Source organism: Anas acuta, chromosome 2, assembly GCF_963932015.1.
Source record: "Anas acuta chromosome 2, bAnaAcu1.1, whole genome shotgun sequence".
Taxonomy (NCBI): Eukaryota; Metazoa; Chordata; class Aves; order Anseriformes; family Anatidae; genus Anas; species Anas acuta.
The window spans coordinates 124,473,958-124,762,315 of NC_088980.1; the positions used below are offsets into that span (position 1 = coordinate 124,473,958).

The 288,358-nt window shown below is 37.4% G+C and overlaps 1 protein-coding gene and 2 long non-coding RNA genes across 20 annotated transcripts in view; 1 reads left to right on the forward strand and 2 right to left on the reverse strand.

The window, feature by feature from the left end:
- Window positions 1-29,591: 29,591 nt before the first annotated feature.
- Window positions 29,592-192,161, reverse strand: EYA1 (EYA transcriptional coactivator and phosphatase 1). 16 transcript variants are annotated; one of them, XM_068672074.1, is made up of 20 exons: window positions 191,697-191,891; window positions 179,287-179,390; window positions 112,238-112,287; window positions 110,667-110,794; window positions 108,798-108,860; window positions 98,082-98,162; window positions 96,085-96,154; window positions 95,532-95,674; window positions 91,202-91,324; window positions 84,582-84,664; window positions 83,977-84,163; window positions 72,289-72,431; window positions 71,029-71,112; window positions 64,862-64,951; window positions 41,248-41,306; window positions 40,892-41,052; window positions 40,568-40,682; window positions 40,132-40,253; window positions 38,065-38,165; window positions 29,592-29,986 (listed from the first exon to the last, which is right to left on the reverse strand). In XM_068672074.1, exons 2-20 carry the CDS (start codon window positions 179,317-179,319, stop codon window positions 29,906-29,908), a joined length of 1,917 nt encoding a protein of 638 aa, XP_068528175.1. In that variant the 5' UTR covers window positions 179,320-179,390; window positions 191,697-191,891; the 3' UTR covers window positions 29,592-29,905. The 16 variants fall into 16 exon arrangements, with proteins under 16 accessions (XP_068528175.1, XP_068528174.1, XP_068528173.1 ...); XM_068672073.1 differs by having other exon boundaries at window positions 95,532-95,677; window positions 191,697-191,889; XM_068672072.1 differs by having other exon boundaries at window positions 91,202-91,339; window positions 191,697-191,888.
- A 23,407-nt stretch (window positions 192,162-215,568) lies between these two features.
- On the reverse strand, window positions 215,569-224,035 carry LOC137851179 (uncharacterized). Of its 3 annotated transcripts, XR_011093044.1 has the most exons (4): window positions 221,537-224,035; window positions 216,640-216,728; window positions 215,949-216,126; window positions 215,569-215,790 (listed from the first exon to the last, which is right to left on the reverse strand). It is a non-coding gene; the product is annotated as an uncharacterized lncRNA (long non-coding RNA). The 3 variants fall into 3 exon arrangements; XR_011093043.1 differs by lacking the exon at window positions 216,640-216,728 and having other exon boundaries at window positions 215,949-216,474; XR_011093045.1 differs by lacking the exon at window positions 216,640-216,728 and having other exon boundaries at window positions 221,537-224,028.
- A 52,166-nt stretch (window positions 224,036-276,201) lies between these two features.
- Window positions 276,202-288,358, forward strand: part of LOC137851824 (uncharacterized) — a 25,358-nt gene continuing 13,201 nt past the window's right edge. The window contains exons 1-2 of the long non-coding RNA XR_011093504.1: window positions 276,202-276,292; window positions 278,369-278,474. This is a non-coding gene — a long non-coding RNA (uncharacterized lncRNA). The remainder of the gene's footprint in view (window positions 276,293-278,368; window positions 278,475-288,358) is intronic.

Below are 288,358 nucleotides of genomic sequence, written 5' to 3' on the forward strand. Positions count from 1 at the left end.
GCAATTAGCAGCGGGCACAGTCTGCATGCTACCAATTGCTGAGGGGTCCAATCCTCAACCTGAAACAACAGGTCAGGCCCATTTCCAGCCACAACTGCATCTGTGCGTGCTGTATACAAAAATCAAAGGCATGGGTAGGTGTTACTCAGGAAAAAAACAAACAAGACAACAACAAAAAAATGCAACATGATAATTTAGTAAAAGACAGAAACACCCACTTCTACAGTAGCACTTACAATCTAGTGTTTAAAATTGAAGGCTACCTTTAATGCCAACAGAATAATTATAACAGAAAACCATAACTATGAAATCAGGGACCTGAGCCTGAATCACTTGTGTCAAAAGTTTGTCTGCTTTTATAAATAAGGAAAAAGCCTCAAGGCTTCTTCTAAAGCATTAAAAGGCTTCTTTTCACTTACCCCATTCCTTCCTTTCTCCATGTTGTGCTGGAGGTATTTTATTTTGGACATGATGTGTTAAACACCTAGTTAACAAGGAGCTGGGATTCTCTGTGATTTCCCATGCAGGAGCAGCATTGCCTCGTGCTTTACAGAGCAGGCAGGGCTGCATGGACAGTGACTGATTACCCTCATTTATCACGCTCCCAGTACCCTTTCAGGTAATCTGATTGAAATATCCCACTTGTCAATGGCCCAGGAGCCCTCAGTTCACAGGACTTCCATGGAAAGCACTGAGGTTTTGGTATCAATTACTGTTCTAGTTGCTAAGACACTATAATACAGAGGGAATAAATTGCACGTGCCAATTGCTGAGAAAATGTAAGCCTTCAGTACCTGCACAGGAGCAGGCAGCACTGGCGCACATTCCCCACTGCTCCCTTGTACAAGGAAGTCTTTTTGCTGCTGCTACCTATTGGTTGAACCCTGTTTCGTTCTTTAGGAAAAAAGAGTTGGAGGTGAGGAAACGGGATGGGTCAAAACAGCAGTTTTCTTGTTTCTTTGAAGTCAGAAGACCCACCACATTTCTCAAAGGCTGTAGTGACATCCCAAAATATGATAAGTAGAAGCTAAATATGATAAGTAGAAGCTGTCTTTGCTTGATTGTTTCTACAATAAAACTTCCTACAGCAGGACTGCCCCAACCTTATTTTGGGCAGCTTCTTAAAAACTGCCTTTTCTGATGTGTTAATGGTACTTCTTTTCTAATTTTGCAAATTCTGCAATATGAAATCCCCAATTATTTCACCAAAAGTTTAGTCCTTGTGCTTCTCCATTATCCTCTGTAAAAGCCACAATCACCTATCCTGCCCTCTGGGACTCCTCATCATTTTTTTCCCCTAACTGAATGAAATGTTAAAATGTTACCTTGTAGTTCCATGCACTTCAGAAACATTGGGCACTTCATAGAAGACCAGATTCAGAGGAAGATCATGCCTCCCTCTGTTCCAAAATCTTTTGCTACCTTTTTAAAAATTCACCAAAGATAAGAATTAATGTATAGGAAGGGAGAGTTGTATTTTATTGTGCTTATTCTCTGTACTACTAATATGAACTTTTTTTTCCTTGAAATCCTATAAATCTTATTCATGGAAAGATGTCAGTTTTTGGACATGAAAATGAAACCATTTTTTTTTTTTTTTTCCAGTTGGAGTATTCCACAATAAAATTAATTATTGTTTAGAGAGTGATTTTATTTTCCTATTTGATACATTCTTGGAATGGAAGATGCTGAATTGATTCACTGGCTTAAGATCCAAAATTTCATTTATTTAATGTTCTAGATCTCTGATAAATATATTTTCAGCCAGATCAGTAGCAGCGTAAGTCTATGGTTTTGCTAGTCATATGCTGTATGGTATTGTGTTACCTCAATAATATATTTTGAATACCACACACATGCATTACTCTACAATGGCAGGCACTTTCCTTCTGGCTATGCTGTCCTGGATATTTCCTTACACTTATGACTGACATCCACAAATACTTATTCTGTTTGTTAACTATGTATTTATAATTTAATAATGCATTCCAAGAACAATCACTTATGGCTTCAGGTACTTGGAAAGTCTGCAGAGCAAAGCCAACACATACTTGTACACATTTCATGACCATTTGCCAGCACATCCCACATTTTCCTTGACCTATTCCTTACTTCTGCAGCTTTTTAAAGTAGAGCTTTCCTGAAATAAATATTTCTTTTTAAGGTTACCTCATCATTTGGACTACAGTAACCTGAGCTTCAGATATCATTTCTGTCCTATTCAAGTTCTGCACCTACAATAAGAAAAAGCCTAATCAAATATCAGAGTTCATGACCATCTCCCAAACACTTTTGGTCTTGTACCTTGCTGATTTTCTATTCATAGAGCAGGTAGGAAGTGTTTGTATCAATGCTGTGCTATATTCTCTAGTAATTATTCTAATGAAATTCAATTTATATTAAGGCTCTATAGTTCCTAACAAAAATCATACAGCTGATACATCTAAAAATGGTAACAGGAACACAAGATCAACAGAAGCCATTGAAAAAAGTCCCCTTCCCAGACAGAGGGAATTAAAAAAAAAAAAGCTTATGGTAACGTAATTATTTTTACAATTAATTTAGGAAGATATTTTACTATGATGTGACTTGTTTTCTCTTTCATACAGGTAGGACTCCTAAAGGAAGATTACCAGTGACAAGAGAAAAAAATTGATGTGCAATGTGAGACCAGTATCATTTCCAAGCCTGTTTTTTTTTTTTTTTTTTTAATTGACTTAATGATTATTTTTGAACGTGAGTCACTGGACTGTGTCTTCACAAACATTTGAAGTAAGAAACAGAAGACAGAAGGCATTTTGTGTGATTTTATGGACAAATCAAAATTTCACTGGTTTGGGAAAGTCCTTACATCCTGCTTCCTCCCTCTCATTGCAGAATATGCCCCATACAAGTGCATGAAGTCCTGTGTGAAGCATTACATCAGAGGTTCAGTGGGACAAGAGGGCATTTGCCTGTCCTGCTGTGTGGGAACATTGGAATGTGTTGCCCAGGGAGGTGGTGGAGTCACCATCCCTGGGGGTATTTAAGGAAAGGTTGGACGTGGTGCTTAGGGACCTGGTTTAGTGGGTGATATTGCTAGTAAGGGGATGGTTGGACCAGATGATCTTGGAGGTCTTTTCTGACCTTAATGATTCTATGATACTTTCTGTCACCTAGTAATTCTTGTACATGAAAACGTTTGTTTGAGATTGCTCAGAGCGGTTCCAGCCCTTAGAATGAGTTTTAGGAAAGATGGACTAGTGGCTATAACCCAGGTAATAACTGATTCGAACTTTAATCCTGAGGTAGGCCTATGACTTATCAAAACCAGTCTATATTTATAACACCTTAAAACAGAATCACTGCTTCTGCACGTAGACTTTATTTGTAAAGCAAACGCATTCATCTTTTCTCTAGAGACCTGACAGACAGTGAGGGAGTGCAAATTCTTGGCCTCCACATAAGCAAGTGCCTGTAGGAGTGATGGCTGGCACAGCTACTGCCTGGGAAGCCCAAGGAAGGGCAGGAGAGCTGGGGAGGAAGGTGGGAAGGTGGAAGGCCACACCTGCCCAGACTGGGGCACAGTCCAGGATGCAGCTGATGCAGCTGATGGCACAGCTCCAGCCAGCAGCGAGGTCAAGGATCCTGGACACAGAAAAAAAAAAAAAAAAGACAGCTACCTGTTAATATTCTTAATTTGTAGGTGAGCTATCCCAAAAGCACTTGTGGGATGAAAATAATCACAACTACCAGAGGGCTATGTTCTAATTACAATGTAAAAAAATAAGCAAAGAGACTTTGCGACTGACTGCACCATTTTAACGTTGCCAAACAGACCCATAAAATTAAATTTGTTTGACCTGACTCCATGGCTTGTGTTATTTTTCAAACATATCTTTTTCTTGCCAAGGACATTCCTTCAGGAGTTTGTTTATCAAATTGTAATTATTTTAACATCAAAAGCCATGAGCTGACACTAGGTTAACCACAGATTTATTGCTGCTATAGGAAAATAAAGCAAACCCACCAAATTTCAGTGGGCGAGGGGCTGTGCCGTCACTGAAACCAGCTCGCAGCTGGGGTGCTCCCTCACTGTGATGGAGTAACACCAGGCACTTGTGGCCTCTTCAAGTCCACAGATCCCCACTGATGCAGTGAGGTGCCATGTCTGATGACAGCAAACTATTCCTGCAGGAAGGAGACATCCTAGCAGAGCAAACACAATCAGAGCAATTCCTCAGACAGAAGAATTTTCAGCATTGCTTTAGCTTCTTGTCAATTTTCTTTGAAAGTTCACAGGAGATTTCCTCCTTTCATGGAGGAAGGCTACTGAGACCTGAGGCAGAGGTACATCAGAGCTTGGGCAGGACATCAAGCACATGAGCATTGCCATTGCCTCCGGTGGGACTTTTCTTGAGCTGAGGGTTAAATGAACAGTTAAATGTTCTCCTGGCTTTGTGCTTTACCTTGCATATATTTTTAAGGCATGATTTCAAAGATATGGTTAATTTTCCTTAAGCATTAAGCAATACTTCATACTATTGCAGGCTGATATAACACGACATGTTCACTTTTTATGCCAAATTAAAAAATAAATCTGTCCTCAGTTTTCACCTGAACTTGACATTTCCCTTACTCTCTTTATGTATAAATTGCAAAGTGGTAGCCTAAGGGAAGGCATTTGAAGAACTTGGTGTTTATAAATGGTCTATATTATATTTTATATATATAGGCAGCAGCTATAGTCTCCACTTTTAGGCCTGAGGGGAAGGCAATGGTTTCCTGCATCATGGACTCACAGCTTCTGTCTGTAAGCAGGTACACAAAGCTCCCTTTAACTTCCTCAAAATGAGCGGTGAGATGAAACATGCCCGCTGATGGTTAACAGATCTGTCCCCAAAGACTGCTTTCCTCAGAACATGGCATTTGTTTACACTCAGCTAAAGCTCTTAGCATTTTTGGGCCTATAAGAGGATTTGGCTGGTAGCCCTGCTGTTGATTGTCATATTCCCTAGCTAGAAATGTCAGTTACCACTTTCCTTTCTTCTTCCGTTCATTAAACTTTTTGTATATTTTCTCTCTCATTCCCAGGAATTAGTGATGACATGTGCCATTTGCATATTACTGTAGTCCTTCCAAGGGATGTGAGCACACACACAGCTTGCAGCTCTCGAGCCACCAGGGATTTAAGGGACGAGGGGCTACATAATGTCATCTGAATGCTATTTGTAGCATCGTGTATATAGAGAAACCTTTTGAAAAAATAAACCATTCAGCCGGAAATGAATATGCCCAAATATTTATTTTCTTTCTGACCTACCACTGAACATTTTCTCTGAGGATGATATGAAGGCATTTGTGGAAATCCATCACAGTATAACTAACTGGAAGGGTCTCACTGCTGAGATGGTTTAACCCACCCCTTTATTACCCATGGCACTGAGTCGCCAGCATGGCCACACTACTCCTTTCTCAGGTTTCCCATTGAGGAGCCCTGGTTGGGTCGTTGCTGCACTGTGTCTGCCTGAGAAACCACCACGTGCTTTCTCTGCTCCTCTCCTGTGCTAATCCATAACGTACAGGGGAGAGACACTCTTAGAGAAGAAGACTTTTATAACATACAGAATGCTTGGTAGTGCAGGGCTGAGGCTCAAACCCAAAAACCAGAAACTGCAGTCATGTTTGACTGATGCAGTCCAGCTGCTGCTGACTCATGTTTGGGGTTTTCCACCCCAACTCCAGCAGCTCATTCCAAGACCCTAGTTGGGAAAACCTCCATTATCCATTAATGTTTTTCCCAAGGGTTCTTTCACAAACCCAAAGTGCACTGACAACTAATTCAGCCGGCAGAACTGAGGAGGCAATGGCCTGGGGGAGGTGGGTAGGAGCAAGCAGCTGCGCATTGCTTGCAGTTGATTTCATTTGCCTACCATAGCTATCTTTAGCTAATGGCAACACTGACCTGGAAGGCTTCAGCTACACTGGAGTTGTTTCACTTAACATTGATTTAGTTAAAAGTTAGGAGCTTGTCCTAGCTTTTGAGCTAATATCCCTTTGGTGTCTAAGAAGGAGGCAGGAACCACGAGATGGAATTTCACATCTTAAGTATGTGTCTTATGTGCTTTCAGAACAACTCATCTGACTCTGTCAGATCACCCTAGATGATGGTGAAAGCACAGGCTAGGGCAACCAGGCTATATGGATTTGCCTTGGACATCCAGGGACCCAATAAATCTTTCACGACAATATCTTGTCCAGATTTCAGCAACACTGTATAGTGAATAGTGAAAACCAGTGAATACCCTGAAATGGATTCATCTAGGGTGTGTCTTCCTCATTGATATGGGTCTTAGAAATCCTTATTCATTTCAGACCTGCACTGGGACGGGAGACTTTCTGTCCCTCCCATGCCACTGAACACACTTTTCATTGTTATTACTACAATTATTTCTGTTTAGAGTAAAGTTGCTCTATCCCAAGTGGCCAGAATTGACTATCTTTCTGATCTCAGATGATTAAAATATAGGGAAATTAGTTGCATTTTAAAAGGTTAAAAATGGCATAGGCATGGCCACACTGGTTATAAACTTGCCTATACTTGTTTTTGCCGACCAGTTAGATCAGAGAACATTTCTAAGTAGCTACAGCAGTAGGGAGCTGAGTCCAGGCTGCCAAACCTGCCCGTACCAAAACTGTATCAAATACCAATGCCAGCAGATGCCAGCACTCCTTCTAAGGAGGGCTGCATCCATGGCACTATCCAGCAGCTACACAAAAACTAAGACTGCAATACACAAGTAACAAAATGAAAGTAATGAAATGTGCATGATCCCACTCCCCATCAGCCCCCAAATGGGGCTCCAGATTCTCTTTAATGATTCTGACCTAGAAAGGGTATCATTTATTAAAAGACCCACAGTAATCCCAGCTCAATTTGTGGCTTGGTGCTTGGCTTTTATCTGTGATGAATTAGAAAATGGTGTGGTTCCTCCCCACTCTACAGGTTTCATTTTACTCTTCTTTGTGAGAAATTCCTCCCTTTCAACCTACAGACTTGGAAAGCATTTCAAAGCCTGTCCTGTGCATGTGATAGTTTGATAGTTCTTTAAGAACTGGTGAATTTAAAAAGTGACACTGTTCCCCACTTTCAATTCCTGAAGCATATCTCAGGGCCATTCAGGTTGTTTTCATTTTGCACCACTGCTGGAATTGCAGAGATAACTTACTTGATTTTAGCTGGTAAAACAGTGTAACTTATTTTCTAATAATTCAGATGGACAAGCTGAACATCCATGTCAGTATGAATTCTGCAAAGGGCAAATCATCCTGACAAAATTTTTATTGAAAATGCCCAGGAAATTACACAAATTGCATATACAGATATCTACATTATTATTATCATTATTATTATTTTTTTTTTTTTTTTTCAAACAGGCTTGTTAGTCTTAAAATTCCTATGCCTATGTTCACTCATTGAAGTATAATGGCCTTCCCATTCAGATAGGACACAGATTTCAGTGGACACTTGTACCTTCTGAAAAGGCACCATCATAACTCAGATAGAAACAGGGTATGTATACATTACACAATGGAGACTTCTGATTTAGCATCCACCTGAGCTAAAGCCAGAGGCACTGGGTAAAGGACTGTATGCAAGTTTACTAGTGCTGCTGAACTGACAAATGCCACATGCTTTTTGAGGAAAAATTATGAAGCAGGCAATATTATTCTCTATACTTCAAATAAATTATCATTATATATATATTAGTATGCAAAAACTATAATTATTTTTCAGTTGTAAACTGAAAAAAACTGTGAGGCTGAACATCCTCCTGTTATCCTCTGGACAGTCCAGTGAAATCTCTGCTAGACACCGTATGCAACACAGCCCAGCTGCTGTCGGATTCAGTTTCATTAGCCACTTCCTGCCTGTTCTGTGCTATTGCTGAGACTCTCGGCTATCCTCTGTCCCTCCTTTCAGTTCACTCCCCCCTCATTTATTCTCAGTAGAGTCATATACTGTAAGGTACATTACCTCCGGTGTCTTTTCTGAACAGTTTTCAAAAGAACGGATATTTTAAAAGTATGTGAAGATGAGTGTATCTAGTTTCACAAAAGTGTACATAAATCAATAGGAAAGAAGGCAAATTTAGGCAGTGACTTCAGTGCCTACAGTAGCAGGGCTGCATTTGAAGCTTGCACATCAGCACATACTGTACACTATCTGAAAGTGCAATGAAAGCATTGTGGAGAAGACTGCCACAGTTTTGGGGAAGGGATGCCTAGCAAGCTCTTAAGGCTGCCTTGGAATTTTCTCCTTTAGTATTACTATTCCTTAAAGTGTCACCTTTCAAACTGGATTAGACATCTAAGGGACTGTTTTGCTTTGCTTTTTTTTTTTTTTAATTTAACAAAACATGTTAGTTTACAAAACATGGTCTAGTTATTTTTAAGTGAACCATTTTAAGTGCAATTTTTAATTTTATAAAAAATATTTTTTTAATTATTATTTTTAGGATATATGTAGCTTCTAAGTACTTGGATAGATTTTAATTTGGTACACAAATAATGCCGTGGTCCAAAATGTTCCTGCATTTCAACAGACTGGTGAAAGTCCATTTTCTTTTGTCCAGATTATCACAGTTAAGTATATGTGGCTTTGTAGAAAGCACAAAGTGATTGTTTCCCTGACTATCTGCCTCTCAATTTTCTCCTGCCTCTGTGTGTGCTTGTGTAAGTAACCTGAGATGAATGTTCAGTCTCCAAGGCTACAACTATTCTACTAAATTAAAAAGTGGCAAGGAATGTTCCCAGGCACAGGGCTTCAATTGCCTGTGCTGCTAAATTTTTAAAGAGGTCCCAGGGATGGCTTTGGCTCATGTCAAACAGCACTCACCCAGACAATACTCAGGCATGGTCTGAGGGCTAGCAAGGGGCAGAAGCTCTTCTGAGTGGGCAACCTGAATATGGGGACCCTGATTTGAAGGGCAAGAGTGTGAAAGTGTGAGTGCAAGTACCAGTTGCCAGAGAGTGGTTTTCTAAGGACATTTAATTTAGTCTATGACTTTGATACATGAAGGACCTATAAAATATCCCTCTCATTTCAAAGGACCTGCTAATGGACTCACAGGAACTTTGATGTACCATGATACTTAACCAAGTAAGTAGTCCTGTGACAGTCAGCAGTGTAACTCATACACTTGAGGTTAGCTCCATCCTTGTGACATCTCTGGGCTAGACCCTAAAGTATGTAATTTTGAGCTGTCTGGCCTCACTGAACTTGGGTGTTCTCAGGGCAGTCTTTTGTTACATCATGAAAAGTATCTGAGGAGAAACAAACTTAGCCCAAATTCAGAAATGAGTTTTTTTTTTTTTTTTTTGTGCATCCACTCTCTTTATCTGTTCTGACATATTCAGCTTGTGGCCACTGATACTGTTACTCTAGATCTAACTTGCACAGTATAGAAACTGCAAAGGCATCAGTGATACCTCATGTCTCTTGTATCAGCAGACTGATTACAGGACCTGTGTTGTCATACAAATTTGCATCTTCATAATTGCACAGCTTTGGACAAGGCCCATACAGATGGAGACCAACATGGCTGACTCAAAACTGTCAGGTTGCATTCATGTTTTAAATTGTCAAACAGAGAATTTGGTGCATTTGTCACTTTGATGGAAAGAGAGAAAGCTTAATTTTAACCATCTGAAAACTAGATCTCTGATCTAACCTGACATGTTTCTTTTGAGGGAGAAACTGCTCCAAAGGGAAATTTTGGTACCTCAAATGGTGGTCTTAAACTGGGTGGCTTCTGAAAGAGGTTTTTGAACACTTGGCATCTTTTACATAGTGAGAAGTGAATTATAATCTAAATCTTTATATGAGTATTTGTATATCTTTCTAAAAAATATATTTTGTTTCAAATAGAAATAATGGGCCTGGAGTTGTTCAGTTAAATTATGTGGGCTGTGTTCATATTAGAGGAATTTCATGGTACCTCTGGGTTTCAAAGCTACTGGTCAATGAAATTTTGCAGAGATGGCATGCATTGAATGAAACAAGCAAGCCATATAAGCAAGCATAATATAAACATAGATGGCTTTTCATTCTTGTGTCTACCAGAATCCAAAGACATATACTTGGCATCAGTCTTGACATGGCATCATTTTATATTGTACAATTTTTGTGCCAAGCAGTCAAAATAACAACTTTAGTTTTAATGTGGGGCCTGTTTGCCCTTGTCTTCTGCAAGAATTACCAGCAGAAACATTGTTATAACACAAAAGAATTCCTATGGAGACAACTGAGCTTTGGTGATCACTTATTTATATGAAACTCTGGATATGGTGACAACTCCGTCAGACAGAGTGTAGCCAAACACTCACTGCAGTAACCAAGCTATGCAATCCTGACCAAGAAATAAGAATATTCTGTTAGAATGGATCAGAAGGGCATCTGCTAAAGTTGATGGAGGATTAGAAAACATAAACATTTACTTACCACCTTTACCATCATTTATCAACAATGACAACCCCTTCTCCCCCTAAAAGTGAACTGCAGCCAAGAAGGGATAGCAGCTAAGAAAAGAGGAGATTGACTATTTATTCAGATCAGAGACAGCCCAGGAAGATGTGAACTAACATGACATCCTGGTGAGGATGACCTTCATCTTGGCTGGAGGTGTTCTGCCATGGTGTTTTTGCAAGGGTTCCCAAAGCACCAGTTACAAGAGGAACAGAACAAGCAGGATGTACAGAGGTTACAGACAGTGCCTATTAGAGTAACAGGATAATCAGTCCAGCCTGATATAGTAACAAGTAGACAGCAAACAGTCTGGGTGTGAAAGAACAGCCCTGACAGAGCTGTATATCTCGATTATAAATAGACGGGCACATGGACTTCTAGTACTTATTAAAGACATTTTACCTCTCCTTTTACTGAGGACTAAAATACAGTGACTTTTTAGAAAGAAGTCCAGCAGCTCAGTCAGATAAAATGATTTTCCAGGTCCAGAGAGCACAACAGTCTCGAAGTGGGAAACATGAAAGTTAATTGCTACTTCTCTTCTCCCACCCCTTCCCCTTGACCAATTTGTCATATCTGATTGAGGTTGGCTGATTTTGTACTGCAGATGACAGGTCTAGGCAGGCAGTGCTGCTTGTACAGTAGAACCAAGAGGGAAGCCCAGGAAAATCTGTGCCAGCTCATGAAGTTAAAGCAATTTTGCATATAAAAAGGAAACCATAACTAATTAACACCAGGCAGGTGGTCTAGCTGGAAATCTAAAATCCAAACTAGGTCACAAGGGAATATGGGACTTGGCAGATGAAACTGTAACTGAAATAATCTCCCAAGACCAGCCAAGTGAGAGCAGAGCCAAGTACCCTTATGAAAAAATATTTCTGTGCCAGTCATTTCTGGGAAAAATGAGCCAAGGACAAATGACTGCAGCTCTCAGAATGAGCATGATTACATTTAGTCTTCAGAGCTTTGTTTCTAAAAGTTTTTTTTGTTTGTTTGTTTTTTTTTTTTTTTTTTTTTTTTTTTTGTTAATGCCAATTTTATTTGGTTAGATTCACAGTGAGATCAAAACCAGCTTTAAGGAAATGAGCAAGGAAGAAGACTGGGAGGGTGTCAAACATGAAAACAAAGAGGAGGGCATGAAAATCTATGTTAAATTTAGGTGGGGCTTGGAGGAAGCAAAAGACCCTGCTGAGCTACAGAAGTAAAAGCAGATACCAGCAAAGTACAGAGCTGGCTGTATATCAACCATAGTATCAGGGATTGTGGTTGTTACCAGAAGGGGGGAGGAGTTTTTGTTTGGAGGAAAGAAATGGAGAAAGTGAGATTTGTGAGGTGAAAGGCTCTGCTGTTATGCTGAAAATAAGGACCGATCAAGTACAGGAACAGTGTCTTAAAACTTAGCATGAGTAGTGTATGCACTCTGGGAAAGTGAACACCCAGATCACATTTTCAATTGGTGGCCCTTAGGGATAGAGAAATTATTCCCTTCCCTTGAGCTCCTGAAATGCAATCTCATGACATACCAAAATGAAAGAGAAGACTGATGGGGACTTACCCACAAGTTAGAGAGAGAGCTGATAGATTTGGACTTTTAAAAGCTTATGAGAGCTTGCAAATGTGTAATGTAGCAGTATGTAAAAAGCCCCAGCTTTTCCTTCTGTTGAAGGTGCATTTTTCCATTCACCTTAATATACCCATGGCAGAGTTCTGTGTGAAAAAATTTAACTGTTCCTATAATGCATACCAAAAATACAACATGTAAGGTCAATTGACTGTAGTTTAATGGAGTCATTTGGCAAGCAATTCAGTGAAGAGCTAATTGTAATCAGTGAGCAGGAAAGTAGCTCTTTAGCTTTAATCAGCCTCATGGTACCATTTATACCTAGTAATATAAACATTATTATGGTAATTGTATAACAATTTGTGCTTATACTTTACTAAGATTATAATTGTTCTTTGCACTGCAGTGCTCACACACAGTCACTAATGGCATTATACACATATCTAAAACACCAAGGGCCAAACTCTTAGCTGTTCAATACTTGTATAACCGACAGATACCAGGTGGAGCCCATGTACTTTCATGGAGTCCTTGCCTTGCAAATATTACTCTTTCCTATTTAAGCATCTAGGAGGCAAGGCATAAGGGATCAGGGTATGTTGGTAAGATCCCACTAGAGTACTTGAAGACCTACTGTCCCCATTTACACACTGCCATTACTCTGGTCCTTCTCCAGCCCTCAGGTTCATATTATGCAGGCTGCTTAAGGTCAACACAGCCAGATAAACTTCAAAACTCATCAAAATGGATTGAGACAATCCTCTAACCCTGTGCTGAAGAAGACTAGGAAACACAAACCATTCCTAAAGTGGAGGCTGTGTTGGCATAAGTTGAATAACATCTTCTGGCACCACAAGGTTTGCAAGGTAAATGTGTCATGCATATGAGAAATGAGCCCAATGACAATGACACTGGCTCTTACCCCAGGGACACAAAAGTGAGAAGTGATTTCTCACAAAAAGCATAGAAAGCTATTTCCTCTAGAAGACAATATGAGGGAGGAGAAAAAAGGCAAATATTAGGAGGACAAGAAAAGGGTAAAGTTAATGCTGGTAGTTGGAGTAGCAGCTTAAGAACACATTTATAGCACTGAATATATTAGAAGAACTGTCAAGCTTCTCTACCAAGCTAGGAATGGACCATGCAGGAGTTAGTATCCATTTTGTCAAGTGAAAGGGAGAGTTTAGTCCCTCTTTTCATATCATATTCTCACTAATTAACTACTCCTGAGACATTGTCTTGCCAACTGCTTTTCTTATGTGCACCCCAAAAATCCTCAGTTCAGAGAAAATCACTTTATTTATTTTTTTATTTTATTTTTATTTTATTTTTATTTTTTTTTAAAGAAGAGCATTCTTATCACTGTGCAGGGACTGTATGTTTCTTATTTCCATGTTCAACTTTAAGCAAAATACTGTCCTTCCTATAGGCACAAATCATCTCTGAATGGCAGCTAAACCAGCTTAGTACCATCATTTTACAGCTCCATACCATCAATGACCTGCTGCAGGAAATTATCTACTCAAATCTTTTGGGATCCTGGTGTAGTTTGTGCACAGAGGAATGGTGGACTAATTATGCAGTCATCATAATCTCTACGGAAACACTTTTCATTTTCTTGAGGGAAATATATTTGAATCTTTAAGAACCTTCGCTGCTTATATTAAAATTATTCTCTTGGACAATTATCATACCTGTTGACTTGGGCATTCAGCTGAAACTGAGCTATTATAAAAGTCCCCTTTGGTGATCTTTGTAAAACTTTTAATTATTTAGTTAAATAAAACATCAGTTGTCTTTTAATGACTAAAATACATCACTGCACTCAGTCTTTCCCCTGAGTTTACCAGGTGCATGCAAATAAACATTAAGAGACAGCTCTGTTATTATCATTATTATGTTTATTGTGCCAGATAAGTGCCTGTTTTATTCTAGAGACAGATAAATAGTAGTCTAAGTATGTTTAGACTGCTTAGCAATGTAAATGAAAATGACAGGAAAAGAGGTTCTAGGCGAATGAAATAGAAGAAGGTCAGAATTTGGCTCCCATGGAAGAGAACTGACAGTGCAAACTAACTTTGCATGGCTACAGTGCTTCAAGAAGAATGTTAATTAATGTGTTCAGCACAGGTGACACAGCCAAATGCCATTCTCTGACCAATTACATAGAGGTGCCAGACCTGAGATATTACCAAAGCACAGGAAAGCAATGCCCAGGGCCGGACTGTTCCTCTGCCAGGATACAGCTGCTATTCATATGGCACTGAGCCCAAGCACACTGTGAATCCCATCTCAGCTTTGTTGTGCATGAAGTCTACAGGAAGAGAGTGTCCAAAGTGGCCTGGGAATCACATTATGGAACTTCTTGAGTTTTGCCCGGAGGCCTTAGATGCTTTTGTCCCCATCAGAACATGCAGCAGCTGCATACATGCATGGCTTTGACCCCTGGCAGGGGAAGATGCAGCACTGGAGCTACCCATACTGTGTGAAGCAGGAGTGGTCTTCAGCAGTATGAAGGGCTTCATTGAAGCAAAGTCTCTTCTCCATGTTTAACTAGCAGCAGAGTGGCAGGGCTAACATCTATCCTATCAGTATTGCTGTTTTGTAGCCATTTAAAGTTAAAAAAACAATTATCCTGCTATATATATTTAGGTGATAAAAATGCTACTGAATACCCTTTGGGGTGAAATCAGAATCATCCCATTGGCCTCCCTGGGATTTGGATGATGCCAGTTTGGCTCCCTGACAATGCATGCAGGCACAGTTCATGCAGATGGTAGTGTTACCCTTTTCAACTTGATCAGCCTTGGCAGAAAACTGGGGGCTTGAAGGCTGTTTTCCTTGAGAAGAGAAATTAATGATGGAGTCAGGTAGCTTGTAGGCAGTTCTCCCTGGCTACGAGCCCTGCATTCTTGAGTACAGGTAATACTGAGGGAGGGATCCCACAAAAGATCTTTTTCCTCATGATCACTACTGGATTAGGCCATTCTTCAGCTTCCTCCCTCCTTTGAGCTTTTCTGTCACTACATTTGCACAGCCTTTTGTACAAGAAGCACACACAAACACTCACAAACACATGTCCAAACACATGTCCAAATACATAGTAGTTAATGTACTCAATATAGGGCTGAAGACCCACTGCCCAAATTGTGTATTTAAGTTTCTGAGAAGAATCTTACGTTCCTTTGAGTGGAACCATTGGTTTGTGCTCTGGGTTGAGAGGCTGTTATTATTTGAGCTATACACTTCTACAATGGTGCTTAATGTTTTTTCCCAGTGTTTTTAAATGCAGGGGGGCAGCTTAGTCCACTTCCCTTGGTGAACTCATGCCCAGCCTATTTCAGACTGCTTGCTTCATTCAGTGTAGCCCTTGCTTAGCCTGCATGATTCCCTCTATACATTGCTCTTTCATTTGGTATTGGATTTGCTGCACATTTTGTATATTTTATGCACTATGAAAATCAATAAAACAGATTGAACAATGAAATGTTAATGAATAACAACTGAGATTGCAGCTGTTTCATTTTAAGATGCTTTTAATCTCCACAAGAAAAGCCAACAGCATGTTCTTGAATGACAATGGTTACCAAGACAGACACACTGCCATCATTACTAACAATAAATTGCGGAACAATCTACATGGTTAGAACATTGCTGTGAGTGATGTGCGTTCATTCAGTGAAGCTCCTACACCAAAATCAAGGAGTCTCTGTGCAGTATCAATTTCAAACACCCAGATCCATGGAATCAGTCCATGAAGTGACTAAACCAGCACAGCTCAGACTCTTTCCATGTCTGCTTATCTGCCTAGGGACACGTGGGAAAGTTCAGGCAAACTAGTTTGAGGAGGGAAGTCACTGCACATAAATTACAGCATGCTAATCCCTTTCACAGATGCTCTCATTTAGGTGTAAAATGGTTTAAAGTTATTGAAGTTCCATGCCACCCTTGGCAGGATTTATTTACATTTCCTGTGTGAGGCTGTGGTTTGATGGTTCTAAATGGTCATAGCAATAGCAGCTTAAAAGAAACTTCCTCACTTAAAAACAAAACAACACAACACAACAACAAACAGAACAAAATATAAAACAGCATTTATTTTTTTTTTTTTTTTAACTGATTTTTTGGCCAGATCAGTCCTCCAATTTTATTCCCAGTGAAGCAGCACAAATAATTGCTAGCATGCTAGAACCTCTCTCTCTCTCTCTTTCCAAATGATGTTTATTATGTTTATTCTGAATATATTGAGGTTTTATGTCTATATTTAACTTTAAGTGGTTAAGGGTGGTCATGTAATTAATCAGGTTCAATTCTGCCTTACTTACTAGCCTACTAATTGCAAAAATAATTTCTAATGAATATCCTAATTAGTGCTGTATGCACATGAATTATTAAGACATAAACAAAACAATGTTAATTCACAAGCTTTCTTCCTCAACATGTGCTTCTGTAAACCTTTTAAGTACTTATATGGTTGCAGTGAAGCTTAAAACAAAATCAATGAAAAACTTGAAGTCTGTGCTATCACTGTGGGAAGTGAGGCATAGTTCAAGAAGTACAAAGCTCGCTTCACTGAGAATGATGTATTAGGCCAGTAGGTACCTTTGGACTCGAAGCACCTCAGAAAGGCAGGCTGTCTAAACCACACATACTTTTACTGAAAAAGTTGGCTGTGGAAGTCAGAATGGCAGGAAATGGGACTGGAAGCAGTAGCAAGTCTGAGGAGGTCATACTGATAGCAGTCCATAGGGTTGCAAGTCTCCATAATCTGTCTTCTAACTCAGAGACCTGTGTGGAGATAAGAGACTTAGGGGAAGGAAGAGAGGAGTTGGAACTAAAGTGTGAATGAGTGTGTGTAAAGTGGAAGGAAACTATATGGTGATACCTGTTTGGAGTGGTAGCTCTTGAAACCCTTCCAAGGAAAGGGGCCAGGACTTGATGACCTCATGAATTAGACCTAGAGGTGATATATTCCCTGACATGGAGATGGACTGGACATTCTTCCTGCAGTGATGATAACTTCATTAACTCTACAACAGCACAGCAGGAACTACTGAGCAGGTACTGCCTAACTAAACAAGAGGCAAGGACCTTTACTCTGCACTTTGCTGTGGTTGGACACACTGAATAAATACTGGGAGAAATGTCACTATGGTACCCGGGCCTGAATATTAAACTCCATTGCTAAAGAATGTATCTACACCATTCAGGTGCATTAGAAAATGTTTGAAAGTCCTATTTAAAAATTCTCTTTCACTAAACCTATTATCTATTTAGGATTATTTCAACATTAGTCAGTAACATTCTTTGAATAATAGACTAGTGTCCAGCTCCCTGGCAAAACTCACCTTCCTCTGTATTATCATTTAGACTCCATCTGAAAACATCATTAATTTAAATAAGCAATAGAGACTGAAATAAAATTCCATTCATGCTTAACTCTCCAGTGTGGTTTTGAAAAACCTTTCTTCTTCAGCCAGTCTTATGTTACATGCTGGATGGTCTTTGCTTTGACCACCTCATAAAAAAAGGCTCATAAATACTTTTCATGTGTTATTTAAACTAGCGGTACTCCCTGAGGCACCATGCTTTTATTTTAAAAAAATCCTTTGTGTATTCCTAAAGCATTTCTAAACCAGTAGCAGAGGTAAATGTATATTTTAACCCAGAAAAGCCATGTTCTGTCAATATCAGGCCACAAATTTTCCTACTCCATGCTGATAAGAATAAAACATTTCCAGTAACTTCCACCTGATTTATATCCTTTCCTTCTAAAAATCATCAATTTTTTTGAGTATGAGAGAAAATAACTGACATGACTTTGCTTGACTCAATGCTTTCCAAGCCCAAAAGTACATTCTTGATATCCTGCCTCAGGCAAAAGGAGCAGACCAAGAACCTTACCCCTGCAGCTCCCTGGGAGTGCTCTGGTGGAAGGCATGAGAGCAGCCCCTGAGCTGGCTGACGGCTTCTGTGGAGAGGAGAGGGATGGGTATGGTGCAGTGGGCAGTGACCGTAGAGCAGGTGGGCAGATGGGAATGCAAAATCACACCTGTTGTAAGAGACGTTTTGTGTCCCTCAGCTGAGAAGCGTAGATATCAGTAGCATTAATATCTACTGCAAGCAGAAGAGCCTGGACTGATAGTAAGTGAGGAAACAAAAAATACACAGCAATATTGATAGGACATTACGTATAACCAAATCAAATGTAAAGAGGGATTTAAACCAAAAAGGTTAGAAACCAGATAGCCCACAGCAGGAGTATGGACTAGATGATCTCTGAAGATTCCTTCCAACCCCAACCATTCTATGATTATATGAACAATCATTAGACAATTGGACAAATCCAGAAATCTCAGAAAATCTAGAGACATTCTTTCACATTTCAGTTCTGCTCCTCATTTGCATCTCAGAAAGGGAAAAAAACAATCGCTATTTTTGGATTACAGCCCAAGAATATTGGCTCACTGTATTTGGGCTTCTTTGTATTATCGTGAATTAAGGCAGAAATGACATCATCCTGAGTGAGACAGGTGTTCTCATCCCAAAGACCCAGCCTGTGGTGTCTACAAAAGGAGCTGACAATAAAACAAAGAAAGACAAGGTAGGATTTTGGAGCTAAATCTTTTCCTTAGACACCACTTGTGCAGCGGCATCTACTTCGACACATGGAGCTGGTAACGTCTTCCTGACTGCTCATGGGTCTTGCAACCTCTGCCAGGACCTGACAGGCGTTTAGAGGTCCACATTTCTTTAATGGATAAATCTCTATGAAATGAATTTGCGTTCTTCAGTAGAACCTGCAAAAGCACTAGCTGTCACTGAGATAAATCACTATGATCCACTTACATCTTTCAGTGTAGCTGACTTGCTAGATATGTATTTTAATACAAATTTTGCTGAAAACCATTTACGTATTACCATTAACACTTTCTCAATCACATGCTTTTATTGTCAAAGCTTCATTTACATTTTTTTTTTTTTTTTAATAAATACCGAGGGGGAAAAAAAAAGCAGATCCCCCACTCCTTCCTCATCCATCCTAATTACTTGGTAGTGAATCACACATGAAAATATGAGGAAGAACAAGAGATTAATGAAGAGTTTAGCATTATTTTTGGTAAGGGAGTGACAAAAGTGACCTCAAAGCAGTTTTAATAACACTGGAAATGAAGCAGTCTGTTCTGTATAATGATTTCTTCCTCCCTCTCTCACACTCAGATTGTACCCTTTAGACAAAAGAAAACCTTTCATAACACCATTACCATTCAGCTGGCACAGTAGCTTGAGGATTCAATTCCAGTTCAAATTTCATGACCCATGAAAGGCTGCTGGGCTGTTAATAATATCAAGGTGTGTGCCAGATAATTATCTGGCACACACCTTGAGGGTAGCCAACGTGGGAGCCATGTCCAGGGGCAGAGGTGGAGGTACAAGCATTGCTTGTAGAAGCATTTCTCCTCTGAATACCTTACCACATTTCACAGGAGATGGGTTTCCTACCTGCAGAACCACCAACCTTGAACTTAGAGGGGTGGGAAATGAGTAGTGCTATCTCTGTACGCAGAGATGGAGCTGGGACACAAGGAAACCCTCTCAAGGGACAAGGATATTCAGCAGGAGAAGGAGGAGAAAATTTTCTTTTCTCCCAAGAAAAAATAAATAATAAAACTAAACCAACGGAGCATCTGACTGACCTAATGGGAAGTGTGGGGAGTAAAGAAAACCAACTTAAAAAGAAATGACACTGAATTTAAAATACAAATGTATGTACAATAAAATACTGATACCATTTATAACTTTCGACCTTTTATAGGTTCAAGAAGCTCATAGTGCCTCACAACTGCAAACATGCCAATGTCCCAAGAGCCATTTTGTGTATGATGTTTTCTTTACTAAGAAGTAACAGACTTCAGATGGAGCTGTTAGGTCATTTAGTATGACATGGGATCAGAGCACACAGCCCAGCCTTCCCAGCCATCCTGGATCCCGGAGCTCCAACAGCCACCGTTTGCCTTCCAATATACTACTGCTCACTCACACACAAGATATCAGCTCTGTCTGGAAACTGTTTCTTTCATGATGTGCATTGGCTTGAGGAAGAGCAGGCAATAAGGGCAGAGACTTGTGGCTTCTGGCCATGTTCATGCTTTGCCTCCCTATGGGCTCTAGGACAGCGTCCAGGACATGTGCACGCGGCACAGTGTTTAGTATATTTAGCTCTAGCTCTGATGGTGTTCAGGTGTCCCTGCAAGTACAGCAGAAGTGGAGTGAAGATCCTGGTTTCAGGAGAGGGCCATGCATAGACACGCTGTGGCCTGATAGCTGGTCTGGCCGTGGCACGCTGCCTGCTCTCCTTCCAACTCTGGAGATAGATGGGTTAAGCCCCAGCCAAATTATTACAAGATATTTCAGCTAACATGGACTTTAAAATTAACCACAGGTGCTGGCATGGCAAGCAAGATGCTCTTTAAGCCAAGTCATTTCTCCTAGCCTGGCCAATCCTTTCTCCCAGGCTGCTGACCACCATTTAGTTTCTGGGAGATAAGTAATGATCGCTGCCTTTCCAAAAGTTGTGTTATTTAACCAAAACCATTTATTTATTTTGCTGCTTTTAATCCTTTCCCTTCCTATCCTTTTATTTTATTTTTAAAGGTCCAGAATACTTATTATCTACCCAGCAACCTCGACAACTCTTAAAAGAAGGAATAGTAGAATATTTGCAGACTGATGCAGTCAGCATCTGGCAAGCTGAAGTGCCGTGGCAAAGTCACAGAGACCACAAGCTAGGTTTGTGGGCAGAGGCTTTTACCATTATCCTATTTGTTTTTTTTAGGTCTTTGGTCTTTTTCAACAGCTCTGCCAATTAGTGTTACTAAAATACGGTTCCTTAGGATTTACTGTCTGCACTACAGAACTGAGGATTTGGGGAATTCTGGCAGAACAAAATATCTGTGCTGATGGATAAATAAGATGACAGTTGTATGGGTTCAACTTTTGGCTGAGTAATTTCAAATCATAGCAGTGCCTTTCAATTTATATTTGTTTGCCTTCTTCCAAGCAGCAAAGAAAACTACAAACCACTGCAGGTTTACAGGAAAATATAGGGATGTCAGAGTTGGTTATAGCCTGACCGCTAGGACTGCATAGTTTATTTTTCATGGGCTGTATCACTAACAGCATGTTTAATGTATGTTTTGGAGAACCAATGATTAATTTTATTTATATAATTAATGCAATTGTTTCCTCCTGTCATTGTTTAGACAGGTTTAAATTTTGTACACTGTTGTTAACAAGTGTTATAATGAGTTTGAAACATAGCCTTTCTTCTAGCCATAGATATAAATACATGATATTTTGTTTATTTTACCCCAGGCCGCCTTTGGCATACACTGAGTAGGAGGAAGAAACTGAAAATTCTCCTTCAAACAAAGATATAAAATGGATGAGACATGAGGATCTGACAAGTGAGTGTGACTTGACTTGAATTTAATAAACAGGAACCAACCTGCACAGAAGAGTCAATGTGCCATGACAAGAAGATGTAGATTTGTTATTCCTCTTTTCATATTCTTGCAGCATTGCTACAGTGAGTGTGAACATATGCAATTAGTACTGTGTAACACCAAAAGGTTGGAGCCAAAGGAGCTGAGGAATATGTCCTGCAGATAAATGAACTAGGGCAGTACATGCAATAGCTTGAACCTAGCTGTGGCAGAACACTCCTTGCATATAAGATGTTGAGAGTTTTAATGAGTAACATGGGCATGGTTCTACACACTGCTGCCTTTGCTTCCTGAATCATCATGGCACACAACTGACAAAACAGAAGAAAGTGATTGGTGGCTTCACAATCTTGGTCGGTTCACAACTGAGTTTATCTGAGGATGGGTGGGAAAGACACATTGTGGCCTCAGGTCCATTTGGGAACTCCTCATGCCCACAATGATACTACCTGTGCAACTGATGGTGGAAGTGAAATCCAAGTGACTAGGAACAGAAACATTGTTTAGAGACCTAAAGCATAATTGCTAGATATGTTTAGACATATTTGTATACCAGTTCAGCCATTTTCTCACTTAGTTTTCCCCTTGTAGATTAAAAGGAATGTCATTTGGTTATTTAGGTCGATTAGTAAATCAAAGGGCCAAAATCCAAATCTCAATTTTATGCTCAACTGACTGAACATCAGATTGCAGCTGTCCAATTTTGATTCTAAATATGACTGAAGGGGCTCTACTTTCCATTTCTAGTTAGAAAGGAATGGATTAAAATATATATATTTTTTCCATCTATGAGAGCCAAAATTTTATGCCACTGAATTAGAACACAAACCTCTGAATCTCACCTCTGAGTCTAATAAAACCTAATTAACAGGCTGATTTGAAAGCAGCATTCATAGTTCACCTTCAGATTTATGTTACATAATGAAGCATTTACAATAGTCTATTCTTCTTTTACAAAACAATTAGGTAATTTCAAATAAAATTTTTATTTCTATAAAATTATTGGCAATTAGTTTTTCATCTGGATAGTAAAACCATCTGTCCAGAACTATTCCCACCAGGAAGCTGAGGCTTTAGAAATCCCATGTACTTCCATGCTTTAGAACAATACCACAAATATTCAGCAGAAAGCCACTGTCTAAGAATTAAACCGGTGTCTTGTGGAACAGACTCCTTTTGCCAGCATGTTTTCAAAATTACTAGAATGGTTTTAGAAACCTGACCAGAGACAACATAAGTGTTCAAAGTCCTGCCAAAGACCTACACAAGGTTTGAACATCAGTCTATATTTGGTACAGATGAAAGAGCAATTAGAAGCCTGTGGAAAATATTAGTATCTGAGCTGTAACTTCTTCTGCACATTTCAGGTACAATATTCTCAATCTCATAGCAGAAGGAAATGTATTATACACTATTTTGGAAGTATTAAATAGCTTCTGTCTCAGATGTCAATGTTTAAAACATTGGGGTATCACAGAATATGGAGGAAGACATTGCACCCAGTAGGAAGACATTCAAATGGCAAGAACAGTATCAGAGAAGTCAGTTCTTCATACCAAACAAACAAACAAAAAAACATTGTAGGAGAAAAAATGGTTAAAAAAAAAAAAAAAAAAAAGTAGCCTGAAGTCAGTATCTTCTCTCATCACCCAGTGGCCCAGCTCAGGACTTGGACTGCTCAGCAGGAAGGAGGAAATAACATCAAACCATGTTCTCAAGCAAAATAAAGTTCAAGAACCAAGTCAAAGTCTTCAGAAAAGCTCTGGTTCAGGGATGCTATAGCAACGGTCAGGTTTATATAGTTATTATTTGTAGTGGAAAAACAAAAGAGCAATTATTTAGGAAAATGTCAATCAAATTACAATATATTGTTACAGATCTGCACAGATTCCCTTAACTTTTGCAGACACTAATGAGTATCCTAGTATGTAGTATTTGTCATAGTCAATTTAAGTTTAAGTTTTGATGGAAATTTAGTCTCTGGATTTAATGGAAGTAAATTTTAGGCACCATAAATGAATTCCAGTTCTGTTTACCTGTAAGAAAAAACTAATACCAAAAAGACTGTCAAAACTTCTCAGTTGTCATTTAGCAATTAGCCCGTTTCCTAGGTTAAGCAAGAACGGACTATGGCAATAACCACCTTTGCTCCTAAGAAGATACTGACATTGGGTCTGTCAACTGTCCTGGGCATCCACTTGGGTAGTAGACTTGGGTCTACTGAAAGGAAATATCCAAAGATCCTCAGCAATATCCTCAGACCTGCTACTTCACAGAGCAACTGGTGCAATGGGGATAGAAATCAGGCTGCAGAGGATGAAATATCTTAGATATATCAGATAAAACAGAATGATATTGGATAAAGAGCTAGACCAAGGAGCTATAGAAGGCTGGATTTCAGCTGGATCGTAGGCACAAAAAAGCATTGCAAACATTCAGAAGAGCTTATCTCTTTCCCATACAATTGATATTTAAAAGAAATATTGCATCCTTAAGTACTTCTGTTTCCATTTTTATTTGCAAATTCATTTATACTTGCTTTGTTTTTCATTTTATTTTTCATTGTCTTCTAGAGAATTAAGAATATAATAGGACTTTTTTTCAATTGCTATTCAAATTCTTCTCTATTATTGGGGGTGAATCTAGGTCTTTTTAGTAGAATTTTAAACTCCTGTTTCATAAGAAGATAGCAGAAGCAGTCCTAGAAGATTTACCTGCTGTGTAGCAGAGATATGACTGGACTAACTTCTTGTGACCCTGAAGTAAGTTCAAAGTGGTATGTAAGTATATTTCCGAAACTGTGACACAGATGCTATACTGATTGATAAGTGAGTAACATATAGAGAATGACTGCATAGTTAGATTTAAGAGCTTGAACATGAATTTAGCGCAAAGTTATTAATCCCTTCTAGAATTACAACATTTACTGAGGTAAAAGGGAATTACATGATTTTTTTTTTTTTTTCAATTCAGTTGCTCATCTTTGTACAGAAATTTGCATTTATGTACTCTGGAGAGGAAGGAAAATATGCATTGTTACTGCTGCATCTGTTTAAGTTTGTTCAGTGGATTTTTCTGAGGAGAGCAATGGGCACAATTATAATTCAGTGGCATGAGCACATATTGCAGAGGCAGAAGCCCTGAGTCAAGTAGCATTTGCCACTCTGTATTGGGCTTACATGGCAAGGTTTTGGTAGCAGGGGGGCTTCAGGAGTGGCCTCTGTGAGCGGAGCCCAGTAGCTGACCCATGTCAGACCAAAGCCAGCTCCAACCGGCTCCAAAGGGACCTACCACTGTCCAGAGCTGAGCCAGAGAGTGATGATGGTTGTGCCTCTGGGAGGGCAGATTAAGGAAGGAGGAAACAAACAAACAAACAAACAACAACAACAAAAGCAACTGCTATGCAACAGCAACCAAGAGAAGGGGGAGAAGCAGCCCTGCAGCCCCCAGGGCAGTGCAGCAGGAGGGCAGGAGGTGCTCTGGGCACACAGCAACAGTTTCCCTGTGGCCTGTGGAGAGGCCCTTGGTGGAGCAGGCTATCCCCGTGCAACAAAGTGGTGTTTTTTTTTTTTTGTTTGTTTGTTTTGGTTTGGTTTGGTTTTGGTTTTGGTTTTGTTTTCCCTGTTCTGTTGAGGAGTGAGAAAGAGAGAGTGGTGTGGTGGTACTTATTGGTATTAAACCACTTCCATAACAATTCTCTGATTCTCTAATATTGGCAGTCTCCCAAGAGCTGGGTAGAAAGAGTAGAAAGTCAGAAAACAAGTGGGCAGCTGCCTTTGGGAAAGGGCTGTCAGGACATTGAGACAAGATACCCGGACTATGAGATGTGGTACCTGAGTACTTGGGAAGGACCTCAGTGGTTCCTTGCCGAGGCTTCCAGATTTCTCCACACCTGCCCAGGTGAAACTGGGGGTGCCCCTTGGGTGGCCACCCACAGCGACACTTAGCATTGCTGAGCATGAGGCATTTTTTGGGCCAGAGACCTAATGATGTGCCTGAGTTGTTCTGTGGTAGAGCCAGGAAATGAAACTTGCTTTCCTTAACCAAAAGCTAATTCACTCCATGTTGGACAATTCTTCATTCTTCCTATTCCTTGCTTTGGATTGTTTTTTCCCAGATTTATTATTTCACGTTTTTAAATCACATTACATGTTCTCTTTCTAACTGCTCTCCACCTCCTCTGCATTTTATCTCCTGCCTCTGCAGTCTCACCCACTCAGCTCAGTGCGATCTCTAGCTCTCATTTCACTTCTATGTCAGATCTGACATGAGTTGGTAATGAAAAAATGAAGCAGTTGGGGGCTTCCTTTGCATATGTTTCAATCCCCACTTTGGAAAATTAACGCTGCATCTATGCATAAGACTGGAAAAAGCCAGTCCTCCAGGGAGTAATTGTCAGGATCCAATGCAGAAGATTTCAAAGTGTGGGTAAGAAACAATGACCAAGCCACAAATACCTCTTCCTAGCATAGTAACTGCCAGCAGTGATGAAGCAAAGGAAAAGACAGGTCACAAATAACATTCACTCATGCATTGGGCTGACTTCTGCAAGGTGTTAGCTGGCAACATCAGGTGGCTTCCATGGGAGCTGACAGATACATACTTTCCCTTCGGTTAAATCCAGTACTTTTATTTTCCTTCTGCTGTTATTCTAGCACCATTAACAAGAACTAATTGCCATTTAAAAACTAGAGATGCCAATGTAGATTATTAGTATAAAATGAAAAATATATTTTTCCCTAGTGTATCAGAACGTGAAAGTTTATTTGCAGTAATACAGAAAGAAATGATGATAAACAGTTGTAAAGATGGACGATTTGACTGAGCCTGCTGTCCCACCAACTTTACTATAAATGGTTTGCAAAATAAAAAGCCCTTTACTCTCATTTTCCAGCAGAGATATGGGATATAATTAAAACAGTTTTCAGAGTTGGAGTTCCCTGTATTTAGCTGTCTGATCTCTTTAGATATATCCAGTCTTGGTTCCCAGATTATTCACAGGGCCAGAAGGGAGCTGGAAAGTAGACATTTCTTCTCATAAATCTTCTAATGCCCTCACTTGCCAGGCAATTCCAGCACCTCAGACACCAGTAGGATCAAATGCCCCAGATAACGTGTCAGACATCAGTTAATTCTACAGCATGCTGGGAATGGCTGCAATGCACTCCTTTTGGTCACTGCTGTTGTAATCAGGCAATTAGTTCAAAAAGGAAGTTTTGTAGACTTAATTCCCTTTTACCCTGAGAAGACACAAACTCACTTTTAACTAAGCCTCACACTTCCCACCTTGTAGCACTGTCCCTCTCTCCTTTGAAGCCATGCTATGATGCAGCAACAAAACTTGGATCTCACTAGTCCAGAAAGCTTCCTGTCATGGCGTGTTGTTGGAGGAGCAGAGAGTGCTCTACACCAGCCAGTGCAAAAAATCATACATGGGTGATAGCAGAGTTTCTCCTCATTTACTTTTCTACAGTCTTCAGCTTGACTAACCTCTGTGCAGGTGGCATGGCAGTACCAGTAGGAATACAGTATTTCTTGGGCAGATTAGTCTAAAAGCCATTAATTCACATGAACTTCTGGAAGGCTAGATGTGGGTTTGGGCATACCCCTCACCATCACTAAGAGAGAAAATCAAACCCACCTCCTGAGTCAACTCTTCATTGGTCTATGGTAAACCAACCTGGGTCTGCTTTAAAAAGATGGCATTGCTACTTCTTCCCTGATTTAAAGGGTGATCCTGCTCCATGCTTGTAAAAGACAAATGCAAATCTTTAACTCCCAGAGATGCCTGGGCTGTAGATCATCAGAGGTTTGCAGACTTGCCATAGCCCAGAGTGAAATGTCTGTGCGATGGGGTTAATCCATTCAGGACATGTTTGCACTGGGGGTAACCAGCCGAGGCACCACAGTACCTAACATTCAGGCATTTTTTGTAAGTCACTTAGACACAGATTTCCAGGACACTGTGCATCAGTGCATTTCTGCACTGACCTTCTCTAGCTCCCCCAGACAACCCATCTAACTGAGCCTTTTGTAAACTAGGTGCAAATATTGTTATCCTATTTAACACCTCAGCAGGGCATAAGCGGGTGAACAACTTTTGCCTTGGGGCAGAAAAGAGAGATGTCTCCCCATTCCAAACCTAGAGAGCAAAAATATCATAGACTTGCATACAAGAGGATTGTTTAATATGTTCACAAATCAAATTTATTAATTTAAAACAAAATTAATGAAGAAAAATTCTGTACACAATTGTGGACACAACACACTTTTTGTACAATAAGGCCCAGATAAACTGTTTATTTTTCAGTCGGCAAGTGACTAAAAATTGAAAAGAGACCAAAAAAAAAAAAAATACGACCAACTCCCCATCACTGTCTAATTTGCTTGAAGAAAAAAAAAAAAAAAAAGGCTAATTATAGTCTCAATTCTAAAAACTACCCACAACGTGCTTTATGTATGTGAGTACCATGTGAATTCCAGTACTCATACCAGGTAAAGTAAAGCACATGTGCAAGTCTTGGTAGAATAAAAACCTCTTTGTTGGTAATAAAGCAATCCACAAACATTGAATTCTAGCAGCAATATGATTCCTTCAATAGAGAAGGGCGTTGCTTTGCAGCTACATCGGTGCTTTGTAGCTTTGCAGGTAGCTGTTTCAAGGCTGGTGTTTTTAGCAAAAGAAAACAAGAAGAAAAGCTGGAGAATGAACCAACAAAGCTGATTTTTTTTTTTTTTTTTTTTTTTATAAATGAAGAGATTTAAATCAGGCAAAGGGAATTGGTACAATTCAAGCCAAAAAGTCAGACTGACAGTTTATCTGACCAAGTAGCTCATGGCCTTCAAGATTAGAAAAGTCACAAGTCACAGACAGACACAGTCTAGGTTTGTCCTGTAAGCGGATATAGACAAAAGCAAATTTTAGCTCCTTGATGATCAGTATTTCAGTATTTCCATTGCCGGCAATGGATGTTATATCTTAGGAAAATCTGACTCCTGGTGGAAGAGGATTAAAAAACTTAAATGTATATGAGTATCCTTGTTCAGTTTCTCCAAAATATTCCCATTTCTAATTTCTAAAAATAATGATGATAATTTCCTTTATTTTTGGACAAGACAAAAACTGTTCGGTACCTAGATGCCAGTTAAAGTCATGTCTTACAATATATTTGTGTTCTCTCTCTATTTCTTTATGGAATGAATCTGTTAATTCATTTTTCCATACTCTAAAAAAGGGTTAATATGTTGACATTAAAAGAGGAAACAGAAGACAGCAATGCATTCCTCTTTGGTTGTGTATTATGTATATTTCCTTAGTGGGGGAAATGAAATTTATCTTATCATAATCAGAGTAGGTGAGTGAGGAAAAAGGTAGAGAAGTAGCTGAAAAGAACAAAACCCAATTCCTATTGACACTTGACATCCATGCTTTTGGTCTTGACAAATTTATCTAAAAAAATCCATTATCTACATATTTATAACCAACGCATTGATAAGGCACTGCACAACAGTTTGTGCACATGTGGCCTCATTCTTTACCAACAAGGCATTACTATCTTTCAATAGCATTTACCTTAACAATATGTAAAAGAATCATTCATTATTACAAATTTACACAAAAAATTCTTCCTGTACATGATTGTCTCAGTGATGTACCTATTTGTTTAAATTAGACATATTTTAAACTACTCTGTAATGTGCTAAAATCAAAAGTAGTTGCTGTACCATAAGGCAAAGGCTTATAATAGCCTTTATTCCTATTATACATATCCTCAGTTATACGATGTCAAAATATAGTCTGTTCATAAATAAGTAAAGATGTACAGAGTACCCTGGGTATGAGAAACCAAAAAGTAAACCTTCTTTACAAGAAAATTACTCCACTGGTATTTTGAAAAATCTCAGTCTTCATTGTGCAATCAAGTTCGCTGTGTTGAAGAAACGGTGTGTGTCACATTGAAGAGTCTAAAAACAACAAAACACGTGCAGGTCCTTTTTTTCTTCACAGGTACGAACCTTTTATTTCTTTTATTTCTTTTTTTTTTTTTTTTTCCTTTTCCATTTCTTTTTGGTAGCAAATACGGTAAAGATGAGTTGTTAAAACATTCACATGGCTTATTTTCATTGGACTTGCAGTACCAGAGTCCACAGCTGTTCTGAAGAAAGAGACATGCTCCTCCATTTACTGAAAGGGCAAGGGTTAAGACCAATTGCAGCTGTACGTCAACATGTTGAAATCACAAAGTTCTGTAGTCCAATGCTGACACAAGACACAGGCATACCATCCACGGGCAGAAGGAGGCTCTGGGGTTTCAAAGTGCTGCTGAGCTGCTACAAGTACTCCAGTTCCAAGGCATGGTGAAGGGCCATAAGGTCAGAGTGGCTTGAGATCCTCCAAAATGGCATAGCATGCTGTGAACAGCACAGACAACATGTAAAAATAACCCAAAGCATTCTGGTATTTAGACCCACCCATTGTCTTTTGCAAGAACATGGTAACACAGCAAGGAAAAAGCAAGAGTCAGAGTTCTTAAACCCCCAAGCCTTTCACATTTATCTCTGGTTTCTCTGACCCCCAGCATAAATTATCAATAACAGCGCATCTATTTGCCAACACGAATAACAATGTCATGCGATCTTAAAGGAAGGGAGGGATTTCTCATTTCTTTTTAAGACAATCAAATTATGATATATTGCAAAAGAAAATGCTGTTTCTAGGAAAAAAAAATGGAAAACTATGTTATACATGAAGCAGGTGGGTAATTTGAGGAAGGGAACAGGTCTTCAGTAAAATAAAATAAAAAATAAAAAATAAAAAAAAAAGAAAGGAAGTGATAGTAATATTTACTATCAAAACATATTTATTCTTTGGGAAACTATCCCTGGCAGGTGAGTTATGAACATAGCAGAGATGATTCAGAATAGTTCATATGTTGCTCACATCGCTTTGAAGGGAATTTTATCTTGGTGGTTTTTTACAACTTCGGTCATTGTTAGCACTGATCTTAAAACATTTTTTCCATATGGGACAATTTAAAAATAAATACATATTTTTTTCCTATTAACTGTAATAAGATCTCACTCTGGAGCACAACTATGTTCACAAAGATCCTGAAGAAATCAAAAACAAATACCAGGAAAAAGCACATATTACCTCATCCATGAAGGGAAAAATCTGATAAAGAATACTTATTATCTTTATTATCTTTAAACTGTAAAACAAGGATTATACTGTCAGCAAGAACTTTTGCATAAATAAATAATAATAATAATAAAAATAACCATCAGCTTTCTTTGGGAAAATTTCTATCAATCCCACGGGAAAACAATTTCAATGCAACAATATTCTTAAGGTTGTACACGGCCATATTCACCATTTAATTGGGTCAGCTTGTGTCCAGCATCTTTAGGAGGCAAACCACAAGCAATTTGCTATCACAATAGCTTCTGAGGTCCCCAGTCACTTTATTGACAATTTCTCAGAAAAGGTTTCTTCATCCTCCCCCAGAAATTCCTGAGGAAATTCCTAATTCTATTTAAATCAGCAGCAAAACTCCATCTCTTCTGATCATCACTTCTATGCTGACTTCCTCTTTAATTCAGGTTTTCATTCTCAAGTTTTGAATAGAGAACAATTTTGAAAACAGCATAAAAGCGCGATGTGAAACACACTGTTTCCAGGTGCATGTTTAATGTGAACCTTGTATGTTTGCTCTAAACCTCCCCCATCAATCAAACACCTTAGCACATAGCTTATGATAAATTTGTCTTTAGAGTTCAGGTAAACATCTGTCACGATATAAACATGAATTATTTTTAGGAGGATAATGCTTCAATCCAGATATCAATGTGATGATGAATTGGGTTCAACTTATGGAATAAAGCAGAGATTCTTAAAAGAAACTTAATTAAGTGAGTCTTGGCAAGTCTCTCTGAAATCAAATGGCAATTGCTAAGGAATAATCATCAGTTGCTTTTCTGAAAGATGGAGGAGATAATGCTGGATTAATTAATATTAATCAGCAAGACTTTGCTAAAGAGTGGTGCATGACCAGCAAAGGAGCACTCTAAGGAATCTGGAAAGCATGCACCAAATTAAGGACAAATTAAGGACAGGTATTAGCAAGTAGAATTGCAAAATAGGAGGGACTGCAGAGTGATAAATGTGGGGCTGAGCACCCAGTGTCCTTGTTTCAAGGTTTTTATTTCAGAATAACTCTAGTTTTCTACCATGGAAAAGATGCCCACTAACAGCTGGAGAGCATTTAGTGAGCACCTCTTGTTTAGTTCTGCCCAAAAGATTTTTTTTTTTTTCCCCCTAAAGAAAACCTCCAGAATGCTAGTAAAAGTACAGTGAAGAGGATGATCTGCTTTGGTATGACACTCATGATCTAGAATAAAATGTCATATGGATGTGTCAACATATGTCCTCATGCAGAGGACATACACAATATGTCCTTTTACAATAACAAAAATTCTTCAGGAAGAAAATAAAATGACTGACAAGAAAGCACCACTGGAACAATTCCTCTTTTACTCTGGATTATCACAAAGACTCAAGAAAGAACTAAGTCTCAGCTTGAAGATAAGTAAGTGAGCCACAGCTGCTTTGGGGGGGAAAAATAATAATTCAGAGACAAGTGAGATGTTGTTGGAACAAGTGCTTAGATTATTTTCAAAACACTTTTACACATTACTCTTGTCCATAAGAAGGAAACATTAAGCAAGACATCTACTATTTCAGCATCTTCAATCTAGTCTTCTATTGATTTGCTTCTATGCTCCACCAGTGACAGAAACTAGATGCAATTATCTCATTGAGTTACAGCTCCCAGTGTCTTTCCTGTTACACCACATAGACAGTCTGTCCTCTTCACTGTCAGGTCAGGCACCACTGTTTTCCAGCTCAAATCTTTCCTAAAGATTCATTTATTGCATCATGCTCAGGAAATGAATGAACAATAGCAAAGAGAAATAAAAATTCCTCATCATGCTGTTCTCCAGGATCTCCAAAAGCTTCTATCTATCACTTGTTGAGGCTGCAAGAACTTCCTGGTAGAATTTATAATGTCTGATAGGGGCATTACATCAATGACAAACAGATACAAGTCTGTGTTTGCAGCTGATTTGAGCCATGTTTGCCAACTGGGGGCACTCAGCAGTGCTACCTCCCTTTCTTGCATTGCTGCAGTTTCCCTCTCCACTCACAAGCTGCAAGGCAGCCTGTACCTGGTCTCCCAGCTCTTGCTGTCAGCTTGGCACCACTTGTGCCTCAGCTGCTGGGTCAGAAGGGTGTAAATTGCATACCAAAGCTGTCGTGTGGTGAGGGGGTTTGGTGGACATCTGCCTTTGAATAGTGTCTATGCAGAAGCCAAGAGTCAATGACATGGAAGCCCTCCAAGGTCATATAGCAAACTAATGAATAGGGAGAATTGTAGTAATAAATTCTTGGCTTCCAGCTCCCACCTCATGCAGTTCCAGCATTATACTGCTTCCCTAGTAACAACCTCAGCATCACAGAGTGTACACACACCAGGCGTCTAGGGCAGTTAAAGATCCTGATTGTTTTAACAGAAGCTTTAGTTTCTGCTAAATCAAATCACAGTGATTTTTGCTATGATGCCCATATGCAATATTGAGTTTTCGATTACCCTCAGCTGTTTATGGTCAGATTTTAAACCAAAACTTTAAGTGGTCATTATTTTGGCTATATCTTTGTGAATGAAATTCACTTAAGTGTCCTCTGCTTTATTTATATCTGTCTGCAAAAGGAGTATACTTCCATTTATACCATTCAGTTATAAGAGTGAGGCGTGGAATGAGAGCCTGGAGAGTCCCGTGAAAACAAAGAAGTTGTGTAAATCTCAGGGTTATAATTATTTTCAGTTCTTCTGCATATAGGTCAAAGGACTGGCAGTATACTCCCAAGAAATGAAACATGCCACGAACGCAGCGGCTGCACAGGGACTGGAATCTGCATGGGTGCTCTGTGCACGGGTTGAATGTGGCTGATTCAGACCTCTGTCAGTTTGACCCTACAGCGCAGACTTCTGAGACTTCTAGCTAAGAGAAGGCGAAACAAATCTGATACAGATCTATATATAGCTACATGCATGTGCCTGTGTGTGTATATGCAATCTCGTACACGTCTCCATATATGTGCATGTGTGTTTACTAGGTATATACAATAATTTTCACTTTATCTAAGAAGGCAAATGACTGTACAAAAGAAAAATGCTTGAAGTAACAAAACGATCTTACAAAACCTTGAACATTATTCCTGTATTACCATGCCCCACATATCTACATCTACTGTCAACAGTGGCAACACAGCCATGAGGCAGAGGCCCATTTTTTTCTTACTAAATGAGCAGACAAGTTTCTTTGGATATATATTTACTACATATTGCCTTTAGAAAGCATCTCTGCCAACACTTACCACACATATCATGCACAACACGTGTCTTCTATTCTGGGCACATGAAAAAATGCTAATATCTCATTTACTACTGTGCAAGAACGGATGACAAATGCTAACCACTAATAAACAAGCAGTGTAACTGGATGCTAATGAAACTGTGAGAAAGCTGTTCTTATTGCTTGTTGGAGGAACATATGACTAGACTGGTAGTAAGCAAGGATTTTGGTAGTAAGCAAGATACAGTTTCAGTATCTTCGAAGTATATATGAAGCTTTTTTTCTACTAAAAGGCATGAATCATTTTGAAGATATTTAATAACATATCATATCATACTTGATAATAAATATATTTATGACTGTTTTAATGATATTTTGAAATGAAATGTGGTGGTGAAAGTTTGACTTTGTGTTAGTTTGGTAAAAACATGAAAAATTAAATTAACTTAGCAAATCTAATTTTTATAAAGTTATTCAATAACCTAAAAATATTAAGGTAATTAATTTCTGAAATAGAAACAGTATTATTTTTCAGCACATATTTACTAAAAGAACCAATCTGAAACTATTTTATTCAACAAAATAAATGAAAGTGTTTCAATTCAACACATGCACAAAACAAAGACATTTTTTGATGGCAATACTGAAAAGTGCAGACTATCCTCCTTCCCTGAAATGAATACATATTTCTAAAAAAAAACTTACTCCTGAGATTTGTGACACATTTTAATAGAAAACTCATAAGTTTCTGTCATCTTTAACAGTATTTTTGTTGTGTTTCTGCCAGATTTTGCTAAGCAGTCGTCTTTACTTCCTACCCCAAACCTGAGCAGCACAGTGTGACTGCAAGCTTTAAAGTAGTGGCAGATTGGATACCCATTTATATTCTATTTATTGCTCCATGAAGATTTATGATTTTTCCTCTCAATTTTCCTCCAAAGCAATGCAACCATTTCAGAGACAAAGGGAGAAACTGATTTGCCTAGGCTCTCCCAAATCACCTGATTTAAAATCCAGCTCCTCCATGGAGAGATCCTCCTCCTTTGTCTCATCTCACAAATGAGAAACCCTTTGGAGGATTCTCCTAAGTAGGAAAATACAGGACTTCTTTCTGCCTTATGGATACGTCCCAACTGTGTCTCTAAATGCAAATGCAAAAGAAGAGCTCAAAAAAAAAAATTAAAAAAAAAAAATCAGGACATCAGAGTCTCTGGCAGGGAAACCTAGAAACTTATGTCACTGCAGTGGCATGCAGATGTACACAAGGCAAGAAGGCAGCCCCACGCCTGTGCTTGCTGCGGGCACATGGGCACATGTCCCCACACTATACCCCTTGTCCCCGTGCACCCCTTGCCTCTCCCCCCTCTTCTCTCTTCCCTCCTCTCCCTCTTCTCCTGGGGAAGCAGATCCAAAGGTAGCAACCTCCACGTGAACCCTGGAGTTACAGCTGCCCTGACTGCTTGCTGAACTGATCCAGAAGGGTAAGATTTCTCCTCAGCCTGTAATGCAAACGTCCTGAGGATTTTAATTGTCTTATAAAATATTTTGCAGGAAGTGACAGCTCAGCCAAGGTGTTGATACCATGGCTTGTCCCATGCTGCATGAAATGTAAGGGTATGCGGTTTCCTCAGTGTGTTGTATTTATTTTCATCGATCAAAGGAGGCAATTTACTAAAAATGTCTGTCCTAATTCTTTTTTTTCAAAACAGCAATGACCTTTTCACCTGTATTAAAAAGTATGTACTATTGAATTTTTACAACAAAGGCAATAATAAAAAGATTTTAAATGCATTTTTTCTTTTGTTGTATTAACTCAATATTTAGATTAAATAAAGGAAAAAAATGAAAAACCTTGTTTCATGACTAAGCAATCGACTAAATTATTGGTGAACTATTTTTTAATAAAAAAAACCTTATCTTTATCACCACCTAAGCTTGAAGTTCAGATCTTTTCACTAAAGAAACAGAATAAAAATCTTTCATATTAAATAGATTTGAATTTATATGCTCACTTAAAAATACTCACTAGAGTAATCAGTGAAGGGCCATTCAAGCATTAAAGTAGGAAGGACCTACTCTCTGTGTCCCATGTAAAGAAATGCACGTATACTAAGGGCTTCCCCACAGGCTAAAGCCCTTCAGCAAAGCACAGTACAAAGGAATAGCATGAAATCTGTCCCTGCCTTTAGAATATCTCAAAATCCAATATGCTGATGGGAAGGAAGCAGCTACAGTGTGAGGGGGATAAGAAAGGTAATGGAGACAGTCATGTCAGTTTGGATTGATGGGCTTCGCATTTTCTGTGGGGGTAGATACTGGTTTGTTTCCACACTCACTGGAGAAGATCTAGGCTTTTACAATTTTTCTAATACAGCAATACCATTTATTCATTAGGCGGGGCATATGTCTTAACCTTAAGCATACTTTAGGGTGCATTCCCATGCCTGCTTCTCCTTATAATGCTAAAAACAATCTGAGGAGCAGATAATCAATAAGGCATCATATGAGTTGGGAGCAGCTTCCAGTACAGCAAGGCACCATGTGGCTCTTTCTCTTGATGCATCGGAGGGCAAACCCTGCCGTCACAACTTGCAATGGTGAATTGTTTTTAGGTGGAACAGGACAAGAACCCAAGAAGCATTTCCCTTAATCAAATTAATAGTTTCTGCAGAAAGGCTGGGCTGCTGGTACACTTATTGACTTCTCTGGCATTGCTGTAAGAGATAATTTAATCCAGAGCGTCTAACATGCTTTAAATCTGAAAATTCCTTCCACCAAGAAAGAATATACAGAAGCAATGGCACAAAGGAACTTTCTATGCTGCTACACCTCTTAGCAACTGGAAAGGCTTTTTCTTATGCTTTTCTGAATCATGTTTCCTGTTGAAAAAAGCAGTGAATTAGATAATGTTACCAAAAGGACTACTCCTGCCATTATCATATACAACACTATTTCACCGAGCAACAGAAAAGGAACAAAGAAGATTTTTTTTCTACTGATTTTAAATGCAGCTTTTAAAATGTAATCATTTACAGCGGGAAAACATTTCTCCACAAAGATGAAAGGAATTTCTGAAGGAGAAAGGAGCAAACTGTTCCCGTCCGTCCGCCAAAGGGATATATGAAACTGATGCTCTGCAAAGTGCCGGGACAAGCCGGGAACCTGTCTGAAATGCTCCAGGGGCACAAAACCCAGATTTCATGAAGCAAAACCAGTCATTGGTGCATCTGGTAAAATGCCATCTAGGCTAATTTGTTTTACTCTGCCAATTTAGAAAGTTACAGTGGAAACAGATATAAAAGTATCACAGAGATTTTTTTTTTTTTTTTTTGGTAAATGTTGTGTAAAAACAATTTACCTGTAAAAGGAAGGAATAATAAAAATGCCCATTTTCATATTTATTCTTTTATTGTTCCAATAGTCAAAATTATGCCTCATTCCTTCAAGTGAAGACTCCATTTCTGCTTCTCTTTGATAAAAGAGTGAGAAGAGTAACACTGCTTATTATTTGCCAGCAAGAAGTATTGCTCTTTATGGAGCTTACTCCACACTGGGGAAAATGTGATTTTTTTCCCTTTCTCCCAGAGAAAGCCATGAGTATTTACCTGAATTAAAATTATGGACCCACAAGAAAACTGAAATTTAAGTATAAGTGCTCCAGCCCTACATACCTATTCAAGGTGCGACATATATGTATTTCATACGGTCAAATAGCACACTGCTTTTGATCAGTAAGATTCACCATTTTTTGCTTACATTCATAACATCTGATGTGGTATTTTGGGATGCCAATGAAAACAGAACTATTAGTTCTTGGCACAGAAGCCAGGACCCATTTTCTGGATCCTTTTTGAAATACACCAAACATGCATAGCCAGCATAATGTGTCTTTTGGAGAACAGCAGGACACATCATTATCTACAGTTTTATGCAGCTTTCTACTAGATATGATCAAAACATTATAATTCATAAAGCAAAGATACAAAAATCAAATGCCAGTACACACTGTTTCACAAATAACAAAAGGACAATTTTACTTTCAGACCCCTGAAATCTTGAAAAAGAGCCATTACCTTCTTTGCGCCTTGTTCTTCTTCAACACCATCCCCTATAACCACATACACTACTTTCCTTCCAAATCTCTGAATTATTCGCTCAAAACAACTTTCCTTTCCTGGAAGAAAAAAAAAAAAAAAACACAACACAAAACAAAACAGACTATTCAGGATAGGTGGTCATGGGATATCATGAAATCACCTGCTATTATTTTAGCTTGGACCCCCCAAAACTTTGAATACATATTTACAATTACTGCGAGAGAAGGGAGAAGAGCCTCTCCTGCAGGATGGCACCACTCCTGGTGGTCCAAAGCCCACTGAAGCTTTGCTTCTGCCAGAGCAACTGACAGGCAGCATTCAAATCTACCCTGAAAGGTCCTCAAATGCACATGACATGGTAGATGTAGCATACCAGAGGTCTGCAATATCACCTTTCTTGTCTCCTGCACTAATCTGAGACAAGTTTCAGTGACGATTTCCCCACCAGGAGAAGTCTCTACCAGCTGTGTACAGCCAGTGTCCTCAACAGAGTAAATTGATTGAATCTGAGTAGAAATTCTAGCTTTTTCTCTGCAACCTGTGACAGCATTAATCACAGCTCCTGGAACAGTAGTATCCTGACATAGGAGGTCACCAAAAAGATTTGGATTTAAATGCCTGTAATCCAATACATGGGTAAGATCCTTGATCCTGCAATGGGATCCATTAACTTGGCTCATTAGTTCACTGCATAGACCTAGGGAAATGATCCCAATTCTGTACATACAAGGTATCAATACTGGGAAGCCAGAATGTAAGTGAATGCTTACAGTCAAATTTTCTTAAATGCTCCCGTTCTGAAAGATCCCTTCAGTCTGGTCATAATGCATGCTTACTTGTGTGTCTGCTGGGTGTCTAGAGCAACTGACAGGAAGAATTGTAATTTTCAAAATAGTTATTTCAGCTATAGGACAATAGAAACCAAACCATTCACTGACACCCTTTAACAGTAGCTCTAGGCATAAAAAACCTGCAACACTAACTAGGTAAAACATTCTTGAAAATTATGAGTTGTGTCATGTTACAAAAATCTCATGATTTTCTGTGACAGTCAGTGACTGGACATGGTATTCCAAAAGTATCCACCATCCTGTATACTTAAAGTTATAAGTGAACATTTACTACGAAGTTTTAATTGAAATGTGTATTTAAAGTATTATGATTCTATGTCCTAATTCGCCTTAAAGATTCTACAGACAGGTACAGTTACATTTTTACCCAGGAATTGGTTTTAAATCTTTTACGGCAGTGCTATCTAATTTCTATACAGAATTCTCAACCAAGTTTTTTAAAAAACAAAACCAAACAAAAACAACCCACCATTTTTTCTTGGCCATTTGAGCTTCCTGTATTATAGATACTTAAGAACACATTAAAAATGTTTTCATGTAGCCCACAATTTTGAGGGAATCTGAGACAGAACAGATACGTCATAATCATGTTAAAAACTACAAGCACTATTGCCATCTGGTACCATGTACCTCTATATGCTCATAATAACATCTTTTATATTGAACCAGAAAACAGAAATAAACATTTGCCCGGCTGAAGCTTATTACAGTCAGTATGAATGAACTTAAATAATTACATTCTGCAACAAAACATTCTTGCTTCTGGTAAATTGTTTACCAAAATTTGCTCCAGAGCACATGAAAATGAATGCAGCCAAGGCTTACCTTCACAGAATTTCTTCTGTTAATCTGAGATGACTGCAGTGGTCTCTACCGACAACCTACCAAAAAGCCATCTAAGCAGCAATATGCATTCAAAATTTTGAGAAAACACACAAAAAAAGTTACTATATTTCCTCCTAATAGAGACTGTATCAGTGTTTATAGAGATTAATAAAGTTTTCTGTGCTGGATCATGACATACATAAATAAGCACTTTTAAGGTGCCTTAGCATGAAACGTATTTCATGAGATCAATTATTAATCTGTATACTTCTAAATATGTATTAAGAAAAAATACATAGAGACTACAGCAGCTTTTTATTTAGAATCACAGCTACACATATAGCACAACGTTATAAAAATAGCTCACCTATTTTAGTTGCGCTGTAAATATTCTCTATGGGAAATACGACCCCTAATCCATACAACAAGACTTTTGCCAGAGCTGGAATTAGTTGAGTAGTTGTCACAAGAATATTCACACAATTTGTCCTGTGGAACAGAAAACACATTTTTTTTTTTTTTTTTTAACAAAATGAAACAAAACATCAAATCAAACCAAACCAAATAAAAGTTTATCCCTCCCATCACAAACCTTCATCATTATTATTGTCACTTACTTTGTGAAGAAAGTTATTTTTCTCCACCTTATGGGAGATCAAAGTATAGAACATCAGGGTCAGACCAGAACAAGGAATGAGAAGGTCCCCCAGGCCAGTGTTTTGTCCACCAGACCAGGCAGCCTCTTCTAAATCACCAGCAGACATCCTAATGTTTTTTAACTGCTCCATGCTCTTCATACTCACCTTGAATGAATAAGGGTGAGTGCTTTCAGTGCAAGTGTTAACCAAGAATCCGTCAAAGCTTCAATTTCTGCTCTTAGTTGTAACCATGCTTCTCTTTTTGCTGGACCAAGAAGACCTGCGGAGTAGATAAGGGCATGTCTGCACCAAAATTAAATGACATTCTGTCATTTTCCTTTGTTTTCATTAGTTCAGATACAAGTTTCCACACAGTGCAAACTAAACAGCTAGTTAAATATTACGATGTTAAAAAAGTAACAGAAAACAAAAATCTTTCCTTTTTGTTGCTTCTCATTTATATTTGTTATATACTTCATAGTCACTTGCCTCCAACATTGTTTTTGTAGGTATTGTATATTTCTTTTACTCGTCTGTAACGGAAAGCCAATTTTCTCATCCAGTCGACTCCTCCACGCACCCCCGTTGCGAGGCACAAATTAGCACTGGTGGCGGCTGCAGGAAAGCCGTCCGTTCCAAAGTTATAGGTGCTATTTAGAAATAAGAAAACCCCAAAATTAACTGAATGCAAAAGGCTATATTCAACCATCAGCTACTCACTGCTGGCTTGCAAAGGCTAAAACAGCTAAAAAGACAATGGGCTACTGTAAGCATTACAGCAGTTTATCATTTTCCCAGGGAGAAACTTGCAAAGCAACATTTTATCTCTGTCAGTTCTCTTGTACCTTAAATCTTGACCGTTGTCATCTGAAGACACGTCATCAATGTGAACCTGGTCGCATTCCTAAGGTGAAAGAAAGACTTTAGGATTTTCTTGATCTTGCAAATCTTAAAAATAAAACTATAAAAAGCCATGAGCAATCTACTCATCAGGGATATTTTTAATTGTGGAAATCAGTAGATGGCAGTCTTGTTAAAACAACTCTTTTACCTATTCCTTGTGCTCATTTCTTAGAATAAATGCACACCATGATTAGCTACTACTGTTAAATGGCTTTCCAAAAACACATTTTTGTGTTTAGAAAGGAAAGTGGTTAAAAACAATTAGCATATGTGTTCCATAAACGTTCTTGTAGCCTTTCAGGTACCTTAAAACATCAGGCTGCTCAAAGCTGATTCAGTCAGTGCATAAGTGTAACTGAAACCAGACATTTTGGTAAATGTAACATATTAGAAAAATTAAACCTGATGCTAACCGCCAATGAAATTATGACCTCTGATTGCTGTTGAGCCACACACCAACACAGCCTGAGGCCAGTGTTTCAGAGGACTGCAGACGAAAAATCTGTTCCTAGTTTGCCATTCATTTGAGAGTTGTGAGTTTCCTTCTCTCTCTTTGGTCTTAGTGCATGAAAGCAGCATGCAATGATGAAGAAAATCCGAACAGAAATAGCCAGATGAAACCATCTTTCTTCAGCAACTTGCATGCAAACTAACACAGCATATTTATAATTAGCTTTGTCCATCACTAGATTTAAAATCATAATGCATATTGTTTATCCACTAAAAATTTTAAAACATTACTATTAACGATTTAACTTTTGGCAGGAAAACAAATAGACCTCTGGCACTGTAGATCAATCTCAATTCAGTGACTGGAACATAATGGATTTGAGTTATTTTAATAATTTCCTCTTTTCTCACTTAATGTGAAATCCTATAACAAACATGATCTATTTTAAATATGAAAATATTTCAGTCCTTTATTTTTGTGTTACTGCTTTCCTCTGAACAAATTTTTCTCTCTCCATGGATTTCTGAGGAAGGGAGGGAAGATAGAAGTGGAAAGAAACTCAAACCAGCTGTTCCCTAACAGAATTAAAATCATGACCCTCAACCCTTTTTCTAAAACATCTATTTTCCAGCCAACCCTCTCCCAGCAAGCAGCAAGCTCCAAGGAGGAAAAGACTTTGACCCTGTAACCTTCTCCTCCTCTCCTGAGGTCAACAACCTCAGATAAGAAAAGAGCTGAAGAAATCTATTTGGCCTCACATGATGGCTGTGAATTTTAGATTTTTAAAAACATGGGTCTATAAAAAATACCCCAGAAACTTTTCAAATGATTTAGAAGAGTAATGTGTGGTCTTTTGCACTTCTACAACATGGAATTCTTCTAATACACACTCTTGTATATTTTATATACAGTAGTAACATAATAGAGGCAAAATGATAACCAGCACAGGAAAGACGACAGTACAGTTGCTCATATTTAACCACCATACAGTAAATTTCCTCCAAAGGCAGACCAAATGTATTAGATGTACAGACACAGCTGAAACTACAAGTGTGAACATGTGTTGCAAAGCTTTGAAACGCAACTAGACTAAAAAAATTCAGAAGCTTCTTCAGCAAGGTATCAAATTCAAATAAAATAAGTTGTGTTGTTGTTTTTTAAAACCAAAAGTAACTTTCTATCCAAATGCCTGTGAAGTTAACAACTGAATGTGCACTGAGTATAAGCTGTTGAAAGGACACCCTCCAAAGTTACCCATTTTAGTTTTTCTTCCATTGCGCTCAGTGTATTCTATCTGGGTCTCCATGGATCGAAAACTTAAGCTTGAATTGCCAATGTAGCAGTGAAAATTATCAAGTCAATAGCCTCCTCTGCCAGCTTGGAAATGATGAATGACAACTGGAAAAAGTTGCTGGAGAAAAAGATTCAAAACAAAAATTTTGGGAAAGTGACCTTTTTTTTTTTTTTTTTTTTGTTTTTGTAGCAAGCATAAAACTAAAAGGAGTACAAGATCATCTTAAAGGAGAGGCTGAAAGAATGAATAAGTTTACAAACTTCTGAATTTCACTCAGATGTAAAACAGAAGCATGATGGATGAGACCATTACACCGTAGATCCCACGGTTAGAGAGGACGTGGACCTTTATATTGAAGTGCAAGGTCTTGGGACCATCACAAGCCCTGGGATATGTCAGATCTTATTTCTTTTCTTCTAACTATCTCTTTGGTAGGCCGAAAGTGAGAACTGAAATTATACAAATGATATAAATCACAGTATTGAAAGAAAGAGATTTTGGAGAGAAAACAAAACAAAACACAACAAACAACATCAACAACAAATAAAGACCGAAATTGGTGATATAAAGGCTGAGAAACCGTGTCAAGAAAGCAAGCAAAGTGAAGAAAAGGTCATAAACCTCACAACTTTCAGGTGAAATACTGCATATAACGGAGAGCGTCCTCATTTGTGAGAAGAAAAAAGTCAAGTTGGCAAAATTTAAAGCACAAGTAATACATGTTATAATTTGGAAAGGACTGAAGACAAATGTGATTGACACTACATTACAAGTAAAGGAAGGTCACAAACAGTGCACAATTGTTTTGTTCCTCTTGAGTGGCAGGGCACTGCTTTCAGGCTAAATGTGAGATCGGAGTGCCAGGTATTTTTTCATGCTGTCTAGCTGACTTGGACTGTGTGGTAATGACTGATGAGGTGCATTTTTCAACCCCTGAACATAGGAAGGAAAAACACTCATTTACCAATTGCTCTTTTACGAGTGAAGTTATTTAGCAATAGCTCTTCAAATAAGCTAATTACTTGCCTACTGTTAATTGATTTGGTCCAACTTTCTTTTTGAACACCTGGTGTTTGTTTTCATCTGATTTCTTTTTGTGGATCATTTTGCTCTTGAGCAAAGACAATCACCTGAGACACTGTCCAGTTCCCTGACTAGGTATAAGCAAGTACCCACATGTTCAACACTTTAAAATAGCAGTTCACTCAATATTCATCATAACCAGGGCTATACTAAAATGAAGTTTTACATTGATCAACAGATAAAGTCTGCATTTCCAATTACTACTTTTTTGCAAAGATATAACATTTTACATATAATATAATGAAATTCCTCAATTACTTCCCAAAACAGCTTTTGTGGTGGGAACCAGCTTAGGGCTAAACAACAATGCAGAAAACAAAACAAAACAAAACGGCTTGTTTGTAGGTTTATCATTTTAAACATTTACAGAATATATTTAAAACTTTTGTAACACTTTTGTAGGAAATACAGTACTAGTGTTATCCCTCTAATTTCTCTGGTGAAGTGATATTTGAATTAATATTGAAAGTCCCTGTAGAAACACTACAAATACATGTTATTTATGCAGATGTATTTTATTATGATAGAATCAGTGTAGTAGTCAGCTCCAAAGCAGAACATCAAAATTGTTGGATTCTCTTTTAAAATAGCCTGAATTGGCAAGTGAGGAGCAAAGTATCCCGTGGCTTATGTATAAAGATTATGCAGCAAGCTGTGTTTTGCTCCTAAAGGTATTGACCTTGCAACTTCAGTGAATCCAGTTTGAAATCTTCATGAGGGACTACAAGTGATGACATGTTTGCACTGAAGGTTTAGATTTCAGGCAGGCAGGCTGAGATGCAGCTCTGTGCTTTGGGAGCTCTCTCTGGAAAGCTAAATGCACTTGGTATAGTTCAGGGATAATATGTTCAGAAGTGCAAAGCATCTTAAGACACCTAAATCCTATTCTCGCATAGGTCCACCTAAATTGCACTGATTTTAATAAAGCCACTGCCAAAGCGCTTAACTCACCTGTGAAAAAAAGATTTGAGTGAATAAAATGTACAGAAATTATAAAAGACACTATGCATGGTGCCATATGCAACTTCACTGCGTGAGAAGCAGGTACAGGACAGGACAGGTATTCTCAAAAAGCAATTTAGGCTAGGTAAGTGACTCTGCTCTGACTCCCCTCCAGTCAGGGGAGACAGAATTGTTCAGAGTGACTCAGACAGCTCAAGTGGAAACCCTGATCTCAAATCTCCCACCCATGGGAGATTTACTCCCCTGCAGCTACGGTAGTACAAGCCAGAGGAACCAGCAACATTTGCTGAAAACGTGGCATTAGTTAATAACTTCCTAGACAGTCAAGAAGGCTATTGCCATAACATTTGCTCAGTGTTGAAAACATGCTCCATAAGGAGGAGGTATGCTGCCCTTTAGAGAGATAAGCTTGAGATGGTGTGCAGGGAGCAGAGCCAAGCTGCACAGGCTGGGAACAGCAAGTTGCTGCCCTGCACATACATTTCCCCCTTCCCCTACAGCCAAGGCCAGCAATCAGAGGGCCACACCCAAGCTGGTGCTTTTCCTTGGTCAGTTTTCTGAGAGGCCAGCACACTGATGGCTGCGACAGGGACAGGCAGGAGTGTGGCAGGATGGCAGGAGCAGGACTGGTGCTCGGGATAGCAACCAGGCGGTGCTCAGCGCAGCAGCCCGGAGCTGTCTCAAGGAGGCACTGCCTGTGAGCTGGGGAGGTTTGTTCAAAAGGCCTCATGGAAGAATAGTATTTTATTGCATTTGCATTTAATTCATCTTCTGTAAAGAAAGAGAGCAGGGCATTTTATTACACAAATGGCACCATGAAAGAGAGCAAGTTGTGAAATGCAGGAAGATTTAAAAGCCTTTAGAACCCCAAATAAGCAATTGTGGAGAGAAAGAATGTATTTTCCAAATACTTTTAAAGTCCAAGTGTGGGTGAGGGAGGACTCTATTAACATGCTTAAAGCATGCTGAAAGCGTGCACATAGATATGTCATTAGTGATGGTACTAGGATTTATCATATAGCCTAGGGGAATATGAGCTTTGTATCCCTCAGACCTTCCAATGCCACAACTGGTAGCTTAGCTTGAAACACATCTCCTGCAGCAGCTAAGTTAAACCAACAGATGTTGCACATAGTTATCAAGGCTTGTTACTGCATTCCCTTCCATCAGCTCTGCTTTGGAGCTGGGACCAACGACAGATATATGCTTGCAGGAGCTCCTTAAAATTGCTGCAGTTGTTTGCTAAGTCAAAAAATGTCTCCAGTGAAATGCACTAAGCCAAAGAAAAACAACTGAAAATGAATGACTAGATGAGTCTACCCTAAGCCTTGTACATGGAAAGCTTCTGTCTTCTCCCTCCTCCATTCCCAGAGCATTTGCTAACTCCTTCCTGCTCACTTTTCTTCCTTCTCTTTTCTGTTTTTGTATGATGAGCCAAAAACTCCCAGAGATGCTCCAGTCATCATTCACAGCTCTTAAAATGTCTGAACCTATGTAGCCTTCTGGAATTGTTCCTTTAAACTAACTTGGGATTTTTATAAAGATTCATATGCAAAGCATTAAGTTATGGCAGAAATGTTCTGCAAATATTTATATTACTTTGTTCCTTCACTACCACCCGTCAAGTTGTGCACTTTTGCCATAATTATGTAAAATATGCCTTACTACACAATTTACTGTAGGAAAATTAATAATAATAACAATAAAAAAAAGAGATTAAGGCTGCTACAGGAGTTCCTCTTATCTGTGCCAATACCACATGCCAAGTGGAGTGACGTAATGGCTAGCATGCTGATCTACATTTCAGTGTTACAAAACTAACAAAATAAATCTATTAAGTTTTCTGCCTTTGAATAAATATTGAGTGTAAGATAACTGGACAGCTTTGCACACTATGAAAAGGAATAATGTGAATAATGTTATGAACATAACCTCAGAGGATGCCACAGTATTACCATCCCAAATCTGCTGACTATAGCTAGAATACATTTCCACATTTGCTTAATCTTCCTAATTTACCGTGAGAAAACTAACACCATGCTGTCAACTAACTGTTTCAATACCTTAGTCTGCAAAGTAAAATGACAGGAAAAGAAAACAACAACAAAAAAAAAAGATAAAAAAAAGAGGAAAAAAAATCCAACAACCCAAAATTTTAGAACAAGCTATTTTCATTTTGCCTTTACATCAGCGTGTCCATTGAGACAACCTGGAAGCTGGCCAACTCACAGGAAATGATTGCTGGGATTCTCTGTTCCTCTCATATCTGTCATTACGCAATTATATCCACTGCTGCATTTTCCCTACTGAACGGTAGAGAAATGTGGTCATGTACATGTGAGAACAGATCTGGCATAACAAGTTAAAGCTGCAATCCTTTATAAATGCGGTGTATCTGAAAACCCTTAATTAAAAAAAAAAATAAAATCCTCATGTATGCTGCTATGTGTTACGTACTTTTTTACAACAGGAATATCTCTGTGTACGCCTCATCTAGAAGTCAGAAATATCCCCTTTTAGGTCTTAGGTTTTTATACCTGCTCCACAAATATTTGGAACTTCTATAAACCATCACAATGTGTGTCTTTGGGAAACAAAGGTGCATACAAATTCCAAAGATAGTTTGCTAAATTGTGAATGGCTTTTATTTTATTTTATTTTATTTTATTTTATTTTATTTTATTTTATTTTATTTTATTACAAATCATTTGCTTTCTCCATCTTTTTACTTATAGCTGATTACTACAACTAATCTCTATTCTAATTTTAGAAAAATGGCACACAAGGATCCCAATGTTATTTAATTGCAGTAATTAAATTCAAAAAGTAAATTCCATTTTTTTCTTGACTGGAAGGACAGCAAACTCTTTAGTATGTGTGCAGGTTAGAAAATCAACATAAAGTAAAACAACACCACATCTGTAACCTGTATATATGCACAGCCTGTAGCAAATGAGCCTCTACTGTACTTGCTAAGCATACAAAAGAACTCCACACTTCCTTTCAAGCTGAGGCAATAAAGGCTTAAGTGCTGAACTTCCTAACCCATCATCCTGGAATGCCTGCTAACATACAACATAAATCCATGTGAAAAAGCAGAGACTACGGTTCGCAGGTTCTCAATACTGGCACTCAATTGGCAGGACCTGTCATCTCTGTCTAGCCTGCACTTTGTGACCCTAACATTTTCTCTTCTTTCCCACCACAATTATTCGTCACTGAAGAAAAAAGGTGCAGATTACCTGTGGGTCAGGCACAGGATATGAAGAACAAAGAGAGTTCTTGAAATCCACTTCATTCTGTCTGACAATTTGTGGATGAACAGTCAAGGAACTAAATCAGGCAGTGAAGACTTTAAAAACACTCCCATATTAAACTTAAGGCTATAAAGAGAAACTTATAGTGTAAAAAACCAAACAAGCAAAAAGAAAAAAAAAGAAAACAAAAACAAACAAAGCAAAACACAATAAAAAAAACATGTTTCATGGTTAAAATGTCAAATCAAAACAAAGATAAAGTTAGGTTATTAGCTATAAAAAGATGGAAAAATAATAAGGATGGGGGACTAAGAACTCAAATTATTTAACAAACTCATTGTTGGAGCTGATGACTCAGAAGTTCTCTACAGCACTGGACATTTAACTGCTGTAAAATATACAACAGAGTCCATTATTTTCTAATAGAAAAAGTGATTTAAATCCTATTCTGCTTGCTCACATGAACAAGTGCATTTGGATTAAATGCAGTACTCCCAAAGTAAACAGTGTTTGTTCCAAAATAAATACAGATCTCATTCTGCAATTTGTGTTTATTGCAGTAGCTACACTAAAATCAAGGTTTACATTTTCTTTTCAGCTGCACCTTGTAACTAGGAGAATTCAACTTAAAATAAACTATGATCTAAGAAATATCTATATAACAACTATTATGTGCCAGTTATGTTCCCACAGCAAAAGAAAACACTATTTTGCTAGTTTGCTTTGCCTTACAAGTATAATGAAGCATGTATTTCAAGAACTGACAGCAATATGTTAGGATCTTTCCATTTTGTGTTGGAAAGGTAGATCAAAATGTAAAATCATACTTGGTCAAAGGGTCAGCAGAGATCAGGACAATTGCAGTAAGTGTAGTCCTCTAAAACCCAGAGCTTTCTCACTTGCACTAGCGTGCAGAGTGCCAGGCCAACAACAGACTCTTGCTAGAACTCCAATAGAAAAATTTGCCATTCTATTTCCATACATCTTGCAGGATAAGACAAAGCAAGAGGACGGTATCAGAGAAAAAACAAAAAACAAACAAACAAACAAACAAACAACAACAAAATAAAAAAACAACAACAAAAAAACACAATTGACAGAAAAGGCTAAATACTACTCAGGTTTATCTTTTTAAAGAGCCTGTGTAACTCCTGGGAAGGGCAGTGTTAAGTTCAAAATGTCAAATCCACTTTATTTTAAAAGTTCAGCACTTCACATTGTAAATACCTTCTTTACGACATGATTCATGTTATCTACAGATATATAGTTTTGAAAACAAAACAAAACAAAACCTATGACTAAAACCACCTATGACTAATGAAAGCTAGTGAAAATAAAATAAAAATGTGTTTAAAGAAGTAACAAAAGTCATGAACCTGGTCAGTATGTCCTGAATTATTCCCAAATGTATTAACTTGAAAGTATACTTTATACTTTAGGAACACATACATTTTATTGAAACTATATACTAAGGTTGAAACTATATACTAAGGTACTAAGGTTTTTCAAATACATTTAAATTTCAAACAATTTCAAAATTAAACTTATGAAATGACTGAACTTTCCATAGAAGCCTTAAAACAATGTCTCGTATCTCAGGAAATGAGAATGCTCTTTTAGTTTACGTAGAAACTTTTCACAAGAAGATGTGACCTCTCTCATTTCTGTGTGATCAATTCATTTAAAAAAGCTAGTGGGACAAAGTCTGGGATTAAAATTCTCTCCTTTTTTTTTTTTCTTTTTTTTTCTTTTTTTTCAGTACAGGCAGCTAAACATTTTGCTCTATAGGCAACCTAAAGAGCTTTGCACAAAACTTTGCATTTTTCTCCCTTCCTTTCTTCTCCCTCCCCAGATGTTGCTGGGGAGATGTTCTGTGGCAGAAGCAGGGAGTCAGCTGAGGCAAAACTGCCTTGTCCGTCTGGGGCAGAGGATGACTATCTGCTTTGCCAAATCTCTGGAAATGTTAGTTGGCAGCTTTAGTGTCACCTTACAGCCTTACATTTATAAAAAGGGGAAGGAACAGGAATGTAATTAAGTGATAAAGTGATGTTATGAGCTTGGTAGGCTTGGTAATTCAGCTGAGTTGTATGGATGTAAAGACCACTCCATCTGATTTTCTTGAGAAAGGAAATCATACAAGGCTTATCTTCAGTGACACATAGTTTGAAGGTACTCATCAGTGGTAATATGAAAAAATTTATGTGATTAATAATTGTATAAGCCTGTAGGAATGATTTTCTCAAGTGAACTATGGAGGTATTTGTTATTCTTTGTAACTCGTACTCATGAAGCACAGCAACACATTCCACAACAGCCAGGCATCATACATTTCAGATGGGTCAAAACTTTTAGCTGGGTTTTGCACATACCAGCAAAGCCACAGTTCTGCCTACAAATAAATACTTTGTCTTGTTTTTCTGTTCATTTACCTACAGCTACATATACAGTCCAATTTAGTTTCACATTCATGAAGAGGAACTTCGTGAGCTTTCTGCAAGTCACCCATGGTTGTAATGTCACATAGATGATAAACTGTTTCCAGTCACTCCTTCGTATACCTATCAGGGAAAACTCCTTACTTACCCTAATTTGTATTTCCTTTCTTTTCTTTACTTCCTGCAGTGAAACTGAGCTGTTTTTGGATTGCTACTGTGAAAAACCAAATGCAAATAGATGGGCGATCTGCTAAGATAACTCTAAGTGCCTGCCAGAATAGAGTTCACAATCCTTGGTTCATTAGAAAGCAAAATCTCCTAACATTTGTAGGACTTAAAGTACCTTAAAAATTAGGTTTACATCTAAAAATAAATATAGTGCTGTAAAACAAACAAACAAACCTTTACTGAAGTTTTTGAAATAATCATATCAATGAAATAATCATAATCATTTTCCTAGAATTCTCTATTACTGAATGCAAATCATGGGATCCTCATTGAACATACCTAGCCACAGCCTGGTCAGGAAGTTGGAAGTTCCCTTTGCAGACAGCACAGACATCAACAGGAGGTGCACTCTTATTTCAGCCCAAGTTTCATCCCCTTTCTAAACAGATGTTCCTTTGGAGGCCCTGAGTGAATCGGACTACTTTGGATGACCAGAAAAGTTCAGCTGTCCTTACAGTATTTGGGGATTGGAAGGAGATAATTCAGCCAGTTCTATCTGAAGTTATCCTCTCTCTGCAACCATCCATTATATTTCATTGGCAAAAAAAGCTTTTTCATCAACCTGTCTTGAATTTGTCTATTTCTGAATTTGATGGCCCAGAAATCTATTTTAACCATGCTTTACATACCTTCCTACCTGTTTTTGTAACACCTGACTAAAGCTGTTTCTTATTCATCATCCAAGTAACCACTTAAGAAGTAAAAGGCCAAATGTCCACCAACACTTGCTAGGTCCATCTTCTAAAACCAGCCAAATCAGGCTAACTTTGCCAAAATCAGATAGATGCCTCATAGCTGTAGAACCAGACCTAGTGGCCTTAATAGGAACTTCTGTCCTTTTCTTCATTGCTAAATGAAGCTCATTCAGCAAAACCCATCACTTTCTTACAGGCTGGGCTACTATATTCTCAGCTGTTGTATTCTTAGCAATCATTATTCACATGATCAACATGAATGATTACATTCAACAGTCATAAAGAGCTGATTCCGTTTTTATCTGCATCTCAGGCTTTATGCATGCAAAATATGTTTATTTCATAGACTGGTATCTACATATTTTTAAGGAAGACATTCACATTATGCAAGAATGCACATGCTATTTTTTCTAGTGTCAGAGAATATGAGAACATATAATGTCCTTAAGAAATACATTTACTTTGGCATCATTGTCAATATTTACTTTTGGGTCAGCCTCCTGTTTACCTCCAGAGGAGATAATGTCTAGTCATCAACAGCTCTGTTCCTCTGTACTGAAAATATATATATTTTTACTGACATCAACACAACTAGGTTGATTTTCTTTGCTGGTACATCATTGGTGATCTCAGCACAACAAAGAAAATTCATACCATAGTCCTACACTAAGTTCTTGTAATGTTCAGAGACTAGTTAGCAAGTGAAATGTTTTAAATAGAACTGGGGTAATTGTGCATAAGAGAAACAAAGAGCAGGAAGCACTCCAAGTCATGTTTACCCCTTAAGCAGCTGCTACCCGTTGCTGAAAAAAAAACATCCTAACCAAAATAGTAACATCCCCTGCCATCTTTCAACAGCTTTCTTTATGAATGATTGAATGATTAAAACTCATAGAGTTGCTACATGGTTTTAAGAGACTCATTAGTTCTATACAACTTTACAACTCATCTTGTGATAATACCAGCTCTAATAGAGGTGCTGCAGACCAAATCATTGGTTTAATCTTCGGAGCATTCTGAAAGCTTATCAAAAACAGTACCTACATACCTAAACTGTTAATGGCAACTAAGTTAATTAATATATTAATGCATCATCCATTACATTTTCCTCCTAAAAATATTATTTCAAAAAACAAGTTAAAGTGATACTGAGAAATAATAATAATGATCAATATTTATAAATATTATAACCCAAATAATTAAAATATAAATATTATAACTAAAATAATAAAAATATTAAAAAATAAAAAATATAACTATAAAATAATATTAAACATCTAGTGAAAAGAAAAAAAAAACATTTTCTACTAATTATTTTAAATCATATATACAAATATATTGTATGTTATCTCAAAGACAGTGGTATAAATTTACAGTAATTTTACAGATTTTGGAAGAATTATTTTAAACCCCTGCAACTGAAAAGCTAGAAGTTTCACTTGCTTTATGGACAGGAGAAATAGGAGCTATTAAACAATACACACATGCTATCACAAGTAACTTGCTTTGGAACAGAAGTACTTAGAGGAGCAAGGCTCTGATTTACTGTTGTTCTGATTTCTTCTTTTTAATGGGTTACCCCATCATTTTATAAACATAATTTGTCACCAACACCAGCCAGAGTTCTCTGTAACTACTTTTTGCCTTTCTTTCAGATCTGTTATCCCTGCTGAGAGAATCTACTAAAGAAGAATTTTTCATACTGACACCAACTGTAGTCTTGCTGTGAATAACCACATTCCCATAAAAATCATTCCATTTATTGCAAAGTTGTTGGCAGACCATAGGAATAATAGTCAACTCAGGAAACCTTTTATCCTGAAATCACATAGCTTAACCCTTCACATGACTATATGAAGTTTATATATAAAAACTATATTAGCACACTACTGATTTAATGCTTTAGGCCAGGCAATTTTGCTGTTGGCAAGTTTTTAAAATAACACTTTCATGGTACCTTTTCTTTTTTTAAAAAAAAAAATAAATTAAAAAGGACAAAAAAAAAAAAAAGGAAAAAAAGACTAATGTGGAATCAACCAAGAAGCATTCAGGACTTTTCTCTTAATTTACTAAGTTGTATTTACATTTATAGATTCTTTCCCAGTACCTGAAATAATAGACTCCTGGGTGCATTTCTGATGATAATCTGAACATGTGTGTTCATACAAAACTTTTTCTATTTTTTCTATTTTTCTACCTTCGTGTGGTAAGATGCATTTATTTACAAGATAATGGAACAATTAAAACAAAATCACTGGTGTGTGTGTGTGTGTGATTTTTCTGTTACGCATTATATTTGCTTTGTTAAAAGCAAATCTGTACCAAACTAGTCTAGATTAGACTCAGGAAAGAGACATTACTTTTGTTACTCCTCGTGATACTTTGGGAGTCAGAGGTTGTTTCTATTCAAATTTACGTCTGAATTTATTAAAGTAAATTAGCAAAAAAGTTGGTGTATGTTTTCATTTCCTTTTTTGTTCTGTTTGTCAACCCTCATTTGTAGCTAATTAGGGTTAATTTATGCTTTATTCATTTGAAGAAGTCCATAATGGGAGTTTTGGATTTATATACATACTTTTAAGAAATATATACACTGATATACACTTTACACACATTTTTATATATATATGTGTGTATATATATATGTATGTACACATATATATATGTATATATATAAAATATATACACTATTATTTTTTTTTCCCCAAATAAGTGAGTATCAGAATATTTGACTGGTATTGTTAAACTTTTCAGTCAGAAAAAAAGAAATCTTAGAAAATCTGTTGAGTTATAATTGCTGTTACAATTGTCTCTCTTTCATTCTTACCAATGTTATAGAGCAAGTTATTCCCTTGTGTATCCATACTTCACATTCACAATATGGATATGGTGGATATGTAAAATATGTAGAAGAAAAAGAGGAGATCCTTCAACTGATTGCAATGATTTTCTATGGTTCGGAAAGGATCATTTGCTTAGATATATCTGATCTTTCTTGTGGCAATAATATATCAGCTGAGCTTACTATTCATGTCATCTGTCTGTATTCTGCTGACACTGAACATTTAGGAACTATAATCTGATATCTGCATAGGACTTCAGGTAACTTTCAGAAAGGGCGCAGTGTCTCTGCCTGGACTGCCCTGGTCTGACTGAACAAGGATCTTGGAAAAAAATAAAGCAAATACTTTGTTACTTCAATAACTCTTGTTTCTTTTACAAGCTTTCCACTTACATTTTAAAATTCCTCTTTAAATACTCACACTTGAACAACGCACATTAAGATTGCATTAGTTTACTAGTTAGAATCACCCAGCTTCCTGACCACATTTAAAGACAAACTTTTGAAATGCAATTTATAACAATCAAATTTTTCTTTAAAACACAGAAAAATAAAAGTGATACTGCAATGAGTAACGGGAATAATCCCCTCCCCCCTTTCTTTAAAGTTTCATTAGACCATTGAACTGGATGAAATTCAGATAGAGGCCTTATTGTAACCACACTGAAACAGTAGAAATCTCCTGAGACCATGAAACTCAAACATTTTGGGAACCAACTTCAAGCACTCCTTTCGTGTTTTTAAAAGAAAATGAATGAAAGACATTTATTAATTTTTATTCCTGTAGCAATATTTTAATATGACCCTCTTCCCCCCTTTCCCCCCCCCCCCCTGAAAAAGCACAAACAAATCTACTTAAAATACAAGTGTGTGCATATTTTCTTATAATTTAAATTACAGTTCTAGCAGTCAGAAAACTGCCACAGCAGCACAAACTGCATGATAGCTCTTGAGATGCTAGAAATCTGCACTAGTTACATTGCAAATTCATGCTAAAACTACACTGTGGTTGATTGAAACTACCTACCATGCACACTGCTGAGATGCTAATTTTGTGGTTTCAAATCTTTGTACTTATATGAGGATTGTCTAATATGCTCTCAGCCTACAAAATGGTAAGTAAGGATAGCTTTTCTAAAATAAAAGGTACAAAATTGTCAGAGACTAAGAAACTTAAAGTACCAGTCTGAATAATGCAAACTTGAGGTTTTCTCTTGTAAATGGTGTCAAAGAAGCAGAGAATTTTTTGAAAGAAGCTATTATGTTCTTTCTTCAATTTATCTTCTTGCATCGGAAAAGTCCAATTATTGGGGGGTCGAGGGGGAAGATTTGTTTGTAAGTGGTGGAATAAGCACAAATTAACTGTGTTATATGAACAGAAGGGGGAGGGGGGCTGGCAAAGACATCTGAGTGTAAATTAATATTGGTCCAAGCTGGAATAACTTGCACTTTTCAGTATTTGCAGCTTCACGAGGGAGAAGACTGGCTTTATGAGACTTTACAAATCTGTCAGCTAAATCAGAAACCCAAACACAAGATATATTGGTCAGGAATGTTACTTTAACTTGTGAAACATTTTTAGATTTTTAGATCATAAATCAATAATGGATTACTTCAGAAACCTGTGAATGCATTATATAGAATTAGTCATAACTAGTGCATTTATATCTATTGTAGCAGACAAGCTTTTGTTCCAAAGATACTCATAATGTTTGGGAATATGTAGAAAACATTTTGTTCAAATCAGATCCCTGAAATACTAAAAGCCAAAGAGAAGCCTCTCTATCCAACAATAAATGAAAAGCAAATTAATTAATAGCAATATTAACTGCTTTCACCATTAGTAACAAATAATTATTCATTCATTTGGCATCACTGTTCTATTACTTCAGACTTCTGGGATAAGTTAAACAATAAAAAGAGCCTATTCAAATCTGAAATGACAATTCTGGCACTAAGAGGCCTTCTAGATGAATCCCTGAAGGATTATTACCTGGTTTTGTAACTAACATGCTGAACCATCAAGCAGTGCTTGCTCCTATCACATTTGTACAGAGCTGAAGAGCTCTGTGGCATGTTATATGGGATGCTGCAACCCCTCAAGTATAAGAATTCATTATGGGCAGCAGTTTATGTAGATCAACAATTTAGCAAGTCAGTGTTTTGCCATCTGCTAATGGATTGACAACAAAAGCATGGAAATTTCCACCAAGCCTTAAACAAGTGGTTTTTTGTTTTTGTTTTTGTTTTGTTTTGTTTTGTTTTAGAGCAATTACTTTGTTTCATTATTTATTATACAAGAATTTTTAAAACATTGTCTGGTATCATTCATATGTGCACATTACCAAGTTGAAGTATTGTTAGAGAGCCTACAACTGCATACAGTAACAACCACTATATCCACCAGTCTGATGCCCCATTTTCCTGTCTCCTTTCCCTCTTGAGTACTTTCTGATGGAATTATTATCCTTTTATCTGTAGATACCATTCTCCACATCATTGTCCTTATCTACAGATAAGGGGATTAAGGCGTAAAGGAGGAAAGGCTGATCACGCATTACAAAGAAGTGGTCAGCAAAAAGGGGACCTCATGTCACTACATTCTACACACATATGTATGCAAAATATGTGCACTAGACAACTGCTTAGTAAATAAAGTCAGCAGAAGCTTACCCTGTGTATGTGCAGAGTCTGGAGCATAGCCTGACACAAAACAGTCTTGATTTGTTTTTTTCTATGCAGAGAAGCTGAGAAAGTTTTTCCCTCTGGTGATCATGTTTTCATGCTCCTCCTTCTCCACTTCCTCAGCCTGCCTGGCTATGTCTGTGCAGCTCTGCCAATTCCCATTACTGACTGTGCACCTCCACCCAACTTAGTTACGCTTAAATCTAGACATCAACAGACCTGACACACCTGCTTGAAGCTGGCTCTATGACATTGCCACAAGGTGTGAGAGAAAAAATGATGGACTTCCAAACTGCTAATAGCAGACAACCTGATTTCCCAGCTTGCTCTGGAGCTTGCTTAAAGTCTGCACTTAAGGGCTGGCTTGCATCCAAGCAGTTCAATTGTTAGATTACTCGATTCTAGGACCAGATGTGCTAAAATGCCTTGAGAAAAAACACAGTGTTTTACCCTACAGTGGTCATGGTTCTTTGAGATGTGCAGTAACCTGCACACAATAAGTCTGCTGAATGTTATTATTCAATAATGTGTATTATCATAATGCCTGCAATCCCAAATCATGCTTCAGAGTGCTACTGTGCTAAGTTACCAGCCTGAGTCTGTGGTATATTAAAGTATCAGATCTGAGAGGAAGTAGTTTCCCTTTCTCCTTCAGATTAAAGAACCAGAACATATGGCATTATTGCTTCAAAGGCATTCCTGCAGGGCACTGCATGGTACACGGGGGACATATCTGTGTGCATGGTCACTGAAGGACCTGGGAGGAAAGTCACTTAGTCTCCTGTGGTGTTACTGAGAGACCTACAAAGGAGAAAATTCTCAGACTGAAGAAAAGAAGAATATATGTCCCTGTCATGAAAAAAAAAGGTCTCCTTGATGCCTAGAAGTGATTTATATGGTGCATATGCTTTCAACAGCAGGGAGTCAGCCTAGTTTCACCTGTAAGAATTGAAGGCAAAGGACAAAGAGGGATTAATTTTGTAGAAGTTTTGCTCTGGGATCAGACTTCATGGTTGCCATGCTGAGATTTAGCTGCTTTCTTTCTTAAGCCTGAGCTCTCTCTACACATCTCCCTGAAGCATCTCTTCTTGGGGCAATCCTGCACTGCTCGGTGTCACCACAAACAGTATCACCTCCTGCTTCAGTGCCTGAAGACTGCTTTTGGGTCCAGCTACTGCAATGTGGGCCTTAGAGGTCCTTTACATTTCCTAAGTGAACAGAAGTGCTTCGAGTGTCAGACAAGTGTCTGGGTGTCAGACATCTCAGTTGCATTTAAAGCAGTAAAAAAATGACCTCCTAACTGCCTTCAGCTTGTAAAGGAATAAGAGGGAGTGGTAGTGCTGATAATACTGATAGCCCGGTGACGGGGAGCTACAAAGACAGCAGACATAACCACATAGTAAATTATGCAGGAAACAACCCACGAAGTGCAGTTTTCATAAAAAATACCTGACAATTATTTGCTCCCTATCAATTTCTAGATCTGAGTAAATCCAAGCTAGCAGTTAGAGATATGCAGGAATCCTAGAAGGATTTATTGCCACATGAGTGGAAAGAGGAGATTTAAGACCAAACAATGACTGTTAGAGTGCAAGGATGCAAACACTGTTTATTCTTTGCTTCAAACTGTGAAAAGTAGCATTGATGTAAGTCAGCGTCTCACTGCTTCATGAGATAAGGGTACATTACCATGCATATAAAGTGTAGGATTTGTAAAATGTTCCCATATGAATCCAACTTTATTAAGCCTCCCAGGCAGAGCCTCTTGGGGTGGGAGGTGGGGGGTAGGGGTGGGGAGGGCTCTCTGAGCCCAGGGTGCAGTGGAGGAGAGTCTAGTGGGCAGCAAAGCAGCCGGGAGTGGGAAGCCAGCACTTTGGCCCCTGCCTGTCCTGTCTCAGGATCTGGCCTGCCTTGGCTCCACATGCAACAGAAGGATGGACATCATGGGAATCACATGCAAAACTAAGGCAGGCAACTTTCCAGAGGGCTTGCCACGTAGTAATATGCTCATGCAATGCCTTAAAGGTTCAGTAATCTGAAGGAGTAAAAAACTTAACCATAAAGTTTATGCAGCTCTTTTCACCACACATAAAGGACTATGATCTAAACATCCATCAGGAAGACAAAGAGGCTCCCCAGTGAAGTAGTCACTTCACCAAGCCTGTCTGAATTTAAGAAGCGATTGGACTGTGCACTTAGTCACATGGTCTAAACTTTTGTGTAGACCTGTGTGGTGCCAGGAGTTGAGCTTGATGATCCTCATGGGTCCCTTCCAACTTGGGATACTCTATGATTCTATAAAAAGTATCCAGGTGGATTTTAAGTAAGAACCTTAAAAGAAATTAACATAGATCCCTGTTGTAACACCTGCTCCTTGGTCCTTATTTCTTCTTTCTTTTTATTGTTAAAGTGGCAAATGTAAAAAGAAAGAAAGAAAAAAAAAACAACAACAGTAATCCCACTTATTAGAACTTTAACATTGATTATTTTTCTTTTATTTTCCTGAAGAACCAAAATCATTGTATTACAGTACTGCTTGCTATCATTCTTTCCTTTTGCCATTAAGAGAAACACCTCAAGTAGCTTAAATCTCATACCATACTGCCAGTCATCGCAAATGACTCCCATACACTATAACATTTTGCATATAAAGCTTTCACAAATAAAAGTAAATTGTGAAGTTGTGAGCATGCGTTACGTATTCTTCACTGAGGGAAGAAAATGAGTGCCAATCATCTTTACTGTGCCCTTATGAATGGTTTCATTTCTTAGAGGTGGTGAAATTAAGTTTTAGTAGTTTTGTAATACATAAAATCTTACTTTGAGCCCTTCCACAAAACCTGAAATGAAAAAAAAAACAAAAAACAAACAAAAAAACAAACAAACAAAAAAAAAACAGAAATAAAAATCCTAAAAGAGAAAAACAAATAAGCCAGACAAAAACCTACAGACTAATTGGAATTTAGTTACTTTAATAAAAGTAAACACTTAACAAATATATCTCAGTCATAAGAAGTGTTAGATAAGGTTAAAAAATAAAGGCTTTGTGTGCCTGGAAAATGAATAAATTGGCATTTCCAGCTGCAGTAAGTAAAATTATAAGTCTCTAAAGGTACAGGTCTAGGAAGACGGTATCATCTTGGAACGAAGTTTACAAAGCACTGAACTCACTTTTTAAAAAAAAGATGTTCATAAACAGTCACAACAGCAATTCTTCCTTCAGCATACCTAGTTATAATGGGCACCTGGTATGCCAAGGAAATGAAAAAGCTAATCTTTTAAGAGGATCAGTATACATACATAAATATATACAATCTTTATAGATGCAATAGGTAGATGTCACATTTAAGTCCTATCATCGGCTTGCTAATTTCCCTAAAACACTTGAGCATACATTCTAAAATACCTAATATGTGTAATTGCTCCATACATGCCATTAAAATATTATACCTTATTATCCCTATCACAACATAATCAGCATGTAAAACTCAGACATTCTTCCCTGATGAGATAATTCTGGTTCTCTCGAGGACTCTACATCAATGTACATGTATTTATTCCCTCCTGTGCACAATTAAAATTCTACTACAGAACAGAGTATGACATTTAAATAATGATTTTCGATACAGAAAACCTAAACTTCTTATCTTGCAGCCAAAAGCACACTTCAGAATCCAATTTTTGGAAATACTGCACTTATTTTCTAATGCTTGCCCTAGTGTAGTGCTATAATTCCATTTTTATATTACTATTAACTCAATAAATCATTGATTATGATGGCACTTAAATCATATTGTACACTAGTAAACAATATTTTCTTTTCAGTGTGTTAAAATACTTGTCATATATCTTTAACAATCTATGTAAGAATTTATAATTGCTCCTTCAAGATTTCAAATTGATATTATATCAATTTGGAATCAATTACTACAAATAAACTTGTGCAAAGTGAAGCAAACAGATCATCTCTAACTTTTTTTTTTTTTTTTCTTTAGTCTATGGACAACTACAAAATCAGGGTTCAATAACTGATTGTAAATCTAAGTGCAACTCACCCATTCATAAGCAGAATACTGACTTCAGAGCTAGACAGTGAAATCAGACTGAACTTTTTCAATGAGTTTTAAAAATATTAAAATTCAATGAGTTTTAAAAATACCAGTAACATCATCATTATTATTGCTATTATTACATAAAGAAAAACATATAGGAAATTAGCTGATTCATTTACCTGTCTGTGTCCTGTATTAAGTTAGGATGGGTAAAATGAAGTTCTAAGAGCTACTGGTATGCGTTTGTATTTGTTCACTTTATGAACAAATATGACTTATGAAAGTATGACTGCTTAAGTTTAGAGTTTAACCTAAAAAAAATAAGTATGTCTCTAGGTTGAGATTTGAAAACCCAATTAGGTAATACACAAATCAAGTGATCTTTTGGAGATCACAACTGTAACTGTGCCTTTTGTATTCAAAATGTAAATCAAGCCTTCAGCAGTTTATAGGAAGACAAAATACTTTCCCTCTAACTTGGATGACAAGAGAACTGTTCTGATTAGAGCTTTCTGGAAAGCATTGGATAAAAAGAAGATTAAAAAACATTAACTTGTGGTATCTGGAAAAATGTGCATCATAGGCCAAAGTTATGATAGATGATTGCCTGCCTGTAAACCCAGTCTCTCTATATGTCAGGAAGGGTTCCCTCTGAGCCTGGGTAAGGAGAGCATCAGTTTTCAGGTTCCCGCTTTGGATTATGCCTAAACCCAAAGACGTGTTTCTACACGCAGGTCAGATGTTCCAGATTCATATTTGCCTGTCTTCATACTATTTCTGGGCAAGAATGTCCAAGCTCTGCAGCTCACTGGAGCAATTGCCTACTAACCTCTTGATCCATAATAGCCTGATCCAGACTGTCATGTACATGACAATCCTTAGGCCTGACCAGGGTCACCAGGAGATCTTCCAGGCTCAGTCCTTCGTCAGCAAGAGCAGATGTTTTGAGCCTGAGGCATAGCCAAGCCAAATTGCCCACAGTTTTGGTGGAAGCTTGTCAAGATGCTGGGCAGCCTAAACTTCCAAACCACCAAACCAGAACTTTGAGTTTCTGGGATGGATGGGCGGAACCTGCTCTGAAGCCACAGACCTTGGGAGCCAGGCAGGCCCTGCTAATAATCGTGATGCCCAAAAGAATGACAAACTGCAGGTCTAGGAGGCCATGTTCTTTCAAAAACAACATGTCTGTGGCATACTAAAAAAAAATAAAAAAATTCCGCTGAACTGAAAGCCTCAATTTTTGGCCAGGTCTCGTCCTTACATGAAATTCAGGCTCTCTTCTTTCTCTTCTTTCCCCTCCCTACATACTTCTCTGAAGAGCTATAGTGATCTACAAGCACAGAGCCACTCTGCTCTGACATGCCCTCCCCTCCCTTGGACATGACGCAATCTTTCAGTTTAGAGCTCAAGTTCCTTAGAAATAAGGACAGGAACTATGTTCTCTGTGTCTTAGGAGCACTGAAACGTTGCTGGAATTGTGTGGCAAACCAGGAAGAAACACCAGCTTTCCCCTACTCAGTGCTCATGATCTGTTGTCTAGTTGTGTGGAGATCCCAGTTCAGATCTGAACACTCCTGTGGTAAAGGTTCTAAGAATAGGAGGAGCAGGGGAAGCTTGTTGCTACAATGCCCTGCAGACCAGCACAGGAAGGATCCTTTTCTGGGGCCTCTCTGCAGCACACCCAGGGCAGGCTCCAGCACATTATAAGCACAACTGCTCTCTCATGTATGAAGACAGACTACCATATGGACAGTTACAATTTTGTTGGGAGACATGAGATAAAGTAGCTTGCTATGGGGCAAATGCAAAGAACCAAGTTTAATCTCTGAGCTTCTTGCTTCTATGAACAACTTGGATCAGTAGTTTTTTCCATACTTCAAAGTTCTGCGGTGAATAACCTGCTAAGATAACTTACTTACTTACTGTTAAGACCGTAACATATCAATAATCTACTATCCCCAAGCTGTGGTTGATTAACTTCCATTACAGTCACTGACATTAACATTCACGTGTCAAGAAGTAGCTATCAGTGTACTATGCATTTGGTCATGCACATCAAATGAAAATACATTGAAATTTATTAAATATGCTGGTAAGGTATATTAGCACTTTCTGTGCTGGATAAAATGAAATATAACCAGGAATCAGAAACAGATTTGGAAAATAACTAGCATTATTATATTCTTCAACAGATCTGAAAAATCAGTCCTATACATGTAACTCACTAATGGCATTTCTTATATACAAAAAGTATCATTGTTAAATATAGCTACCTTGATGAAAAATAAAGAAAATATTACTGTAAAATTTAAAGAAATCATCTATTTTACTGAAAGCATATATATATATATATAAAATACTCTTCTATGGAATGGAATAAAAAATAAAGCACATTTAAATAATTTCATTACATTGAAAGATGCCAAATCATCTGTGAGTGGTTTCTTTTTAGATGAAAAGAAATCAAAATATGGGACAGATGTTGGACAAACCACATTTGAGGTCTATCACACACTGGCATTTTTCAAATGATTTTGGCTCATCTATTAAATAAGGTGTATTTTGCTTGATTTTGAAAAGGGAAACATCAGGAAATATTTAAAGGCCAATTGCTGCCAATTAACTTTGATCAGCAAAAGTTGCATTTGAATCTTTTAGATTCTTTTGCCTGTCTGGAATAACACACTATTCTAAAATCTAGCAAAACAACAACTTGATGATTAATGTGTGTTGGCAGCACCACCACAAGCTTGCTTAACAGCTGGATTTTAAATAAACAGCTGTCTTCATTATGATGGGAAAGAAAACTGACTGTTTTCATGTTTTCTTGTTATTAAAATATGATCAGAAATTGCTTTTTCCCTTTTAAGATGAAACACCCAGGCATTATGGTGACAGTGTCTTTCAGCAGTTCGGATAGTTTTAGAACAATCTCGCAAGAACCGCCAAACCATAGTCTACGTAGGCTGAAAAAGCCTTTGGCATGCTGACACCGACTCCTCACAGCATGCCACAAGTGAGAGGCATGTGTGGCAGAGAAACCCTACTACATAACAAATTGTACCTGCCACTGGGGAAGGCAGAGACCCAGAAGGCCATGGAGAAGGACAGTATATACGACGTTAATGATTTCCCTTGGGTTTAAGGTAATACTTCCCCACAGTGGGATGTGAGAAATCTGTACCCAGACATTAACTGTTTATAGAAGCCAAAGTTTAATATTTAATGGTCTGTGCAGACTGTTGCATTCTAGTATTTATTTCTATAAAACAGAAATTTTATAGAAATTTTATAGCTTTTGGTGTATCCACTTCTAAAACTTGTCTACTGTGGTCATAAACACAAAGACCCGTGAGAAAAAAAACACTACCATTTCAACTATTGTAACCTTTGAATGCCAACACATTTAGTGTAGATGTTATTGTATATTTAAATGACAATATTATACAGATATTTTCTAAACATTTTCATATTAAAACTGTGAAACCAAAAATAATTGTCAAACCTTCTAATAATACATAAAAAGAAACAAATGTTAATTAAACTCTATTTTGAAATAACAAACACTTACTTCTAAATCATTAAAGAATAGATGAGTGTCTGCCAAATTGAAGATCATCTCTTCCATTCGGAGTCCAAGAGACACTGAGGTCGGTGGATCCTTAAGAAATTAAGAGAGTATACCATCAATACTGTATGTAAACATACATGTACATACTAGAATACAAAGGACAGGAACTGTTTTTCAAGAGAAATTACCAGATATATGAAAAGTAACATCCACATGTTCGTTACCATTTCAGCTACTCTTTAGTCTTCTAATCATGTTAAAATAAACCTAAAAAATATGACCAGCCCAACTACTACCATGATTCTACAGAGGGGACCTCTGTGGTCCCACTTGTGTTGACACAACCTTGTGTGGTCACGCTTGTGAGTCCATGTACAGAATTACTGCCCTCTGAAAAAGGGCAGAATGAGAAAGGGAAGGATTCTACCAGCAGCAAATTCATTTCACCCAAAACTTAGCCAGATTTTACAACTGTTTACAAGTTTTATGGTAACTGGGGGCATGACAATACTATCAGTACTGAAAATAAGCTCTCACTGGCCACAAGTGATTTGGCCCTGTGAATACCTAGGGACTTTAAAGAAAATCACCATTAATATTTCGTTTGCAAATAGCAATTATATTTAAAACCACTCCTTGATTCTACACAAAACCATATTTTAATTATGCTTTCAGTTGGGCCCACCCATGCAGAGTGAACAAATCTATTGTTTGTTATTAATATATAACACACTTTAACTTCTCTACAAAAATTACCATAACAACTTATTCCTTACTGAGCTAATAAACTCAAAAAGCATGTTCAGCATTGTGGTTACCAAATGCATTGCAGATGTTTGTCTTGTTTTGATATTTTTTGTATGTGTTTTATGTATTTTCAGTCTGAAAAAATTGAAAAGAAAACCTAATATATACATTTGATATACAGTTTCTCATTTATAATACCAAGTATATCCAACCACACAGAAGCATGAGTTTGAAAGAAAATGTTGTATTATCTCATGACACCCTCTATTACCAATATTAGTTTGTTAGGAGTTATATTTTAAATACAACTGCAGAAGTGACAACCCATACTTTACTTAAAATAAGTTAATATTCTAAAACTGATGACAACTCAGATTTAAAACCAAAAGACACGGTCCGTACTTTCCTTTTCCACCTCTCAATCAAATTAATAGGTGTTTCAACATGATCTCTGAACTTTCAAACATTTTTCTATAACTGCTGGTCAAAAGGTAAGATATGTCAGTAGCAAGCAGCTGGAAAAGAATGGCAAGCTGGCATCCTGTTTACCTTCTAGAAATGCCAAAACCCAAGTAAAATTAACCAGAGAAAAGAATTTTGGAAAGAAGCATTTAGCAACAAAGCTATATGGAACAGACAAAACAACTATTTGTGAACTCACACACACTAAGAGTAAGTAAGTTTTCTAGTATCAAAAAATAACCCTCATAAATGGGACAGAAAAAATCCATAATGCCACTATAATGCCACAGTTCTTAAAAATAAGCCTTCTATTTAAGTCTCCCCCTTCCACCCCCCCCCCAAAAAAAAAAAATTGGCTTCCTAATTCAAATGGAAATACTTTAAAATATGAGCAAAATTATTCTGCCCCTCTATTTTCGTATCCCCCTATTTGTCTTCCTTCATGTTACTTTTGTACGCATGTGAGGTGGAAAGCAGGTGATGTTTTCTCCCTGTATAGGCCTGAGGTTGCTTCCCTGTCACATTCCTACCTATCTTTGAGCCTGGCTATAACCCTGCCATTCTTCATAGCTCCTTAATCATTTCTATTAAACCAAACAAGGATTTCTATTTTCCCTAAGCACTAATAGAATTCACACCGCAGAATGCTCTGTTCTAGTTAACAGGAGTTAGACCCAGGACTAAGTGTCTAACATGCAAATGACAATCTTGATCTACATCTTGATCGTCAAGTGATAACACAACATTGTACAATGACACCCATTTTTGGTTTACATTTGTAAATAGGAACATCATTTTGAAAAGTAGGATAAATCAGCAGACACAGCAGAACATTGGCTATGAACCCATAGAATTAATTTTAAATGAGTAGCTGTGAATATATATGCTAATTTTGACTTGTGCCTTACTTACAATAAAATTTTCTGTTAATTTTTTTATCACATATTTGAGTCTGAAAAAGTGTTTTTTTTTTGTTTTTTTTTTTTTTTTAATTTGTAGACCGTGTCACTTAAAGGTATTTTTAAATGGTTGACAAAAAAGAATGTGGATTTCTCTAAAGTAATATTAAAACAATGTCATTTACTAGGCTAATTTAATTAGAAGAAAAACAAATAAGAAAATCATTGGCACCTACTGAAAATGTCAGATTAAATACCATAAAAATGAAGAGAAGAAACAAAGCAGGTTTCTTTTCAAAGAAGTCCTAATTCCTTAGTTAAACTCAATCTTGTTCTATAGAAAGTTCCAACTAGCATAAAAAAATTAGTTAAGCTGCAGCTCTGGATACCACATATTTAATAGATGCAAAAGCTTTATCTGTGTTTTAATTATCTGTGTAGTTACACTCTTGCAACTGCTCTTGTAAAAAGCACAAGAGCCTTGGTTTAAGGCACTGCAGTAGATTATACTCTGCTGCCAGTCATTACAGTGAAGGCTGAAAACTAAAGAAGACAAGGCTAGAATAAGATTTAAAAAAAATAAAATAAATCCCATACCAAGCCTTCTTTTGCAGTTTTAAGCCACTAATTGCTAACTAATTATTGTGAGGTGTCACACAATGAGGAGGAAAGCCATCAATCTGTTCTTGTTTATCGGGATTTGCAGGTTCAATCTGAGTGTCTTTTCAGGTATGGTCAAAATCAGGTACAAATCTCTGGGGGAGGTACTGTTTAGCTAAAGAAAAGAAATACCAATGTCAAACTGCTTAAGCAGGCCTCTTGTTTTGAATACTGGTATTGGAGCCAAAACATTGTCTGTATGTCATTTCTAAATTCTACCCACTTGATTTCTTTGTTTTGCGGAGAAACAAGAAGCTGAAAAACAGGAAAGTTCACTTTGGGTACAAGGCTTATTTTCCACTTAAGCCTACAGGTCACAAATGAAGGGTTAAGTGAAACCAGGCTTTGTTTTTCTCAATCTTTAAAATATAATAAACCACATTAAAATAGCTTAAAAATTAAAGGAGAATTCCTTCAAAGCATCTGAATATATATATGCTTTCACAGAAAATGGAAATGTAAAGACCACAACATTCTAGTGCCAATGCATAGCAGAATTTCCACCTGCTTCAAGATGCTAAAGAATGGTTCCAACTTTTTCCCAAATTCCAAAATTTCATCAGTTGACATCTAGCTCAAAACTAAGTTTGTAGGTGTTGAAAGCCCTAAGGTCAAGTAAAGTAACTGATAACATGACATTCGATCAACAGATCTAATATACATACATATATATGTATACAGATATATATATATATATGTATGCAGATATATGCATATATGTCTATACATAAAGAAATATCCAAAAGCAAACTGATTTTTTTTTCTTCTCTTCTGGACTTCATTTTCCTCTGCTAGTTTTATATATATCTGTGAAATCCAAAAAATTCTGAACAACTTTATATAAAAACGTAGCAGTTTATACTGCTGCGCAGCACCAAAAAAGAAGTGTATTATTTTGTTCCAATGCTGAAGGACAAAGGCAGGGAGAAATCAGAGCACAATAGCAGCAGAAGGAGAGCAGGTGATAAATAGAGATGAAAAAGGCTATATAGAGAAAAGGGTGGCATAACCAAGATGTTATGAGGAATGAGGAAAAGAATAAGGAAAAGAAAACCTATCCCTTCAGCAACTGGGCTGCTCATCATTCATAGTCATTCACCATGAAACTCACTCAGGCATTATGAGAAGAGCTGAGTGCCAAGCTGCCAAATCCCCTATTTAATTAGGATATTTTTGTTTGTTTGAAGTTCCAGCTTTTGTATTTTAATAATTATGTGAGAAGCTTAGATTTAATTTTTAAAAGAACATTTCTAGCCCTCACCACAGTGCAGAAACATTCAAGGGGTGAGGCTAAATTGCTCAAAAAGCAGGTGAAAACATTAAATTTTTTCCCTGGAGTTTTGATTTTAAGGGCCAGAAATCAGTAGGAAACTCTCTAAAAATGTGCACCTCACACTGCTGCAAATTAACTTTAACTCTTATATGACAGTCAGTAAGCCAAGAGAAGCCATGATATGAATGAAACTTTAAGAAAATAAAGCAATGTAAAAATAAAGCTTGCGTACCTATCTCTAGAAGTCAAGGACATGCACATGGCTGCCCTTCAGCAAAAAGTTATAATATTTATCCACAGTGCATAATGCATTAATTCTTAGCATAAACACTAATGCCATAAACCTTCTAAACATCAAACTTTGTTTCTGTATTTAGCAGAGATGATATCCTGTAGTTCCTTGTTATGTGTATATATGTGCTGTAGTACAGCAAGAAGTACAGCAAAAAGACAGCTGTCTTTTAGAGATGTGTAACTACTATTCTGCCATACACCATGCAGCGAGAGGTGGCCACATAATGGCTACATCTCAAGAAAACAGTGTCAACAGTGACAGAACTGCCATCAGAAGGCACCCCTCTCTTTGTGTCCTTACAGCTAAATACCAAAAGCTTTCCTCAGCCTCAAGTATCCAGCAAAAAAGGTGTTTATGTTCATGATCCAATTAATTAAAGAAATAGGAAAAATATGCTCACACAAGTACTTCTCAGCAAGGAGTATTTAGCCTTTTCCAGCACGTATGCATTTATTTATTTATTTTGAGAACACTGGGATTTGTTCTCCTCTTTTTGAACTGTCACAGATTTGGTGATTTTGCAGTGCCATACAAAAGCTGGTTTTAGGAGTTTGACATATACTCATAGAAAGGCTGAGGAATGGAAAACAACTTTTTGTAAATTTTTAATAGTCTATAATACTTCTGTTTATATGTATTGATAGAATAATTTTCAAAAGATCTAAAGTTCTAGTGTCTTTTTAACTAACCTAAGAAACCAAGAGTGCTTTTAATGTACATAATGAAAAAAAAATAATTATTTTCCTCAAGCAGGCAGGCTGCTATTACAGAAAACACTTCTGAAAATATACCACACCACCTGAACAAGCAAGAAGGCTTACAAAGAAATACTGCTTTAGATTTTCATAATGCAAAAAGCTATTAGAAGGAATTAAGAACCCAAACCAGAGACTGGACTGAATCAGAAGTAGCTTTGTCTTTCACTCAGGTATCTATAGAATAAAACCTTTTAATGACAAATACAAGTTTTACAAGAAGACAATGTGATTACACAAAGCCAGACCAGTTATTCTTCATATGATAATTTTTGAAGATTAACAAAAAAAAATAACCAAAAAAAAAAGAAAGAAAAAGAAAAAAACACATTCTTGTTATACCTCACTTGAGGTGAGCATGAAAGGGCATAAAACAGATTTTAGCACAAGCTGAGACATTAGCTTTCAATACAATCCTGGAAAAACGAAGTCTGATCTCACTAGGGCATTCCGTCATAAATTGTTCTTATTCACCTAAGACCATGTTTCTCTTCTGAGAATTACCTAGGAAACCCACAGTCTGCAGGCATATTCATAAGTTCAGGTATGATTTATAGACTGTGTATAATAGAAAGATTTGACTCATAAGCAGACTTTCAAAAACATCAGTCAATACATAGATTAAAACTAAAAAAAAAAAAAAAAAGCTGAGTTAAAATATTTTAGACTAATCCATCTGTATCCAGAAGTATTCTTCCTCTGGTTAAAATGTTATTTTAGAGCTCACTTGTGGAAGTTCTTCACTACCTCAGAGGAATTAACTCTGCAGATTTGGAAGATATCAACAGGTTTCTCAAACTCCATACCTACAAACAAAACCTAAAGTGGTCAAAGTACAATTAAAGTACAAATTAAACAATGCTGTTTAATTTTTTTTGATGAAGATAAAACCTGAGTAAATGCAAAGAATGAAAGAAAAATTACTCCTTGAAATAAATTTACTCTTTGAATTTTTACATCTTTAAACACCAGTAGTGGTTTGTCCCTGAAAGGTAAACTAATGTTCTTGTGCTTTCTGCGTACCAACCATAACAGTAAATATTACTGAAAATTTCCATTAGTTTCTTGACACTTACCCTTCCATATCTGTTAGCATAGGACCCTGTAAGCAAGGAATGGAAAATGATGATTGTCTCATCCAAATCCCAAATGAATACTCTCTGTAAAAAGAGAATCAAATCAATGTGTTCCTCTGTGAAGCTGATACTTGAAATGGAAAGTTAAAATTTGAATCAGTAAGCGCACAAATGAGAAAATTGTATTGAAATGGTTATATATTAAAACCATGGTTTCCTTGCCATTTATTTTCAGAGCTAGCATCTTTTTTCCAGAGGAGGGTAATACAATCTGTTAGCTTTTTACTACAATTGCTATTATATCAAATTATTCCATTAGAATAAAATTATAGTCATTGTCAAATACACACAGAAAATGAGATTGTACAATATATTGTTTTAAAGCCAGATGTGAGATAGAAACTGAAATAAGTGAAGAGAAGCCTCTGAAAATTAAATCTTTTGCATTTGAATTCTGTATTTCTGTAAGTCTTACAAAGCAAAGTTCATATAACTACTCTTGAAAATGTTGTCTAACATGAAAGTAAACTAGCAAATTGTTGCTAAGCAGTTACATCCCCTTAATCTACTTTCATTTTTAATGGAATTTATGCACCTGAAGAATAAAAATTGTGAATTCAGATGTTGCATGCGTAAGAATTTGAAGCATCAGTAAATAATTATTTTGCTTACAGCCAGTGGAAAATATGTGCTTTAAATCTGTCCTCTGACCACACACAAAATGATGTTTTAATGAAAAATAAAGTGTTCAAATACAAGTATTTAAAGTCTTGGTGAGATTGTATTTCCCATGATGACAAATGGGTTAAGCTTTTGGAAAGGATAAGTAATGCAGTGTGGACACTCATAGCTGTGGTGTGTCATTGGAGATGTGTTCTCAACATAAAGTATGGCCACTGAAGGGAATGTGAACATAGCATGAAAGAATAAAAACCGCTATTGTGCTAACAGTGTCTCCTGCCCAAAAAGAAGCATTGACATGGAAGAAGCTTTCTTATTATTATTTCTTATTATTATTATTAATTATTATTATTATTTAATCAAAAGGAAAAATAAAAGCCCAATATTTTTCAGAGAAAGTAGATGCTCTTCATGAAGAAATTTATTTAGAATAAAAACTACAAAAGTATTGGAAAAAAAAAAAAAAGGAAAGAAAATAAGGGCTCCTATGCCACTTTATTTTTCATTTGTAAATGGTATTTCTCTCTGCAAAATAATGATAAAAAAGATATAACATCAAAAATATATAATAAAATATACCTCTAGGTCAGAATCTGGTGGTGGTGAAGGATTATTGTTTCTTCTGCCACGTCCACGTGATTTTCCATCTGAACTACGACGCAATCTATCTGAATCCGAATCTTTAATAGGTGTTGATGGACTATGGATTGTACTGTATTCTGCTGTATTAAAGAAACAAAATTTTTACCTTTTAGTTTAAACTTCAAAATGTTCAACTTGCTTTGTAGATGTGACACTAAAACCAAGATGTTCACAAGAGTTCTAACTAATTCATGTAGTACTGCCATTTGCAGTTGTAATCATTTTAGTTAGGACTCATTAAAATGATTACAACTGCAAATGGCAGTACTACATAAATTAATTTGATCAAGTACAGGTTATATATAAGAATAAAGAGAGAATAATTTATTTCAGTAAACAAATAAAACATGAGTAAGTCCAAAAAATTTTCATTCCTTCAAATCATAAAAGAAGACCATTCTTTAGAGAAGATCATGCTCTAAAATAATAATAATTTTAAGGCTTCATATTATATATATATATCATATAGCTTCATATTAATTCAATTCTAAGTTTTCAAACATGCTTTAAGATGATCATCATGATGACTGGTAGGAAAAAAAAAGTGCACGTCTAAAAGAATTAACATGTAAAAAGTGAAATGTAAATGTTTAAAAATATTTTAAATTGCTTGTCACTTTAGCTTTAGATGACTATATTTGAATCTTATGAATAGAATTATTTCTAAATATAGCATGCAATTTTATTATTTTCTTAGGGCATGTTCAATGAAAACATGCCTAAACCATGGAGATAAAATTTAAAGTAGTCTTCAAAGGCTTATCAATACTGTACTTTTTCAATGAGTATATTCAAGAACCTTATTGTACACTAATTACCATGCTTCAGAAAATGTTTACTGTCATTTAACAGGTAAGAAAATAACAATGATTTACTTATGTTAGAAGAAAAATATTTTCCTGAAAACATGCCAATTGTAAGATGTTTTGCTATTCTTAACATCCACAGAGTCAGAAACAGTGAAGTGCTTGAACATTAAGAAATCAGACAACATAAATTATCCTTCCTTTCTCATATAATGCCTCTCAGAAAAGCAACAACACATTTTAAAATCTCTTTTTCATGACTTTGTTTTGCATCCTTAAATTCAGAAAAACTTTATTTTATTTTGATGGCTTTTTTTTTTTTTTCAAAATGAAAATAAAAATATATTTCTGTGAAGGTAGTTAGAATTTTGAACATATGATGTATTTAAAATTTTAATTTCTCAGTCGGCATTAACTACTATTCAGAGTTCAGTAGAAGTGTATATTTGTTTGTTAATATTAATTTACTTTTCAATCAACCTAAGCCATGGCATTCTACTTTGAACAGACAGGTATAATTCTCACACAAGTGATCCTTTTTCCTAAAAAAACATCCTGTTGAGGTCAAAGGTTAGATTAAGGAGGAGACTCTGGACATCTGTGTAACACCACATACTCACAATTACTCAAAATAATAATGTTTGCTTGTGCTCAATTATGGGAAGAGGTCTCAAAGTTCTCATGTTCAGCCTTCAAAACTACACTTAACTAAAATTCATATATATTACCTATTTTGTATTGTACTTTTAGTTAAGTCTCTCAGGCTATGTTAAACAAAGCTGAGTAACAACTTAGTATTCAATGCAAGGTAAAAGTCTTCAAAAGACACTCAACCTGTACTGAACAGTGATTCTATGTATGTGCTTAATGACAAAAAAGTTGACACAGCTGTCTACATAACTAAAAGCAGAAACTGAATCTTAGAATACCATGTACATTCCAATAATTATTTTTTTTCCATGAAAATGAACACTTCAAAATTATTTAGATTAATATATTGAGTGTTGATTGCTCTCACCTACTGTACTAAGACATGAATAAGAAATCAAAATAATTCAACTAGAAGAAAACTTCCCAACATTTTAAACTTAAGCGAGTTTTTTGTCTGCTATACATTATTTTTCTGGGTTATAACTTATTTCAAAGCTTTTTTTGCATTGTTTTATTTATTTTGCTTTTCTTTTTCCTTAAGGCTTTTGATAATTTAAAAACAAACAAACAAACAAAAAGACCAGAATTTGTTCAACAGGTATATTGCCCGGTAATACAAATATGTGCTCTAAAATTCAGATGTAATGGGAAATTGCATTTCCTGTTGACTAATTAAAATTAGGGATGCTCTTGGCCTCTGACAATATTTTTAGGAGTGTAACTTTAGATCCCAGTTTATTAAATTCTTCTCACATACATGATATGCCTAAAAATTTCAAATTATTAAACTTGGGATAGTGATAATAATATTAGATAAAAAAAAAAAAAGGAATGAGTAGCATGGAAAAATTATAAACAAAACTTCATGACAAATAAAAACTAGTGAAAAAATGTTCAGAGCAGAGCACAGGGAGTGCAGGGGAGGTAGTCTATCTATAGGAGCCTTACAGCTTTCCACTTTCACAGAAACACATTCATGTATGTATACTGCATTCAAGATTTCAAACACTTGGCTGCAATTTTGGGTGAAGATTCATTTTCATGTTCCCTTTACAGATGCAAGGCATTCGTCTGAAAGGGCCAGATCCTAACCTGACATAAAGGCTCCCAACCCCACCTGGGTATCCTAAGGTTGGTAGGATACCAACCAGTAGCCCACCTTTTTTTGGACCTATCGTACCTGCATTGTTCCCAACAGAGATGTGCTTCTCTCGTTCTTACAGATCTCTCCGGGCAATCTGCTCTGCTGTTTTGATAGCCATGCCATGACAAATAATATAACTTTAGCATTCCTTTACAGCAATTGAACCTCTGGGAAAACAGAGAAAAACTCTTTCCTTTATTGAATCTGTGTGTATTTGAACATTGTTCCCATATCCCCTTTGTTGTTCCCTGATGTTCCTCTTTTCTAGGCTCTAATTATTGCTCTATTATCTCTCCAGAGTGGACACAGCAATCCAAAGAAAAGTAGAGCAAAGTTGTGCTTCTGTGTCTCACAGGCTACCCTTTCCTGGACTCCACTTAACAGGGGACAGTTTACATTTCCTGTGATACTTTTAATAAATGTTAATTTCACCATCCCCAGACCAACTTCTGTGACACTTAACTGGTTATTTCTTGAAGATTTGGCCAAATACTACACATGAACTGAACACACAACACTGCTAATAATCACCCACTTATACACCTACTTATGAGATAGCCACTGCAACCATTCTGCTACAGCAGCGCGACAGATGGCAGTAACCAATGGGTGAAAACGTGACATAGTGTGTGAGAAAGTCGCCCATGTATGTAAAGGGAAACCATAGCATGTATTCTTTGGATTAAGGCTGCTTGACTGTGCAGCCTCAGTGTGTGCGGCTGGGTTACCAGCTCACTGGCCAATGGTCACTTGCAGGTCCTCATAAGGAAAGCCAATTAGAGAATTCAGTATCCAGCTGAGCTCTGAGCCTTGATGAGCCCAAGCCCTGACAAATTCTGGAGCAAGAAAAACAACAGCGGCTGAGGGTACTCGGTGTGCCACTAGTATTTGGAGTACTGAGAGCGGTCTGTGGGGAAAGGTAGGGCCTGGAAGGAGCTGCCAACATTCCCTATCCCACATTTGTGCAGTTCATCATTCCTGCCTAAATGTATACCTCACACCTGCTCCTATTCAGATCACATCTCCATTTTTTGAGTTCTCCTCCTGTCTCCAAAGAACTCACAGCCCCTCTCAGCATGGTGTCATCTACATATTTAATGGGCAAACACATTCTGTTCCGTCATCTAAATGATTAATGAAAATGCGGTCTGGTACTGGGCCCAACACAGACACTGAGGAATGCTGCTGTAGCCATCCTTCTATTTTAACAGCGAGCTCTTACTGGCTTCTCTCTTGACATGGTTTCCTAAACAGCTTTATATCATTCTGCTGTAGTTTTGGCTAGATTGCTTTATCCTAGTTTGCTTTTAAGATTGTTAAGTGGAAAGGTCTAGTTGTCAGGGCAGTGAAAGCCTTTCTGAAATCAAGCTGTATAGGCACAGTACACATTACTGTTATGCCTATTCTACATTCCCTGATATGAGTATTTAATTTGTTCAGCCTCAGCTGACTACATAGTAACATATTGTAATATTAGCTAAGGGAAATTACTATGTTTTTAAAGCAATTAATTTAATTTTATCCTGTTCTTGGGCACCACAAACACAGGGAGGTGCAGGAGAAAACCCAGAGCCCTATAGAACTGTGAGTGGGAGAGGATCTGCTCTTCACTGCCTGCCCCAAAATTCAGAGTACAAGGTCACCAAAGGGAGCTTTTAGAAATCAGGTTAAACAAAAGAAGGAGGAGTTCAGACCACAGCTAGGAGATTTGTGGCACCTTTTCCCAGAAAATGCCTTGCTCCCAAAAGATTACAAGGGTTCAGGAGGAGCCTGGAGATACCCTTGGAAGAGACACATTGAGGGGCGCTACAGCCATGCCTGCATTAGCAGGTAGTGCAGTTGGGTCTGTGGGGCCAAACGGGTGGTGACAGCAACCCTGAGGCCACACAGCCTGTTTCTGGGACATCATTCCAGGCTAGGCCCAACCCTGTGCCCTGAGGACCCTCGTTAGGGGCTGGAGGATTTAAGTGATGCAGGACACCTTTCAGGTCAGTTTTGTCTTGTGCAGTGCCAGGCCTGCTCTGCTAAGCCAAAGCTCTTCTCTTCAGAAAAGATTCCTGCTCCAAATTAAAATGCTAATGTAGTCACATCCTAAACATAAAAATAATGGCAGCTTTGGAAATCCCCTGAGATGAAAAATATCTGGAAGCCAGAAAAGTGCTCAGGATGAAACCTATACAAATTTTGTCCTCATGGCTCTCAGGCTGTCTGCTTACAGCCACTGTGGAAGGTAGGGTACAGGGATGGTTGATCCAACTGTCTCAATTCAATGACTACATTCTGTGTGCTACATACACCTTCAAAACATTATTTAATGTTGTATCAACAGTTATTCTGTATCCATTAATTGACACATATAATTTTAGATCTCTCTGCACTCTGTTCCAGGCTTTCTGTACCCATGTTACAGCTTGTTCCTGCTTCCCACACTCTGAATTCTCTCTCCAAACTTTGACTTTGACCAAGTGTAAAAGACTCAATCTTGACTTCTCTATACAGTAAAAAACAACCAAATAAACAAACAAAACACAACAAAAAGTAAACAACTAACATCATAAACGCAGATTCTGTGTCTATCTCCTTTCCCAAGCAAGACAAAAACAACACATAACTCTGAAAAATAAAATATATTTTCATTCTGCTCTACCTGAAATACATGAATCATACTACAGTAGACTATCAACTATGCCACAAGGAACCATATTATTGCAATTTGACATGCAGTGTCACAAGCGTATACTTCCATGCCACACAGCACTGTATGCAATTTTGATGGTTTTATGTCACACAAGAATATTTCCCATCACCCCATAAATTAGAATACTTCCATTACTTATTAATAGACTATAGAGTCACAGAGTCACATTTGCAACACACTATTTTGTGCTTCTTTTCATTTGTTACAGAAATTCCCCATAAGTAATTGCTGTATTTTCTTACTATTGATTTCACTAAACAGGACTAATATCAAATGACAAATCTGGGGAAAACTATCTGTCCCAGAAATCTCAAAATCTCAAAATTATTCTAAAGTATGTATTTAAGTATTTCTCACTGGTGAGTCTGTAGGTAGATTTATTGACAAAAGCATTGCAAATTTCATCAGACTTTCCCTACTACACTTCAAGAGTATGCAAAAATGAGTAAATCCCCATTATCAAAGTAATCCTATCTCATGTCACAATGTAAATTATACAAACAAGATGGGTCTAGGATAGCTAGTATAGCCAAATGTCTCTGCAAGTAGGTATATGTAAATATTTTCCATTTATATTACATCCAGATTTCCCTCAAATTTTACATTTAATTTTGAATAAATATCTTAAATTCTCAGGCAAGCATTATTTCAACTCCTGCATACTAAAATAAAAATATAAGATACAGATTGTTTCAGTGTCAGTCTCATGCTATGATTTTCTGACTTTTGTATAAAGCTAAAAAAGATTTCATAAGCACTGTATCAAGTTCTTCCTTTACGCTCTTACATAAAACCGAACCAAAATTGAACAATGCATTTATTTTATTTTATTTTATTTTATTTTTACTTTCTATATAAATATGACAACTACATTAGTTGTAAGTAAAAGCACTAAGAAAGTATTGCAATAAATACAATTATGCCTGCTAATGATATTACAGGAAGAATCTCTAATGCTGTTTTGACCAAAAGCCAAAATCTTCTCCATGTGAAAAATGAATCTAGTTTGTCTATTGAAGACTATTAGCATACTATTATAAGTTTGACAGAAATCCTAAATAGTCTGTTGATAAAAAAGCTATTAGACCTATAGGCAAAAAGGACTATTTATTCTGAGGCTTGGATAACCAAGCCTCAAAATTATTCAAAATAATTAAAAAAAAATAATAACAGTATTTAGTATAAATAGCAGTAGACATTATGTATGACTATGTGCAACAACAACTGTCTTAACAACCCCTGCAGTGGTCTGGAGCTTTCTCTTCAATTTACAGTGCTGAAGACGCCTATAATGGGCAGGTAGTACCTCTCTCAATTTCTTCCTTAGTCATTATGTATGGTTTTAAATAATTTGAAATAATTATTACTTTTAATCCTACAAAAAAAAAAAAAAAAAATCCTATTTATCTATTAGAAATATATACTGAAAGGTGCATTAAGTTTTTATATTGTGATGATTAGTCAGGTTATATACTGTTGAATGCAATGCAAGAGTTAAAAGTTATAAATTGTCAATGTAAAAAACAGAACAACCAATATCAGAAAAGCAAAACCAGTGTTGTACTTTACTATTTATTACTGTATCCAATCTCATTTCAGTTTTTACAGAAGTTTCATTGTTTCCTTCCTATGTAAATATATACTCCAGATTTACTCTTTACTTTTATTTATGAAAAAGTGCAAATAGAACACCAGTAATAAGTGAATAAGTACTATATATTTCTGCACAGATAGTAGTGAAAAGTTGCTTGTAAAGTATCTTTGCTCTGTTCCATTTTCTTATCTTTAATTTATTGTTATGAAACTTAGGAGAAACTGTAAAGGTAGCTTTCCCTTTCACAATACTATATACGCTATATTCTTTTGGGATATAAAGTTCAAGGAAAAAGAAGTTTGGCCCTTAAGAGCAAAATCGTGACCCATGGCTAAGAACAATTTTTGGTTAGCAAAGAAATTGTGGGGTTTTCAATCTGCATTGCGAAGTACATGAATAATCTGGATCCCTCTCTCCCTCCTCCCCCTCACCTCCAAAACCAAAACCAAAACCAATAACAACAAAAAACACCACCACACACCAAAACAAAACAAAACAAAACAAAACAAATCCAAACCAAACCAAACCAAACCAAACCAAACCAAACCAAACCTTCCACCTTCCACCTTCCAGTAATATTGTAAACAGACATTGCAGATATTGCAGAAACCAAGAAAACTGAGAGATCAGATATAAAGAACAGTGCAGCCCTCTCTTAGTGAGAAATAAGAAATATTATGTAATAAATCATAAATACAGCTTCTTATGAAACAAAAGGATAAAATCAGATTTGTTGTCTGCATTTCTAAACCAAAATTTGCACAAGTCAAGAAATTTCTGTTACCAGCTATGGTGATGGAGTTGAAATACTGCAAGAGAAAATTATTAAAGCTTTAGAAAAAGTAGCCAATTTTGACATTAACTGTTATAAATACACATTCCTCTTTGGTCATTCCTCTTTTGAGAGGAAACAAATTTGAAAACATTGGGTCAGGCATCATGGATTGGTGCAAAATGCATACTAGTCCAGGATAAATTTCAATATCAAGAATCCAGTTAAGAAAATGTAAAAAGGCCAGACACATGCCCTCATCCACTGTCTCCAGGCGTTTTTTTCTGTCAAGAATCTCTTGAAACAAAGTTGGTATCTGTGTCTAATCTTTGAGCTTTTCTAAGATTGACAATGCTTGAGCCAGCATAAAATTTTCACATCAATAATATCCTGCAGGAAGGAGCTGCACAGCTTACCTATATGCAGGACAAAGAAATACTTCCTTTTGTTTGCTCTGAACCTACTTTAATGAATTTGAGGAGTGGAAGGGATAGTGAATTATTGCTCACTTGTACTTTTACTATTTTTATAATTTCAGTTATTATTACTTCTCTTATGTACTAGAGCTCAAATGAAAAACCAGCAATTTGATGTTCATACCTGGGATAATTTCTTCACATAGGGATTTAAAACTCCCCCCTGAATGAACTTAATATTCTACTGTTACTCTGATGAAAAGCATTTTCTACTGTAAAGTGAAAGTTAGAATTTTACAAGTGAAAAAAGCCACAAACCTTTAAAGATTCTTACTTTTGAATTAAAACAAAATTTCCAATGAAATCTGAAATATATATTAAAAATGTTAAATAGCATAATAAGCTTTATTGTTTTGTTTAATAATTTTCTGATTATTTCACTAGCAAAATTACAGCTTTCCCAGGTTCCCAATAAAATAACATTAATTTATATGTATGATTTACAGAGACAGGAACTATCAACCTTTGTGTAATCAAGAGGTTTAGTGACTGATGTACAAGAATTTTTTCAGATCCACAAAGGGAAGATAAAGAAGAAATACCGAGCATGACAAATCTCTTATTTTTTTGCAAGCATCCCTGGATGTCCTGGATCGAATGAGAAAAACCTACATATTTAACTAAGGACTATGGAAAACCATAAAAGGATTATTTTATATTTGAACAAAGAATTAAATACATTTTAAGTCAAAATATCGGTGCTTTCTGAGTCTGCAAAACTCTATTAAAAATGTCTAGAGCTCATAATTTCTCTTTTCACATTGTTTGTTACCAAACTACTGTGTTTCACTTACTGGCAAAAATTCATGGGAAACCCCTATGTCTGTCAAATGATTCTGTTGCTTCTGTGAAGTCTGAAGGCTGTTCTGTGCTTGTCCTGGCATATTTCAGAACTGTACAGATTACATATATATGTATATTTAATACACAAGATGTCTAGGGCTGTCAACATACACAAAGAACAGCTGCAATTCAGCAGCTGCTGCCCATCCTAATAAGGGGTATAGCAGCCTAACATGATGGCTCTGCACTGCTCCCTACTATCCCTTACATATGGCACTCCAATCACAGCAGAAACGCAGCAGTCCAACTTGACCAGATGTAAAATATTCTACAGAAAACTGACTAATTGTAATATATTTGCCCATTTCATTTATTTATTTATATTAAATTTGGTTAGTTTGCTCATTTGTTCTGTGATTTTTTTTTTCTCTCTAATATGCCTTTCACTTGGGCCACTCAACCAGAATTCCCTTCTCCCATGCTGTTCCCTCTTCACTTTCACTTCGTCGCTTTAAATCCCAGACATACTCTGTATGAGCTCAGCAGAGGCTGTGTGATAAGCCTAAGCAAGAAGAAAGTAAAAATTAATATTATCCAAGGGAAGATGTGAGACACAACACTAGATACACTGACTGGTCGCTGCTTCTACCAGGGTTCAGGGTTTGTGAGGCAGTGAAATGATCCTACCTAATTTTAACATAGGAAACCAGCACTGGTAGTCAGCCTCCCTAAACTGCTCTCATACCATTGGAGAGACTTTGGTGCCTCTGGATGAAGATTATAGTTAAACAAATCTTTAAATATTTCTCTAGAGGTGCTGATGTCTCTCCCCTGAGTAACTTAAATGCCTCAGCAAAATACATAAAGGCAAATGGAGAAATCAGTTACTTTAAGACTTGTTACTTGCAAACCATTTGAAGGAACTTTGTTTTGGGAATTATTGCATCAGTAATATAAAAGGAAAGAGAAGGCATTCCCAGCAATATCAGAGTAGATGTGCACATGACTAAGCAATGGCTATGTCTAAGCAGAGCAGTGACAGGACACCCCATGAATGCACGTGGAAGCATAAGCTTGATACATCCGTCGTAAAGCCCATCATCTGCCAAATTTTTAGACAAAACCTCCTTAAAAGCAATGTAGCAGATCTGAGGCAGAAAAGAAAGCCTTTCAAAAAGGAAAGTGGTAGAAAAATCCTGTCTAGGAGTATGGAGCACAGAAAACTAATAGAAAGACTTTGACTAAACCACTAAATTTGAGCTTACACCTCCTCTCTCCATACATATCTGCTTTTAGGAAATATCAGATAGTTTTTTGTTTGTTTGTTTGCTTGTTTTTTAAAGTTGAAGATCTTGCAAGAACCCCAACCCAGATAATGCAATGATTCAATAGAAGTATCTTGATAAAAGCTAAAGCTTAATCATGTTTATTTTTCAAGGTAAGAAAAATGTATTGCTTCCAAATTAAAAAGAAAAAAAAAAAAGAAAACAACAAATAAAACCACAAGAAAACAAATCTAAATACTTAAAAGCAAAGTGAAAACCAGAATCATTATGCAGATTCCACTATACATCTGTATATTTGAAAGCTACAGACACCAATATGCTTTCATATACTTAAAAAGATTCCCTTCTCAAATACATTGATGCACACATGTGGGATCTTGTGTGCCCCAACTGTATTTTCTTCCCTACTTATTTTCAGAAAATGTGAGAAAAGGCACAACACTGCATACATTTTCTTCACATACACGCCCATACAGAAAAACAACAGTGCACAAGGAAATTATATCGAAGCTGACATTGCACATGCAAGACTGGTCTTATAAAGTAGATCAAGAAAACTGAAAACAATATTCCCAACAAAACCTCCAAAATAAAAGCTCTTGGTAGCATTGCCAAATCATAGGTGCTTTTCCACAGCTGAGAAACACACCACATTACTGAGAAATACATCTGCAAACTTAGATCTTCTCTGCAACAGATTTGAAACTACTGCCATCTACTAACTACTGACGTGCTTGAACTGTTAAAAAATGTATTTTTATTTTTTTTTAAATAATGGGAAAAGTATTTTTCACCCCTCATTTCCAAAAACAGCTGGAGCAGTTTGGCATACATGTTCGAAAAATGCCTCCACCAGTAAAGGACTGCCAAATTCTGTCAAGAAAGGTAAAACAACTGGGAAAAGGGACAAGCCACTGAAAATCTTTACTTAAAATGGAAACACTTGTGCAATTTCAACTACCTATTACAAGCATTATTATGTCCTCTGAAAGTGAAAAATACAAAAGCTCCCTTTCAAGTGGACACTCAGGCTGTGGTCTGAAGGCCTCTCAATTTCAGTCTTTGGGAAAATCAAAGGATTTTATCTTAATGAATACAGAGCTTAAAAGCAGCAGGTTCTGGTTTAGTGTAAAGTCTTTCCTATATCCTGAAATTTTTTAACACAAACATTTTACAAATAGATATAAAAACTTGTGTTTTGTAAAAGCCTTAAACTTTTACTGATCCCCATTTCTCTTTAGTCTGTGTTCTGTTAGAATCTGTGCAAGATGTGTCACAGGCTGAGGATTAAGAAATAATAACAACAACAACAAAAAAAAGCCGACTACGACTATACAGAAAAAAAAAATCCAATTCAACCCCCTTTCAACTTACAAAAATGTGCCTCATAGGGACCATAAAATCCGTGTAATTACCTGCTGCAGGATCTGTAACCGCTTGACTGGTGATGCCAGATGGTGGTTCTTGTAGCTGGTATGTTGCATTTGTGGAGGGTGTTGTCGGGCTGGTGTTGCTGTTTGTCATGTAATGCGAGGGATACGGTGAGCTATTATAATACTGTGCATATTGACCCTGGCCAAAACTGGGATAAGAGGGATATTCCTGCAAGACAAAAATACGCAACTGAATAGTCTATCAAAGTTTTGCTACTTTTTAGAATAAATTCCAAAATATAACTACAAACACATGTCAGGCTTTCAGCACGTATGCTTCCTAGACTGGATGCTATAGGACCTAAAACTGCAAAGCAGTAAAACTATATCTAAATTACAAATAATTTAGTATGTCTTCTCATACAAATAGCTTATTAGACAAACTAGTGAAGATGTGTGAATAAGGACATCAAACCCTGATAACTAGTTCTATTACTGTAAGTTGACATTTTGAAGAAAAACATTTATAAACATTAATTTAACTTGAGAAAATAGCTTTCCAGAAAGCTATTTAAGAGCTACGTTTTTTCAGTGGATGAGAATTCTAAGTTTGTCAAAGTTTCCTCCAGTCATATGTACAAATTTACCTGCTGTGAACTATTAAATCCAGTAGAATTTGTGAGTGAATTATTTCCCGCATATATTCCTGATGATGTTGTAAAACTGCTGCCTGAAATGAAAAATTATGTGAATTACTAAAACACAGTATCAGAGAATAACTTCCATCATGCGATTATATCATAAGGATATGGCATATTTGTAATATTTCCCATATGCTGAACGATCTGGTTGTCATCGGCTCTGCAGTATGTTAATACAGGGAAAGTGATAATTCATTGTTCCTATACCCCATGTTTCATTATTGAATAACAAAAAACAAACAAACAAACAAACAAAAAAATGCCCTGCTTTGACAGAAACTTGAAAGTTAGACAGGAATCTGCAGACACCTAGGATCAGATAGCAATCACGGTTTCTTCCCTTTCATTTTTTTTGTCAAACAGTAACTTTGAGCATTGTCCTGAGAGATGCTATCTCCCCTCACTGAACCCATGGGCTCCGTTTCTCCTACTGCCTTCAAGCATTGTCCTCTTATCTTTGGTCTCTTATCCCTGAACCTCAGTGCCTCGATGAAACAATAATAATAATAAAAAAAAGCCATAACACCCTTTTCAAAAATGCTTAGCCTTCCTGTGAAGCCATTAGGATTCACTAATTGATCATAGACAGCCTTGGGCCGTAAAACTACTTTTTTGGGTAGAGTCTATCAGGCATGACACAAGGGAAAAAAGTACCTCTCTTAGAAGAGAGACTGAAGATTGAATTTAGCCCAGAGACTGAATTACTGCCTTCATCTCCCTCTCCTCTCACATCCCCCTCATGAGCCACCAAAAATAGACAGATGGGTCTCTTGTTTAATATCTAACCTGAGAAGCCGTTCCACTAAAAGGGCAGCAACCCCCTTTCAGCTGTTTTGCCCTTGCTGGTTATAACCCAGGATTGACACAGCCACCAGCTGAGACATATGGATGCACAGGGTGAAGCTCTGTAAGCCACCAGAAAGTCTGTAATGAGGCAACCTATTGAACTCATACAGCAGGAGAGCACCAGTGAGCAAGGAACTCGCATCAAAGCACACGAGCTGTTTGCAGCCTTCCTTGCCGCTGAAACCTGCTTAGCACAGAGGTACACTGAGATCTTGGAAGAAAAAGATGCAGATGAGCAAAAGAGGCAAGGAAGGATGAAAGCCAACAGGGGGCCAGGTGTTACAGATTCACCAATATTCTGGTGTGCCCAACACAACTCAACAACCACATCTTACACAACTCATTGGGAAAAGTGACAGTTCTTGCAAATCCAAACAGCAAAGAATGCAGGCAGGACTGCATCCTTAGCACAGCCCCTATAGGGCATTTGCGAGCTATATAAGTTTTTTAAACAAACCAAAAAAAAAAAAAAAAAGTTTCCTAGCTATGACATGTCAGAAGGAAAAATATTTAAATGCTTCAATTGCAAAAGTTACTAAAAAAGCACACCACTTAAGCCTCAGAGTAAGAGATGTGAAGTATGTCCGACAGCAGTAAGAGTGAAAAAATGAAGTTTAAACTTAATGTGTGATAATGACTGTAAACATTTTTCTTGTATTTGCTATTAGCACTAAAGCTCTGTGGTTGTTGATAGATGCTACTAATCCTGTGAACTAAAATCAGATTACTTCAGCAGAAGAGTTGACATCCAAGTTTAGCAGATAGTACAGATAAACAGTACTAATGAGAAAAACATGTTGTTTTAAATTTAATTTAAAATTGGAAAACAGATGTTATTTTTTATTATAACAAAACCCAGAGCCAAAATACAGCTGAAAAATATTTTAAATTGCAAAACTTTGAAATGCTATTTTATTTCTAAGAGTGCTTTGGCTGGAAGAATGTAAGTTACTGTGTCTCTTTTATTTCTGCAGTTATTTCTGACTGATGCAGTAATACATCCAAACACCAGTTTTATAGGTGCGTGGTTTGAACCATTCTGAAAAGATATGAAATGCCTCTCACAGTCATAAGGAAGAAAAAAACACAACTACAACCCACAAACCTTTTCTTGAATGAATACATTATCTTTCCACAGAACGTTTGGCAAATAATTTGCAAGAGCAAATGAGAAAAGTAATTACATGGCAGTCAGCATCTCTGCCCTCAGACAAAGACACACACATACTAACACACAGATCTCTCCCTTTCATCTTATGGTCAGCACTGGCTCCTATGGAGGAGGGGTGGGGGTCTCCTAGACCGTAACAAACACGAAGCAGGTTTTGCAGAAACGGCTCTGTGGGCCACCCAGAACTACTGGCCTAAAGTTGCTTTTAAAATCTTTTTTAAAAAAAGATTTTGCCATTTGTTTTTTGAATAACCAGATGCAGCGTGGCATAGAGCTGCTGTCTCTGCATTAGCTGAACAAACACAAAAATAAGAACCACAAAATGCACAAGATTTACTGCGGCAAGTTGGCCAACTACGCAGCTTTAAAACGTGATAAAAGCTGTCAACTGCAGGTCAAAGGTCTATTTGGCAAAGAGCAAGAGCCCACATGAAAGCTGGGAAGCCCAGCCAGCATCGGAAGGCTGCCGGGCCCTGCTGGGCCCATCGCGGCAGCTCTCGGAGCAGGCCTCGCCCCCGCGCTGCCACCATGGGCAGGATGCAGTCCTCCCCTGTGTATTTTCCACAGAAGCCCATTTGCTTTCCTAGCTCAGTCTCCTTGCCATGGGCTACGTCTATCATCAGGGCACAATATATGTGGCAGAAGTTTAGCGCAGCTCTCTTGGGAAAGCTGAGGACGGCCAGATGGGCTATTTAAGCTCAAGGTTTCTTCCATTTGCTTACAGTGTTTAAAAATCTTTGGCAAACTCCCCCTTGTTGTCCTAGTAACTGCTTGGCCATTCAGCACAATATTTTTATACTGTATAATAATAACCGATTACCTTAACATTTAGTTTTTAAGGATGAATTCCCAAGCCAGTTGGTTAGTATATTCTGAAACATCACAGTCATTGTAACTAAAACAATTTTGGTGTTCATCACAGGTTTAGCACCCTTCCAGCAGTAGGCTACCCCAGTGCACAGTAAAAGTTACGTTTTTATCACAACAAAGGGGATACTCAAGAAGACAGTTGCAAATGGAGCCCTCTCCTTGGCTTTTTCCCCCAACGCTTCCCCACTTCATTTATCCTCACTGAGCAATCTTTGTAACCATGCCAATACAGGAACAGCAGCCCATTCCCACAGTCATTAGTCATGTAAGTGGTCTTTCAACATCTATGAAGCAACTTATATGAAAAAAAGCTTAGGGAACAAACTCATTAAAGCAAGGGCAGGAGCAGAGACAGGCAAGCAAAACTGTGTAGGTGCTCTTCCCATCCTCTCCTCTCCTCACCCCCCATTACAGGGATAATAAATTCCCAACAAACAAAAATCCAATTACCAGAATAACTTCAGCAAGGAGTTGTACACAGTGATTTTCCTCATCATTTTCAGAAGTTGGCAGCCTCTCCCTCTGCTATTGTTTAGTGACTAATCATGCTGTAATTTTAGCAGGGTCAGGAAAAGCACTGGGTTTAATTGACTGCACACGCACCGCGATGCCATGTTCTGGTGTTTCAGAGAGACATTCACCTCAGGGAGAAGAGCTAGAATACCTCCAAAGCTTTTCAATGCAAGGTAACCCCAATCAGGGAATATAAACTGAGCAGTTGCTAGGCCTCTAGGAAATCCCATTTGTTGCAGACAAGGGTGCCAGCAGGGCCCCAAGTGCACTGGCATGTAACACTTGTTTATGAAGGAGGTTGTGGGATCCATTATCTTCATTTAGCAGCTCAGCAGCCACACGCAGGAGATGAGGAACGGCTATGGCAGACTATGACAAGGCTGAGGCTGCTGCCTGCCCGTACACTGCTTGAGGGAAAGGGAGAATAAACTCATTTCACTCTCTGGAGGTTTCTGCACAAACAACCAAACAGCAGTAGCACTACCCTAGTCTTCTGTCAAGAGAATCAATCGTATCCCTAAATAATAGTCAAAACTATGAATGGTTTCTTCTTCCAAAATTAAACCAGGAAAGGGAAACAAAAGCTCCTGTTTACTTTTAACATCTGGTCAATCAAAAGGAAGAATTAAGTCATTTGAAATACAACAGTCAGACTAGTGAAACCATTAAAAATATAAAACCATTAAAAACATATATTCAAATATGTAGTATAAATATACTGTCAACATTTAGCAGCAAGAAAAACCTGGTTAGCAATGAGATTGTTTTCTTCCTTAGCTTGTAATAACTCTACCAATATTTCATTGGAAACATTCTCATTTCCATTCTTACGCTCTGCAAGGTTTCTGCAGGAGACTAGTTTTTTCCTGTCCATACACTGTGGTTACCGTTCATGAGCATGACAGAACTGATACATGCACCACAAGGACTCCAGGCTCTCACACTGCTACCTGTGTATCTTCTGCCCAAATCAAACACCTGGCTATCTGTTGCAGTTCTCTATCTAAGTGCAGTTCTCAGCCCAAGAACAGCATGGCTGGAGAAGGACCCAGACTCAGACCACCTCCTCCCTCAACCCTGGGAACAATACTATCACAAAATCAATGCCTGTGTCCCTCCTCCCTTTAGAGCTTCAAAAAGAAGGTCATCTTTAATACATTTCTTTTGCAGAATATTTTTAGATCCTGGCGTTTCAATCTGTATAGCTGAAATGCTTTCCAACATCTTACTGTTCAGTCTCTTGACAACTGCCACCCTTTCATGGCCTTGACAATTATGTTCTTAAACACATCTCGCATGCTGCATAAAGCAAAGAAACACCTATGACAGATCTCTTAACTAGTCAATTCACTAAATCCTAGCTTTGCTTTACTAGTGCCAGAATTCACTGCTTACTCTTAAGATTTTCCAACAAGCACTCCCTCACATTATTCTATGCTGCTCCCCCTTTCCTTCCTCCAGCAAATGAGCTTCCTGTAGACATCTGCAAAACCACTTCATTATCCTCCCTAAAATCCCTTTTTATTGACATCTCTCTGCTCTGTATCTTACAAAATAAACCTTTAGAGTTGTTAGATAACCAATATGTGGTGATGACTATTTATTTTGCCTAAGCAGTGTCAGCTTTATTGTTACATTATGCCCTGCTAGCCTGAGTGTTTTACATTAGCCTCTGACTTATATGGGGACTATTTTTTCATTTTTCTATATAAGGTTAGCATAACAGGGTCCCAATACATAACTGTGGCAGGAAGGCACTACTGCAACAAATATTATAGGGAACACAGACATGATTATTCAATATCTGTATTGCCATGAATTATCAGTTCCTTAAAAGCTTGAATGACTATCCAGGAGTTCCTCATAGCTGCTGTCAAGTACCTTGAGGTCTCTTACAGACTGGTGTTTTGTTTTGTTTTAAAATGCTGTGGCTATCTGCAGGAAGCAAAACTTGTGAACTAGTTATGGATATATTTACTCAAATGAGTAGAAGTTCACCCCTAACTGGTGTGTAGAGAAAAGTTAGCATGCTGGTCTTACTCCACCTTCCTTTTCCTTGACAGAGCACACTACAAGTAAGAAATACTTCAGATGTCAGATGGTCACTTCTGCCCCACTGAGCTACTCAACACACAGTTCAAAAGAGGACTTAAAAACAAAAACAAAACAAATCAAAACAAAACCCTCTCTTGTGTCCAAGTGAAGGACTAGATCAGTACACCCTTAAAACCATGGTACAAAAGCAAAACCTCATTTACTCTGCCTTTGAATGCACTTCTATGTCAAATCATTTCAGAGAGTGCTAATATGACAGCAGGCAGTTTGAATGGTGCACAACAATAGAGTTGCTGGACTTAAAAAACATGGTCCAACTCTGTGAGTGCTCTACAAATTGCTTATTTCAGCAATGCTAAAATCTGCAATGCAGCTAATTTCAACCATCAAATTTAGGGGAGAAAACTTCCAAAAATAGCTACTTGTATTTAAAAAAATATTTCTTAAATATCTCTCAACATGGTGAAAATTCAGAACCAGGCACACCCAGGGGCTTCCCAGTACAGAAGGGGGAAAATGAATCAGAGGAACAGGTTGGAGAGATATTAAGTAGACTAAACAGGCAAGTAGAGCTACAAAATATAATTGATAATAATAGCTCACACATACAAAGACTTACAGCTTTTAAATAGACTTCAAAGAAACAGACTTCAATCATTACTTAGCTACCTCCACAGCTGCAGTAGGTATTTTTATCTTCTTTTCCCTCCCCAAATACACTCAGGTGTCAAATTATATTTGGCACTTCCTAAATTCATAATCCTGACACGTTTTCCAGGACTCACTTCGTCACATTCACTATTACTTCAACTATTGCTATTTGGAGATAACATTTTTACTGTAGTAACACTACAACACTTCACTATGTAAGAATTAATGAAGTCACTAAGTGAGGGATCTTCCAAACTGCTGAGAGCTGGCCCATCGCTGCTCTCAGCAAAGGCAATCATCATTTCAGCTCCAACTGAAATAACATCAGAGGTAAGTGCTCAAGCAAACTTTCATTTTTATCCCAGGAATGTAAAGAAATAAGGGAAAAAAAAAAAAAAAAAGCAAAACAAAATGCAGCATTAACTGCATCTAATTAATGGTAACATCTATATATACAGACCTTGCATCTGGTAGCTATAGGGAGCCTGTCCAGGTTGAGGTGTGCTAAAGCTGGCACCGTAGCTTAGAAATCCTGTCTGTCCAGGTGACTGTGACTGTGCCAATCCACCTTCTGTCTTGATGCCTGCCCACAATGCACCTAAATCAGTTAGTGACAGCAAATCTATTTGTTCATATTCAAACAGGGATGGAAAATAAAATTGCTTAATTAGTAGCACTTTTAACACATACTATTGCATGCATGAGAAAAAGAATACCGAGAGTATGCACAAATGAATGGGATAAGGGCAGTCTAAAAGAACACATAAAACTGAAGTTCACCAGGGAGAGGTTAAATTCAAAACTGTGTTTCCAATAACTGCAAAAGAAATTTATACATGAACAGGAAGTTGCATTATTCCTTTTTTCCTTTCCTGCCAGAGGCTAACTTTTCCATATATTCATGACATTTCACAGAGGTAGATTAGCAACTTTATATGATTTTAATGAAGCATAGCATAGCCAAGCTCTCCTACCATCCACCCTTTAATGACATAACTGAGATTTACATTGTATAATATTCCTACAAGAAAACTACATGGCTCCAAGTGCGATGGCATTCTAAGGAATTAAGCACCTCTTTAAAAGAGGATAGAGAGCTAGCAGCATAAAGTACAATGTGGATTTTCAAAGCTAATTAAACGCTACAAAATGCATTTAGTCTTTTAACAAATAAACACCTAATAGACAGGAAATATTGCTGAACCAATCTCCCAAACCAGGAAAAACACAGCAGAGAGTCATTAATCTGTACTGACAGGGAAGTCCATTACACATTACCTTCTCATTTCCAAATTTATTAATAAAAGAATGAGAAGTCCAATTGAATGAATGACTTACCTCCCTACTTTAGTGATTCTTACACCAATTTGTAAGGCAATAAACAAGGAAATATCAGCAAATGAAATACTTAGGAAATGCATACAATTCAGCTTCTGTCTCTTAGTTTTAATTATAAGGTTGTCCCAACATGAACTACCATTTAAAAATAATTATAGCCAAAGCAATGGAAAAGTAATACAATACTCTTACATTTCTCTATGGCATTCATTGATACCTCATTGTTCAAAAGCCGCAGTTATATGAACTGAATTAACTAAGTGTGAATTAGTAACATTCCTTTGAAAATGTCTGTTAATCTAAGCCCATTGCCTGGTTGGAACTAACTTTTTTTTTTTTTTTTTTTTTTTTTTTTTTTACCTTTTAAATAATATTCAATGCTGTTTCAAGGCAGGAGAGGACTGAGAAGCTACTGTGTTTGCAAAACTTCAGTATCTCCCTACATACAAATGGTGGGATATTTTCTCAATTTTTATTTTCTTTAATTAGTCATTGAAATCATTATTTTTTAGCTGGTGTCATTAATTATCCCTAATTCCATCTGCCACACTCACTAGCTGCCAGTCTAACCCTGTTTGCTTGTTTTCCCCTGATGCTTGCTTCTTCTGTTTCACATTACAAATAAACAATCACAATGATGAATCTGACACCTCATTTCAAGGGGAAATTCCTGCTATGGATGCTTTGGTATCAATGATCTCTGTGCTTAAGGACCTCTGGAATGCTGATTAAATATTGTGTAGAGAAAGTTTAACTAACTCAAGCATTATATATCTATACTTCCTACTCTAGCAGCCTGATTCAACTCCCAATCTCAGATGAAGCAGTATCAAAGTCAGTGGCTGAAGGATGACACTTGAGCGAAGACAAGTTGGCACTGACGTGTCCTTTTGCAAACCTCCACACTGTGAAGAGCCTTTCATCTTCTGGGACCTACTCTTCCCACCTGCTCTCATCCATAAGGCTTTCACTCACTAAACCTGGTGCTCCTTTCTCCTCCCAAGTCTGATATATGCAAGGGAGTGTGAAGGGACAGCAAGGAAACAGAAGGAACTTTGGGTAAGCGAATTGTTTGCTAGATGCTGGTACCAGGGCAGGCAGAAGGAGGGAGCTTCAGGAAATTCTCCAGCCTCCTCAGTGGCTTTGCAGATGAACCAGAGCCAGGAACGGCAGGAGGCAGCTGACACTGGCATTCCCCTCCACCCCCCTTCCTGCCATCTGGGCTGCACCACAGTGGAGGTGTGGGAGTGCAAAAATGCCCAGATAGAGGTGCATTCAAGGCAGCACCTTCACAAATTCTGCACTAAAGAGAAAAGTTGAGGGGAATCGGTATGTGTATTTATGCACATTTCCTCCCCTCCCCCCCCCCCCCCCCCCCCCCGTAACAAAACCAAAGAATTCTCCCCACTACAACCCCCATTTTTTTGCATATGTCATAAGTCTCCTCTCTTTATACCTGTTGCAAACTCTCTGCCTGAAAGAGAGAAAGGCAAAGTATATGATACATGAGATCTATGCTGCAGAGCCAAGCGAATTTGGGTTCTAAACAAGGTTTCAGTTGCAAATCAGCCTGTTGCAAATCAGCATCCCTGGGGTCCCCATGTAATTTATTTTGGGAACTAGGATTATATGATGAGCCTTAAATATGCAAAGCTATGGTCTTAGCTCCAAAAACTTTGTGCAAGTTATTTGCTTTCAAATATTACTGCTAGGTGATAAAGTACATCAACAAAAAGCAGCTTTACCCCAATCAGGGGGCGCTGGCTAAAAAGAATAACATAAAACATTGAGAACAAAACACTCTTCTTGCAACGTAAAACGCTAAGGAAAAAAATAAATATCTGATGTCCTAGGTGCAGGGGATGGAGTGGGAAAACAAAACAAAAGAGCAGGCAGGCACGTTAACCCCTAGCAAGCAGCTGCCAAGAAAAGCAACTCTCAATTATAGCTCCGACAACAGCGAGACAGCTCAACTCAAGTCGTGAAATCAGGGTCTTGCTGAAGTTGGTGAGAGTTTTATAGTTGACTTTAGTAGGGTCAAGATTTCATCCAGAGGAATGGTGCAAAAACAAAAAAATCAAAAAAATCAGTGTTTGGGCTGCCTACACCACCACAGACAGACAAGTAGTATGAAGTGTCACAGGAGAAATGGAAAAATGTGTCAACAAAAGAGCAGTGGGAAAAGGGGTCATCTGTTATCATACCACGTGATCCAGCTGGAAATGGCAGACAAGCTCACAAGCTTGCATCAGGAACATAATTTTTTCTTTTTTTTTTTTTTCTTCTTTACAAGGGGAAGATTCCCTGTCTCCTTAAAGACTTTTAAAGACTCTTTTAAAGACTTAAAAACACTTATATATATATGTATATATATATATATATATATATATTGTTTGTGTAAGTTTTAAATATGTGTAACTGAAACAGAAACATCCAGCTCATGTTTATAAACATTTTTGGCAGTACGTAATCAAGATTGTAGCCACAGGAAGAATATTTCCTTGGATCATAATCATTAACTTTTTTTTTTTTTTTTTAAGGGAAATAATAATACATTTATTCCTATTGTCTACAGCAATCTTTTGGGGGATTTACTTGAGATCCTGTGGGTTTCAGCTTGCAGATTTCATGACGAAAGATTCACCAGCATTGCACTTAAAAGTTTTAATAATTTTAAGGGACACAATTTATACTATGAGTTCTCTTTTCTTGGTATGAAAACCTGTATTACTTGAATATATGTTACAGAACATACTACAAACATGCTAAAAGCATGTAGAACATGCATTTTCAATATATTGCCCTAGAGAAATATAAAACCTATTTTCTAATAATGTATCTTTGCTGCTGAACTGCTGTGTGCACTACCAGCAGACAGTCTGGCAACAAAATGGTCTCACCCACAACGGATTGTTTTTAAATTTTCATCTATGTGGAGTTCTGAAACACCGAAAGAGAGATTTCCAGTGAGGGTCTTTTTGAATTAATCCTTTACCTGATGGAAATCACTGTAGCTTCACTGACACACTCAGGTTCCAGTAATGTGTATCAGCCTTTATTTGCCAACTTCCCCTATTATGTTGCTGGAAAGCACAACTCCTCGGCAAGTTACCAGGAGCTGTGCCTGTTTAATGGAAGTCCCTAGATCTCTTTCCCTGTTTCAGTGCTTCAGTGTTTTTTTTTTTGTTTTTTTTTTTTTTTTTAAATCACCACTAAAAGCCTAATGAATCTTTCTCCTTCATCCCAGAACAAAGACATCCTCTTGAATAGCTTCTTAGCTCTTTAATACATAAATTAAACTGCACTCACTCCAATAGGGAAATAACCACTCTTCCACGAGAAATGCTCAAGAGCATGGTTGTCCCACTAAGCACTGACACAAGGTCATGTAATCTTGTTCAAAAAAGAATCATTTGCCTTGAGAATTAAAACATAGGGATGTGATTTCTTACCATACGAAGGGATTCCATAGGGCTGTCCAGGCTGCGGGTAGGTGGCATAAGCTGTAGCTTGTTGCATCCCTGTTGTAAACTGTGTCTGCCCATATGCAGCCATCGTTTGTGAAGATGGGGTAGGAAGAATATGTGGGTATGGTCTGCTATTGATTACAAATGACAGAAAATAGGACAGACACTGCATTAGACAGACAAGTGTGGATTTATTTTTAGCCTTATTATAAGCCTATTACTTCATTAACAAATAATCATAGATGTGCTAGACAACAGAAATTGTAAGATAGAGACAAAACAACCATAATAAATTAATAATAAAAGAATAAGTAAAATAATAACTTTTCAAATATTTTTCAAATACATTCTTAGCAAAAAAATAAAAAATAAAATAAAAAAAAATAAAAAAGAATATATTTTTTTTTCCTTGAAGCTGCTGTGGTTTAAATTATGACTTAACAGATGGACCCAATTATTATTTTAAATGAGGTTAAAATCTGCCTATTTCAGTTATTATTATTACTACTAGTAGTATTATTTTTAAAAGATATCATACTTGGAAGGGTAAATCTGTGGTGGGGAGAACTGGTGTGTTTGTCTTGGGCTGAAACCACTGCTTCCAATTGCTGCACCAAGGAGAAAAGAAAGCACACAGAAGTGTAAATATACACACCTAAGATAAATATTATTTTTCCTAATAGAATTTCAGAGTATTAACAAGATTTTAATTAAATTCAAATATCATTGGTATTTTAGGTAGAAAATAATATTTTATTAGCAACTATACATGAATGCTTAACATTAAAATCTTGATTACAGCTTTCAAGTACTAAATTGCCCTTTTGTACAACTTCTGAGCAATAGTTTATTCTTTGCTTGCACACAGACAACATTTTTAATGCAAACATTCTATATCCTATTGGAAACATTTTTCTTCATATTTTTAAAGGATTATTGCTATCTCAAGTGCAACATTTTATTAACTTTTAGAATTTTTAAGACCTACATTTTATGAAGGAGCTTTATACATGCCTGTATTGAAAACACATGGCCAGCTTCAGAACACGTGCCTTTTAAAAATAATTCCATAATGCATAAGGATGTGTTACCATATTACACCTCCTTCTCTTTTTCTCCGTGTTACCTGCTTTCTAAAATGCTCTCACACCTTTAAAACACCCAGTATTCCATAAAGATGTCATGATCAATGTGCAAATTTACTTAGGGAAACACTTAAACCTAACTGAGCTTCTCCTTCCGCAACTTAAGGGTTCCCCAGACCAATCACTGCTAATACAGACATTTTTTCAAACATGAATTTCTTTCAGTATTTTTGGGTGCTGCCTAGGTTGTCTTGGATGCACCCATGTGCTCTGCTCTTGGCGTTCTTTGCAGGAGCGCCATACAGATAGTGCCTCCCTCTCTGGTTACCATTTGGGTGCCATCTCTTCTCTATGTCCCAAGGTCAATTTTGAAGCCTTTGCCAGGAAGAGGTCAGCTGCAGGTTATGAGACTACTGTAAAAACAGACAGCCAGAGAAACAACAGGCCCTATTGCTAAGTACTTGGAAATAAACAAGGCATGGATAATTACCCTTTGCCAGCTACCCCTTTCTTGGCCAACTACAGGGAAAATCCATCATCTTTACACTCTCAAAGTGCTTTTGAAGTGTGGAGCAAGGCAGATAATTGCTTTCTGTTGCTTCCACACCTGATATTTTGCTTTTCTGTGGCCAGGGAGACTGCAGATATGTCAAATATTACAGTCCCACCTTAGTCAGATCACCACAGATGAACATAGCTATGATTAAACATTCTACCTTTCCTACCTTCATAAATTTAACTTACTCTAGAAAACTTTTTTTTGCCTTTAAACTTTGATACTTTCATACTCTGCAGCATGCACAGAAAATGGAGGCTGTCATGAGATCAGAAAAGGGTTGGCTACTTAGAGCCTAACTGGTTGCGAGATTACAGATTTTGCTACTTTGGCAATGAAACTCCATGATATATTACACTTTTTCATTTGATTTGTACCATAAAAATGATGTGCTAGAAATACCACAGTTAATCCACAGCTATGCAAAACTGTGCAAACATTTTAGGATTTTCTCACAGTATTTGTCTCCTGTGTGTTAACAGCTAAGATGTGTTTGGCTTCAAGAAAGACAAAAAGACTGACGAAAAACTACCTCACTAATAACAAATTTTAAAAAATGAGGAAGACCTCAGTTACTCCTCAGTTACAACACAAGGCAGAGAGGCAGGTAATATTTACAAAGAGAAAACTAAAAAGAGTAAATCCTTTGGGCCAAAATACTCCCCAGTTCCTCAGTAAAGACACCAGTGGACATCAATAATCCCAATGCTCTAACGCTTGTTACTCAGGGAATGCTCCTGTTGCCTTACACTATCTGAGTAAGATGAACAGAAATAGGCATAAGCTGCAAAATGCACAAAACTTTTCAGCAGCTGTGCACAGGTTTAGACTGAATGGGAAAAGAAAATAGTAAATGGAAAATTGCTGAGCTTAAAACCTTTGTTTAGTCCTTACCTGATCCTGAGAAATTGTCTAAAGACCCGTCTGTGGTAGTAGTAGTAGCAATCTCACTGCTGCTCATTGGTTCTGTTTTAACTATAGAAATATAAATAAAATATATTCTATATGCACCTAATATTCTTGCACACACATGCACACACTCATTACAGTCACAAATTCAACAAAACAGAAATCTGCCAAAAATATTTTAAATCATGGTTATCAATATTTTGCATTTTGTGAATTTGTGTATACAAACAATGCAAAGTACTGGTAGCTATGATTTGCACATACATATAAAATGATCACAAGGGTTATTTCTGTCCCCAAGGAATAAGAGCCACTAAGTCCCCATGCAACTCTCTGCACCTGTCCTGTCTCCTCTAAATCCTGCAGACCCAACAATAAGGGTCCACATTTAGATCAGGTCACACAGTCATTTTACAGGCTTGAAAGACAGCAATTTGAATAAGACAAAAAGGGAGATAATTTTTAAATGGGGTTCTCTGAGAAATGCTCTTTTTTTTTTTTCAGAGGAAAATTGAAAACTTCTAATAAAGTAAAACTTTCCTCAGGGTGGATTTTTCCAAATTAACATAACACTCAGCAACCCTGAATATGCAAAGGACACACGGTTCTCAACCAGGTACTTCAAAGAATACTTTTACATTTTATTTCCTTTGCACCCAGACATGTGTGAACCTACACATCTGTCAGAGAATAAGAAAAAAATGAGAAGAGAGATTCTCTACTGGCTTATGCTACTTCATAATTAATTATAGATTAATGTCTTTCAACAAAGCCTCAGGTAAATAAGCAATTTTCACTCTGTGCTGCTTCAGTGCCATCTCAGTAACAACATTCTGATCCACAGACCAAAGACAGGGCTGACCTGGTGCGGACATAGACAGGCACCATCCCCACTCCCAGGAAGCTATCAGATCAGCACCACAACCTCTCAAATCCATTTTTACATATCTAGCCTTTGGAGTTACAGCACACCAAGAGCAACTGAGGATGGTGTTTCACAAAACAACAGAGCTGATCTTACTATCAACATCTCACTGCTTTTGCTCCCGTTGACGCACAGTCACTGCTTCCCACGCACCAGAGCTGGTGTGTATCTGACCTTTCAGGGAGGCAGTTCAATAACACTGCAGAAAATGAATCCAAGAAAAGTGAGGTAAACTGTGCCCTGTTTGGCACATAAAGCCCTGTCTGTGTGCACATCTCTCTCTCTCAGAATTGCAGCCATCATTAGCAGATGCCCTTTTGGTGCCAGGTTTGCAAAGGCTGAGGGAAGTGGAACTCTCCTCTCTGACAAAGGACCTTTCCTTTACTTGCCAATACAAATTCTTATTTCTGCATGCCTGTTTCATCCACCTGATCTCAGCCAAGGGCTTTACATGCAATGATCAATATGAACTCCACACAAAACCCTGCTGTATCTACATTAGTAAGCAATGCAGCCCAGTAAGAAAAGTTTCATGGACTAAAACAGTTGGAGCAGAGGGGCCAGTATCCCTAAGTTAGGTGTGTTTTTTTTTGTTGTTGTTGTTTTGTTTTTTGGTGTTTTTTTTTTCTTTTTTTTTGGGGGGGGGGGGAATTGCTTTGTGCTAGGTCTAGGCTTCATGCTAGGTCAAGATATATACAGCAAGTTCTGCACAGTTTGTTATTTAGATATCAAGAACTGCATCTGCATTATCTCCTGCTTTTCCCTCTAAGTTTATCACAACTACATCTTACATCTAATACTTTCCCCACAGATTACTCCAGCTTTCCCAAAACTTTGCAAGTGTCCTTACTCTAATTTCCATAATGCAATTATGCATTTGGAAATAACAATAGAAGATGCTTTTCTCTATTGCTGATAGCTGTGGGGGAAGAAAAGAAAGGATGATGAGAGAGATCAACCTAACTTGGGCTACAGGATGGAAGACTTCAGTATCTGCTTTCTCCAAACTCTCTCCCTCTTCTCTGCTGGAGAAACAATTCTATTCATTATAAAACAAAATATAATTATTTAGGTAAGTTTGGCTCACTGCAAACTACCACTCCAAGAACTATTCTGAGACACATATTTAGCACCCTTTGTTCTAGATATTTTTTTTAGGATAATTTCTAAGTGGATGTAAATGCCTCTCTTGCCACTGGTTTAAAAATGCATGTGCATTGTTGTCCACCTTTCTGGATCTCAGAAATACCAATTTTGGAAAAAAAATCATCAAAATGGGATCTCTGACTCACAAGAGATACTTCAGTGTGAAGAAGATTGAAACTGAACACCATTTATTAAACATATTGCTTTTGAAGATACAGGAAAAAAAAAATGAAATTCTCTGCAGTGCCATCTTCATGGTGGCATATTCTATCTTCTGACTGAGGTGCTATCAATATTTACATAACTGTTCCATGTGTCTCCTCTCCTGAGTGTATGAAAAAGGAGATAAGAAAACTTATGTCCTGATTGCTCCTGATCTGGATACCTATTTGTAGGGTCATAGTAAATAAGCACTATAATGCTTTTTTTTTTTTTTTAAGAACAACCATGACCTTAACAGACCTTTGTGCTGGAGCTAGTTGGGAATTTAATAAAGATGAATAACAACTTGAAAAACCCCCAATTCCACAAGCATTTTATTCAAAATGCCAGTAAATATCTGTGTATTTATTTCTGTCTGAACAAAAAACCTTTTCAAGAGGTTGAAAGCTTTCCTATAGAAAGAAATACACGGAGAAAAAAAACAGCCATGGTTTTACCAGTTAGAAATTTTTACTGCATGGATTCTCATTGCAAAAGAAGTTTGCTCATTTGCTGAAGACAAAATTTGATGTGCAATAGAACACAGTTTCCCCAAAATCACAGGGAAAGAGAGACGCAAAAGGATTTTACAAGTCTGCCACTCTGTCCTGGCAGCGCTTCAGTGATGCGTGTCTGTCAGGAGGGACGAATGGAGCTGTCCAAGGAAGAACGGCTCTGGAAAGGGACAGGTCTGGACTTCAGCTGTCCCATGTTTTCCATGACCATAACATTTCTACGTGTCCTATACTTTTGCAGGATGACACTGTGGGTGGGAGGGGGGAGGAGAGGGGCAGTCAGCCAGAACATTGCCTCATTTACCTGGAACACTTCGCAAGTTTTCCAGGAGTTTCCAACAATAAGCTCAATCATGGCAGAGACCACCGAGAAATAATTGAGAAAGAAACAGAAGAGTTCCCTTCTCTGCTGCTCCATTATCAAAACAGAACTTTCCAGTGGTGCAGAATAATCAGGCTTGCATTATAGAGACAGATTTTTGTTTAGAAATATGTCACTAAGATTTAATGCAAGTAGAATCACTCATCTAACAGATGATCAACAAGAAGTTCAAGGATAAATCTAATGTATTCCTAATCTGATTTAAAAAAAGGAATCAATGTTTATTTGAATCACTGATATAGACTTGGTTTTACACCAAAAAGCTATGTCAATGGAGGGACATTTTTCCTCCTTATTTTCCTTTTCTAGTCATTTATGAGATTCTAAAATCCAGATTTAAGAAGAAACCATTTAAGAAAACAACACAAATATATTTCTTAAAAATATATTGATTATCTAAAATACATACAATCATGGCTTTACATATAAATCATGCTTTACTAAATTAGTCTTAGTTTGCTAACTGCTATGCTATATACATTACACCAGGATAAAAATACTGTAAACATAGCTGAATTATTAACTCAGTGTTAATGTTGTAGTCTTAGGACTGCATTAATACTATAATGTTATATTCTTTGTATTATATGAATAAGTGGGCAAAATGAAATAGTTCCTGGCCGGCAGTTCTCAGTGCTCATGAGGTACAAATCTCATCAAAGTGAGTCTGTCAGTTTACTTACAGACATATGTATAAATGGAATATCTAGCTCTATTTGGTTTTCTCTCAAGGTGACATCTTCAAATAAAGTTAGTATCTAAACACTATGTTGATATGCACTACAGTTACTGCCCTCCTATATCTTAAATACTTCATTTAGCCATTAATATTCATATATTATTTTGTTTAGTGCCATCCTCTTTCTGTACCCAATACAAGCATAAAGCTCAAAGATAATTATTAGTCACTAACAGCAGTACAAAAATTCTACCTTGAATTTGAAGCTGATAATATTTTCTGTTACTTTATTCAAAGTTTAAACTGTTTGTACTTAAGAATATAGTGATTATAAAGAGGTTACCAAAGACTACAGGTTACTTATAAAGAGTCTACTAAATTACACTAATACCTATCCAGGACATTATTCGCTGTTTGTCACAGAGTATCAAATCATCAGTTCCTGACCATGAAGCCTAATAAACACACTTTGCTGCTGCTTCTCAAACTGGGAGACTCTTCCTGAAACTCATTTGTCTGGAAATTACCAGAAGATAATTACTACAAGGTAATTTCCAGCCTAAATTTATGTTCAGTTTTCAAAGAAAGTCCCTGCTCAAAGAAGCACATTCTATTTCAAGCCCAGACTGTTTCCTGCTCTACTGTCTTCTGATGTCAGAAGTCTTGTGTGGTATTCTGTCTATGGCTAACACCCAGCTTTCACTGCATGAATGGCTCCCCAAGAGCCTTGTCTCCCTCTCTTTTGGTTGTGATTTGCAACCAAAATAAATTGAGTTTCATTGTACCTGCTCATCTAGCAGTAAAAATGCTGGATTTGTAAAGAAATGGCAGCACAATCATAGTACTAGAAAAAAAAAACTCAAAATCAAAACCATCTGGGTGGAAACAGGTCTTCATCACAGAAGGATGGAATATGCTGAGTCAGAAGGTACCCACAAGGATCATCAAGTCCAACTCCTGGCTCCACACAGGACCACCCAAAAACCAGACCATATGTCTGAGAGTATTGTCCAAAGGTTTCCTGAACTCCAGCAGGCTCAATGCCATGACCACTACCCTGACGAGCTTGTTCCAGTGCCTGATCACCCTCTTGGTGAAGAACCTTTTCCTGACACCCATCCTGACCCTCCCCTGTCCCAGCTCCATGCTGTTCCCTTGGGTCCTGTTGCTGTCCCCAGAGAGCAGAGGTCAGCGCCTGCCCCTTCGCCCGCCCTTGTGAGGAAGCTCCCCTCAGTCTCCTCTGCTCTGGGCTGAGCAAACCCAGGGACCTCAGCAGCTCCTCATATGTCTTGCCCTCTAGACCCTTCACCATCTTCGTAGCCCTCCTTTGGATGTTTTCTAACAGTTTTATGTCCTTCTTATACTGTGGCACCCAAAATAGCACACAGTGCTTGAGGTGAGGCTGCACCAGTGCAGAGCAGAGCAGGACAATCCCTTCCCTCGACCAGCTAGCAATGACGTACTTGATGCACCCCAGGGAATGCTTGGCCCTTTTGGCTGCCTGGGCACACTTCTGGCTCATACTCAACGTGCCATTAACCAAAACCCATAGATCCCTTTCCATGAGGCTGCTCTCCAACCTCTTATTACCTAGTCTATATGTGTATGCAGGATTACCTCATTCCAGGTGCAGAATCCAGCACTTGCTTTTGTTAACTTTCATATGGTGACAGTATTTGTAGCTGCTAATCAAGATTTAACCTCAATATTCATCTGAGAAGCACACCCATGGGTTAACATGGTTCCATTCATTACAATTAGGAGATAAGACTAGATCTAATATTCTTACCCCATGACAGTCACATGTCAATTTATACCAAATGATTGTATCACCCATCCTTTCCAAACAGAGATGACATATACCCAGAAACAACCCTTTTAGAGTTATGGATTGATTTATTTTTTATTTTTATTTTTCTCCTTCCTAAATTCTCCATTGGGAATCTGGCCATTGAAACTTCCCTACATGTGTGTAATACTGTGTGCTGTGTGTGTAAAATATCTGGACTCTTTAACCAAAGAAAGATATAATGACCACACAACAATACAGTTACAGTCATTAATGGCAAAGAAGGCTGTCTTCAGCTACCTTCTGAAAACACAGAGGGCCTCCAGAGGAGACAGAACATCAAGAGAAGTCAAGGCTGCTGTGTCATTTAGGTGTACAAGACATATGACTGAGACACAAAAACAGAAGGCAAATGACAAAGTACATGGGGCCTTTCATAAGTAGGAAATAATATCCATTACATTTGGCCAGGGTCCGAACTCCAGGACTATCAGACTTAAAGCCAAATTCATCCAGACAAAGAAGGATAGCACCAGTCTGTGTTCCCCTCTACTCAGCAGTAGCAGGAAACTCCCTAGCTTGTCTAATCAAACCAGGTGGCACAGGAACCTCTCTCCAAGTTTCTGCACTCACTGGCCAGGGGCCAGATGATGGCTAACGCTGAAGTGTGACCAAGTTTCATGCTTATTTTTTCCCTATGATAAGCAAAACTCCTCAGAAGACTACAAGATACAAATGTAAGTGCTAAATCATCTTAAGTGTCACAAGTCCCTGAAGTTGTTAAGGCTTTTCAGATATCACCTTATTAAGATGTGATCTTAGTCTAGACTTAAATGCCTTAGTCCTGTTCCCTGGAATGCACACCAAAAGAATGGACTGGATTTCCTTTTCTTCTGCATTACTGCTCATATGTATGATATTTCTATCTTACACTGTGCAATTGTGGATGTGTTACAGTTTTTAGTGAAGCAGTGAACATCTTGACGGGTTCTTAACATCCTGCAGCTCTTGATATCCTGTGGCCTGTGCAGTCATTGCACCAGCAGGGCTCTGGGACCCCCCAGGCACACTCAGAGGGTGTTCTCATACTACCGTGCTCCATCCACAGTCAGGAATGGCAGGTGTTGCAGATGTCTTTATGAGAAGCTTGTGTAAATAAATTGTGTTAAAGATTCTCTCTCTCTCTTTTTTTTTTTTTTTTTCTTTTCAGGAGAGGGGGGAGTGGGGCAGGACTGAAGAGTGTGGGGCAGAATATTTTGCCCCTCAAAGGGATCTGGCAACCAGTCTAGTGACAGACTTTTCATTTAAAAAAAGTCCTTTATTTCAGGGAAATGTTATGGGGGAAAATGGTGAAACCTCCAAAACCAGATGCACATACATGAAGAAAAAACAATAAATGCATGAATATTTATTTATGCTAGTCTCCTCCTCACTCAAGAACTTGCAATGGGAATTGCTGGCCTGAGCCAGCAAGTGAGTAGAAAGGTTTTTTCCCTGGCCAAAATGCTAGGAAAGTGGAATAATAGAGCATTATTCTACAAGTGCTCAGAAGAGACAGAAGGACTCTTGGTGAAGCTGGAGAACAAAAGCACAGATAAGACAAAGAGTCTGGAAGGAAGCCAATGTAATACAGCAGGGGAAGAAAAAAAAAAAAGTAAAGAGCAGGGAGAAAAAGGTAGTCCAAGTTATCCCATTGCCTTCACATAAACAGAGTGATGTGTATCTTGTTTTTATCCTCTGTAAGTGGCAGCAGGTTGAAGAATATTACCAGTTCCTACAGACATCCAGATTACTTTTACCAGTCTGGTTAGCCTAGGACTACTGCAGTCTTTCCTCCAGACACACAACTATCTTGTGATCTTCCAGTGCAAAGTAAAGAACATCCATTGTTCATGATACTAACACTCTAGAAATGCAAATATTATATTCACCCTTATAGGTCTATTACTTTATGGTGTCCAAATGTGGAGGTACCACTGCATCAATCACAATTTTCATACCATCAAGCTCTTTATCACAAACACATGTATAGAAATGTCAGCATATATGACTGGCAAAAACTCCATAAATGAGCAACAAAAAGATATCAAAAGCCAAGCACCTCCCAAAGGAGGAACATTTTGTCTGATTGTCATCACTAAAACTTTACACTCTACAGCATAAAATAAATAACTATAACTTACTAAAAAATAAAAAGAAGAAATTCACTGCCAATGTGAAAACTTGACTGAAATACTGAAAGCCTATTCTGAGTGCTACAAAGTATCATTAAAATTACATTGAATATTCAACATATTGTTTACTTTCAGAAAGCTACATCAGCGTGTTCCATAACAACTACCAGGACATACCCACTCTATTCTTTAATCTTTTACTACACCATAACTTCAGAACATGGTGAAATAATTCTTATGAATTCTGTAATACAGAAACAAGCCAGCAAACATACTACCCAGTGCTTCTAAAACCCTTAAGATGGATTTCTATTCATTAGACTTAAGACAACCTTTCCAATGGCCAGCCCTCTTCACACAGTGGGGAACTTTGAATGCCTTTGTGTGGGATCTGATTCTCATGTTGCAGCAGGTACTTAAGAGCAAGAGCCCTTTTTTTTCCAAAAGAATTTTGATGTCCAACTCTCTTTGAAATCTTCCTTGCTATGTATCTTTGAAAATCTGATCTTCAATTTGTTATCCATTTTCCCTTCCCACTTGATATGAAAATTCCTTCTCTTCATTCTTCTGAACACTAAGAAACAAGGGTAGATGCATCTCCATACTCTTAATGCAAATGATTGGTAGTTGCTTGGAATAAGGTCTCCTTCTCCCAATCTTCATTTATTCTTTTCCATTCCAGTTGAACAAAACATCTTCATGATATTTCTTCCTATATGTAATCCAACAGAACTGATTTACATTCTTAAGATAAAAGTAAAGATCACTGTAGGTACAAAGTGAATATGACTGTCCACTGTGGAAAACAGCTTTTCAGCTGAAAACAGTATTTTTTTTATTTTTTATTTTTTTTATTTTTTTGTTAAATATTACTCTCAGCCTTTCTCCTCTTACTATATTTCTACCCAAGTGGACACTTGGTAGTGTCCACAACTCCATTGTTGGAGTAGCCACTAGCTGTCTGATTAAAAAAATTAAAAAAAAAAGTCAATTTTTAGCTTCTGTTATTGTTTCTTGGAGTCCTTTAGTATCAACCTACCACTGCAATTTGCTGACAAAGGAGATATAGAGGTAAGACACAACGGTGAATGTTTTGAACCTTACTTCAGTTCTCTACTCTATTACAGATTTTCTTAGGCAAGTCATACAAGGCCAAAATTTTACTAGTGTTGAGCATCTGCTGTTGCCTACAACAGAGGGTGTTTTGTGGAAAAACACTTAAAGAGATCATGGAAAACTCAAACAGTACATTACTTATATCATCAGACTCCATGGTGGCATGCCAGGACTGCTTTTGCTGAGTGTCGTTAGCCAAACATTTTAGTGTTACTCTCCTGCATTTGTTCCTGAGAAATTTCTGACTGATCAAGATCTGTAATTTCCCTGTTGCTTCCTCATTACTGGTTTGAAGATCATGCTGCCTGAACTGGCCCAGAGAAAAGGAGTTAACCACCAGGCAATGTAATTACTTATTCTTGGTTATGACTTTCTACTCAAGATATTAAGGAGATTTATTTTCTCCTCACCATGCGTGTATCCAGAGCTATGAAGACCATCTCATGGTTTGCAACAAACTTAAATGAACAGTGTTTGATTTACAGAAATCACTATGTCTTAAAAGAAACCCGATGAAGAATTGCTACCTGAAAACTAAAGTTGCAAATCCACCTTGTTTAAAAATCTTTAGAGAGAAGGAACTACATAAGAGTTACCTAAAAAAAAAAAAAAAAAATCTTCAGCTGTGTTCCTTGGCCACCACTACCTGGTCAGTTCTACACCACAGCAATTTTGTTCTACCAAGAGGAAATTAAGCACACAAAGAGTTATTATATCAAAGCTGCACACAGAGATTCAAAGCTGCACATTCAGACTCAATCACACACGTAGATCCCCATTCAGTGCTTTGAAAACTTACCACTAAGTGTGAAGCTAAAAATATTAGCTAATGATAGCGAGCTATCTTCCAACCACATCCTCTTGTAGAACAACATCAATAAGAGACAAGTCTGAAAATGTGCCTTAAAGGAATTAATGTACATTTGTTTGAAACAGGGCCATTTCACTTTGGGACAGTTTTTTTTTTTTTCTTTTTCCTAATCTAGTGAACATATCCTGCACTTTGGGGTATGGAAACCTGCCTAAATCACGCCCATAGTCAAATCAAATTTAACATATCTTTACAACACATTTATATCATGCAAATAGCTGGAGGCCCTGTTTCTCACTCGCATGGAGGTCCTTTATGCCAGAAAAGGAGGGCTCTTTCATGCTAGTGAGAACGAGTGCATAGTAGATCAGAAATTGGTTTCACATATTATATTTAACATGTGAATGTTCAGCAACCCACATCTCCACTCCACGTGCAACAAACAAGCAAGTCAAGGTGCAGCGGTGTAAGAAAAGTGCTTGGCAAGCCATATGGCAGCATCCTTACAGTCTGTCATTTGTGTTTCAGCAGGGTTCTGCTTAAAGAATCTCAAAAAAAAAAAAAAAAAAAGCCTCCTTCATTAAAAAAAAAAAAAAAAGAGTGTGAACTCTTGCTGATGACACTCGCTTTTTCTTAAGCCTGTGTAGCAGCTCAAGGAACCCAAAAGAAACATTTTGTCAACGTAAAAGAGATTAACAGCCAAATCCCACCTCTGGATTCTTAGGCTCACAAATTTTGTCTCTTGGAACACATCTGATTCAGAAATAAATGATTCAATTATGTTTCTTTCAAATTCCTGTCTCTGACTGTTCTTACATGGCACATAATGAAAAGCTTTTGAAATTTTGAATGTTTTGACCAGAATCACCGAGCACAAACTATTTCTCAAGATAATTTCTGGACAACATCTTACAACGCATGCTGACTGCACACTTCTGGTGTGTCCACCACAGCTCCACAAACCTGCAGCGGTCTGTGTGCTAGCACTTAGTAACCAGTCTGCAGTGCTGAGGAGAGTCATGTCACCTGAGGGAAAATTGCAAACAAAAGAAAACCATTTGGCTTCATCTCAGAAGTTAAACACGTATTTCACGCTTTATCTTTCTTGGTAGAATTCATCCAAAACCAATAAGCCTGCACTTTAAAATTCTAACAACAGGAAAAATAAGTTACTCTGTTTTAATTTACTTTTTTTTTTTTTTTTTTTTAATTTAAATAAACTCCAATACCTACTGAGAAGTTGGGATATAATTTCCAGAATTATTTGCTACATGAGGTTAGTGCATGAATAGATAATCTAACTAATTTCCTGACAAAGTAATATTAAGCACCCAATTTTTCAGAATGTAAGCCCACACAAAACAGCTATTAAGAACAAGAAGTCTGGGCAGATGGTGGGTGTCTTTCTGTGTTTCAAGGAACACGTCATATTTTTGTGCTAAAGCTACATTCAAGCTACATATAAGGTACAAAAGCTAGTGAGGTTTACTGCAAAGGCTTTAGCAAGTAAGAGAGATTTTAAAGTGCTGACCAATTTTATCCTGTATCAAAACTGGTATATACCTCATAATATGATACAAAAATAAAATTGGCATTAAAAACAAAGATGACTCATCTGTGGACATGAAATATTTTTCTTCTTAAACTACATTAACAATTTAGTTCTTTATTCTTAAAACAAAATTAAAAAAATATTGTTTTTTAATTACTTAAATATTGATTGCAGCAGTAGTTTTACAGCAATAATAAAAGGTAAATTATACACAACTCTGGCACAAAAGTCTGTTAATCTGATAACCCATAAACCCTCCCCACTACAGAGGACTCCAATTAGAATGAATAACAGAGATGTTTGGGGAATTGAGGGGGGACGACATCTGTTTGATTGACATGTGCCTTTCCTGGAAGAATGCAATGCATGTCCACAATCCTCAACAGTCTGACAGCACTAACATGACACAGTTTTTAAAGGGGAAAAAAAGGCATTTCTCTGCCACAACAATATTTTGACTCTAAATTTATATTGAAAAGTTTTATTTAAAAATTTCAAGTAATGCATTTAAAAACACCGTCCACAAAGCTAGCCAAACATCATGTATGATCATTCCTACTATAGTCATAGAAATGTTACAGGAAAGAGTATTTTCACTGCTTATTATATAAATCCTTCTGTATTTCATTATATGTCATTACTGACAAAGCAGTTCAGTTGTTCTGCTGTTAGTATTCTACTGAGAACAAACATAACTTATCAACTGGCTGACTGCTGCTTGAAAAATAGGTATCAGTTTACCCCATTGAATTACTACACCTGTTTGAATTTTGGCCACTCCATCAGAGCAGCAAGCTAGCCCTAGGAAATTTCAACACTCAGTTTTATTAGCCTATTTGACAAAACTTTCATAGCCTTAGGAGCTTGCTAAAAGTGTGAACATGAAAAAAAACACTGATACAGGGAAAAAGACTGAAAGACTGCATTTTGCAGTACAACAAATGTAAACACTTCCTTTCTCCTCATCACTAAACCAGCCTTTCAGGTTTTATGGATTTTTTTTTTTAAGTTCTGCACATACTACCTGCTCAGTCCATTCAAACTATGTGAAAGGAACATATAACAGGAATGAAAGCTATTGCTGAAACTTGATAATAGTAACTGTTGATAAACACCGAACATCAGATTTATAAACCACATAACATAAACACGTAGTACCTTAAATAGTAAAACATTTTTCTCTACATAGTTTACTGACTGCAAGAGCAGTGATGCAGCAAGGAGAACACACAAACTACAAAATATTAAAAAAAAAAAAAAAAAAAAAAAAGGTAGCTCACCTTCTGTGCCATTGGGTGTCATGGAATTATTATTTATATGAGAGTTATCAAGTTTTGGACCACTGGGGGATTCACTACTACCACTTAGTCGGCTATGTGGGCTGGCTAGATCCTGCATTTCCATAGACCTAAAAACAAGATGCGTCTAGTTTTAGTGGCATGTTCAATCTGGATTACAGAGGAATTACCAGTATGACATGCAGCCCGCTCTTAATTGGCATCCTCAACACATTTAGTAAAAAATGAACAGCTTCCTCCAATGTGATTTTTTCTAATGTTAAACTCATTTTATAGTGCCACACACAACTGATCATCGAGGGCAATTACTTCTGCAGTTTCTAACAGAATAAAATGTAGATACAACGTACCGTACTTTAAACATTCACGACGCCTTCTTTTTTTAAGATATGCACAAAGATGGAATCACCACTATATGAATCCATATATTCTCTTAACAACAAATTAACACTGTGCTTTCAAGATTTACCATTCAGTGGCAATATAATGGGCCTCTAAACCAAATAAAACACTTGAAGCAATTGTTGAAACCTGTCATCTACTGACAGGGAATGAGATATTCCTGATGTATGTGTTTACTCTGGCAAACTACTTAATTGTTCCTCTGTTTCCGTTGAAACAAATGCAGCATTAAAACATTATTATGTCTGCTCACTTGTTTGCTTTGTGGATTACATAAACTGTGCCCAATTGAAAAGGGATATGACCAACATACAGTGAATCCATATAGGCGTTAGTATGCCTTAGCACTCTGCAGTATCTCAGCAGCTGTCGTTTAGTCAAAATAATAAGAGAGCAATTCAGATTCAATGCAAAAATTAAACATTTACACAGCATACAAGCAGCTGAGTATGTCTGATTTGTGTTGTTAATAGCCTCGTATAAAAAAAACAATAGACCTCACCACTATGACATATCCCCTCATTTATGTTGGAGAAACTTATAAATGAAGTGCCCCATATTCATTTGTTTATAGCTAACACTTTTCACAATGTTTTTGCTATACTTATTTTAATTGCTCCAAGTAGAAATTTCACAGGTTACAGTGCCTCTGAGGCATTTGAACCCACACATTTTCTGTTTAAAAGAAATGCTTAGGCTCTTTTAGAGACTTATTAAAATTATATATAAAAAAAAATCCTTCCACTGTAGTGGTATAAATATCCTTAAACATAAGTGTAATTTCACCTATGAAGTTTTCATGTTTTGACTGAGAGTTTATTGCAAGTTCTAAACACAAACCCCTCATTTTGTATTTTGTTGCTTAAACTAATGTGCAGAGTGAAAAAAAAAAAAAAAAAAAAAAAGATCGTTCCACAATTAGTTAAAAAAGAAAATACCTAGCACAAAATAAAACAATTTAGTGAAAAACAGTACTTGCTCACAGCTGACAAACTTTGTTGCACACACATACAAGAGAAGATTCTGCGCTTATTGATCTGCTCCATGTGGAAAACAAGAATAAACATTTACTTATCACCTTAACATATCACCTGAAGGTAAAGAAAAAAAAAAAGTTGCAGAAAAATAGCAATTTTCAATCATATTCTTACCTGCAACTGGAGGAAACAGCAACATCTGAACCAGTTTGGGACTTCTGCACCTGTAAACCAGGGAGACAAACAGAAGCCTCTATTACTCCGCTCTCATACGAGGCCTTAATTTAAACAAAGACCATCACCGCAGATGACAATTCTGTCCTTTAAACCAAAAAGGAGAGGAGGAGGGCACGGCGCCGGTGAAAGGCATATTGTCTTTAAATTGAAGGCTCGCCTGTTGTTTCGTCGGCAGGTCCCTCTCCCTCCTCCCCGCGCTGGGGACGGCGGCCAAGTGCCGGGACAGTGATTCATCAGGGGCCGTGACAGCTGCAGAGGGGCTCACTCCTCCCCCAGCACCGACGCTGCGCACCCCAGCGAGGGCAAGCCCCCCAAGGGCGGCGGGAGGGAGCCTCTCTGCGCCGAGCCCCCCAGCATCCTCCGCAGCTCTAAAGCTCCCCTTTTGTTCCTGCTGCCCGAATCCTGTCTTCCTCCCATCCCCTTAGCTCTTGACAGCTTCTTGCCCTCATCACCTTGGCTGTCCTCTTCCTCTGCTCTTTGCCATCCAGCCCTGCTTCCTCTGGGGACCCCACAAGTAACCGCACTCCAAAAATGAGGGGCAGAGCAAGGCTGACACAATTATTATTATTATTTTTTTTTTTTTTGGAGGGGTGTGAGGGGGGGAAGGGAGAGTAAGAGGGAGGTCTGCCTACTGTGAAGATCTCCAATTTTCAAACTACATTGTTACACAACCATCTCCAAAATAAGCCCATCACCAAGTGCAGTGAATTAAAATAAAGCACATTTTATTGCACAAGGTCTTACTCATAAAAATTCCAGTTGCTAATGAAATTTCTGATAAAATGACTTAAAAGAACGCTTCTGGCTAAATATATGTTAGGAAGCTGCAGCATTTACCTCTTGAGCTCCCTCATCGAAAAAGGAATCTGGTTCCACTGGGAAGCCCAGTAATAATTTTTCAGTTTAATAAAATGACTCCTTTTATAACTCAGGTGAGTAATAGATTTTCATATCCTATTAGGAAAACGTTGCTGCTCTGCTAACAGACCCTTCTCTGCGGCCAGTAAGGATTGTCAGCAGGTGATAAAGTTCAGGTGAAGATACGCTGCTAGATACTGTTAGCCTAAAAGCACACAAAAGCTTATCCGGGAAAGGTATGTATCATCCTAATGTCTGCATTGAGAATCTTTCATGTGCATTTCCATTCAACCTGAACTGACATCTCTTAAGTGATCACAGAGCAAAGGCAAGAGAGATGAGGCATTTTAAGTGCCATAAAAATCATCCAAGCAAATCCTACTTATGTGTTTGTAGGTTTTTTTTGTTATTTTTAATCACAGACAGAATTACTACTAGCAAGAGTAAACAACTGCTAGGGGCAGCCAGGCAATGCATAATGTTACAAATGATGTCAAGAAGCATGTAATAATGCACGCTGAAAAACATCAATCTTTTTATAACTGGGCACTTAAAGTACTGCATAACGTGCTTTTCAATACATCAGAGCATGCCAAATCAAACTAGATGAGCAGCTACATTCAAAACTGAGCATTTTGTTTTAATGTTTTTTTCAATCCTTTACCCTCAAAACTGCAGCAGAGTGCCTTAGGATATGTTTCTGCTGTTACTTCTAAACACCTGGAAAAAATTATAGGTGAGAACTAAGTTTGCTTACAGAGCTATCTTCACTCCCTCTTGCACAGGATACTTTAAAACGTATCTTTTATAATAGAAAAAACTTCCCCTTAAAAATAAATGTTTCAATTAACTGATATTTTCAGAAGTGCCCTACAGTATTATTCATACTTCACTGAACTCTAATATACATTTAATCCTCACTATTTTATTTACCCAAATTAAAAAAAATATATATTAACTTCAGTACACTTATAAATATACACATCAATATGCATGTGTGTTTACAGTGAGACATTTCATTTGAGGTTTCATGGGAGAAGTTAAAAAAAAAACAACTCATTCACAGAGAATTAAATATATACCTTATATGTCCTCTTACACTCTATGATTTGTGAAAGTTCATATCCACAATCTTCATTTTCATTAGACATACTTTAGATATATTCCTTTGTGTCTCAAGAATTATTTAAACCATGTGTTGCACGTTACCATATTTAAAAATGACTCTTTAATCAAAATAACTTTAAAACAACTAATCCTCACTTAGGCTGGTCAGCTGAATCCACATAGTGGTCCAGGAAAAATAAATCTACTCTCAAGAATGCGAATGCAGACAACAATTAGACACAGATGTGAGTGAAATTAGTTACAGTTTACAAAATGCTACACTTCACATGCTTTCAGTTTTTTATGTGTAGTACAAAATTACAATGTAGTAAGGAACCACACTTATGATGACTAGTTCATAGAATAAAAACATTTCTGGGTGGCGTGTGCTTGCTCTTGTATATTCTCCCATTTTGCCAACAGATTTCTGGGTAATTGAAGTTCTGCAACATAACTCACATATCAAACAAAAACTGGAAAAAAAAATGCAATGGCCTAACCCGTCCAGTCAAAGGGGCACATTAAAAAAAAAAAAAAAAAAAAAAAAGAAGCTGTCACTCACCATTTATTCTCTGCACTCTGCTTAAACTAAAAATGCCATATATGATAAATGACATGCACATTCTCCTTAATACATGAAAAATATTACCGCATATAATTTGATTGTGGTGAGTAACATTAACATCTTTCTGTTTAGCGTGGATTGCACTACATGGGCACATGACGCGGAAAAAAAAAAAAAAAAAAAAGAATGATAGCAAGGCTACTTAAAATTCATCCATTTAAGAATCTTAAATCAGTAACATCAAATTCTGATTAGTTAATGAGGTCTTTTAAGTTTGCCTTTTTTTCTAATTAAATTTATAATTCTTCACAGATGTAGGTTTTGTTGATGTTCAATTTGTCTCTCTCATTTTGTTAAACCTCACATAGTACTCCACCAATCCATTGAATAGCCACATTAAATCTGTTAATACCATGCTCTTCAACCCCAGAAATTATTTCCAGAAGGCAAACTTGCTTTGAGAGATCATCAAACAAGACTCAAGGTACACATTTTATCACATTTTCCCTACCACAGAGCTCAGGATGCGGAGGAAAATTCATGACTTTTGCACTGTTTATTATACTTTGCTAAATTACAAATCAAAAGCATCTGACAGAAGATCATGTATGAAGCCAAAAAGTTAATAATGTTCTGTGAAAAGTAAACTGTAAATGGGAAGGGATTCTAAATTTCAGCAGCACAGAGCAAATAAAATGTAGGTACTTGTCTAAATTACAGGTTTTCCACAGTATTTTTGCTTGCTAGAAGCAATTTTTTTTAAATAGCCATAATTTAAAACATTTTTCCAGCTGAAAAGAAATTTTCGAAGTGAAAATAAGAAGTTAGCCCAGAAAACTATAGCCAGCACACAAGCTTTCTCTTAAAATGCATTTCTACTTAAAGAAACAAATTTCATAGACAATAGCAATTTTGAAATCAGTATTCCTCCTTAGGGGAAAAAAAAAAAATCTGTCATTTTTAACAGGGAGTGAAGGGAAAGAGACTTTTTCCTCAAGCTGCCTTCTTTTCTTCCTTACAAGTGCTACACAATCAGTATCTACAGACATAATGGTTTCAGCAGCCCAAACGTTCCAAAACCAAAATACAAATTGGCTACAAAAAGGCACCTTGCTGACAACACATGCAACTTCATCATACTTTCACTCTTTAAATAATCGTATCGCTAGACTATAAGTGAAGAGGCAAAACTCTGCTAGATACTTCAAAGACAAATTGCACTTCTTAAAACAGAAGCAGATAATTACAGCTATTTAATTTTTAATTACTAGTTTAAATTCTTCTGAGAGTGCTTTCCTGCATACTGAGTTCACACACTTATGAATGAAACGTTTGGAAACACAAGCAATGTCTCCCTTTTAAGAAAGAAGTGCTCAGTGTGACAATGCTCCCATTATGACCAGACATTTAAGAATGCCTCTCTGCTTCTCCAAGATTTTTTTGGCTCCCAAGAAATATTTCATACTTATTGAAATTCAAACAAAATGATTACTCATTTTTCTTCCTTTTTTTTTTTTTTTCCCCTGCTCACTCCAAAGGCAAACCGTGACTCAAGCAGTCTGTCACTACACTGGGCTCCTCTTAGGGGACGGCTGCTCATTTACCAGGCCTTGGGAAAACTGCAGCTTAAAGGTGCTTGGCTGACCACTGCGCTGCACGCGCTTGCGAGCAACATATAAAATGAGGCATGCATAAGTGCCTATGTATATTTAAAAAGTATATAATGTGTTATATACACACATTACACACGATGTACACACACACATGTATGCAGACATATAGGCATTATTTATTTTACATGTCAAACCAGTAGCTTGTGTCCTGGCAGATGCTTTGCAAACTGTCTCAGTATGGGATGGAAAATAAGATTCCTTATCTGTGGTATCTAATGTTCAAAACTTCCAGGGATGCACTGAATGTTTCCATTTCTTTCCCAAATTTTCTCTCTGTGATCAGTTTAAATTTAAACAAACTACAGGAAATGTACTTTTTTTTTTTTTTTTTTCACTCTGAAAGCTATTAACTCTTCTGCTTGTGCATTATTCTTAAATTCTTGTTAAAATAAATAAATAAATAAATAAATAAAAACAACACCAAAAAACCCTCCAACCTTCTGAGAAACACTTGAAAATGCACCTTTACTTTTCCAGAATAAATGTTTCACTGCAAAAGACAGTCATCTTTCTTATTGGTGTTTGTCCAAAACACCTACAGAAAGACAGACTCGGGGATATTTTGGGTCTCTCAATCTCAAGATTGAGAAGTAAGTTTCATGAAACTTCAAAAGCCACATAACTTCCTCGTTCCGAACCCGTAGTTCTAAAAAAGCCACCTAAAATGTCAATACTTGTCAAATATTCCACTTGTGTAGATGTTTATTCTGTCATCTTGAAAAGTTCTCCTATGGGGATCTGTGTGTTTTCCTTGGTGTTTGGAAAATTTAAACACATTAAGCAAAAGGATTTCCTGCTTCAGAAAGCGCTGTCAAAATCTCTGTCATGCATTCTTCCCTCCATTTTTTTTTTTTTATTATTTTTCTCACGCTCTCGTGTCTCTTTTAGAAAGATCTGCAGATTCCCTCCCTGTGTTACTTGCCTTCCCCGGCATGTAACGTCTCGCCATCACGGGCTTTACATTTAACGAACCATTAGCACTCGAGGAAATCAAACAGGAGAATCCCCAAACCTGGCTGAACACAATAAATAGACCCACGTTAACATCTGCTTTGTGGCAAGCCTGCAAACCCCAGCCTGAAACACGGCCAAAATTAAGTGCCGTACCTAGTGATTTATAAGCGAGGATCGCTCTCACCGGCAGCGGCAGAAAGAAAGCACCCCTGCACCTTCACGCCAGGTTAATCTCCGCCGCTGAAGGACTGCGGGCTGATCCGCAATTAGGCTATTTTCTTTCCCTTTATTTTATTTTAATTCCCTCCTTCCCCCCTCCCTTTTATTTTATTTTATTTTTTTTCAATTTCTCCCCTTTTTTCTTTTCTCTTTTTCTTCTTTTTTTTTTTTCCTCTCTCTCTCTTTTTTTTTTTTTTTCCTTTTTTTTTTTTTTTTTTTCCTTTGGTCTTTTCCTCCCCCTCCTGCCGTTTCCGCACCTCCCGCCTGGTACTCACGGTGCTGCCGGGGGGGGCGCGCAGTCTCCGCTGCGGGGCGCGTTGCTTCCGCGCCGGCGGGCTCAGCGCGCGGCTCCCGCCATGGCGCAGCGGGGCGCGCAAAGCAGCGCAAAAAGCAGCGCAAAACAGCCAGACAAAGCCTCGGCGGAGGCTGCCTCCGGCCCCGCCGCCTGTTTGCTCAGCCGCGTAGGTCTGCCCAGGCAGTGCCTGGAGGCACGCTGCCGCTCCCGCTCAGCCTCCTCACTCCCCTTTTTCTTCTCTCTCTCTTTTTTTTTTTTTTTTTTTTTTTTTTTTTATCCCCCCTCTTTGGGTTTTGTTTTTGTTTTTGTAATGCAAACCGCAGCTATTCTCTTGTCCCGGCCTTATTGGTTTAAAATGCGGCGAGGCTTACGCGGCCCTGAAGGCAGCCTCCCCGCCCGGGCGAGGTGCACCGGAGGCTCCCGCTCCGCGGAGGCTGCGCGCCCCTGGCTGCCACCCGCACCTCGCCCCGAGCAAGTAATGGGACCCCCCCCCATCCTCCCCCATCCCCCCCCCTTCGGCTCCCTCCTCATTTAAATAGCTTAATTTTGTGTCGCTTCGTCCCCTCTAGTAAGCCGGCTTTAAACAAAAGCCGTCCTAATAGAATAACTGGAATTAAACCAACATTATATCAATGAGAGAAGCTAAATAAGGATACTCACAGAGGCTCTTAAGCACACAAGCAGCATGCACGTCCGGACATGCCGTTTTGATTGGATATGTAACAGATTTGTTCTCAAATATCTGAGATTCTTGCAACCTTGTAAAGAAAGGGTCTGCTAAAACTATTTAAGCCAGCCTTCTCCAATTTGAAGGTATTTATTAAATAAAGTGTCTGGAACTTTTTAAACAGTTTAAGCCACGCAGATACATGAAATATCTGTATTTCTAAAGACGATCATAAATACAGTCAAATTTGTATTTTAAATTATTACTACTCACCTACTAAAGTTTTAATATTTAGAACTGTGCAAAGGCCTTTTCCGTAGACCTTAGAAATATTTCCATAGAAGAGAGAGATGGTTGCATAGAGTTAAATTTGAGCATTAAGTAACAGTAACTCTTTAGAGCTTAGCTTTTACCAATCAATAAGTAATTAAATAACTTAATTAGTAAGCCATTAAACTGAAATGGGTTTATGATACATTTCTATTACAGCACTTTTAGTTGCTCCTAATTCAAAAGGAACTGTTTTAAAAATACATACGTTATGTTAAAAACCACTATAACGTACACAATAACTACATTTGTCCAGGGCTCTCTGGAGCATTTCCACTTTGTAGAGAGTATCTTGCAATTCATGTAACTTATTTTTCTACAGTTTTTCAATACACGTAGTCCAAATATGATGAGGAAAACAGCCTAATGATTTGCAGTACCAAAAAAAAAAAAAAGGTCTTCATGCTATGCCAGGTCTAAAGTACTAAATAAAATGAAATAAAATAAATAAATAAATAATGAAACAAACCAACAATGCTATTTTGTATAAATAGATTCAAACATCTTTTTTCTTAAAAAAAGAAATAATCTTTGGTTATTCACTGCTAGTATATCCTTACCTTCAATTAACTAATCTGCGAATGAAAGCAATACTTCTAGAAGAGAAATGTCTTCTGGCTACTACATCCGAGTAAGCGATACATTATTTTGTAGAATGTACATTGGGAATACTTCGGGAAAGCAGATCGTTTTGCAAGGCTACAAGTCAACCTCTAGCTGAAAAGGCACCTAAGATTTCATTTTGTTTAGTGCAGAAAAGGGATCTCGGTATAGTCCCATACCATATATGGGAGCTCATGTCAAAATAAGCAGATTTCTATTGGGCCCGTCCGGGTAGCCAGCACAAACAGAATCCATTTACTTCTTTATATTCACAAAACAGATCTCATGCCAAGAAAACTATCCACGATGTTCTATATTAAACTGTGAAAGAACTACAAATTACTCATTATGGAGACAGGCAGTTTTGTCAGGTAAAATTCACTGAAATAATCAAATTCAAGGAAATGCAGTCATTCTGAACTATCGTTCCAAATCCTCTGGAAAATACTTGCTGCTGAAGCATTTACAAGTGTAAATAAGACCATTTAAAATAAAAATCTCCCCCATCCTGTATAGAGTTAAAGACATATGTCTTGTTTCCCTGCCTCTAACCATTAAATGAAGAAGGTCAGGGACATGTTGTCAGGAAGCAGAAGCTTATTTTTTTCTGAAAAAATCACAAAAAAATATGGTATTGTTGCTGCGAGGTACTATCTGACACTGGAAAACGTAACCTAACACCCTCTCTCCAAAATAACGATATTTAAATGATGCTGTAGAAATCCAGAAATGATTAAAAAAATAAGTAAAAAATGAATGTACCTTCCACTGTTGCATGAGAATTTTTGCATAAGTATACCTTAACAGCGACAAATAAATATCACAAATATATGAATAAATTTTACTATTGTGAAAGTAAAGCTTACTGAAAAAGGTTTACTGATGGAAACTGCAGTCCCTAATGGGAATTTTGTCTAAGTAATAACTTTAGGAGTGTGCCCAGTCTCTGTATTTAATTAAAATAGGAGACATCCCCCCAACGCATACAGTGATGATGTGATGATAAACTTGGGATAAATTACACAGGGGCTAAGATGATCTGAAAAAGGGTGTTGACAATGGCAAGAAAAGAATCGGCTTTGAATTTTTTAATCTCTTCTGTATTATCACACGTAGATTGTATGGGAACTGAAGCCATATAAATGAGACTTATAGAGAAGGGATATAAGATAAAGTGAGGTCCTCTGTGTTTATACAACCATCAAACAGTACCTTAAAGGTCTTTATCTGATGTCTGAAGATCAGACTTCAGATTGGTGTATATCATTACCCCATGGCATGGTCTAACCTATGAACTTACCATACAGCTGATACTATGGAACAGATCCTCATTTGTTTTAAGTCAGTGTTTATTATTGCTTATTATTATCATTATCATTATCATTATTATTTCAACTTCACCTATTTGAAACCAGGTTATATGCTTGTCACATATAAAGCAAAAGTTTGTTTACCTGGCTTCTTTTTGCTTTGTTCTTCCAACTAACTGCATACCAAATCAGTGCAGACTGGGTTGTTGATCACCGGCACCCCACATAAATTTTAAATCACAATTACACTAACACTGGGTTTGGAATAGAGATTTCAGTGGGATTTGTATCTGTTTACATCAAGCATGAATTTGCCCTGATTCTGCATTCCTGTTGACTTAGCTGGCATCTCAAGAGTAATAAGAAGAACTGGGGCTATTACATAATATCAAGTGTACAATGAGCTGTTGGGTATATTTTTACAACTATTACTCACACAATATGGTTTTAACTCCATACACAGTGTCACACACTCACTTTAGCACCAGTAAAATGGGTACATTCTGACACAATATTGACTGCTGCTTAGATGCCAGAATTACAGATGTACTAATAATTAAGAACAAAATATATATAAGATGGATATGGAACAGTGTTTGAAGGTTTGTCTCTAAGTAGGAGATGCTGCTGAAATATTTAACATTATAAATACATACAGAAAGGCCACTGTAAAGCAAAAGGTGCATCCTGTTGTTCCTGGAAGGTTCTGTGCAGCTCTTCCTGTAACAACTGCAATACAACGTCAGAAGCCTCTGACACAGGCAATATCTGTCCTATGTCTCCATACAAGTTTTATCTTACACATAGCAGCTGTTGCCTAGAGACGTCCCTGGCTGGAGCAGAAGTTTGCAGCATTTGACAGGAGCCCTTATTGTCTCACGCTACTCATGTGGTCAATAAGTAGGAAGACCTTGGTAATTGCAAACGAAACAAACAAACAAAAAGAGTGTTAGAATTGAACCATTTTAGCTGTTCTGTCCAGAAACCAACAGTGTGATTAAGGACAATTTAATTAGATTATTTCAAGATACACAAAATAAAATTAATAATGAATTAAAGTCCAGGAGTAATTCATTGCTGCTTAGAACTGTTCTTACTTGAAGTGTGCATGAGCGGCTAGCCAAAATGACACCTTTGCTAGTTTGCATGGAATTAGACTTATTTTAAGTCAGCAAAGTCAATATGAATAGCAAGATCATTTTGTATAATTTAAAATAGGAAACAGTAATCTTTATTAATGTGGAGTAGATATTGCTTTAGCTTTTTTTTTAAATTAATTCATGACTTAACACAATTCTGAAATTATTCTTGACAACTGTGATATAAAAAAATGTGGAGATTTTCCTCACAAGTGGTCAGACTCAATGTTGAGAGCAAATACACTGATCTTCCTCAATTTTTCACTTTCCAAAATCTTGGTATGCATGCATTTTGTTGTAGGTGTTGTAGGTGGTGGTGTTTTTGAGTTTTGCTCTATTTTTTTTGTTTTGTTTTGGTTTTTGGTTTTGTTTAATTGTTTGCATCTTAAAACCATTATGTAACAGGGAAAAATATATAGCACATACAAGTTTATAGACACAACCAGTGTAAACTATAAATATACACAATAAAAATTACTGAAAATTAAGTATTTTAGCAGGTGGAGGGGAAGGTTTTCTATATGAAGGTAAGATTTAAATGTTTCCAATACATACATCTCTCACAACACTTTTCTTTTAGAAATCTCATCAAGGTAATTATACCTATGGGTACCACACAAAGACACTGATTACTTTTGGTGCCCAGAACATCTGACGTAGATACTCTACCCAAAAGTGATGGCATTGCTTTTCCACAAAGATGGGGGAAACCAGAGTCCACAACACTCTGGAGGCAGTGTTTTGAGATCTGCTCCTGATTTAAGAGTAATGTTGTAGCTCTAACTACAACAGTCTTAATTTAGGCAGTGTCTTATCTATTAAATTGAACTACTGAAAATTAGTTTCTGTTTTCCAATAAAGTTCAGTAGCTTTACAGGGATATTTTTAACACCGTGGCACCTAAGAATCAGTGAGAATGTCACTTCTTTGCACAAAATCCTCAGCTTGAAAGATACATAAATATGTTAGCAACTCGTTATGAAAGTAGTCCTGCTGAAGGCTGGCTGTGTAATGATTTTTATATGGAGAATAAGTAGTGCAAGAGAGGTTATGAAATGAAAGGAGTAAATTGCAACCTGTGAGCATCCTAGGGAGAGAGCTAATTTTTCTCATTTACATAAACATTTTATGCCAGCTCAGCATGGAAAATAATTGCCTAAAAATTGAAAATAATCATCCTTCACTGTGATATGTGAATAATAATTTTCTTACAAAAATAAACAAGCAAAATCAAATACACCAGTGACGATGCGAAGCAGCTTGGTATCACTCTAATGGGCAATAAAAAACATACTCTGTAGTTCCTCAGAAGACTGTTGTATGAAGAATGCAGTACAAACGAGAGATTACCAGTAAGCTGACAAAATAATCAAGCACCGTTGTTCTGTAAAGACTATAAAACATATCATTTCACACAGATACAATTTTTCCATACTTCAAACTCCCGCAACTATTTAAGCCTTCCTCATCTTTCATTTAGTTCTTCTAGAAAAAAGTTAGAATTCACAAATCATCATTGCAAGCTTTTTTTTTTTTTTTTTTTTTTTTTTTTAGCAATAACTTATATTTTGCCAGTGGTATAAATACAACTCACTGTATAACAAGAGTCAGCTCAGTAATTCTAGACTGTCTTTTCTCCAACTATTTTCCATTAACATGAACAAAAACAGTTTTGTCAGCACCTCTTATAAGGTGAAAAGGGAAATGGAAAGTTCCTCTGTTTTTCAGATCTGATTTAAAGTGGTATTCAGAATTCTTAATTTTTCAAGAAAAATATGTTTGTTCACTAACCACAGAAACAATAGGTTTATTTGTTGCAAATTCCATTTTGCTGTTATTTCCTAAATGCATTCCGTATTTTTTTCCTGAAGCATTATGCATGTCACCATTCAACAGTAGATGGAGCAGTAGATTGTTACTGTATTTTACTTATCTGTGTCAATTATTGCATAATTTTTCAGCTGCTGACATGTAAGACTGGACAAGCAAATACAAAAAGAGATAAAGAAGTTGTTAATTAAATAATTTAGAACTATGAAGAAAACAGAACAAGAATCCAAGCTCACTCTGGCAAATGGTTAAGAAAATCCTGCATTTATGTCTTAATAGACAAGATTCATAAACACACATGCATAAAATTACAAACCTTGTGTTAGCTGAATACAGTAAATATGAACATCCTTAACCTTGAAACACTCAGTCACAATATTTTTCTTACGATGATCGGGAATGATGAAGTCTCTTCTAAAAGTGAAGTTCATAAATATTCCACATTTTAGGCCTTGTAATGAAAAGGAAAAAGTGGAAGTCTAAGTTAAAATAATCATTACAAGGACAATTTATTTTACACTCTCATCAATTGCTTTTCTATTAAACTGTTTATATGAAATTTACCATAATAAATTGTTTTGAACTTGACAGTAATTATGCCATGACCCTCATTTGTTCAGCACGGGTTAGATTCCTCTTGCCTAACTGTAACCACCTAAAATGAAGAACTTAAGATGGTCATCCCAACCCTTATCTTTGGTGGAGACAGACAGACAGTTCCAGTTGATGTGTCTAGGGAGGCTCCCAATTTTGAAATTTCCTCTCCCTATAGACATAGATGATCACCTGAAGCTAGATTTCAGGTTTGGATGGCTATGGGTTCCCTCAGATTCCAGGCTTTGTACAGTTTCCCTTAAAATCAACTGGGTCTCAATAATAATTGTGTTCACAGAAATTTCAATTGCTGCATACCCTGTTTTGAAACTTCATATAATTACTTAGCGTCAGACTGCCAGTATTTGTTGTTACAAATCAAGGCCAGGGGAAAACTTCTCAGATGGCTTCAAAGTTCCAGTTCTCATCGACAAGCCCACTTCCCTCCCCCGCTTCCTTCCAGCAGCATTAACTTTTTCTCTGCAATCTCACAAATCGGAAAAAGAGTAACCTCTAAAGCTGTTTTAGACTGAAGGTCAGAATTCAAAGGATTGGTAACTTTATCCACAGAGCCCTGCAATGACATTGCTATTGGAAACACACCCAGAAGCACCAGCACTCGAGATGTTTTTATTAAGCAATGTCAATAGGTACGAAATTTGAAAGTGCTTTTTTTTTTTTTTTTTTTCTTTTTTTTCTCTCATACTGTAAGGTTTATCAAGATTTGTATTTGCAAGAGATCAAATTGCTTTCTGCCACTGAATTTTAGTTTAATGTTCTCTGAGGTAAGGAAATTGGGCTCTGTGTTACATGCTAATGAAAACAGCAGCTTTGGTTTGTTTATCTAAATACTTAAAGAGAGGCACCTCCTGCAGCCAAAATGTAAACAAAGCTTAAACTCCTTTTACTGCATGGATACTTCCAGGCTGCTAATGCAGATTTTTTTTTTTTTTTAATTAAATGCATTATACAGATTTTCTACACATATTTCCTGCTTGACAATCTACCGTTCCAAAGAAGTATTTGGTTCCTAAACCAATTATTCATAATTACACCTGTGTTTTAAGTCCATGAACATAAAATGACAGATCCCTTTCAGACTTAGGCTCAGAAAAAAAGAACACAAAAGGCAGTCAGTATGTTTGTCTCTGCAGACCCAACATTAATTTAGAGGAAACAGATTAAAAAAAGGATTTCAAGATGGTTTCTCAAGAATGAAGAAGAAGAGACAATTTGATTTCAATATCAAAAAAAAAAAAAAAAATCATGTATCTTGCACCTCTGTCTTGTACCACAATTGCATGCACAAAAGGCTAAAGCAGTCTTATCTGCCTTGGAGATTCAACTGATTAAGTTCTGAGAGCCTGTCTACATTGATGTCTTGCTTTTTACAGTACTGGAATTTCTGTACACAAGGCACTTCACTAAATAGTATCGATAAACTGCTATTTCAGACAGACACAGACAAATGAAAAAACACCTTTATTTGGATGCAAATTTATATGTTGAAAGACACAATGCAGAACACTTTTTCAACAGTAATGCCAGAATAATGCAATAACAAAATCAAGAAGACACAATGATACTCACAACAGAACAAAACTGTATGAATGTGAAGCAAAGCTGGATAAGTACAGATAAATATTTTTTTACCTGTCACAACTTGATTCTAAACCATATTAATTAGCATTAACAGTATATGGAATGTGTTGAGTACAACTCAAAAATGCTTATTTATCTTAGTGCATCTGATGGTGTTTTCTTCATAAGTGTAAGCAGGGCACCTTTGTATATATGGGTTGATTTTTAATAGCTCTTCTGGAAAGCAGCAAAACCTAAGTTAGATACACCCAGGAAAATGTAGTAGATTTAGCAGACTAAAAATCAGTAGCCTGAAGTGCTATCCACCAATGTATTCCACTTCAGATGACTACTTACTTAAATAATGTCACAATTATCCTGCTAGAGACTGAATGGTTCAAGTGATGCTTCCTGGTGCCTGGGACACAAACAATGGCTCCATTGCCCTGGGTGAGGACACTGCTGGTGCTGTTCTTGTGTCAGCCACAGATGCCTGCTCCACCAAGACCCAGAGGGCTGCAGCCATACGGGAGAGCATCACCATCCCCAGCAGCCACTGATGAATTGCTTCCCTGCCCCTCACTGAGAAGAAAAACAAGTGTACAGAAAGAAAGCTCCCCCTCCAGAACTTTAATCCACATCAGAAAGGGTTTTGAATTCAGTAAGCATCTCAGGAACCACGTGGTGCCTGCAGTTTGGAAGGGGGAAATCAAAAGGACCCAGCACTGCAGCTGTGTACAGCTCAGGCACCATAAGGCTCTCGTCCCTCTTTAAGACCCTCTTTAAGCTGCTACAAACCAGCACTGACACCCCTACAATGCATTAATTTTCCTGCAAGTTTCTTCCCTCTCATAAAATTCTAATTATTATTTATAGTTATAAACCTTCATTAAATAAAAAACACCATCAATATTTTCACCTCCATAATACTATAAAATATCATGCGTGCATCTTAAAGCCTGAGTTAAAATAGGATTGATGTTATGTTGAGTCTTTTTATGGGATTGGCCTCAAGCATATGTGGTATACCAAGCACAGCAGGAGCTTTATACAAATCTTTCTCTATTAGATGATGAGTTCCAGGACTTGGCTTTTGTTTTTCTCTGGTCAGTAAGTAAATAAAAAAATAGTTATACAGTATGCATCATAAAGTAACAACTGGCAGATGAAATATTGTTAACTGTAATCTAAGATAGGGATGCCTAAAATTCTTTTTAACATCTGCTGAATGTTCAGGATGAAATACGTTTCAGACCCTACATTGGGAAGCTCCTGTCAGCTAGTGTTGGAGTCTTTAACAGTCCTTCAGCTTAGACCACCCTAGCCTGATCCAAAATGTGGACTCTGGTACCCATTAATATCCTTTTGATCTCAAAAGGGTTTCAAAGCCTACCCTCACAGCTCAGGTTTCAGGATTCAGGTCCTATCTATCTCTTCATGTCTGTATACACTGAAGTCCACCAAACACTGGTTCCTCAAAATTTGAATGGGTACCATAAAATGCCTTGACATGAACATCAATGAAAAAATAGTTGGAAGTTAATATGCAATAAAAATGTCTCCCATTAATTTAGTAAGATAACTGGACTTCAGAGACACTGAATAAGAGGTTTGAAAACTGCTGTTTATTTTTGGTTTAGAAATTCATGACTATGTATAAAAAAAAGCATAAATCACAGTGATTTAAGAGATTGGTTTAAGACACTGATTTGCTAAATCTTTATGCTCACCTAAGCTTGCTTGTAACTTTGTAAGACATAAGTGTCTTTGTTTTAATAAAACTTCACTGTATGGTTTAAAGATACATGCCAAATTTCAAACTTTAGCTCTATTTAAGCACATAATAGCTTTTCTCTTGCTAGAAAGATCCATGTATAATACCAATAACCTTCCATCAAATACCAGAGAACTAAATGTAATGAGAGCTATTAGCAATTAGAAAGCAGTGATATCATTTAACTGTCAACAAACATGAAAGTACATGTGCAGACATCAATGGGAACATGATAACCTAATAAATAATAAAAATGGCAACATGTAGACTTTGCAAGATTTCTACACATCAACATGACGTAAGCACGTAGGTGTCATTTGCTTAAGGAAATTCATTTAATATCTCCTCTAGCATATGAAAAAATGTTTCTTTTTTCCCAGCCTAAAATAAGCCAAAGCATCCTTCCATAACACCAAATGTGACAATGCCCAAATTAACATCTCCATAGGGTGTAGTCTACTGAAAACAGAAGTAAACCCCAACATTTTGTTCTCTTGAATGGACTGTGGATTAGCTCCATGATTTGAAAAATCCAAAGAACTGATTTACCCCTTACCCTGCTTGCTTTCTGAGATGTGCCAATGGATTTACAAAATTTAAAACAACAACAAAAACAACACAACATAAGAAATTTTAAACCATCTTTTTCTAAAGGCTTGATAGAAAAAAAAAAAAAAAGTATGTTTTGAAGTGTTCAAATTGAAGCTCAGTCTTTAAAACTGAACATGAACTAAAACATTTATAATACCTGAATACCAAGTGAAGGTTTACATCTTATTAATGTTTGTTGATTAAAAACTGCAATAAATAAATTATGATATGCTATTAAAATTTTGAGTGATTATACTGGATAGTTATAAATTGAGTCAATAAAGTTAAAGGAATATTTTTTTATTGTCTTCCAGGAAAAAAAATAAATGCCTCCAAACTGCTCTCGACTCCATAAATTGTCCAAGGTTTCAATCTAACTTATAACACAACCCAAATAATGGTATTGGACATAACCTAAGAAAAATGAAAGAATTAATGATGTCAGATAGGAACTCTTTCTGGTGCTTAACTTGTACTACTGTATATACTGAGTGCCTTTTCTCCCCTTGCAGAGATATGCACTGCACTTAGGCTACCATTTGCTGCTTTATGAGGCCTAATGAGATTCAGAAGACATCACGGCATTCAGATCTTCAAAGAAATACAGTCTGCTAGGACAAGGACTGGTGGAGAAGGCCCTGAAATGGAATGTGGGGCAGAGTGGTGGTTAGTGGTCCCTCCTGTTTCTCAGGACCTACCTGCAGGTAGCTGAGCAGCCCTCAAACCCCAGCGCTTGCTATCTAGCTCCTGTATCTCACTTAGAATCATAGAATCATATAATGGTTTGGGGTGGAAGAGACTTTAAAGACCATCTAGTTCCAATTCCCTGCCACGGGCAAGAACATCTCCCAGTAGACCAGGTTTCCCAAAGCCCCACCTAACCTGGCCTTGAACATTTCACTCCCTTACTGTGAGGGTGACAGAGCAATGGGACAGGTTGTCCAGGGAGGTTGTTGAGTCTCCTTCTCTGGAGATATTCAGAACCCACCAGGATGTATCCTATGCATTGTGCTCTAGCTGAGCTTGATTGGTGGGGGGGTTGGACTGGGTGATCTTCATAGGTCCCTTCCAACCTCAGCCATTCTGTGATTCTGTGACTTCCAGGGATGGGGCATCCACAGCTTCTCTGGGCAACCTGTGCAAGTGCCTCACCAGCCTGAGTGAAGATTTTCTTCCTGATATCTAATACAAATCTACTATTTTATTTTATTTTGTTTTGTTTTATTTTATTATTTTATTTATTTCATTTTATTTTTTAGTTTAAAGCCATTCCCCTTTGTCCTATCACTATACTCCCTGACAAAGAGTCCTCCCCCAGCTTTCCTGTAGCCCCCCCTTGGAAGGCATGTCCCTGGAGCCTTCTCTTCTCCAGGCTAAAAAATCCCAACTCCTTCAGCCTGCCTTCATAGGAGAGCCCCCTGATCATCTTCGTGGCCCTCCTCTGGACTCATTCTAATATTCTAATAGGTCCATATCCTTGTTCTGGGGACCCCAGAACTGAATGCAGTACTATAGGTGAGGTCACACAAGAGCAGAGTGGAGGGGGACAATCATCTCTCTTGGTCTGCTGTCACACTTTTGATGCAGCCCAGGATATGGTTGACTTTGGTCTGCAAGCACACAATGCTGGTTCATGTAACCAAAACACCCAGGTTCTTCTTCTCAAGGCTGCTCTCAATCCATTCTCCACACAGCCTGTATTTGTGCTTTGGATTGTTCCAGCCCAGATGCAGGACCTTGCACTTGGCCTTGTTGAACCTCATGAAGTTTGCACGGGCCCCCCTCTCAAGCCTGTCCAGGTCCCTCTGAATGGCAAACCTTCCCTCTAGCATGTCTACTGCACCACACAGCTTCGTGTCACTGGAAAACTTGCTGAGGATGCACTTTATCCCACTGTTCATGTCACCAACAAAGATGTTAAACAATTGAATAAACAATAAATAAAATAATAAAAGTACTGGCCCCTGAGGAACACCATTCGTTACTGATCTCTACCTGAACATAGAGCCATCGAACGCAACTCTTTGAGAGTGACCATCCTGTCAATTCCCTACCCACTGAGTGGTCCATTCATCAAATTTATGCCTCCAACTTGGAGACAAGGATATTGTGTGAGACAGTGTCAAAATCTTTTCAGAAGTCCAGGTAGATAGTAAATTGCTCTTCCCCTATCCACCAACGTTGTAACCCTGTCACAGAAGACCACCAGATTTGTCAGGCGCAATCTGCCCTTACTAAAACCATGTTGGCTGTCACAAATCACCTCCTTATTTCCCATGTGCCTCACTTCCTAGGTGACACTCTCACTTCCTAGATGGCACTTTAATGACTCAGTTGTAGGAGAAGCAGCAGCAGCAGCATGCAGGCACCTACAGGGACGATTTGGGTTCAAATCTGAAGCTCACTTCATGGAGAGGTGAAGCTGCAGCTCTCAGATTTCCATATGGCAGCAGAAACCTGCAACTACACATTATCTCCTTAGTGCAGGTGCACTTCTGGGATTGGGTGGGTGAGAGGAGTGTAGAATCAGTCCCAAGAAGAATTTCTGCATCTTTCCTTTGACTGGTAGAACCTGCCTTTAGTCTAGCTTTTAATAAACTTGGCTAATCTATTGCTACAGAGGAAGCATTTTCTGAAAAAAGAAAAAAAAAAAAAGATTCTGATCAAATCAATGTTTTTCTCACCTGCCATTTTCACAAATGTGTCTATCAATATGAATGTTAGCAATTCGTGTACTAGAATGTTTTGCATGTTTATCAGTCATTGGGTGAGATGATGGTGAAAGTGAGAAAGCATAATTTTAGTTAAAAACACGCACACAAACCAAAGAGCTATTCATGAAAGCTCATTTTCAATTTTTACTGTAATATTTCTAAAACCATTTGGACTGAAACATATGAAACATTGTCTTCATTAAAGTCTAGAAAAAAATAGAAAACATAAATATTGATTTACCGTTTAAATTTCTTCATTTTCCTCACCTGCCTACAGTCACAGCTGTGACTTCATTACTGAAGCCTGCTAAAAGCATCCCCAGCATCTTCTCATAATTGCAACCTGAAAGAGTTCTAATTTCTTCAGTCTTGATCACCTTTTCTGATTACTTCTCTGTTTACATAATTCCTTTTTAGCTCCAGAAATTACTTTTCAGAAAGCGTTAATCAGAAAGGTCAATGCATCATTCAACATGATGGTGCCTAGCCCCTAACCAAATTATAAATAGTTTCTGAGGTGTCAGTCCTCACATGCAGGGGTGACTGTCTTATTATGTGTTGGAAGCTTACTTCCCTTCTCTTAACTATGATGAGAGATGAGAGAAGGGAGTGGAAAAGACAATTAGATCTCTTTTGTGTTTATGCTTTCAGCTGTCTTTATCTGGATCACCAAAGTACGAATTGCAGATATCCTGAATTATATTCACAGTGGACACAATCCTTTGACAATAGTTGATCAAGAATGTTTTTCCATACCAAGTTCTATTATCCAGCTGTTTATGAGCCCCTGTGAAAGGCTAATGATACCCATACTTATCTGTCATGATTTTTCAGCCTTCCTTCAATTTATCCTTTGGTTAATTAATTTTCACAAATTGTCTTTATATAAACTGGTTAATCTTTCTTACATAGAAGAACCAAACATATTTCCCAAGGCAATGTATTCTCTTAGATTTTCCACAGAATAAAAAGGGAGCTAATATTTTGCTTGTGATACATAAGGGACCACTCTCTGTCATTTTTATGTTTAGTACTGCTATACTTATTACATATTGTACTGCTATAGTAAATATGATATTTACTGTATATAGAAAATATAAAAATATATTATATATGGAGTATATATATTATTATATTTATTATATGTTTCTCCTCTGCCTTTTAATCACTCCTATGCTGTCTTGCTAGGGTTTGAGTAGCTTGGTCCCATTGGAAATGTGATTGTTTCCTTTTTCAACTTGAGGTTTTTGGGAAGAATTTCACTGCTTCACAGCTTCAGGGGAGGAGGATGTTTGGGTTAAGGCTGTGTTTTCCAGAGAGAAAGCATAACATTTCTTTTCTCTTGATCTTTGTTTGGTACCTAGTATTCAGTCCATAGGGCAGAGAAGTGAAGATAAACTGACAAAGTCTATGACAGACTAATTGGTGATGAAATTATTTTGCAGAAAAATGCTACTTGGTTTGACAGAACTTCAAAATGTAGAAACCATTTGGAAACGCAAGCACAAAGAAAGCTGCAGAATATCTATTTTCCTTATATATTTTTTTTAAAGATTATATTGATTTAGAAATATTCTCATTATTCAGGCATTACTATTCTTTTACCCAGCTACACCCATCCTGGGAAAGCAGTGGTACAATTCAGCTGTTCTGGGGGTTTTGAGTTTTGTCTGGAGTTCAGACAGCACACACTATATATGTATATATATATATATATATATATATATATATATATATATATAATTTTTTCAAACATAACTGCTTCATCTTTTGTTCTTTTCCTGAATTGACCTGGTAATCAGGAACCAGGCACCTTGATAGTTACCTTCCTTTGGATTTATGATGCTGAATGAAAGCATAATCAAATTAACACCATTCATGACTCAAATAAATATCACCCCCCTATTTATTTTAGTAAGCCAGTAGCAGCTGTTCAGAGAACACTGTAAATGTGCAGGTTCTTAAACAAGTGCATATCCCTTTCCTTTTACCTCTTTCACCTTTCTAATATAGGCCTTCAGTACAGTCTTCTGAATACAAAGAACTCCTTTAACACAACCTTGAGATCAGTACACTACCAAAAGGCTGTTTGATATCTGGTGATTGAACTGACATCATCACCTCCATCATCTATTTTTTTTTTTTAACTTACTTAAGTTAAAATACTTACTTAACTTAAAAATACATTTGTTAAAATGCTAGCAGGTTCAGTGGCTTGTTTATAAACTAAACCAGAGGAGTATTATTTTTTTAAATAATTACTTTTTTTTTTTTCTTTTCTTTTTTTCTTTTGTGTTTAAGTACTTTGTCACATGCATTCTTTATTACTGGACAAAAGTGGAGTTTATGTCAATAATTAAAAACATGTAAATTATGTGATCACTTTGTATTTACACTGGCATTTGCTTCATAGTCTGCATTTTTTTCTGATTGCATAAATATTCATAGAGAAACACCTAAGGAAATTTAGTGGTGAAGAGAGACTGAACTATGCAGTTCCTATTAATTTTAATAACAGTCACATGGTTATGTTCTCACACTCTAATTTGAAAATTTCACCCCTGCTTTCCACTATTTAAAATAATGGTATAAGTCTAAGTATGTACTGTCTGCATCTCCCTATCTACTATTTATAAATACACAAGGGACAAGCAGTCTTTTCATACAGATTCTTTAGGATGCCTTGGTGCCATTTTATACCCAGAGGAAAAGTCCCCAGCCTAATGAGAGTTACAAAACTCCTGCTGCTCCTAATCCTCATCTCTACAGACATTTCCATTAATTTATTTGCTGAAATGCTTATTTAGATACATTGAAAATTAATATCCTGGGAACCTCTGACGTAATTACAAGTACAAATGCCAAAAAAAGTATGAACAAAAGCATCACTAAAACCAGAATAAGATATAATCAACCTGGTAACCCATCATACAGTCCCAGAAACCATGCTTTAACATTCCTCCCTAAAAAGCTAATGACAGAGAGTTATAAATGAAAGATTTTTGTCATTTGACTATATTTGAACTTTCCTCACAATGTGCCAGGAAGGTCAGCCAGGGTATTTTAGAGCAAGGCTGTGAGTAGACAGAATTACAGTCTTAGAATTACTTACAGTGTCTTGCCAGAGATTCCCACATTTTTACAGCTTGTAGGCTTCAGTTTTCACAGTTATTGCTTCTAAGCAACTTTTATACATCTCCTGGAAACCGAGAATAGGTGAAGGGAGGACTTCTTTTTTCCATGCACAGAGAACCTTGAAAGGTTTGGCAGCAAGGGAGACAGTGGTGTTCACTATGGGCAGCCAGCAGGAGCACAGAGGGCTCAAAAGAGAACCTTGAAACAGGCTGAAGGGAGGTGGTGAAGCAGCTGCAATAGGTTTGAAGGCACCATAGTGAGAAAATTGGAGAGAAGATTATGGATGGACTTAAATGAGGGGAATCAGGAGAGAGAAGATGGGAAGGTTTGTTGATGAGGATGCTGTAACCCCTAAGGGGAGAGGGTTAGTATTTGGGATGCAAGTTGTTTAGAAGTGCAATATCTGGGCTGAAAAGCACTGAGGGCATATGGCTTAGGGTTGACAGAGATAAATTCTGCCACATATCTCTTAACAAAACCCCAGCTCAACTGAAGACCCTCATGCCTCCAGCTTTTCTGTGGTCAGTATGGGGTTGCCTTTCTCTATGGATTTACAGATACCTACTGAAAGATACATTTGTCTTTAACCTACCACCAGCCAAGGACATCTATTCACATCCTCCACAACCCATCTGCCAGTTTAAACTACAACCTGTCTGCCTGTTTAAAAAACTTGAAAGAATGTGATGTTTTTGAGACTGCTAGATCTCCATCAGACTGGGTTGAGATTTCCCAGTGAATTGAGACGTTATCATTGGAGGACGTACAGCTAGGCAGACATATACAAAGAATGTGGTTGCAAAAGCTTTTCCTTAGATAACCAAGTTGTAACAAGAAACTGCCAGACCTCCATTTACAGTTCTGTTCAGTTATTTTAATGAACTTTTTCAGTTTGCTGACAGAGCAACTTTGTTTTACTTAGAAGGACAGTTCCCCAGAGGGTAAGATCTGTCAGTTGTCACAGGAAATCCTTTTAGACCCTACCCATATAAGCAGAGTGTTACCTTAAGAAATCAGGTTCATTCTGTAGACCTGCTGAAGGAAGGAAAACAAAATCATTTCTCAGTTTGGTTGGGTTCTTGCAGCTATGGCTGCAATCAAGAAGTCACTTCTTCACATTATGTGTCACTTCTTCACATTATGGAGTGTCCTGCCTTATGTGTTGGCCAGCCCGACCTTCTCTTCCTCACCACCTAGCAGTCAGTCCTAAGTAAGAGTGACATCAGTTAAGAAGATCTTCCCTTTTTACTCATTGTTTCAGCCTACTTCAAAGAATAATAGAAAATAAAACAAAAGGCAGCACAGTGAGGCATGAGATCACTGGAAAGGAAGTAAAAGCCACAAGAACTGATACCATGTATGAGCTCATTATGAATCTGATTTTATATCAAATAGGTCTTGAAAGGGCTTCATTACAAAACCTGCCGGGAAGTCGTACGTTATCAGATTGTTTCAAGGAAAATGGAAAGATTGTTGTCAACCTGAGAGCCTAAAATGGGCACAAAGAAGCATCAGGGATAGTGGGAGGAAGAGTCTTTCTTTCTGTCTTAATAACCCAGTGTCTTCATGATTTTGCATTATGGTTATTTGTATTGGGAAAATTATCTATGTTCTGCTGAAAAGGAATCTTTTCCTGAAACAAATGAATTCCAAATTTCCAAAGCTTTTCTTTCCACCTGAGCTAAACAAAGGCTCACTTGTCTAAAAATATTTTATATTTTAAATGCTCTAATGTTTTAAAACAAACAAACAAACAAACAAAAGGAAGGCTCTTTTCATTTAAACTGTCCTACAATTTCTTTTTTTGCATTCTGTAATTTTCTGAAAATCTGTGTTCCCCTCCCATTTTTTTTTTTCTTTTTTAACATAATTTCCATGATACTATTTTTACTCATGTGTCAACTCTGCAGAATGAAATTTCTAGTTAAGCAGCTATAGAAGGAGAAGGTGATCAACAAGCAACAAATATGGAAACTCCAAGTCTCCAATATTATCATTAAACTTTATATCCGTATTAACAATTAGCTTTGCTTATCTTCACAAAGTACAGTGCTTTAATTTAAGTGTTAACAATACAAATACTCATGCCATATAAATGCTGTCTACACAAGCTACAGAAGAAAGCCACCAGCCGTTACTGGCCTCTAATACTACTTGCTCTTTCTTGCTATGCTCTGGGTTCTTTAGCAAACTAGATTTTTATTCTACTCTATCCTTAGCTTATAAATATTTTAAATGATGTCTGCGGCAATGATTCCCTACAACCACTCTTTTTCTCTTATTCCAATCAGTCTTTCATTCTCAGCTGTCTGTGTATTCTCAGACTGGCTTACTATTAACTTCCTGAAAAATATATTAAAATACTGCTTTGAATCTGAGAAGATGTCAAATGTAACTCATCTTTTCACCATCCAAGTGCTTGCAGCTGGTAATCTCATTGCAGTGTAATGTTGCAAAGGTTTTGCTCTAGTTCCTATTTTATTTATTTTTTTATTTTTTAGCTTCACGCAGAGATTTGGTTCTGTGGAGAAATTGTCAGAGACCAAAATTACTATTTATGTCACCACCACTCACTACATGTATGATCTTGGGACTTTGACAGAAGAAAGATAATTGTGTGTGAGTACTTACCAATCTGTTCAGATGTGCAAAATCTGGCTTTACAAATGAGCATATCAATTCAAATGCAAGGTGGGGAATATTCTGGCAAGTCAGAGCTAGATCCTCAGCAGGCATAAGCAGCACACCAAAAAGTAAACTTCAGTTCTGAGTATCATCTGGAGACCTATCATGATGAATGTAATCTCTCTCGCAGGAATAAAACTATTCTACCAAGCATGCTGGGGTACACTGAGATTTAATTAACAGTCTTGACTCTCAGGCAGAAAGTGCCAAATAATAAGAAATAGTGATGCTGATAAATTCACAATTACAAGAAATAACTGTTTTGCCAAATACAGGCACTACACTTTTTTTTTTTTTTTAACAGACACATCGTGTCTCATTCCTTCAAGATGACGACTGAAATGCTCTATAGAAATTTGTCTGAACTTTAGGGCACATTTACTTAAATCCTTTAAAATATGCTGTCTATTTGGCCAGCAAATTTCAAAGTTAATGAAGCAAACATCCTCTTACATACATAAGAGAGGGAAAAAAGGACATAAATCTTTCTGTTTGACCCTTATTCACATCTGAACATGAAACATGAGCACTCTCAAAGCAAGGTAGAATTTTGCAATGTATTAAAAGCATCTGCTAAAGCCTACTGCTCCTAAAATACCTCCTGCCCCTAACTTTATCACTTCACTGCATATCTCACCTAGCAGGTGTATATGAGCTTTTATACATGCACTATTTCAAAATGTGATGAAAATAAAGGGAAAGAAAAAAGGTAGAAACAATCTTATGATGACTTTGCAGTTTGCAAGAGAAAGGTCTTTGAAATCCTGCCTTGAGCCACACAGAACTCCAGCTGAATAATTAATTACATATTGACAAGGTCTTATAAAAGAAAAGCTCAGAGCTATATTGACATTTACATCTTCTTAACATTTATCAGAAAATGTCATTCTGCTTAAAACAATTACTGGTATCTTTAAGGTTTTTGAATTCATATCCAAATTCTTAGCAAGAACATATGCAACTGATAATGTTTTATGGCTACGTACAGTAGCAATATTCATAAATTTTAATCCTTATTAAAATTACTAATGTGCATTAAAAGAATATTAGAATCTTCTATAAATTCATAAGAACTTTTTGTATGTACATAGCTACAAGCTACATTGTGCTACATATATTTCTTTGAACTATTCTAATTAGGCATTACATCCGAATTTTTGTGTAATTGGAAGCTATTAACATATAAAATACATCAGAAAATGTAAATTAAAAAAAAAGTCCATCAATTTTACGAGGTAGGATGTAAAATGCAATTTGCACCAAATAATTGCAAAATGTGCAATTCTGTCAGTGTACTGTATTTCAAAAGAAGATAGAATAAATGTTCATATCTCTGTTTTCCTATCACATTTGTAATTAAATGAAGTAGGATAGCATACACATTTCTACTAGATCTCCTCTGTTACAGTACTTCAGATGCACTTAATAAATTGCACCTTCCATGAAAAGAAAAGGTGATGGATTGAAAAATGTTTAGCACAACCATGCATAATTGATAGGTTCCCTAGTGCAAATAAGTGTCTAATAAATAATTAATTTTAATCTCATTATAAGAGTTTTCATAATGGGATAATTTAATTAAATGAAAGCCAAAGGGTTTCTAGGGGTTGAAAGATGCTGCTGTTGCTATATTTGGCTAATGGTCTAGGGATAGTATAGTGAAGAAGGGTAATTCACATGGGTGCATGCATTATTTAATGAATCCCTCTGAGATGGAGGAAAGGACAGATCAATGATAACTTGTCATTTTATCATTGCTTACAATGCACATTTAAACAACCTGGGAAATGTTAAAAACACAGGCAGAATTTTGCAACTCTTTGAAACTTTCTGCCATCTGGCACCACTCTGGCAGACAAATAGCGAGCATTTTCTTTTGTACTACACATTTTCACTTTCATCTAACATTGTTAATTTTTTCCTTCCTTTATACCAAAAATAACAGCAAACCTTACAAGCTACTGTACAGTTAGGGCAAGTCTGCCCCTAAGTGAAAGTTATAATGGATACAGCATGTATATCTGATACTAAAAAATTGATAGCTGTGTCATGTGGGACCCATTAACAAGCTTTTTGAGTGGGCTGAGTTTTGAGCTTTAAGTCTCCAGAAGCACTTAGCTAGGCTAGGATACTAAAACCATACAAGTCTAAGTAGTTAGCTCATTTGCAGGTGATCAGTTATGAATTAATATGAATGGTGAAGGTTATATCTTTTCAGATAAGACAAGTGTCATCTTGCACACAGTAAAAGTGCAAGACCCAAAAGCTAAATGGAGTGGGTTTGCAATCTGAACTTCCGTGTACTAATGACCTGCACATGCACAAGGATTTTCTCATTTAGAAACTTTTATCTTAGTGAACTCTGAACACATTGCCTTCAGTCTTGTGGTCTGTCCATTCTAGAGGGTCTCACTCATCTGACAGTACTGACCACTTTTACCAGAGAGATGAAAATCACTCTTCTGGAACAACAACAGGGATACAATTGATCATAGTTTTATCATCTGCAACATGAGAGTTAAGTAACATCAAAAAAAAAATAAAAATTGTATTTTGTTCATATGAACAGTATTTTTTTGTCAATATCCTTTTAAATCCTTCTGAATTTTTCTTCTATGGGAAACACAGGATTATTACTTGAAAGAACACAATTGCTAGTATCAATGCAACCATTTTAATTTTTAACTGATATGCTCTAAGTAGGAGTGACAATAAGCTACACAAAAATCCCTCTGAATCCCTCTAGGAGCTCTGACTGCCGTAGCTCACACATTTCATCCAAATAGTTTACATTATATTTGCCAGTTGTATCAGGTCCCATAGGAGTTCTTCAGTCTTTCCTAATCTTCTTCACTTAACTAAGCCTGTCTTATTTTTTCCTCCTCTTTTCTCAACTTATTTTAAACTGATTAATAAACATATTTATCAAAGTATTTATAGCATACTTATAGCTGAGGGGTCTGCATGACGAATATCAATCTCCTGTTTCTATTTGTTCTCTATTCTCTCTGCCACTTTGCAGTCCACACAGAAGTTTATCATTAATGTGCTTCTTGAATTACTTCCTGTGAGAATGTAAAGACTTTTCACAAATCCAAATATACTATATCTGTTTTTTGTTCACCTTCTCAGTGACACGCATGAAGAATGCAGAAGTCATATTGTATCTCTCATATGTTCTTCAAGGATTTACACTCCTATAGTCTCTGCTTACCTCAAACAAAAGCATAGCTCAGTGCTTTCCAGTATTGTTTCTCATTTTTTAACTAACCCCTTCTTAAGCTGAGCAAATACAAGTAATACAGTTGTTTGTTTGTTAGTTAGTTAGTTTAACACCTCCTTTACCGTTGTAAATGCAGTGGTTCCTCAACTTTATAGAAAAAGTAGGTGTTCAATTTTACACAAACATACACGAATCATTCTTGAGTCACTATAGAGGTATAATGCCTCTTTCCTTCTCAACTACTAATTTAGTCTCTTCCAGTTTAATAGCCTCACTGAATAATATTTCAGTTTTTATGAAATGAATAATTGGATTTTTTAATTTAATTTAATTTTATTTTAGTGGGAATTAGCAAAAGGTTCCTAAGAAAAAATATCACAAATTATTTTTTGTTATTTATAAGATAACCTCATCCATCTGTTTCTCTTCATGTCAAAAAAATATTTATATGTGTCTTGGGAAAATATTAGGGGACTACTTTTGCTGACTTGGGTGCCCAGAATTCTTGATTCAAATCAAGCCTAGTAGCTTGATTTGTATAAATTCAATATTCTCAGTAACTATGAAATGAGTTTCAGAGGCAGTGGATTGAAATTAAGATATTCTTTTCTATAATTCAACTTCCTCAAGCACTGTCAGGGTAAGGCTCTGGGAGGATTTGTGTACATTTACAGCTTATTTAATTCGAAGAGCTGGGAGGTAAAATCTCAGCTGATTATTCAATAATCTGTCTCATCCTCCAAGAATTAATGAACTTCTCCATCTACTTCTCTGCTTCTCTAAGAAGACCTCCAGTAAACCAAGCTGAAAATACATGAAGCATTATAAAATGAAGATTTTTTTTTTCCTTGCTTTATATAAAATGCAGTAGCAATAAAAAAGATGTTTATTTCTTCCTTTTATAGATTGCAATCCACAATTACCTCTTGGAGTATAACCTTAATTCTGAATTGCTGTGAATGATGTTCAAACTTTAAAGGGCTAGGGCTGCAGGTATTTTGTCTGTTTAAGAGTGGCACCTTCTTTTTATTTTTGCTATTAAGTAAAAAATTATTTGCCCCCTTCCCTCACCCCACCCCTCCCAGGTACTAGTACTCTTATACTGAAACCTAAGCAGATAGCTATGTTCAATGTTTCAACAACTATCATAAAATAGGTTTAAATTATAATCTGTGATTTTTACTCCTCTACAATGCTTCCCAGACAGTACAACAAAATTCCAGTGAGTCATAAAAGGGAAAATGAGAAATAAGAAAATAACATGGAGAAATTTTAGTGGGAAATAAAACTCTAACTATATCTATGTAGTATAATTCCCATTTTCATGGTTTCTGCTCCTTATTAAAATTCCCATCAGCCAGTTTAAACTCCAAACTTTGGTGGTCAGAGGTTTCATGCAACACTCCTATATATTCAAGATTTAACATTGCTATGTGGCTGAATAGCGGCTCCATCTATTCTAAAACAGTAAAATAACCACAGCACAGTATGGAAATATTGTAACTTCAGCTTGCAAATCCACTTTGTTCTAACTAGTGATTCTATACGTCACTGTCTTCTAGTAAAGAGTTGGTGTCTGGCACTAATGAGTTTACCAATAAATGCTTTCATAAAGCTCTGCTTTTTACATACATGCACTACTGAAGCTCAACACACAGGCACTAGGAGGAAACAGAAGAAATACGTGAAATATTCTTCCTGTTAAATGTATTCCAAAACAATATGAAAACTGCATGTGCATCTAAGTTATTGTGCATTTGGGGCATATTTGGTTTATCTAATTTTTCTTTTTATTTCTTTTAGAATCTACCTCTGTAAGCATAATTATTGCGCTACTATCACTTAAAGCAGGATTGAGTCTATTTTATGATGACATTGGGATATACTTTGGGTGACCTATTCAAAATATAAAATTTAAACTTGAGAATGACTTCCCAGATGAGCGGGTATTTTATTATTTCAAAAAATTACATGAATCAGTATCCCAGACTGGCTTTTATATAGAACAACAAGCAACAGTACAGGAATTTACACATTTAATTGCTAAAGCTTGAAATACAGGAAGGATCCCAAAATAATTTTCTTTTTCTCAGTGTACCAATTCATATCTTGTAAGTGTTCTCACCTAAACTTAACTTTCACAGACCTCAATAACTAATAAAAAAACATAGTTTTACTGTCCATTTCTGGACTCCTTCCTGCTGATGTGAAATCCTTCCTCAGCTGATTTCCATGACCTCAGTTCTCTATGAGACATACTAGCTGGCATAATGAACAAAAGAACTTCAGTTACACTGGAGACAAAGTCTACTTAAAATAGAAAGAAACCAAAACACTAATATTTTTCCTGCTTACAGCCTGGGAGGGATGTTCTGAATAGAATTGGTCAGAACCTATAGAACTTGGACTGGGTGCAGTCTGCTAACTAAAACCTTCCCAATGTACTACTGGGGTACTGTCAAACAGAAGATAGAAAATATGTTCAAAGAGCTAACTCTCCATCTATGTTTATGTGGATACTGTTTATCAGTAACTAAATCTAAATGATTCTGATTTCTGCTATTCAGAAGGACCTGGTGATCTCCTTGCTCTCCTACCTTCCCATGTTTTTCTATCCATCCACCTAGTACAACTCTCTGCAGACTCCCAAAGCACTGAATGTCCTGTGAGTTTTCTGAGGGTGAGTATGAAACACTAAACTGCCATACATTCCCATAAATGCAGAAAGCAAAGAGAAAAGCTTTCTACCTCTACTTCTATCCAAAGTAAAATCAAAGTGGGTCTTTACAGGAGGAATAATACATATTGTAGTGAAAAAAAAAAAAAAATAATAATAATATCTCTAAATACCACGAATGAAACAGTTAGAGAATCTCAAGGAATTCATGTTTCTTGCCAACTGCTTATACTACAAATGAGCTGTTGGATATACTTCACTAGGGCTTTATGAAAGCTTCAGTTTCATGAAACCCAGCTACAAGTCCACAGTTCCCCTGCATGGATAAAAACACTGACATGAAAGGATAAAGTCATGATAGATGAGCAAGGTTCTGAAAATATCTATACATCTGTTTTTTCCAACATTTTACACATATTCATTTTTGGTGTACTGTAACTGCTTTATGCAAACTCGTTAACAAAGCTGAGCAAATTGGTTCAGCATTTTTGAACTGCTGGCCAGTAAATAGTAGATCTTCACTTTTACCTTTAAGCATGCTTAGGAACTCTTCTTTCAGATGGAAAATATAAAAAAATAATATTGATACAATGTTTATTTTTGGTCAATTTTAACATTGTACTTTGAAACAAATTGTAAGACACCCTTGAGTATGTATACTCCATGCACTCTCCCCAGTTCAGTCTCAATCTAGTCAGGGGAACAAAACAATTTTGGATGAAAAATGGTGAAGACAGCTAATAGAAACTTTGAAACACACTTTCAGGAAGCTGAGATGCATTTGTTCCTCCCTCCCCTCCTCCCCCCCCCAAAAAAAAATCGTAACAACAGATGAATCACTTTTTATAGTATGAACATTTTCAGACACCTCATTGTAAAAATTAAATGGCAGAGCAAACTAGGTAAGAATGTAAGAGAAGAAGAGCAGAGCTAAGTGTTCCATAAAAACTACTAACTAAGCAAGTGGTAAAGTCTGGTGAAGATGAACTAAAGAGAAGCTCTCTGAAGATGAACTTTATTCCTAGTACCTTTGTGGATCTCTGTGGACTCAGTTTTTCACCCTCAATTTCTAAACTTAAAGCCTATTTGAGAGTTTAAAATCACCACAAAAGGGCAGAAAGCAAGGAGGATGTAAAAAAGAGGGGATGTCCTCCTGAACAGATTAAGTGGAAACAACACAAGAAAGGAGCAATCCACTGACCTTTGGAGGAACCTTGCGTGACTAATGTAAATAGCAGATTACTCCTATTATGTGAAGAGGCACTCGAAATCAAAACCCTTCTGGCAGGAAACAGAGACACCGAGTGTCCACAACCTAAAAAAAAAAAAAAAAAGAGAGAGAGAGAGAGAAAACCCTACCATTTTAGTTCACTCCACATTGAACCTCTGGGCCACAATGCTCACAACCTCTCACTGATTTCAATCCAACACTCAAACAGAGCAGAGGCACTGCATTAACAAACAATGAGAGCAAAAAGTCTGAAGGACCTAAACGTGCTAAAAGTGAATTGTTGGGAGCTGTTTAAAGAGGAAAAAATAGTCTTTAATCCTCAAAATAACATGAGGCTTGGCCAGTCCATTAAATCAGGTAAACTCTACCAACTTTAGCAGGCTTAAGGTGCACTAATAGCAGCTTTCCAATACTTATAAAGACATCATCAAGAAGACAAGATCCAGGCTTTTTAGAGTGAAGCATGGTGGGGTGATGAGGCACAACAGGTATAAGCTGAAACTGAAGAGTCTCAGAGTGGATAACAGGAAACCCTTTTCCACCCAGAAGCGAAAACCTTGGAGATTTTAAAGACCTGGCTAGATACAGCCCTGAGCAACCTGGTCTGATTCTGCTCTGAGCAGGAGGTCAGACTAGAGACCTCCTGGGGTGCATTCTAAACTGAATTTTCCTATAAACTTAACATCCTAAATTATTAACAATCTGAACAGATAATGGTTCAATAATTGAATATTAGTTAGAGAATTCATACACAAGCAAGAACTTGTATATGGACTATATCGCGTGGTATTAGCCACTGCATGGTAGTCTTTCAGATCTGGTACTTCCCTTATAACGGAACAAGAGCCTTCATCAACCCTAACACAGCATATATTAAAAGCTCAGAAGAAAACTATCACAATTTTTTAGTTGATAATCCATAAATTATATCGTCTCTATGTAGATCGTGGCATGATACATTACATGCTCTTTCAGTGGGCCTTGATAGAGCAAGTTATAATAATTCATATGACATTAGCATTTCATGAAATAATACGATATATGTAATCCAAAATTTTTGTTCAGACAGTGGAGAGGGACAACTACAACAAGTTGGCTTTTCCTAAAACTTCTTGACCTCCAGCTAAAAAAAAACAGGAGCTCACTTGTACTCTCCCAACAGTATTTACAGTCCATCGAATGATAAAATATAGAAAAGTTAGCTCTACCATGTCTCTACTTTAAGTTCCACTTCTTCTAACAAGAATTATATAAAAAAAACTATTTGTATTCTTTCCAAGGCAGCACAGGGATTCTCACTGTCTACCAAGGATTTAGCAGGCCATACACTATGTACTGCAGAACTGCCTGAAGAGCTGGAGAAATCAGTGCTAAAGCAAAATGTTATAGCTCTCCAGTATAATTTCTGAACGTTTTTGATCAAAACTTTTCCCTAAGTTCTGAATATACAATTCACCATTGTTACACTCCAACAGTGTGTGTAAAGTTGTACTTACAGTAGGTCTGCAAGGGTAACTGGATCATCTAGTACCCGACTTAGCTGCTGTAGGTCTTCTACAAGCCATAATGATTTTAAGGTCTATATTTTATATCCAATGCTATATATCTCTGTATGTCTGGGTATGTATTCATAGAGATACACATATGCATATAAATACCACAACTAATTCTTCTAGGAATTTTTAGTTTCCTGTCAGTGGTTGTTTTGCCAGACCTAGGTAGTAGTCCCATTAGAACTTGAAGAATGGATAGCTAAAAAAAGGTATTTATGATCCATTAAATCAAAAGTATGCTGAAAATCAAATTATATTTACAGTATCAATTTATTTGCAGTATTCCTTCTGGTGTAGTGAAAGGTAAGAAAATAACATTTTTTTTTTCTTTTGTAGTTCTTCAGTAGTTATTTTGCAGAAGTATTTTCCATTTACCAAGCAAATTGTGTTTCAGAGTTTTCTTAAATAAAGAACTTTACTATTCAAACAGTAAAATTATGGTGCTATGGGTTATTTATATCAGTGATATTAAACATGCCATAACAGTTCAGAAAGGTACAAAAACATACCTGCACAGTATTATCTATTAAACATACAAAAAAACCCCACATTGTTTTGGGGAAGAGCTATCCTTGTTCTCTTGTCCTTGATGAAGGTACAGTTTCCTCAACCTGAACAGAAGACTTACTACTGAATTTAACACAGAACCTCTTCTTTTCATTTGAGGTGCATTCAAGTGTTCATTAAAGTGTCCTTACTGGTCATTTTCAGCATTTTTTTTCCCTGCTTCACAATGGTTTGTCTCCTAACATTGTGGCAAATTCAACATGTTACTAAAAATGGTCATTGTCATTGTATCATTTCCTTTGAAAAGAGCAAGAGAAACATGAAAGAGAACCAAATGTGATCCTCACCTCATTTCTGCATTAAGTGTAAGAGCAGCTTCTATAGTTCACTTTTTCATACTTCCTAGGGGTGTTTATTTTCTACAATTACTCATCTGGGCTTCACTGGACTAGAATACTAATAAATTTTAAGAAGTGAAACAAGAAGCCTTCATATTGTCTTCAGGAAGGTGCTGAGACCACTGGTGTACAAAATACTGGGGATGCCAATGGGAACAGCTTGGGGGATGACCATGGCTGTCCCCAACAACAGGTGCAAGCAAATGGCCGATATGCATTCACATTCAAGCGTTCTGGCCAGCCCAATGACACAGCTATATACACTAAGGGTGGGCAGGGAGCAACTCTTTGATAAGCTGTTACTAAAGCAGATAAAAAACTCAAGGAAGTAAAACAAACAAACACATAGGATGGGATAGGAAATGATACAGGCATGCGTCTGAAGAGAAGATCAATGAACAGAAGCCTTATTTACAGATTCTGTATGTGATTACTAAAGTTAGGATAACAGGTACTTATTTAAGGTAGGACTATTTCTTGAAGATAAAAGGCTTCTGCATCAACATAAGAAAATGTTATCAATAATTTTGCTAAGTATAGAAGGTGGTTATTCTAAGCATATTTGTTTATAGGAATTTATATTCACACCACCTACAGTCTTCCCTTTTTTTCCTTCTGCTTATTTGAACTGACATATCCTTAATATCCAAAAAGTATTACTAAACAGGGACAATCCAGAAATCTCCATTCTTCTCAAGTCTTTGACTTGAGAATGACTACTACTACTTTGTTGTAGTCCCTTGCCTACAACAATATCCCTATGTTTGCTGAATGCACCATTTAAGATCTCCTTACATAGAAAAAAATAGCATATATTAATTTAGTATTTTTCATTACTATTAGCTTAACTAAATCAAATATCCAAGAAAACATCATTGTCAAAGGAGACCGTGAACAGGCTGAGTTTTCTCTTCCCCTAACAAAAACCATGGCATCTGTGGACACTAAGCGCATCACAGAACCAAGCTCATGATTAAACAAATATCCACAAATCCCAGCACTCACTTTTCCATGTGATATTTTTAAAATAAACCAAACTTAAATACATATTTTAAATGAGCTTTTAGTTCTTACAAATTCTACACAATCCAAATATTTCTTTTCTATCCTACAAGTGATCCATGTGATATGTCTGGCTAAACACTCCCATTTACTACAAACAGAAGAATAATTTGTTTAGCTATATAATCAGCAGAGAGGCAGCACACAATAAAATAAAGCATTCTAGCTTTAAAATGAATAAAAATTGATTGTGTCCCTATAAAAACTAAATTGGCAGAGTGTTAATTGCATTTCACATAAACATCTGTAGCAGTTGGTGACTCGTTACTGTGCTGTAATGCAATACAGGACACTTAGGAATAAATGCATCCTCCAGATGAGTTCATAGAGATTTTCTAAAAGCGCCTGATGAGATTGTAAAAATTTGATTAGTCAGAACTGCTAATGACACTTAAAACAAAGGCAAATCTTTAAATAAAATTATTTTGCTTTCCTTTTCTCTTGATAAATTATATGCAAATTACTGTTGATTGAAAAATGCCTGCCTTGAAGGGAAATTCATACTAATGAGGTAAAGGTCATCAGACAACAAAAGTATTTGCTAAAGAAATCTGTGAGCACCTGAAAATTTGGAAGACCCTAGTTTTCTCTGTGTACAGCAGTATGCTGGAATAAGCAAATGCACCTATTCTACTTATTATTTATTATTACTGTGCATTAGACACTCTCCAGGGAGGAAAGTAGACTGAATTGCTTCCCTGAAGGCCTAAAAATAAAGACTTAATACTCAAAAGATATAAACACGTTTAAATGTATGTGCTGCAATCAGTCACCTTGACTTTAACCATATTAGTTACCTGCAAATGTATGTCTGCAATAACATGGTCTAGGAAAGCAGTGCTATGGGGCATCTCCAAAGCCAGCAGTTCATGTCTTAGCATCTGACATAGAAATGCTAATTATATTACAGAATTTATTAGTAAAAATTAATGTCTTTCCAATATTTCCACTAAAAATATAATAAAAAAGGATTTATAATATTTTAGTTACAGGACTCTGACATCAAAAAAGATATGTAGGATTTAAAAACCATTTAAAATGTAGACTGAACACTCTAGTTGAGGTATTGCTCTAAATTTAATGTGTACTGACAGATATGATAAATCCCTATCAGTTTCTAAAAGTCTATCACAAACAGGGCAGAGAATTGCCATGTGCACTGGGAATGGAGAAAACTCCAGAATCACAGTTTTCAAAGGGTGTGTTAGATGAGCATCCACTGGTACAAAGGTAATTAAGGTATTCAGTCCTTCTTCAGAGATGGTGATAGCCAAAATGATCCACTGAAGTTCTCTCACATTTGTGTTTCTATTAATATTGTTCAATTTACAGTCAGCATATTTAAAATATTATGTCAATATTTAATGTAGTAAAAACATCATTAGGAAAGAAAAAGTCCATTAAAAGTTTTAAAAGGCTGATTTCATTCCTATTCATATATCATTGAAAATTATTCTCAAGTGGGTCTCTACATTTATTTTAAATATGTCCTTTTGAGACAAATGGTAAAACTATTGATAACAAGATTAGGAGTTGTCCTGTATCATTATTAGTATTACCACTTAGACTACAGTATCAGCTGAAAATGAACTTTATCTTCCTTGTATTTTTACAAAAAGGAGTCCCACTCCTGACAAAAGTCTCTGAAAAACACTTTTCTATAGCTCTAAAAATAGCAATTCCCAGCTTCAAGCACTGGTTTTAATAGAATAAACTCTCAGAAATTTAGGGAAAGAATTAAACTGCAATCCTTGAAGGGAGGATGCAAGAGTTTCAAATAAACATGTTTTCACTTCAGTGTTACATGGAGCATATCATTCTAAAAGAACAAAGCTCTGTGTCTTACCTCACTGCATATTCTTACCTCCGACAGATTATAATAATATTTTGTAAAGCAGCTTGGTCTGAACTGTGGCTAGTGCAGCACCTCCCAATAAATGAAAGAAGAGTGGACATATGGAACCACTAGAATCCATTCTATTCATCTATTAATGGAGGGCCCTAAATCATGAATAGTAAGTTTAGCATGTTGGTAGCTGCACTGATTATAATGAGACCATTTACTCCTGAGGTTAATGCTTAAACTGATTCAGATTCGTAAAGCAATCAGATAAGGCTGGCAAAAATCTGGTGCTAGACAGAAGTGGATATTCAGAGTAGTTCAAAGGGATTTCCCTATTGTGAAGCTAAATAGAAAGGCCAGCTGCAAGGTTTTAATCGAGCTGCCAGGTAATCTGTATTGCTAGCAAGGTTCAGCTTGCAGAAGCTGACATTTCTCAACTGCTTTGCAACTCAGAAGCAAGATAGGTCAGCCCTGTTGAGCACTGGGACTCCTCCATTACTTGTTTGGAAATCACAGTCCTTCTAGCCTTTATTTTTCTAAGTATGCCATGAACATCGTGCAGCTTTTTATTTGGAAGGATTTTTGAATGGGGCTCCAACCTCTGGTCTAAAATCTGCAGTCCTGTGGAATGAAATGCACCAGTAAAATTCTTCCCCTGAGATCTCAGCACAAGACCTTTGCTTTTATTTAGATCACTGAATAGAAAGCACAACAGAAAATATAATGGAATCCTATTAATTAATATTTTTTTCTGTATTTACTATTTATTTATTTATTTATTTTTATGGTAGCAAAAATTTTATCATTATACAATGATAATGCATTGTATAATGATAAAATGATAAAAATGATGGCATGCATCTTGATGAGGGAGTTCACTCTTTCTTCAGAATGCACAAGTGGACAATACCTTGAACTGGTAAGTTCTAGGTGCAAGAATGAAATTATAATGCTCTTATCATATGAGTATAGGAGAATGTCTGTATGTTTATGCTTCTATATCTACCAGAAGAAAACCTGATATTTTCACAATGGCTACAACAGGAAGATCATTAGAAGACAGCTCTGTCAAGTCATCTTTTTGAAAAACAAATATAAGAAAGTGAAATAACTGTTTTTCAGGACACCAAGTACAATACTTTGGTCTGAAATATAGCAAAGTATTTTTCAAATTCAGTTATTTAAAAATGGAAAAGGTACCCTGCTGAAAGACCAAAAACATTTCTAGATTTACTGATAACAAATAACTTCTGTTCTTTAAAATATTTAACATACATACAACCTATAAAAGACCCTTCTAAGATTGTGTGTTGTAGCAGTCTGGTATGAATACTTACTGAAATATTTCCAGTTCATCATAAAATTAAATTGTTTTCCAAGCCATTGGCTCCTAATTTAGATAACAGAGTAAGATCTGGATTCAAATCGTCTGTTGGTCTACGTGGCTTCCCTTATAAAGGATTGCATATTTGGCTATTAAGAATTTAATTTTAAGAGGCCTGTAGTTATGTCATATACTTGAAGTGAAAACAGGAAGAACATATTGAGAGAAAAATGATCAATGAGGTGCTTACATGAGCATTTATGGGGAAAACATTTAGACCTGATGTTCACACAGACTGTAAACAATTTGTAATAGCATCTATGTCTTCACTATGAATAGCTCATACTTTCTTCCTTTTATAGATGAGCATTCAGATAAGAGGGACAGAGCTAGTTCTGGGTTAAGCATCATTTCAAATAAGCATCAGTTTTAAACTGATGTAGTTAATTTCTTCTCTCTAGCATGTAACTGAATCATCATCTTCTCCTCTGTAAGGAATAACTGAACGTATCTCTTCCATGGCAGCAATTTTCCATCTTGTCAAACCATTCACTCCTCACTGTTACACTTTAAATAAGTTCAGTGAGTGAAGAGTCTACCACAGAGATTTCAGTTTTACAGTGTTAGTTCAGCTGCAACTTCTCCTGAATGATTTAATACATATAACTATTATGTAACTCAGATTGTCTTCCAATGTTTTAATTTACTCAGTCATTTCCTTTTTAAAACATTTGCTATAGGGTACAACATACTTCCTGGTTGTGATTTTGAAAGCTCTCAATCCATTTGTCACATTTCTGATACTAAAATATTTAGATTTATAAATGTAAAGTTAGAAAAGTTGGAAAGCATTGTTTTCACATTTTACCTGTCTTGCATTAACGGCTTTTGTCCCAAGGTGAATGTGGTAATGAAGTAAATGGGATTTGGATAAGCCCTAGATAAGGTATTTTGTTCCAGAAACACACAGTAAGAATTTTGTTGGGAGAAAAAGTTATAAGAATCAGAGCAACCCACCAAGGATTAAAGGAAGGAAACTTGGAGCTACCTTTCTTCTGGTGTTCAAGTATGAGGTAGTCCAACTCATTAGTTATCTTATTCAACCTTGACATTCATTTATATGGAGGACAAGGCTACAAATGACTTTAGCAGGCATGCAGTGTCTCTTCCTGAAAGGAATGTAGTTAGAAAGAAAACACAGTAATCATTTTACTGAAACTTTCAGGAGGAATGTGGTCAGTGTTAGGAGTTTATCTCAAGACATGAATTATTTGTTTCCCCTAATAAACATCTTATTACACTGGCTACTATGTTTAGGCTCAAGATTGACAAGGAGGCCTTGCATAGCTAAGATTTAGCTACTGTCTCATGGTGCTGCAGACCAGATGCTGAAAAAACTTGTCTCACACAGAGTTGTTTTAATATTTGTGTAGCAGCCAGGCAGGCGAGTTTCCTGTATAAAAAGAACATCTGAACTTTAGGCATCAACACTAGAAGAATTCTTGTTCTTTAATTAGGTCACTGATCCCTCTAAATTTCCATGTCTTGACTAGGGCAACTACTTTTTCTGGTCCTCAAGACAGGCAGCCTGTCCCCTCTGATTCATTTGAAATAGGATGGTTATAACTATCTTTCTGGAAGACTCGTCCAAATGTTCTGCACTTTGCATTGCCATTTACATATGCATCAACTGTTTTTAAAAGAACATAAATAAAATCAGTTAAGATGTATGCTCCTTTACAGAGATGTATGTGATGAAACATGGAAACCTGCAAGCAAGAATATGGCCTACAAGTCTCTGGATGAGGTGTGATCACTTTTAAGTTTCTGAGAGTTATAGATAGTTGAAGATGACTTTTAAAAGTCTGTTGGTCTATTAATGCTGTTTAATATAACAAAAATAGAAATAAATAAATATTAAAAGACATATCCAAAGTTTGATGGACCTGTATCATTTTTGTGTTGGCTAGGAACTGTTTTTGTTGTTGTTGTTGTTTTTAATTATGAATCATCCTGCTCTTAGTCTCTGTTCAGTCATTAAACACCAAGAAATTACACCTACTATTAAGACTAGATATTACATAAGTAATTCAATTCAGAGGGATGACATGGTACCCGTAAGACAATTACATGCATTCTTAGTAAACCATATAGGACACCAAAGTCAAACAGTTGAGGTTCCACTTCCCTGTTAAGCTCCTCCACGCTTCCCATCTCGCATCTTTCAGCATCTTAAATGCTGGAAGGTATTTAACTTTGCTTCCTCGAAACATGGTATCCAGGTTATCAGTTTTATGACCAAACTCTGTGAAAGATCTGAACTCTTATTTTAGATTTAAAAAAATCTGAATTTTAAAAGGATCCTATGGAGTGCTACATGACATCTGCTTTCTTTCACTAAAAAGTACATTTCAGCACAGGATGAAGCTGAAGGATTTACCTGTTAGTAATGACTTACCTGTTAGTTATATTTTCTATATACATTTGATAATGGTGAAGATATGTTTAAATCTGATCTCACATGAAAAGAAAAATACTAAGCATTTCACAGGCCATACATCTCATTCTTTGCTTGGTAACACCTCAACCTGGCAGACAGAGTGCTGCTTCTCTGGTGATAAGGGAAAGAGAACCCAAACTAGAAGAGTGGTTCTGATTAGCTCTTCCCTATAGAGGGAAAGGCTACCTCATAACCTCAGTCAGATTTTAGATACTAGGAAATTCTCACAGGAGACAGCTACTGAAGATTGAGCTTCATAACATGGCAGCCAGGAGGGCCAACCGTGTCCTGGGGTGCATCAAGCACGGCATCGCTAGTAGGTCAAGGGAGGTGATTGTCCCGCTCTACTCTGCGCTGGTGCGGCCTCACCTCGAGTACTGTGTGCAGTTCTGGGCACCACAGTATAAAAAGGACATGAAACTGTTGGAGAGTGTCCAGAGGAGGGCTACGAAGATGGTGAAAGGCCTGGAGGGGAAGACGTACGAGGAACGGCTGAGGGCACTGGGCCTGTTCAGCCTGGAGAAGAGGAGGCTAAGGGGAGACCTCATCGCAGTCTACAACTTCCTCGTAAGGGGTTGTCGAGAGGCAGGAGACCTTTTCTCCATTAACACCAGCGACAGGACCCGCGGGAATGGAGTTAAGCTGAGGCAGGGGAAGTTTAGGCTGGACATCAGGAAGGGGTTCTTCACAGAGAGAGTGGTTGCACACTGGAACAGGCTCCCCAGGGAAGTGGTCACTGCACCGAGCCTGACTGAATTTAAGAAGAGATTGGACTGTGCACTTAGTCACATGGTCTGAACTTGGGTAGACCTGTGCGGTGTCAAGAGTTGGACTTGATGATCCTTAAGGGTCCCTTCCAACTCAGGATATTCTATGATTCTATGATTCTATGAACATTAACATTCAAAGGTCTACTTTTGATCAGATGTAAGTCAAAATAATAGTCTTTGAAATGCACGGTAGACTAATAAACTAATCCACTCTAGACTAATGGTAGAAACTGGCATGCCCTACAGTAACACTCTGACAGTTTTTTTTTTAATTTATTTATTATTATTATTTATTTAAAAAGTATTTGGGTCATGGAATTATTTCAATTAAGAAAAAATGATGATTGCAAAAAAATGGAAAAATGGGAGCTTGGTCCCTCTGAATTCACTAGTGATCCTCTTCTGAAGATTCACACTTCAATGTAGTCACAATTTCTCTCATGATCTTTGTATTAGGTCCAATCATTAAAAATAACTACCTATCTCATCATTCACCTACATTGTCTGTGATGAGGCTTCTAGACATTACAGTGAACAATTTATATATTGCTAGTATTACAACAAACTAATAATAGTTCATAAATATAGAAACAGAAGGTTTGCAAAAGCACTATTTGGTGGTAAGACTAATTATAGTACCACTGAAATGTTCCACGTTCACTCACTTCATACTGAAGATCTCCGTAAACTTTAAAGTTCATGATAACAAACCATTCAACTATGGAAAACAGTATGATGAATGACCTGCCTCATCATCACCTTGTCCATATTTCAAACATGTCAGTCACCTTAAAAAGGAGTCTTGGTACTCACAGAGTTTTCTCAGTAATTTTCTTTCAATCAGATACCTAGAAAGGTTAAGTATAAATTCCCTCTTACAAATACCCTTCTTCTGGGATATGCAATCTGCCAAATCAAGACTTTTGAGATTTTTAGTGATTGTAGTACTTTGCTCCTGCAAAGATAAATACAACAGGAATGAAAACAAGGAATTCACTATAAAGAGTTCTAAAATTTAAATAGCATTTAGAATAAAAATTACTTTAATAGTTCTATTTTCATGTATGTAAATTTGAGACCCATTCACAACAGATGATAGTTATACTTTCAGTATAATTGAAATTTGTTTGACACATCCTCCCAATTCACTTAACCCACATATAACATATCTATATGTGTATTTACAAAATGCCCATGTTTTTACTCAGGTATGTTGTACAGAAAAATAAAATGTCCTAGCATGAAAAGTTTAAAATCAATCACATCATCACAGATATTACTCACAGCTCAAAACTGCACTAATATTTAACTATGCCTCACTTTCCCCTTTTTGAATACTTGTATAAATCTTATTAATAAAAAAAAAATCATAGCTGTACGGGTGTAAAAATGCTTTTAGCATAGAAATATTTGTTTCAAAAAGCAGCCTCAGTAACACCCACTTGTGTCTTAAAAAAATGCCCTTTTATTAAGGTCTTTGTGTTGCTCAACAGAGTTTCAACTACTGTGACTATTCCACAGACTGGGAAAGTCTACCTCCTACTGCTAAAGGATCAAAAAGAGAAGAAACTTCAAGTCCTTTTCATATTTTTTTTTTCTAACTTTGTGCACATTTTAGAAAATAAATAGAAAATAAAAAAAGTTACTTTGATAAGTTCTAGGTTCAACAAATATAGGACTTTAGAAGAAGCAACTGTGATGGTCCTAGTTTATTCCTAGATGCAAGGTACATTACAAAACTAAGTTTTCATAATTTAGTACAAATAGCATTTTGTGTTAAGGATATCCCCAGGTTTAAGGTCAGCAGGGCAGCAGTTTACTTGCTGGAAACCTGACAGCAAGTAGGAAAGGACTACAGAATTTAAACTAGATTTTGGTAATTGTTCTTGAAGTTTCCTCAGCAATTTCTAAATTAAGTGTGTTGCCTCTAGCATTCAGTAACATAGCCTGGCTAAGGTGCAAGAGACAAAGCAACTGCTAACATTTTAGCATACATATTTATATGACTCAATCTCTTCAACAATTCAGCCTCTTCCCATATCATCATGAATTCAGCACTGTATTTCTGATCATACCTTATCTCACAATGTGTGCATAAAAAGGTCTACTGACAGTAACCCAAGAGTTTCTATTTTCTGTCAACTTGTCAGTAAATTTACTCATTTATTGATTATTGTCTTTCTCTGAAGACAATAAATGGAGCAGTTACAAAAATCTTCAAAATAAGAGACACAGAGTTGTAAACTCCCCAGGAAGAACAGATTTTTTTTTTTTTTTTTTTATGTTGTGGCTATTGAATTTGTTTTCTGCATTGCATAATGGAAAAATATTTGGGCTCTGGAGTTTAGCTGCATTAAATAGCTTTTGTGGTTATCAAATTTTGTAACCTAGCTTCAGCTTTTAAAGGTTGCCACAAGAGTGGTTTACTCTTTTGTATGCTTTATGAGCATAAATATTAACACGTAGATGAAATGACGTAGAAATTACTGGTCATTCAAAAGCAAGAACTTCCCCCAGGAATTGATAAAATTCTATCAGGCTCTCAGAAGTTGAGGACTCTGTTTATGCCATAAACATCACACAGAAACCATAGTAATTCAAAATATAATAATTACTTTGCATTCTTTTGTAAAGGAAAACAACAACAACAAAAAAAAAACAAGAACCCACACAAATCCATTTCCTCTTTCAAGCTAATAAACCATGGTTTACATCTACAATTTGCACTCATGTTTTATTATTTTATTTCTTTTTTCATTTAAACAGGCATTCAGCCAGCTTTAAATTTTGCCAATTTCTAGACAAATGCTCACTTATTTAAAGCAATTTCCTTTGAAGCTTATGGATAAAAATGGACATGAAAAAACTCTTCCTTCAACTTGAGATAAAAGAGTTTGTCTCAAATCCATTAGCATGGCAGGGATAAAGCTGTCATAGGGAGCATCCTTCCAGTTCAAATGCAACATGGCCTTGGATGAGTTATCAAAGGGTACAACACGGTTATGGAAGATACAGCAAAGCCACAGCACTTCTCCTGTGACTGTTCAGATGTTCTGCATCTCACTGTTCTGTCATTGGCTCATCAGGGTCCCCCAACCCCTCCAAATCACGTTGCCACCCACCTGCTCCAGTCATACCTCCCTGGCAGATCAGTGCATGCTGCTCTCTGGAGCTGCTCCAGTTTGCTATATCACTTCAAAAGCACCTCAATGACTATTTTCTACTAAAATCTGCCTGGTGCCAGTAAATCTACATTTATCCTAACACTGAGAAGGTGTGATCACTTATTAAAAATACAGCCTGTAGACTGCTTTTTTTTCTTTTTTTTTTTTTTTTTTTCCTCAGCTAGGAACAAAGGACCTCAGCAAGGACATCGTCCACTGAATGAAAAGCTGCACATTTACAAGTGCTATCAAGCCTTATGCATGCACTAAACCTGCAGATTAAAAAGTGAATATGGACTTTTTTTTTTTGTACTTTATAATATTATAATCAAACATAAATAGTGTTTGTAAACACTTTTTTCCTTTTTGATTTAATAATTAATATAATTTAATTAATTTATTTTATTATTGCTTAGTTTAAGCAATAAATAAAACACAAACTCCAGTGTTTTTAGTTTTCTTGTCATCAAGTTTCTTCTGTGATACATTTTTCTAGTCTGTTTACATTAAATAAACTGATATTTCTGAAAAACTGAGAGAAACGAATCAATTACTTTCTAAGGTTTAAAATGTCTCCTGACTCAAGCAATAAATTAAAAACTATGTGAGGTCCTTTTTCTTTGTAAGACTTAGAGTTTTCCATCCTATCTTAAGTCTGTGAAAAAGAGGTGCATGAGTTTGGATTCAGCATCACATTTAACGAGCAAAAATTGCCTATCTATTGTTCCAGAAACATTGATAAAACAAGCATTATAAGATCTAGCTACTCTTCTGGTTTGATTTTCAGTGGGCTTTGTAATGTCTGAAATTTATTGGTATTTTAGAAATATTAACTGATGTTGGGGGTGGGTATGCCATCGATGTATAAGGAAATTAACATAGTGATAGAAAAATAGTTATTATTATATAATATGCAATTACCTCTTAGCTGTACAGAGTTTAGCAACAACCCTTTACATTAACACATTTACAGTGCATTGTAAAATCACCTTTCTTCCGAGGAAAAAAGGGAAAACACTTTTGGCAGATCTTTCATTCCTACCTTTCTTAGATATGAGGATTCCTTGATCCAAACAATATGTTTTGGAAATAATATCCAAATAACAAATCCTATATGCTCTTTGTAGCAATGATCTTCTCCATTTTTGGATTGCCTAAATCAGAGCTTGAAAATTAAACTTGCTAATGCCATCAGCTAGTGCCATCAGCAGCTCCAATGTCAACAGTAATAGTCCTCAGTGGAAGTTGCATACCTCCATTTCTTCCTCTCCATGTTCCCTCACAGTGATGCCAGCTTGAAGACCAGACCTACAGTCTCCCCCTTCTCATCTGACCTAAGCCATGGAGGTAAAACCACAGAGCCAACCGAACATTACGTCCTACAGATTATGGCTCAGACCCAGACTCACATATATTTAATGTTATCATTCAGAAGAGTAGCTGTTGGCTTGTTCAGGGACATGCTTCGCAGGATCCCATGGGGCCCAGAAAAGCTGGTTGACCCTCAGTCATAACCCTACCATTGTCCTTCCCAATGAGCATGAAGCTGAGCAGGCAGGGCAGAAAGCCTTAATGGCTGAACAGGATACTCCTGATTGACCTCAAACACAAAAATTAAGTACATGACAGGTGGAGGAAGTGGCAGGCTATTCTTAAGGAGTATAGAGAGATGGTCTGAGAGCACAGAGGTGGAATTGGAAAACCAACACCACTGATCATCTTTGAGAGATCATAATGATCAGAAGAGATTCCTAAAGACTCAAAAAAGGCAAATGTCACACCATCTTCAAGAATAAGAGATGGCATGAAAGTAAAGTCCAGTCAGCCTAACTTCAGTCTTCAAGGAAGATTATGGAACAAATCTCAGGAAACATTTCCAGGCACATAATGGACACATAACTGGGAATAGCCAGCATGGATTTACCAAAGGAGACCTGTGCTTAACCAGCCTGACCATCTTCACAATGAAATGACTGGTTCTGGGGACAAAAATTTACAAGTTTCACACAGTATATTTTCAGGTAAATAAGTAGATGATAAGATGGGTGGAAAATTGGCTGAAACTTATGATGTTTTGATCAGTAATATAAAGGGCAGCTGGCAGCTAGCTGTCAGTGGCATCTCCTGGGTATTCATACTATGTCCAGTACTGTTTAGTGTCCACTAATAACCAAGAAGACAGGGTGGAGTGCACTATCAACAAGTTCACAGATTGTGAAGTTCTCAGGTTTTCAACCCTGCCCTCCCAGATCGGTAGGGAAGAATTGCTATTCACCACAGGGACCTTGATAGGCTGGAGAAATAGGCCTAGAGGAACCTCGTGAAGTTCAACAAAAGGAAAAGCCAAGTTTCATGTGACAGTCAAAGCCAGGGGCCAACTGGATAGAAAGCAGATTTACAGAAAAGGATGGGAGAACCTGATAGAGAACTAGAACATGAGCCAGCAGTAGCAAAGAAGGCCAAAAGTATATGTGACTGTATTAGCAAAAATGCAGGCAACAGATCAGAGGACATGATCCCCACTATTTTTCCCCTCTATTTTGACCAGATAAGCTGCATGAACTCAATCCTCAGAGATATTCCAACTTAACCAGAAACAGCGTTGAGTTACTTGGTGTAGCTGGACTCACTCTGGGCAGACCAGATTAGCTCCAGGGGTCCCTTCAAGCCTAAATTATCCCATGATTCAACAGTTGACTGGTGAAAGTGTCCATGCAACAGTGATCATTCTTTCCCCTGCTTTGAGAGGTAACAACATAAATCCACTTGCTTTCATTCTTCCCCCACATGAGAGACTGCTTCAGTTCAGCCATTCTCAGAGAATGTCCAATTTTTCTTCCTTGTTTATCAAGAGCCAGTGCAGCACCAATTTTCAGTACACTAATTGTATCACAGAACGAAGAAAGCAACTCCTTAAAATCTGATGTTTAAGCTGTTCATGCCAGTAGTAATCTACAGTTAGTTGAAAGAACTGAAAATTTTGAAAAAGGATGAAAAACTTATCAAAAATCAGAGCATCAGTATTAGATATTTCTATGGACTGACACTTTGATCTTTTGACAAACTGAACACAATTTATCAGTGATACAAATTAATGTCAATGCCAATTTCTTTACGGCAAATTGGCAATTCTTTATTGTTTCACACTAGAATTCACTGTGTCGGAATAGCAACTGCCCTCAGGAGTACCTGCAATACATATAGAAAGACTGGCACAGCAAATGTTGGTCTCATCCTATAAATGTTTTTTTTATGTGCATGAAGATCACTGTCCCAACAAAATATCTCTTTCTTCTCAGCTTAATTACAGAACATAAATCATATAGTAAAAGAAATAACTTTCAATGGGAACATCAAAATATGACAACTGGCTATGCAGCCAGACATGTTTCTATTTAACACATCTGATGTAAGGAAGCTATTAATTTTCTAAATGCATGGCCATACTTCTTCGTAACACCTGACACAGCATTTTGCTAGGGTAATAAAAGAAAGCTTGACAGCTGCAGTTTTCTAGAAATATGGATTAAGCTTTACACTATGCTCTTGGGAAAGTTTTCCCTTCCATAAGCTTCTATAATTTGTTTTCAGATGGCTTGCTTCTGATCATTCAGACCGAGTCCTACTATATCCACTCCAGCTACAACTCATTTTTTTTAAAACATGCATAAAGACTGCACATATCACAGCATTAGAAAAACAAACATATATTCTTCTAAATATCCTCTCTGACATTGCTTTAAAAATATTTTGTTTAAAACATTTCTTTCAGGTACTCATAACTATCAAGATTGCAGTAAGAACCATGCTGATAGTCTTGACTAATGTTTCCTCTAAAAAAAAAATTAAAAAAAGTATATTAACTGAAGGGGAACATTGCAGTGAAAGTAGCTGGCATGCCCCTCTGAGAACGAGACGTACTGGTGCCTTATGCTGTCTGGTGACAGGAACTAAATATATTATCTGCGTTCTCCATGACATTCCACTTTGAATTTAACATGTCAGTAGTTATAGTACAACTGAATAGACAGCTGCCACGAGGAAGGCATTTAATGTTTGAAACATAGATTAATAGAGGAAAAACAGCTATATATAAGACAAAGATAAGATAAATATAAGAAATACATGTGGCAAACAGTTTTATATTTATCATTTTAAAAATATTTGTTCTAAAATTTGCATTGTTGAAAAAGCCATCAAGTTACAAGATAATAGATTCTTGTCACTATTAAAATTGTATCACATATACTTTTGGTCAGGTAGTATTATTGCACATAGAAGCAACAACAGATGACTAAAGTAAGATAAAGTAAACTGTGTCTTATTTTAGAAAGAGCTGAAGAACAAGCTTAAATTTTGCTTTATTTATCCTGACATTTCCTTCATTCATCTCTCAGCACCACTTTGTATTAAACAAACTACTCAATAGACTAAAAAACTACTAACCACATTCTATAATGTTGGATTATCAGAAAATATTCCCATATAACTTTCTGACCAGATAAGAATAAAGATGTGTAAGAATTGAACAGTGTGTATTAAATATGTGCTCAGTATTTAAAATTGTCAAAGTCTGAGAGAGAAAGTAATTGTTCTAAAAATCAAATAGTTCACAAGTAGTCTGGAGACTATAAAACAGTCTTAAAGTAAAATGTGTATGTACTTATAAAGAGGAAGAAATAAGACACAAGAATATGTTTTAAGGGAAAATTACTGAGTTTCGAGAGCATAGGAAATCTGGATCAAATTCACAGTTTTAACTGTGTACACATAACTCCCACTCCCCCCACAGGGACAGACTATAGTGTCCAAATCTAGACTTCAGATATTTATCACTGCAAAGCATAGGGTCACTCCTTGTGTGTTTTGGATTTGTCCACTGCAATATAGCTGCTATGAGCATCTACACAGAAATGTCCACAAGAATAATATTTTGAGTTTCTTCATCTTTATTACTGAAAGCAAAAACATAGAGTAGTTCAGCACTGGTGTCTGGCACTCTCTCACTCAGCTTTCAAAAGGGAACACAATTTCAATACTCAGGATTGGAAGACAGTGCTTAGCGCAACTTGTATACATAACAACCTCACTACAACTAACGTAAATGAGTTAGACTAATCTGACAGGAGAGAAAGCATCACTACCCCATTTTTCAGACAAAGAATAGGCAGAGACAGGTGGCATGGTGTCACTATTGGAAAGAGTTTGCAGGACAGACATGGGTTCATATATCCCAAATCTCCCAAATAAGTTTGCGTCTTAACCACAAAACCCTCCTTGTACCTAAACATTACATTCAGTCAGACAAGGACATCTCAAAGCAAATAAAGTTAATTTCTTCCTCACTGAAGTCTCAAATCTTTAAAAAGCATCACCAGAATAATCATGATATCTCTAGTGAAAACTTGGGCACAGTAGGATAACACAAAGATTTTGTATGAAACACATCGGATGTAACAGCCAGTTAACCCAGTCCTTCAGTTTTGACAGATTCAGGGCTATTAAAAATAATAAAGTTTTAAAACTCCTTTGTGAACATTAAACTGAATGTCTGTGCTGAAAGAAAATAATCCCTGGTTCAGAAGCCCAGCACATGTACTCTACACAGTCAGCTTATTTGTGATCCTGACAGTTCTTGTTTAGCATGCCCCTAAGAGCATCACACACTTCATCACATGTTTATTTTTGTTGGCAGACCTGCACATGTCCTGTGCAACACTTCTTAGCACTTAATTCACTTACTTTTATACCAACAAATGGCTTAGAGAAAACAAACATTACATTATAAAATACAGCAGGTTTTTCAGTGCCACTTGTTTCTGATGATTCTCTTTGCCTTACAAAGGTAACTCACAATTCCTCGCTGGGGTAAAAAGGCTTGCAGACAAAGTAATAAAACACACTAAACAAGTTATCTCTCTAGGATTTGTGCTTAAAGGTATTTAAGCATGGAACATTTGCCAAATAACCCTATATTAAGAACTAGAAAGAAATAATAGTAAGAAAAGAACTCCGCAACAGTACATCCCATCTGTAACAGAGACCACAGCAAGAGTTTATAATCTTTTCTAGGTAACAGCAGTAACAACTACATAAAGTCTTGCACTTAGGAGTCAGTTTGACACAATCAACAACTGCTCAGCAAAACCAAGGACACAAGTTCTATTTCTAGCAGTTGCCTCTAATGCCATGTGCCCCCTGCAGAGATTGGAGGAAATAATGTTTATCCACTTAGCCACTGACAACGAGAAACTAGAGTGGCAGAAAATATCAGTGGCTGAAGATGATGAGTGCTGGAAAAAAAGAAAGAAAATCTCAAGAAGAGCATCGGTCTTTTTTCCAAACCAGCTGAAATCCACAGATTATTATTAGCATGATGAATGGGAGGAAAGCCAAAGCTGTACCAGCACTGAAGGAAAGGACTCAGGGTGACCTAAAAACCATCAGTTTAAATCTGACATTAGTGTGAAGTAAGCAAATAGTCACAAAGCTTATCAGCAGAAAATAGGTATATAATGAATACCTCTCAATTTTTTTTTTTCTGGGAGAATGTTTAACAAGTATTTCTCATTTTATGACAGGTCATATAAGACCTGAGAGCTCAGAAGCACAAATCATTTTTCAGGCATGACTTATGTTCCTTGGTCATGTGTTAACCTCAACTAATAAAATGACTGCACTGTGCTGTGAAATGTGAAAACAAAGAAGAGAAGGCAAAGACTAGGAAGGGGAGGTGGATGGAGGAACACTTTCATCTGGAAGTAAAAGGAGGGATCAAATGACTTGTCCTTTTATTCCAAACTTACTTGCCTTCCTTACATTTTCCACAGCATTTCACTACCTACTCATGTACACAGGGTAGTTCCCACCTTTACCATGCTCAGCACAGCCTCCCCCTGCTCAAGACTCTGGACATGCAGACAACAGCTGTAAAACACAGAAGAATGGGTGTGTTCTGTATAGGAGGTTTCCTGAAATCACGTCATTTATTAAAAATGAAGGTGGACAAAGAGGACCAGGGAGTCAAAGGCATTAGCCTGATCCTTCTCAATTACACAGTGACAAGCAGTCAATGCAGCTTGGCACTGTAAGTACAGACAAACCATCATACTACCATGGAAATGATCGCCATGCAGACAGTCTGTAATTTTTAATAAAATAAAAATAAAAATAAATAAAAATAAAATAAAAAAATAAAAATAAAAAAGGAAGAAGAGTTCGTGTTTTCAAAATATTGAGGTATTACATACTGCTTTCCTTGTGATACTTCTTATTCTCTTTCTACTTACATGTACATGTACATTCTACTACTTAAGGGGGAATGTCCTGAGTGGGGTAAAAAATTTATGTGGTGTCATTGTCATCCAGATTTTATTGGATTAACTCTTCCCCAGAAGATGACCAAGGAAGGGGTAGAAATAAAAAAAGGATTCAGAGGTGCTGCATAGCTGGTGTCCAATCTTCCATTCTTGAAGTTTAAACAAAGCAAATACAGAAGGGGAGGGAAGCACAGTTAAGATAAAAACATAACTCCTGTGTCTCCTGCACACTTTTAATTCTAGTTTGTTGAAAGAGGGGTGTTGAGCTCATAACCTTACTAGCTGTTCTCAGACTGACCAAACTGTGCTGGTAACAGGCAATGAAATGGTTGTTTTTTAGCAGCTTTGCCACTCAAGGACTTACAACAATTTGCTAAAGAAATCATGTTGGTTACTTAGGACAGTTTCTTCTTGAAAAGAAGGTAAGAGATAGGAAAGACGAGGAATAAAGGCAAGGAAGGAAAAGCAGTTGCTAAGTTAAGAGTAGAACTCCACATCTTGAACTCCAAGAGACTTGCTTGGTATTTGGCCACAGAGGATAGGGGTGGTGATGCAGATTCTATTTTCTGCCCCAGAAAGACTGCCCCAAGCTCTAAGATTTAACCAGTGACATTGCAGCACACACCATCTCCAAAGACACACAGTGCACTGAAGCCAAGGTGGCTGAACTACTTGAGGCCTGAGGGTCAATAGATGTCACTGACTAGTAATGCTCAACAACTGGAACAAAGCCCTGTATTAGAGCCAATCTTCAATTACTGTATCGGTTCAGTGAAAAGAAAAGCAAAAATAGTCACTGATTTACTTCTTAATATTGATTATATTTATTTTTCATAAAAACAGTAACAATATTTTTTCAAAAGATTAGTAATTCAGCTCTCAGTAGCTGCTTCTTGAATAGATGGGCTCACATTGGTAATTTTTACTCTTTCATCATATCTTTGACAAAAAGATGGTATTACAGAAGAAAGGAGGGACAGGTGGCTAGAGATGGTGTTTCTTACCACCCTAGCTATTCTATAACCCAAAGAATGCAAAACAGATTTTAAACCCTACTTCTGCCTGCCTACAGCAAGCATGAAGTTCATCTCCTTGCTCTGACCCAAGCCATCAGTCATGACCATGCATCCCACGGCACCATTGCCAGGGAACAGAGTGAAAAGCCAGGGGAATGACATCTTCACAACTTGCTACTGATGCCAGCACCCTAGGATCCTGGCTTTTAGTTAAAACTGCTAATGCCATTTCAACACAAATTCAGAAGGCTTCCATTTCAAAGCTGTTTTTTAAGCTGAATACATTCAGCGAAAAAGATTCTGAATGGTTTTGCACCTAAAATCAATTTTATTTTTCCTCCCTCTTATTCCATCATTTTAGAAAATTACATGACTTTTTCCTGCAAATCTTGACTCTATTACCTCTTTAGTTCATCACAGCTATAACAACACTCATATTATCCACTATAATGAGCTCTATTGTTCGGTTCATGTATCAAATATGTTTTGTATCATGTGAAAACCTCAGTCACCTCAGTTGTCAGCTGCAGAAGGGATCTCTTTTGGTGACAGCTTAATGGTGATTCAGGTTAAATGTTTGGTGATTCAGCTTACATGTTCAAACAATGCTTTCTAACAACAACAAAAGGATTTGCACAGATCTGACACGACTGCTGTACCATCACATCTGCAAAGATTATAAAACCTCCCACTGTAGAAGTTGCTGGGGGATAGTAAGTTCTGTTCTAAGTCATTGGCACATAATACAAAAGCTTTACACATCGTCAAAGGGCACTCTTGTCTCATGCAGAACACTTCTGAGAAACAACAACAAAAAAAACTTGGAAAATCTCACACATAAACAGGAGATTCATAAAGAGAGCCAGTTGCCTCAAATAATAACAAAAAGTATACTTTGCTTGCTTTGCAGCTTCACTTCAATGGTTATTTATGCTGTAAGGAAATGGTCTCAAAAATGCTGTCTACATACTAGAGTTTTGTGATTTAATTCTCCCTGAATTAAAAAAAAAAAAAAAAAAAAAGGCAGGAGGATGAAATTCAAAAACTATTAAAACTATTCACTCTGGGATTTTAAAAATGCTTCACGGATGTCAAAATACAAAATATCTTGTTGTTTTTCTTGTTGTTTTAGCTTTGAGAGAAAGAAAAGTGTCATTGCCTGCATGACCCAATTTTCTGTTTTTAGTTTAGAAGAGCTTGCCAGCCCTGAGAACACCTTGGCAGAGTGCAAGAAACTGCCACCCCCTTCTACCTTAGACATGGGCAAAACTATGGCTGCCCACCTATAGGAAGCAAATCACTAAAATATTTCAAAGAGTGTATTAGACCATCTAAAGATACTTGTAGATTTCTAGTTAAAAGTTTGGCTAGACTGTATGGGAGATGACTTTCTGAAACACATAATTAAACAACAAACAAAGAATCAGACCAATAGTTCCAATAGCAGAGCTTTGAATACCAGGACTCCCATAGCGTATAAACCAGCAAAAGTTAATAACCAAGTATTATATTTCATTGCCCGGAATATTTCTTCATCTCCTAAGAAATAAGAAGAGGCACCAAAAGTGCAAGCATGCATTTGGCTATGCTATGAGACATACTCGAAGTACTGGCAATTGACATGGTAGGAACACTTTAGATATATAATTTCAGGAAGGTGTCCCGTAAGTCACAACTGTATATCCTGGAAGTCAAGATGCAATTAATCCACCCGTTTTCTGGTTTTGCATTTTTATACAAAATGCATGTGATCCATAGATATTGCTAACCCAAGGATTTATATATACAAAATGGTGAACAACATTTGTAAGAGGTGAATGATCAACATTACAACAGTACATTCTCTCTATATGCTCTAAAGATTACAAGACTACAAGAAGACTGAATTGTGGGCTAAAAGACTAATAAAATAAAAATACACTGGAAACAATTCTGATGCCCGAACAAGGCTTCTAGTGCTATTTTACACAACCTAAACACCTGCACAGGGTTGGGTGACCTGCACAGAGACCTAGGCTTCCCTGGAGAAGATTCTGAGGGTTATACAGGTTGAGTGCTATACGTTTCAGCTAAATATCTGAAACAGGAAAAGGACTTAAACTTTGTAGATTTAAATGCAAAGCCAGGACAAACAGGTCAAAGTAAAAAACAACAAAACCATCACTGAATAACCACGCGCTATGGGCACAGGTAAATGTAAAAAAAAAAAAATCATCAAAAATGTGTTAAAAACCAACATTTGCATGTAGTAATAAAGAAATTTTCAGTCAAGATACAGTCACTGCAGGAAAGCTAAATGAATTATTTGCATGGTACTCACTATGTAAAAAGAGAAGATCTTAACAGCTCTAAACCAAGGTATTAGCAGAGGAAGCTTTGATGCAGATTGATAAAATGAAGAGGCACAAAACACCCAGACGCAAGAGTTCACCCAAGAGGTCTAAAACAATGGAAGCATGATCAAATCAGCTGGTATAATAAACAAGAGAATTGGTTGGCACATGGGAGCATGATGTAATGGGGAAGAGAAAGCATTGCTTTGTAAAGGGAAGTCATAGCTTCAAGATTACTAACATTTCTGTAAGGAGTTAATGATTATTTGGATAAGGATGATTTGGTTAATGTAGTATATTTAGATTTCTGGAAAGCTCCCACAAGCCAAAAGCTCTTAAACAATTTGTCAAAAGGTAAAATAAAAGGTCTGTCTTGAATTACTATTTAAAAGATGTGATAGAATAAGCGTGTAGTTTTCACAAAGTTACCAGTGGAATTCCAAAATGACCTGCTCTATTAAACATATCCATAAATGCCCTGGAAAAAAATGGCAAACAGCAAGGTTATAATACATATATTTATGGAAGCAAGGAAACAGAGTAAAACAGAAAACGTAAGGTCAGAATGCTCACATCTAGCATCTCTCTTACAAAGCTCATCACCAGCCTCAGGAAAGTCCTAGGCTCTTCAGCTTGGGAGAGACAGCTCAACATTGCTGATACAACAGAAGTCTATAGAATAAGGACTGGTTTTGTAGGAAGTGAGCAGAAGTTGAAAATTCAATATTTCTCATCTCATAGGTGCTTAACACTCCCATATCTTTTCTGCAGTTATTAGGCAGCAAGCTTTAAACAAAAAATGCTTTCTTAGAAAATGTGTAACTAACTTGTGGAACTCATTGCTACAGAATCTTGAAGTATAAGCATGTTCAGATAAAAACAATTTCATGAAGGACTGCATTAGATGCAATGGTTTGGATGTAACTCCCATCTACCAACTCCCCTAAATGCCTATTCCCAGCATGTGATATCAAAAGCAGGATTTCTTTTATTTCTCCTACTCATTGAATTTCTGCTGCTGGTCCCTGTTAGATACAGAACAGCAAGCTGATTTATCTTGTCTAATTCAACATAGATGCACTTACATACCTCTTGGTCTTCTCTGCAGGTCCAAAACTGAGTGTTCTTTGAGCTACAGGGCTTCTCTTTTCTTGTCCAGCCCCAGAAGAGTTTGCTTCTGAGTAGCTACTTAACTGTCTTTAGTTAGACTAAAATACTGTCAAATTAATTAGATGCAATCAGTTTATACATAATTGTAGATAGAGAAGAGATTGAGAAGATGGAGAGCCCAGCTATCAAAACTGCAAGACTCTCATTATTCCTCATGATCAAAAGCGGATGCAATACTGGCAGATAGAAGATAGTTTATGAGCAACAATAAACAAGACAAGCTAAGAACAGAATGAGCTGGTGTCCAGTGCTGCAAAGATTTGGCAGTGTGCTTGTCTTCTGTTTATAGAAAGCATAATGGCAGTACACAGCCATTCCAGGGACTGCATAGAGGATTTATGCAGTGTGTGCACTAAATAAACTGGCCTGATGTGCCACTTAGCTTTTACAATGTCTTGCTAAAAACAGAGAAAAATAAAACATAAATCTTACGCTTTCTCCCTTTCCAAAATGTTGTTGCAAATCACACAAATCTGATGCACCTATCAGCCTGCCACTAAATATTCTTTGTTCAAATAAAAATTATGCTTCAGACTAGAGCAGAAAAATAGAAGTGAGACAGGCCTTAAATTTAGATTCTTTTTCCATGTACAAATAACAGAAGGTGAAAGCAAGGCATATAAGCATTTAACTAGTTGATTCTGAATACAGAGATACTTTTAGATCTTTTAAATTATTTACAGGTCTAAAAGGGTGGTCAAACATGAAAAATATGTCCAATATTAAGAATAAAAATAAAATAAAATATAGATCATGCTTACTTTCCTAAAAATATCTAAAGTACTAAACCCACTTTCAGCAAAAGCAAATGCCTGAATCTACAAGTATGCAGGTAGTGCTTATCTGAAAGTTCTCTCTTTTTTCATCCCCATTCATTTTGCCCAAAGAGAACAGATTATATTTAAAAATAATTCTGCAGCATGAAAGTAGCATGAAAGCATGTCTGAAATGACTTACTTTCCTACTCACTCCTTTTAAAACAGATTGAGAAAAAATAAGCAATTTTTATCTTCAAGCAATTTCATTCATTGACTCATGACTATTAACAACATTTATAGCTCTGTAAATTATAATCAGAATAATCAAATCCCATGCTTCAGGCTATGAGCTGATCATCACAGAACCTGGAAAGAAATCTTTTCCCATCTGCTGTGCTTCATGGTTGTATAGGTGCATTGTTAGTATAATGGAAAGTTCACCCTGTGTGAATGAATGCTGGTGGCAAAATATAAGGCTTTGAATACCAAAATGTCATGGTGACAAATTCTACATGATTAACGAGAAATCCCTGAGAAGCCTCCCTGCTCCCTGCCAGACTCTGCTGTTGTGCTATGTGCACAGACCACAAGACCGGTGAGCCTAAAACTTCCAGGACAGTCTAGACAACACAGTTAAAGCAAAGTAGAAAGAAATAGAGAAGCATCTCTTTCCTACAACCCCTGTATTTTTAATTTCTCCTGTTGTAAACAGGTTCTTGACTGAATAATCTTACCCCCAGCAAATATAATTTGATTTTACTTTAGCCACATATGTAAACATAATACAAGAAAATCTTGGCATTAACGTTATTAACTACTAACAAAATTATATTCCTCAAGTAAAAGCTGGAACATAACCTAATTTAATCTAATACATTCCATGCACACAGACACACATATATACACTCACACCAAATAACATTAATTTAAACATCATGTTTCTGAAATCCACTAATCTGAGGACAATATATATAAGATGGAAAGCTGCATTTAAACAGGATTTCTCTGTTATTCTACCACATTTGTCTGTTACCCTGGCACAACACTAAGCACAAACATTTTAGAGAAATCTGGAACCAGGGGGGACTTATATATGAATATGCCTTGTCAAATAACTCACAAACTAAAACTAGGAGATTGTTGTGCATGTAGGAGAGATACCACCTATATTTCAATCAAGCAACATAGAGTCCCAACTGTAAACTGCCAGATTAAAATTGCTACCTGTAAAGTTATCAGGACATACACAAGTGCCCCACAGCGATGTTTTGCAGACCCCTAAGTATCAGTATGAGTACATAGGGAATGGTGTTCAGCATCTGCCTTACCCATGAATGTTATATTCTGTAAGGCTCCCAAGAGCCACAAAAGATATCTGAAGGACAAGAGTGAACTGGTGACCAGTATTCTTGTCAAAATACTGTTTTAATATTTCTATTAAGCATGGGTGGAGAAACCTGACTAATGGCTTAGTGATTCCTCTGTATAGACAACACTCTTTTCACCAGGAAGCCCCATCTCATCTATGAATCAATGTCATGGGGACAAAGCTCAAAGCTGTAGTCGGTCTGAGCCACTAGTGTTGCTAAATACAGAATTGGACCTATCACTTAAATCTCCATGGCAAATTTAATAAAAAATTTCTAGGAGCATACCTCTAAAGAAGCAGCTGAAATCTGTGAAGTTGCTGAAATTGCCCCACACCTTCTTCAACATGTACATTTAAATAGATAGACATGAAGTACTTGATCTGTAATGTTTTAAGTTTGTTTTTGAATATTCATATTACCTTTCTCACCCTAGAACTGTCCGTAAAGAATTATGTTCTTACATACACATAAAAATGCTTCTCCTTTCTGTCTGTGAGACTACTTCAGACTAGGAATCTTACTTAAAATTGAACATAAATTCTGTGCTTATTTGAATGGCACTAGGAGAGGGTGTATGAGAAAACAGGTATGGCACAGAAGTATTTGCAGCTGAGTGAAGATCCCAACCTTATAAGAAGCAACATGTCCTTCTAATTAAAAATGATCCTTTCAAGAAAAACAGTACATAGGCATAGGCAGTTCTCTCACTACTACAGACATACTCCTTACAAATTTTTGTTATAAAAATGAAATTCAAAAATGAGTTTACATATGTGTATGAATAAATAAAGCCATGTGTGTGTGCATGTGCTTTCATGTGTAAATACTATACAGCTAGACACAAGCCCCTGATGCACTGAGTAAACTTCAGCTGTATACCTCAGTACTCCATTCTGAGTCTGGTTACCTTCCGGGTTGCTAAGTCTTTCTAAATTAGAACAAGCAATTTCTCTTTGTTTTACCTAATATTTGAAAATGGCAAAAAAGTCCCATGGGTCACTGAAAATTATCCCTTCATTCCTGCCGCCTGTTTCAAGTCAGTCAAAACATTCCAGACTTCAAAAGGGGGCTTTGCCTGCTTAGGCCATTTTGGTGTCCTTCTATGGTTGGCCTATGAGGGATTGGTTATTTGGATAAATTAGTTTGTGGAGCCTGCTGGCCTTCTAGAAGACCTCAGTGTCTGACTGCAAATTAGTTCTACTGAACATGTAGAAATCCCTGGGCAGACGAGAAGAAATAAATGGTGATAAAATCTAATACTACAATGTTTGTAATGCGATTTTATTCTGCTCTGTAGCTTGTAAGCAAAGCTAATGTTGAATTAAAAATTTTAAAATATAAAAATGTCCATGAAAGCACAAAATCAGATCAGTATCCGAGTCACAGCACAGAAGGCTGAATGCCAACTTTAAAGTTAAGCTTCCAGCAGGAATCTTTTACAAGAACAAACAAAAAACGTCCTGGTTTTCCACAAAATCAAGTAGGTATTTACATTACAGATGCACCCCCGCTCAAGCCAGGAAGTCACACCGTTGAATTCTGCTGGAACTTAGGCTGTGAATAAACTGTTATGCAGTCTTTTAATGCATAGTTGTACAACTGCCTAAGGAGAGTTTATCCTTAAGGAAGAAAAGTCAGAGAGCCAAAACTAACAAACATGGCTCCTCGAGCGGAACAATGGTCCAGAAAACTTAGTAAAAAAGAAAATAAACTTCACTGGCAGTTTGCTTTTTACTGGTAAGAGCTAAGCTACAGCTTCATCAAGATTTTCAAGGGGAGACTTCACACATATATATAGTGCATATATAGCAGCTGGAAAGAATCAGATGAGCTCTATACTTTTAATTATATGTACCATTACATACCATACATATATATATATCAATTTTTAATAAAGCAATCTAAAAATGCCTTGCACCATAAAAAAGACAAAGATGCATCTCTCTGAGTAGGTACATCTAAAACCAGCAACGTTATGTGTTTACTGACCCCAACCAAACCCCTGCAAGGCCTCTATCTCACTCCTAAAGCTGTGACCGTAAAGTCAGCACTGATGTGCGTGCACTAAGAATTAACTAGAATTATTTATTATTAAGAATTATTATTAGCAGAAAAACACAAGAATAAGAGGTATGATGAATGCCATGTTTCTGCTCTGCTCCCACAATGACTTATGAGTATGCATGACACTATGAACTGTAAGTAGAACTACACTTTTCAGTGATACAAGCATTGCTGCTTACAGCACTGCAGGACTTGTGCCATAGATAAGGGAAAGCATGTCTTAAGTAACAAGAATTCCTCTGTGGTGTTATCCCAAACCCCAGAATAGTTTGCAATGAATAAGGTATACTTCTCTGTCTACAAACTGTCCACAAAGAATTACAGTTTTCATGAGCATTTTCACTAAAATATTTCTGAAGAAAAAAATTCTACTGATTGTTCCTGATTGAACAGCTACCACAGGCTGCCTAACAGCTGCTCGTTTCAATTTCTAAAACTTGTATACATCAGCTAGTTCTGGCTGTTCGTTATTTTTGACACTTACTGAGTGTTAGAAGTTGGTTTTGTGGCTTATGTCTCCAATATCCGACCAATTTCAGATAGCAAGGCGAAGGGGAATGGGAAGGGTGAAGGCAGTTACATTTTTATAGTCTCAGTTACAGATTGCAATTGTATGGTGCTTGTTGGTTACTGCCTTGAAGATCTTTCCAAAAAGGAAGCATGTTATATTTCTTCAGAATAGCAAGGAAAGGCAGAAGAGGACACAGTGCTGTGTCATACTTGGGGACAAACTCAGGTAGGATGAACATACACGTACATAATCTTTGCTGGAGACGATGCTATAAGTTTTCAACTGAAGTTAATACTTGTATTTGCACTTGTTTTCCTAGTAGACATTGTCCCCCAAGGTGCCAAACAGGTAACAGGAGTATGTGTGCTGTCAAAGGTGTTGTTCAAAGCTGGGCCGTGTCTGGCTGTCACCCACCACTGCGACAGTGGCCTCTGCAACTGCTCCCTAGCGGAGGCCTAGAGAGCCTCCCTTCCCAACCTCAGCTCACCTCCAAACAAAATGAACTTTCTAGCCCTCTTAGTAGCAAAGATAACCTTGAAAATGTGAAGGGAGTGTAATCTGATGCCTCTGAAAGACTGCAAAGAGCTTGAAACAAAGACAGAGAGATGTGAACTGCCCCAGCCATCTCTTTCTGGGCCCCATAGACTCAGCATTTCTGTGGTTGTGGAGTCTGGCGTTGTTCCAAGATTCCACAGAATCTCGCAAGTTTGCTGCAAAATTCATTATTTTGCTGCAGCCAGGTGCTGGATGTTGGTTTTGTTTTGTTTTTCTCTTCTCCTTTTTCTTGCTGAAACCAGCTACTTGCTCTGCATCTTTCCATTAGCAGAGCAATGAAGTGAATTTGCCATGCAAGTGCCGTTCCGCGATACATGGCACCGCTGCGCAGCCTGGGGCAACCAGGAGAGCAGTGTCTAGGAGAAGCCAGAAGTTGGAAGTATGCAGTCAGGCTGCCCAGAGTGACGACTGAAAGCTGAGGTTTGGGGGCTGCAGGGGGAATTGGAGAAGACTAACTGCTGAAGCAGACTACGAGCATCTCCTTTCTTGGCTCATTGGGTGCACACTGTTGGGATCTAACCTGACTGCTGAGGGCCTCAGAGTCTTCGCTTTGTTTTCCAGATGGGCAAAGTTGATCATCAGAAATACTCAACACTGAAAATACTTCTTAAAGTACAATTTTGCAATGAGTATTTTCAACTCTGAGCCTGGACAGGATAGGTAGGAATGAAAGGTATTGTATGTCACATATAATAACCTAACATTGCTACCAAAGACACACTGACAGGGAAGAAGTACCCTCTAAAATATCCCCACAGAGTCTAGTAATTTCTGAAAACATGCTAATATTTACTTGTGAAAACTTCCTTGTGTTGAATCTTACAACTGAGTGAAAAATAAGCATTAAAAACAAACAAACAAACAACCAAAAAAAACACTAGACAAATCAAATGACTTAAAATGCCTCCTTACTTCCACAATGCCCTTTTGCAAGTTTTTAAAAGGCTGTTAACAAGGTACCTCTAATACAGGTATATGTCTATCTCAAGCATATCAAAACAGAATCTTAGGATTGTCAGTGTTTGTCACGTGTCTGAGGCTTCTAGGGTTTCTAGAGCAAAGTATTAATGGCAATGTCAAATTTGGAACTGATAGAGATTTAGTCTACCACAATTGTAAGCCACAATAATTTTAAATCAATTTTTTGAAATCAATTTAGTATGCAATGACCCATTCTCAGTTTCCTTACATTCAGAATTTGTCTAACATCAAAACTCAAACTTTCATCACAAAAACTTTTAAACAGGATGTGTGATTTTTTTTCTTCTTAGGTATGTATGAGCAATGGGACTTAATGCAAGTAACCGGCAGGATCAGAGATGAGCCACCGTGAAGAGCAATGTTTGCAAACTCAGAGTCTGAAGCACTAGTACAGCAAATCTGTCATGGGATTCAACCCTATGCATGGAACTTCAAGGTTTAACCATGTTGACTATGTATAATACTTGCAGATTTCAGTACCAAGCTAAATTATATTATTTTGTTAATGTTTGCTACAGATTCAATCAGCTGGAGAGGTGGATCCACAGAAAGATCAGCAAAGTGAACAGCAAATCACTTTGACATTTTTTGAGATCAAACAGCCCAGTCATTGAAGCAGCCCCACTGTAGTAATTTTCAAGACATTAGTTGTCACTGAGATCTCTGCTTCACTGACAAAATGTGTTGAAATTAATGATCAGTTTATTAATACAGAGATGCAAATAAAAAAAATAACCCATAGAAAACTTTAAAGATTCAAGAGTTCTTGAATAAAAATTCAAGAGTTCTTGCTTGATAAAACATGAATGGAACATCCTTAATAGATGCATATATCATCAGCAAACAACCTTCCCTCCATTGACAAAGCCCTAAGAGAACCTATCCTTCATATATCAGACACAGGCAACAAGACCATCTAGCTGAACAATAAACCTGATCTCGCTTGCATGTTCCAGTAGCAGTGTTTCTCCAGAGGAGCTCTCAGGAAGAACAGGTACAGTTAAAGCATGAGCTGTAGAGCTTCTACTTTCATATCCAATTCCAGTCAACAGGATGTAGACTTAAGACTATACTCCTTGTGTATCTCTTTTATTACTAATCAGTCATTTGGGTATAAACTATGTATATCGACAGAAATGTTTCCGAACTTGTTTTGCTGTTACCTTTTGCCTTACACAGTAACAGCATGGACCAAGGGCAAAAACATGAAGAGAACACTCTTTCCTTCCATGAGAGTAACTAAAGGTTTTGTTTCAAAGCCTTTTCTTTCTTGGAAAGAAAGCAACTGAACATCAGTGACCTTTTCAGGCAGGATAATACACTGATATCCTCTGTCTAGGCAACGTCAAATCTGCATTGGGCTTCCTTCTCAGGCACCTAGTAAGAGAAAGGCAGCAGATGCAGCACTCAAGTTTACAAGCACATTATGATGCACTAGCCAGGCACTTCCTACAGAACATGAACCAAATGCATTACAGTACCATTAGGACCACTTCTTCAGGTGATGAGAGTGTTGCTTAGATACTAAAATACCCTCTCAGCTGTATGAATATAACAGGGAGCAGAATCTAGCCTACTGGACTTACTGTGTGCGGTATCCTCTTGTGCTCATTAGTACTAACAGTCTGCATTCCCAGGTGAAACACCATCCTGTCTTGTACCTAACAGAGAGATCTTGGTCAAAGAAACTGTCATAGTATCTACTCATCTATTCTTTCACAGTATTGTCAGATAAACTTCTTTCCTTTTCCTTTTCTTTTTCCATCTTCTGCTACTTCCCCCATTGTCCATCTAGCTCTGGTTTCCTAAAACATTACATACTTTCAGTTCTCAGTTGTTGAATAAAGCTCCTCCCTTACATATGTGTACCTGAAATTGCTTCCACAGCAAAATTTGCATTGGAAGTTTGCATTTGCAAGTTCCATAATCAAAGTATCTTTCAAATGGCACTTGCAGAAAAGATTTCTTCTTTTCATGTAGACTACCAAGAAGCTTTAGGAGTGGCTATATGTGTTAGGGATCTAAAGCCACAAACAGCTTTTGGTTTGTGTATTGTAATTGCAGAGTGTTTATCTCTCCCAGTCTTTTTCTGTCTTTTGTGTATACACACACAAAGAGCAGAACAAACAAAAACAATGTTCACACCATTGTCTTCATTTTCACAGAAACTATTCTAACTTCTGACTACCAATTTTAAGAAATCTCCACATTTACCTACTGACTGTTGCAAAAGTAGCAGCCTGTCCAATTAGGAATGAATTAAAGAGAGACCTGATTGCAGGATTTGATCCACTAGTGTACTACCCCAATTTTAAGCCTATCTAATGACTTGGCAGTCAGAAAAGTCACAGTGGCCCATAGGCAAAATACCACACTGGTAATCCTGCCCTGGGTCATATACCTTTGGGCTGTCTGGTTCTTGCAGTTACTAAAGCCTAAGTGCTTTTTGATGCAGCAAGTCTATTCAGCAGTTACTGTTTTAGATTTTGATAATCCTGATAGCATTCATGACTACCACCCACTTGGGTAATGTGAGGGGAAACTCTGAGCAGATGAAGTGTTTTACAGGCTCTCTGGACTAAGTGGTGAAAAGAAGGAATGGAATGAATAACCCCAACAGGAGTGCTGGTAGTGCCAAACCATGAACAAATATTTCCCTTAATACTCCCGTTATGTTAAGTGACAGAGTGACAGTTACATTTGTCATTACATATGGCTCCAGCAGACGATTACTAGACCCAAGCCCACTGCAGCACCAGGAGCACAGGCTCTGCTGGCCATCCAGAGGGACAGAACTGCAGTGGGAGCCGCAGTAAACCCCGTTGGCTTCAGGAAAAGGCTTCTCATGCACAGAGAAAACCCTGATCTGGGATACAACAAGGACTGGGCTTGGGTGGTGCTGAAAGCTCCATGCCTGCAACTGCAGCAAGGGCCATCCCTGTTTAGCACTACTCAGTAACCATGGCCACTCCTTTCTCTAGGGCTGAATTGGTCCCTTTCACACATTGCTGTAGCAGCGATGGATAAATACCCAAATGTACACATAGAGACAGACTGTGGAATAAATGAACATTGGAAAATAATCAAAACCATATTGCTTCAGACAGTAAAAATGACACTAGACGAGAAGTGCAACAAAAACACAACACAGCAGGCTTGTTATTAGGTGGCTGATTTCTTTCTACTCTGTTGCTATGTGAAAAACTAACACAAGCATTGGGGAAACTGGTTATACAAGGGAAACAGTGAGAGATGACAGAAAATACTGTCAAATGCAGAAAATAAGCCAGAAAAAATGCAAGAAATAAGTCTAATCAAATTTACCAAATAGTAGTTGTTGGAGTTATTTTACAACTCATAAAAATAGGGCAGTTTTAATGTGTACTGTTTCTGTTAAAACAATCCAGCATAAAACCATCTATATGGCATTATAATGTTCACCGAGTGCCAAGAATGATATCACAAACTAAACTAACAAATCCATAACATACACTAATCATTTGACTGTGCATGAAGTATTATTTTAAAATGGTATTAACCATGTCTGATAGTTTTCAAAAATTATTACCATTGCGACTTTCTAAACAGGCATTGACATGAAAAAATAAAGATGCTAAAGATATATATATTTTTTAATGATAAAAAAAAAATGCCATGGTACACAAGACTGCAGCTAAGAGTTCACATCAGCAAAATGAAATAACTTCAGATAATGGAATGAAAACCCTAACAGATCGAAATGTTAACAATTATATAAATGCAGCAACCTGAATATTTCTTAGAGAAAGCAACAATCATCACCTTGTAACGTGAACTATTGAAGAAAAATATTTTTAAATCTATACATATTTTCTTAAGCAATGTAGCTTTCACATAGGCCTCCACCACTGAAATAATTTCATCATCCACTGCTTCCAATCATTAAAAGTGCATGCAGCTTTCTAAAGCCTTCCAGTGACTTGGTTGCAACAAAAATAATTACTACTTTAAAAGCAATCACTTTTTTCTTAGGACTGACATGCTGTTTACTTACAGACTTCCCATTTATTCCCTGGGGATCTTCCATTGAAGATTTCTTCTTCCAAATTACATATGGACTATTAGTTACAGTGAGGTTCAAACAGTCACCTTCCACACCTGGGGAAAAGACAGTACCACACAGCTGTATTAATTAATTGGCATGAAATTAAAAGCTGATCTTTCCATCTGAAAATTTCCATTAGCTAACACATATTCATAAGTTAGGAGCAGATTTCTTCAACGAATTGGATTAATCTATAGAATAAATATATACGCTTGAGCTGTTTATTACAGATCTACAGGAGCCAAAAGCAGTCAGCAAGAGCTCTGTTGCGCTTGCTGTCAGCAGACAAATAAAAGTGAGCCAGAAACTCCTCCATGGCCATTATTTCTGTGCCAATGATACACGAAGGCTTATTTTTTCCTCTTTCTGTGAAGTTCAGCTTCTCCATATTATCTATCAATGTCAATTGTACTATAATGCTAAGAGGAAATAATATCAAAGAAATATGATTGTAGATTGGGCCAGGATAAAAGAAAAAATCCATGAAGTTTTCAAAATGTTACCCTCAAGCAAAGGATATTATTATACTAAATCTCTTCAAGTTTACATTAGGTTATAGTCCTAACCCCGTACATTATAAATACCGGATGCTTTGTGTTCTCTCACCTTTGGAAACCATGTTCTTTGATGTTAAAAATAACAGTGAAGTACTAAGGCAAATTAATAAATGCTTATCCCCCTCAACAGACATCAGCTCAGAATACAGTTTCCTTACAGAGACAATTTTCTTTAGAATAATACAAGGTGACCTTCCTAAAATTTAGAACTAATCATTCAAATAAATCAATCAAATCTAACAAAAATATTCTTTAGACAAAATGTCACTTTTTTAATAGGGGTAATTACAGTCTGCTAAAGGATAATCAAAACATAAAGCTTTTTTTTTTTTTTTTTTTTTTTTTAATCTTGTGTACTCGGAGATTTGATTATAGCATTTTATTCATCTATGACAATGGACGATCTGATAGCCTGCAGATATTCAGTTTGTCCTTACATATTAAAGATACATGTATGTTTCAGGATCAGGATCCATAATGTTATTCTACATCTTTCTACCTGAATGGAATTTTTTGCAAGAAAGAAAAATCCCTTCAGGACGAGTTGTTCTGTGCACTATAAATTTATACCAGACACTATTCATTGCACAAATTCAGCTACTTTTATAAAATTTAAACATTAAGAAAGTGTTAACAGGTCCAATCCACACCCTAAGGAAGATGTTAATATGAAACATGTTTCTGTAACACGTCCACTCCCTTGTTTCTGGTTTACAATTGAGAGACTAATCCAGTCCTGCTCCTGCTGAGAACAATGGCTAATCTGAAATATTTCAGTGAGATCAGGGTTTGGTGCTCATATTTGTTCTGACAACAGATAATAGGTTAGAAAATGATTCAGGGCTTTGAAAAGTGACAATTAAAATTATGGGGGGAGAAGAGAAGAATTTCTTTTAACTTAAAAAATAAATAAATAGCAAAGAGAAGAAAACAGATCTCTGACAATGCCTCACTCCTAAGCAATGACTGACATCTGTTTCAAAAACTCTTTTATTGCAAAATTCAATAAATGGAAAAACCGCACTAGCTGAAAGTCTGCCACTTCAGCGAGGGAGTAAAATGGAGCCTTTTCTAATGGAAAAATATTCAAAAGTCAATTGATGTAATGCTGGTATGTGGATGACCTGACAGATTTTCAGATCAGCAATGCTCTCTTTACTAATGGAAAGAAAACTTTACCAAGACTGGTGATCGTCTGCATTTAAAATGCATTTACTATTAAAGCCCATAAGGAAAAAGCATATATTCTTTAGTGTATACTGTAGTTCAATTGTAATTAGACAACGTAACTTGCAGAAGCTGCTGGGGGAGCATTATCTCTCTCTGGGAGAGGTTCCTATAACACATCAGCATCAAAAGAGTCCACTATTGCTCTGGCATATTTTGCCCCTCCAGGTCATTACAAAGGAGATTTAAGAAATGGTCCTATATATACCCTCCCCATTTTAGGGGCAAAGACTTGTCTTCCTCGGCAGATACTAGAGACCTCTGGCAGCAGAATCAAGACAGCGTTAACATGAGGGTTTAGACATTAATGCAGGACAGCTGATTTACAAAGTAATTAAGTAATTTTGATTAAAAAAAAATAAAAATCAACTTTTAAACTTAAACAAGAGCAACTTTGTTATCCCTATTATAATTGTCATTTTGGGTTATTCTTAACTCTTAGTAAAGCTTTATGAAAACTAATTAAATTCCCTTGGGTTGTTAATGTATCAAAAATTACATCTAAATTACATAGAGTATCTATTACAGAGAAGTTGTTATATGCAAAATATGCCATTGAATATGAGGGAAAATACCTCAAATTATTGAGAAAGACAAGATCTAAATTGAAAGGAAGCCATGAACATACATATCCTCTTTTATTTTTCTCTACTACTTTTGAAATAATTTGCTTGGTTAAATATTATTATTAAATACATGATGGTAGCAGTTGGAGTCCAACCAGATAAAGAAACACTCATGCACCAGGAGCAATAACCAGCATCCCCCTTTTCCAAGCAGCTATTACCATTTTTAAGGGGAATAAAAACACAAAGAGCAAAGAAGCACACAAAGCGGCTCACTGTGGGTTTTATTCCCTTCTTTCTGAAACGCTATCCAACACTGCACGATTGTCTCTGCATGCACAGATCATAATGCCTGCCTTTGCAGTCAGGCATGGTGAGGTTGCCCAAGGCTCGCTGGCCAGGCTGACGAGGTGGGCCAGCAGCTTCACTGAGCTCCTTGTCCCATAACAGCTGTCCCTGTCCCCACTCCTCTGCTGTGTGCTAATCACCTACCTGGAAATCTGACCAAACCAAACACATCTGACCAAATATTAAGCACACTCCGGACACACTGAAATAATCTCTGAGGACTGGACAATGACGGTGGAGATGATGTCTTGCAGAGATGTCAATAAACGTAAGGGTTTTACCAAAAAGTATCTTGCCATGGCTTACTCCCAGCACTTACCAATGATGATGTTTAAGGATACTTAACGCGACTTCTTATGCTTGCCGAGCTGTTCTCCATAAAAGCTTTGCATTTCCCATGCAAGCCTTACTCTCCCATTAACATATGCATCTCAGAGCTGTCTCAGGGCTGCCATAACATACATTCAGCTGCAGTGAGCCTCTACGGAAACTAACTGCAATCAGAAACAGCAGGAACACAACGATACCTTGAGCCACCTTCCGATTCCCATCTCCAAGAATGCCTGAAGGAGAGATTAAATATTCCTCCCTTTTCCTGTGACAGCGGTAGAGCTGCTCTGATGCAGAACCTCCTGGCTAGTCATGCCATTGCAAAACTCTCCAAGATGAGGTCACTTTTAGTATTAGCTGTGCTCTTTTTTCGTCTTGCTTCCTTTTTTTTTTTCTCTAAATTGCCAAACTAATCCTGCTTTCTCATGAACTGGTAGGATTTTCTAATACTGACTACATAAAGATTGCATGTTCCCAAACCATACTCATTTGCTAAAAGAGAATAATAAAATAATAGCCACACATGTTTTATCATTGTGTGTAGAAAGAAAGAAGGAAGTTATAAGGCTGAGTGAAATGTGATTTTTTTTTTTTAATTTTTCTTTTTAACTACTTAGGTGATAGCCTGTGATATTTTATGGTTAATGTTGGGAACGTGATGGTTTTGATTTTAGGTGCTATATTTGGGAAGTTTCCTTTTTAGCACTTGGTAAAGGATCACTACATTTACTACATTCCCAGGTAGGTCTCTTGCTCCCGCTTCCTTTTAAGGTGTTAAATTTGGCAGATATACTGTGTAGTATTTAGAAAACAATTATTTCCAAATGCAAGGAAAGAAACTTGCCAAGTGTAACAGCTAAAAACCAAAAAAAAAAAAAAAAAAAAAAAAAAAGTGTGAGAGAGAGGGAAAGGAAATAAAGAGGAAGAGGGAAAGATATTATATTTAAAAAAAAAAAAAAAGTAGAGACATTTCAGCAGCTTTATAAACAATTAAATCCAGTGCTTGGACTGAAGACCACCTTTGATTCAGCCTGGAACTCCTGCAGATGCAATACAGCATCCTCCCTTCCAGTGAGCCTCAGGGACTACAGTAAAACAGAGAGGTGCCCAGATGTGCAGGACATAACACGCACATCTGCTGGAAGACATCCCGCACCATCTGCAATGCTAATGTTGAACTAAATGTAGACTGTGGGCCAGCTTCAAAACTCTCTATGGACATGCAGCCTGCAGGTAACACCCTACAACAGCACATGAGGTAGGTCACTGCTTTTGCATGCCTATAAACATCCACGTCCATCTCAATTCACCTTTGTTCCAGTAACCCTGACCAGAAATGCATGCAATGCATTCATGGCTGGCATAAACTTCCACAGAAGAGTGCTGAAAAAATTGAATGTTATTGGTTTATTGGTAAGCTTTCCTTTCTAAACAAAGAATAAACACTCCCAGTGCCCTGGTCAGGCATGTGTTAATCCCATGGCAATAACACTTGCTGCAATATCTGGGTCTGTACCAAAATAATCTCATTCTTTGTGAGTCAGTACTATAAATTAGACATCTAGATATTTTTTCTATCTGGGTGAATCCCTTTTAACTTTAAAATAGAGAAATTTTCAATTAAACCCCAAAATTATGGTGTTTTCTTAATGTTTTTAATCTCAACAAAAACAAACATTACTTCTGAAGACACATGAGGCCTCATCAACCTATACAGCTTGTGTTACTGGGTCAAAATAATAGACAGAGGACCAGGAAGAAAGAAAATGGGAAAGGAGCGCTATGAAAACAAGGAATGCAACCCAGGCAAATTATATTAGTGACAGACTGGGAAATATAACTGTACTACATTTTAAATCTAGGTTATATTTACAAAATTGTTAGAATACAGTACCCTAAGGATATCTTGAAAACATTTGACAATAGACCTAGTGTTACATTTCTCCCATTATGTCTAACAAGCTTGCTTTGAGAATACAAGGACCAAGATACTGGTTCAGACCAAAAATCCTTCTGGTCCCCTCTCTGGCAATGAGCACAGAAGAGCAAGAACAGGACAAGCATATGTCATTTCCCCTATATTTTCCCAGCTTCTTGCTACTTCAGCTCAGAGAACTTACTGAGCCTGATGTAGTTATCTGTCCTGACACCCTCGACAGAGCTCTCTCGTCTGTCTTCCTCTTGATCCCATGTAAACTTTTTGGATTCCTAACAAATCTGAACATTCACTCTTGGGGAACAGGGAACAGGAGCATTTCTGAGCACCAATCTTTTCTTGTAACTATCTTTGGTGCTAAGATCACATTCCTGAATGGTGAGGGTCAACTCAGTACCCATCACTTTTCATGTACAGCTACAGCTGTTGGCTCAAGGTCTAGCAGCTTACATTTCTCTACACATAATTGTATTTGTCTTTGTATTTGCTAGTGACCTGTCTCATAATGTCCTTGCACAGTTCTTCACAGTCTGCTCTCACTGTTATTCACTTCAGTTGCTTAGGAATAATTTGCTGATTTAAATTGATAACCTGAAATATCTTCCATTCAAGTGGAAAAGACCCAGAAAAAAAAATGATTGTGCCTGATTAGCACACTTATTCAAACTAAGCTATTTGAAGAAACAGGAATTAGAATAGTGTAAAATTTCTAGAAGAAATTTCTTCTATTCCAGAAGAAATAAGCAAACAAGATGGCATGTTTATCAAATAATGGAATTCTGACTGCTAATTTCAGCAAGCTCATGAAAGCTCTCTGGTCTTCTAAAGTTGGAAAAGACTTGGTCAAACACAAAGAAACTGCTCCTGAGGAAGAGAAAGAAACACCCCCAAAATAGTGACAAAAACTGCCAGAACATCAGAGAGGGGCAAAATGTGGGGCAAAATTCCAAAAGTGAGGTTATTATTTTACCACTCTTTTTACAAGTTCTACAACTGAAATACAACTGGTTCAGCAAATGTCTTGATAAAGTTTTAGTGCTGATTGTTTCATCTACAATGGCCAGGAATGGTTTAAATTGCCAAGAGGAATGAGGTCCTAGTGAATATGTGCATCAGGTATCAAAACGTGTGCCAACGATGGCAGAACTGCCTTGTTCATCTCCTTGGAAGAGGCACCAAACAGGCAGGCTGTGTTAAGAAGCTCCACAAAGAGCCAAAGTGAGAGAGACACATACATATATAATTTTAAAGCAATAATGTTATTCTAAAAGTAGAGCTTTCCAAACATAGCAAAAGATCATATTTTTCATTGAACACTGAATACATATGAAAGTCTAACTGTGAAACAATGTTAAAATTATACTGGCAACTTGCTTGCCAGATTTCTTTTTAATGACTTACAAAATTAATATGATGTTTATACTACCCAGTTGGATCGACTTTATTTGTATCTGAAATGTAGTTTGAAACTGTTCAGCAAAGAAAAACACTAACTGTTTAGAGTGAGAAATAAAGAATATTCTTTTTAGGTGAAAACATAAGGGACACTTATGCTTTTAAAAATTGTTAAAATCACCATTTACAACCCAAATTCTGTCCCTCAAATAAGGATTAAATAACTTTCCTCTAAGCATCCAAAGGATCTTACCAAAAATGACAAGAGCCCCTACTTTTCCTGGATTTTTCAATGTATTACTAATAAAGAGAACAAAAAGAGAATGCAATAGCCAATTCCTTAGCTTGTGAGGTTTTTGAGCAATTGAATCTTTTTCTGCATTTAATGTATCAAATATACTAAAAAAAAAGCCAGTAGATCCACAGATTATCACTAACTATTAGACTAAGTATCATGGTTAATTAAGAATATGAAATACACACATGCTAAATGTTGAGCTACGAACCACAATATGCAACTGGAATACTTGCTTAGCTAAGGAAAGAAGTGCAAGATGCTTCACATACAAAGTTTACTTTCAACTTGTGTGGTTCTGTGCAGTGTTTCTAATAAGTAATAATTATATATGTACTTTAGGAAGCCTTTCTACACCCATTAAAAATTTAGATTAAAGGTAGGGCATTACTTATTTTACACATGCTTTTAAAGTAGTTTGTAAAATATATGCAAGTCTATAAAAGTTTGTGGCCTAACAACAAACAACTGTACCACTACTGCACATCACAGTACAAACAAGTAAGGGTTTGCTAATTATAATTAACACAAGTCACATGTAAAAGTTGTAAGGCTTACACGGAGCAATTAAATGTAATTTTCTTTCTTTCTTTTTTTTTTTTTTTTTAATAATAATATATATATTTTTTAACTTCTATTCATTTTTTAAAATAAATCAGATGGATTTGGATTTGAAATCACAATAACCTACATTAAAGCCCAAGCTTCCACCATTCTAGTTAAAGTATTTAAGTAAGGAACACTATCAGCACTATTTTCAGCAGTGAAAGCCATAGCAGAAGAAATATACCCAGAAAGCAGAAAAATATACCCAAATAGGATGGGTTAGAGAAAACATGTTTTAGTGTGTCATGCTGGTTATGGAAAGCTAACACTCAACCAGAAAACTCATAGGCGAGGTGGCTGTGCCCCAGTCACTGCATGTCCCAGCACATGGGACCCAAGCACTGGACTAGAGCCAGATTGCTTCGGGGCTCACTCAGGCACTGGGAGCAGTGTAGATGTATGCACATGGGCTACCCAGCCCACCCAACCCCCAGCTGCCTCCCCATGGGACTAACACAGGTGTCCCCCCATGCATGCCACTTCCAGCATCCACCCTGGACCAACCAACAACTGAGATGCAGGTGAACGTAAGCACCAGTGGCCTTTCTTACATATTCATGAGTAAGGCTGAGGATGCTGCTGTTTTGTTTACCTTCCTACATGCTCTGTATGATGAGAAATGTTCACCGTCTCTCAAGGTCAAGACAAATGTTCATGGCTAAATCACAACTTTCACATACTGCAAAAAGCATCTTATCTGCAATCTATATAACAGATCAAATGCTAGAATTTATGCTTTCAACTACAAATATTTCTACTTGATATCATGCAGTAAAGTTCTATCTTTATTTACAGTGGGTGTGAGTTTCACTAGTAGGTGGAAGAAGCCTATTTTCTCCATTTGGACTCACCTATGAAAATGGAAAAAGGAAGATATTTTTCCTATTTTATTATTATTATGATTTTTTCTCTTTCAATCTCTGTGAAAGCCCAATTGAAAGTGAATGAACAGCCCTAAGCCTGTGAAAACCAGAAGGCTGTATCACTGAACTGTCAAAGTTGTCAACATGAAGTCCAGTGGGATATTTAAAGGCACCTTGGGAAGTTAAACATCCATAGCCATTTATCCCTATTTATTTATTTGCACTGCAAGAACCCTTATGAATAACATTAAGCACCCAGCTGTGCCTTTACTTACCTAAATACCTTCGGAAGCCTGACCCACGGTGACCAAAAATACCAACAATCCACTAACTAAAAAGTTATCTTTAAAACATTGGTGATGTTATATTTACCTAACGGCAATGCAAGCTGTCCTTCAGATCCTTCTGCTATGACTTTTGGATCTCGCCTCTCAGCAGGCAATCCCAGAGCCCTGCTCCATCCGCATCACATCTCTGCAGTCCCATCTGGGCTGCCCAGGCAGTGGCAGTGACCGTTGTCCCTTGTTCAGAGCCACGAAGGAGCTGCCTGTGGGGCTGCCCTGCTCTGAGTGGGTACAGGGTGGAGGCACCGTCTGGGAGCTCTCTTCCCTGGCCAGCAGTCATTTCTTATGAAACTAAAACCTCACTAATAAATCTTTGCCAAATTTGGACAATTGGTGTGAATATTAGAGGGGAGGAGAAGGAAGTGATTGTGAGAGCATTTGTAGGACTCCCAGTTCCTTGGGAAACAATGCTTAAAAATATTTATAAATGATGGTTTGTACAACTTTGTCATATTTCTTGCTTGACAGATGACGTTCTGCTCCTCTGATTTCTGCCAAACTCTGTTTTCGTGCAAATAAATTCAATAAATCATCATTTTTAACATAATAAAAACTGAAAACTTAAGAGTTAGGAACCTTGATAAATAGGTTCTGCTTACATAACTACACAATGATGCATTTTGTGTTTTTGGTTAGCACAAAATATACCAGGTTAGTCAAACGGCAGTATTTAGTTCCCACTCTCCACATTTCAAAACTGTTTTGGTCAATGTGAATTACTTTTACATACACACATGAAAAAATTACAAAGTGAGAAGCACAACTGAAGTTCTTCAAGCCATTAAAATCAACGTGTCCTCTAGCAACAGCTACACTTGTAACAAGTTTGCTTATCCTAATACTCTTGTAATCTTTTCTACCATCACAGTTCATGATAAAACTGCACTTATTGTTATATATCACTGTCTAAGTAACACACTAAAAATGAAAAACATAGCAGGTGATAGATAGCTTTAATCCATATGATATTAGATGTACAATTTGTTATAAAATATTACTGTTTCATCAAATAATATTAGAAATAAATTATATAAAATAGTATTTTGTAATAAAGGAGAAAGTAAAGAATGTATTGCATTAAAATTCTGAGCATAATGTTTCTCTTTCCTTTGAGAACTGTATAGAAACTAAAAATAATAAATTTATCTACACGATACCATGCAATCCTCCTCAATATTTAGATGATAAAGAACTCAAGCCTGAGTAATTGCAAGTCAGAAACTTCAGGAATTAAGCCAATTGCCCTAAGTGTCAGTAGGTGTGACTTGCTATGGAAACAACAAAGGAAGGACAGAGAAACAACTTAGAGTAGGAAAAGCTTTAAAAAGCATATGAAGTACCCAGCTGTGGCTTGCTTGATTTTAAGGACTTTACACACAATTTCCGTTCGTGTGAATAAAAAGAGCTTTCTCACAGCTCACTTCATTATAAGGGTAGCTGCAAAAATGCAGACCCACCTCCCAGGCTGGGAGCTCACCCCAGTGATTTTTCTGGGATGCCCGGCACGACAGGGCCCCACTGCCCATAGACCCCTTGGGCTGCCACAGGAATTGTCCCACATGCTACAGGACAGCTCAAGAGCTTGCTGTCACATCTCCAGATCTGGTCAAACATTGGTCTGAGGCCTTCTTTATGAGATGGTGATATCTTGGCCTGATTCATAGAAATTAATGGTAAACTCATTGCTACTGTTTCCATGGTTGTGTGGTATGATTAGTACTTGGAGACAGAGTGAGAAGTGATGCTGTGTCACAAAGAGGTTAAAAAATGTAAAATGGCATTAAAAGCGTCTAGACATTTGAGAAATCATTATCAAGTGATGTTTGATATATTAGGTTAAACACAGAAAGATAGAAAGAGTAGAGATGAAAGGAAGGAAAAACTCTAGCCTCTTACTCCAATTTAATCCCTTAATTTTATATCACTTTCCCTCTCTCTAAATCTAGAAGGAAAGGCTATTTTGAGCATTAATATTTATGGATTCTGTAATTAGGTAGTTGAATGAAAGAAACAGAGAAAATAACCTCAAATTCTCTAAATGCACAGGATGCAGGAGGCCCCAATTTCTGCCTGACTTGAAGAACTTTTCAAATGACCTTCGAAGATTTAAAAATTCTCCTGCCAGAGGAGCCCACCCCTCACCCAGCACCAAGCAACAGGAGTTGCAGCACAAGCAGGGTAGTCCCATCAACAAGAAAGAGTGGCCTGCTTCCTCCTTTTTCTTCCTACTTTTTTTATGACACAGTTTACATGCAGATACAGAAGGAAATTAGAAATGAAATGTCAGGCCTGGAAGAAATAACAGAGCTGTCAGGAACCAGTGACTTAGTTTTTGCTTAGAGGGCTTGTAAACATTTTTAGTGATTCTATTACAAATTCAGCAAAAGGGTACTGCCTGGGAGCTGAAGATGCTGAACCATTCATTAAGACTAATCTATACATTTTGAAAGTTTGCTCAAGGGCACAGATACCTGCAGTTTACCTTACACTCAAATCCATAGCAGAATAAGATGTTTCCAGGCTAGCACAAAGGTCTGGGGGGTGTCCTGACTAATCTTAAATAGGCCAGCTCCGTCTATGAGTTGTAGTCCTCAGTTAGGGACATTTCCATATGTACTGTCCTTCTGCCTCCTATTTTCTGGTGCAGACAACCTGCTCCATGGCTGCTCTGTGATCCTACAACTGCACTCACTGTGGTTCATGCTTACACAGCTCTTGGCAGAGAATGAACAGCTCTAATCTGGAAATTGTTTCGTAGGGACTTTCCACACACCACATTCTCTGTTTAAAAAAAGAGGGAAATCATAGTTCTCGCAGCACTGAATGACCGATTTCTCTCCTTATAGCCTTTTTTATTTATTTAAAAACACTATGGAAAGTGTGAGTATTCAAAGGCAGAGACTGCAATGCTGCCATTTGTAATGTCAGTGCTAGGTTAAAGGTTGGACCAGATGATCTTGGAGGTCTTTTCTAACCTGAATGATTCTATGGTTATGTGATTCTAATGCATTTTGTTAGAGCATGTGAGGCCATGAAAGTATTTTGCTGCTAGAAGCAAATGTGCACTACGCTTCCCTTTGCAATTTAAATGCAACACTATGTTCCTCAGAGCCTTAATAAATAAATAAATAAATAAAAATAAAAACCACCAAACTAATGTTAACCAAAACAATGTTATATTTTAATAATTGAAGAAATTCTAAAGTATTTCCAGCAAAAGGAATCCTCGACTCCTGGAACTAAGAACAGCCAGAAAGCACCCCGCAGCCAGGCGCATCCAAGCACCTTTCCGCAGGGGAGCAGAGGAGGGGGATGCCCGCGGTGCAGCCCCCGTCCCTGCCTTCTCTGCCCCTGAACGAGCCGCTGGGCAATGCGGGAATGCTGGGCAGCGAACTGGGGGAGCGCCCTCACTCCTCCTCGTCCCCTTCCTCCTCCGGCCCACCTGGGCGCCGTCAGCGGCCGCCCAAGCCCCCGGGGACCGTGCCGTGGCGCTCGGCCGTCGTGGCCCGGCACCGGCCGCCTCTCCCGGTCCGTCGGAGGAGGAGGAGGAGGAGGAAGAGGAGGAGGAGGAGCCGTGGACACCTCCCCTGGCACTCGCCGCGCTCCTAGCCGGCAGGCCGGGGGACAGCGCGCAAGGCGGCCGTGTGAACCGCACCGAAGCCCCCGCAGATTTTTTTGCCCGCAAACCCGCGTTCAGCGAAGCCAAGCCCCCCGGGCCCCCCCGGACCCCCAACCCGTCCTCCCCTTCCCACCGGGGCTCCCGCAGCCGCGCCCCTCCCCGCCTCCAGTCTTGCAGCGCTGCGCACCCGCGGAGCCCCCCGCAGCCCCCGGCACGGCTCGGCACGGCTCGGCACGGCTCGGCACGGCTCGGCATGGCTCGGCACGCACTTACTCCGCGGGGCCTCCCGGGTAGAGGCTCGGGCCCGGCGGCTCCCCAGGCGCGGTAAGTGGCGAGGAGCCGCGCTGGGCGGGGAGGGGTTTCGCCGAGGAAACTTCCCCGGAGCCGAGCGGAGCGGTGCAGCTCGACTGCCCGCCTCCTGTTCTTCCTCCTCCTTCTCTTCCTCCTCCTCCTCCTCCTCCTCCTCCCGCCGCCGCCGCCGCCTCGCCCGGCGGCAGCACCGCGCCTGCCCGGCCGCGCCGCGCTGCTGCTGCTTTCCGTTCCCGGGGCTGCAAATAGTCAGCCGCTTTTTTTTTTTTTTTTTTATTGTTATGAGTGGTGTTTTGAAAGGGAAGGTAGTGCGGAGGAAGGGAAGGATGGGCAGCGGAGGATCCCGACTTCCCGCAGTGCCGTGGGTGCAGCCCCGCCGCGGTACCCGCAGCATCCCCGGCCGGTGGGGATGCACCGCTCTTGGGAAAGATTGTCCCTGATGGAGGAGAAGAGTGAGTCCGGGGAGCAAGGACAGCATGGGAAGAGTGTAGGAAGCTGTGCTGTGATGAACGTGGCACCTGACCCCTCGCGTTATCCCCAGGTTCAGGGCTGGTGCGCAGCATCCTCTCCTCAGTACCTGCGAAGAGAGAAAGTATGGGGTTGATTCTCCGGGTCTTGTACTTCAGGTACGAAGTCAGTGCAAAGCAGTGGTGAAACATTCTTTTTGCTTGTCCGTGCAGGGGGTATGAACTTAAACTCAGCATGAAGCACTGGCATCTGAGTCTAAAGTTAATGAGTGCCCTCTTCCATTCGGCAGGTTGGTCCCTGAGGAAGGAACACAGCTGGTGATTTTTTAACATGTACTATTAAAGACCAGCACTGCAGTCCAGGCCTCATTCTGCCTTTCTTCTTTCCTGAAGTGAAAGGTGTGCTTCCCTAGACAAGCAAAATAATAATAATAAAAAATAATAATAAAAAAGTTGCCATTGCTTCAAGCTCTTCCACATATTTCAAACATTTCCTTGTCTTCAATGCATACTCCTCAGCTATTTTCCTTTTCTAGATCTTCGATGACAATTTCAGAAAGTACAAAACATCTCTCTGACTATAGAGAAAGTGAGATCTTGTCCCCACAAACATTTATAATGTGTACCTTAAACATTGGTACACAAGCAACATCTTTCAAATCAATAGAGTATCTAGCTGTTTTTCTTAAAGGATCCCAATCAATTGGAATCTATTTTTCCTTCTTAATGATTTTATGGGATTTTCCTCACTTGTTTCTTCTCTAGTATAGCCATCCTGTCAACTAAAGGGTGAGGGTGAAGTAAAATGACAAGTATGGGGCCATGTACAAGCACACTGACAAGCTGAGACAAAGTGCAGGGTTGTTTTTTTTTGTTTGTTTGTTTTTTAAATAAATTAATACATTAGGCCATACTTTTGACTTATTAGATACTGGATATTTTTATGTGTATATGTAATTATTTTTCATTAAATTATATCTAGTTCCACACAATTTTAAGATACTAAACTGAGCTTACTCTAATTCACGTTAAATCCGGTAGTTGCAGTCACATTGTTCCATGACAATGGGATCATGCTAAGAAATAAAAGATCACACTACCTTTGGTGAGAATTTTTATACTGCAGGAAAGCAGAAAAAATTGTCCTAACATACCTGGGGGGAGAATGTGATCTACAGGTTGTAAAAATTGTGGTCTATAGCCACACTTAAGAGAAGGTGACATCATATGTCCACCTTCTCCCTTCTAGCAGAACATGAAATGGAAAAGAGCACATATGGGTCTATAAAAAGCTCTGGAAGCAAGAAGGGACAACAGGACTTCTGTAACATCCTATCTCCTGGACTCATGGTATAGATGTCTGCAACCTAAATTCTACATTGTATGGAGAAATTTCTTCAGAAATTCACAACCTTTGACTGAACAGATGGTTGAATATCCACTCAGTGATACAGCCTTTCCTCACAGTCAGGTGTAGGGCATCAGTCCAAATTCTCTCCTTTTTCACCTAGAAGTCTTAACTGCTACAAACTCAGAGATTCAGATTCCATTTACTAATTTTGATGAAGTAGTAGAGTATGCAACAACCCTACACGTGTCCAAAATACATAAGAAAGTCTTTGCCAGAGCACATCTAAGACCCCAAGGGATGCACTTACTTTAGTGTGGGAAACCTAGGAATAAAAAATGAGCATGAGCTCCAGAGTGAAGTATAAGTGTTACACAGACCTGTGAGGATGTTGGAAACATGGCCCCAGAGAGGACTATGCTCTCTTGAGAGGTGTGAGACTGCTTATCAAAGTGAAAGTGTAGACCTCATTCCTGTTGCCCCGGACAATATGGTGGCGAGTGTTTTGGATCTCCTTAGGTTTGACTTTACAGTATTTCTGTTGGCCTTCCCCTTCTGCAGGTTTGACAGTTGTTCGTGTTGTAAGAAGAATCAATTGAAACCTATATAATTTTTAAGCACTAAGTTAAAAATCAGCATAAATATCATTCACACTGGTTGATTGATAAACATGTCTTATAGATCAAAATGTTTAAATTTTGTTTAAAATAGCACTCATATTACCCTCTTACTTCCTAGAGTCCAGCCTCAGGAGTTGTCAAGCATCTGCTGTATCCACTGGAATAAAAACAAGTTATGCTCCTTCCCTTTCCAGGAGCTGTCATGTAACCTGCTGCAATTCGCCCCCTTATCTGTAGTAGAAACCTTTGAAATGTTAAGTGGTTACTACAACCTATAGTTTATCTAAAAACAATTTGGGGCTTTCTTATACAGCTAAAGAATTTAAGTAGGAATAGTGAGAAAATTTATTCAGACTGACAATTCAGAGTCCTGCAGATCAGAATACCAGTGCCTTTGAGAGCTGACAGGAGCTCCAATGTAAACGGTTCCTTTTCTGTTATTCTTTCACTCCTCAAAACAAGCACCTCTCCAGATCTGAGAGCTCCTGGCAGGTATGATGAACGGCAAATCCTAATGAGGGATCTGGTTTGGCTAGAAGTGTTAGGACTTAGCACACTGTACAAATTCTCATCTGAAATAGGAGTATCAGGAGCCAATTTCTTGAACATAATTTATTCCAGACACTAGCTGGAATAAACAGCATTCTGTAACCTCCTCAGATACTTTGCCAGTAGGGAGCTGTCTTTACACTTCTTTCAACTAAGTTAGTGATCCAAATACAAAATTCATCACTCAAGAACACAATGTGGTTTTACAGACTTGAGGATTTGAGTTCATTACCATAGACATTATTGTGCCTATCTGTATGTTTTTCCTTCTGTGTCAGATCTTCTGTAGCATGCTGCTTGCCTTGCCCTGAACAGTAAAAACAACAGCACTCAGCCCATCATGCGGTTTAACTTTCTAGAAGCAACTTGAGCGTACACTCAGTTTCTAAAATACTCATTGTTTTACTTAAGTGAACTTTCATGCTGGAAAGGGAGTATAAAAATTGAACCTCCTTAGTAAGTGTTTTATTGCCTGCCTCAGAGTCCTTTTGGTTTCTTTCAGAAATAGAACGGAAATTTTCATTCTTTTGCCCCTAGCCCCCTGCACAATGTATGGAAATGAGCTAGATGTTGTCCCAGCACGGTCATTATGAACAAAAGTGTTGCCATGAGTGCAAACATGATGACCAGTGCAAGTCAGTAGACTAGTAAAACCAAGCCTTTCAGTTCCATTCAGATGTTGTCTTCAGCTACACCTAGATGCAACTAAAAGCAAAGTCCAACACATGGAATTTTTATTAATAGAAGAAATACAGGATTCAAAGAGAGAGTTTCTAATGAAACATGGAAACCTTTCTGAGGCAGTTGCTACTTACTTCCTCTGAGTTCTGGTGAATTTTGAGCTTTTTTTTTTTTTTTTTTCAGTGTCTGTAAATTCATCTGCTTTCTAAGACCCAACATTGTAAACACTTGTGTTTGTAATTTTAGTGGAACAGTTTACTAGTTCTGAGTACATAGATTTGCAGAAGTTCCTTCCATGAAATAACTGTCTAAAACCATGTTATAGAGTAGATTATCAATGAAATCCTATTCTATTGCGTTTTATATTTTAAAATTTCTGCTGATTTTTATTGTGTCTTTGCTCTTCCCGATGTTCATTAAGATCTTCAAGCTGACTACTGCATCTGAAATGGAATAATACCCTTAGCTTTCCTCCCTTTAAGAATGTGATCACAGTCAAGGTTCTTCAGCAGTAAAGGCCTGAAATTAGAAGCCTGTGTATGTAACAAAGATACTGATGGAAAGCTGAACTGTTCAGAGTGACAAGCCACTTGTTTAAGGTCATATTCTGCAAACATGGACTTGTACATCAGTTTTGTGTGAGACTACTCATGGAAGCAGTCTAGCACAGTGACTAAGGCAAATTTGGAACGGCAGTTTACCGAACACCAGATTTCAATCAAAGGTGCCTTATCTGGAATCTTGGAAAACTTCTTTGTGTTTAATGTGCCTCATTTTCTTCAGAACATTATGTCTCCATTTAACTCCTAACAGTCCAAGAGGCCGGGCTGTATAATTTAATCATCTTGTTTACGATTTAAGTCTTGCTTATCTATCATTACTGTATCCTCAGAAAGATTATATATACCCTCAGGAAGAAAATTGCATGGTATATTCAAGACAATTGTGTTTATAAAAGTGTGTTCAAATGGTTTTATCATTTTGCCTGCAAAACTCCTTGAAAACTTAAATTTACAATGGAAGTATTTCTAGTAATGATCAGAAAATAAAAGAACAGTGTAATCTTAATAAATGAAAGGATATGAAGTCATTGCAGCACATTTCTGACAGATTAATAGGAAAAAAAAAGGAAAACAACACACATCCTCAGGTGTCTGGGGGAAAATGTTTGAATTTAAGATTACCTTTTTAGAATTTGTTCAGGTCTCTTCTCGGCGCACTTCTGGAGTTATTCCAGAAAGCGAATTAATAGTGAAGAAATTTAACGAAACGGTGAATTTTTAAAAGTCAGTGATCCAAGTTAATGATCCCATGATCCAACTGAAGCCTGCAAGTGCACTAAGAACAAACCAGGGAACAGGGAAAAAAAAATCTGTGCTGGGCAAAAGAGCTTCCGGCAGAGTTCTCTTGTGTTTTTCGTTTGTTTTATTTGTTTGGGGGTGGGCTGGGGGGTGTCTTTTTTTTTTTTTTTTTTTTTTTTTTTGGCGCACCGGACACGAGGACGGGGCGGGAGCCGGAGGGATGTGCTGGGGACGGTCACCACCTCCCTGCCTCTAGCCCAGGGGCTCCTCCAGCTCACCCCGGCCGCGGAGCCGGACTGGGCGACAGAGCTGGGGGTGGCAACCAGGCACTCCGGGAAATTATCCGTTTTCACACAACCCGGGCCGATCCCGTGGTCTGGCAGAGGTAATGTCCGGTAGCACCTTGGGGGGGCTGCTACTGGAGCAATACAATCAGTGGCTTCTTACGCCACAGAGAAAACTAGGAGATCAAATAGGGAAAACAAACAAACAAACAAACAAAAAGCAAACAAAATAAAAAAACACAAAACCACCTTTTCGGCTGGAAACTGAGTCATTGCTCCTGCTCAGTAATATCCCAGACACGAGTATCTAATGTGCCCCTGATCCCTGATTCACTGTTTGCAGCGATTGCCAATGGGAGCGTTCGGGCTTTGAAGTTATGGAAATTGTCTTCGCAGGCATTAGTCGGTATTTTAATAGCTCTCATTCTGGCTCGCTTGCTGCAGGATTTAGAAAAGCCAAAAATTCAGCGCTCTTCCGGGGCATCTAAAACGTTAGGTCCGTCCTCCGAGAGGCAATTCGACGTGAGGCCAAGTGCGGAGAGACGAAATGAGTGCATGTGTTCAAAATTACATTTTCGGCAGAAATTAAGATCCACCGGTCCGCGTTTAAATGCGAGGTGGGACAACGGCGGGGGCGGGGGGGCTCGGTGTGCAGGAAACATCACTGGGAAACCTGGAATGTAACAGCGAGGATCAAAAGTTAATGGCCTATTTGATGTGAAAAGTGAGCCGGGGATGGCGGAGAGCGGGAGCGAAAAGAGCCGCCGGGACGCACGCAGGGCGCCCGCACCGCCGGACGATCCGCGTCCCGTGCAAGTAGCTAAACCAAAAATACAGCGCAGGTAGGAGCGCATCTGGGGCGGGTTAGCCTTTCGTCCGGTGAATTGAGCCTTCCCGGAGGAGCGGCAGGGCGGAGAGCCGGCTCCGCGCATCTCCGCGCATCTCTCCGCGCCTTGTTCGGCCGCTCCCCGGCGTACCGCAGGGTGCTGCGCGGGTGCCGCGCGGGGAGGCGCAGCCAGCGCAAGGCGCGCAAGGGGCTGCGCGGCTCCGGGAGGGCAGAGGGTGCTGGAAGCATCCCTCCTGCCTGCACTCCTCCTGTGCCAGCCCCTGTCAGAGCCTGCTGAAAACCCAAGTCTGTGTTTGCGCGTAATTTAAGACAAGCGGAGAATCCCCGAGGAGGAGACCGTTTGCTGCGCCGCATCGCCAGGCCACGGTCGCAGCTCGCCAAAACTGGGGGCACTGGATGGAGCCGTCTCCTTGCTGATAAAGCTAGGGAAAAAAAAATATATATATATATGTATGTGTATATGTATATGTATATATATATATGTATATGTTCGCCGCTGGTGCAATCAACATATTTCGGCCACGCCAGTGTGCTTAATTGCATTTTTCTAGAAATAACGCTCTCCCTTGTACCGTTTAATTTCTCCTGCTCTAGCATACGCTTTGAATTAAAACCGTTGACAAGATTGTAACGAAAATACTGATTGATGTAAACATGGCCTGAAACAAATCCACACCTGATTCTGTTTCTCTGACGATGCTGATTAAAGCCAACCCCCGCCTTCCCCCGAGCCCGGCCAAGGTCTTCAGCTTCCAGAAAAACTCCTTGCCGGGGCGCAACGGTGGCAGGGAGCGAGCGCCCGGGGAGATGCGCAGAAGAGTAGCATTTGATGCGCCTGGGGGTCCCCGGATAGATTTGGAGAAACATTAAGTACAGTGGGGGCAGTCGTTTTCTCCCTCGTTGGTCTCATCCCATTCGGCTCCCGAGAGAAGTCTGCAGGCAGCCCATTGCCAGCGCTAGAATGAAAAGGCGAAGGAAAGCCAAAAATGCCTGTGGTCTCCGTAAACTACATTAAATCGCGGGAGTTTTATATTTAGGTTGATAATGAAGCGCGTAAAACGGTAGATAAAAATCAGTTGCTATGGACCGTCTAGGATTTCGTATGTTTTTATTAATTTTCATAGGAGATTTGAAGGTTTACGGGATCTCGGTGCTACAAGCGGGCGCTGCGGCGGAGCTCGCCCTCGGAGGGAGCAGCGGAGCCGACGGGGAGCTCTCGGGGCGACCTTTTTGCAGCCTCCCTGCCACCAGCACCGTTCAGCCCCGGCCCTGGAGCACAGCTCCCTCCGGCTGCCCCCAAGCCCAAGCCCTTGCCGAGCGCGCAGCCACCGCGGGGCGCGGAGGTCATGGGGAACATCCGCGGTGAGGAGCCCAGCGGCCCTTCCCCTCCTCGGAGGGGGGTCTGGCAACATGAGGCTTCCCCCTGGGGGTTGTGTTCTGTCTTTTTGTTAATGACACTGTGCGCTTTTTATATTTGTTTTCTGAAAAAAAAAAAAAATCTCTATAATTGGAAATACACTAATTTTGAGGGGCTGAAAAGCCCCGTTCACAAGGGCTGGCTTTGCAGCTGAGCACGTTCTCGCAAGGGCGTCCACCTAAGTCCCGAAGCAAAACCTAAAATCCCCGAGCGACCTCGTCATAGGGGTATGGCGGAACCCCCTGCCCTGTGTAGGGCTCCCCCCAGCACCGTGCGGGCACAGACAGTGCGTGGCTGCACCCAGGGGCTCCTCTGCAAGCGGCGCTCCGGGCTGCGCGGGCTTGTGCGGGGCTGCGCGGGGTTGGCTCGCCCGAGAGGGCGCGCAGGGGGTCGGCGGGTCAAGCAGGTGTTCCCGGCTCCCAGGAGCTACTGTGTCGGTGTGACTGCGCGGGCTTCACCGGCCGTGTTATTTATTTATTTATTTATTTATTTTTCCGTGCATTTTGGGATGATTTAACTGATCTCCGTGTTCCACAGAGAGCGGTCCATCGCCTTACGCTTTGCCCCGCGCGTTGCCTTCAGCAGCGCACCTCTCGCCGCCTGAATTCCTCTGCGCTGCTCTCCAGGCTGGTTCCCTCTCGTATCCCATTTTCCACGGGGAATTTATACACACAGCCGCACACGCTTCTTTCCAGGCGGCCAATGAACAGGGTTTCGAAGCGGGTAGCCTCCTTTGTTTAACGAAGCGGCATCATTAGCTCCCCATTAGCTGGCAGCGTCACAGCTCACGTCATCAGTCCAAATCACTGCGTTCTCACTCTCGCCGCGCTGCTCCCCTAAGGAAGCTGCCGGTTTTCTTAGCCCGCCAGCGACAGAACCTAAGCCGCACCGGAGTGTTTAATCCGGTGTAGATATTTAATGTCATACCGATGGCTGGTTGCGGAGAGACCTGCCGGATGAGCAAAGCGGGGTTTGGATCCAAAGCCACCCTTAGGTGGCGGTTCGCAAGCAGCCCGGGTGGCTCCTAGGCTGAGATTCACCTTTATCGTTTTATAGTAAATAATAGGAAGAATTTTAAGAGCAGACCCCATTCTTCCGCGCGTACGTTGTTTTCTATTGCATTATGCTTCGTACAAAGGAAGAATAGAAAAGGCAGTTTCTGTGTTAGGGTGTTAGAATGGTTTCAAGTTATCATTTGCGGCAAGGACCATGTTCAGGGAAGGGGGTTTTGCTTGCCAGACACTCAGAAGCGTGCAAAGAAAATCAAACCCAGCAACAATCAAAGTAACAACAAAATACCCTAACCAAACAAGCCCAAAACCCCAACAAACCAAACCAAACCAAAAACAAAGCAAAAAGGCAACAGCAACAATAAACAGAAGATACCAATAAACCTTAAAAAAATAGTTTAAGATCTATCTTAGAACACTGTTACTGTACATAGAAAGTTGAACTATCCTCCAGGCACCAACAAACGTTTCTGAATAAAATACGAAAGCGGGGAGAGAGAAATGTGCTGAGACTGTGCTTGTCTGATATGCTTGTTCGCTTCTATGGCTAACTCTTCATGTGTGGGGTAACAAATACCCATCTCAAAATTGCCAAACGACACTCTCTCCGCTATGCAAATAAAAATACAGAACATATTACTCCTATAGTTTATGCCCAGTTTAGTATCAAGGATTCTGACGGCCAGAATATGCAAAGCGGTGGATTTCTCCCTTCCCGACTGGTGACACCCACGTATGACTTGAGTGTGTGCATGCCTGTGCACCATAGGATACGACGATGTGGAAAATGCATTATTTCCTGAAAGAGTAAACAATCATCTTGTTCAAATAATCCGGTTTTTGCTGTGTTTTGTGGGTGGAGGAGTGCTTACCTCAGGTCTACTCAGGTTTCCCAAGTATAACAAGTCTGTAAACATTGCAAATCATCTTCGTGAAGTATTGGGTTGAATTCTGAAAATCTAGAAATAGACACGTACTGCTTTTTTTTTATTATTATTATTTTTTAATAATAATAATAATAATAATAGATTTGAAGAACACGCCGTTAAAGAAAAATATAGTGAAGGGGAAAAGTAAAGGAAGAGAAATTGAAATGGTGTTGGAAAAGTCTTGGCTCTGGTAGGCAAGGAAACACTCTATCTTCTTCCAGCGTCACTTGATGAGACCATAAAGAGACCGATATTGTGCATTTTCTCAGAGTTTTCCAATATGCCACACACATATAACACTAGCAAGTTTCGACAGCTATTGCCAGTACTCGAATAGGTTTCCCTCAAGTGAAGAAATGCATCTTTAAGTGGGAAATCTGCCATGGGCTAACCACAGTCAGAGATGTCTGCTGGGATAAACAATATTGTTAATTCCTTCAAGCTCCATCTGTGGAAATGATAAAGTACAGCCATTATGGAAGACTGCAAGGTTAAATTAATTAGGTTCCTCCATTATGCTGCAGTCTTCTGAAGATGATTGCTATTTCCCTCTTAAATGCCATTATTCCTAGGTCTATCTAGCAGCTGATGCAATTAAAGTGAACATAATGTAAATTTAACAACACAAATAACACTTTCCTCCACGTATGCTTGAATGGCTCATGCAAGGGCTATATCGCAAGCTTCAGCTTCACCCAGTAAACATCTGATGTAACCTAAAAAAAATAAAATCAAACAAACCAGTGTGTATTTGGATACTTTTCTTCTGCGAATTCTTGGATCAATACTTTTGTTTCATGTTTTCATGTTCTCAGTAATGTTAAAGGATCCAGTTACAAACTCTTGCCAGTAAGAAAGAAAATATGCCCCGCTGTGCACCCTCCTAAACACTTCTAAGAAATAGTGTTTTCTTTTCATTTGGAATGACAATTTTGTTTGCCTGCTCTGCCACGGCGAGGGAGACTATAGATTATGAGCAGACACATTTAATTCCGCACCGCATCGCCGGCGGCTGCCGGAGTTGACACGCGTCCTGCCGGCGCGGTGATGTGCGGTGCAGTGCGGAGAGGTGCGGTGCGGCCAGGAAGCAGCCGAGAGCATCCAGCGGGGTCGGGGCCGGGGGGCTGCTTCCCCCCCCTCCTTCACTCCCTCCTCCGGGGATCCCCAGTCAACCCGTTCTTGTGATGCGCTCCCACTTTATTTATTTATTATTATTATTATTATTATTATTATTATTATTATTATTATTATTATTATTATTATTATTATTATTATTATTATTATTATTATTATTATTATTAATTTACTGTTATTTTAAGAAAAAGCGTGTTTTTCTCTAAATCTTTGCAATTCTTCACGGGTCATTATGGCTTAATGCAATTAACGTCACCTTTTGTAACCCAATAGCAAGTACTTCCAGGACAAATCTTTAAACAGATCGCTAATCGTAAAACAAGTTATGGTGTCTGGGACTCAAAAGGGAGCTATTTGCTAGTTGCGCGGATACTTTCAAGCTTCTCCTCTTCCTTTCCCCCTCCCCCTTTTCTCTAGCTCTTGCATCTCGGGTTTATAGGGTTTGCTGAAGCGCTGCCTTATGTTACTCTTACACCCCCCAACCTCCGTGTTTTTTTTTTTTTTTTTTTTTTTTTTTCCAGTTGCTAGAAAAAAACAGCGATGGGGTTTTACGCTTTTCATGATGCAGGCCGACGGGACCACGTTCAAAAGCACGGGAATTAAAAAAAAAGGAGGCGAGGATGCTGGAGGTGGTGAGGGTGAGTACCCTGGGCGGGTACCGCGTGTGCGGAGGATGCGACCAGCTCTGGGGCCCGAGGTATGGCCGGGGCAGAGGCTGGGGGCGACCTCCAGGGGCGATCCATCAACAGCAGCCCATCCAGCGTCTCCTGCCCCCTCACTAATTGCTTTGGCTTTTCTCCCAATTAGTGCCTGCGCACTTCCTTGCTCCCCCAGCGCGCACCGGAGTGAAAATGGGGCAGAGAAGTCCTGTGCTGTGAGGGGTAAAAGGGCAACGGTGCAACGGGTCGCCACATCTACAGTTTTTTTTTTTTTTTTTCCCCTTCTGCACAGTGAAGCAGGGTTGGCTGAGAAGTTTAAGTTTTATTGAATGCCGAAAGCCGTTTTCTGGCCTGCTGTTTGGTTCCTGCTGTGCAGTTTGGGAGGAAATCCAGGTGGGATATTTAAATCTGGTTCAAGTGTCACATAGATAATTTATAGGTTGGTCAAGGTAGAAGCAGATCCTTTCCCCCAAATTTAGGCTTATGCATATAGTTCTGTAGGTCTCATCCACGCAACTGACACTGAAAGAGGCCCGGCTCTATGCTGCGGTACATAATACACAACAAATGGAATGAAAAATTTGGAAATAAATCATACAGGAATTCTTGGTTCGGGGGAATGACATCCCAGTACTTAAATTATTAGATTATGTTTGGATAGAATATTTAATCTACCACACACCATCCATGTACTTTAATTTTCCTGATTCCGTGAATAAATTTGGTCCTGATTTCAGTTTTACAGCTGAGTTTCAGTTTGTGTTCTCAGTTAGCCCTGAGGAATGACTGTCCATTCGTGAACCTGACAACGAAGGTAAATAAGTTGCACTGTCACCACGTGGTTGTGCATTATGCTACATTTTTGGAAGAAACCTTTAAAATCTGTCATCTCTTACTGTTTTCCAGTGGACTTTTGTAGGTCGGGAACAAGAGGAAGCTGCATATAAAGGTGAATTTTCCAAAGAGGTCATAACAAGAATCATATTTAAAAGGTCCTAATTCTATGGCATTGAGGGAAAAATAAAAGAATCACTGTACCTCGTCCTTCTTTGGAGACATTCAAAGCAATCCTGCAGAATGCACAATGCATTCACCTTGTCTGGTTTAATAGAGGCAGAAAATGATTAGAGTGTGTTTTAATACTTGCTGTACAAGTGACGTAAGAAGCCAAGCCTCAGAACAGTTTAAATGTTGATATACCCAGCTTGAAAAAGCTTGTCAAATAAATCAAACCGTTCTGGGGGCAAACCCATGTTGTTTTTAAACCACAGAGTGGGGCAGTGGGCGTGGTTACTCACATGGTTGAATGGTGAATGTATAGATTTAAAATACATTTTGCCACACTGGTTTCCAGAGGATTGTTTTGGCCTCGTATTCCAAGACCATGAGCCAAAACTCTGGTCAATGTTTTGACAACAGAGCCAGGAAAAACAAAAAAGGCTTAGCCTGTGAAAAAGAAATGAAGATGTAGTGAAGGAAAACAGTAGTCTCTCTGCCACTGCCTTACTCGATCCATATGTGGACTTAAACACAGGAAATACCCACCATTCACCGCAATCAAGCCAGAGGCTTGTGCATCAGAAAGTGCCTTGTGGAACTAATTGGACTCTATTAAGATTGTCATTGACATAGGAAAGCATTTTGAAATTTTAAATGAGAACATTTAGAGAATACAAAAAAAATGATAACTGCTGTAAGTGTTAATTTTTAAAAAATATGTTCACCACAGCACTAAAATTTTATGATGTGTTTCTAGTGTGGCTTTTTACATAGATTAATTATCATTTTGCAGTGTTTGTGTTCTTAAACTCTTTATGCTTACTTTTCATCAAAAGTCTTTCTGTCACAGACAAAAATCATCGAGTGTGCTCCAGCATCAGTTCATAGCAGAATGGAAGAAAATCCAGACTTCACCAATTTAAAATGATAATCAACAAAGTGATGATGTCTTACATACTGACAAAGTTTGCAGAGGAAACACAGCTACAAATAATATGTCCTGGAATGATTTTTTTTTTTCATTTTATAGACTTGAGTGAAAACAACATTTGTCCTTGCCAACAAGTATTTGGCAAAGTGTTTCTTTTAGCACATTCCTGCCAGATATCTCCTTGGGAGGTCTTGGTGTTGTTTTTCCCGACTGCAGTTTGTTATTATTATTATTATTATTATTATTAGATTTGTTTGTTTGTTTAGTTATTGTTGTTGATGCTTTTTGTTATTTTTATTTATTTATTTAATTAATTATTTTTACTATACCATTGCATTTATATTTTTAGCATGGTGAAGCACAATTAAACATGAAAAAACTATGTTGTGTTTGCCAATTAAATTCAATCTCTACGTAATTTCCACTGAATTCACAATCCTGTGAACTTTTACTGTCTTTGCCTGTTTGATTTTTTTCTCCCTCTTGCTTTGCAACACATTAGTGGGATCACTTGTGTTTAAAAAGTCACAGGATCTTTAGTATGCTGCTGAACAGTGAGTCAAATTCCTTAGCCTTCTTGATAGATGGAGAAGTGTTTGAGGAGGTGACATGTTTTCCCCGATTTTTAAGTCACCAAATAACACTGTTGTAGAGCTGTGTAAAAAAAAAAAATATCAGTTCCTCCACATCAGCTACACAGGGTACTGTAGCAGGACTAGGGACACAGATGTCAAGTGTCTCGTCTGCTCTCTGTACCTCAGAGAATCTAATTATTTATTTATTTTTATTATTTTCATTCAGTTTGCCTTTTTCATCTTTATTATTATTATTATTATTATTGTTATTGTTATTGTTATTGTTATTATTATTATTAATTTATTTTAATTATCCAAATGGTACTTTATCCAAATTTCATGAAAAATTCCTGTTCATAAATTTTTACCTTTGAAAGACTTGCAAGAACAAACATGTTCACATGCAGCAGGAGCTGCAGTTGTAAATGTGTTGAAACTCAGCCGACAGGTATTTTGAATACAGGTAGCAGAACCTCTGCTCCCGATGCTGCATGTTCAAGCCTTATGTTCATCGGCAGAGATTTTAACACATTGTCTATGTAAAATATAACAACAGTGGAAACTTTGTTTATTTTGGCATTTATAGCAAACGAAAAAAACAATTTTCGTAGCCGGGTCAACAGCCTGGCATGAGACTTGGAGCTCTTGAGGGTCACCACCTGATTTTCTTTGTTGTCTACTACCAGTGTGATAAGGCAGAGCACCCCAGCTCTTCCTCCAGAACTAGTCCCTGGACGACCACCTTCTAATGCCGACTATCATTTCTTCTAGCTTAGGCAGCAGCCTTACCCTGTTTTGTAACTTTTGCAGATTTGACTTCAGGACTTGTGACACCATTCCTTACATTTTATGTGGTCTGTTGAGGGAAAGAGCGGGGAGAAAGTCTGTGTGTAAATACATAAAATGTGATGACTTTACAGGCATGACTTAAGTCTGATTGTAATGTAAGCAAAGCTGATTATTGTGTTGGTAGATGTCTACAAAGTGTATTTGGAGTACAACAGCACATATGATATATTCAGAAAGCAATTGAATATATAATAAATTAAGAACAGACAAAACAGTTATTTCACTATGAAGTTGTTCATTCTCTACACATATGATTCTTAATTTTTTTTGAATGTGAAACCGTATATGTAAAAAACTGATCTGAACAAAACTCTCAGCCCAATCCATGCATCCACTCACATTCCTGCGGGAACAAAAAAGAAGAAAAAGTTGGCATCTTGCGATCTGGAGTATTGACAGAAACACTATCATTAATTTTAAAAAATAAGAACAAGGGACTATAGGCACTAAGATCATATCTGGAGATTTTTTATTGCTGGCTTTGGAGTGACAGAAAATAAAAATCACCCCAAAGGTCAATATAATTGGACTTCTAAGTTATCCATATTTTCTCTGGTGAAGTGAACATTAGGCTGATGTGAGTTGGAGGCATAGAATTTTGAGTTTTGGCTTTTTCAGTGACTTTGTAGATGAATTTCCTTGGCCATAACCCATTACAGTACTCTACAAAGGCAATGTTTACACCAACCAATTTTCTTTTGCTTTCTTTCTCCATACACATCTAAACACATAAAATGGTGCCATTCTAAAGGAAACAAGAGGAGAAGAACAGAAGAGATATACCAAATAGACAAAGAAAGAAAAGAAAATGGGGGGGGGGGGGGGAGAGGAGGAGAGGAGGGGAGAGGGACAAGAGGAAAAGCAGAGATAAAAGTTTCTGTGTATAAACATACTTCCTTTGAGTGACACTTGATGAAAACTATACATTGCAACATAAATAACAGCAAAGTCTTTGCAAGGTGCATCTGCATCTCAGCCACTACTGATCTGGTGTCTTGCACCCTCAGTAGCATTTGATCGGATTCCATGGAGATAGGCATGGAAACCATTTGTAATTGAGATTTGTAATTAAGATGCAGTCATCCAAATTGAAACTGGTATGAAAATATGAACTTGAAAATAATAACTGGTATTTATTCATGACATCAGGTTACCAAAAGCAGTAAGCAGTCCAGGGGCTGTCCTGGACCTACTGTATCTTGATTTTGGCATTGGCATGTAGGACTCAAATTTCTTTCCACCCCCTGAGTACCGTCAGTTATGCCTGTGGACTAGTCTTCTGAGTCCAGTTACTTCAAATAAAGTTTTTTAACTCTTCAAAATTATAAACATCCTTATCGATGAACAGTGTGAAGCCAACGGCACAGACTATTCAAAACATTCCCTTTAGTTTGTTAACACATAGTATCAGTAATAGTTGTTGGACCTAGAATATAAATTAGATAAGACTACTGAAGACAGTAGGATTTCTCTTATGGGCCATTGCAGAGTTCTCAAAATAACCATGTAATCAAGAATTAAGTCCAAATCAGTTAAGCTGTCTTGGGAAACATACTACTGCTGATAAGTGATAGATCCTCAGCTGATGTAAACAGATGTAATTCTACTGATGTACTCCTCACACAGCTGTGGATTTATCTCCATAGTAATCTACACGCTGGAAAGTTTTCTTACCCCCCACTGGCCAAATGACTCCCTAGTGTGTTATCTGTCCTTCTGGGAGATCAAAAAATGCAGAACTGAAAGTGTGTGCATTCTGAATTGAAGAAAATGCAGCTGTCAGCATGTATGAAAGAGTTTACTGGATCAAAATAAAAAACAACCAATTTATGTCTGCTACTCTGTGTCTTTATTGAACAACAACGACAAAATGGTATTATTTTACATATTGAATTTTCTAATATTCCAGGATGAGGGGTCTGGAAAAATCCAAATGGTGTTTTTAGCCCTGTTTTCTCTCTCACTCTCTCTTTCCCCTAGTTCTTCTGCACCCCCCCCCCCAAAAAAAAAAAAAAAAAAAAAAAAAAAGCTAATTTCAACCACATTTGAGAGGAGGAGAGGAGGAGAATTCCCAAACATTGTTAAGTTCCAAAAACTGCCATGAAAATCTGTAGTTGGATGGAGGAGAAGAAACATATTCCTCCAGGTAACCTGGCCCTTGTTCAGCCAGCTTTGCTTCTGCTTGGCAGTGGCCAGATGCACGATGAATGCTCCTTGACACGTATTGTCCAGCTAATCAGTAAGCCCATAGCTTTGGGTTGACCTCAGGCTATGTTCCCTCTTGCCAAAAGGGATTATAAGGTAGGAATGTGAGAGATGGATAGGGTTAATGCAGCAGTAATGTATAGAGCTTATGAGACAAACACGCATAGGGATCAGGCTCTGTTAGTTACTCACAGAACAGCTTGTGTTTTTTAAATATAGTTATTACATTTTTTTACATGTCGAGTCTCATGTTTATGAGCTATAATCCTTGGATAATTTATTGCTTTCAATAAATAGTAGTAGTCAATCTTTATGCTATGGTTCTTTCAATGAAGGCATTTAATTGAAACAGAATCTGTGGTATTTCTACACCAATGCATATATCAGCTTCTTTTTAAGGGCAAAACATTAAACTTAAGTTTAAAAACATCTTTTAATACAGAATGCATGTGTTATTGTTACAACTCTACTACTTTGCACATGTTATTATTCAGTGTTCAAATTAATAACCTCTTGATATGTACACCTTTTTAATTAGAATGAAAAATTTTTAGAAAATAACCCATTAAAAAAAATAGAGGAAAAAAAGGAAAAGAATCCCAATAGACATACAGGGTTAAGCTTTTAACATGTCTTTACTTGTAGCTTTTGCTTTCAGCATAAGAAATCTAGAACTGTTTTGGGAGACGTGGTGGTGGAGCACCACCAGGTTGGACGCCTTAGGTCCCCTCTGTAAACTAAGGAGAGAAAAAGTGTCTTCCAAAGGCCAAGGAAAGGATCTTGTGTTCAGAGCCTTGAACTGCTGTCTAGAGCAATCTGTCTTGTTTTGCTGACTGTGCGAAACTGGAGAGACCGAAACTCTACTCAGACACTACATTCAAATGCCTTCAGATGGATGGTGTAAATAGCTTAAGTGATGAAGAAGCTTGTTCAGAGCATCCTTAGCACTAGATCAACAACCACAACAATGTAAGAAGAGTTTTTTTCCCCACAAGGAGGGCCAAAATAATTTTAATTTCTCTCTTAAAGAACATGGTTAGGACCTTCAGCTGCACAACAGCTGAGCACTATAGCATCGCTTCTCCATGGAGCCCATGCCAGAGGGGCAGAGGTGGAATGACCACTTGCAGAGCAGACACAGTGATTCCACCAAGGTCTCTGTCATTTTCTGTCTCTTTGCTGCCTGATTCAGGGACTAGCCTTTGGCTGGTCTTTCCCTGAATCAGCTTTACTGCAGTGCTTTCATGAAGGCAATCACCACTTTCTCCAAGAGGATTTCTCTTGCTGCTTCTCCATAAATTCTCTTCTGTGTTCACTTGTTTTTTTTGGACAACTGAATTAGTTCCACCTCTGACCTCTTAATGCTTCTGGAGCTGCCCTGTACTTTCTTTCCTACATTCTCTGCTCCTTTTATTGTGTCTCCTCTCTCTGCTTTTCAGAGCTTTCATAGTCTTCTTAAGGCTTTCTTCTTTCATTGTTCTCTTTCTGCTTTTCCATCTCATCCCTTGGCAAACTAGCTTCTTCTCGTGGCTTTTTTTTTTCTTTACCATCTCTGTAAGGGTGGCTACCAAGTTTAAGTTTCTGTTCCTGACAATGTCCTTCTTTTTTGCCTCTGGGATTCTCAGATTTCACCCCTCAAGTTAATCCAGTGTGCAGTTGCCAACATTTTCTGGCTAGGTCTCTTTACAGTTTTCTCACTATTCAAATGAAAGAAGAAGAAGAAAAAAAGGCATACCTTGGTTCTCCTTTCTCAAGAATATGAGTGGGATGTTTCTATTTCTGGTGGCATAACAGGTAATAAAGATAAACCTGGCTTTATCCTGAAGTGCAGACTAGACTGAATATATTTATATGTAGCTGCTATGGTGACATTTACAACAAATCATTATCATTCACATGGAATAATCTGTCAAATATGCAGGGATTTAAATATTTTACCACTAAAAATTGCCTGTGCTTTTCTTAGTTTTATGTTGAAAATTCCACATAGTTCTTAAAACAACACTTTCTCTTCCAATATATATTTTCCAAAGCTGTATTATTGTAAATTGCTATAAATGATCATCATTTGTGTGGGAGGGAAGGATGGCAACAGGAATGCTCATTCCACCCAGACAGCCTTTGTTTGAACTGGCAGAAGACAATCAAGATTCTTCTGCCTTCAGTATTGCACAGTATAGAATAGAGAGGTAAAAAAAAAAAAATAATAATAACAATAACAAAACAAAACAAAAAATTTATCAGTGGTAACCTGTCTCTAAATGGAGAGATATGCAAGATTGAAATCAGGAAGGTGACTCTTCTCCAGAGAATAACAGAATAATTCCATCCAGTTTCATAGATAGTGATGGGCCATAGGGATGGATAGGTCAGTGTCAGGAAAAAGGAGAGACACTTGGAGGGTACAAGCAGATATCATGGATCAAATTGTCTTTGCTGCTATTGGGAACTGTCTACTGGCTCCAAAATGAAACAGCTGCATTTATTTCTATGGTATGCTGGACACCGAACTAGATAATGGAAGCTGTCCTTCTAATGTGAAAGAGTATGAGTTTCTACACAAAGATCATACTAATTTATAGGTCTGTTGACCTTTTGCTACAGTATCAATTCCTGGATGTGTATAGCCAAATGAGAGAGTGCTGGGATGCCACACACCAGGCCTGCTTGTGGTGCAGGGAAGAAGACCAAAGACACAAATGATGACAAATCCAGCCACATATGAACAGGAGGAAGAGGAAAAAATTAGAGTACCCACTTTACTGTCATTAAGGTACAGACAGAAGTATATTACTTTTTATGTTGTATTAATTCTTTGGACTAGTACCAGAAACAACACTTCTTTTGTCTGAATTGAAAGCTCTTATTTTCAATTGCCAAAAATCCAAGATTTTCTATTAAAAGTCCCAGAGAACTGAAAACAATAAATGTTCTGTTGCCTCAGATCCACTGGTGGAGAGTTGACATGCCAAAGTCTTCCTTTCTTTTCAGCAAGGATTTCTGCAACGTTTGTCTTCCACGAGGGAGGTCAGTAAAACTGAAAACATAAGACATGCTTCATAGTTTTGTTTCAAAGATGAATATTAGGCATATTTATTGTCTTCTGCAAAATCTTGAAATATGTGATGGGCTAAATTCTGGCTTAGGAATTCTGCACCTAACGCAACAACGTAGACTTTGATTTTGTGGTTGTTTTGTATAGCTCAAAGTCTACCTTTCTGCACATCCTATGGGAAGCAGACCCAAGGGCAACAGGAACAGAGGATGGACAGAGGACCATGGTTTTGCAATATGTACATGTACACACTGCCACTACATTTAGCCAGGGTTGCTGAACACAATGACTTCATGCATGCTGGAGTGCCTGAAGCGTGACCTCAGCTCACTTTGGCTTCAGTTCATGTTGAAGGTTCTTAGCAGGTGCCGGCAGCTCCATGGATGTGACACAACATATATAGCTCACTTTTCATCCAAGATCTAGGATCAGTTTCATGCTGACCCTGCAAATTACATTTGCACTATGCAGAGTTTGTCCTGTTGTTGTAGCTTGGATGATCTAAGTTTACAACCAAGTCAAGGCTTGTAAGGAGAGGTAGTGTCTTTCACTAGACATAACTGGAGCAACAAAACACAAAAAGCAACCCAGGAGCTTCCAGGAACAAAGGTCTGCTTGGCGCTTCATTGATTGAAAACCAGAAATGCTGAAGGTCCTGTGTCACTATCTAGAGACATTGCTAGCTACTTTGTCATTGTACATATATTTCCTTTATTATTTTTTTCCATTCTTTCTTTCCATGCATTTTTAATAGGTATTTCCCCATGAAGGATGTTCACAAGAAAATTACACTTTTTTTTTTTCTTTTTTTTCCGTCAACTGAAACTCCACTTCTCAACAAACCATCCACTCAACATACAATGCTTCTTCATGAGCCAGGAAACTTTCAACTGATCTGAAATCTGCCACTGTGTTTCTACTCACATAAACTTCCTCCTGTATGGCAAAACCAGCACTGGTCTCAGAACCTGTGCACACAGTATCCGGTCTATCACCTGGAGCAGATTGGTGGAGCAAATCTCTTGGTGCTGTCTGGTTCTGGAAACTGTTAGCTACCTGTTAGCTGTTGGAGTGCATCAAGTACAGTCCTGGAGCACAATTCAAAATGAAATATCCTATGATTAAGGTTTGGTGATGGAATCATAAGTTTCTAAAAAACAAACAAACAAAAAATGGGTGTAAAAAAATCTAAAAAATCCTATCTCTTCCCTCTCCCATCTTTCTCCCTCCTTTCCCACCCCCCCCCCCAAAAAAAAAAAAAAAAATCAATGACACTATTAGAATGCTTTGGTAATATTTTCAAGATAATGGAATTAGAAACATGGGTATGAACCAAGAAATAGATTAAGAAATTACTTTTTGTCAGGACTTCTATGGTTAATAGTAAAGCTGTCACTCTTGCTTTGCAAAGGTCTTCCCTCTGAAAGTAATCCCATCGATCGTTGCCAGAAGATGCTGTTATTTTCCAACATACAGACACTTGTATAAAACTGGTGTCAAACTTGACAAGAGGAAACTACGTTATCAAGCATTATTATTACTGTATCATTATTTTGGGTCATATTTGATTCTGTCTGGTGCTTCCACATTAGAGATGTTGTGGACACTGTTCTGGAGCTCCTGCGAGTGTGAAGAAGAAACTTGAAAATATTGTAATGAATTTACACTAATTCCAACAAAATTCTGAAGGCTTTCTCCACACTTCTCAGTTTCAGATGTACGCTGACTACTCTGAATTGCAAGACTTGGCTTTAAGTACCATTTGAACTATAGGAAGGTATAGAGCAGACAGCAAAAAGTACGATGTGTGCCTGAACACATTGTAAAATAAGTAATGTAAACTATGAATATGGAAGAAGAAAACAGAAAGTAGATTTCCAATGTCTTCATAAACCATAAAATATGTCCTACAAGTAAAATAAAATCCTTTGTCTATGCCAAGTATTACTCCACAGTAATTTTTCATTACACTGTATCCATTTGCATGAGCCACTAACTCTTATTTGTAGCCGTCCACTGGTCTAGACAGACAAATCTTTGGAGATCTATTCTTTTTGATGGATTTATCAGATTTCCAGCCCTATTCTCCCCTTTCTTTTTAATTTCAGTTCCTACCTTGCTTTTGTGCTGGCTGCAGCAAAATACCTAGGTAAGGCCACATAACTAATTCTGTGGCACCAGGGCTAGTAGCTTTTTTTTTTTTTTTTTTTTTTTTTTTTTTTTTTTTTGTCTTCCCTTTCTTTCAGCCTTGTTTGAAGTGACCCTCCACCACTTACTTATCCCAGTGTGGAAACTGGCTGCCTCTGCAGAAAATTTATATCCTGTATGGTACAGACAATATGCTACTGCGTAGGACTGCAGAAAAATAACCTAGTCAAACTCCTGTACTTTGAGCGCCCCAGCTCTTTTAACACAATGCATCTTCTTGCTGTGCACACTTTTGTATAGCATGTACACTGTGTATATAGCAGGCTTAATACTGCACTCTGAAAGTTTTGTTGGTACAAGGTTGCTAAAAAGGGCTTTAATAAAACTGTTTTCTAACATGGTAGTTTTTGTTTATTTTCAGAGTTCAAGAACACAGTGCTTTGGTAGTTCTGCAGTCCCGGATGTGTAAGGTATTTAAAAATCAATTCCAGAAACCAAAGAAGTTCTATCCAAGGTACATCAAGGGCTAGATTCTAGCCACACATTCAGTATAAATAATGTAAAGCCATCAGTCACATTTTATAGTAAGCAAAGTAAAATTGAAGAAGTAAAGACAAGCTAATAAAATAATTAATATTAGTGGAAAATAATCGGTATACAGTAACAAATACATTTCTGTAGACATAACACTTAACTCTAAGAAAATATATACATACATATATGATGGCTACAAATGAGCTTGTGATTTTCTTCCAAAAGTATTTGAGCAGGAAGTAAAACATTTTCCCAGTGGATGAAATAACATTCATTTTTGCCAATCTAAGCAAGGCAGATTTAAATTTTATGTGTGTCCAACTGCTTGTTCCCCCTCAGCTAATAACCTGCCTGCTGGAAACGTTTCAAATGAAAAGGAGTTCACAGTTCCTAAGCCCAGCTCTGAATATATCTGCCATGCATGTAAACAAGTAAACCATTATGTTTCTTGTTGAGATAAAGAATACCATGATAAGTGGGGACTTTCACAAAACAAAGGGCTTCCTATTGCGAGTGTGGATAATCTTCCAGAAAACCCTGTGTTTTGGCAAATCACACCAGATTAATCTATTAGGCATCTCCTTTCATCATCAAATTTCCGCTGCCTATCACAGTGGCTGCCTTATCAAGCCCCCTGTTTTCAATAGCAGGCCCATTCCTAAGATTTCAGGTACTGGCCTTCCATGCTCGGAAAACAGGTGTCCCCACTGTTTTCGGGCAGGAAAGGTCCCTGCACAGAAGCCTGGGAAAGGGCAGGGGTATCAGCTGCTGTTCTACCTGAAGGAACAGGTAACAGGAAACTGTTGATTCAAGGGGCGAACTTAATTGGCATGCATTAGTCAGCAGCGAGTAGTTTTTGTGAATTACGAATCCTAAAACTTTTGTCAGGAGGAATACTTATAAGAAGGGGACAGAGGCACCCTCCCAGGAATAACCAGCTCTTGTAACTATTTTGAATGTGTATTCCGGAAAACATGATCTAGGGATGAAGGGCGGCATGTCAAGCTTACATGTAGTGCCTGAACTGTCAGGCAAATTGCCTATATTCAGGAGGAAATGGATTTCAAATCTCAACTAAAGGCTAATATTCCAAACCAATTAGTATGCCGGATCAGGTTTTCGATCTCTGAGTGCCTCCCCTGGTTCTTGTTTGCTTGTTTGTTTTTTGGTTTTTGGTTTTGTTTAGTTAATGAAACCAGGCATGGTGTTTCTGACCAGACTATTGATCTACGAACCAGGGCCATCCACTTGGTCACCCAGAAATACCTCAGTATGGAATGAAGACAAGGACAAGGATATGAAAAATGTCATTTTTAACATTGACAGAGAAATTTTTTTTACGGGAGCCAGCAAATCCACGTTCCTCTCCTTTAACTCCCAGTGCTTATCTCTTCTTGTCAAGGCAGCGTCCAGAGGTTTCTCCTGGCAGGTGCCTCTGTGCCTGGCTGTAGTCCCCAGCAGGAAGACCTTCATTCTCTGCTCTGAGCTCAGCTCCTGAGAGCTTGTTCAGGCTTTACTGTATTAAAACATAGACACTCAGGAAGGCCACTGTAGTGACAGCAGGAAGAGCCAGTCTGCTTTCAGCTTTCTGCTTTGACAGCAGGACTGCTCTGAAACACGGAGATGAGCCCCGCACCCTGCTCTGTGGGTAGGAAGGGTTTGATAAGCACATACCTTGGCATCCGGCACTCCACAGCGCAGCCTTTGTTTCATCCGCAGATGATTAAATGGTCTACGGGGCAATTACGAACTGAAGGAAGGAATAGCCAGCTCTCTCCAGGTTTCCTCAATCAGCACGATTGAATTTCTCAAAGGCAGGCAGCAGTAGCAGCAGCAGCCCCAGTGACTTTTCCTGAAAAATGTTCTCCAGTTTAGGATTGAGCTTTCATTTAACTGCTTGCTGTTTCATTTTATTAAGTGCAAATTGTGGCTTAATAGATTTACAGTTGCCATAAACTTCGGCATCATGAAAGCTGTCAGAGTGGCCAGTTGCACAGCATAATAGTAGCATGATGTTAGAAAGGGTGAGCTGGACAAGCCAGGCATCAAGAAACTCCACAGAGCATTTTAACAGGTCTGTGCATAATCCTGACAGGTAGATGTGACCCCGTGGAACTGAAATAGAAGCAGTGGCTCACACTAGTTTCCTTTTGCTCTTCTATTTTCTAGGAATTAGAGGTGGAAGGTTTCAGAAGATTATCTGCAAATGAAAAATAGCATATTTTGCTTTTTCAGACAAACTTTGTAAATTAACTTTGCTACACAGTAGTTACCAAAATCCAGATTTATTTATTTATTTTGAATACCCATTACATTGTAGCTTTGTTCTGCACTCATTACACTGTGTTTAGCTCCTGATACATACCAGCAAAAAGTGTAGACATACTGGAGGGAGTTCAGAGAGAAGCATCAAGGATGATTAAAGGGGAGGAGGGACAGACTCCTCTGAGAAGACTAACAAATGAAATACAAGTGGTTTGGTTAAGCAATGATGGGGCAATGAGCCACCTACAGACACTTTCCTGCAGAATGAGGTAGAACAAAGACTGTAGGCTGTGCAATTTTGAGCAATGCACCTCCAGGCAGCCTCCATTCCCAGCCAAGTGACCATGTTACCCAGTACACCTAGTACTATGGGGAAAGCTGGCTACTTTCCTTAAAAGAAACCATGAGAGAAGGCTAAGGAGGAGAAAAGATACGTGTTTTTTTCTTTTTTTTTTTTTTTTCTTTTTTTTTTTTTTGTTGTTTTTGTTTGTTTTTCTCCTTCTTTATTTCCTTGTTAATAAACTCTGATTTGGGAGGCTATTAATTTCAGAAGTCAGCAGCTTTTCCCACCAACCATAGTTTTTGACAAAGGCCTGGAACCCATCTGTGTGTTGCCAAAGGGTTGGCTAGGTTACCCAAGCAGGCTCACCTCATAGCATACATAGGGACCTGGGTCCTCCTTCACCCAGGTATGTACAAAGAGATCTTGAGGATCTTCAGGAAAGTTTGATACTAGAACAAAACAAGGCTGCTACAGCTCTGTCTCATCACCCAAGCAAAGAGTTCTCCCATGTAACACTGTCATGGGGGCAAAAAAAAAGATTTGGTGTCCTGTGAAGGACAAATATTTTCCCTTTGCACAGGGGAATTTCACATCTTTGGCTTACATCAGTATATGTCTCCATATGCACCCCAGATATGAAGTAGTAGAAAAGGAAGCCACAAGTCAAAAGGGGAACACATTTTTTTCTGTCACAGCATTTGAAAATAATTTGTTTTTATAGTCAACTATTCAGAGAAGCACTGAAATGTGTGCATGAACTTTACTAAGTGACAACTGTGTCAGAGGACAATATAGCTGAAGACCTAATAATTAACTGAAAATGTTTGTTAGTGTGGTGGTCCTTCATGAAACAAGACAAATTATTTGAAAACAAACGTCATGGACAAATAATTGCACAACGACTGTGAGAGTTAAATTGCCTACAGAGTGTGTATTCATAGTCAGTAATGACTTGTAGGCAGGCTTGGACCTACCAACAGAGAGCGAGGAGACTTTTGCTGTTCCATGAGGTCAGCAGAGCTGAGAGCCCACAGCCTCAAGGCTGTGGCACCTTACAGCCTGCTCACCCTCCTTCCCTGCCAACAGCTCTGCCCCAGCCTGTGGTGTGGGGTGTAGGACACAGCTGGCACAGAATTACAGTGTCCTGGGATATGGTCAGAGGTGCACAGATCATTTCCTATAAAACTCCAACAACCTCCCAGGAAGAAATAAAGGAAGCTTATTTTCTAGACCTGCTTGTGGTCTAGCTATTAAACTATACCTTTCGGGAACCAAGTAATGTTTCTAAGGCAATGTGACAGTACTGCAAAGTTAACTACAGTCCGTGAAATGTATCCTATTCATTCTAAAGAAAGCAAAACCATGTGCTTTCTATGTTTTTCAGCTAGAAAAGACAGGTTAATAGATACTTGTTAATAAATCAACAACATTTTTTTGCCACAGTGACTTCATGTAAATTCAATTTATTTGTATCTATAAACCATATTTTAAATTATTTTTACCTGTTTCATGAATAGCAGATAACAATTTTAGGGCTCTCAGTCTTCCTAGCTAACTGTAGCATAAAACACTTTGCATGTTTGTTGCAAAAGATGATTTTGAAAAAACTCAAGTATCTCAGAAAATTATGTATGTCTTCTATACTTCATTAGCAAATTTCATGTGTACAGATTACCAGTGTGTTTAATGGTGACCGTGCTAACAGACAGCTGCCAGCATGCTGTGGTGAGCAAGGCCATTTGTAATTCTCATCAACAGTTCCACCATTTTCAGTTGTATGAAAAGTGATAACACACTGATCTAGTAGTCATTAAGAACTTTTTCTTACTCCTTTAGGATTAATTTGCACTGACCCAGAATTCTGTATTTGCTTAACACAAGCAGTGGGCTACTTTGATGTTATCTGCTTCTATAAACAATAACGTACAGTTCTCTCCTGGGCTAAAACAGCTCTTATTCTACTGAGAATTAGCTGTATTAATCATTCTGAAGTCCAAGAGTGCATGATCATAAATTGTGTGCCGGGACCTCACTTAGCAACTCCCAAGACTCTCATTTATCAACATTTTTTTTTCCCTTCCTGGATATTTAGTATGTAGGGAGTAATTTATTTCTGAGCCGGTGCTTTGTGATGTCTTTAATGTTGAAGTAAAGTTGGAAAACTTTCTGCAACAAATATAATTTTTCTTACTCCCTTAATGTAGAAGCAAAAATTATGGACCACAGCTACAGACTGATTCCCTCAAGTGGCCAGAACAGAGAACACAGGCCAAGCTTCAAATTGTATGAAGGAGGTGGTGGTAACTGAAAATTAGGAGAACTGCACGCTCAATATGCCTTTCATTAATTATTCAATTCATGCTAAAAATGTGAGGCATCTTTGAGCTGATATCTACCTAACTTTTCTCACCTTTCTCAAACTAAGCAGCTAAAATATAGTTAAGATATAATTGAAGCAAGATGAAATCTTCAGAGAACACTAGTTCAGTTTGTATCTTCCAGGAAAGATCTGGCTTGATAAATGATTTTATTTTTTTTTCTTTACCATTTTTCAGTAATTTTCTCAGCTTTAAAACACAATATAGATTTGTCAGATATGTAAGGGGAAAAAATGTTCTTTATCAGCTCAGAGTTGATCTGATACCATTTACTTCCTATTTTGCATGCAGCCAGGATGATATATTATTTAAAGTCTCCTCTCACATAAAGTATAGAAAGTTAAAGCATCCAGAAATCAAGAATAGAGGCAGTGAAAACATTTTGAGTGAATGGATTAAAACCTTCAGTCTCAGATGGCTATCTTTGATCCATGTGGCCCAATTTCTTCAGCTTTTGGCATTTTTCATTGCATAAAGCAGAAGTGGAAACAGAGGCCCTGATTCTGCTTTTCTTGAGACGAGCATACATGAAGTATCTCCATTGACTTACTGGGGAAAGTCCAGATTTAAGTCATTTTTGATGAGAGAAGAATTTTGGCTCAACTTGAGCAGAATCAAACTCATGAATACAGAAACATTTTTTTTTTTTTCCCCAGAGTTTCATCCTGAGCTTAACTTTGATTTCAAAGCTCTCACTGTTTTATTGTAAACATGTGGTTTTTAAAATACTGTGCTGCTCCAAAGTTATCTGCATGTGAGTTTATTTTATATTAAGTACTTCAAAAAATGTCTGAACATAAAATGCCAACAGAAACAACAAAAATATAAATAAATCACTACATTCAGCAGAAATACTTTAATTCAGAATGTAATAAAGACCGTCAAGGTTTAAAAAGTTTATGCCAGAGTTTAAACTGAAGGAATTAGTAAATTTTTTCCCCCGCAGTTTTGCTGCCACAGCCAAAAGATTCTCAAAGGTTGTTAAAAAAAAAAAAAAAAAAAAAAAAAAAAGACAGTGGAAAAATGTTTATTTCCCTTCAAGAACTTCTGGCTTCTGTGATTTGGCATCGTTCTCAGCCATTTAGAACATTTGTGCTAGTGGAGGCCAAGTACTGCTGTTATATTCACAGATTCTCCCTCTCTTCCCATAAATAAGTTTTCAAGAGCTGTGATCTTTCCTCACCTAGGGCTGTGCAGTCTCCCTGATGTCCGTAAAACCTTGAGGGCAGCTGCCATGAAAGCTCCTCATTCTTCAGAGACTGCCCTAATTCTTCCTGGATTTCTAATTACAGAAGATTTGGCTTCCAGATTCAGGGGCAAAATTCTTTCAGCAGTGATGTGCAGGCACCCTGGCTCATTTTGACCCAGTACAACTACCAGTGACTACCTGTGGAAGAATTTTCCTTTAGGACTACAGACACATGCTGCACACGCAGAGCAGTTATATCCTGTGTAGTGTGATGCCTAAGCCAGACCTACCTCAGCAATGTGAAATTCTGGGCATCCAGATTCACTGGACTGGTGAAGTGTCTTTTTGTTAAAGTTATAACTTTTTTTCACTGCCTTTTTTTTTTTTTTTTCCTTTGTTCTTCACTCCACTGAGCACTACACACATGGTTACAGTGCTTACAATCTTACAAACTTCTGCACATCAGCTCATCTTTATTTAAAATGCTGTGGATGGAGGCTTGATGCAATCCTACAGAGTTATTTCTGCATCACCCATGCACTGAGAACTGTACCCCTGTCTGAAACAAAGGTAAATAGGGGCTTTCAAGTGCCATCTCTTCAATGCATGGTCAGCATGCTTTTCATTGCTCATTGCTTATTCTCTGCTCCTTTGTCTACTGCTGCTGCAGTGAGATTTGATCTGGGTTTATGCTTTGAACATTATCTACTGGATCCTGTGTCTGTAGCCTGAGAGAATGAAACTATCTATGTATTTAATTTAAGATCCATTTTAAGAAGTTATAGCACTTCCACTGTCCTTGTCACTCATGCTTGCATTAGCATATCTGTGAAGAATTGCACAATTTGAGTACAGCTATTTATTCATTGAAGCCTTGCTATCGTTAACTTCCCTGAGACTTAATTCTCTGTATTAATTTTTCACTTTCCGTTATCTGCTACAATATATTCACTTGTTTTTATGGGAAATCTATCTTTTGTTCTAAAAGCATGTTCCCAAAATTTACAATGTTGAAATATATATGAAAGCCCAAGGCTCACATTAAAGTGTCATCTAAATATAAAACTATAAACATGAAATTATATTCACAGTAAGTTTTATAGTTCATTCTTGTTCTTTCCTTTTCTGGCTGTATTTGGTTGCTCACCTGAGAGGACATAGATTCAAGGTTCAACCATTGAAAATTCCCTCACTTCTAGTCCCTGGAAATCTCTATAAAGACAAAAAACAAGGTGTTTAACAGCAAAAACACATATTGGGATAATGCCATGCCTATAGAAGTCTTTTTTTCAGATACATTATCCTACTAGCAAAAGTTATTATATCTCCATGCGAGAAAGCAGAAGATTATCTCACTTGGGGAAGACCATCTTCTAAAGAAAAGCCAGCTATCTATATAGACTCTAAAAGACAGGCAGTGAAATCATATTTTCCTGTAATATCATACCTACATTCTCTGCTGTGATTTAAGAATGTGTCATATGGTATCTGGCCCTGGAAGGCAAAGGCAGGTCTTCCAGTTGGCCTTCTCTCATCCCTGCTGAAGGCACTGATATCTCTCTGAACAGGATTTCCTTCAAAAGCTAAAAAAGGGACAGAAAGGAAAGCAGCTGCATTCAATTACTGAAAGCATGTATCTACTACTTAGAAAGAAAGGGTGGCTGCTCCTGCTCAGACAGAACAGCTCCCTGTTCTTTAGGAGAAAATTCTGGCAGATCAAAAATACATAGTAGTTGATTTTGGTGAGAACACTGGTTTGAATAAGCAAAGCAGAAACTGGAGGGGCCTCTGAAGAACTTCTATTTTGTGGTGGTCCCTCTAAAATAAACAAGCAAAATTCCTTCAAAAAATCAGTTTCTCCTTATAAATTGCTTCTGTTGTAGTTTGGGGTGGTGGGGGTGGGGAGGGTCTCTTTGATCAAGGTTTGTCTTGAACCTATAAAAATGAATAGACGAAACTTGATGGTCTGTGTGGATAATTTGCTCCCCAAACATCCTCCCCTAATGGTTCCCTTCTGGTTCTTTGGTCCCTGGAAGTTTGGTTTCTTTCAAAGTGAAATATCAAAGTGATAAATGAGGACTTGAGGAAGACATCACTTGATGGGAGGATGCAGCCAGATTTTAGAGGCAATGTCAAGAGCTTCATTTATGATCCAGTTGTATGTTGAACAGCAGGAAATGAGGAATCTGCTCCCTGTCAGCAGGTACTCTACATACCAAAAGTGATAACTCAGATGAAACCATTTAGACAGATACTCTATTCCTCAAACATTGGCTCTGCTTTTGACATGGTGTATCAGATTCTTCAGGAGGGTGGAAGAGAGGATGAATGTGGGAGGGCTTCAAGAGCAGTCCACAAATACAGTGCTTGTGACAGGAAACAAATAAGCATCTCTCTGCTTCACGTTTTTTTTCTAAAATATATGCTGACTACTTGAAAAATTGAATTGTATAAGACCACCAGAATACACTGAATTTAATAGAGCTCTGAAAGGGAACTGGAAAAAATGCACATACTGTGTGCTCTTTAGTTGGAAAGCAGCCAACATTGTTCTCAGGATTTAGGTGATTTTGGATATTAGTGTATTTAATATTTGATTTGTGTGCAGTCTCCAGTTCATTTACTGTGGTATTTAAAAAAAAATAAATAATAATCCAGAATGCAGAATTCAAGGATTTTAAAAGTAGAGGAAGGAGAAGGTCATAAAATATTTTACAATTTCCTTACTGCTAATGAGTTATGGGAGGATATACAGTTGTTCTAGCTTCTGAACTCTAAAGGGCAAACAGAAATACAGGTTCTGTTGCCTGAAAGCAAAATCTGGTAATTCTATTCTCAGAACATTCTTTGTGAAGCACTTTCTGGCTAGGAATTCAATAAACACCTCACTTCCAGAAGGTGTGATGGTTTTGAAAGTGCTCAGTAGCAAAAAGAGGCACAAAAAAAATTCCTCTGAGCCTATTGACATGTAGCAATTTAAGCTTTGGAAATTTTGTATCATTATTTATAGATAATACACCAATCACGGGTACAAGCATTTCTGATGGGCTGAATGGGACTGACCAAAGGCCTAGGTGGGTGGTGTTACAGGGAGGGTTAAGAAGACAAGTCCAGAACACAACAGCTAACATCAACAGTGACAGCTGAAGCAGTCCAACTGCATAGACAGATGGCTTATTTAACACACAAAGGAGGAGGCTCCAAGGGTTTTGTGCTGACGATGTCCGACGTCAAAGACAACACAAAGAAGTGGCTTCTGACGTCAAAGGAGAAATAATTCTTATAACCAGAAGTTTATAATGAAGAAACTTCTCTCACTGTTCCCTTGCTGTGAGGGAAGAGAAAATTTCTGTTACCACTTTGGTGGAGAAGGAAGGGATAGATAAGGGAGAAGGTGAAGACAGTACTACTTTGGCCAAGAAAATCCTATGATTGAGATGCTTGTGAATAATCATATAGTTGCCCATGGGCCTTCTGCCTGCACTCAGCTTTTCTTCGATGCCAGTGTGGCTTCCCTTACTCTAACATGAGTAGTTCATTCTCTTTTATTGTATGAAGAAGTTGCTCCCATGCTGTTGTGCAGTCATTTAGACCAGGACTATGTCTACCTCTTGAAATTCTGTGTCAGTAATTATTGTATGTTTTAAAAAGTGAGTAATCAATTATATTAGTTTAATGCATTTATTATTATTATTATTATTATTATTATTATTATTATTATTATTATTATTATTATTATTATTATTATTATTATTATTATTATTATTATTAATCAGCTATTTGGAGCATGCCCCCTCTGCTTCACATCTGTTTCAAGATACACAGTTAGCTCCTGTTTCCGTGTTATACCATCTGCAGTTTCACAGCTGCATGTGTCCTACATGTTGCTCTTTTGTTCAGCAACAACATTTAGATTAAGTTATTATTTCTTCCTATAGTCACCATTCTGATATATGTACATGTCTTTTCAAACCCACCTAGGGACTGAAATTATATCTACCTCGGTATAGTCTACTACCATTAAGCACAGGCAAACCATATTTTTCCTTTGAATTAGTCACTCATTAAACAGAAAGCTTGAAGTATAGTAATTTTTAAGTTAACATTCCTTGAAGATGACAATGATATTTTATTTTTTATACACCAGTGACCTAAGTACTAGTAAAAAAGCTTTCAATTTTCCAAGATCCAGCATTAGTTCCAGGGACTGACCAGGGAGACTGTATGTTTGAAGTAATGGAGTGCTGAAGTTTTTCTTGAAGTACAGGAGTTTTGACCATTTTAAAAGACATAGCTATATCTCAGCTACTATCGTTCTGTCATATCAGAGCACTTACTGAAAGCATATGATAGGTTCCCAGAACTGAAAAAAAAACAATGCTGGTTATCAGATCTGGTCCGTGAGAGACATTTACTCACTTATATATACTAATGGAAAATTAAGAAATTTTAATATTATCAAACCTCTGGGTACTGTTGGCATTTGAAGTGCCAATTTAACTTTAAGCCTCATCTTTGATATGCTTACTTGATGACAGTACATGATGGCCATAAATCCAACTTGGCAATGATTCTGGAAGGTCACCTGTGGATATTGTTTTTCATGGTGTTAAATAGGTTGTAATGGTGTCATTATTTCTCCAGAAGGACAAGTGAAAGTCCCATTGGTCTTCTTGCTGTCTCATAAATAATTAACAGGCTGTTTTAACTGGGTCTAACCTTTGTGCAGGTTGGCTGAACTTTACTGCATAGCAGAGGTAAAAGAGATTCAGAAAAATATCATCCATCATTGATGGTACTAAAACATTGAGGTAATCTAGGGATAAAAGTAAAAGATAGATAATCGATTGATAATCAAAAGTCTATACACATCTGAATATTTTAGCATCCTCCAGTATCCATATTCTTCTTATTCTTTTTACATATTTGTACAAGACTATCAGCTTACTTCTAATGTGAGGAATTTAAGTAACTGTGGAACAAGTACAGGTGAGGAAAAGTTCAGATATATTTTTTGTCTCCCATAAATAAAATTCCCAATGTTCAATAAGAGAATTAAAATAATGACCATATTCTTTTTATTGTCAACATAGAACTCAAATCTTTCAAGTAGAAGTGGCTGAAATCAAGCCTTGGTTATGAATATTGTAAATATTTCCTGTTTAGATAATAGTCCTCTTCAGACTTCCATTCTGATAATCTTAAACAAAATATCCTTATCTGGGTCTAACGTGTACTAGATCCACTGTCTAAAACACATTGCTGAAATCTGTCACTTCTCACCTGGAAACTCAGTTTTCTTGGTAACAATAGCTTGTGTTAGTAAGAAAGAGACAGGTCTGAGATCATGTAAGATGTTTTGTCGTGACAAAATGAGAAAGAGAAAAGGTGTGCTTGCTATAGAAAATATCAAAGATTGTCTGGAAAAGAAATGCTAAATTCAATCCATGCAGTTGCAAAGAAATAAAATGAAGTAAAGGGAATTAGGCAAACAGAATCAGAGAGAGATTTGAGAGAGAGGAAAAGAGAGGCAGAAGAATCGCAGTCTCAAAAAATTCTGTTTTGCAGAAAGTCAGACACAGGTACTCACAATTCTGTTCATCTTTTTAATGACTAAATTCTTCAAATGTAAACATATCTATTTGCTGTTTGGAAACAAACAAACCAAACCCTCCAGTAAATTTCAGAGCAATGCAATACTCTTTGGCTTTGGTGATAAGATTGAGAAATGACTGTTTCCTATGTAACTGTTTCCTTTCTGGTCTGTTTTTAAACTAAAATTTAAGAAAATGAACTGCATGTTTCCACTACAACCATTCCTTTTGTCTTCTCTGTTCAACATTTTAGGAAATGAAAATATCTTGCATACAAGTCATGGCAAGTTCATACAGAAAAAAAATAATGGTTAAACAATTTTGCTTTTGAAATTCATTTCTGTGTAATTGTATTCTCTCTTTGGGCCCTATAGTCTTGGACTGATGAATACATGATAGCTAGAAGAAAGGGAAAGCTCTGAGCACCCATCACAGGAGGAGATGCTGTGCCTTCTTCCTCTTTGCTTTTGGCAGCTCCACGAAGCACAGAGAGGAGGAAATATATGACAAGTAGCAGGAGACTCAGACAACATCTCTCAGACCCTTACAGGAATTTTAGCTCCTTTTCCAAGCCATTATCTGCTGGTGGCAGCATGTCTCCAAGGAAAACTCTGATGCCAGCAGTCAGAGGAGTCCAGAGTCAAGCAGTTCTTCATGTGGAGGCTGGGGGACTTTTTGAGCTGCTTTGCCCTATTGATCCTTCAGCTTCATGGGTGTTAGAGGATTTGCTCTGCTGCCCTTCCTGCCAAGAAAACAAACCTTTTCCTTCTAAAGAGACACTCATAAAATTTTCAGCTTAAAGACATTAAAAATGAACTCCCAACAGGGGAAGCTTCCCATGTATCTTTCTGGAAACTCTTGTAATAGCCAGGGAACCCTTTACAATCTTAAAGTCAGGCTTTTGAAATTACTTCCGCATTCTATTTTTAGCTGTTTTCCACATTTTTCAACTACTTTATGAGGGAAAGAAAAAAAAAAAAAGTAGAAACAAAAAGGGAATGTACAGGTACTTGCATTAAACAGCTGTAACATGTAGTGGTCAGTTGCTGTTGCATGCCATAGAAACTCAGTGGTACTATCCAAGATGTCTCTGAGATGAAGAGGGACTGCTTGGAAAGCAGATTAAATTAAAGTTAAAAAGGATAGATAAATATGTGGAAGTCTCCTCCTAACAGACCTCAATTCTTTACAAATAGTCAGAAATGATTTGAACAGTTTACAATTTTTTATTTAAGTTTCACTACTGTTTATATTACTTGTCCTAAAGCTAAGTTGAGGAATAACATTCAGACTGAAGTGCAGAACTCCTTCTCATTTAAGGAAAAAAAAAAAAAAATAAAAACAAAAATGCAAATGAAGGCCAAGAACATCTTCCAACTGCATGTGCACACATGCATGCACACATACATACAAACAAGCTCTCCTGGTCATGGTAATGCTTGCACTTGTGAACCTTTGTGCTATGCCCTCCTGTTCAGCAGCTCATGTGCACTCAATGGGCAGATTCAAAGCTTTATTAAAAAAAAAAGTTACATTACTGGCTTCAGGAGGTCAAGCCTCATACAAAAGCAATTTGAGGGAAAAGAAACAAAAATCTATTAGTACTTGCTGACTTTTTTTGTTTTTTCTGACCTGAAAAAAAAATTGAAATTTCCTTTAATTCCATTTTAAAGCAGGATTACAGAAACCTAAAGGTGACAACTTGACTTTCATCATTAACCCAATGGTGAACATCGGTGCTTACTGATCATGACTTGGTGTTAACTAATGTGGTTTCAGCGCAACCTGAAGGCATAACTACGAGGTGTTTGCAATATCCTAAATTTCCCCCATGGTCTCTAATGTTTATTTAAACTCTAGAAACTAAGATGTGGATTTTCATTCATTTCAGCTTAGAAAATACTGTGCTCTTACTGACTGTTACTATTGTCTACTGAATGCAGTCATGGGATAGAAAGCAAACAAACCCTGAAGATGCAGGTGTGTGATGTGTTGAAATCTGATACACCTCACTGCCTGTAAGTAAAATAAACAGAATTGACTTAAATTAACTTAAGTGTTGACTGTAACCTCAAAGTCATTTTTTCCTTTTATCTCTTGAATATATATATTTTGGTGACATTTTAAAACCCTAGGTCTTAATTAATTTTCAGGGGGAGTTCTTCCTAAACACACAGGACAGATTCTGATCTTCTCTGGAGTTTGGTGAGGTGTAATGACAGAGGAAGTTCATCCTGTTTCATCACTGGCTTCAAGGGATTTTACAAAATTTCCCTGTGTTATAGCAATTGTATAAAATGAGACCTGGATCTGCCTTCTTATTGCCAGATTGCAATCATCACAAAAACTTTAAAACAAACAAAGACCCAGAGGCTACCTGTTCCTGTGTGCAGTTACTGCAAACTGCCAAGACTGGAACACAGCCAGCCTTCAGGTCAGGTTTACATTATCACCAGCAAAAAAGAAAAATCAGGTCCCAAAAAAGGTACCGTAGTTAATAAGAAATTGAAAAAATCTGATTAGCACATCTGTGATTAATCAAAGCAGTCACAAATGATTCAATGAAATATAACTCTGTTGAAATCTATTTTGATTCAGTTTACAACAGCCTTCACGATTGTGCTGCCCTTCAGAAAAACAAACAATTTCCCTGGCAAAAAAAAAGCAATATTATTTTAACCCTATGCTCAATGACTGCTTTTCTGTATACATATTACTACAAGTCACAGAACACAGAACACTGGAAGATTGGACATGTTTCTGTACCACCTACCCATCAGATTTATATGTTTCTTAAAGGTCTGTACCCTTGGTATGACCAACTGGGAGCCTGGGAGACACAACGGAATAACGTGTTTTTGCTTTGGTAAGCACCTGGAGGAGAGACTGCCAAGGAAAGTTTGGGGCCTATTAGAAATGTCCACAGCACAGCATACTTTCTCCAGACTCTGCGTTTGATCAAAGCTCATGTGTGGTTTCAAGAGAAGCTGTGTCCATAAGGAAATCCCTTTTTCATTTCATTTTTGTTTTATTTTATTTGAATGTAAAACTGAAGCTCTGACAGCTTGTTTTAAACCTTAAAGATCCCTTGCAGCCTTTCATAAGAAACTATAACATCAGTAATGTTGCTTTGGCTTCCTGAGTTTCCCTTGCAACTTTCTTGGATTCATTATTTTCCCTCTCTAGGAGAAGCAGCTGGGTTGTTGGGGGGGACCAAGCTGTCCCCAAGGACACAGGCAGGCTGTGATCCTATGCAGTGTCAAACAGCTCAAGGAGGAAGGGGAAACAGGTAGCCACAGAGATTGGATAACAGCACTCTGATCCTCATCTGTCTAACTTCAGCAGGAGCTAGAGCAGCAGGAGGTCTTGCTACAAAAGGAGTATCTTAACACAACCAAAATGGTTACATGCAACACAGCTTTGTTTCCCACATCTTTCATTGTTTTTATTCCAGCCTCCATTTAAAACCACTTTACCTCCCTACATCCACACCAGGTCTGAAATGTGATTATGTGTCTCTGTGAGAAATGATACTTTCAATACATGCATGTTGATGTGTGCCAGTATCCTCTCCAGAACTCTCAGTGCACAACTGTAACTCCTTTAGATAGTATGCATAGCCTCACCTTGGCTCTACACATGCTTTTTATTATTTTTCTTTTTAATACTTTGTCGTAATTTAAGATTTAGTCTTGAAAACTGCCGAAAACCAGTGTACATCAAGGGAACAGTCTGTAGAATCATGCCCCAGAAGTACAAGATCTTGTGGGAAAGGGCTGTGCTTCTCACATCTAGAAAGTGTCTTAACCACTGATGTCTTTGAACAAAGATAGGAAAGCCGATAATAGGGCAGTGAAGATGCAGTGGATGTATTTTCTAGCTCTAATTTCACAGAATCCAATAGAATACTCATACACTCCCTTTAGTGTATCATAATAGCATATTTATCTCATCATAACCAAAGTGTAAACAAACAAGACAAAATATAAAAGAACTCTCATGATGTTAGCTTGGTATGATGGAGTAATAAAATTGGATATAGTGTTGTTACCCTTCTCTATAACCACATCTTTGGATGTTGTACAAGTCTTGGAAACAGCGCTTCTTCATGGATAATAAAAAATGTGAAAAACGAATATCTGATCCAAACGTTGCTGGATAATAATTATTAGAGAAGTGAATATTCGCAGGAAGGTCTTTATTATTGCTCATGGATATATTCTGTAACTTTTTATATATATAGGTATATATATATATTGCTGTCAAAATGTCTAGGGTGGAAAATCATAGACAATTCGCTTCAAGTAAAATGTGCAGGCCAGTTTTCAGTTTTGCATTAATGTATCCGCTAGGCTGCAGTGAATTTATAACCCCTTAAAACAGTACAAAGTGTTTTAGTACTGGATATAAATTATGTATAAAACACTCAGCATGAACTGTTGTCCCTGTATTAAGGTAGGTACACCGGGCATAAAAAATAAATGACAAAATCTACATTAATGTTAAGAGGTTAACTTTAAACTGACAAAATCAAGGAAATGCAGAATTACTGCTGAATCCTTGTGTCACTCATTTTACCCCCTACTCAGTTCACACTAGGTCATCCCATCTCTTTCTGTGCCCCAGTAAACCTCTTCTAACACAGAGGGATCAAGAAAGAGTCACTGGCTTGAATACACATGAGACAAGTGACAACTGGGAATTGCTGGTACTGATCTGCTTGTCCTTCTCAAGAAAGCAACGATCCACTTATGTGACATGCCTCTTTCTTCTCACTTTACCAGCACATGTTATGCCCACTCAATATTTAGTCCATCGGCCCTCTATAGAAAGATTTCTGCTTTTGCAAAATGGAACCCCAACTTGTTTGGACTCTAAGCTGTAAGTGATAGCATTTCTAATTATTCTGATGTTCTGGGAAAAAATGTCTCTTTCTGCAAAGAAAGCAAAACAAGACAAAGGATATATGCAACTATTACCAAAAGAAGAAATACATGATATTGCATGATATTGAATATCAAACCAAAACTAGGTACATCACATTAATTTTCCATAAGTTAAACAATAAAAGTATTAGTGGCAAGAAGAGAATGGCAAATGTGAAGCAAGGTTAGTGAGGAGAAGTTAGATCATCACAGTTACACCACCACTAATCACTAATATATTATCAACATTCACATTTTGGAACTAATACTACATTATAAAAGCATTTGAACTAAAGAATGTTTAGTTCTCTAATGCAGTATCTCCCCTATACTTCCTCCCCCCCCCCCCCCCAACTAGGGTATGTAAACACATACATATAAACAGACATATACAGTGAATATAAAATGTATTTTTAAAGATTTTGGTGGTAAAATTGGTTTCAGATAAGTCAATGTGAATATGGGTTACATACATAAATTTCAGGTTCAGAAGGGACTAATGTGTTGAGCAGTCTAGTTGGCAGCTCCTTCCAGAAGACAGGATTTCATTCTTTTCTGGTAAAGAATTGCTCTCCCTTGTGTCACCCTTATTGACAGTGATTAGATCAGCACTCAAATAAATGAACATTATCAAACTCAGTAACTTGTGACTGAATAAGAACGATGTTCAGCTGAAAGGCTTCATGTGACAAAGACCATATTCCTTATTCTGCTTCAGGGAGCAATTACACACTTAAAAAGTAATTTTAGTCCCACCTGTAGCCATTTTATATTTATATTATGTCCTAGTTTTGGAGACCAAAGAGGTCCCTATTGCCACGTGTAAGTAATTACAGATTGTGATCTAGTTGTTTTTGTGAACCTAATAATCCATAACAATCTATCTGCCAGTTACACATGGAAGGTTTCAGTCATCTCCTCCCTTATCTAAGTCAATAATTGTCAAACCACAACCTTGACTTATTGCTGGGACACAGTGTGTACTCGCTTAGGATTTCTAAAAGGTTTATTTATTTATTTATTTATTCTGCTACAAAATAGTTTGTGAGGACAAAGAATTTATTTATTTATTTATTTATTTATTACTTTCAAATTTTTACAGACAGAATAATGCTGATACTTAGATGGTTAATTGATGCTGAACCTTCTGTGAGACCCTGGACACATTATTTTGGACATGGCTATCTAGAGATGCTGTGTCCAGCTGCTGTTCTATAGATATTTTTTTCAGGTTAGTTAAATACAAATGTTTCTTCTTTCTGATATATTTCTATAGGAACAATTATATGTCTGGCATGTATACCACCTTTCAGGAAGATCGATGTGCATAGCATGAAGCTTACATCAGTAAATGCCAGATAGCCAAAAACATTCATGTTCCATTTTCAGTAGAACTGCAGCACCAAAATAACAAAGTTTGTGTAATTGTGTATTATGTTATATTTAGACTTGTGGTTTTCAGCAGTTTTGCCTTTCTCATAGCGCTGATTGAAAGGTGGGTCCTCCTTGTACCCCACAGGACAGGATCAGGGTGACCTGTAGATAGCGAGAGGGAGGCTGAATGCAATTGTTCCAGCATATCTTTTCCACAGTTACTACAAGTTTGGCACCTTTTACAGCAAAACATAAAAATGAAGGATACATTTTCTACTTGTAAAGTCATCAGGTTATAAGGGATGCTGAACAAAAATCTAACCGTAATCTCATGTATCCAGTACAATTTGAACTGCTTTGCAGGTGAAACTCCTGGACAACAACATCTGCCCTGTTGTACTCTTGAGACAGTGTTATTGGAAGAATATTGTTGAATTTGGAAAGAGAGAGTACAGGGTAACATAACTTACAGTAATGAATATCTACCCTGTTTATTATTATTATTATTATTATTATTATTATTATTATTATTATTATTATTATTATAAAACAGCAGAAGAAAAAAATTATTTTCAGACAGTTTGTATGATATAAATTATTATCAGAAATTTTGGTGTTTACAGAGAACATTTGTGTCTTTCCAGGATTCCCAAGAGGAATAGAAACTTGAGTTGAAGAGGATCCTCAAAATAATTAATAAATAGACCAATGATCTGAACCTGTGTGGTCCAGTGAATTATGAGGGGTCATGAGCTGAATGTACTCAAAATACATTTAGGACAAGAAACGAGGCTGTGATTTCTATTTGAAAGAACAGGCAAGGCATAACATGTTGTCAAAAATTCCTTGAAAAAGTAGCTAATTAACCCTTCCTCCCAAACCTAGAGGTCATGAATGAATTAGAAAGAGGTAATGATCCCCAAACATTAGATACATAGCGAAGATGGTAAGCTTTGTGGTAGGAGAGGAATGATATGGATACTGAATTTGCTGACAGTAGGAGATACAAATAGCCATTATGGAAACATTCAAAATTCATTACTTTTTAAGTTCTAAGTGAGCACAAAAATTCAGCTGTGCTTTTGACTTTTTTATTTGAAGTGTAATAACACTTTAAATGCTGAAATTTAAAATCTGTTCTACAAATGTCTATTTTGTTACAGTCTTTCATGAGGGCATTACGGCTTTCAGGTGCAATAAACTACCCCTTTTTGTAACAACACCCCTTTATAAACACAAAGCAAATCATTATGTGGAAAGGGGAGAAGTTAAAAGCCTTAAATCTTCCATTCCCAAGGATAGTGTTACCTTCAGTTAGAATGTATTTTTTATGTATGTATTTACTGCTTAAATGTAGTATAATTCCATTGGGTTTAACTGACAAGATTTTAGGGAGTTCTTTATTACTGATTTATATATATACATATAGACACATATATGTTCAACTACCTTCTACACTTTTTGCTTCTGTTTCCTAACATAAAATTATTACCTTCCCTGGAACAATGAAAATGCAATTGCTTTCTAGACCAGTGACTATTCCTTCTTTGAAGAGGCTCATAATAGGATGCATGAAACATCTGGAAGAATTAAATCAAAGGGTGATAGAATTCCCACTGGAGAACACATGTCAAACAAGAAAAAGAGTCTTGTGGAACAAATGAGATTTTGCCCTGAGAATTAGCAAGTACAACAGCTAGGCTTAGTTTTGGATTGAGACAAAAACTCCTAAGAGGCCTATTGATACAATTTTTAAACGTCCACTGTGTCTAAGAGAGAGAAAAAGAGAGAGAGAGAAAAAAAAAAGAATATGTGTAACAGTCTGTTTTCCCCATCCACGATACAGAGCCTTTCCTAAGATCCACAGTGAAGTATGTGTCAGAAAGACAGCCTGGGAGACAGACTGCATCTAATAAACACACAATTCAGTTAGGTCTTGTCTATATCCCTACAGCTGCAGTGGGAAGGGGCTAACAAATTCAGTAGACACATAAGAACCCACAAGGAAAGCAATAGAAATTCATACTGTAAGTGAGGAGGGATTAAGACTTGTTATCCCATTCTACTTATGTTGTCCGCTCACATATTGTGGCATGGAAAGCCACTTGGAGAACAGCTAGAATGGAATTAAGACCCACAGATTAAGTTGCTCATTTTGGCACTGGTGTAACTCCAGTTGGCGTGCCAAAGCTGAATTTCATTCTGTATTTCTCTTAGAGAATGTTTTATTAGGGAGAAGATTAAAAGCAATTTCAGAAAATGATCATCTCACACATGTGCCTGTTTGCTTTGCACAATCATCTCACTATCAAACAAACAAAAATTTAAATATTTCTATACATCAATACCAATTGCCAAAAAAAAAAAAAAGTATGATGTAATGAACTGAAGCAATTTGAAGAGTAATTTAATTTTACTGAGGAATGAAAATGCTCCTTTATCCACACCCCAATTGCTTTCTTCATCCAATTTTGTTCTATTTCTATCGCTGCATCCTTATAAACTGCCTTACCAAAAGCAAGCTACAAAGAATGGGGAAGGTTATGGATACTTATACGTAACTTTGGATGAAGCAAGAGAGGTTTTTAAACCCCCTGTTTCTCACTTGTCCAAAGACAGCTCAAGAGAGCAATGATGTCTTTTTTTCTTTGTTTCTGAAGTTGTCTTCACCCTCACTTAGTAGAAAATGCTTTGCTCATAGAAGAGGGAACAAAGAGAGCTGTGACTGAAAAACACTGAGTGATCTTGGACTGGGAATATGTTTGGTGCTTGTATTACTTGATGGGGTTGTATTAAAATATTTTTGATTTTTGGATCTATAAAAAACATCTAAACTTTTGTTGCTTTTTGGAATACAAAAAGTTTTCTCTTTCCCTTACAGCTGGACTAGGAAGGTGGTCTGGTATTGAAGAAGGTGGTGGGAGAGCAGATGTTGTACTCTAGGTAACTGAATGTATTTGCAGTACTGCAAAATGTGAAACGCCTCATTTCATCATTCTGTATCTTGTGCAGTGGTACCCTTGCTTCTCTAAAGAGAGCATAAGATTTATCATTATAAATTCTCTGATGCTTTTCCATCACCTGATCATGAGGATGGGATAACCAACTGTTGCATTCATGTAAACCTTGGTCTGTTGGGCCTTCATTGAAACTCTGGACCACTGATATCAGTAAAAGACAGTAGGAAATATTTTAAGGATAAAACTGACTTTTGAAATCTCTGCAGAAAATGAGCTTCTTACAGAGACATAACAAACAAACAAAAAAGTTATTTTCACCACATTTAAACACTGATACAATATGAACAGTATTCTGAACAGTATTACCTCAAATGTGAATAGTGTTATTTAGAGATTTCATCCCACAGTAAAATTTCCATTAACCACATATAGGTTAGTATATAGGACCCTTAATTCTTTTTAACACACTAGTTTCCTAGACTATCATTTCTAAGATGGCTTTATATTTTTCCTTAAGAAAAAATAATAATAATAATAATCCTTCGTCTGCTGCTATTCTTCATGCAAATTTAAGAACTATTTCCTCTTTGTAGGTCTTCAGAAGTACATTCAATTTGCAAAAGTAAGTTTCCAGACATGCTGGTTCTCTCTGCCTTTCTGTTTGCAATTCCAAATTGTGCCAGAAAGGCATGCTGCTTTTCTGTGATCACAAAATTAATTGAATTTGTCAGCAGTAGTCTGATTTATGTCTCCAGTTCAAATCACAAACATGTAATCAGTGCTAAAAGTGGTGGTTGATAGGTCAGTGTGATGAAATCTTTCACTAATGCTTCATTTTCAGAGAAGCTTCATATATTCAGATTGTCACTAATTTCCTTCTGACTGCTTCCTACTTCTCTAATCATCTCTTTTTCCATGAACCGATGATTTGTTCTACTACCACTATCCTAAAAGTCAGCACTAGAAAATTGCTTTCTCTTTCAGAAATAGCTTTTTTTAATTATTATTATTTTCAGAAACACACAGAACAAGAGTGTGCACGTTGTTAAATCTGAAAGTGATTTTTATTGACTATTTTGCAAATAACTTGGAAAACTTGGAACATAGCAATCAAATAGTGCTTCCCCCCCTCCCCCCCTTTCCCTCCTCCCCCATTGAGGGCTCTATACACTGTTAAAAATGAAAAATTTTCATAATCATAGTTCATAATTAAAGAATATTTGTCTTTAGTATTACTAAGTATTGTGTTAAAATTGCACACTAAAAAATGCAGTAGAAACTCACAGGAAAAAATGTGAAGGTTGTGTTTATAGACCCAGTGTCTTCAATACCAGAGAGTAATGGAAAGCATACCATAAAATAAAACATAGTGAAAGAGTTTAGTATATTGTAATAGTGCAACAAGTAAGACTAATGCTCTAATTCTGCAATTTAAAAAGAAAGATTGAATTTCCTTCTGTGTAAAAATTAGTAATATTCATAATGTCAGCTGTTAATAAATGAAAGATTTTAATGTATTCCAGTAAATTTTCTTTCAACACAATTTCTGCTTCCCACTTTTTCTGAACAAGGAAGCATCTGAGCTGCTCCAGCACAGATTTTTAAAGCCTATTGAATGGCATTTAAAACACACACAACATACAAACTGAGCTCTACTTCACCTTCCCCCCATGCTGTAAAGGTGCAGAACAACTCCTGGTAATTAAAGTAAAACCTGAAATCTTGACCACTGTGGTTGCTAAAGACCCCGTGTGCTTTTCAGAAGAGGAGGGGCACTAACCGCAGCTTCCTCAACAAATTCCTCACCAGGTAATTGCCCTCAGCCTGCCTAATCTCCCATCCAGCTTCAACTGACTGAGCTATTTTCACTCCCCCCCTTCACCGAAACTGTTCAAGGGTGTTCCAAGTGCAGGATGACAGCTGTGTTCTGTCTTAGTGCTCTTTGCTTTGCTGAATATGAAAACACTGCTACCATAACACAATAAAATGAACTAAGTGACAGAAATATATTTGCCATAAACTTTAGGAACAGCAAGCAATCTAATAAAAGCATTTGTAAACCAGGCCATTAATCTCTACAAAAGATAGCCCCGTGTAGTAGGTTATCCGCTGCACGAGATAACACAAAGGTGAGGTGAAAAGTTGATGATCCCCAGTTCACACATTTTACTGTGCACATGTCATCTGGATTAACTGAGGCAAGAAGAAGAACAGCCTGGACTAATTTCAAATGTTGCCTATGCAAGTAAGACAAAAAATGAACAAGGAAACTCTGCCATTCACCCACCCATATTCTCAAGCATGCTGAAGTAAGGGTTTTCTGGTTTCTATCTTCTTGTGACTTGATGGGAGCCTACAGGAGACTGAGATGTTCAGACAGAAATTCAATGATAGAGCTGAGAGTAAAGTGACACAGCTTCCTCGATACACTCCAGAGATATTTAATAGGTTCTGTCATAATCCATATGTTCTCTTCAAAAAATAAGAATAAAAACCAGCTGCCTTACAATAAATTCTAACTGCAGTATGAGTTAATTTTAAACTGATGTAACGTTCAGTCAGTTTTCATTTAAAATGACAGTGGATATCTTTGCCAGAGTAAGTGCACATTTGTAAAAACAGATGAGGAACGGTAAAATGTTTTTCCTTCAAGACAAATATTTCTTTTTAACATGGAGCTTTTCAATAATAGTGTAAGTGTTCAAGCAAAGAAAGCCTTAAGATCCATTGCCATGCCAATCTATTTCCAAAGTAGTGTGCTCTTGGAGATTATTACACGGCCCTCAGGGACATGGCTGAACAGAAATGAGGAATGGTGTCCAATGCCAACCCTGCTAGCTCTGGCCCCGGGACAACTTCCCAGCTCTGGTGAAGGTAGGGTGGTCAGTGTGGCCAGCCCTTGGTGTGCTGCCTGCTAACTCCAACCCCAGATGTCAAGGAAGCACAGAAAGTAGTAGGCCAGGTTCTGTTTATTTGTTTATTCTTACTCGTTCAGACTGAAAGAGTTGCCACTGTAATGTTCCAAGTAATTTGGGCATTTTCAAGTATCACCCCATATGAACAGCAAAAAATAACAAAAATACAGATTGAAGTAACCAAGATCCACATTACAAAATAGAGCAGGCAACCCACTAATAGTTCTCATTCCTCTCATTCTAACTGCTTGCAGCTTCTCAGAAAACCACAAATGCCCAAGAAAAAAAGTAGGCTTGTAGCATGCCCCAGAGATCAACAAAAAGAGTTTGGCTACCCAAAGCTAAGGTCTTTACAGGAAAAAGTCCCGACAGTACAGCATGTCAGAGAACACTAACTATGATAGCCATAAAATTTAGACACATTCTGATATCTCAAAATATCTTCAAAATGATGTTTTGTCCTAGACCCGTGAAATAGCAGGTCAGACAGGTAACTATCATATATGCCTTCTGGTGTAGACAAATGATTTTCCTTTCTTCTGTCCCTGAGTTGTGGCCCCAATTCCTACAGGGACAAGGCTGCAAACCTTAATCATAATCACACCTGGAAATACGGCTGATATAATCAACATTGCAAAGGCTGTCCATATTCAAATAGACAACCTGAATAGTACATAAAAAACCTCTAAACTAGCTTTGAGCAGTCAAGAGAAAAGTCTGGGAGTCACTATTTGACAGATGAATAAAACAACTTAGTGTTGAGGACTGGTATTAATGCCATACAATGCTACTAATTGTGGAGAAAGAATTAGAAGCAGAGAACCCAATTATGCCAAATCCTCTATGCTCCCATCTTTTGAATACTCTCTGCTTCCTGGCATCCCATCAAAAAATGAAGGATGATAGTTTTCTATAATACCAATGCACTCAATGGAATTATTGGGCTTGATGTTTGCAACAAATCAGAGAAGGAATGTTTTTACCTACAGTGTAGTTAAATTATGGAGCTCATTGGTACAGGATGTTCAGAAAGCCAAAGGCCTGAACTGGCTCACAAAGGGACCAGACAAGTTCTTAGGGAGATAAGTTGAGCAGTATAATAGTTTATATTGAAACATAGAATCAGAGAACTCTAAATTTTTAATTCCTGTAAACTATGAAAATATACTCATGGGTGGATTGTTTCCAGTGACTGTACTCTATATACTCTTCCTCAAATATTTCCAACTGACAATGTTAAAGACCCTGCTGAGTTAGCAGACCTTTGGTACAAACAATATGGAAAGTCCTATGTTTTTGAGTGGGTGATGGGAGTGTAAGAACGAGCAGAAGAAACTACTTCTCATAAGCAGAAAATGCAAAGCCAACTACAATTTTTTAAGAAAAGTTTTTGGAAATAAGTCAAAATGGGCTTGCTATTATGGAGAACCTTGCTATCCATACATGCAAATTTGGCTATCCATACACATGCAAATTTGGCTTCTCCCCATGACAGGTTAATTAAACCTTGAATGGATGACCTATCTTAACTCTAAAATAATTGTTTTTACTATGTAAGCTCCTGACTATGCAAACATTATACACATGCTTACCTTCAAGCATGTGAGTGCTCCCTTGAGAGCCATGTATCTTTTTTCTCTTCTGTTGATATGATGTCCACTGGGTTCAGAGTTCAGGAAAGTGGACACATCACACATAGATGGTCATTATTCAACACTCTTTTGATGGTTAAGGAATCTACCACAAATCTTTCCAACCAAAATTAAAAAAAAAAAAAAGAAAATTAAAAAATAGCAATGCCAGGACATTTAATACAGGAGCAATGACACTGTATCAACACCAGACTAGGGTTAACCCAAATTGTGTAATTTACTTGATTGGTAAAACAAATCCTCTTGTTTTGAGGAGATGCAAAAGCAAGTATTGTTTAGCTGTTAGGCTGGCTGGCAGTGTAAAAGGATTTTCTTTTATTTTCCATTTCTCCTTGCCTGTCTCTTCTATCTCTTTCTCTGACTTTTCTTTACCACATGTACCATAACAAATCCATGCAGCTTAAGATCTCTGGATCACAGAAGAGCCTAAGAGGAAACAAGACTCCCAATGATTCTTGCCACCCTTGGTAGTAAACTGCCGGAAAATGTGGCTATTCAAGACATTTCCTTGCTTGGATCTATTCAGCCTCTTTGGCATACAATACAGAATACCAGTATATTTCATAGAACCTCTTCTGTCGTTAATTCTTACAAGGATGGAAACTTCTGAGCAAAGGACAGCTCAATTCACACTGAAAACTGACACTGACACCTTAGTAAATACTCTGCCACTACTCTGTAAAATATTTCTCAGACCTTTTTAGTGGCCTGCCAGCTAGATATGATGTACATTGTCAAAATATAAAGGGCAGTGAATTAATGTTATTAGGTTAAAGAAAATAAATTAAAAAAAAAAAAAAAAAAAGCTAAACCTAAACACTTATTTGAATAGGAAGAATACTCTTGGACTAGATACTTCATGTTCCAGTTACATACAAGTGTCTAAAACGTGTCATCATTTAAATCAAATGTTTCAGATTTCTTTTACCTGGAAACCTCTTGAATGATGTTAGTTTATTCTGAAAGGCACACTGTCTGAAAATGAGTGCCCTGCACTTTCCTGGCACCTTCTTTCTGAAGTCTAAAATGTACTTTGAAAGGCTGCAAGAGCCCTGTGGTCTGGAGAAGCTTTCCAGGGACTTGTTGCAGAGAGAGAAACAAAGGCTGTGAAGGACATGTAGGAAGTTCTTAGCAGCTGGGAGTGGAATAGAGCTCAGGACTGCTGGCTTCTACAATCATGCTTCAGCCAGGAGACTCTTGCTCTCCTCATCTACTGTAGGCATTACATTTTGTTATTTATTGACTGCTAACTGTGCAAACAGAGATTCAGTTACTGCCATCTACTACAATTAATTAGTACAGGGAAGCACTGTAGCACATGTTGCAAAGGAAGTCAGATGATTCTACCACAGTGCTTCCTTTTGACCTTGAAATCTATAAATCTATGAGAACTATAAAGAAAGCCATACAGACATCATTAGGAATCTTAGCTAGTTCAGGGAACTCTGCACAATATTGTTCAGGTCAGAGCTGTCTTGATCTTTGAACACTGGTTTCCAGGGCATGATGGCCATCACACAAGAAGAATTTTAGTAACCAACCTTGTGATACCCATGTCACTGTTTTCCAGACTGAATTTGTCTATCTTAAATCTGGGTAGCAATACTGATCTGTTCCCTCTCCAGACAGCAGCAGCACCTACTCTTCACATTTACATGTATGTAGAGCACATAATTACTGGAGTCCAAGTAGATGTGTAAATGTGTTGACAGAGATCTAGGTTGTCTGGGCTTTCCATGATGGTCTACATTAGTGTTGATGATAGCTCTTGACTTGATAAAAAGAAGCATTCAATTTTGTATGTGAAGCTTGGCTCATGCCTGTTATGAGAATGGACTCCTGTCCGAGAAAATCCAAATGAAAATGTTTATAAGGAAGTTGGTAAGGTAGAATAAATCCCTCTAATTGAGTAACCTAATCTTTCAAACAATCTTTCTCAATGCAATGCTATTTACTTTGGATTTGGAGTAAAAAGGGAGTTAAAGGACTGATGGGGCTTTAGGTTTCCCAATAAACTAGTGGCATTATAGAAAAGGGGCAGAGTATGAGGTGATATTTATAGAACATAAAACATCTGTTAAAAAGCATGAAAAGACAGCTATGCAGCAATGTTCATTATTTCACTGTGGGAACTCCTGTAAAAACACAATTCAGATATAAAGACACTCAGTGGATGCTGTAGAATGATAGAGAAGAAGCAGCAGTTGGTTTGCAGCTGCCCCTACAGAAGAATGCTCTGCAGAGCTCCAGGGGACAGATTTGTGAATGTACCTCTCTGCACCTATGAGCTATATGCACTAAAATCCATTACTTTTAACTTCCTGCACTTCCATGTATTCTTTGGGTGTCCAGAGTCTGGAAACTCCAGCACTCAGCCCCAGGACATGGCCCTGCTGTTCCCCAGTCTCTCATGCAGCCCTGTGCCTCATGCGCTTCCTCCTCACAACACACGCTGCATGGGGATTAGACAGAGAAGTAGAACACACTTCTCCAAATACGAAGAGCGCAATTCTTCCTGCACATCTGCTTTGGCTCCTGTTCTCCTACTCTGCCACACCAGAGGTGACCACCTCTGCCTATTTCTCCATTTTTCATTCCACTTTACATTGCTTAATAATGTTATTCTCACTGCCTACATGCCTCTGGAGGTCACAGAGGAGGGGACAGTGGCAGCATATTACCCAGATGTGAGAGAAGACTTGACAGTTTAAACTTTAATTTTTTATCTGAGGAGGTATAATTTGGGAACACTTTTCAATTGAAGAGAAAAGGCAAATAACAGATTCTTCATTCACTTATGATAAGACCAGGACAACATTCAGCTTCCATTTCTAGTTATGTAAACCTGAGCCATGCACTTAAACCAATTGGAGCTATTCCAAATTTACACCAGTGCAAGGGAGAGTACCTTGACTTTACATGTTTATTAGTGATATTTAGCCACTTAAGTTAAAGCCAGTTTAAAGATTTAATTTTAAATACATTAATACCACCAAGCCTTTTGTTTGACCACCCACTGTTCATGGCAGAATTGAAGTAGTGGTATATTTCCCAGTCCAAAAATTGACACAGATGCTTATGTAGATAAGTACTACATATACTCTTCAGTCTGTGTTCCAGTGCTACTTGGGTATTAAAAACATTAATATCAAATAAGGTATAAACAATGTGAACTAGAGTGATCCCTGGTTTACAATAAATATCTGACATGCAGTTATAAGGATTAACTGACAATCTAGTGTTTGTTTAAATTGTCTGCCAACAATGTTTTGTTCTTTGAAAGATCCAGTGTGTGTATAGTACTTTCTGTTAAGTCTGGATCATTCTCTTAAATGGAAAATACGCCCTACTGACCTCATTCGAAATAGCTGTTTGGACTAATATAAATTTACTGCAGAACTATTTACATTTCTTAGCTCTTCTTTCTACACTATGTTTACTGAATGTGACAACTTTAAGTAGATCTAAAGTGGGTAATATTTTTCATCATGTTGTTGCTTTAATTGTTACTTTTCAGACTGCTCCTTAATTTCCAAAATGAGTAGGAATGCAATGTAAAATATAACTTACTGACATGAAGTACTGTCAGGCACCAGTCTTCTGCCTAAGCAATAAGAAACTACTCATTCACAGCATACATATTCAGTATTTGTATCCACAGATTTCCTGTAAATTTGAGATGCCCAAAAGAACCGTGACAGATATTCTTCACAACAACAGATGCAACTGTGAGAAGGAGGCCTCAGTCTGCTTAGCCTTTGTGAGCACCATTCACAGTTGCTTTCCTAAGCCTGTTGCACTGCGAGTCCCTAGAGGACATATGAAGCAGGTGATATATTAGCTCTGAGCAAAGAAGAATTCATTTTTTAGGGAGCAACGCTCTCTCCTTGAATTTGGAGTGGTAGCTTTGGTGGAATTCAGTGTTGCTCTTGGGATGATAGCTTACAGACATACCTAGACTGTGGCTTTTACTACAACTTTATTGAAATAAATCAGAGCTCACAGGTTGGATTTTATTTTTCTTAATTCACTCCTCAAATCAAATAGTGGAGAATTGCTGCTTCCAGTCATTCTCATGTGTGGGGTCAGTGAGGAACTGCAAGTCCTGTAGGAAGAGGGAGCTGCCTTCAGAGAGATGTGGGTCTTTAGCACCACCTTCATTTGCAATGTCCAACATGGGATAAGACATTACAGAGGTAGGTCTCAGCAACCTTATAAAGTGAAAAAGGTTGAAGAGTGACTGGTCTGAGAAGAGAGACTGTACTGCTAGCCTCCTGAAAGCCATCCCATACTTTGTCTCAGAAGTTCCCACTGACATTGTGTAACTTCAACACCACTGAATTTCTTTGTGCCCCACCCCTTTTTTTTTTTTCCCCCAGCAGGTTATATGAACCTTAAGAACCTTTCAGAAACACATGATTTTAATAATGCTGAGGAAAAAATGCTTAGACTTTTTTATTCTAATGTAAAATTGAAAGCTCCAGTGGTGAGAAAAGAACCTTAAATCGCATCAACATTGTAATAAAAGGTATTAAGTCAAATTCATATTTCTATACTATATAATAATTTAGCATTTCAATGTAGAACCTTTTCATATTTCTCTATAAAATTTATTATGGAAATGTCTACACTAGCAATGGAGAGTCAGTTTTAGAGATCTGAGGTCAACATACAAAACTGGTGTGGCTCCATATCTAACACATTTATTCTTCAGGGTAGATTTTTTAATCTTCTAAACCTTTAAACACTTCCATATGAGTTTTTATAAAATGTTTGAGGCATCATATATGACATTCATTGTATCTTTGTGAAAAAAATAAGTCTTTATTTCCATTTCAAAAAATCTGTTTCCCTTTAATATGCAAAATGACTGATCATTGAGCCCTTTATGAATGTTTCAAACATTTAAGATAAAAATTTGCAAAAGAAAATGATTTTCCAAACTCTTTCAAGCAACCCAAGTATAAAGCTATCCTATCAACATATCTGACTTTCTAAAACCCGGCAGATCAAATGGTTTTGTTGTGTGACCAGAAAGGCAAGAGACTCATGATGTGGTGAGTAATGATAAATTCCACAACTGGAAAAGCCTTACTGAAAGCTCCTTGTCTTTAACTTGTTAGTTAAATTAGACAGCTGTAACTTTTTACTGCTGTTGCAGCTGTTACTATGAATAAGTATTTGTGTTATCAAAACAGTTAGAAACAATCACTGACCATGACTGCACTTATATGAAGAGTCCTCACCTTCTTCCCTGCTCCCGAAATGCAGTTTGTGTCCCAAAGATCTCATAGTTCAATGGCAAGACAACATTAAATGAGTGAAATCCAGCTACTCAGCTCACTCCTGGAGCTTCCCAAGCAAAGGAGGGCTTTGAAGAAAGGCTGAGATACTTTTATGGGGAGCAGGAGGAAAAAGCTTTTCTGTTGCTCTGAGAAATCACAGAATTACTTCTTTCAGAACATCACTATCAGATGATAATGTAAGTAAATACTTCTCAGTGACTGAACTTAGTGGTGAATAAGAATTATAGGTAGGCTGGAAGTAGATTATGGTGGCTTTGAAAGTAAAGGTCATTATTATTATTATTTTCAGATATATAAAATGGAAGTGAGGTGTGTCATAGAGGATCTGATGAACTTTGAGGGTATAAAATAAGCAGATTATCACAACAAATTATATCCAGAAGTTATAGTATTAAGGGCTATTAGTCTAGGCTAGAGAAGGGAAAATTGAAGCAAAGAGAAAGTTTGAAGGATTTTTAGTTGTTCAGCTAAATTAGAAAGGTCATTAGGCCTTAAAAGCAAGCAAGCAAACAAAAAGCAATAAGATCAGCTATGAGCTTGAGAGAAAGTCTCCAGTAGAAATGGTAACATCTTAAGTTAAGGAGCAGTAGCCTCTAAAGCAATCAAAGGGTAGTGAACTATTTCCCTTAACTTTATTGAACCTGACTGACTGATAAAGTGAAGCATATGGTTCCTTTTAAGAATCCAGAAAAAGGAATACAAAACAAAACCAAAACAGCTTGCTAAGATACATGCAGGTGATGTAAATCAGCAAAAATGCATTCTGATACCTGGGAGCAGAGGTTTAATTTTTTTCAGCCTACACAGGAGCACTGAGGGAAGAACAACTCTACAGGGTGGGAAGTGGACTTTCTGAGCAGGATAGGTATATTACACTGCTCACTTAGAAGAGGTACAATATTTTCTTTAGACACTACTAGTTGGGTACTATTGGCCTGTTATTTGACATTTGGTATTTGAACCATTTTGGTAGGCATGGAACTTCTCCACATAACTGACCTAGGGGTAGACATGTATATGCTAGCAGATAGTAAAAGATTCCACAGCTTCAATTTAGACTAACGATGTACAGAGGATATGCATAGAGATGAGTGGTGAGTTTATGGATTAGGCTTCCTAAGGGAGAAAAGACTGTTGTGTCTCTGCTAAACTCTTTTAATAGATGGAAGAGAGATAAGAAGAATGTATACCTACTTAATGAAAAGATCAAAAGTAATATTATATTTAAGGCAGAATGAAAGCATATATGAAGAGAAGAGAGTTCATCTAAACATGATGAAAAGGCAACTGGGACTATGAATGTGGATTTCAATTTGTTTTGGTCACTGGGAAATCTGTTCATGCTGCAAGACATCTGTGAAACATGAGAGAACTAAATAGACAGGTCAAGCTTAACTTCTTCATGAAATAAATGAATCAGTTATTGATGAAGAAAAGTCACAAGTAAAAATATTCTTCAGGTATATAGAAGATAAGAAAGGACAAGGAGAAGAAAGATGGGGAAGCAGTGGAGAAATAAAATGAAGAGATTGAAAGCCATTAGGTCAAAGACAATGTGTTGTAAAAAGAGATAACTAATACTTTTATTCAAGACCAAATAGTTTTGGAGAGGAATTTGAATATGTCATTAGACTTCAGTTACCATGGTAAGACACAACCTCTCAAATTCCCTGTCCTGGCTGGATCTGAACTAACAATTTGGACAGAAGCAGCTGCTGTGTTAAAGTAAAGAGCCCTCTCCAGGCAGATTTCCTGTTCTGCTGTATGTCCAGGCACAGCAAGCTTTGACTCCAAACTGAGATCACTTCCGTGATGTGGTTCCTCTATGCTTAGCAAAGGAAGAAAGAGAGATCCTGTATTTAGTCCAAAGCAAAATCATCAAAACTACTACTTTTAGGAATATTTATACAGCTTTAAAGCCAAGTTAGAGTGTTCTGGTAAGTTTTCAAGGAAATAATACTTGCATTTTGTCCATTTGACTTCCATCTCTTTAAGTCATCACAACAGTTGTTTCAAGTGAAGAACTTAGAAAAAAAGGTAACTTTTGACCAATGGCTATCAAAAGCTTAATTAAAACAATACAAGATTCAATGCCATCCTTTAAAATCATTTACGAATTATTCACTACTCACTTATTGACAAGTTGCAAGTGTGTATTTTTGGGAAATAGGCCAGTTTTTCTTCGGCAGATAATGTTATATTAGAGTATCTGAATTAGTGATACATTCTTGTGATCTGGCAGTAAAGACTCTTAAATTCAGTCCGCATTTGAATTTGAAGCTGATGGTGTAGAAAAAATGTATTTGTATTTATCTTGTATCTGGGAAGACCAAACGTAAGCAAGTCAGGTGTTATCATACTTCTTGATAATTTAAATATATATAAATATAAATATATATTTATATATTTGACATATGGTATTTGCATGCCCAAGATAAACGTTTGAATTATGATGGTTCCTCATGTCTCTGAACCTCTAGAAGTAATTGGCTTCCAAGACCATGTAGTCCATCAGATTATTCCCAAGCCATGGTTCTACACAGAATTACCATTACTCTAAAAGGAATTTTTTGCAGTATGCCAAGCAACAACAAAACAACAGTAACAAAAATAAGCAAAAACCTGTAAGAGGACTTTTTGCATATTTATGTGGATTACTTAGAAACAACTTCAACAAGAGTAAGAAGTTCATTAAATGGTGTATAGATGGGAAAAATATGTGGATATGTGGATACAATATGTGTGGATGTATTCATGATTTGAATGGGAGGGAACAGGTTACATGTACACCTACACCTTTACACACACCACAGAAGTGATAGAGAACTAGTACAATATGATAGCACTCTGCTACAATAATTCCCTTCTAAAATCATTAACTTGCATCAGTTCTGTTCTCGCTCAAGAGAGTTTAAATCTGAAATAAACCCAAACCCAGTCATACACAGTTCTGTGGGGTTAAGAACCAGGCTACTTTTCCTCAGACGGACATGCACCTTGACATTAATATCCTTGCAATTTAGAACTGTTTTCCAGAAATGAACTATCTTGCATTTTTCCTGTTTCTATCCAGTTTTGCCAATAGAAAACCATCCTCAGATATACATTGCCTAAAGGCATTGGAGTTATAGAAGGTTATGTTGTATTTCACACCATTATGAATTATATTTTTGTAAGAATTGAGACAAAGAGAAATCTTCTGAATATAAAGACATTGTATTATGATTGCTCTGCTGTTAAAAAAAAAAAAAAGGGAAAAATACCCCAAATTTTGCTACTAGAATGTGATTTATATTAATTTCCTGCTCCAAAAAATGAACAAACATTATATTGAGGAAACTGTAATCTAGAAATTTTAAATTACTCAATAAAAAGAACAAAAACACATTTCTTTAATAGATCTATTGTTCTTTAAAATGAGAAGGAAATAACAACTATCATAGCTATTTGTTACTGTCTATGAAAGTAAAATAACTTTCCATTGTAGAGGATATCATCGCAAAGATTTCATTTAAAGTATTTTAACTGAGAAAATTAGACAATTTTCCTACTTCTAGAAATAAAATAAATAAATAAATAAATAAAATAAAAAATTAAGAATTATATAGGAGCTTAATTTTGTTATGTGAAAATGCTTACTTATCTTTAGAGAACTCTCATTTCTCAAGCTGTTGATACTCTGTTTCATATACTCAAAAAGTATATCTGAATAGGCATGCTAATTTTCTTATGCATTATCTGGGAACAGATGTTATGCACACGTTTGATGTCTATACCTCAAAGCAGAGCTGTCACTGGTGTTAAAGATGAGTTTGTCATAATTTCAGCTGTATAGCTAGGACTTGCCTTACTACCTTGGAGCCGGATTGTAGGAGTTTATACAGAAGTGGGTGAACAAAGGCAGGGAGGAACAAGGACAGTCCTCTTTGTGTGGCCCGTACAATTGCACTTACTTAGTTTAAGGAAGGAAGTGAGGTCTGTGACCCTGCCTTGCTGCACACTGTGGAGGGTACACCATCCTAAGGCAAACATTAATTGGAAGCCTGTTTTAGTGAGAAAAGGAAAGACACAGAAATTGTGAATATACGAAGGAAGCAAAAGGAAAAGCGAAGGGGAAAGCCAGTGAGAGTAGGCAGATTGCCAGGAATTTTTGAGCGTAATATCTTTGCTATTCAGGGCTCTGGCGAGGGCACACTTTGAATATGATGTGCTGGGACAACACATATTTAGCAAACCTTCTGAAGGGATGACAGTGTAAAACATGGGGATGCAGGCTAATTCATTTGCACTGGATAGATAGATTTGAAGAGGGAATGAGGGAGAGGATGGGCTTATACTCATCAGGGTTCAGGGAGCACAAGTTTAAACCCTTTGTTGCTTTTTTAAGTAACATACCTTTGAAACAGGTATTCCATAGACCTTCTCTGCTGCCACTGCCTGCTGGCTGGTATACTGGCCTGTGCAATGGGTACTCACCAGCTGGTCCTTCGCACTGGAATCACTCACTATTATGTGCCCTTCTCTTGCCTTTGCCATAAACAGCTATTACAACCCCTCAAGTGCCAGTCTTTTCTTCTCTTTCTCACTGGTTCTGGTTTTGCTACTGCTAATGATCTGTTCCCTCTGGAAGTGTTTTCAGATCCAAGTGCCCTTCAAAAAATAGGATTTCTGAACTAAAATATTATCCGAAGAAGACAGATGGTTTATTGCCCTTACCTAATATACTTGTCTCCAAGTACACTGACATATCTGGATTTTTTTTTTTTTTCAAACTGTCTGAATTTTGAGATATTCTGTAGGTGACAAGGAGTTTCCACACTACAGTGGCAGAATGAGGTGCGAACAGTTTAATTGCCAGCAGGGGAGAAAAATTATTATAACCTGCATGGCTTATAAAGCTTTATATTTGGAAATCATATACTTGAACCTATCTTTCCAGGTAATTAATTGGTAGTATGGAGCCAGTAGAGAAAGTGGATGGCTTTTGGTACTCTAGTACTTTAAGTATTTCACTTTCCATGCATATTTACATCATAACCAAAAGCATCTGAACATAAAAGATTCTGCAGCATCTTCAGAAACATCAGCAAGCCTCAGTAAAATTGCTGAACCTTGACTCAGCCCCTTAGGAGCTGTTATAAAACCATTTTGTGAAGCAAAGAAGAAGGATGGGTGGGAAAAAGAAAAACAGATTTTGTCACTCCCGAAATATGCTTGGATTCAACCTTCACTAACCCCATTGTGTAAAACATACTGAAAATTATTAAGAGAAAGCTTGCAAGTGTAAATATACTTATTCTCAATGAAATCAACACCATCAAACTGATTTGTAACTATTCCCTTAATACTGCTATAAACTTTACTGCAGTGAAAACACTGGCTATACAGATTGCTTTCCTCTTCCTCAGGATGTGTTTCACCTTTGTGGCATTGCCACTATAAATCTCATGGTCCAACAACCCCTTGTCTGCAAGTGATTTCAAGCACTATCATAAAAATGAAACAGACAGACTTAATTTGAGTTCCAGACTTAAGGAAACTCAACTAAAATATTAGCATAATTTCACTGAAGACGGAGGAAATTGTTAAAATATGTGTATTAGAGAGTGTCTGCAATTCAATACATCTCTTAGCTGGCTCTTGGGTGCCACCCAGTGATTGATTTAACAGCAGGTTTGTAATGGTGTCTGTGGTGCACCACAGGCCATGTTAATAAGCAGTGCTGATCACAGGAGATCAGAAACAAGAATGTTAGGAAGTATAAGGAGATTCATGACATGTTAAATCTGAACCTGTGAATAATAAGCTCTAAGTCTGATGGATTTAGTGCTTGGATAATTTCTATGTGGAACAACACTCCTATTTATTTCAAACAGGAACTGACTGATTAAATAAGCACTGTGCTTCTTTCTTCATGAAAGAAATTATGGAAATTTGTTGTCCTTTGATTTTTATTTTTTTTTTTCCTTCAAAAAGTATGTAGTTGCTTTTTTAAGATCATAGTAATGTTCTGCTCTCCACCAAAATAGCAAAACATTTTTCATGGAGAAGGTATACTTGTTTCTCTGCAGATCATTCTTTAAATAATGTAATAATATTGAAAAAAAAAAAAAAAAGGTAAAATGCTAAAAGGGGTGTAGTGGCAATCTGGTGAACTAGATGTTGTTGTTGATGCTGAAATGTCCTTTCCAATGACACTGTGTGACTGTCCGCCATTGTCCCCAGAATGATGGCATGCAGACTGCAATACCATGCCAGCTGACAGATCTTTACAGACAGTAACTTGACAACAACTTGCAAATATTGTAATGAAAAAGGTTTATCCTGCAGATAGCTATTTAATCAAGCAAAAGAGGCACAATGATTTCTAATTGTTGAGTTAGGAAGGTGGAAAATATTTTTCAAAGTGGTAGAATTATAATAACCTCTCCTAAAGCATCAATACTGGAGTTTAAATCAAGGGATAAGATATCTTTCACAAAGCGAAGCTACAAATGAAACTAGAATAATGGTCTTGGTGCAGAAATAATTATGTTAAAGAAGTAGAGTTAAGTTACCAAAATGAGACTTTTTGACAGAAAATTGATTGCTTTTTAGAGTAAAAATAAAAATAATAAAACAAAAAAATTAAAAAGAGACAGAGTAGAAGAGTTTTACCTTGTGTGTCAGCAAAGTATCTGACTGCTGTACATATCAGCATCTCTATTACTCCGCTTCCACAAACAGCTTGCAGAAGCTTAAAATTTTACATGCTACTTCTGGTGGTTTATTTGAAAAGCTGGTATTCACTTGAACCTAAAGTAAAAATCTTTTCTTCTTGTTCTTTTTACTTGTTAGCTGGGGTAGATAGAAGCTACCATATTAATGAATTAGTTAAACATACATTAACACCAGGAAATTAAAGATGATGGCCCTAATTTCATATACCATACAACACAATGCTGTTTGTGCTTTAATACTAGAGTGCTTAGCAGAGATTATTGCATAAGGAAAAAACTTTGTCTGGAGTTTTAACATTAGATATCATGTTTTGTACGGTATATTTCATCACAAAAGTCAGTTTGGAAGAGGAAAATAGAACTGTCTTTTGGGTAAGTTGGTAAGTGACCAGTGAGTCTGATGTTAGCACCTTCCTCCTATAAGTGAAGAAGGAGCAGATTTTGAACTGAATACCTCTAGGCTGCAAGGAGAGAACAGGATTTTGTCAGCCTAATCTCATTATACTTGTAGCCATTACAGTCAAAATGAGTTTCCTCTGCCTTAGTTTGGGTTGGAGTCAAAATCAGTTCTCAGAGGAAAAGGGTCATTACATTAAGGTAGTAAGTTACTAAATTGAGCTTCCTATTATACTGGGGTATGTACATTCATGTTTTCTTTAACCATAGAGAGATGAGATGAATAATCCAGGTATTGTTCAGTGATTAGAGTCATACATTTTATTCTGTTGAATGAAATAAGAATAGACAATCAAATGAAATATATAAAATGTTAATTGAGCTAGAAATGGACTGGAACCAAGATCTTGTTGAGAACACCCCCACACTTTCAGAAGACGCAGCATTAGGCCAGCACTTTGTGGCTCAGCCTCATCTTAAATGAAGTGAAATGAATAAATATATGTCATAGTAATCAATATTCTTTTGGCCATGGTCCTACAAACATATGTGAATAATTTTGTGCATGTGAGTTCAATTAGATTATTCATATGCACAGTGTTAACTCAGATATGCAAGTGTTTGCATTATTGGAATCCCAGTTTATGGATTTTCATGAAGAGCCAAAATCTACAAGGAAAAGCTCAAATACCACAAATGTTCACACAAGCAAGTATTTATGCAGAGAAATATAACCGTGTTGTATTCACACACATGAAGTTACTCACATGCTTCTACACACCACTCTGCAAACCAAGAAAAGAGGATGTCTCACATGTTGCAATGCTTTACATACTAAAATATTTAATTTAATCGAGCATAGTTTAATGTTTATTAATTCTATGGTCAACACAGAAGCATTTTATTAAAACTGTAATGAATTTGATATGACAGCCCTAAGTTTGGGGCAATTCACAAGGGTTCAGAATGTCTTTTTCATTTTTTCCCTTTACATCAGACTGTAAGAAATTTTGAGCTGTTCCCGTCTCAATTCAGTATACAGAATTTCAAGTTAATGAATTTCTGATTTACATGAATACCATATTACCAGCAGTCTAACTACTACAGTACTCCTTCCCATACTTCCTCACAAATGTGTAAACAACTGCAACAACTAAAACACATTTTTATATTGATGAAAATGAGATGGAATTAATTATATGAAAGTAGCTCATTAAAGTACCAATTTATTTAAGTTTTTGTAACATCATCCATAGGTTTAAAATAGAAATCCTCTAGAGAACAGCTAGAGGGTAAGGGTATAGCTCAAACATAAAGCTTGCAGGCAGAGCTAAATGATGCATTGTGGTTGTGCAGCACTGCACAGAAGCATCAGGAAGCCCTGGGACTAGGTCAGACGCATGTTGCCCTGTGTCTTGCCACTGTATTTGGCTTGTTCTTGGCAGGGAAAGATGCAGTTCTCATTTAGCAGAGGGGCTGTAAAGAGCATGATGTAAAGTGGGATGTACAGAATTGGGGCACCAGCCCAGGAGACCTGACTCCAGATCCAGAAAGAACTTCCAGGAGACTGGGGCAGAAAATAGCTTTCTTTGCTGCCTCTTTCTTTCCTCCTGTCAGAAAGTCCAGCCAGGGTTCCAAGCCAATAGTTTCACTGAATTCTGAGTAAAACAGAGAGGATAAAGGATATGACTATAAGTTTGCTGGCATTTTTGTGTGTGTCAGAAACTAATAACTATAAAGAAACTATCCTAGGACAGATATCTAGAACATTCTCTGAAAGTGACTTATTGAGAAATTTGAAGCATGAATTTTTTAGTTATGTGCTGATTGGTCTTTGATTCTTGTATAAAAATATAAATGATTTTGTGTACTCTTTGTAACTGAACAGAAATCATTAGATCCTTCTATCACATTCTTCCCTCCATGTGAAAATAAATGCACAAGACATTAAATCTGGAGTAGCCTCTTCAGAGGAAGGCATTTTGTTAGATTAAAGACTCTGTAAGGGCTTGGATATTTTGCTAATATCTACCTGTGTGATCGTCTCAGGCTCAAGGCAAGATTATCAGCTACTCTGTTACTTCATTCTTTTATCCACTTGGTCACCACTGAGATCTTTGAATTTTTCTCTCCATAGAAAAGCTGTAGATAACTTTGAATACAGGATTACAGTGGGCTTCCTCCTGTTCAGATATTTGCAAGTACTTCTTGGCCTCAGAGTGCCTCACCTCAGCCATGCGTAACTTAAATAGGTGTGTTAAAGATACTGTAAATTCTTCTGCAAAATATGCTTTAGATCAAGATGTTATTAAATCATTGTTTATCCTTGAGAAACACTTTGTTAGCAAGAAACTTTCCCCCCTATCTCTCCAACATCTGCTAACTGAAAATGCTGAACTCTTTTTTTCCTTTCCCAGTCTTCCAAACTAATATTGATTTTGCTTCAGCTAAAAATATCTCAGTGGGAAAATGTCATTCAGAGGTGCCAGTTGACTAAAGAAGAGAAAGGATAACATCTCATAAAACACAGACTATAACTGAAAATTAAATTTTGATATTATTCTGCTACTCTCAGTGGATTCTGAAATTTTATGTGCAAAGAAATATGTATGATGAAAAGTTTCTATGATTCCTTTTCATTCTACAGCGGAGCAAAATTTTGTTGAAAGGACTGTTTTTAAAACTGTGATAAACATAGCAGATTGATTTTAGTTTTGTCTACCAAGATCCATATATTTCATTATAACTTTGCCATGAAGCATACTGACAAGGCACCTAAGTCTAACCCTCATGCTAACAGTTTTTGTTTTATTCCAGTGTGTATATAAAGCCATACCCATTTTAGAAGAACACTGCACTGCATCTGCTCCTATTGCTAGGATTCTCACTATTACACAAGATCATGATCCTTATGTTATTAAATGCTGTCTGTGCTGTCTTTTGAAACCTTCTCCCAGAATAAATAATTGAGAACAATGCTTCCTCACGCCAGTTGCTGTACTCTGGGTAATAACTTTCTTGGAGGCAGGACAGCACACCTTGCTCAAACCCTTATTTTTTTTTTTTTTTTCTACTTGGAACACAACCATGATCATAACAAATTTCACTCTGTTCAGGTCATTACAGCAGCAAGTAAATTGGTTCCCAGCAGTGTGTTGTGTCTCTTGACCAATGTCTGTTATGCTTACTTTGCTTTTTCAACTTTATCCCAGGAAGAGAACTGTAAGCACAGTGTTTTTTTTTTTTTTTTTTTTTTTTTTTTTTTTATGGTTTTATTTATTTCAATATGCACAAGACTGTGTCTGTCTGATGTTAGTGGTGGCAAGGTAGAAAGAACTTCCAATGGAGGTAAGGGGGTACGGTAAGTACAGGACGTTATTTCGTAGTCTTGGAAGGAATTCTTTCCTTATAGATGAGTTTTACAGTTATGAAAGAAGTTATATAGTTATGAGGTACAGCTGTACTGAGAAGTGGGGAAATAAGCCCACTCAAAACCTTAAAGATGTGTTGCTGGGCATTTAAAGTCATAAGAATCTGCATTTTCCTGGATGCTCTCTGGGAACTTAATGTCTGTATTGGGTCAGACCAAAGACATGATAAATTTGATAGTGGCTATAGCTACTGCGTCCTCTAGCTTCCTGGGGAATGTCCACTGATGAATGCTTAGGAATGGTATGGGTATAGAGTGTTATTTCACATCATATTTCTCTCTCTTCTATGGCTTCTGGCAATTTACTGCTTGTGATGCTGTTGAGCTGGAAGATGGATCTATACTGTGGTCCAAAGCTGTTGGCAGACTTTTGTTACATATATTTGTTCCATTTACTTACTGAACAATTCATACTTTTGATACTATATCCTGAGTTTATTGAATTACAGACAAACAAACAAACAAACAAAAAACAACAAAAACAAAACAAAGCAAAACAAAACAAAACACCTTTTTGTTTTGTTTTGTTTTGTTTCATTAGAAAGGCAATCTGAATATTAAAAAATGAGCCTGATGTGCTTATAACAGTTAATTTTGGTTGAAAGTTGCATTCTAAAGTTCTGGATTTAGTTGTACATGTAATTAATGAATTATTCCCATAGACCTGGCATGCACCTATAAGTTAACAGAGAAGTGTCTGTAAGCAAAAGCAAATGAAGGGAGATGTGCGTGTTGCTCAGTTCTCAATCTAAAGAGTAGCACTGACAGCTATTTTAAACAAAATCTCCAATTCTTTGTGTTCATAGGTGGATTAAATTATCCATCCTTGAACTAACAAGACCATAAGCCTTGACTGAAACTTCTTATAGCAATAAGTATGTTTGGGATCATCTGCAATGTAAAGCGTCCTACTAATGACAAAGAGTTATTGAGGAGAAGAAAGGAAGACCTCTGACTGCATTTCACTTTTGAAAAGTTGACAGGGAATAAGAAAATAGGAATAAGAAAATCACCACCCACCTTCTCATGCTGTTCTCTTCCCAAAAGGCAATAATGTCTTTGTGACAGCTCAGCCTGGTGAAATCTGGAGGTATAAGTTCTGTCTGGGCTGTCCTGTAGGTTTTGTTTTGTTTTCAGAAATAAAATGTTATTGCTACACTAGATTTTCATCTGTGTTATTTTGCATCACTGCACCAAGGCTCTCTTTTTAAGTCACCAACTCGGAGCCTTTCAACTGTATTGGTGGTGCTGAGTGTGAAAATCACCCATCTCTGCAAGTATATACATTTTGTTGTTTCTAAATTTGAATTCATTTTAAAAAAAGAGAAATATACAGAATATTCTAAGATAATATGACTTATCATAATATTGAGGAATTGGTGTCTGTATTGTATAGTCAAGTTATGGATCTTTTTTTTCTGCTAAAATCCATAGCAGACTATTTTCTCTTTTTCTTAATCTCAGACACTCAGATAAAATAACATCTTTTAATTATCTTTTACTCCAACCAAAGGTACTCCAACTTCACTTGGAAGCATAGTATGCCAAGTAAAGCATATCATTTTTAAAGTTGAAAAAGAAAAGAAGGATAGGTATGGAAAAACAAAAACAAAAACAAACGTATAATATTTCTGTTTATTGAAACATTATTGAATAAGATGAGTAGAGTGTTTGACTAATCAGCTACACAGAAAACCTTCCGCTTTTAATGCTTTGGCTGTGAATACTGAATATTTACATTCTTAGGTCCATTTACTAGGTTTGTTCTTCAAAAGTTTCTTATTGTATGTTTTATAAGATTGTATCACACAGCTAGAAGATTACCTTAAAGGTCAGCTGAACATGCCATAAAGCATAAGTTCATTTGCATATTTTTGGAGTCTAAATGATTGCTCTTAACATATGTATAATAATGCATTCGTTAGTATGAGCAACCACACATAAAGTTGGGAGGACTTGTATTCACTTTTAGATTTTTCAAAGGAACAGAAAAACTATGATGTACTTCTTGGTGTACATCTTTCCATACTCCCAGACCAGTCCACTGAGCAAACTTCAAGAGAATGCAGATTTTCCATGAATCTACATGTTATAGAAACTATGAAAAGCTATAAAAATTGACACCTGCAACATTTATGTTTATTAAAACGGATGAAAACAGACAAATGTTTATCTGTTGAGTGATATGGAAAACTTGCACCTTTGAATGTTTTGGCTGTGAAGCCTGACAGTGATAAATCACTTTCCAACAGCTGTGGACAGCTGTTTAAGTCTGGGGTCTAGAGAGCTTAATTGGGGAAGTGTGTTATAAAATTAAAGTGCCAATGGCTCATTAAGTTATGTGGCGATTTTGTGCAGCAGGCCAATAATACCACATTCCTGGCTTTGGGAAAGGACATGCCTAACTCTGTTAATTAAGGGCTTGTCTAAGAATGTAGGTTTACCAAACTGCAGTGTTTTCATAGGAGAGCATCTGTGAAAGAAGACTTGGAGAGAGAAGCTATTTACAAGTAATAGTTTATTGTGATTGGAGCAGATTTCTCACTCTATATTTTGATGCCCTGGGCATGTTTACATTGTTTATAAACTACTGAGATACCTTAGGAGGAGTGTGAGAGGACTATCAAACCTACTTTGGTAAATAACATTTTCTCTGGAGAGATTAAATTCCTCCCCACATTTATATTAAAACCAAACAAACAAACAAACAAAAAAATAATAATAATAAAAACACCAAAACCAAACCTTTAGTGCACCTCACTAGCAAAGAGAAAAAGACATGTTTTCCAGGGTGAGCAGAGTATTAAAAAACAGAGACACAAGGGAAATTAGGTGCAAAGGAGGAGGGGAAGTGTATTACAGCTATAAGGATTATCTGCAGGAATGTGTTGTCATCTTTTAAATACTTTGTTTACATTCAATCGTTTGCATAGAAAGGATTATAATTATTTGGTTATTTTAATTTCCAGAGTGCTACAGAACAAGGGTGAGTCACACTTGTTAGTGCTGCTATGAAATGTAGGATGGGAATATGAGGGCTGTTGACTTTGAGTGCTTTAGTCTACAATGAGTGCAGCCAGCTTCCAACTCCCTGCTCTTGGCAGGGGTCAGAGGGTCACTAAACCTGGGTCAGTAGAGGGCTAAGGACACAACCCCAGGTAGCAGTTAGGCTTAGAGACAGTTTATAAGATGTTCTGTGTTGGAACTGCCCTACACAGGCTCCCTGAAACAACTACAAGCGCAAAAGTGCCGAAGGAAGGAGCAAAATATGGACAATATAATTGGAGGGATGACCACACTGAATTATTAAGCAGTGGTGCCTAATTCAGGTGGCAGTGTGGAAACTTGAGACACTCTCTTACCATTTCTTTAATTTATCTGCCCACGTTTTCCTTCAAGTTTTATTTCAAGATTTATGCTAAATTGTAGAATGTAGAACTCATTCATACCATTGTCTTGTTCTTAAACTGCTTACTTACATGGTTTGGGATTTTTCATATTCTCCATTTCTACCAATGCCTTTATCAACATTTACCTGGGTGCTTTATTAAGTTGGGAAGTTGAGTATCTATTCCTTTGTTTGCCTCAATCTAAACATCTTCTGCTAATAAGGTCTACTGTCAAAGACATCTTGTCCAGATATGCTAGGAACCAATGAGTATTCCCACTTACCTAATTATAAATATGAAAAACAAACAAACAAACAAACAAAAAGCCAACACTGACTTCAGTGCAGTAACTCTGGAATTATGTCAGCGAAACAGAGTTTGTCCTGAGTAAATAGGATACCTAAATGTGTTTAAATTCAGTTTTGGAACATGGCTGTCATTCTGTTAGACTGTAACATACTGGTTAAAGAGTAGATTATTTCTGCATATGCCAAGATGTTCTTTGCAAACTGTCTATTTCCTCACTAATAGGCCATATACCACATTAATAGGTCGTTAAGTGCAAAACCAATTCTATGACTGAATTTCAAACATCATGTTCCTGGTTAGAAAATTAGTAGTTTTTTTTTTTGTTTGTTTGTTTGTTCGTTTGTTTTTCTGATGAAATGAGAAACTTTGCAGCACCTAGAGACTGGTTTTAATTTATGTATTCTTTTCTATACAACTAACTCCAAAGAGTCTGTTTCTCCACAAGTCTGAAGACTAACTGATGTGTTTATTCACATGCTGTGGCTATGTGAGCTATTTATTGCTGCATGTAGAGAGTTTGAATGGTTATAGTGTAAATATTTTCACAGAAGGTATAATAGTCCTTTTATGACATTAAATTTAACTGCTTTGTTTTCTATCCATGCTTGAGAAAGATGAAAGCCCAGAATGAACAGCAATGCTAAAGTGGGTATATTCTATAGAAAGAAAGTATCTCGCTGAGGGGAGGATGGTTTATCTCTGTTTTTAAGTGTATTGTGACAATCATCCTTGCAGTTGCTAAGAGCTAGTTGAACTCCTGTGGGAATTCATTGCTGCATCTCATTAATCAACTGGAGATAATGCTGTTGGACAATGTAAGCTAGAAACATCCGTGCCTCTAGCAAACATCTGGCAGAAAGACAATTTCCTATGATTAGATACAATGCTTGGTGCTGGTGTATGTGGCAAATCTTCTTTCAAATCCATTCTTTCTGTCCAATATTTTCAAGACAGAATATGCAACTGTGGTCATTTCTTCACAGCTGTTTAAACTTTGGACTGGTATGAATGCCTGACTTTCCATAGTCTGTTAATATTTTTATTTGAAAATCTCCCAGAGGAAACCCTTGGTTCCTCAAGGAATTATCTGAGCCCTTTCATTTTGCACATTGCTACCGTCCCCTCTCAGGGAACCCAAGGAGATGAGAAGTCAGAATTTCTATACTGAAGGCATGTCAGATCAAGACTTTTGCATCCTTTAGTTGTTAATTAACACTATTACAGCAAAGACATAGTACAGACTGTTGCCTGCCTTTGTTTTAGTGCAAATAACATCAGTCAGCTTAAATCTCTTTCAGCAATGAATTAACCTAATCTTTCTATTCTGTGTTGACACAGATGAAGAGCTGTCACAGGGACATGTACTTCATCTCAGGTGAAGAATTATAATGAACTGATGAGCAGCAGTAACCTCTTAAAACACTACTGCTCTTTTGCAAATTAACATCAACTACAGCCTGAGTTTCCGTGTGTCTCACTCCATTATTTTCCATCCATGCAGTCATAAAAGAGGCAACACACATCCTCTCTGTTGGTCAGGCAGGTGTGTACAGGCACATGACTTTTGTTTGCAGATGGTCCTGACCTGGGCCAAAACTTAGAACAGGTATAGAAATCAGATTTGGTGTATATATAGACAAGCATATTCTGTAGGCATGTCCTATGCATAAATCCTGTCCGAATGCAGCAAAATATAGGGATACAGCTATTTCTCAAAGCTCATCAAAAATAACAAATTACTGGTCACGTCTCAGTGTAAAAGATTCTCAGTTATATTTGGGTTTACTAAAGAATGTGTGTTGCATTCCACATATGTCATGGTTTCAGAGTTCTGTATTTTCCATCTCACTGTAAGTTATTAAGAGGACCTCAGTGTTCATTTTCAGAAATACTAAAAAGAAATATACATTCCAGCTATTACAATATATTGTAAAAAATACCTCAGGATTCTCTGTGACTACAATGAAGGAATTTGCAGGTGCTTGGGCAGCCTGACTGTACCCAAGAATATAATAAACTGGATAATAAACTAAATATGTCTGGTGTTCAGAATGAGGTTAAATATATATATAATTTTAAATAAAAACATGAAGATAAAAATGCAAGTTGAGAATAGAATACCAGCAAAAAGTACAGTAAAAGAAAAAAAAGGTACAATAATAAAAGGACCAAATGTATTTTCCAGCTTTGCCAAGTGAATAATAAATTGGAAAGTGGGGAAAGCAAAAGAGTTACTTAAAGGTCAAGTTCAACATTAGGTCTGTAACCATATTCACCCTTGGTTATGTTTGCTCTTGAATGGGGGAACTTCAAAAGAGCAGACTGGTGACTGACATTGTGCAGACAGAGAGGCATTAAAGCTTCCTTGAGTTGATTTTGATGATATTCAGCTATTTGACAACATTCTCCTATTAACATACTTTGCAATCATAACAAAAACAAAGCAGGTTGTGGAGCTTTTTTTTGCCCTCCTCCCCACCCCCTCTCACACCCTCCCACCATCCCCACTTCATTTTTTTTTTTTTTCTCTCAGCACAGCTTCCTGGGAAAACGTTGGTATTCTTATTTTAATAGAATCTGCCATAACCATCCACAAGTTGCAGACAGGTTGCATGTGTTGGCTTGAACAGTAATCCTCTTCACTTTTACTTCACTCCTTTCATTCCTGACTTGGAAGTTTACACAAAGGAAATTTCATGGTCTTTCTGAGAGAATAATACTACTATACATCCCTACATAGAGAGAAAAAGTTGAGAGAGACAGGTTAAACATGTTGGCTGTTTACTTGAGCTAGAGCCTCATTCAAGTAAAGTATCGTACACACCTCTATATGCAATGGGGCACACATGCTTAACATGACACTCCTGATAAAATGCTTAGCTGTGTTTACAGTAACAGAGAAGACTCTTTGCTGCATAAGACCACTGTTCTGACCACAAAATATTTTTTTTCACAGTGGTTACATCATCTCCTACTAAAAATGTTCTTTCTGTAATGGGATGAGTAAACTGCACCAAAAGGAACAGACATCCTAAATCTTACATGTGTTTACAGGGGAAAAAAAAATGAACCCACAAAAGGATATATGTTTTGAAACAGTATTTCCTTAGAAATCTTAAACTAACAAATATTGACTTTCATATGTTGTCAGTTTCAACAGCCTATTCTTTTGCGTATGTAAGTCACAATATTTATGTGAACTCAGAATTTTTCTACAAAACCAGTTATTTGAGCACCATAGAACTTTGAAGGACTCTTCTGTAAACTTAAACTAAATTTCTTCTTCATGCTTTTACTACTACTTCTCCAGCACAATGTCAATCATTCTTCTCTCAGCGGTCACTAACCAGATTATTTGTGTGTTTCCACACTGCTGCATCACAAAACATCATGCCCACTTGCCTCAAAAAGATAATATCTAACACATATGGAGACTGCCTTTGATCTCCACAGTCTATCCAGAGGTCACAGACCTGTCTTCTTCTCTCCCTCACTTCAAATAGCCCCTTTCATTTACTGTGAAACTAAACATTGGAAGGACAAAGGCAGGAAAATAAAGGCCTTGATTTAGTAGCGTTTATGTGTTTGGCTATTTCAAGGTAGATTTTTCTCTCTTAGGTCACATTATTAATTGCCATGCATTTCTGCATCATGGTATACTGTATTTGTTTTCATGCATGCAGACTTAAAAATTCAAACTTTTAAAAAAATTAATATGTGCCATGTTCATTACTAAACAGTCATTAAGAGTCTGCTAATCAATTCACAATACCCTGTACTGAATCCAACTCTGTGAATTGCATGGGAAAGTTTGGTAATCTTTTTTGGGTTTTGGAAAACTGATTTGTATGTATTAATGTAAAGTTAATGCAGTAGAAGTACTTTCAGTAATCTTTTGAACTGTGATGAAGTTAAATCTGGTTGGCAGGTTGAAGGTGGCAAACAATTTAATGGCATTTGCCAAAGGAAAAAATAAATAAATATATACATAAATTTCACCTGAAAACACCAGAAATTATTCAGTTACAACCACTTTTATTTTTACTAAGGGTTGGCTCAGAAAAATGTATAGGTACCTAAAGAAAGATTTGTGCAATATGTAGTCACATGAGATCAAAACTGTAGGCTTGAAAATAACTGCTCAGCTGTGGCTCTACCGTAAAGGGCTCTCACTATTGACCCTCCAGCTCTGCAGGCACCTCATGTTCTCCATGTTCTCACTCTTGCTCAAAACCTCCTCAGTTATCACGACTCAGTTACTTACTGACAATCCATAGATATTCATAAACAAGGGGCTTATCTTCTTAACTCCCTTCAGGAAGTCAAGCCAGTTTGGATTTTCTGAGTATATTTAATGAATGAATGTTTCACATAATGCATTATTGTGGAGTAGCAGTTACTGTTTGTTTGTTTTAACAGGTTAACTGTGAGAGATGTGATTTTTTTGTTTGTTTTTTTTGTTTGTTTTTTTGGTTAAATTCTTAAAGGCCAGATCAGTCACCCAACCTCTGTAATCTTCAATGATGAAAGAATCCAAACTTCCTCAGAAGAAACCCTAAATATGAAGTCATTGCATGTACTGTAGGAAATCAAGCACAGCTGTTCCTCTTCCATTAAAACTTTCTGATCTGCATGACCTCACAGCTTAGTGGTCTGGGCAGTCAGAGCATGAAGAAGACCTTCTTCTGGGTCCACCTTCCCTTACAATTCTTTGGGGATTATTTCTGCGTTTTATGTTAAATCTCCATTGGAAAAAAGCTAACCTCACAAAAAGTCTGAAATTCGGTGTCACCTTCTTCTCTTAGGTAATTATGCACTTTTTCTCTTACACAAGTTTGTTTTGGTACCATCAGAAACATGTTTCTTATGCAGTGAACAGAAGAAGAAGAGAATGTGAGCTCCAGAAAGTCTGCTGGTCCTGGACACTCTTCAGGGAGGTGAGAGTGAATCTGGATGTCTGGATCACTCTTGTCAAGCACAATGGCTTCAGTACCTACAGTATCAATTGAAAGTGGTAGACAACTCAATTTTCCCATCTACTCATTTTCAAAATAATTTTTCTATTCTGTTTGAGTTTAAAAATATCAAATTTTAACCTTCAGGAAAAGATTTTACATCAGCCTCCCAAGTAGAGAGCAAAAAATGTTGGAAGAGGATGTGATTTAAGATGACCCTTTCTACCAACACTTTCTCTAATTTGGTGCTTTCTCAGAATCAGGTCTATCTTAATTTTTGTCTTCAAGATTTTGTGTCTCCTCTGAAAATTAAGAAACACAACAGTTGGAACACATCTGGGAGCAGGTTCCTGGGAGCAAGCACAATGCATTCAGTACTGTATTGCCTATGTGACATTGTGCATCTACTTCTAAGAAGGACACATACATGTAATGCTGCAAGGAGATAGCTGTGTTTGTGTGTGCTCTTTGCAAGAATCTGCACTATATCAAACAAATGAGAGAATAGTCTCTCCAGTTAGCCATATATAATGAAATAATAAGATAGAAAAAAAAAAAAAGAAAAAAAAAAAGAGTGCGTGTAGATATGTATATGCATTCCATCCTTTAACTTCAAATTTCTCCTACAGATCATTTGTTACTTAAGCTTCCTGCTTCACACATAGCTGGATACAGCTTTACTCCTCTTGGCCAACCAACAAACAAGAGTCGCTTCTGCTTCTATCTTAATAACCTGCCAGGAAACTATTGGGTGTAATTATGTTATGCTAGACAAAACTGGAAGTATCTACAGCTTGCTTCTGTGGTTATAATAATTTTCAGATGTATTTGCTTTTCACAATTAAGCTAATTGTTCTTTCTTTATTTACATCATATATCTCTTATTAACTGTTAGTCAATATAAATCTGAGACCACCACTTCTGGATTAAGTCAGGGAAGAGGTGTCAGCAGATGGTCCTAATGATCTTTCAATACACTGAAAAACTTTGCTGATGAAAGCAAAATCTTAAATAACATTAATACTTTAAGTGGTATAGATTGTTCTCTGTGACATTTAAACACATTAAGGGAATGGCTGAAGAAATTGTTGATGGGTTTCAGTGTGAGCAAATGTTAAGTGATGTGTTCAGAAGCTAAAAATAGTAATGCTGCCTGTACATTGCTGAGCAAAAAGTGGACTGTAAAGGTAAAGGGAACTGAGTGGGTTGGAAGAACAGATACATAAGGTTGGAGTACTTTGTTCATCTGCGTTAAAAAAGAAAAAAGAAAAGGCTAATACAATAAAGAGAAAAGCTGTGCTTGGAAAATCTTGCTCTGAATTTTTTTTCTTCCAGATTTGGGCTAATGAAGTGTGAGAAAACATCTACAGTAGGATTGGAAACTGAGTAGAGGTTAGTGAGGCAGTAACTGATTTTTTTTTAAAGTTAAGCCTAATATGCAGATTATATCCAAAGGAAAAATAACAAAAATAATTAAAGTCATGGGAACTGGAGAGACCTCAATATGAGGAAAGATTAAACATGCTACGACTATTTTGTTTGGAAAGTGAAAGGAAGTAGGACACCAGAATTAAAACTAACAATAACTAGAAAGTAACGTAGTCCTTCTAAAATTTGAAGAATGAAAAATAATTAAAGGCCAGCAGATGAAAAATAGTGAGCTTAATATAAAATTCATGCAAATAGTGACATCACCTCCCAATTTTATAAAGCTATTTTTAAAAGTTGTTTAGTAAAATCAAGAAGAAAAATAGACACATGAAGAAAACAGAAATTTTCTTTTCCTGGAACCACTAGAAAGGAAAAGATAAAGAGCAATTCTTCTCCATCAGGAAAAGTGGCAGTTTTGGTAGTTTTGAGCATGAGATGACATTTTTGAAGACAGAAGGGCTGCAAGAAGTAAGGCCAACATTCAGACATTAGCAATTAACATTCTCACATACAAAGAAATGTATCCTTTCATGTTATGGGTCATTCAACATTATAGATTAAGCTAGTTTGTACTTTTATTCAGTTAATCCAGATGCTATTTTGACATCAAATGTCTGCAGACATTTTCAACAGAGAGTGACAGTTGACAGCAGGAATCAAAATGCTATCTGTAAACCCTTCACAGCTTTCTGATGTCTTACGGAAATTTTGTTCAATGACAAAAGTGAAAATAATGTTTCCAAGACTAATAAAAAAGGCAAAAGAATTTGATATCACATGCTAGAAGGGCAAAACTAAAGAATAAAATTAAATCAAGTATGTTCAATATGAAGCACACAATGTGCTGCAGGACCATCTTGAGGACAGTTTGAGGTGGTCTGTACAGAGTTATTTCCAGTAGCTTTAATTTATGTGGGAAGGTCACCTCCTCTGGGAATCCTGTTATAGAGGATTAAAAAGAAACTCTATGCCTTCCTCTGCCCACTGCTGGAAGCAGAAAATCAGCTGTCTTGGTGCCCTTACTGAACTCTCAGTATCTTATACCTTATTTTTTGCATGTTTTCATGTTTGTGGTCCTGCATGTATTTATTTGTGTTCCAGACCAGTAGAAGTCTTGTCTCTTACAGATGACAGCTAGAGAGTCTGCTAGGTGGCACATTATGAAATCCTTGCTAACAGTTCCATTTCCAGAGAGACAATTGATAGACTTAACTAACTTTTCAGGAGAACATCAGTCAAGTAAGTTTTCAGTGTGAGCAGGGCACGCTGTCCTATGACAAGATGGTTATTACTATAAGCCAAATATGATGGGCATTGGAGCCCTGCTCATAAGAAAGGGAATATCAAAGGTCAAAAAAAGGAGCATGCCTCTTACTTTTGCTCCTGACCGACTATGTCAGTAGCTATGCCAGACTACTGCTAGTTTAGTTTCATCTTTCTCTTTCTTGTAGCATTTTCTAGTGATTAAAAAAAAAAAAAAAAAAAAAAAGTCATAATTTTAGGCTGATTTCCTATGGGAGTCAGTCTTACGCAACCACCACGTCTATGTGAATGTGTGTTTATAGCTGTATTTCTGTCTCCTTCTCACACAGCAGCTTCTGCACCTGCTGTCTGATTTCAGTCAAGACTGGCAAGTGAAGAGAAGTCTTCTGAAAATTAAGTTACTGCAGATATTACATGCAGGTAGAGAAGAAAAACGTGATAATTGCCTGAAGTGAGGGAGAGTTTGAAGCATAGCTCATCAGTCACAAGAGAATAAACATATGACAGAGATCTCATAAACATGTCTATCAGATTTCTTAGTCAGCAAGTCAATCAAAATCTAGAAGAAAATAAGCCTCATTAGCCCTGGTACAAGGGAACTACTTGTTCTAACAGCAGGCTATGTCTGCTGCAATTTTGGATCTATTTCCCCATCAGGGCTAAATGAAGAAGCATAAATCTCCCTCTTTAGGCCACAAGTGCACACTGTTAATGGTGTGCTGCTGTTCTTCATATCCACTTTCTTTACGTATTTCAAAGCTAGGCATGAGAATAAGTTGACAGTACAGAAAGTCTCTCAGCTCAGACAAAACTCACTACTGAGGAGTGAAGAGCAAGAAATGTATGCACACTGGACTGTATGAGTTGATATATTGATTGTTTTGATGATAAAAGTCAAAGGTGAGGCAGGCCCAAACACATAACATAATAAAGGTCATTCATGAAATAAACAGCCATTATATAAAGTCACTAACACAACTTTATCAAGGTGCATAAATCTCAGCTCAATCATGAAGAATTACAGAAAATCCTCTTCTGAACCTGGACATTTTTAGTTCTGCAATACAGAAAACCTCACGGTGTTACTGGAACATAGGGCTGGAAGGAACCTCTTAGATCATCAAATCCACAAGTACTGCGTGGCCTTGGTACCATCTCAAGGAAGAACCTCAGCTCAAAGGTCATTGATAGACAGCTGCCAGGATACACTTGATCTGCACACAAGCAGCCTGGCTGACACATTGGACTGACTCTGCCAGTACAGAAGGAAGATCAGTACTCAGCATGACCCCGCCACTGCTGCATGCTTGGGTGCATGCTCTGTCTCCAAGGCTGGCTGAACAGGGCAGGGCCATGCCACTGTTGGAGGCCACTATCTGATGTAATCCTCTTCAGAAACTATGTGGGCAACATTCTAAAATAACCCTACACATTTTCAGCCAAAATATACTAAAGACCAGTTTGTGCAAATTATTTTTGTGCCAAAATTTTTCTCTGTTTTGCCTCCTCTCAGCCCTTCTAAGGCTAGACAAGACAGGGTCCTTTATGATTATCTACACACTTGTGAGGGATTAGGATTCAGAGATACAGAGCTAGAAGAGGCATGAACCAGGACATCCATGGTACACCACACAGCACAGACATACCACTCTGTGCCTCTCAGCAGGACTTGATAGATTGGTATAGCATCTTCTGATCATGGTTGTATTAGCTTTCTTCACCTTTCTTTACCTTTCTTTCACCTTTCTTCACCATGCCTGGGTCTCAGCATCATCTTCTTCCCTCAGCTTTGCAGTGTTAGCCTGGTGGGAACCAAATTAGGCTACTGAATTCTTCATTTATTATGGCAGGCATTGCATTCCTTAGTCTTCTCTACGGTTGTCTTCTCTACATTTCAGCTGCAGTTAACAGCTATGAACAGATGAACCTATATTTATGACAAAAATTGCATCAAATAATTCTACGGTGGTGTTTCTAATCCACCAAGGACCCCAAGCTCACATGTTTACTATGTCAGTTTATAGCTGTATAGCTGTGTGTGTGAGTATTGGGTTGGCCTTTAACTTAGCTGACCTAGGATGTACTTTAAATTCAAAGAGGTCAAATAGAACAGCCAATGGTGTATAACTAGCTGGTCTGCAGATTGATTATCACTCCTAGGACTCTTCCCCAAGCTCCTGAAGCCACACTGTACAACTAAACTTGTGCAAGAGAGCTTTGAAATGATTCAAATTGTCAGGATTCCTAAGCACAGGACAAATTTCTGCTATCAGAAATTGCTTACAAAAGGCAGTTTTGCACAGGCCACATGAAACACTATGGGCCACACATCCACTAGCAGGTAAGGCCTCTGTTTCTGATGGGTGGCTCTTTAAAATCATCTCCTGTACTGGGATCTCAATGTTTTCACTGAGCGGTTGCATGGTGTTTCTCTTGCTGTCTTAAGACTTAACAGCAGATCTGCCTAAACTCCCCCAAATGGTAGACTGCAGAGGGGACACTGGAAATCCAAACACTGTAGTCCCTTTTCCTAACATGTGACTGTTATTAAAACAACATTTAGGCAATCTCATCACATGCCCTGATGTGCAGCCTCACTCCAAAAAAAAAAGTTCCTGGAGACGTACTTGTAAGGTGACAGAGATACTTCCTTTTTGGCATGGGGTGGGCGCACTCCTGGTCACAGGCTTCTTGTGAGAGGGGTTGCAGTGAGCTGGCTATGGAACAGCCTAAACATCAAGTTCCATTAATCTGTTAACAGTAAGGTTCACCTTGCAATCTTCTCCTGCTTTACTTATGATAACATGAAAACAAACAAACAAACAAAAAACATGCAACAACACATAATCCACACTTTTATATATATCTTGGACATTCTTAATAGCTTCTTCTTCACTATTTCAATGACAAAAGTGAAGGTCAGCCTACTGTTCCCTCTTTCTCTTCCTCAAACACCAGACGTAGTACCCCTTTCTGTCAGAACGATTGAAGTAGTTATTGTTAGTTGAGAAATTCTTGCTCATCACAAGATAATTATTCAAGAAACCAACCCTTTTTGCCTTACTTATTCCCTGACATTGCAGAGCATTGTCATTAAAACAAGTAAAAAGAACAAGGCAGCTAAGGAACAGTTATTTTTACCACTCAGTACAAATTAATCATTTCAAATATTGTCTGAGGGGAAATTCTGCTTATTTTGTTACCCAGTACATGGAAAGCTGGTTCTGAAGTAGCTGAGCACATTTTACAGACCGACTCACCAGACCAAAAGAAAACAAGTAGCTACTGATAAATAATTTTCCCATACTTCTACAAAACTGATTTGTAGAAGTTAAATTGTTCAAGGCTAATCAGGCTAATCTGAGGGAGAGGAAGTTTACCCTCCATTTCCCAACAGATTCTCTTTAATTTTGCAGTCACATTGACAGGTGGCCTCATCACTCAGGCATTACAGACCACCTTGAAGATATCAGCACTGTTGGCCTTTGAAGTCAGAATAATCAACAAGCCATTTGATACTCTATCAGATGAAATGGCTCTGTCAGAAAAGGCTGGCTCTCAGGTGTACTGATTGTCTATCGAAAGGAGATAACTTGATACAGTTTACTATCGTACAGATTCATAGACCTTGTGGGATGTTATAACAGATGTCTTTTTAGAGCCATTTCTTCCCAATGTCTCTTAAAAAATATTCCCAAGCCACTTTTTATAGAAATGACAATACTCCAATTTCTTGTGTACAATATTCTCACAATAATTTTGTGAGAAGATATGCAAATGTATTGGCAATGGTTATGGTCAGAGATGCACAGATTCATGTGACATATACATGAATAAATCCTGTCAAAGCCTTAATTCAGATATTGGGCAGAAGGACACTATTAGGAAAGTCTCTATTACAGTTTTCAGAAGGAAGAAAGTTTTAAAACAGTTGCTATTCCAGAAGCTACCAAAGTCTGGCACATTATTATCATTATCATTATTATTATTATTAATAATAATAATTTCCGTTAGGATTATCCAAGATATTATGTTTTTGTATTCCCCCCCACCCCCAAGGTTACTTTGACCTCTCAGTAGATGTCATTATCCTTGATTCTAATAGTCTGATGTGTGCTCAACAAATATAGCATCTTAAAGAAGCTGAGGGGTTTAACATTTGGAAACCAAACTGTTAAAACCATTACCTCAAATTTACTTTCATAATTATCCATTGGTTGGTAAGATTTGAGTACTCTCTAAATCTGTAAGAAGCAGAGACTGAAAGGTACAGAGTTTTTTTTATTATTATTTTTTTTTAAGTCATAAAATTTCAGCTACTGAAGTATAACAATAAAATTCCCTCTCAATGAACTATTATTTTGTAATGGCTCCAAAGTTAAAGATCATTCGTTTATGTTTAAGTGGAACTGGAACTGAGAGCAGAAAGTTTAAAAAAATACAGAAAAAAAAATCATTTTGTTGCTTAATTGAGCTTTTGAACAATTCATAAGGTTTACTTGAGCAGAAATGAATAAAAATATTTGCTTCAACTTTAGCAGCAAGTCTAGAGATAGTTTATGTCAGTGGTTGAGAAAGTTATGCTATAACTTTATCTATTTTTATTGCAGACAGGAAACTCACTTTTCCATGAAAGTCTCTGGCTTGTTCTAGTGGTAATTATTCATCAGAAACAATCACAGAATGCTCATTCAGTAGTAAATGGTCTATTTGACATCATTAGAGCAGCCCAAGGACTTAAAAATACCCTTTTCCTAGCTTGCAGGTGCGCTCGGTCATGCAATCTGCATGCAGGATCACACCAGAGTCCCTGGCAGAGGACAGCTGCTCTGATTTATTAGACCTCTGGAAACAGTATTGCTCCTGTTATCTACACATAATCCCTTAAATTTGTTTGACAGCTAAAGCCTGAAGCAACACTACTGAGCAAATCTTCAAGTATCAACTTTGAAGCTGACAATGAATATAGAAAGGAAAGGAAACGAAATGAAAGAAGAAAAACTGGAAGGAAAAAAAAACGTGGACCTTAAATATAGATCACTTTTCTCAAGGGAAGATTAATAATCATTTCCATTGAGCTGCATTAATGATTTTTAAGCAACTTGCTTCTGTTTGTAATTATTCTTCATAATCTCATCTCTTGTAACAGCTACTTTCATGGTAAATGATGTATTGGAGATTTTCTGTGTAGGGTGAAAATAAATCAAGGAAACATACACGGATGAAACCTCTGTAAAGATGGAATACCTGGAGCAATTCCATGGACTGACTGGAACTGAGGCTTGTCAAAGAGGCCTTGAGAGATGTAGTAACAGACTGCAATGAAGATTTATCAGAGGTGAACTTTGTGCGCTATGTGCAAGGCAACATGCTTGGCAAGAAAGACATGAGTCTTTGTGCTTACATCATCCTGTCCAAATGATGTGCATGACAGATAAATATGGATAAAAATGTGGAATGGTTCAGACTGAGATTTTTTTGGTAAAAAATAGAGACAATATGCATATAAAATATAATAATGGATGTTGTCTCTGAGTCCAAGTGACAGCTGGCCATTTAGGAAAGACAGGCAAAGTGGATGAGAAGAGAGATTTTCTGCGTACCTAAAGGAGTGGCTTGAATGCATGCTCCATGGCTAAGAAAAGGTTGTGAGCTTGTAGGTCAGAAGACAGAAAAAGGAGGAAGACAATTCTCATGACCACAGGTCCCAGCTGTCAAAGGAGACTTTAACTGCACCAGCACCTGGTGGAAGATGCAATCAATAGAATTCCTGGAGAGTGTCAGAGACACATTTTAATGTGGGTGCTGGACTAGGGAAGGTGTTTTTTTTTTTCCTGGACTTGCTACTCATGACTGTGGTAGAACTGGTTGGAAATGTGATAGTCAGCTATAGCAACAGCAAGGAGATGGTGGAGTTTAAGGATCCAGGGGGAAATGAGCAAGACAAGTAGCTGAAAAAAAGCCCCAATCTTCAGGAGAATGCATTTGGTTATTTTTCAGAGTAGGTTTAAGTTGAACTGTTAGGCAAGACCCTGCAGGAACCAAAGGAGCCCAGGATAGCTGGCCAGTTTTTAAGGACAATACAAAAAAAAAGTTGTTCTTACCAACTTGACTCTTTTCTATGATGGAATAACTGGCTTTGTGGATGAGGAGAAAACTGTGAATGTCACTTACTTAGACTTCAACAAGATCTTCAACAGTATATCTATAGTGCCCTTGTAGTCAAACTGAGGGAAAATGTATTGGGTGGGAGGGAAAATTGGGTGAGGGAAAATTGTATTGGTGGGCTTTAATGTGGATGAAAAACTGACAAGAAAACTTTGGCAAAGAGAGCAGAAGACAGAGTTTAAAACTCCAGCTAGTATCTGCTTGTGAATGTCATCCCTTAGGGACTGATACTGGGACTAATGCCATTTATCTTCATGTTCTGTTAATCTTTATCATGTTCCCTGATATCTTCATTAACAAGTAGAACAGTGTCTCCTTGTCACTTGTATGGATGACTTTGCTCTGGGGAGTGGGTGACAAGTGGAAGGGCAGCACTACTATTCACAGGGACCTCTATGGGCTGTGGAAATGGGCTGTGGAAATGGGCTGACAGGAAACTCAAGAACTACAGCAAAGGGAAATACCCAAACCTGTATCTGGGATGAAATAACACTATGCACTGGTATAGGCTGGGTCATACTGGATAGACACTAGATTTACAGAAACATTAAGGATCCTGGAAAGTGAAAGTTTGAAGGTGAGTCAGCAGTGCACTCTTGCAACAATGAAGGCTGCCTGCATACTGAATTACATTACAAAGAGCATAACCTGCAGGTTTTATAAAGTTGTCCCCCTATCTGGCCATGGTGGGTCACACATGGGATGTTGTACTTTATTTTTGTGTCTTCTATAACAAGAGAGAGGCCTACAAACTAGGGAGTCCAGTGTAGGTAATAGTGAGAGAGTTGGTGAATATGATGTATTAGAAAAACCTGCTGAAGAAAAAAATATTGTTTAAGCTCGGGAAAAAAGTTTGACATATGACATAATTGCAAGTTTTTAACTGTCTGAAGAGGGGCTGTAGAGAAAATAGAGCCAGACATTTTTCAGAGGTACACTTCAACAGGATAAAAGGCTATCAACAAGTTTCATAAAGGAAATATCTGACTAGGCAGAACAACAACAACAAAAACACATTTACAGTGCAAGTGGTAAAGCACTAGAAGAGGTTGTGGAGTCTCCATTCGTAGACCTGTTCAAATGGTCCAAAAGTTGCCTTGAGCAACTCGGGCTAACATTAAAGTTGCTTTGAGTGGGAGAATGGACTAGATGGCCTTCAGAGATCCCTTCCACCCTAAATTATTCTATGATTCTATGGCTGTATGCTCTACCTCACTCACATCAAGACCTAAATCTACAGACAACTTTATTGCAAACCTATAAAGCTTGTGTCTGAGGATTTTCCAAAACTACGCACTTAACACATTGAACATTATGTACAAAATCATCTCTTTTACCTTGACATATTTATATCAATCCTCTCTCAGAGTCTATTTCCCAGATGACTTGTTGCTGCAACTCTACTTGGTCAGACTTGAAAATATATACTCACAAATGTGGCAGAAGGCACCTGCCAGCAGCGATCCAGTCTGCCACCAAATCGGGATCATTCTTGAGGAAGAATCTGTAGTTTATTCCAACTGAACTTTCTGAATACTAGCATATGCACTGATCATCCTCCATTCTAACCTCTATAGGATTTCAGAGCACAAATTTGTAGTACAACACAATTTCTAATTGTATTTTCTCTTTTTTAATGCTGACTTTCAATCTGCATCAGCACAATTTTGAATTCTGCCTGAGTTCAGAGTATGTAATTGACTGCAAGTTTCAGTCAAATGCCAGCTGTCATCTTTAATAATGAATCAAGAACAACAGGCAAACAGAGACGTTTTAATAACAAGCAAAAACATTGTCAAACTGAATTTATTTCCAGATGTGGAGAGAGTTTCACTTCTGTTTCACTTCTTCCTCCAGCAGGACTGGTACTCTAATGCCTTTCAGCATGATTTTTAAGGCATTCATTTGTTATGTAACATCCATCAATTATAAAATATATTTATGAGGTCTTGCTAGCAGTCGTTAACAGCGGTATTGTGGGATCACATTTACAAGGCCTAATGAAATGGGAGAGCGAGAGTAATTGGATTGAAATTGGTAAATGAAAACTCATTCCAGGAGAAAAAAAGGTGTAAAATTGATGAGGTCTGACGTGTCATCAAATGTTAAGGATTAAATTAAGTTCCAGTGGAGACATATATTGTGCTTAGTGTAAGTGTTTAATTGAAAGAATAACAAATGCATTAAAAGAAAAAAAAAAAAAAAAAAAAAAAAAAAGCACCGTTATGCATTACCCCTCATTCTACAACTAAACAGAGTCATGTGGATAAATCTTTTCCTATCCTCAGACTGAGCTTTTTGTCCCACATTTTTATTTTATTCTTTCTATTTGCAAATATAAACTGTTTTTCTTTCAAAGAGAAAGTTAACTTGGTGAATTTAAATCAGATGTTTGGAAATACTTTATCTGTATTCTTTGGAAAAAAAAAAAAAAAGAATTCTGGCTCACTCTCAGATGAAAAATTAGACATCAAAAAAATTAGAAGTGTGAAAGATTTGAAGTTTTCCCCTTTAGCAAAAAGCAGGTTTTAGTAATAAATAAAAATTAGCTACTGAGCTGAATTTTAATATCTCCAGTTAGTTCCAATTATCTCTGGCAAGAATGAAAAGTGTCTCTGGTGACATAAATTTGACCAGAAGTTTGGGGTGTCTGAAAGAGGCTAAATGGCCAACTATGACTATTTAAGAGTAATTACATGTAGTGTCAACAGGTTTCTATCCCACCTAAATCTAAAAACACACATCTGTACACTAGAAAGAGAAGCTTGAAATCACTTGGCTTAATGGATAAAATGAAGTAACAGTAAATTGTTGAAGCTGTGTTCTCAATCTCACATAAGGCTAAAACACTCTTTTTTCAGGGCTTCTAGGCCTACTACAGCCTTTCTTCCCAAATGGCCTCTCTTACCTTTCTTGAATTGCTTACCTGAAATCCTTGTACATAGTACATACCAGTAAAGAATTAACCAGAAACTACTCTTTAGTACATCTTAGTTAAAGATCTAAGGAATTTTGCATAAATGCCTGATCAACAAGTTCAGCACTTTGTCCTCTGCCCCTTGCCTTGAAATTACTTTTAGAAAACTACGGCAAAATAAAGTCCAAGCAGCTGAAATAGTAAGTCTAGTTTTCATTATGTTACTAGCTAAGACTAGCAGTTACAAGGAGTAGCTAAAAGATGTGCAAAAGTGAAAATGTTGTTTTAGCAAGCAAACTGGTTGTAGTATCACGCCACCTTTTCTCAGAAAAAGGCAACAGCTGAAAATTTTGTGTAGGTAGTATATTCTGAATGCTAAACAATAAACAGTAGATATATGTGTGTGTATATATATATGTATACATATATATAGAAATATGTATATATAAATATATATCTGTCAGGACATGTTCTTTATGAAAGATGTCTTGCCTGCTAGGAGACATACCTTTCAAATAAAAAAATCTCGTGTGGTGGTTATCCAGAGGTGCAAAGGGCTGACCATTGCCCTCTGTGGACCTTCGTGCCTTACAGTTCTTCCAGGTCAGCTGTATGCATTTTCTATAGGATATTAATAGTCCTAGAACAGACTGCTTTAATCACTTGACTCAGAAGAAGTTACTAGCCTGGATTACTGTTCGACAAATGTCAGAAAAGTTCTGCTAGTCAGTTCCACGTTGAAGGTAATTATTTTTTCCTACAACATAACAGAATGCAATAGCTTGTGGTTAAAATGGAGCACTTAGTTTAGAAAGACAACCAATCTTGATTTAAAGATGCCAAGTGACAAATTTACAACAACCCTTGGAAATTTGTTCCAATGATCAATTACCTTCACATAAAAAGCTACATCTGATTTCAAATTGAAGTTCAGGTTCAAACTGACTGGGTTTGAAGGTTTGCCTTCTACAATGAAGTTCCCACAGTATCAAAAATGTTCTCCCTGTATAGGGACTCTCTTTTCTACCATGATAATGTTGCTGTGAAAGGTCGGAAAATGTTTCATAAAGACACACATTTTGAGAGGATAAATTTCCTCAGCAGGGAATCTGTAACACCAATTACTTTATCCTATCCTGGAAATCCATGTCCTAGCACTGAAGGATTTACTAATTTACTAGCTGATACAGTAAGTACATTAACTACTAGTACTATGTTAGAAATATTTATTTCCTTTAAAGATTTTTATATTCATGCAAGGTGTATGTCTCACTAGCTTGCTAGATAGCTACATAAATATCTTGCAATAGTCACTCTGAAATGTCCTTCTCAAACTCCCTGTTTTTCTGAATGGTTGTTTCCCATCAAAATCTATCAGCAAGATAGAAAGTGCACAGACAATGCCAAGATGTCTGTTTAGATTATGTTTGAGTATTTTTTCTTTGTTTATTCTGCTTCTCTTTCTAGGCTGTTTTGCTTAGGAAAATCATTACACACTAATCATAACAAAGAGCTACTAGTGAGGCACAAAATATCAGCAAGCTTACAAGATGTTTGATTCCAAATTGAAAGGAAGCACCATAGGCACTATCCCATGCTGCAAGTTAACATGTCATTCTGCAGCCTCTAGCCTGACCTTTTCTTAACATCAGCTGAAAAACAAAGAGTCTATGCTGTTAGAGCAGCTGCTGTACCTCTAGGCAGGTAACAGTATCATCTTCATGAATGACATCGATGTCACATTTGTGGCATGTCAGGAAGTCCTTAAAACTCTGCAGATCAAAACAATGCAAGATTTTCATATTGACCTTGAGGTGATGATCAAATATGGTCACTTGCAAACTGCAGACATTCGGAAGCCAGACGTGAAAGAATAGAGCTGTTAGATATTTGTGTTATGTCAAGCATCTATTTATATTCTAACTGACATATTCATCCTATTTATTTATTTATTTATTTAATTTTCCCTGCAGGGGTAGCAGAAAAAGCACTGTCACCTTTGATAACAATTGTTTCTATAATTGTACTCATCTGTGCTGTTTTAAATGTGGTTCCACATTTGTGGAGTTTCTCATAGCCTTCTCCAATTATGACATGTTTAACACAAATTGGTAAATATTTTACCACATTAACACATTTAAAATGACACTAACAATTATACTTAACAGCTGGCAGACAGATATGTGCTGCACTGCTTGCACATTTTATTGCTATCTTTCAGTAATGCTGGAAACTGACCGTTTAATAATATACTTTTTTTTTTTTTTTTTTTTTAGTAATAGTAGTAGTTTAACAAGCTACACCACTCCCTCATCTGGAGCAGCAGTATACCCAAGAAGAAGGATTAGTGATGTACAGCTGTTTTACCACCTAATGAAACTTGTAAGTAACTAAGCACTCTAAATTGTGCTTGTCAGGTTTTTATTTTATTTAAGAATTACAGCCATAAAACCCAGTGTTCAGAACTGTGAACTCCTTAAGCAGCTGATAGTAAGGAAAAAAGGTTCTATCTTAAACATGGTTTCTTTAAGCTACAGGCATTTGCTGGTTATAGAAAGGTCTGCTTTCCCATTTGGCTTTCATAATCCTTGGTCCTCTGGAGCAGGAGGCCTACAGACTTGCAGAATCACAGAACAGTTCAGGCTGAAAGGGACTTGAGGTCCCTCGTGATGAGGTCTGTGCTTGAGGCAGCTTGCTTATTACAGCCTGCCTGAAATCTTTGAATCTTCACCTCCCGTCATCTGGGAGATTTTCCTAAGCTGGGGAATTTGGGTTTCTTTCAGTCTTTTCTGTGTCCCCATGCAAGCTAGTATGTTTAGCTGGTTTTACATGGATTAAGCAATGTATAGAGACTTGAAACTTCTAAGAAATGAAAGGAGAAATTTAGCATATTTCCAACGGTGATCTACGGTGGTAAAGAGGAAGTTGTCACTGAAGTTTTCTGTGGGACTCTACAGAGAAATAGGTGGTGAATTGTCACTCTTAGGTGATGTTCAGAGCATGGGAATAGAGAGGATGACACTAGTTTTCATGTCTTAATGGCATTTTGTTCGGCATAACTGACCTGAATTTTAGTAAAATAAAACAGTTTATATTACAATTCAAAGCAATTGTACATATTCCATGCTTTTCATCTTCTATCCCTCTGTCCCAATATGTTGCCAATATGTTCTTGTACTGTTCTGAGATATGTCAGATAGAAAGCGAGCCTAAGTAGTGACTACCATGATGTTGGTTTCCACAGGAATAATAAATACATGGAAATAAAAGGAATATAAAATACAAGACCTGTTTGCAGGCCAAATGGATAATCTGTTCAGGTCCTTAATGATGCAGACTTATAGTAAAGTCTGCCTAAAGTATGTTTTTTGTTTTTTTGTTTGTTTGTGTTTGTTTTTGCTTGTTTGTTTTTGTGTTTTTTTTTTCCCCCTTCTCTCTGAAGAGGAGTTAACCTGTGAAGCTTGCGTTATAAGTCTCACTCTGAATGAGATCTGTTATTTTAATAGAAGTAATTTCTTAAGTCAAGAACGTGGGCACCATAGAGGGCCTTAAAGTCCAGGTACCTGTTGAGATTTTTCAAAGTAAAGCCAGATGTTGTCCTATGTTGAATAGAGAAATCTGGGAGTAAATTTGTTATAGATGGTTACATAAAGCTATGGCCCGGTGTATTAGAAGCTCAGATTATTAAAAATAGCACAGTTTCAAGAGCAGCTCATATGGATTATTTAAATATCCAAATCTGAAATTTAGTACAAAGATTTCAAGAGTAATTTTCATTACTTTCATGAACTTAACCTATTTATGAACTGACCAGGGAAGAATACACGGGATAGGAAATAAATATCTAAATGCTAATACTTATCTAGGAAATAACTGTGTGACATGTTGACCTTCTAAAACAACTTAGCCATACTTACAGGACAACAGGACTTTAGAACTTACTAATTAAATAATTTTTATTTTCTTCAGAAAGAGAGACCTTAAAATAAGAAAACTCTACAGTACTGCATTCGTGATCGGAAAAAGAATGAAAAACACTGCCTTGCACAGTAGTCTTTTTGTAAAGATTGGATGAAAGCTGGGCCCTGGCAGTTTGGGATGGGAAAAAAAAAAAATTAATTATGTACTAGACATGAGACAGTAATAACTCATGCAGGCTTCATTGCTTCATGCCAGATAAAATAAAACTGAAGCCAAGTGAGTGAGAGCTGCTGATGAAAAAAGTGCCATCCATTTTTTTGCCATGAATTAGAAACACCAGAAAGAGGAGAATGAAAACTCTAGATACAAGATTTCCACTCTTCCTGTAGCTGATCCAGCTAATCTGAAGAAGAAATACAGTAAATGCTCCTGAGAGATGTTATTTTGGTTGGATGAGCATGGAGATTTGGGCTAGGTGATCAAAGGATCTTTGCTAAGAAAAAAAATCAAAACTGCTTTGCATGTAATCCTCAGAGAGCTACCATCCTGTAAGAGCCAATTGACATGGCACACTGAAAAGGGGAAAGATGACTGTGAGAAGAATAGTTATCTTTTATTAACAAGTTTTTGGAACTAAAGAAGCTCTTTTCAAGTTACAAACACATACAAATGTGCTTAGACATGCACACATTTAGCATCTTTTTGCTGATGTTAAAGTAGAACTTACAGATCTGTTATTGGTACAGGAGAATTTTTAGGAAAAAGAAGCCCATTTAAAAACATTTTAAGATGCATGTTTTTAAAAATTATATTTTAACTATTAATAAATATGTTGTGTTTAGTATCATCATAACTGAAAAGTCTCTGAAAATTAAATCTGTTAGGAAGTTGAAATAAGATAAATCTGAAATACTGTCAAACATGTTGTTCTTGCTGGAAAAAAAAATGGAACAAAAAAAAAAAAACAACTATAAACTTGATCAGAGTTTCATTTTGGACACAGCTGAATGAACATGTCATAGTTTAAACTTCCTCTCAGGTTTTTGCCATTCTGTTCAAATAACGTGTGTAAATCAATATCTATAAATTTCCTCAAATCTCTTCTAAAATTAAGATACAGCTTTAATTTTACTAAACATGGGTATATATGGTACCCAAATTCCATTCCTACTCTTTGCAAAATATATGCATGTAGACATACACATTTTAAGTGTGCATGGACAACAGACAGAGAAATCCTTTTAGTGTAATTCAGGAAAAGATCTGAATACACTAGAACTGTGTTTAAATATAACTCATACAATCCTCAGACAGAATTCTTTCATCTAAAGTCAATACCCACAAAAGGACATGAAAGATGTTAAAATGACTAGCAGCAGTATTATGTACCTCTTTACTGAATTGAAAAAGCAAACCGCTAAGAAATTGTTTTAAAAAAATAAACCTATAACAATATAGGAAGCAGAATATATTCCTAAAAGGATAAAAGTATGGTAATATTTATTTTAGAAATGTTCTTAATACTTCCCTAAGTGGTTATATTACCAGTGTAATCAAACCACTATTTACAGGGAAACATCATATCTTTAGGTTCTTTCCTGAAATACTTCTTAAAACATATTTTGAAAGTAAATGTAGTAGAGTCTGAGATGTGGTCTCAATTAAAAATCATAATCTAGCGTTCATATGCTTCTGAACCATCACAAAAATCCAACATTTTTCGTGTCTCTTCTATGATGTCTTTTTGGTAACTTATGTTCTTTCCTACTTGTACTGAAAAATAAGTAGTAAGCTGTATATGTAGCTGTTGAAAAATAATCTGAGATTCTAAGAAACATTTTCCCACTTCCTAAGTGGCTTCATGGAGTTAGATAATCATAAACAAATCAGGTGAATAGGAAGAAATTTTCTAACAGTACAGCACCAACTGATAGAAAAGTGTTTTTTGTTGCATTTAAGTGTTGCTTTTAAATATTCTTACAGAGAAATGAGTGATCAACAAAATTTTCACACACACACACACACAAAAACAACAACAAACAAAAACAACAAAACAATAATCAATAGTTACAAAAATTCTCATTACTTGTGACTGGTTAGTACATATAAGGAGATATAAAATACATTTATAATAAATACTTTTATAATAAAATACATTTGTAACCAGGCTAGCTCTCTGTTATTTAGTATACATGTAAGTATCTGAATCCATATGTTTATGTATGTGTTACTTAGAGACATTTTCTATCCATGAATTCAGAGCTATCAGCTGTTGCGTAAATGGGTTGAGGTTGTTTAGTGGTTGTTTAGTCTCTATGCAGAGACAGTATTTATTTATTTTTATTTTTATTTTTATTTTTATTTTTATTTTTATTTTTATTTTTATTTTTATTTTTATTTTTATTTTTATTTTTATTTTTTATTTTTGTTTTTATTTTTGTTTTTATTTTACTCTTTTCAAATAATTCTTTCCTGTGTTACAGCTTAAAGTGGATAATCTCTGATCCCATGAGGTCAGAATATACCCCTTCTGGGTACAACATACATAAATCAGTAGTTCACAGGATGGCCTGCATTTCCTGCAGCAAGCATAAATATTAGTGCTGGCAATGGTGTAAACACAAGTGACTATGTGTTCTGCTATGCTCTGCAGAAACCCTCAGAATATTTATTTAAATGTTGCCATTTCCCTGTCAACTATTTTTTTCATTTGTATGTTTTAGAAAAACCTGTAAAAACTTACTACAGCCACCTGAAGCCTTTGAATGTATGTAGTTGGCTCTCATTTCAATACACCTGAAGACCTGACAGGATATACAAAAATGAGGTTCCAGGTTGTTTATTACTTTCACTTTTAAATACATCAGTTAAACTAATTCTTACACCAGAACCCCACCTTCTAGATACTGTGCCACGGTTTGATATTTCCAGTTTTTATAAGGTGAAAAGATTTTCTTAAAGCTTTCTGCAGCTGCAGCATTTCTAAGCAGGAGTAAGAGCAAAGGTGCAAACAGAAACTTTACGAGCCCTGCAGTCCCTGGCTGTATAATTAAAATGAAATACTTCTGAGCTTCAGAAACACCTGTTGTATCCTCCTCAGATACTGCTGTTTCCACTAGTTTTCAAAATAGAAATAGAAGGTCAAAGGTCTCAGTGCCAAGTTTAACACCATTTCTGAGTGCTGGGGCTAGATTTCGGGCTCACTGTGCATCACGATATGCAATCACAGCAATGGTACCCATACCAGCAGTGAGATAGGAAAGCCCCCAGACCCTACCAGTGCACACAGCCCAGACATGGAGGAGCACTGGGCTCTCCTGTGACATGGGAGGAGGGTCCTGGGTACGCAAGGTCTGTGGCAATGGGAACAAATCCCACCTTGTGAGGTGTACACAGAGGGGCTGAATAAGCTGGCAGTGAAAAGAGGTAAAACAGCAGGGTCAGAAGGCACATGGCTGCATTAGCATTGCTTGCACAGTTTGGTTGCCTCTTTTTTTGAAAGTAATGCTGTCAAGGAAAATGTTTGTGAGGGAAAGAGATGAAAAAGATGTTAAAGGTAGTACTGACTGATACCCAAGCTAACGCTAGCACTCCTCTAAATAATCTGGGGGGATCTTTAACAACACAACATGACTCAGCTTCTTGTTTGCTGCCAGACTTTCAAATGGCGTAGTATCAATGCTGTATTGGAACCTTATTAATACTAAGAGGAGATTTGGACGTGTGGATTGTCATGCTAGATTAAGAGAAGAGAGAATCTTGAATCTTGCTCCCCCCAGTTTTTTTGTTTGTTTGTTTGTTTGTTTTTTTTTGTTTTTTTTTTACACTAGTATAAAAACACATGCTAAGGCTAAACATATTGTTGAGAATTTTCACTAATGATATCCAAATTTCAAATGGCTTTATAAAGGTATTCACAGCAATGTAGATACAAAGGACAGTATCTACCTACAGGCACTCTCTTTACTTATACACTTCTTTAGACCATTATAGTTGTGACAGTAAAAATAGCATAATATTGTATTTCAGAAAATACAATTTATTCTCCTCATGCCAAGCCATCTTTGCCCAAACTTTCTCAGGAAGTTTAGCTTGATATAAGAATTCAGTATTTCAGGCCAAAAAATTACAGATTTGGTAAACAGAAGAAAACTGTCTTTTAATGATTTTTGGCATTTTTAAATCAAGACAATGTCGTCTGTAAGAGCCTTATAAACATTTTGAAGAGGAATACAGAATTTCAATGCCTACAGAAGAAAAAGAAGGCAAAAAAATTGGAATGGTGGAAAAATTGTGCAGAAACACTATTTAAAAGGAAATGTCCAAATTACAAGCATTATTTTGGACATACCACGGTCTGCATCATATCAGATCATGAAATATTATTTCTGCTATGAATAATATTTCATGCAAAAAGCCGAAATTCTATTTAGAATAGAAATAAAGTACATATTTAAAAAGGAGCTATTATTAGCCAAGCCCCTGGAGCAATATTAAAAATTGTTTGGAAATATCAGCTAATTAATTTACTCAGATATTACCTACTTAACGGTATGTCACTAGGGTATGGAATAAATCAGGTGATCAGTACTTACAGGAAACTCATGTAAAGAATGCTCATGAGCTTAGTGATGATCTCAGCTGATTAATAAGACTTTGCAGCTGCTTGATATTTTCAGCTAACACATTTCACCCATACAGCCACAGGTGTATCTGTCTCAGAAGAGGACATGCGTGGCTCACAGCAGACCCATAGAAGTTACAGACTGTAGCTTCAATTCTGCATTCATCTGTGTTGAGATGTGTATCTGCCATGGAGATTCAGAGGTGTAAAAGAAACAGTGCTCACTTTGTACTCTCTTGTCTCAGCACTGAGCTGGTAGGATTAATTCTGTATGGGTACAAAAAGTTAAATGTACAGAAACTCAGAACCAAGTATTTTAGTCAGAATATGTGTCTACTGAAATTGAAATGTGTCATCATAGTGTGTTCATTTTGTTTTTCTGGTAGTTTTTTCAGGATTTTGGAATTCTATGGGGAAGGAAAAATCTGAGGTTTCTTTGAGATGAAACATTTTGGGTAAATTTCCCAATGATTTCTAAACTTTCTGTTCGGTTTCATTTTATAACACAAAATGAAAAATTGGCATGGAAATTGAACATCTCTATTTTTCATAGTTCTCTGTTTCTCATAGCCTAAAACAACAATCTGAATCTTCTTTCTTAACATTCTGTTTTGAGTCAAGAATAAACAAAACTTTGAAGTCTGTCAAAAATGGAAATATTTTTGTACATATACATTAAAATTACTTATATAGTATATACACATCTAAAATATATATTTATTGATATAATAAATTGAAATTTACATTCTCTTTCAGGATTTTGAAAAGAAAGGTGCTTTCTGTCTACCTCTCAGCCAGGATCTGCCAGGTTTACCATTAAGCCAATGTTTTAACTATTCATCTGTGAATCAATTCCCCCTTAATTCCTAGGAGAGAAACAAAAGGTTCTCTGTGCCCATTCAGACCTACACAGTCCCCTCATAAAGCGTCCCCTGGAACTGCATATAACTTGTGGAGTGGGAAAGATCTTTTACCACCCTTGTGGAGATGGGAAAGCTGCAAGGAGGTAACAGAAAAAGCAAAAGAGCTATATGATAAACATGGTTGTGTGACTGGCACAGGGAGGATGCGGGCAATATTTCAACAGCATAGAATAACAACCTTGTGCCTCTGAATATAATGTGGGCTTCACACTCCCCAGTAGGTCTACCCACATAGCATATGAATACTTGGGGCCAAACATTTCCAGTGGGTGACTGCTCAAATCCTGTGCACCTGCCTGAGGCTTCATTCAGTGTGCATTGGAGCCAGCACTCTGCAAATGCAGTCCCAAACCAATTTTCACATTGTCACTGGGAGCTGCAGACCCCAGTTTGGACCACGCAGAAGTCCCAAGGAAAAAGAGAGAAGGAGAAAATATCACTTAAAAAATGTGAACCAGCTTGCTTTGTCATAGTTGTGATGTAAATTGAAATTGCTATAAACCAGGCACATTTTGAGCTGGAATTTCAGCACCTCACTTATCTCAAGCAAAATGTAATACTGGCAGCTAAAAAATAAACATCTGCCAATTCAAATAGACTGTAGAAATAATGTTCTGAAACACAAACACCTTCTGACGGTTTATGGAGTATAGGCAGAGCTGGTAGCGACAACTAGAGCTGAGCTGCCCAGTGCCTACCATTATAAGACACTGTTTTGTTTATAAAACTTTGCCAAGCTTTAACTGTTTGGACTGAATTTTCCCAGACAAGGTATCTGTCTCAGGCTGACTTATTTTGGAAAGTTTCATTAAAATGGTTCAATCAAGTCCAAATCATTTAGAGAAAAGCATAATGTTACATTCTTGCTAAAACATAAATAAACCTTACAATAGCTTTGCTGAGCAGTTCTAAGATTGTTGCGCTTTGGAAAGGGAACTTCAGAACTGCCTCAGCATCTAGGACGTGCCTTCTGCTGTTCCTGCAAAAATCCAGATAATTTTTGCCAGAACATTAACTTCTGAAAAATCTCAGTTGATTTTGTGTTCTCGAGATGCTTGCTCAAGAGTGGTGGCTGAACTCCTTTCATCTCATTTTCATGGAGTGCCATCCCACCCTCTTCCAGCACAGCTGTGGCACACCACCTATAGGCAGTTTCACCTATAACTACAGCTTAGGTTAATGCAGGGTTTAGAGCTCAAAGCCAACATTTTACAGTCAGTCTCAAGGTGGGCAGCCACTAAATTTCTGTCCCACTGAGAATACTGACATCAATGGTCTCAAATGAAAAAACACAGAGCAGCTTCACAAACATCTGGATTAGGTCTACAGGCAGAGGATCCTTTCCAGGGAAAGACTACGCAGACATCTGCAGATGAAGCTGGATACCTTACCTATGCATCACGTTAATCAAGCATTTGTCAGCACTAAGGAACAGGAGCAGACTACAACAGTGCTATGCCCAAGCTACTAAACCATCTCCATAGGTCATGTTGGCATGGGCCCAGAAAGCTTCTATTGCCAAAGCAGTTATTTGATTCCACCATCAGAGGTTGCTTTTATATGACCAACATGAAGCACAAACAGAGGAATTCAAGAGTACATTCATGAAGATTTATGTGCCTCTCTTTCATATTATCTCCAACATTCCATACTGTGTGTGTGTGTGGAAGCATCAATGCAATTCTGAGTTTTACATATGCTTCACTTCAATCACAAGTTATTGGGTGTTAATCAGATCTGCCTCAATTTGGTTCTGTGACTTACTTTACTGTTACCAAACTAGATTTTTTTGTTTGTTTCTTTCACACCAATTTTAAAATGAATGAGTATGAAGTTATTCTCCAATTTTATTAAAAAAAAAAAAAAAAGGCAATACTGAAATATTGCCTTGCACTGTGCGAGAAAGGTTTTACTTCAGTGGTACCTTTACTCTATATATCATAAAGAACCTTAAAAGAGTTCATAAAGTTCTCTTTCTAAACAACCTATAAAGCAGAAAAGGCAGAAAAACATGATCTCTGTTCCTTTCTTACAGGAATAATATTCCTGGACTTCTTTGAAGATCCATGGAAAGTCAATAGGAGGTCTAGCCTCTTGATTGCCACTGCTGTCACCACACTCTCATTCACCTGAAAAATGTAACTGCTCTAGTGATTTACAAGATGGGAAAATGTGGATTTATTGTGTGCATCATAGCTCTCCTGTAATCGTAGTTCTCTAGTAAAAGTGTGAGGTTACTTTGATGTACCACAGCACAACATGACAGGCCATAATTTATGTCAAATGGCATTAGATGCAAGCGGTCAAAGGTAAAATTTTGTCTCTGCGGTATGTTTTGCTATTTAATTAATACCTGCCAGACAGGATGGTTCAGACATGCAAAAGTATGGTAATGTCCTGGTCTTGAACAATGCTAGAAATAAAATTGGTGTTGAGGTTTGGTTGTAGTCACATGACTTAGACTAGAGTTTGAAAGAGTTGTTTACAGGGATCACTGGCTTCAACACCCAATGACATATGGCTTAAATAAATCATACACTGTGGTGTGCTGATGAGTCTGATTTACCTGAGTTTGTACAGTTGGATAATTTTCTGTGCCAATTGCTGGGCTGAAGCTGGCATTCTCAGGGAAAAGAATCAGAGAGGAAAAAAATGAGGAGAAAATATTTAACTAACAGACTCAGAAATGAATAGAGAGCTATGTGTAAGGGGACACATACATCTTTACATGTAGCTTTCTTCTAGTCACCTAAAGTGACAGAGATCTGTGTACGGATTGGAAACTATTTGTAGATCAT

What these genes read in the sequence shown, in the direction of transcription:
- EYA1 (XM_068672082.1), bottom strand. Translation starts at nt 192,126, where the DNA reads ATGCTGCGGGTACCGCGGCGGGGCTGCACCCACGGCACTGCGGGAAGT. An exon ending in CCACAGATTTACCCTTCCAA is followed by an intron (nt 95,678 to 96,084) that starts GTATGATATCTT and finishes TGTAATCAATAG; the next exon opens with CAGACCATACCCACATATTC. An exon ending in TATTCTTTAATGATTTAGAA is followed by an intron (nt 41,307 to 64,861) that starts GTAAGTGTTTGT and finishes CTTTCACCTTAG; the next exon opens with GAATGCGACCAGGTTCACAT.